Source organism: Oxyura jamaicensis, chromosome Z (assembly GCF_011077185.1).
Source record: "Oxyura jamaicensis isolate SHBP4307 breed ruddy duck chromosome Z, BPBGC_Ojam_1.0, whole genome shotgun sequence".
Classification (NCBI taxonomy): domain Eukaryota; kingdom Metazoa; phylum Chordata; class Aves; order Anseriformes; family Anatidae; genus Oxyura; species Oxyura jamaicensis.
The window spans coordinates 21,070,272-21,331,631 of record NC_048926.1 but is presented as its reverse complement, the minus strand read 5'-3'; the positions used below and the strand labels follow the sequence as shown (position 1 = coordinate 21,331,631).

Sequence of the window (261,360 nt, the reverse complement as noted above, 5' to 3'; positions counted from 1 at the left end):
CCTTTTGCCCTGTGCAGTCTCACATTTAACAGATTTTGATGTTGCTGTTTCATTTGGCACTGGTAGAAGAAGGAAAAGGGTGCACTTTGCTGAGTTGAGACACCCCATAGCAGCAGAAAATAGGTGCAAAATTGATGCGAAAAAATAGGTGTAAAAAGATGGGGGGGGGGAAAGAAAAAGTTCTTTCCTCATGCGAACATAGTAGGCACTCATATGTTAAAATGAGTTCAGTCCCAGAGTTGGGAAGAAAATTTTTATTACATAAGATTGCCACAGGTTTTGCAAACGACTAGGAAACTTCACAACTAGCTATCTTGCATCTAATACATTTTAAATTAAAAATCCAATGTGAAAATGTGCCCTGAAATTAATGACCATTGTATGCCCGGCAGTTTATCTTACCATTTGTAATGCAATAAAGAAGGATCAGATAAACACAGGCATAACCTCTGCCACAACTGATAATGTAAAACATCCCTTGTATCATTTGTCTTTCCTTTAGGCAGTATACAAAAGACATAAAAATGAACAATTCATGCCTAAACAAAGAGGAGCTTGAAAGCAATGCATGTCAGATGTTTACTCTAGGTCATTATTAGAGGGTTGAGTGGATTTGCTTATAAACACAGGTTACTTTGTGGGTAGGGAAATGTGAGAGATGTTTTCATAAAAAAAAAAAAAAAAAAAAAAAAAGACATCTCTTTTAAAGGCATAATGACACTTTTTTCTGGCACAACCAGGTTACAGATAATGCTTTTTTATGGGATATGAAACACAGTCTCATGAGCAGTGTAAAACATAATGTGCTGTAGAAACAATGCTTTTGCTCTCCACTTAGTGCAAATGCCATTTTTCATTACACAGTGAATCTGAGTTTGCCTGGGATTGAAATGAGATCAGAAGAGCACCCTATGACAGATGGATATGCAAACCTCTGATGTGCTGAAGAAAGATCTACTTGAGACCACTGGGAGGTGTTCCTTTGGTAGCTTTCACTTGAATCTAAGTTTGAAACATGGGATCTTTCAAGAATGTCACATCTTTTTATGTTATCCATTTTAACCATTCTCATTCATTGCTGAGTTTACACCCAGTCCAACCAGAGGCAGCAGAAGAAAAAGAGCCTAAACAAACAGAAAGAGCCTTGGGGATTCAGTAATGGGTACAGAGCGTGCGTGCCGTAATCATTCTTCTGATTTGTGTTCAGATATGTTTTCTACTTGCCTTGCAAAAATGCACGCTTTCCCCCTGGATTGCAAATAATCTGAATCTGGATAAAACCATTACAAAGTGCCCTTCAAAACACTGTGCCTGCATCTGAAATGAATGTGTGATGGAAAAGCTAAACACAAGGATTAAAAAACTTCAGTGAAGGAGAATTAAACACAGAAGAGCCGGAGCATAGTAAACACCCTACTGCAGATTTTCTTTATTCTGTCCCTTTCCTGACTCCTCAGCCCTTGCTTTACCGTGACTCTCCACTGCTTATAAGGATGAAGATGCGGTGTCTATCTAATTAACCAGACAAAGCAAACACACACCTACAAAACCCACCCAGAGAGGAAACCTGCTTCCTGGCAGCCTCTGCCACCCGCTCCTGCAGGTGACGGCACGATGTCCCTCCCACGATGCAGTTCTTCTCAGGCACAGGGCTTATTCCCGGCCAACCACAGCAATTCTCTTTTCCCATTCCTTTTCTAGGGATGCTAAATAGGGTTTTGCCTACTGCAGCAGGTTCTTTGCAAATAAGACCACCAAAGCTCACAGCCCCACATCTCTGGAACTGCTTTTTGCTTTTGGACCCTCCCCCTATCTGGAGGGTATCCTACACAGGACAGATAACTGGGAACAGAATTTCCACAGTTCATCCAGAAAATTGATGTTACTTTTCTCAGAAAACAATAATCCGTTTAGAGGCTGCAAACCACTCTCCTAATTATCCTTCAATCTCTCCTAAATATCCTTCATTCTTCACCCAAGCCCATACTGGAAATGTTCACACAGGTAAACGGCTTAGTTTGCCAAACAAATCGATGCTCAGGAGAAGAGGTCACACTGGTACACACCAGCCCGGTGCCTGGTTGAGCTCAGAGGCTGAATCTGATTGCTTTTCCATTCATACCATGGCTCAAGCAAGTTTTGCATGAATACCAAGCAAGGCACATCATGCAGTAGCGTTGGCTGTAAATATACAAGCAGACTGCAATGAGGTGTTTAACATGGTTGCTTGACAAATATTCATTACTTCTTGACAAGTATTCTTTCTTAGTGATCTTGGAGTGACTGCAAGCACGCCAGTTAAAGGTACAGGAGGTTGAAAGCAGAAACAGCAGAGATGGGTTGAACAGCGTTCAGTATTGCAGTAGATACAGCTTGGTTGCATCTCCAGATTCCATGTTATGAACTTTTAACCATAGGTGGTGAACAGGACTTGGCAGTGCCTTGTAACTAGCAATGGATGGCAAAGCATTGTTTCCTTGTTGAATTTATTAATTGAGCCTATAAACCAACATTGTGACCTTGCTTGCTTGTCTCATGCTCTAGGGAAGACAGATACTAGGCAGCATGTTTGGAAAAGTCACCTCAGTGTCACAGGTCTTCTGGAAATCATCCCTCTTTTCAGTCTTCCAGTGCAAAGAGCAGCACTCAAGCCACAGTAGCTGCCATCGGGGTCCCACTGGCTGTGCTGCCCTGCACAGCTCATCCCTGGGCATAGTGCTATAAGCCTTCATCTCAAGAGCACCATAAACATCTCCAGATGAGAGACGTTCTCAGCATGTGTCTCCCCCTGCCCTGGCAGCTGATGTGTGCTTAGCCTGGAAACCAGAAAAAACCACCTGCCTTCGACATTCTGGAGAAGATGAGGCTCAGAGGGGATCTTTTCAATGTCTATAAATACCTGAAGGGAAGTTGCCAAGACAGCCAGACTCTTTGTACTAGTACCCAGTGCCAGGACAAAAGGTGAAATGCACAAACTGGAACACAGGAGGTTCTATCCAAACATCAGGAAGCACTTCTTCAATGTGTGAGTCAGGGAGCCCCAGCACAAGTTGCCCAGAGAGATTGTGGAATCTGCTTGGTGAGCTTCAAAAGCTACCTGGATGTGGTCCTGGGCAACCTGCTCTGGGTCTCCCTGCTTGAGAAGAGGGATTGGACCAGATGGTCCAGTTGCTTTTGTGATTTAGATAGATATTTGATCTAGAATACCAGATTTCTTTCTGAGTTCATTCTCCAGTAAAGTCATGATCCTGTAGCTGTAATATTCACTGTCGTGCAAAGGTAAGTCACAAATCTAGCTTTGCTCTTTCATTACAGGATGCAGGAGAGACAAAGACAGTATGAAGCCAATAGAGGATGGTGACTCATAAATCTGAATTCTTTCTATCAATACTCTTTTCATCTTTTGATTTCCATGGCTGTTGATAACACCTACAGCCTTTCTCATCTTGGGACTTATCCTCAACTCCTCTCATTCTCCCTTATGCTAAGGTTGTCCTTTTTCCTCTCTGTCATTTGCTGAAGTTCAACTCTTGCTGACCCTCAAGAGCTGTTCTTTTGACTGTTTGTTCCTATGTTCCCTTCTGTTTGTATTTGTCCCTCTGTTACCAAGAACACCATGGTTATCTATGGATTAGATTATACATATATGACTGGTTAGTCTTGGAGACAAGGCCTAATTTCATCTTCTTGACATAATGTTGCTGCCTGGCCCACTCTCACATATAGTCACTCCCCACCCTCTTTCCTGTGGAAATCTCACTGGGCTAGGTCTTACACTTGGCTTCTAAATACAATCTTTACCTTTGCTTAAAAATATTTATCATTGCAGCTGAAATACACATAAAATAGTCTTGCACTGACTCAGCTACACATCTATGAAGCAACCTCAGAGAGGTCTGTGGGAATGGCAGAGCCATGTGCAGAGGCACGGAAAACCCAGGACAGAGCCTCAGATTTGTGCCAGTGTGGGGATTTAGGGTATGCCAAATAAAGGCTTTGGGATTTGGTGTCTCATCCAGTTCATATTAACACGCAATGGGAGTCCTGTCACTAGCTCAGAGAGAAACAGGGCCAAATCTTACACCCTTTTAAAGTTATTTAAAGGCTTGTTGCCACAGACATCCCTTTGTCACACTTCTAAATGTCAGGTTTTAAAGTTGTTTTCTTTAGGTATTATGTAGTTGCTTTTCATTATATATTCAATTTCATACCAAATTAAGTTGTGCTATTCTATAAGAATATATAGAATTATAGGAATCTTTGTCATATTCCCTTCTAATGGAATAAAGTACAAAATTCAACGAGCTTTTAAAATTCTATCTGCTAAAAAATGAGCTAGTAATATGAAATTCCTCCCACATACTCCCACTCTAATGTTTCTCTAAAATCTATTTATCTTAGTCACGACCTTATGAGCATGAACAGAATATGGCAAACATTTTTCAGTGTAAGAATGTGTCTAAACTTTGGAAAAAGTTGTTATAGCTGAAAAGGTGTAATTTCCACATGGCATTCAGGTTATATTATGTGATAAAGAAATACAGATGCCAGAAAAGATGTTAATTTGTGTTTTACACTTTACTTAAAATTGCTTGTCTTTGTTAATTTTGATCTAGTAACTGCAAGTTACTGAGTGCTCTCAGCCCACACTGAAATCAGTGGAAACTGAATGCTGTCAGGACTTTCTACAGGATACAGTAACCTACAGGGTTAAGCCCTTCAAGGAATAAATAATTTCCAGTTGACAAAACTGCTCACTTAGGCCAATTTTCTGCTGATATTGAATTTGAGGGGAGTTTTTCACTTGTGTGCAGGGATAACAGGATGGTGCCTTCAGAAAACAGAAATTAATAAGAGACACAGAAAAGGTGTGTTCTTAAGTGTGTTTTGGCATTTCATGAAAATCAGAATAAAAGGTAATAGAAACAATTAAGTATCCAAAACAAATGGCCTTGTTTACCATGGGATGATTCTGCTAAAATTGCTTGGATTTTTCTAGAACCTTTTTTATTTTTCTAGATGTATTAGAGATAAATAGTAAACTGTTCTAGATTGATACTGTTAAGGGCTAATGTGCATCCATAACAAAAGTTTAACTGTACAGAGAAAAAGACTGTTCACAGAAACATTGGACCATCCCTGTGTATGTTTTGGGATCGATCCAAGAACAATACGTTCTGGAAAAAGACGATGTGCCAGCGAAGTTCATCCCTGGTCAGTCATTCCTTAACCTCTAGAAATATGTAATCTGAGAGACCAAAAATATGTTGCAGGCATGTTCAGTATTTATTGATGCCATTTAGCAAGCATGAGGTAAGAGGCAATGAACTAGCTACAGAATGTTGTCCCATGTTACTGCATATGATAAAAACGAACAGACATTTTTCCACAGTAAATGGCAGTATTTCTTACACCTTTCACCAATGCTAAACCAGAGAACTGTTCCTATTTTTTCATGTTACTAGTACTAGTCTGGCAGGTGAGAAAAATTACTATGCTTCAAACTGAGAAACCTATTTCAAAAATAAAGTATTTCTTCTTTATTTATAATTGTCACATTGAAGACTGTTCCACAGTTGTGTGACAATATAGAAAGTAATGTAATTTGTGCTCAGTTTGGGGGAGCTATATACTGCAAGCACATTTATATCTTTTCCATTGACGTATGAGTCAGAGAAAGAAATGCAAGTCACGCTGCTCTCACTTACCCAAAGTCTACATCAGCGTGACTCTGCTGAGTTCACTCCAAGGCATCTGTCCTGAGAAGAGGTGTTGGTTATAGATGAGCTGTGAAAGAGTATCTTGAGAGAGTTTAGAAAGACTTCTCATAGGACTGCAGATGTTCCTCCAGAATGAACAATTTGTACCCCTTCTCAACAACATCCCAAAGCTTAGGTTTCCTTCAGCTATCCATCTTGCTGTAATCATCATTCTGATATCAATGTCTTAGCAAAAAAAAAAGCTTTTTTTTTTTTTTTTTTTTTTTTTTTTTTTTGAGTCACAGGTATTATTACAGTGAGCAACATTTTATGGAAGAGATCAACTTGAGTGCAATCACACAACATGTGCAAGACAACCAAGGGATCAGGCCCAGCCAGCATGGGTTCATGAAAGGCAAGTCCTGCTTGTGACCAGGTAACCCACCTGGTAGATGAGGGAAAGGTTGTTAATGTAATCTACCTAGACTTCAGCAAGGCCTATGTCACAGTGTCCCACAGACTTATGGAAAAGCTGGCAGCTCACGGCTTGGGCAGCTACACTCTTTGCAGGATTAAAAACTGGCTGGATGGTTGGGCCCAGAGAGTGGTGATTAATGTAGTGAAATCCAGCTGGTGACTGGTCACCAGTGGTGTTTCACACGGGCCGGTGTTTGGGTCCATCCTCTTTAATATCTTTACTGATGATCTGAATGAGGGAATTGAGTGCACCCTCAGTACATTTGCAGATGACACCAAGTAGGGGTGAAGTGTTGATCTGCCAGAGGGTAGGAAGGCCCTGCAGAGGGATCTGGAAAGGATGGGTCGATGGGCAATGGCCAGTGGGATGAGGTTCAACATGGCTAAGTGCCAGGTCCTGCACTTTGGTCACAACAACCACATGCAGTGTTACAGGCCTGGGGCAGAGTGGCTGGAAAGCTGTGCAGAAGAAAGGGATCTGGGGGTGCCGACTGATGCTCGCCTGAACATGAGCCAGCAGTGTGCCCAGGTGCATCCTGGCTTGTATCAGGAATAGCGTAGCCAGCAGGACCAGGAGGTGATCGTCCCCCTGTACTCAGCTCTGGTGAGGCCGCACCTCGAGTGCTGTGTTCAGCTTTGGGCCCCTCACTACAAGAAGGACATCGAGGCCCTGGAGGGTGTCCAGAGAAGGGCTACAAAGCTGGTGAAGGGCCTGGAACACAAGTCCTATGGGGAGCAGCTGAGGGAACTGGGGTTGTTTAGTCTGGAGAAAAGGAGGCTCAGGGGAGACCTCATTGCTCTCTACAGCTACCTGAAAGGAAGGTGTGGGGAGCTGGGGGTCAGCCTCTTCTCACAGATAATTAGTGATAGGACAAGAGGGAATGGCTTCAGGTTGTGCCAGGGGAGGTTTAGTTTAGAAATGAGGAGACAATTCTTGTCAGAAAGAGCAGGCAGGCATTGGGATGGGTTGCCCAGAGAAGTGGTAGAGACACCATTCCTGGGTATGTTTAAGGAAAGGTTGGACATGGTGCCTGGGGATAGGGTTTAGTGGGTGATAGTGGTGGTAGGGGGCCAGTTGGACCAGATCTTGGAGGTCCTTCCTAACCTTAATGATTTCCTAATCTTGTATGATTCTGAGATGATTGGTTGAACCTCTAGGAGAGCAGACTGAAGAAAGGAATAAATAAATAAATAATTAAAATGATGCACAACAGCAGCTGTGAGAGAGGAGTGAGAGCCAACCCTGCAGCCCCCCAGGTCAGTGCAGCAGGAGGGCAGGAGGAGCTCCAGGCAGGCAGCAGCAGTTCCCCTGCGGCCTGTGGAGAGGCCCCTGGTGGAGCAGGCTGTCCCCCTGCAGCCCATGGGTCCCACACGGAGCAGATCTCCACACTGCAGCCCGTGGAGGAGCCCCCGGTGGAGCAGGTGGATGTGGCCTGGAGGAGGCTGCGGCCCATGGAGAGCCCCCACAGGAGCAGGCCCTGGGCCGGAGCTGCAGCCCGTGGAGAGGAGCCCACGCAGGAGCAGGGGTCTGGGGGGAGCTGCCACCCGTGGGGGACCCATGCAGGATCCACTTCTTTAGTTATCTTCTTTGATCAGCTCCAAGTTTTTTAAAATTCCATTTCAGGAAAGCATGCCTGATTTTTCACAAGTTTTGTAGATAGGCTATATCTGGAGTTGGGAAAATCTGTCAGGCTTGAGATCACTAAGGCCAGGAGAGGAAAAAATATAATTCGGCTTATAATGGAGTTTCTTCTCTGTTTTTTGCTTACAGAGTAGCTGCTGCCACTATGTGACATCTTTGTTCCTTCTCTAAGTGCACAACTCCACCAGCCAGTAGCCCACAGGGAGGGTGCGGGACGCACAGTTGCTGCAGAACCATCTCCACTGAAGGTTCCCTGAACTTTTCTGCAGCTGCTTAGTGCTGTACCAGTCTCTCCTGGCCTTTTCAATAGCTTCTGACCCTGGTGGGGAAGGAGGTTGCTCACCATTTACTGTCTCCAAAGAGGAGGCCACATAGTTGTAAGAATGACTTTGTCCTGCCGAGTACCAACTCCGCTGTTCCTACTCTGTGGGGACAAGCCAGACTAGCAGGTCACAGAATAAATAATGTGACAGATTTCCAGAAAGTTGTGTCCATTTTCTATGCTGTGACATTAAAAAAATTTATAAGTATCCTATGTGATTATTCATATCATATCACATTGTCTCTGTTCAAACATAAATCCTATTGACAGCAATTTTCATTATGCATCCATTTTAGGGATGAACTTCTTTATAGTAAAGTCTTTCTAACCCAGTCCTTCTTTATCTTCATTATAACTCAGTCTTTCTATTCCAGTCCTTCTTTATCTTCCCCAGTAGCATTCTTTTCCTAACGTCTCGTGAATTTAAGTTGTTCCAGTTTAAGCATAAGACTTGTCTTGACTATCATGCATGTGGGAAACAAATCATTCTCTTCTGCAATTTTGTATTGCTGATTGTTAGAGTTGGTTCCTCTCTCGGTCTCTTGCAACATAGGCTAAAATAATGTCAAGTGGTTTGTTCACTTCCTTTCTAGACTCCTGGTCAGTTTTAGTGGTCTCCTCTGGACTTTCTACTGTTGATCCACGTTTTCCAAAAGACATTTCCCAGCACGGGAAACAACCCTTCAGCTGTCCAAGGCAATTTGGGTTCACTGGGGCTGAACAGAGTGGAATGATTCTCACACATTCTATATTTCTGTTTACCCTACTATAACTTTTGCTGCTTTGCAATTATTTCCTCTTCCTCAGCTCATGATTCACAACAGTCCCCAGATGCTTTCACGAAGAACCTGTATTTTGCCAGCTGTTCTCTATCCTATGTTTATTTGATGAAGCTTCCCCAAGAATAGTACCTTGCATTTTACATTATTAACACTGTTTTTCAGAGCATCTTCACCAACTGTCAGGATGATTTTTAATTTTAATTTTATTTTCTAAATTATCTGTGGTCAGTCTCAGTGACTGACCTATAGAAAATTTATAAGCATGCTTAATTATTCCCCATGTAACTTGATATTGAAAACATTGAAGAGAAAAGGTCTGAGGACAGACTTCTACAGAACATCATCCCCTAAAATTTCCTTTAGTAGTGGATCCTGGTTGTTTCTTGTCACTCAAATAATATTGCCTCTCATCTTAGCGACTGCTCCATCCAGGCCATTTGTAATTTGCTTATATAAGAGTTACATGAAATAGCATGAAAATCTTCCCGAAAACCCAAAGTTTTGGATCACTCCTGTTTCTTTTTCTGGAAACCATTCATTCAATGGTGTTAGATTGACTGGCATTATCTATTCGTGACAAGTCTATCCTTGCTTCTACTAGTCTTCATGTTTTCTCACAAAAATAAGTTTTTGTTAATTATTTCAACATTTTCCTGGTACTATGGATAACCTGGCAGGTCCATAATACGGAACCACTCTATTTTTCACTCTGCTTCATAAAGATGTGTGCTTTATTCTTTCTCACTCCTTGATACCTCACTTTTCCAGAGCAGGCTGTTAAAGATACTAATAATAGCACTGATACTTCATCTGATAGCCCTTATACTAATCTGTGAAGGTCATTGAGCCCACCAAGTGTGAAAACATCTGATTCACCTGCAAAATAAATAAATAAATTAATTAATTAATTAAATCTATCTGATTTACCTGCAAGCTTCCTCATTGGCAGTTCCTCATAGGCTGAAAACTGGTGGAGTTATATAGGCCGAGGTAAACAATATCCCACGACAGTCAGCATCCATTTGTACTGGTGACTGACAAATTCTCCTGCACAGGAGCCCTGTAATGCTAAAGCTATCTGTAATTTGATTATGGTCAATAGATATTATGATAGGCCTGTGAAAAGTGCTGTTTGATTACTTTTACCTGAAGACAGTACAAAAATGTCTTCTAATTCAAAGCATAGTATCAAAATGTGAGCTAAGAAGCTGGTGGATAAATTATTAGAATGCAGTCTTTGCACTGATAAACTTTTGAACTTTCATTGAACTTGTATATTAAGAATAGGCAGTTTTTCCAAGAGGAAAATTCTCTAGACAACCTACAATTTTTCTTTCACATATTTAAGGAAGATGTTCGATCTGGTAAGGAAATAATAGTAATTTATGTCTTTGATAATTGAGAAGGATTATAGTTCTATACACAGAAAGAAACAGCCGTCACCTCCTCTCTGAGTCACAGTCCTATTAAAGAGGTAGATACCACCTTAACCAGAAGAAACCTCAATATTTTGGGTTAAGAGATGAAGGAAGCTTCCAGCTCCCTGTGAAATAAAAACATCACTTTCAGCCTCTTACTCTCTCACTCCTGCCTCAAGACTTGGCACAAAATGATTTAATCCTTCTTCATATACATGTCCTTTTTCCTAAAATGAGACAGTTCTTTCCCCTCATGTAAGCAGAAGTGGGCTTTAGGGACTGCTGTCCTTGTAGTTACAAACCTGCCTTCTTCAGGATGGGCAAATTTGCAATTCTCTGTCCACCATTCTGCTCTAAACAAACTGATATAAACCAAAGGTTTATATATAATTCATGATACAGGTGAATTTTTTACTACTGACCCTACTGTGAAGTAGACTGAATCCATTAAAAAACATCATCTGCTGTCAGAGCACAAACCATAAGTTTTCCTGAGCAGGGTTGGTTCATCCTACCTAAAGTAAAGCTCAAGGAAATGAGATAAGCAGGAAGACATCCATGAAGGACTGATCTGCAGACAAGCCACCTCATTCAGCCATTTGTGGCATGGAGGTCATGCCTTTTAGACTCTCATGAAGCAAAATGATTTGCAGTTGGGCAGAGATGTTCAGATTAAAGTTTCATGTGTATGGGGTGTGAGCAGGGAATATCTGCTCATGTCATGAAAAACACCACAGATTCAGGAAAAAATGGGTTGCCATTTCTGCTTTCCCCACTTCCATGGGGTCCAACTCACCTACACAGTTCAGCACAGTTTGATGGGCTTAGGGGAATCTGCAGGAAGATGATTGCTAACCAGAGTGCTCCAGACTTTCATTAGTCTTTCTGGAGGTAAGAAGGCAGCTGATGACCCTACCAGCCCCCAGACCACTGTCCAGCAATGAGACCACATCAAGACCCTTCCTCCTTCACTGAAGCACAGTGACCAAGCTCTGCTCCTATTGCTTTCTAACTCCTTTCTGTCTGATGTGTTGCTTTCTTATGCTTCAGACATGAGCTCCTGTCTCTGGATGCTCTGGTGCTATGGAACAGCCTTCCACGCACCTCTCTCCTCCCTCATCAGGAACATATGCTTTGCCACCCTCATCTGTTTCTGTGGGTCAGTTATTCAGTAATTCCCACCTATGACCTCACCCCAAAGCCTTTCAAAATGGAAATCTTCCACTAGCTTAAACAGGTCTTGAATCAGTTCTATTTAAAATATTTTTAGGGCACTGAGCATTGCAATACTGACAGAAGTCCTCAGTAACAGGCATAGCACTGCTTTCTTCTCACTAATAATAATTTCTGTAGTCATTTTCATTCCTCTTTTGTATTAACTTAGAGCAGTGAGTGTAGCAGTGAGGCTTCATTGAGGTCAGAGGTGTGGGCTGATATTAATGTGGTCAAATGCAGATACCTGCAGATGGATTAGTCACCCTAACGACCCCTAATAGAGAAAGGAGAGAAATTCTCACCTCTAGGGTGGGATCCTGTGTATCTTAAAGCATATGTGGGGTTGATGTACCGCAACTTCTGAGATTAAACCCATCTCTGATAAAGGTGCTCCCAAGATGACAATCTTCCAGACAGAGAGCCTTATTGTGAGAAAAATCTCAAATAATTTTCTTCAGAAAGGATCTTCTGTGAAGCTTATTTTATTTGCGATATCAATGGTGGGTGTCCTGTCAATCAGGAGCGCATTTTAATAAACAAATCATAACCTCCTATTCCCTATTACCCAATGCCTGATCACCTCCCATGTTTCCTCATTGGCTGAGTACTACAGGTTCACAAGCTACTCAGTGCTCCTCTATACCACAGATGTACAATTTTTCTTTTCTTCAACCCTTTAATTTCTCCTTTCTTTTGTTTTGAGAACTTGTGATCTTTGTTTTACTGTTCTCACACTGCTTTTCCTCAAGCTGCTGCCTTACTTTGGAACAGTGAGGCCTTCTACTGTCCACTTACCTACTTCGCATTTCTCCTTATTATGACTACACAACTACACTTGGAATAAAGAAAAATAATTCTCTACTGAAAAAAACACAACTTTGTTTCTCACAATTCCCCCCTCTTCTTTTCTTACTATTGTTGTTTTTGCACCTCTTCACATGCCACATTCTTAAGTTTTTCCAACATTAAGGTGCAACAGTCTTCTTAGGATGTCATGGAGGATGACAGATATACAGTGCCATTATTATTACAATACCAACAAATAGTTGTTTGAGCCAATTCTATTCAGGAAACCACAAAGTTAATTTCTCCCAAATGTTTCTAAATCCCCAGGAACTGACATCTTGAGCTACTCTATGTAGGATCTTGTTGTGGTTTTTTTGTTTGTTTGCTTGTTTGTTTGTTTCCCAAATATTTTTGAGATCAGTCAAATTTGTCCCATTTGATCTACATATATACAGCAACTAGTATTAATTACAGTGCACGCTCCTCTTTATGAGGTTATAAATAAATCTAATACTATTTGATTCTAGAGTACTATTTTTGCAAACTTAACAAACTTATTTTCTTGTTCTTCAATTACAGCTGAGATATTTGCAATAGTGTTTTCTAATTCCCACACCACTTTTTTCCCCCCCCCCAGGTTTACTAATTTTTCAAGTATCTACATAAAGCAGAATTCATTTTCATTTTCAAAGTAGTAAATCTCAACGATGTCAGTTGGATATTAGAAAACAGATATTTAGAAAATAGATTAAATATCAATAATATTTATTTAATTAATAAATATTTAAAAATATTAATAATAGATAATAAAGATTGTAGATAATATTAATAATATATAATAGATAAGAAAGAGCAGTCAGGCGTTGGGACGGATTGCCCAGGGAGGTGGTGCAGTCACCGTCCCTAAGGGTGTTCAAGGAAAGGTTGGATGGGGTGCCTGGAGACATGGGTTATTGGGTGACATTGGTGGTAGGGGGGTGGTTGGACCAGATGATCTTGGAGGTGTTTTCTGACCTTAATGTTTCTGTGATTCCATGTTACACTGATGAGAGGTTAGAGCCCGAGCTGGAAAACGTCACATGGAACACGGGAGGTGCAGGACAGTCCCTCTGGTCAAGGGGCTGCCTTTCTCTCAGGCAAGCCAAATGGCCTGGGGGAGCCAGACCAGAAAAGGGACCCTCAGCCCCTCCAGCCCTCCTTCTGCCACGTGAAGGCATATTCCAGGTCGCTCCCTACACAGCCGCCTTTAGCCACGCATGGGCCACTCCATCACAGAGGCTCACTGAGGTCACAGTGGCCACCACTGCCCCGCCTTTGCTGCGGGCCCTATAAAACAGGCCCCCTGCAGCTGGCCCACCACTCGCTCAGCAACGAGCTCCTCTGAGCCAGCATTCGTGGCAGGAAGGAGACTAGAGGCAGAAAGGTGAGAAGCGGCCCTCCTTGGTGTGTGAGGACAGCGATGGCGTCCGAAAAAGCACCAAGAAGGAATGCAGCTAAGAAGGAGGAGACGTGTCGTGGGCAGAGGAATAGTGCCAGCAGCACAAGAGACATCAGTGCTCAAGGGACACCTGGCACACAGCCCACCGACAGGTACAGGCGGTATAACTGGTACCGCAGCGATGCGGGGAACAGGCCGCCCCCTCAAACACCCAGCAACAGGGGGCCTCGGCCTTTCCATAAGCGCAACGGTGGCGTGGGGCAAAGCCAGGAACATCAGGCAGACAGCCACGGGGAGCAGAGGCGTGCCCATGGTCGGGAACACAGCATGGCACCCAGGCAGGGCCATAAGACAGGCGGCAGTATGGAATCCATGTGTGAAAATCAAACCAACAGTGGCACAGGATGACCCCCTAGTTCAGCATCCTGACCCGAAAACATTCCGGACAGAAGGCATCCCATTTGGGAGGTCCCGGGCAAAGACTGGATTATCCTCCTGCCAAAAACCGTGGAGCCCGTGGAGCTGGATCCACCAGAAGACGTGGAGGAGGCAATGGAAGTGGATCCATCTGCACCAGAACAGACCTGGGACTCCCGCAGAATGTCTTTGCTCTCTGCCATCCGAGAGCACCAACGGCGGCGCGGGAGTGCCCGGCCAGCTCCCTACTCATTGTCTCTCAGGCTCCATGCCAAGCATTAGCTTGGAGTCACCAAACACCTCAGACATCCCACAGGCTTACCTGCAGGATGTCCCACCAATAATGAACTCTGTTGCCAATTCTCAGGGGTTGTGTGCTTGCTTCTTTCCCATCCCCCAGCCCTTGTGTGAGAGGTGGCAGCCCTTCTGCACAGAGCCTTGAGGAAGAGCACAAGAGAGGACACTGCTCCCTTCGGGCTGCTGCGCTGGGGCGACAGGAGAAGTCCCCGAGGGCCACCATGCACCTTTAATGTTTGTGAAAATAGACTGAGGGGTGAAAATAGTAGTGTGTAAGTGATTATAGAATTAAGTGATTATATTAGGAGTGAGTTTCTATGGCTGAGTAATTGGTAACGACAGACATGGAGAAGGCTGAGCTACTCAGCGACTTCTTTGCCTGCGTCTGCACTGGTAGACGGGCTTCCCACATCTTTCATTTCCCTGAACCCATAGATGGAGGCTGGGGGATCAAAGTCCCACCCGCTGTAAGTGAAGAGCAGGTTCGACACCACCTGATGAATCTAAACATGTACAAGTCTATGGGACCTGCTGACATGAATCCCAGGGTCCTGAGGGAACTGGCTGATGGAGTTGCCAAGCCTCTCTCCGTCATAGTTGAAAAGTCCTGGCATTGGGCGATGTCCCCAGGTATGAGTCCATCCTTTCTCAGCCATTCTTACTGTCATCTCAGTATTCAGAAGCACTTGGAACAGTCTGTCCCACTCAGGCTGCAGGTTCAATTCTCTCCATGTTCGCATCAGATCCCAGTCTCCTGTTCAGAATGGATGGATCAGGACTTCCAAGGGTGGGCTTTGAGCTAACAGTCCATGGGTCCTGAGAGATGACAAAGAGGACAACAGCCCGAGTATATAGTTCTTAAGAAAAGCATCTTTTGTCTCAAACTGAGGTAATCCATTCCCTTTGTCCATGTACAGCAATCCAAATAGTATCTCATATGGGGAAGTGCCAAAGGTAAGCACTTTGTTTGGGGAAGCTGAGTTTCAATTGCTTCTTTACTGTCTGATCCCCTCCACCCTTCCAGAAGAGGAAGGATGCCAAGGAATGTGAATTTTCCACTTAGTTCCTAGAGTCCGCATTAGCCCTTGCAATATTTCTGACATAAAGTGATTTCTTTGATCAGAGTCAATATTTTCAACAATTCCATACCTGGGAGTAACTTGTTCTAGAATTTAGTTACTATGTTCACGGCAGCAGATACTGAAGGGAAAGCTTCCACCCACCCTGACAAATGATCTACCAAGACTAATAAGTATTTAAATATACCTATTCTAAGGAGTTCTGTAAAATCTACCAGTACATTTTGGAAGTGTTGAATTCCTGGTTCTTACTCCCTTTGGGCTGAGTGCAGATAATTTTCCTATTTACCTTTTGGCATACTACACAACTCCTGCATACTTGTTCAGCCAGAGTATATATATTCCTACACATACATATCTCCATAACACAGCATCACATGTTGCTTGAATTCCCCGATGACCCTCTTGATGTAAAACAGTTAATATTTGCCTCATTAGCACTTTATTCAGCATTGCTCTCCCATCAGGGAGTATCTGTTTTCCTTTAGATTTCATGACTCCTAATTCCTTAAAAACCTCTTTTAAAACTTTTACTTCTTTTTAGTTTTGGGTAGGGGTAGCTCAACGATTCCCTGAATCCTCTCTGGATTTGTTCTTCATTCCCATTCTCAGACACAAGATGCCCTAAATATTTGACTACTTTTTCTACAAATTTTCATTTATTTTCCAATACTTTCAAGCCCTATTTTCCCAGAAAGTCGAATAGTTTGTTAGTGGCTTCCTTCACAACTTATGTTGCTTTCCCAAGAGCATCTCTATGAGTACTGATCTGCCTGTTCCAGGGTATTTTAAGTTTAATTTCCAGGATATTAGTGTAGACTCAGTAATGTGCAGTATGTTGCCAGAAAACCTGTCTGTTGTGAGAGGGTGCTGCTGCTTTCTCACAGGGGCAACATGCAGCCTTGGACTGAGTTGAGATCTCCGGCTCTTTAGCTCAGGCGACAGTGGGGCCCAGGGCCACTCTCTTTCATGGGAAAACAGAATAAACACAGTGGTTGTGAGTAGCCAAATGGCCATGAATACTGTGCCAGGGCTGCTGCCGTGGGTAGGGGCTGAGCTGGGCTGCAACTTCCTCCCCTGCTCCCTTGTGTGCACTTGCAGAGTGAGCTGGCCTTTCCTCACCTCATCCCACACCCTTGGCACCCAAGGAACCACATTGCAGAACCTCCTGATTTGGAGCCAGGTGATCTCCAGGTGACTAATGAAACTGAAACAGAAGTATCAACACAAAGGATCTGTGTGTCCTTTGAAGGTAAGTATGGCAAGCAGAGACACTAGATGATACGTCAGAAGACCTGGCTGACTTTGTTCTCTTCTTGCTAGGGTATTTTCTTAAGTATCACTGCCTAGACAACCCTGCTAGGCAGGAGGGAACACCAGTGGCTGGGGCCATTGTGAGAACTTTCATAGTGCAGATCATCCCAGCCCAGCACCCAGGCACTGCTTGCTTTACACAGTCATCTCCAGTAATGTCTTTCCCCCTTTTTTTTCAGCCTCATGACCTGCTACTGCCAACTGCTCCACCCTTGAAGTCCCCAAAAGAAGCATCTTTAAAAGTTTAATGTACTTTGCCGTAGGTGAGGGTATAAACATGGAATCATAGAATAGAACCACAGAATATCCTGAGTTGGAAGGGACCCACAAGGATCATCAAGTCCAACTCCTGGCTCCACACAGGACCACCCCAAAATTAGACCATGTGTCTGAGAGCATTGTCCAAATGCTTCTTGAACTCTGGCAGCTTGATGCTGTGACCACTGCCCTGGGAGCCTGTCCCAGTGCCTGACCACCCTCTGGGTGAAGAACCTTTTCCTGACACCCAGCCTGACCTTCCTCTGATCAGATCACGACTACCAAGCAGAAGTATTTCCCAACAAATAATTTCCCCACTGTCACCTTCATGAGTAGGAGCCACACCGATATATGTTTTCCATGTTTTATTGTCATTTGTTTTTCTCCTAATTAGATCAGACTGGATATTAGGAAAAATATCTTTGCCAAGAGGGTGGTCAAACACTGGAACAGGCTTTCTAGTGAGGTGCTTGATTCCCTGTGCCTGTCAGTATTCAAGGGGCATTTGTGCAATGTCCTTAATAACATGCTTTAACTTTTGGTTGGCCCTGAAGAGGTCAGGCAGATGGACTAGGTGATCTTTGTAGGTCCTTTCCAACTGAACTGTTTTAAGTCTAATAGTGTCCTGCCAGTCAGGTTAAGATCCCTCATGCAAACTGAGATACTCCTGCCATGGATAGATAATAGTAGAGATAAATTCTTCCTTCTTCACTATATCATGGGTTTAATCTTGAACATACGTTTCCTGTCTAGCAAAGTTTGTACAAAACGTTCCAGTAGACTTGTTTTTCATTGGGAAACACAGAGCAGGTGGAGTCCAAGCCTTCAGCAAGGGTGTAAGTGCATGTGCCACCTGGAAGGCAATGCAATGGGAAAGCCAATCCCAAGGTAACACTCTGACCTCTTCAAAATGAAACAATTTCAGTCTTATCAAAATCAAATGATATAGAATGAAAATGAAATAAAATGTTCTTTCCATTTTTCTTAAATTTGATTTCTGCAACCAAGTCAAACAAAACTATTTGAAATCCCACCTTTTCCACTGGTTACAGTGTTGTCACTCTGTTTCAGCTTTGTGGCCAGTGGAGAATGAGGGCTGGTTACTCCTTGTGTGGCAGCTGACGTGCAGCGATGCTCAAGAACAGCAGGCTGGCAATATCCTGGGCACAAGTGTGATGATTTTTTATCACCTCATCTGTAAAAAGATTGAAGTGAGGCAAGTATTAGATTTGATTTTCCAATATAAAAAACGTTCCAGTGAGAGAGAGATTCACGTATGACATCTGCCTCACAAAACACCCCTCACCAAAGACACGGTGGCCACTCTCTTCTACTCATTTCATATGAGGATCTTTCTCTCCCTTCTTCCCTCTCCCCCACTCTTTGCCCTGAGGAAATCAAGATTAAGACATTTCTTTCCACCTTCTTTGAATTATCACAAAATCCCAGACCCCAAAGTCTTTTCCCTTCAGCAATATTGGGCACTCTAATTGCAATATGTACTTTACATGCAAATTTTAATGATTAGATTAAAATTAGTTTCTCCTGTAAGGTGAGCAGCAGTGTCCCCTGAAACAAAAACAATTTATTTGAAGCAGATCGATAGCACATGGGAAAGCACAGTTAAATTGAATACCTACCTTTTAGTATACTCTAGCGAACTTTTCATGTACAGACATTTCAAGGTAAAAATATACCAGAGAGATTGATAATAATGGGGAAAACCCAGCATGTGAGATTGTGATAGCAACTTTTTTTATCAGATTGTGTACAAAATAAATTGAAATCCTCAAAAATAAAAAACCCAAACCACTTGCTTCTCATCTAAACTCTGTAATGTTTTGGATCTTAGCAGGGAATAGGCTTCATGTCATAACTGAAAGGCAGATGAATCTCTAGCTTTTAGGAGCCAACATAAAAAAGACACGAAAGCAAAGAAGATGCTAAAATAATTTTTTTTAATGTCCTTTTTTTTTTTTTTTTTTTTCAGAAAACTGCTAGCTCACTTTTTCAAATGACTAAATTAAGGTTAAAAAAATAAAAAATAAAAAGTTTGTGTGCCACCTCAGATGAAATCGGTGCATCCTGGAGATACAGAACAGTAAATAAGACTGTAAATAGTAAATAAGCCAAACAAAATAGTAAATAAGCCAAACAAAATGTTTTGTTTGGCTTCCTTACATAATACAAAATGAAACTGGGTGAATCAGGCACTGAGCTGGGGAGCTCTTTTAAATTCTCAGCTCTGCCTCTAACTGGCCTCATGATTTCTGGCAAGTTCTCCTCGGAAGATTCATCTGAAGGGAAGGGTGGCTGAGGGTATCCTTTGACCAAGAATAAATTTGAGCTGAAAACAAGTTCAGGAGCTACCTTCCAGTAGGAGCAATACCCTAATCAATCCTTCTGTGTGGTTAGAGACTGACAACATAATATTTCCACCTGAAACAACTGGCCTTGATGTTCCTGAGAGCCTTTCCCATCCATACATTCATTCACCAGCCTGAGCAGTCTGATGATGTTGACCAGAAAAATCCTGTGCTCCCACATGCATGTCCTCATCCCCACATTGTGCAATGAATCAGGATGGGCACACATGGCAACCAGATGAACACATCCCATTTCACATGCTCCTCTGCAGCACATAGAGGACATGGTACTAAAACCCATGAGATATAGCAAAATCCTCCAAAATCTAGGGGAAAAGAAATCTCCCTGGGACTGATTCATACTGCAATTGAGAAATAGACTTACAGCAAGGATTTCTGGAAAACCTCACTAACCAGCAAACATGATATTGCTATTACAAATATATACAAACATATACTTAGCTGATCTTTTGCAGAATTAGCCTGTCCAATGCCTTTTTTCCACACTGTTTTAATGCAACATATGCAGAGGCAGTCATTTTTCCCTGTTTTAGGCAGAATGACAGAAAAAGAGATGTGGTGTTCTCCAGAAGGTGGGCTGTGGAAAGTGAAGTACCCAGTAAGAAAGACAGAGCAGGAATGTTCTAAAAAAAGATTTTAATGAGGATCCAGGAGAGCCCCCACAACCTACTGACTTCTGTGGTCTCCAGCAGTTTTGCAGGTTCTTGTTCTAGGTTCTGCTCCAATAATATTTTTCTTATTTATAGGAGTGAAACAGGTCCAGTGTGAAAGACGGACACAACAGTAAGCAGGAAAATACCACAAATAATACTAGCAAGTAAAGGAGTAAATTCCAAATTATCTGCATAGAGAGTACTAGGAAAAGATAAGTCTTGAAATCAGATAGCATGATGAATTCCATCTTGAGGTGCTCAGGGGATGGGCTGAGCCATTAATATCTGAGGATTCCCAATTGACAGGTGAGGAACCAGAAGGCCCCAGATGAAGTGTCTCTTTCACAGGGGGAAAAGGGCAGGAGGGAGAACCCTGCTTGATTTCAGCATCCACGGAAAACATCACAATGCAAGATTTACAAGAGGAGGAGGAATCAGAATGGTTTTATCGTGCATTGGGGAAACCTCTGGGGAAGTCTGTGAATGTTCTGATACAGACCAGAACAGACCCTGAGAGCAAAAAGCTAAACGTGTCCCCAGCATGTACATTAAGGCTCTAACAATTCTTCTCTGATTTGGCCATGGCTTCCTGGATTCACTTCCAACCCATCTGCACTTTTTGTTGGGTACACACGAGAAAGCAGATATGCCGCAGGACACTTTGGATACAAAATCCACCAGAAAGCACCTTGAGTGTGCTGCTTATCACACCACACACCTGACTCATGGGCACGGGATCGTGCCCAGGTATAACAGAGCTGCACCACATGGCATATGTGCTCAATCAAAACAACTCATATTTTTGGTATTAAATATTTAAGCAAGTAACACAAGAACAAGTTGTACCTCATGCATTATTCATGGTAATTTCGTGTTTTGAAAAGTGAATATTTGATAAACTGTGACTTGTTCATGGACAATCTGTAATCAGAAGGAGATGAATATCATCAATACATTATTCATTAAAAATTATTTGTTCATTTCTAGTATCAGGTTATCCCAGCCTTTGAGCCATTTATTCACGCCTAGAGCTCCTCTCCGAAGCCCTCTCCAATGTTGTTTCAGATAGCTCTGCCTACCTGGGGGAGCCCAGCACCCAGGTGTGTGGTGTCACACCTCACCCTTCCCTGCTGCACCAGTGCCAGCAGGACCACGGGGGACACCAAAGGAGGCCACCAGAGGAGGCATGGCTCCAGGAAGGACCGTGGTGTCGGGGTGATGTCGTGGCACCAGCTACACCTTGTGCTGTTCAAAGGCTGTCCACAGCTTGGGAGCAGGGGAAGCATGGAGCAACAACTCAGAGCAACACAAGAGGGAGGAGGGAATATAATACTGACTGACCTCACCTCTTTCATGGCTTGGGCCTGACTGTCTCCATTTTAGCTGCTTTGGGAAAGCTTTTGTTCAGTCCATGGCTATCAGCCCCCTTTTTGATTCCCCTGCTAATAATTGTTTCTTACTGCTTTACTAGAGCCATCATAGAATCGCAGTACTGTTTGAGCTGGAAGGGACCTTTAAAGAACGAAACCAACTCCCCTCACCATGGGCAGGAACACCTCCCACCAGACCAAGCTGCCCAAAGCCCCATCCAGCCTGGCCTTGAACACCTCCAGGGATGGGGCATCCACAGCTTCTCTGGCAGCCTGTGCCAGTGCCCACCACTCTCTGAATAAAGAATTTCTTCCTAATATCTCTTCTATATCTGAACTCTTTCAGTTTAAAAAGATTGTCCCTTGTTGTGTCACTACAAGCCCTGGTAAAAAAAAGTCTTTCTCCATCTTTCTTATAAGCCCCCTTTATAAAAGGTTGAAATAAGGTCTCCCTGGAGCCTTCCCTTCTCCAGGCTGAATGGCCCCCACTCTCTCGACCTTTCCTTATGGAAAGGTATTGATGGTTCCAGAAGAGGCTCTGGACACACTCTAACAGGTCCACATCTTTCTTGTGCTAGGGGCCCCAGAGCTGAATGCAGGACTCCAGATGGGGTCTCATGAAAACAGAGCAGAGGAGAATCACCTCTGTTGACCTGCTGGCTACGCTGCTTTTGATGTAGCCCAGGATGTGACTGGATTTCTCTGCAAATGGTTAGTTGTTTAGCAAACCTGGACTTTTTTTGCAGCTCCAAAGTGGATGAAACTAGTCATTAAAGTGGGGAAGATACAGCTGCACCAGAGTCCTGAGAGCAGAGGAACCACTGGGTTTAAAACCGAAAACTCACACACATCAGTGGCTAAGGAGAAACTCTTAGAAAAAAAAATTATATATATATATATATATATATATATATATATATATATACTACAAGTACCCGCAAGTCCTGCTACACAAGCGGAAGCACTTTGAAACACATGATTTCATGCTGGGCATCTCTGCCTTTCACAGACAGAAACTCAAGGGTACCAGAGCAGTGAGCCTGTCCACAAGATGCAGCACCAAACTGATGAGGTTTCTCTCATTGTAGTTAGAAAATAACTCCAGCCTCCATAGAGGCTAGCAGGTTGGGAGTGAGGTTTAATGAGTGACTCAGTGTTTTCAGGGTGTTTGCAGGTCAGGATCCCCTGGAAAACAACATTTGACTGATGATGTTACAGGAGGAACCACCACGGCCCCAGGCAGTGGCAGGCTGTGATTGAGTCACTGTGGCAACGAAGGGATCTACTCCTTCTCCCACTGGGTTAACATCTGTGCATCCATGCTTACTACCACAGAGCGTGAAGCACTATTTTAAAGAATCATTGGTTGGAAATGGACCGTTTTTTCTTCTTCCATTTTCTTTTTTCTGTAAGTAGCAAAATGGGAAAAAAATAAAAAATAAAGAGCAGTGTGGAAGGAAGGGAGATGCTAGAACTGAAGAAATTGGACATTCAGGTTCCTCCTTCCATCTCTAAAACAGTCCCAGCATCTGCAAAGATTTTTGATAGACCTGAACCAAAAATTGCATTGATTTAAAAACAAACAAAAACTTAAAAAAAAAGAAAAGAAAAAAAGAAAACTTCCAAACTTGTAAAATGGAAATTTATGCAGTAATTTTCTATGAAAATATCCTAATGCTTTTGAACAACATGGGTTTTCTCTACCTAGGCAGAACTCAAAATGTTCCATATTGTATACAGAGGAAAACCAGACAAGTCATGTCATGATACCAGTCACAGTATCCATGTATTTTGTTCCTTTCATGTTGGGAAATGACTTTATCTCCATTCATCTCTATCTCTACTATGCCAGTTTCTAATCAATCCATGACAGAACATTATTTTTCCCTCTGTAATTATTTAAACTTCCTAGTATGTTCTTGCAATGGATGCTAGCAATATTTTTTGGAAACCCAAATACATTTGAATTTCCTGCTCCTTATCTGATCTCATTTATATACAAAGTTGTGATATTGTGACTAAAGGTATAATTTTATATTGCATAAAGGTGTGTTAGCTTAATTCAGATGATACAAAGTTACACCATTCATCATTAATTAATATGTAGACATCCATTACCATTGAAACTTTGCTTATCTTGGCCCATCTTGTACTGGTGAATTTAAAGGTACAGGTTAAATGCATATAATACATCTTAAAAGCTATTTGTTTGTTTGGTTTGGTTTGGTTTGGTTTTGTTGTTTAAAGAAACACCAGAATTTCATCACTTTAACTAAGAACAGATTCTGTGTGGTTCTGTATACAGGGGGTTGGGTGACAACTTTTCTTTTTACAGAAGTTGCATACAGGTCTGGCTGATAAAGCTAGTAAGTAAATCACATTTTACAATTCCAGGTGTTCAAACCAAGTCTCTTTTTAATATTTAATTTAAGGAAGTGGTTCACTGATATTTCTCCTTTCTATTTTCATTTAGAACAAGTAACTAGATCTGAGGAGAGAACCTGGTAAGCTGAGACCCACCAGGATCTACAAGGCTGACTGCTTGGAAAACAGAGTGATGCCAGTTCTTTGTCTTTTGTATTTAACATTGTGGAGCACTTGTTCTGTGACTGACATTTTTTCTTCTACCAGCTAATGTGTACATCCTGGTGCCATCCATTACCTGCTGTTCAATCAGTAGGCACACAGCTGTGGTTGTGTGACCTTAAATAGTTCAGGTTGCCAACCAAGTACATCTATATTGAAGCTGTTCTTCAACAGTTCTGATGATTTGTGCTCAACACCCTTAAAATACTGTAATTCTCCACACAGACACCCCTGTTTCATAGGTCTATGGGAGATGACTTCACCACAACAAAAAGAGGTAACACCAAATTAGTACGGTTCCCACATCATGGCTATAGCATGGTTTTGTTACAGGTCATTAAGTAAGAAGACAGAGTGGTCAACAAAGAGGTTTCCTCTGTCACTTTTCTCCCTCCATCTGCTGGTCCCCATCAAGAGGAGTGTAACAGGAATGTCCTGTGACTGGAGACATATTTAGGGTATCTGACCTGCAGGCATAGAAGTCAGGTACCAGTGTTGTCCTCACCTGGAGGAGATTCAGCTTTGAACAGAGAAGGGAATGGAGAAGTCTCCCCAGTGTCCTCTGGGTCTGTGACTGTCATGTGGGGGTAATTTTCCCCTGTCCAGGCTGACCAGAACATGGCCATACTTTATGCCTTTTTAAATTTCTATTCAAGGAATCATGGGTTCCCTCAGTGCCCATGGTTCCCTCCACAGAAATTAAAAAAAACTTGAAGTGTCTGACCCATGATATGTGCCACCAGCATTACAAATAAAACAGTTCAAAACAGCAGGCTCCAGCCATACCCCTGCAATGTTATTTCATCCTCCACATGTGGTGTCAGTGTCACCCAGGGCTCCAAGGATGGAAAGGAAGACCCCATCTTCAGCTGCAAAGGTAGAAGAAGAGCTGGTGGGTGAGGAGCAGGTTGCCCTACCACCTCAATGCCCAGAGCAACTCCAGTTCTGGGGGTGTTCTTGGAGATTGCTTTGGCTGTGGATTGCTCTTTCAGGACCAGGTGTTAGATACAGTGATGCACTCAGCAACAACTTAAAATAGTTAGGCAGGGCATGCAATGCCTGTGACATAATGATAAGCCAGCAATTTAATTAAAACAGCCTGATAAATGCACCTATATTGAGAAGCGTATGAATGCTTCAATCCCAAAGACTGATAGGAAAGAGGAGTACCCATTCAGAAATAAAGGTGCAGTAGCTGCTCCTGTTCTGAATTAATATACTTCGTCTGAAGCTATCTATACAGAGGCTGCTCTACCATTCTTTTGTGTTACTGTTTGGGCAAAAAATGTGGTTGGTGTTGAATAGTATTTGTCCTCAGTACAGGATCTGAGAAGGAATAGACACAGAAAGGGATATGAGACAGGATGTATTCAGAGGATGACGATTGTCTCTTTTTAGGACTGAATGTTAGAAAATGCATGACATGAGAAAAAGGCGGTCGTCTTCATCTTAGACTTGGCAGGTGTACAGGTATTTCTCTCCATACTAATATATTCTATACAGGTAGGGGGACATATTTAAGAGCTGTCTGTTTCTCCCAAGGCACTGTCTCTTTTCTGTTTCTGTCTCTGAGATCCTGTGGGGCAAAGAATAGCTTTGTCTGCTCGGCCCTTTCTCTTCATTAAACAAACCATAGGAGGACAGCACCAATAATACACAGAAAGAGCTTTCCTCTTAATGGGATCAGAACTTAAATTAAATCACCCACATAAATAAACAGCATACCAGCTGTCTTCAAAATCAAACCTGTACCTAACAGGTCTGCAAGTTGCAAATATTTCCTGACTCACATGCTTCAAATCTAAGGGCTTGTCTAGCACTTGTGGGTTTGGGGGATCTGATACAGGCATGCAGCTGACGACCGCTGCAGCCAACAATGTTATCTGTTCATCAGCTGTCTGCTGTCACTCCCTACTGAGCAACACACCTTGCATAGCAGGGATGGCAGAAAAAAATCATGTGTTAATGTACTTCTTTCAGCAGATCAAGCCAACACACAGGAACATGCCTGGGAGCAGCCAGGGTAGGGGGACAAACTCTTTCCTACCAAATCTGCTACTGAGAAACTAACTTCCAAGAAGAAAGCCAAAAAGACAAGTGTGGTAGTAACTTCCTAGACCTCTGCAGCAATATTTTCCAAAGCTTGTCTCTCAGTCTTAATGCTGCAGATTAATTTCCTGGGTGCCTTTGTTAGAGTATAATGAATCTTTATTTATGTCAAGATTATGTGATTTCAAAAGTCAAAGAGATCACTGGAAAACTGAAAAGGTTATATTTTATTTGCACGATTGGTACAATAAAATAGTAAAACGATCACTTATTTGCCATTTTGATTACAATATTTTTTGAATGTGGCTTGGTATAATGATGGCTGTATATTTCATATAATTTGCTATGTACCACAGAAGGGCAGTCTGGTCTGGGATGGATTGGAGACAGCATACTGTGTGAGCATTTTATACAGAAATATTATAATCTGCCCAATATTAAATCTGCCCAATATTATGTAATTATAACAACTTCTGACATCTCTCTCTCTCTCCCTCTCTTTTTTTTTTTTTTTTTTTTTTTTGTATTATTAGTGTCACTCTGTGACATTTGAACAAGGAAAAAGACTATAAGATTAAGCTGAGCAACCCCTTCCCTTATTGAGCACTGAAAGACATCTATGATGTGACATCAGGAGTAATTACTATGCTAGTAATTCATTTATTTATTTGTGCAGTGGCTCCCTGAAGAACCCATTGGAGGCTCTGCTGTGTAGCTCATCTTCTCCTTTGTAGCACAGTTGAAATTTGTCTGGATGTACATGTGTACCTTAAAATACTTGGAATCAAATTAAATTAGGAGAGAGGCAAACTCCTTCTTGGGTTTTTGTACACGAGGATGGGGTCATTTGTACACTCTTGGATGGGGTCATTGAAAAACAACTGAACAGCTTGTGTAACAGAGCTGATTCATATCAAATTAATGTTGATTTATATCAAAGTATCAAATTCCAAACTTCTCCTGGAATAGTACTTGTTGTCAGCAACAGGACTGAATTTAGAAATGGATGAATATCTCCATTAAGATATTATAGAGATAAATATTACCAAAGATGAATCACTGTCATGTCATTGGCTTCCGTAGATTAAGAAGTAAATGCAAGAAAGGCACAGCTTACTTATTCTTGGACGTGATAGCTGACAAGTCTCTGCCAAATAACCATTGAACCTACTAGAGATGATGGCAGACATGGGCTTAATAGGTACTCAGAGAAGTATAGAACAACTGAAGAAGAACAATTGAACACAGAAGATAAACTCAAATTGACTTGACATGAGAAGGTTCAGTTTAAATAAAATGGAAGGCTAAACAAAAGTAGGTCTAGACTTTTTTCTATTTAAATAGGAGAAATATAAAATAAAACAAATTGTTGGTAAAGTCTGAACTGCTGAAGAAATTGAATGTGTGGAACTCAAGAGTATTCTTAAGTGAAAGATACAAAAAAAATGGAACTGAGAAGAGAAAAATCTTTTATGGAAGGACTTCAAAAACGGATGGCTAAGCTGCCATTTTCCAAAAAAAAAAAAAAAAAAAAAAAAAAAAAGTATCAGGAGTAAGCAAAGAACACTTGAAATAGGAAAAGACTGACTAGGAAAAGAACACCTTGGAGCTCATAATTCTAGTTTAGATACACCTTGCAAAGAAAACTAGAAACAAACTATGAAAAGTGAATTAGTCATATAACCAACAAGGAGATAAGGGTGGAATAGTGGGCTTTCTTTGCAGCGAGGGAGAGACTAACAAAGTATGACTTCACATTTAAGTAGTTTGCTGTAGTTTCAGTCAAATGATGATGTTGAACAGAAGGTAAGAACAGGATGGCTAATGGAAATGAAGATTTGGGAGCAGAGCTCACACAGCTGGGATGGAAATAAAACTTAGAGAATTTAATGTATTCTAGCCAAGGTGGGGGGCAGGCAATCACCATCCATGGTGGTAAAATAACTGGCATGTGAAATTGCAGATCCACGAGGAAGGACTTTTTACAAATCTTTCAAGTTAAAGTAATGTTGCATGACTACACAATACCACATTCAGACACTATATTTGAGGATAAAGGAAAAAGGACTTGAATGGCAAGACTGTTACACTCACTTCAGTGTTATGTAAGGCTTTAGACAGAAGATTGCAACAGAAACTCTTGGTAAATCATGACAGGGCAAATTAACGTCTTTTTTAATATCAGATTTTATAAAAAGAATTTTAATCAAATATAAACTATAGCTCAGTAAAATATATTATTTACTTGTTATTTAATGTCATGCCACAGGAGAAACTATTAGTTAGAATGGTGAAAATAGGAGTGAGTCAAATGTTAAGTTATGCACAAAACTAGCCAGAAGAGAGAAAACAACATATCTGTCTGGAAGAAAACTACAGGCACAGACATTTACCAATGCAGACTCTTATCAATACATTTCAGAACAGATATTAATTCATTCTTTTGGCACACACAGTGGCACAGAAACAGGACTATGGAATGCATGACAAGCAGACTGCCATAAAGGAAAAGCACCAGAAAGAAACTGAGATTGAGCATACAGAGAGAGCATAAATATAGCATAGTATATGTATAGGGAGAGTATATACAGACTATACTATACTTAGAATGTAAGTGTATGTACCTGCTTATATATGCTTATATACATAATGATACTATATGGATGCATTATTATATAGCATATACTCTTGTATGTAAATATGTGTGGTGTAAGGAGCAGCAATGCCATGAGATGAGGCCTTGGAGAGGTAACACCCAAATGCAAGGTCTGGTGGCTATTTTTCATGGAATATGATTTAAAATAGAAACAGATACAAGGAAAGACAGCTGGCATGGAGAGGGGAAGGAAGACCCTTTGAGGAGTGGAGGCAAATACAGATTGTCTAGATCAGCAGATAAAGACTAAAAGTACTAGAGCTGCCATTTATAAATACTGTGTGAGGAGAGCTGCTATTTAGGCTAAATGACAGTGTAAGAAGGAGAGCAAATGATATCAAATGTCCATAAATACCCACAGGCTAAAAATCAGAAGGAAGTTCCTAGCCGTCCAAGAAGTGACCTTCTACAACAAACTGCCAATAGACATATGGGCAACAAGAAATCTAACTGGTTCTAAGATGTCTCAAGATAAATTTGTGACAGGGATGGTATGTGATATGTTTGTGAGGCCGTAGGACAACATTCAGAGTCCTAGGAGGTGCCATGCATCCTCACATCTCTCATCATGAAGGCTACAGAGAAGCAGGGCACAGAGCAAGGTCCTGCGAGCTGCCACATGCTGTTGACTCCCCATGGGCTGTCATACCCACAGGCAGCATAGGACAACTTCTGACCAACAAAGTGCTGATGCAAGGAATTTCCATTTCCCAGCTACAGTTGATTTCTTAGTGGAGTTGCAAAGCATTTGGAAAGGCTGGTTAAGTGTCATTAATGTTTCTTCTGATTTATACCTTCTCACAGTCTCTGACAATCACTAGTGATTGTGTTTACACATCCATGCATGCAAGCACACAAACACCAAAATTTCCTTCTCTGGAAAAATGAATCTGCTTCAACTAAATTATGATCTGGAGTGAATGCAAACTTTCCTGCAGTTTATATCAGTATCTTGATTCTTCTCTGCTTAAAGCCAAGAGCATGCTGAGGTGGTCCCTACCTCTGAAGTCATCATCTTATTACCTGGAGCGACTGAGTCATATCCCTGTGCTGTGGCCCTGCTGTGCAGCACTGCTTGAGGCTCGGCTCCTTCCAGGCCAGGAAGGGGAATGTGACAGCTCAGGAGACTGTCAAAGGTGAGGCACATTTGGGGTTGGATGTGATGTTGCATACACTGACAACAAACTAGAGGGCCCCTTGTGATAAAAAGAGGGTGCCTTGGTGATAAACATCAACTATCCAACGTCTAGTGATATGTTAGAAGAGGTAGAGATCTAAGCATATGTGGAGATGGCACCACCAGTGCTATGCCAGTACTCTGGAGCTGCACTTTTAGAGATCACCTTGTACCTACTCTGTTGCTAAACAGAGGTATCTACAACTACACATTCAGTGCACTTCCTCAATTCACTGAAATAAGCACTCTAAGTGCACACAGCATGCAATGAGAATGACTCCACCCCCACCTCTTTCCCCATACGCAAAACTTTCATTCCTCTCCTGGCATGGAAGTCTCTTATCATCTAGTCTGATGTAGTTGAATTCACATATCTTGTCAAATCTTACCTACCAGCTGGCATTAAATTGGCAAGTACTAAAGAGATAATGGCTAGCAATATTGTTCCTTCAATTTGCACAATGAGTTATTTAAAAATAGAATAAATATTCACTGCTTTTGCAAACCTGCAACTTTGAATTGCCAGAGAATTTCTGTGCTTTAAATCTTCAAAGAAAAAAAATTGTCACATGCATAATGCTTCTGAGTGGGGGAAAAATACAGTTTCAATTTTCATATGTTGTAGCATTGTAGGGAAAGATCTCATTTCTTGTCATGTTGTATCCTGTCCCAGAACCAATAAATATTTTATGCATTTAATGCATTTATCAACTCTGCTGTATAAAAAGTACAGAAGAACCTATGCAGTGGTGTCAAAGACATCTCATGTATTAAGGCAGACCGAGCAACCTCTTGGGTGCATCTCCACCTTGAAATTTAACATTACATCTTATCCATCAACTGTGTGAGAAGTGACAACACTTCCCTGCTCTCCAAGGTAACCGTGCACTGGTTTTGCTGCTAGAAATGCAATTCTTTCAGTACCTAGACCCTGTATGTTTCCTCATGCTGTGAATTTTCACCGGTTACTCTTATAAAGAAAAAAATAGAAGATTAATAAGGATGCAGTTTCTCATTTAATGATCCAAAGTCACCATTAGTTATTTGGTCCAAATACCTTACAAATAATGGCTTTCATTTTTATATATAGAAGGAATGGCCCTAGTCTTTTTTTCTTTTTTTCTTTTTCTTTTTTTCTTTTTCTTTTTTTTTTTCTTTTTTTTTTTTTTTTAACTTAAGATTTTTAAGAGAGCCTGGAGAGACACCTCAATATGAAATTCCATAGGACTAAGCCATCTCATTTATAAATCCCATTGAAGAATCCCATTCTGGATTTATACACAGGAAATTATTGTATTAAGAAAAAAAAAAAAAAAAAAAAAAAAAAAAAAAAAAAAACACTCTTACTGTTTTTCCTCTATATATATGTGTAAGGAAGCATGTACACACACTCACATACATCTCACATCTACACACATAGACACACAGAGAAGAAAATCTAATATTGTGCTAATCAAATGCACTAGTATCACTAAGATGGAGGCACTGTCAATACAGATGAGGATCACCATGTTACCTTGGTACCATTGAGTGATCTTGGGGATGACTGCAATAGAATGAGGATTAAATTTATTGTCAGAAATAAGGTCATTTGCTGAGAGACCAATGACAGGAATTTTGGCCAGAACATTTAAGGACTTATTGGCTGGGAACAAAGTAACAGAGACAGAGAAATGCGTTTTTGATATCAGAAAAACACTGGTTGAATATGAACAACCAGCAAGGCACATGGCTTTGCGAAATGCGGCAGAATTTCTTTAGCAGAGCAAATGAAAACTGAAGGAGACTGTCACCTATGTTTACATACAGGGAGAGAGAGAAATGTTTTTTAAGCAAAGGACAGTGCTGGAGCAAGAACTAATTTGTCAGATCAACGCGAATACATGTAAGATGGAAATAAGGAGTCTTTTCCCAGGAAAGCAAGGTGGATAAATGATTTTCTAATATGAATAATGGTGGTAAGAAACCAAATATTTCAAGATGGAGCTATTATACAGAAAGACCAACCGATTACAATTTAAAAAAAATATTTAACATTGACAAATGCTATTCAAGAAAGATCTGAGACTGGTATATTCTGAGATTGGTATATTAGACGTATTGTACATGGGGAAAGAAAACATTTTCCTGAGAGGAAAATAATAAGCCTGTTTATTGAGCTAAACTGAGGAAGGTTACCTAGAGGTTTAATCTTGAGTTTTAATTTGAAAAAGATTGCTGGTACTTTCTCATTATTAGATCGTTTTATATTGAGCATCCTCTATAATGCCTATTAGTGTGTTTTAGGAACTGGCTATTTTATTAATAACAATGTCAGTCAGTCTTCTGTCCAGGCAGAACAAGAGAGCTTGGAACCAGAAATGAACGTCTAGGTTGCATTGCTTTTAATTATTATTTTTAAGAACAACCCATAAGTAGCTTTTCATATTGTATGTGTCAGATATTAAAAACAGATCCCATAAATTTTACTCTTTGTTTTTTATCTAATGTTTACGTCCATATGATATTTCCACTGTTACAGACTTATTCCATGATATTTTGTGTCCTGACTGGCTCATACCTCTCTTCTCATTGCTCTCTTCTCTGTTCTTTTGGATCTGACATAACTTCCATGTTACAATCCCTTGCTTCAGGCTGTTTAATTCAACATGGGTTCAAAATTCTTGAACTCTTCCATAGCCAGGTTTTGGCTCTGAAGTTCAAGTTTTTGAAAGAGACTCCAGGATGGTAAAGATACATCAAGATACCTCTGCTGTCATAGCAACCCACAAACTTCACAGAGGGTCTGAGTGCAACGTGAATGGTCTCTGAACAGTCTCCATAAGCAGCAGGAAGTGGTGAGAGGATGGAAATCTCCCCCTCTCACGTCTAGATGGAGAAGCTGAGTACATTGCCCAATTTGCATGGATAAATCCTACAGTGGACTGACTGACTCAATGCTGTATTTTTTCTCTGCTTCACTGAGGAATCATTGATTTTGATTTATTTAACAATGGGAATCAAATGAAGATGTGGTTGTTTAACCTGGACCTAGACCAAACTCTGTAATCATATCGAAACTCTTGTGAAGGCTATTGGGTTCTGTCCTTCAGGACCTGACCTCTACCTGCACAACAACATGCCATTGCCTGTCTTCAGTTTTCGCAAAATAAAACTCAGGAGGGAATATCAGAGAATTAAAAACAATAATAATAATAATAAAAAAATAAAACAGCCATAAATGAGAATATGGCAAAGCTGGCTTGCCTCAGAAGAAATCCAAGAGAAGAACAGAGTATTGAGCAGTTTCTACATACACTGTTGTCATTGGCTTTTAATTTTAACCTGCCACATACTTTTGCTTTTTATGTCCTGAGGCTCTGTAGCTAGAAAGTGTCATTCTGCTACAATGTTCATCAAAGGTTGGTGAAAAGCCCGTTATGCTAATCAGCTTTATTGGGTCATGTTACATACCCAAAGCCACATCCCTGGTGTCAAAGAAACCCTAAGAGGTGACCTTTATTTACCTGAACAGGGATTTGCGTGGTAGATTGTAAAATTAATGTCTAGCATCCAATCTCAAAAGCTATTTAGGTGTGCAATTGCTCTTTATATGCAGTCACTGGGAAACTACAACAAACACATTTCAGATTATTGGGCCACTGGGCTTTTTATTGCCTCCTGATGTGCCACCTCATCTATTTCTCAGGCACAACAGTGAACAGAGAGCATTTTCTCTGCATCTTGGGAACGTGCCCTCCTCTTTGTCCTGATGTGCTTGCTACTGCCTGAGACTGCTCCCATCATCTCTGTTGGGTAACACATGGGAATAAAAGGAAACTGGGTGCCAGAGAGAGGTGGCTTCACTTACCCAACGAAATCACTACATCCTTTTTGTTTTGTGCATGATTTTTACTCACTGTTCAAGATGTATGTAAGTAGAATGGCATGGAGTTTCTTGTTAAAAGAAATCAGAATAAACAATACATGTAGCATTATGAAAATAACCTAGAGGAATAATGAACCTTGAGGAGAGAATGCAGTGAAGTGCTGCCTGCCAGCCTCCTCCAGCCCTCTTGGCCTATCGAAATCAAGCAGCAGAAAAGCAGTGTGTCCTCCAGGAGCCTGCACATTGAGGGGGACAGGAGAGAAGAGGGTGTGATTTGGGCTCCCAAGGGGGTGATAGTTCCACAAGCATGGGGACAGCAGTGTCCCCTACTGCTGCACCCCTCTTGCACTGGGCAGAGCCCTGCAGCCCCCCACCTTTGTTAAGTCACTTCATGCACAGTTATCGTAATCCCCAGGTAAACTCTGATTTCCTCTTTATCAGGTTTAGCCAGAAAACAAAACAATTAATTAAAAAAAGCAAAACACAAGACCTAAATGTTATTTATGCCCCTAATTATCTCATTCTAGTGGGTATTTTAGTCCCTGTCTGGTCAGAACATTAATTATCTTCATAAATACAGCAAAAGTTAAATAATAAGCACCAAGGGCTACAGAACCACTGTAATGATCAAGCTTAAATGAACATATAAATTTTATTAATGGATGCTTTATACAACTTCATATATTATAAATCAAACAAACAAACAAAAAAACAATTTCCATATTCTTAGGTTGTAGTGAAAAAGCTTTAACATTATTGAGAATAATTTTTATTAAGTTTAAAACTCCTTTTTTTTGCAGTAATGAGACTGTTATGGGGATAATTTAATCTGGTTTGTCATGAGGCACCTCAGCTTGTTAAATAAGTTAATAAATGACTATGCATTAATCAAAGTGACAAAGCTATGAAGAGCTGAGGATGGGAGACAATTCTGGTGATAGTATTAATTAGTATTTAATTAGAAACTTAGGGGCCATAAATAAAAAAAAAATCACAGGACCGACACTTATGCAAATTGCTTTGAGAGTGTAGTGGAGTTGCATTTGCCTTTAAAGCACACACACACCCACACACACAAAACAACCAACAGCATCCCTTCCTTCCATGCGTCCTTCCTTTTTCCGTTTTCTTTCTTCTGAAACTGTATATAGCAGCGTTGCAGTGACATCACATGGATGGAAATGAGCTTATATTGTGTGGATTTTTTTTTCTTTTTCCCTCCATTTAGAGGTCTGTGCACTGCAATCATTCTTCTCCTTCTCTGGTTCATATGGAAGGGTGTTTTTTTGCTTGTTATTAAATTTCTGATTTCTAGTCAAGCATGAAGAAAAACCTAAACAGAGAGCAGGGAGAGAGTTTCTATTTCTTCCGTTTTAATCAAGATATGTGCCACCTTGTGCTAAGAAGAGCTGATGTCACAGCAATGCTGCTGCACTTCTTTGTGCACAGCAATGTCTCCAATTCACAGGCAGGAGCCCTGTGAGTTGCCTCATGTTACAGAACAGAAGCAGTGTTTATAATTATGGCCTTTTTGCCATTCTCAACATGAGTTGCCTATTTTGAAACAGACAGTCCCTGCTAGCAAAAGAGATAATATATCCCTTTGCTATTTATCTCAGGCTGTTTTCCTGTGGAGCAGACTTTATTATTTGTTGCACTTACACAAGAAGGTTATCCACAGCAAAACTGTGTATTTTTGTTGTTGTTGTTCGGTTTTTTGTTTGTTTTGTTTTTCCTATTCAACAGTCTATCTCTGTCAGGGCTCATTTATGTGTGAACATGACTGACTGAAGCCAACATTATCCACAACTGACAAGTGTCAGACCTACAGTTCAATCAACCCCTTCCTTAAGATAATGCCAAGGGCCGGGTGTTTGAAGTCGTGGGACGATAAAGTGGAGAGAGACAATCAGGGTCAAATTGATCCAATTCCCTGTGTATAAAAGGGATTCTGCCTAATAACACACAGCTCTTTTTGCTCTCCAAACACATTAGACCTTAAACAGGGACCTGGCCTTCTAGAAAATGTGTGACTGACATGAAAACGTTGAAGGTTTTTAAGGTGGTTTCTTTAGCCATTTCTTTCCAAGGTCTTTTATTAAGATGGTAATGTAAGCCTAAGATAAAACGCACCTGATACCCAGGGCTTTTTGGCTATTTTTAATGAGATGTTTAGACTGAAGAGCCCAGTGGTGACACAGAGTTCATTCTCCTTTTCCTTTTGTTTTATATTTGTTTAACAAATCATTTGCATCCGTTAATAAAATTAAACCTGAGAAATGAATAAGAGGCAGCTCCTTTCAGTGACACTCCCAATTCCCACTGCCAATATAGTGAACTGAGTTCCTGAATACATTTCTTTATATTAAGTCTCAACAGAACACAGCAGTTAACACAAATATTCCTTCAAAATTACCAGCTGCTTCTATACCACAATACATATCAGGTCTGGAATTTAATAAGATATGTTACTGAACCTCCTGAAAATAAAGATCTGAGCTGTAGTCGCTAAAGATTCAAGAGAAATTTTGGTACCTTCAAGCATTAAGATACCAAACTTTTACCTATTTCCCTCCCTCCATTCCCTAATTAATAAGCCCCTGGAGTTGCCTGTGAACATCTATATATTTTTTTTTTTTTTTTTTTCCATAAATGGAGACAGATCTACATATTTCAATAATCAGAAAGTTCTCCCCCACCCCCTGTCTCTCATTAGCCAAGTATCACTCACTTAGCATATTGAATGGTTCACAAAGCCAGATTTATTTCCATTTCTAGGACAAGCACAAAAGTAGGAGGCCATGCCTGCTGTGTGGACCATGAGCTGTTTTTGTGGTGATTTCAGTATTTTTTACATTTTCCATTGAACCCGGTAAATCAGGAGATAACGTGCACCCTTGCCTTTTTTATTGCAGGTGTTGGTCTGCCTGGGGGTCTTGCAGCCCTGGGCAGTCCCTGCTGGCCAGCATGTCTGTAGAGCCCGGGGAGGGCAGATATGCAAGAGCCCTCCACAACTTCTGACTGGTTTTGCTGGGCTCCCATTGCCCCTCTGTCACCACTTCCTCGCATGAGTGAATACAGAGTTCAGAGTGGTCTGGAGAGGAAAAACAACAAGAAGTGAGAGAACCCTGGGCATCTCCTCATAAACCACTTACGTTCCTCTGACTACTTCTCTTTTCAGACCAGCCTTGGCACCTTGACCCTCCACACATTCCCGGCCAAACACTGAGTTATCTGGAATGTGGCCAAATACAGATTAATACAGCCTGGGCAGCTCAAATTAAGTCATATGAGGACTAAGGGGCACTCTACCAAGCCCCAAATGTCCCTGAGGATATGAAGGCTGCAATCAAAAGGAGGAGGTGTGCTTCAGTGGTATGAGATCTTTGCAGACATGGCACGTTGGAAATTTCCCTCAGTCTTTGACTGTAAGTTTGCACGGTAAATGAGAGTGCTTCCTCTGAAAGATTTTGTGCTTCTGCCTGCTTCTCAGAGGACAAGGGTTTAACCTCTATCATATTATTGCTCAGTTAATGAAAGGGTTGGTATGACATAAAAGAGCAACAGCAGGATGCAGGGCTTGGTCCCACAGCTCTGTAGGTGGTGAGCAAACCTCTGCCTCCCGGGCTCGCTCTGGGTCTCCCCATCAGAACAAAGACCAGGGCGTGCAGCCCGCTGGGAGGAAACACCTTGCTCACGACCACCACTGCTGTGTGCCCCAGTGTTAAAACAAGCCAGGCTTATCTGTGGCCTCACTCAGCTGTGGGCAATCACAAAACCAGCAAGACTGTGTTTGAATACAGAAGGGCTCCTGTGGGTGTTGTGACAACACTACTCTGACCACCATCTGGAGAAACCCATTCCTCTCTGTCAACAAGGAAGGAATCCTCAAGAACTCAGGTCAGTCCTTACTAATAGAACCCATTCAATAGTGTTCAGTGAAAAGCTTAAGAGATAATTAGAATAGAGTTTATATTTATGCAGGTGATAAGCACTAACTATCACAAACACAATCTAATGGATTTTTTTATGTCGTATCAGCAGAGTCCAATGCATCAGAAACACGCAGTTGCACCATTTTTCTTAATAATAATGCAGCTAGTCTTTCCTACAGAGCAGTATAAGCTTTGAGGATTACACCAAACACAAAACATAGACACTACACAACACTTAGAACTAACTTTTATCAAATCTCATATCCAAGTCCTTTCTGGGTACACTACCTTTATAGAGATTTTCTCTGGAGAGGCTCCATGATTTAGGACCTATTTGTAAGCATGGGTCCTCTGGGGGCTTGGGGAGCCTCTCTATTTCTGAGGAACAGATCCCCAGACTGTTCCTTTCTTAAGAATTACAAGGATTGCCTGGATAACATTTCATTGCATCGTTAGTAGGTCTTCTCAAGTTAGCTGCAGGAATTAGGTGCTTAACAGATCTAGCTCTATTTCACTTTTTATGAAACACTCATTTGCAGATTTTGAGTCCACAGCATATATCCAACAATACTGGGGGGGAGGGGGGGAAAGGAAAAGGAAAAGGAAAAGGAAAAGAAGGGAAAGGGAAATGGAAAGAGAAAGGGAAAGGGAAAGGGAAAAAAGGGAAAAGAAAAGGAAAAGGAAAAATAAAATAAAATTAAAATTAAAACAGACCACTTACTCTGTTTAGGATATTATTTGGACATTTTGCAGCAGGCATTATATGACACAATTGTATTAAAAAATAGAAAACTATATGCGATGGCACAGCAAGTACCTCTCCGGTCCTAAATGCCTATGAATTTATGTTATAATAACTCTAATTATAACACTAGAAAAATCTATACAGACAAGTAAATTATACCTTTCTTGAGCTTTACGTATCTGATGGCTAGTAAAAAATTCTAATAACCTCTCTAGTTTCAGAAAATATTTCAGTGTACACTGGAATTTGGCAAGCTTCCATGGCTTTAAAATTGTATCAGGGAGCAAACGCCTCATGCACATGGCATGCAGTTCCATATGAAACTGTGTGCTCTTCCTTCTCATTTGTTCATGCCTGCTTTGATGTGTTTAAATTTGGTTTTCATGGGCATGGGAGGATGAAAGGAAAGTCTGGAGTGTTCCCAAAAAGCTAAAGCAAGAAGCAACTTTTGTTTGGGCTAGTGGTGGAACCACATCTGGATACAAAACCAAGCCAAAACTGCTTTTCTGTAACCACTCTAAAGTTTAAGTTAACCAGAGCTCATTAACTTCACCAAGGAGAAGATCTGGTAGAGTGATCTCCAGGCCTGCAGAAGGCAAGTGGAGCCAACCACAGGTGAGCACAGCCCTTGTGCCATGGCTGTGCCATGCCCTGTTTACACCAGGAGATGACCCAGGAACATTTCAACATGGGCATCCCAATGTGCAGTGATGCTGGGGAAGCTGAAACACTGAAAATGGACTGCTTCAGTTCCTCTCATGAATGGTTTTGCATTTTTTGAGGTTTTAGCCAATAAACCCTCATAGAACTTCTTAGGAGGGAGCAAAAGGCAAAGTCTCCATGTGCAGCTCCACGGTGAGGGGAGAAGCTGGGGCTTTGTCAGACATCTGGAGGCTCTGTGTGCACAGATGTGCCCCTCCTTGCCCCACCACACACACACGTATGCACTCATGTTGTAGCTAAGAAAAGGCAGCCCTTTTCTCTCCCCAACCAGGTGTGTACATAGTCACAGGCGGAGGTGATGTAAGACCAGTCTCTACACTGAGCTATGGCATGTGTTCACTCATTTTGCCTGCTTTGGTTAATAGTTATGCCGTAAACACACTGAATAGTTTTTGAAGCTTGGACAAGACCACACAGAGGAGAAGTAACACAACCAGAGTCCCAAGCCTGATTGTTTTGGTAGTTTGCTGGTATTAAAAATTTCCCCACGATCATGTTGGAGTATATGTTTGATATATATATATATACGTCTCTATGTATACTTTCCCTTGCTTCTTTTTGGTTTCTTTTTTACACAGTCCTTCTTCATCCATGTCATTGCACTTGATTCCTGCTCTCTGAGCATGCACAGAGAAGGGAAAGGGAGCTTACATCCACTCACCAAGATGGATTTCAAGATCCTGATCTTTACCATATCACTATATTCTGCAGTGTGCATCTTAAAGTGGAGCCAGATAAGATCAAAGAGAGAGAAAAACGTTACAGGTGAGTGGAAAGACCCTGAGTGAAAATATATGAATTAGAGTAGAGGAACATTACAGGAGACAAAAAGACAGGAAAAAAAATGTAATTTATTTTGGAGCTGGAGGCTGGAGGTACACTGGCCCCAGTGGCCCTGCCTGGTGTGGCCTGTTGGCTGTGGCACAGCATGACAGTCTCCAGGCCACTGCATCCTCCACCTTCACAGCACATCCAGGTGCATGTGTAGGAGCTTCCCCAGTAATCTCAGACCAAGCCTAAAATGGGATACAAAGGATCAAATGCAGCCACGAAAACTCTGAGTACATCTGATGATAATAACTATGGTACAAGTATATCAGAATTAACTCTTAAATTAGTCCTCTCTCCTTCATCATTAGTAAGAAAAATAATTCATCAGCTAATCTCACCACCCCTGACTCCTGCACTGACTCACTGACCTCCCATGGCTGCACTGATTAATTAGGGCATAAAGTGGCTGGCTGGAGGTTTGGGGAGGGAGCAGAGGTCTCGTCCTGCCTTCCTCCAGAGCCACCAACTTCACATACCTGGGGAGAGGGGCTGGCCCCGCAGGCAGCATCTCATGCTGGGGGTGAACCAGGAGCCCTGCCTGCCCCTGGTCCTTCCCCTTGCTCGGTGCTGCAGTGGGGCCCTTTGAGAGTGTAAACTTCTAAAATGATGGGTACTCAGCCGATGTTTTAGGGTACATCCGTGCTGCAGTCACCAGTAGACAAACCTGTGCCTGCAGCACCATAGGTGGAGATGGATGTCTCTGCATCCTTTGGTGCCAGCAAGCAGCTTGGGAAGAACAGAGATTTCCTGAAGTTGATTCCCTCCGGAAGTATTTTACATTTCTGAAGGGCTCATTAGTGACAAATGAGAGAGCAAACTATTATGCCTTTGAAGACTAATAAGACTTTTCTAAACCACATCAAATGGAAAGGCATTTGAGCAACACCATTTGCACTTTCTAATTTTGTATAATCTTCCAAGGTGTCTTGCTCTGGGCCCCTCACTCCTAATAGGCGGCCTGGGGTCCAGACACTCCCTTTTGTTTTCAAGAATAACCTATTAAAAAAGAACCAGGAATGTCTTCCCTTCCCAAATACTATTCTGAACTCAATTTCTTAAGTTTCTTCATCTATAAAATGGGAATATTATTTTCTTTACAACTTATTAGGTTTAATTAATGAATGACTGTGCATGTATTTAGCTATACAGTGCAAAGCATTATTTCGTTAAGAATGTTCCATTAAGTTTAATGTTGTTAAATTTTTATGCTGTGAAAAGTGCCTCTTTTTTTTTTTTTTTTTTCCCACTAGATTTTTGCAAGTTGAACAAATAGCGCTCATCCTATCGTAAGTAGAGACCCCTGCATTTAGTTCAGCTGTTATCCCTATAAGGATTAGGGCTGCGATCAGAAGGAATCCTAAGAAGTCACTCCATGCTTTGCCATACACATTGATCAGAACAGCACCAACAAGCAATAGTTGCAATATAGGCCATAAGACATTAAAATTGATTGAGGAAAATGAGGATTTGCCTGTACTGATTTGGGGAATCTGTCTGTTTATTAATTCCATTTGATTTTCTATGATCTTCTACATGTGTTTACATCGATTGAAAACCCTAATGTAGCTATGAGGCTTCCCTGCTTCTTTCTTCGTCTCCCTGTAGAGGTCCTGGCAAGTGGTGACACACAGTTGACAGTGGAGGAGCACTGAGCACTGGCAGTCCTTTATTCGTGGAGTGATGTGATGGAGCAGAGTTATGGCAGGGGCATAGCATATCATGGAGCTGGGCTGCTCGAGCAACCACATCTCTGATGGAGAGACCCTGCTCAGGGACACTGGAAACCCACACTGCAAGGTACCTACCTGCAGATATGGTTCCTTGGCATACAGACTGAAAACATGATGTAAAGGCAGGTAAGGCAACTGTGCCCATCTGATCTGACCACTTTTGCAGCAAAAGGTTGTAAGAATTCCCTGAATTTATTTTTCTTCAAAATAAAGCTTTTCTTAGAATATGTTTTGTTTGCTGAATCACAGCCCAAGTACGCTGGAGATGTTTCTCCAAGAGAAGTACCCAGTCCAAGATCCTCCACTTACTTGACAGGGTCTTGTGGCCCACTGAGTTCTGGCCAAGGCAGGAGCCAGCAAACCTTCACCTTTCCTGGGTGCCACAGCAGCCCCACATCCCACCCTGTGTGGGCATCCTTTTGCCAGCCAAAACCTGACATGGTGAGAGCCTGCAGGCTCCGGGGGAAGAAGGAGCTGGAGCTCGCCATGTCCTCTTTGGGCAGCAGGAGGGATGGACTTGGAAATCCCAGAGAAGCAAAGTCATTGGAGGGCTTTCTTTAATGATTTGAACTTGTTCTGGAGCAATTCTGACCTTTTGAGGTTCAATTGCACTGAACTCTGATATATTTGCTAGCACTGTGGGACACTGAACTTACCCGGGTGCGTACTATGAGGAAAAATTCTCACAACATCGTGCCACAGCTCCTATCCCTCTCTTCCAGAGGAATGAGTGCAATAAGACAAAGCTTATAACCATTCACAGCAGCCAAGGCACAAGCCTTTCTAAGTTTTGAGGACAAATCACTGCTTCTTGTAGGATTGCAAGTGCTGGGTTATATTTTTTTCAAATACCACATGTGGCCTTTGAGGAAAAGGCCATGCAAGCACTACAGAAGAACATTATTTTTCAATGTTTTGTGCTAGGAAGGGAAGCCACATTGCCATTTAGAAAAGCCCAGGGGGTCTTTCAGCCCATTGACACCCTTCCTGAGACAATCAACAAGATTTTAAGTGCTCCAGCAGAAATTTAAAGATACAGACTCTTAATAAGTAGGTTAATAATAAGCAGCAGTCCAGTTCTTTGTTATTAAGAGAGCTCATTGGGTCACTGTACCCATTGTCAGAGCCAGATTTGGGCAGGTGACCCTGAAGTACACGATCTGTAGCAAAAGGAAAACTCCTGTGCTTTAGGGAGCACACTCTGAAGGCATAAGTATCTTGGCCACTAAGCCTGGCTGAGTCTGTAGGAGAGGGTTTCCCAATAATTCCCCTCTCTCCTGACTCATGGTTGTGTGTGCACATGTGCGTGTTTGGCAGTGCCAGGGGTGGCTGCGTGACTTGGCCCATCAGCAGCAGCAGACACAACAGAGGCTCTGGGAAGTCTCCTCTTCCTTGGTGAGGCTGGCAGCAGGTAACACATAAAACAAAACCTGCCCCACCATGGCCTGGTGTGACTTTGAGGCTTCTTGAGGAGGACACACGGGACTCTGTGAAGGAAAGCAATGGAGTTGCAGCAGAGGAGGGAAAGGAGTCTCAGCGAGGAGCAGTGGTGACAGGAGGGGAGACTCAAGAAAAGAGGCTAGCTGGATGAGAACTGTAGGCAAAGACTGTAGGGTTCCCATAACCATGTCTTCCCTCCTGTTCAAAATCATATAGCTGCACAGCACAACCTGTTTTCTGTTGTTGCTGTTGTTTTTGTTTCTTTTTAAAAATATTTTTTTTTTTTTTTTTTTTTTCATCTGCAAATGTTGTTTTCCTCTTGGACAAAACTGTTCTTGGTAGTCTTCTAGCAAATATGATAGATGGTTGACAGTCTGGCATTGAGTAAGGGACTGTCTCTCAACATGTGAGCCGAATACATATTTCAGTATTTCTAGGAAGAGCAGTTAAGGACCTGGCTTACACCTTTAAAACAGCTGTCCCCGTGCCAGACCTGCTCTAAGCAGACTTCTTGAACCAAAGTCTCCTCTGAATCCAGTTCCCATGGAAAACAAGGCTGGAAGGGACATTGGGGACAGCCCCTCCTGCCCCAGGCAAGAGCATCAAAATATGCTGTTTCTAAACAGATCAGGCAAAATACAAAATGGGTCTATGTCCCCAGCTGTGCAGGACGTTAAAATGCCTCATGCTTATGAGGAATTTGTCACTAATCCCTCCCTCAAATTATTTTCAGGGACATTTGTTATGGAGCTGTTTTTATCTTGATATTTTCTGTTTAAGTAAGTATCTCTTTCCACCTTGGCATTTAACCATGCTGCTTCCCATGCTATTTTCAGAGTGACCATGTCCCTTTCTCTGCTGGTGCAGGCAGGAAGCTGGGGACCCATCCCCTAGGGCAGGATAGCGTTGTTGTGGCAGCCCTAGAGCCTCGCTCTCCCCAGCTCCCATCTGAGCGCCTCTGCTAAACACAGGAGACCAGACCTACATACACGTTTCCAGATGGGATTTCTTCAGTATTGCACCCTCTGATATGTGCAAAGAGAGATATTTCCCTGAATCTAATGATACCACCTAGGGTTGCACTTTTTTCACAGGTCCATTGTATTTGTGGCTACATTATGTTCAACAGAGTGCCTCAGGACTTGCTTCTGGGGGCATCGAACAACCTTATAGCAGAAATGCTTCTTCCCTGGTGCTGTGTATGCAGAAACAAACCCCACAGTACATCTGCTAGTCCCATTCACATTTCATCTGGTCCTTCCTCCGAGGTCCCCTGACCCCTTTAAGTGCCAGCAGTGCTTCCTTCACCTCCAGCAGCCACCACCCAGCCCATTTTGATTTCTGATTCCTCCTTTGGACAAAGAATGTCTCACGAAATAGCAAGAGAGCTTGAGGAAAACTAGATGGCTGACTGCATTTGTACAGTCCCTTTCTTTCTTATTTTCAGCATTTCCACAGGCACATAGCCCCCCCATCTCCTACTCTGCTGCATTAGCATGCATTCCTTTCCTCCCCACTTCCCCCACCCAAGCAGACTTTTGTCACCAAAGTGATGGCTATTATCACAGCTTGGAATATACATTTTTACTGTGTAATCAAAGTCCATGAGCAATCTCACAGAAGTCATTTAGCATATACAAGTTCTAAGAAAAACATCTTTCTCCTATGCAATAGAAAGAAAAATGCCAAAAATCTATACCCATCCTCTCTGCCTCCTCAGATTTATATTTCAAATATGTATTTAAAAGAAGGAAAAAAAAAAAAAAAAAGGGAAAGGAAAAGAAAAGAAAAGAAAGAAAAAGAAAAGAAAATAATAAAAACAAACTAACTAACAAAAAAACCTCTGCTGCTGAAGACATTAAGCCACGTTCAGCTAGAACAGTTAAGTTGCCAAAAGGTTATGAGCCGAGTAGGAATGAGGCAGCCCTGGTGGAAAGGGCGAGGTTAGGATCTCACTTACCAGGGTCAGCATTTCTCATCCATGCTGGGTCAATGGAGCAATCCTGGCAGCTCAGAAATGAGTGGGAGGAGGGAGGGTCAGGGCTCCTTGTAATGGTAAAGCAAAAGGGATGGGAAGAAAGATTGACACCTGGGAACTTCTGCAGATGGTATTGCAATGTCATTGTACATGCAGCTTCATCATACGTGAAAGCCAGGCTGGAAACAGCTGGAGGACTTTTTGCTCCTCTATCTACCCAGATGAGCAGGGCTGTAGTAATTGTAAGTTGGATTACTGATAGCTAGGGCTTCCCTCTGGTATTATTTTCCCTTCCCAGATGGCGGTGGTGGGTCCATGCTGCCTGCCTCTTTGCTGAACGAACCAGCACACCTAACAACCCAGGGACTCACCTGCTACACATTTACTGTCACGAGGTAGGCAGACACCCAAGTCAGGGGTCTGGTGCCATTAGATATAGCTCTATAACACAGCAGCATGCCTTGTGTCATGGTCCTTGAGGTGCAAAATGGGGCTTTCATTAGTTTACAAGGAATTAATCTTGCAAAACATGTCAGAAGCTACATTCTCATCAGCAGTTTCAGAGCTTCTTTCTTGCTTTGATGTGTCTTGAAACCTAACATGGAAAAAAAAAATCAAAGAGCAAATTGTCATAATCTGCATGAGTGGTTCCAAGAGTGTTTATCAATATGGTGATAGGCGCTTTATATAAATAAATATAAATATATATATATATATATAAAACTGTGGGGTGTGGGGCTGTCTAGTCTCCTCCTCTGCACAGGACAGACCATTTGTTATGTTTCCTCCAGATGTTGTTTAAAGTCTGAAGGGATCTGGACCAGTGCATTCAAGTACACTGCACATGCATGCCCCATACCAAGACCTGGGGGTTTGTGCTGCCTGCTGCACCCTGCCTGAGCAGCTCCCGGCACGAAGGCCACAGGACACACTCTCAGGCTTCTACTGCCACCTAAATCCCAAATCTCATGACCAGTATGAGCTGGTGAGAGAGACAGACCAATCTTTCCAGGTGCTGGAGGAGCTTCTTAAAGCCTCTCTGCAGCACTAGCTGTTCCCAAGGAATCACAGAATCACAGAATATCCCGAGTTGGAAGGGACCCACTAGGATCATCGAGTCCAACTCCTGGCTCCACACAAAACCACCCCAAAATCAGACCAGATGTCTGAGAGCATTGTCCAAATGCTTCTTGAACTCCACCAGGCTTAATGCTGTGCCCACTGCCCTGGGGAGCCTGTCCCAGTGCCCGACCACCCTCTGGGTGCAGAACCTTTCCCTAACCCCCAGCCTGACCCTCCCCTGTCCCAGCTCCATGCCGTTCCCTCGGGTCCTGTCGCTGTCCCCAGAGAGCAGAGCTCAGCACCTGCCCCTCCGCTCCCCTCGTGAGGGAGCTGCAGGCCGCCATGAGGCCTCCCCTCAGCCTGCTCTGCTCTGGGCTGAACAAACCAAGGGACCTCAGCCATTCCTCATACATCTTGCCCTCAGACCCTTGACCATCTTCTTAGCCCTAATGCATACATCTGTCATCTTGTAGTCTTTGTATACATGGCAAATGGTCACAATGCTGTAATTTCCTTTCTGGACCATTGCAGTTATTGTTGTGCATGTCCTGTTTTTCATAATTAAGTGGTAGCTGGATCAGTGGGAACCCCAGCCATTGACAGCAGAGCACAGCCTAACAGGTCCAACACAAAAGGAATCCAGTAATGATGCATTCAAGATTTAATTGTTTAGCATTCTTTGTCCAATGCCTGTATTATTTCTTCTGTTACACAATGGTTATCTTCATAGAATAGATTAGATTTCTATCTATAATTAACCACTAAAATGTGTATATTATCTCTGTATCCGCATATACACAGACACAACAAATGGCTTGAAAAAAGACATGAAGTACACTGTGTTTTCCATTACATGTGGTACTGAAAATAATACAGGAAAATGTATTCCCATGGTACTTTGAGTGAATTGAAAGGTAATGGCATAGAAAAGGTAAATGAACAAAAACGCTTGCTGAGGTACGCAAAAACACAAAATATCAAGGACTGACACTAACCAAAACAAAATTCTGAAAGTAAAAACTTACAGAAAAATTTAGACAAACTTAGTCCTGTTGGTGTGTTCTTAACATGCAAACCTAAAATAGATGTACATTAAAAACAGCTTATTTTGTAACATGGCCTTCCAGAGCCTTTATTGCTATTATAATTGTGGAGTAGTTTTGTGAAAAATGAAATAGAAAGTACAGCCCTGTATCCTATTTGCTCCCATATACAAACTATCTGACTGCTTATAATTACAGTGTTTGGGGGAAAGGAAAAAAAAAAAAAAAAAGTGCTTGCAGAAGGAAAGAGGAAAAAAATGTCTGCCTGGGTATTTTTCTCCTATTGAGTGCAGTTTATTTGAATGATGGTATATTGTGGTGCATAGCAGAGGATTTTGTGCCTGGAATAAAGAATTGCCTCCTAACATAAAATACCTATGCTCACCTTCAGCATCCATTGAGAAAAAGATGCTAAACACTGTAGTGATATCCTACAGCAGCAGAAAATTTCATATTAACCACATCATGTGATGCCAAATGCCCTTCTGGCATTGCTTGTGACATTAATGCAGAGCTACCAAGCTTTTCATTTTCAACATTGATAACTTTTTAGTGAATTCACATGTGAATACTGTAAATAAATTCCAGAACAAAATATGCCAGGAAACCTTCTCTCCTTTAGAAAAAGAAAGCTGATATTTACATCATATACTAAGTGCTTTCTTCCTAGGACCTTTGCATACAGTACACAACCAGCTTACCACAGGCTAAGCTGAGATGAGAACAAACAGGATGCTGTTAGCCACACGATGTTGTAGCCACCCATGGGGATGCTCTGACTCCAGGGCAGATGTAGGCCAGCTTCTCTCTCCCCTCTCAGGAAAAGGGCTGCTCCACGTACACCATGGGCAAGAGCATACTCCTGGTCTGTAATCAAGAAACAGCTGACATGGTCAATCTGCATGCCCAAAATTACTTTCCAAGAACTCCATGGTGGAACTGTATTCCAGGCAGAGGTTTACCCTGGCATCACAGGGGATTTAATTTCTTCATATGTTTCCTATCTGCTATCCTTTTTTTTTATTCCTCCCCAGAAATGTGCTGGTGTGTCCAGTATGAAACTGCATCTTCTTTCTAATGCCCCAGTCACACACACACATACGTTGCCGCAGTACTGGCAATATATGATGCCCATACAGTCACAGAGGAGGAAGAGATGGAAAGTGAAGGTGCTAACACTGCATCCTGGCTAAAGATGTGTGCCACCAGCCTTTCCCCTCACATGATCCACCATCCAAGGGCACCCCTGCTATATATTCAAAAACAAGGTGTGCCACACAGCTTCCCTGTCTATTCGTGCAGTTATGTTAAATCCAGTGTATCAGTATGTATCTAATACACACAACACAGATTTTAAAAAGCAGAGATGAAGAAAAATCACTTAGAGCAGTCACATTCTTCCCTGACATTGCAGAGCTGTTTCTTACAGTTTGCAGTTGAAATGTACCAAATTATGGGACTTCACACTCATTCTTGGCATATTGTTCTGCTTTCACAGGCAGGAAATATTTTTCTAATCTTCATCTAAACTTACTCAAGCTGCTGTTCCCACACTGCTGATACCAAATCTTTGGAAACTAGTACTCTCCAGCAACTGATTCACAGATTTCCTGCTCCAAACTGCAGTGCTGGATTGCGGTGATGGAAAGATCCTCCCTGAGACGTGTACCAGCTCTGTGGGCTCATTACTGTTGCAGTCACTGCTGAGACCAGCTGCTCGTGTGGCCTTATGTGGGCAAGGCAGTTGGACAGCAGCGTGACTCGGGTATAGCCAGCAGGATGCTACTGCAACACAGGGCTCAACAGAGGTAGAAAGCCTGGCCAAAAGTGTGGGAGAATGTTTTGTGTGGCAAAGCTCTCAGCTAACCTGTTTGGAGCTCCTGGTTGCTGCAGTCATTGCTTGTTTCTTTCAGTCTGATTTAAATTGGTCAAGGCCTGTACACATTTATTCAAAGCTAGAGATGCAGGGAAGAAATGCCCTTAGGAATGAGGGCAGCCCGTTCCAAATTTGACAGTGACATTTTTCTTGTGAGAAAAAGGATAGTGCTGAGAAAAATAGAGAAAAAAAAAATTGATTGCTTCAGTTTTAAAAAAACAATGAACTATTGCATTGTTCTGAAGTTTCACTATTGTTTTCCCTGATTTCCAATATACTGTAGCTGTTTTGGACCAGAAGATAGACTATAGTTACAAATAGGAGAAAAAAATTATTTGCAATTTTTCCCTTTTAGATAACAAACATTGCTCTGTTCTTCATACACCTAATTATGATGAGTATTTGATTAAAAAAGAATGCTCTTGAAAGTGAAAGTAGCCTTTTTGGGGGTTGATGTTAAGGATTTTCTATCTAGCCTAACATTTCCATGGTCAACACTGACAGAATGACCTTCAAAATTTCATTAATTACTGTTTTCAACAAGTTAACTGCAGATAAAATTCTGCTTAGCCTTGAACCCTGCCGGTCTCTCTTTGTGTTCAAGGTACAAAGAAAAGGATAGACCATTCCTTTCTAATCTTCCTTAAATAAATTGGAATAACTTTAAAATTACTCAGCCTTCCCCCCTTACCCCACTTCCCCCCCCCCCCAAAAAAAAGCTTAAATTTGTTCTTCTCCTCCAAAGAGGAACCTAATGCTGAGATGCTGCAACATACAACAGGTTTGGTTAGGAAAGTAACTTAGGCGGTTGAGAGTTGAGGTATTTTTCATTGCCTTTCTAGAGGACTGATGGGTGCTTTCCATTTTGCTTTAGCTTTCTTATACAGTGCTGTTGTAGCTCTGTTCAGGCCCCGACTGAGATGTTTCAAGCAAGGACAACCACCAGAGCTGCTCAGGATACCATGTTTTCAAAGAGGACCTGCTTTCCTTGGTTTTAGTGACAGATAAACAGGGAACTCTCAAGAACTGGCTATGGGTGCCCACTCCCAAATTTCTGCAAAAACAACACCCTTAGAGCCCTGCAATTAGAGGGTATCGTATTGTGTTGTTTTTTCCCAAAACCCAAAGCTGCTCCCCTCAGACCTGTTTCTCTCTCCACAGTAATACAAACTCTGCTCACACAGCTATAGCTCCCCAGATAAGATACACTGCCCAGAAGTGGTACATTCCCAAACCCCAGAGATGCAGTTCATATCTACCCTATAACGTTAAGTCAGAATTCAATTTACGGACAAAGCTTCTCCATTAAGATGCTTGGCAGCTGGTTCTTCATTTTGATGTGCCTCTTTCAAGCTTGGATGGAAAGGACTGTTTGTTGACTTCATGGCACTGCAGCCTCTGTGGCAACAGCCGTTTGTAAAACACACAAGTTCACTTTTTTTTTTTTTTTTTTTTTTTTGTCAGAGTTTTGGGGAAAGGGAGAGGAAAAATCATTCAGCCGAATTTCCCAATTTACAATTCCATTAAAAACAGAATCTGATTCAGTTTTCTGAAGTTATTTGAATAAAACTTATGTTGTAAATGTCCATACAGCCACTCTGCCTTGGTTCTCTGCAAAGACAAAATATGGTATGTGTTCTACCACAACATACCAAAACTTTGGGGGTTTGAGCAAAGAGAACCCAAATGCTCCAGAACATTCATGATTTTACATCACTAAAACCTGAGAAGAACAAAACTTTATTACCCTTCCTCTTGTGTTTCTCCAGTAAAAATAAAACTATGTATCAATTCTGGCTGCCAGCAGATTGTGCAGTCTGAGTATCGGAAAGGAAAATCCTTTAGTACAGACCTTGACTTCAGATCCTTTTGGAAGCAGCAACTCAGCAGGGATGTCAATAAGACTTGTAGATCCATTTACTGCATCTTTTAGATCAATTTCTTTCTGACTTCTTGTACAACATTTAAAAGCTGCCGAAGCCCCAAGACATTCTTCTCCTGTGGTGCCTTTAGAATAAACCTCTCAATCATCAGAAAACATTGTGCATTTTCTTTCACAACCACAAATTGTGACTGGTATTTTAAGCAATATTAAAACTAAGGAGTTGAATTTTGGAAATATAACAGTAAGTAGATCTTTCACAAGTTCCTTCCTTTTTCTTCCACACTGTTATTTTTGGCTTTGTTTCAAACAAATGACTGACTCAATTTCTTGTTACTGTTCTTTCTCTCACTGTCAGGTCTTAATTGCAAGCAAGCAACACATTGGCTGCATGGAACAAATTAAAAATGCAATCAAAAATCAATAAAAGCTTGTGCAACTTTTTATTACAATTTACTCACTTACGCTTGGTTTTATGACAAGTGAAGGCTTGACAAAACATCTTACCTTAATCTCATTTTCTTGTTTAAATATAAACTCTCTGTTATTCCCCACTGCCCTTCAGTAACTTTCCTAAGGTTTTGCCTTGCATCAAAGAGGAACATTTCAAAAACAACAGGGAAATTCACTGCAACAGCTGTGAGCTTTAACCCCTCTCTTCTATATCATAATTATGGGAAATAAAAATCCATGAATATATTGGTCATGAGCTATTTTTACTCCATGTTTCATTTTTTTTTAAACCTATGTGATTACTTTGATGGGTACATTAAGGGAAGAAAGAGCTATTGTTTTGCTCTCTTTGAATGTGTGCTAGAGCTCAGAAAGGAATGACTAAATCTGTGCAACGCTGTAACATCCCCAAGTTGATATAAATAAGCACATATCTTCCTTGCAAGAACTGATTCAGATAATAACCTGTGTGTTGCCATTAACTCAAGGCTAATCTACACATAAATCTACACACTCCTGGCTGATACCACAGCACAGCAGACACCTGATGGGCACAATGTGCATGGTGCAGAGCTCTGGGGGTGTTTCTCCTCCAACTGCAGCCATCTCAAGAGAAGTCAATGTGGCAAATGACTCACAAGATGAGTTTGCAGTGAAGGTGTAGCCTCTGGGTGAAGCTTACATAGCTTGCCAACTGCTTCGTCACTCTGAATGAGACTTGGTTGTCCTTGTTTTAGTTAAGATAGAGTTAATTTTCCTCCCAGTAGCTGGTAGGGTGCTATGCTTTGGATTTAGGATGAGACTAATGTTGATAACACACTGATGCTTTAATTGTGGCAGAGCAGTGCTTACACCAAGCCAAGGACTTTTCAGCTCCTCGCTCTGTCCTGCCAGCGGGCAGGCTGGGGGTGCAGCAGGAGCTGGGAGGGGACAGACCCAGGACAGCTGACCCAAACTGGCCAGAGGGATATTCCATACCATCTGGCGTCATGCTAAACAATATACAGGGGTGGCTAGCCGGGGTGGGGGGGCCGGCTGCTCGGGGATAGGCTGGGCATCAGTTAGCGGGTGGTGAGCAATTGCATTGTGCATCACTTGTTTGTACATATTACTGTTATTATTACTACTTTATTTTCTGTCCAATAAACTGTCTCTATCTCAACCCAGAGGCTTCAGTTTTTCTTGTTTCTTTCCCCCATCCCAGAGAGGGATTGGGGAGGGTGAGCAAACGGCTGTGTGGTGCTTAGCTGCCAGCCAGGTTCAACCACAACACTGGTGCAGATAGCTGGACTTGGGCTGCTGTTGGTAGTGCACAGTAAATTCATGTTACATGAAATCACAGCCTTTCTGAACAGCTGCTGCTGTTCTTCACTGGAGTTGGGTCAGCTTCTTCTGTTGAACAACGCATTTAATTTGGTCCCTTGCATTATATCTACACGCAGATTTCAATGTTTTCATTATTTAGAATTATTCACTGAATAATGCATGGAACCATCTTGCAGACTGTGTACTTGCTTGTGAATGCTGTGCCACAGTTATTGCTTGCTCACTAGCTGAACTGTGTGATTGGTCACCAAAGTCAACACATATTTTTTCTTCTCTCCTTGCAACCCTCCCCCAGCACAAGAAGCATTTGCAAGTTGCATGTTTTAAAAAATGAGAATAATCAATTAGCCATGTACAGTTTTTCACCAATACCTATCATATTTGCAATTCCTTTGCACATTCCTAGGAGGATAAATTTTGTGTGTTCATGTGTGCAGTCAGTAAAACGTAAATGAATGAATAAATAAAGTCAGCTCTTAGCCTAGTGGGCAGAGTACTTACCTAGGAAATCGGAAATCTGTGTTCAGCCTCTTTCTCAGCCTGAAGGCATGTGGTGGCAGTCCTCTCAGCTCCCGCAGGGCCATCCTTCCTCGGCTGAGTCCTCCAGGTATGGGCACCCCTCACCATTCACTGTGAATTTTCTGCCCCAGGGGACAAACAGAGCAGTGATGGAGAGAGAGATGAGCAGGAGGAGAGGGATGGGGGTGAAAAAGGAGCAGGGAAAGGATGGAGAGGCACAATTATTATTATTATTATTATTTTTAATAAAGTTTGACAAAAGACCATGGGAAGAAAGATAAAAATGTTCCCGGGTATGGCCACTAGGGAAGGAGGACAAGAAGGTGGGCTAAGCAGGAGGCTCAGTTACTGCCTCTGGACATTGCACACCAGGATAAATAGAGAGAAATGCAGAGCCACAATAACCATATGGAGGAAAAATGCAGTAACTTGGAGGAATGTTGGAGGTAAATCACATCTAAGTAATAGAAGCAGAAGAAGAAAGAAGCAGTAAATGCTCATTGAGTTGTTTGTTTAAGCTCTTTACCCATTCACTTTTGTCTGCCAACTGGGCAGGCATGGGGCACATCTTTGCATTCCTCTTGGAGGGAGGAAGGAGAAGACTTCAAATGGTGGAAGGGGAACAGGGACTGAAACAGGAGCTCTCTTCCTCCACCTCTCCAACCTCAGCTTATGCACAATGCTGTCCCTCACACTTCTCTAGGGTTCCTCTTCTGCTGCCAGGTCTGGTGTTGATGCTTCCAGCTGCTCACACAAAAATTTCTCATGAGCAGCTCATGAGAAATTTCCTGAATATCACCACAAAGAATCATCTGGGCATTCTTTTCCCCTCTCCCTCATATTAGTGACAGAGGCCATGAGATGGTCCTTCATAAGTCCAGAGAAAAAGAAGGGAGTATCTTTTAAAAGTATCTTCCCCCTCCCTTTTTCAAGGGAGGGGGAAGATCTTCCAGAACTGTTGTAGAAACAAAAAAATGCCAGAGGTGGTGAAGGGCCAAGGAGAAACTGTTAAGGTAGAAGTTTTATAGGGGAAAGAAGTGTAAACAATATTTGATGGGGACATTTTTTAATATAAAAGCAAGAAACCAGTAAAATGGGTCAAAAAAGAAGCCCTGTACAAGACCCTGTGTTTCTAATAAATGTTATTGATTTTGTAGGTGCCAGAGTTTTAGCCTCAAAAAATCATGGTTGTGTCTGCAACACATCCTGTGCTTTCCCCAAAATGCCCAGCTGTGAGAGTGGCAGTGTAAAAGAGATTGAAAAATGTGTTTCCATATTTTCACCCAGTTTTTCACCCAAATTTTCTTGGCACATTGGAGCTCTAAGGTGAAAGGTTTTTGTTTGTTTGTTTTTCCTGTACTAAACTCTCACACATTTGCCATTACTCACCTTCAGCTGTGGTGTCCAATGAACAAAAAAGGGTACATCAGAAGACAAAACTGCACATAAAAGATGCTGTCGGAGGAGTGGAGCTGCACACTGAACAACCCTTACAGCAACAATAGCCAAAGCTGCAGCTGCAGAGAGCTCAGAGAGGCACCAGCATGTCAGATTCAGTGTGGCACTTCTTAAACTCCTATTGTCACGGGTAAGACCTGAGATTATTGCAGGAGAGATCAGAAGTGTAAGTTCTCTCTCTCCTTTTTCAGGAGCCTGGTGCTTAAGTATAGAAACAAGAACAAACTCATCTCCCCAGAGATGTCTCAGGGTATCTCCTTCTCTCCTTCTGTCATCTGGGGATTTGTTTTCATAGTCATGCCTTTGCTTTTGTGACAGTTGGTCCTTCTTTCTGACACTTTTTCTTACTCCATCCTTTCTTCCTGCTTCCTCTTGTTTATATCCTTCCTTCTGCACATTAGGTTTCTCTTCTCCTATTGTCCCTCACTAGAAAGGGAAGTCTCACAGAGGGTAAGGCTCACTTCATCTCATTTCCTCCTCAAAGGCGAGAGGATGAGTCAGCCCTTGGCCACACTGTCCTCTGGCACTGGGTTCTCCCCTACCTCCATGAGGGGAATCCAATGAGGGATTGAGTCGGGTTTCCTCAGTGAAATAATAAGGGTGACACTAACATCATTCAGATGTTTCAATGGTTAACCAGTATTTATACAGCCCTGAAAGTGCTGTGTAATGTGAGTATGGTAATAAATTATCCTCTTATCCAGGGATGCCAATGAGCACCCCTCCGGGTGATGTTCCAGCAGAAGCAGGGAGTGAAGGGCAAAAGGTGCATCCCCAGGCACTCCTCATCCTGCCAGGGGAATTCCTTCCAAGCAAAGATAGGCTCCTTCTCCAGCAGCTGGGAACAACAGGACAGTCACAGCTTCTGCTAGTGAAACTACAGTGACCTTACAATGAACTTCAAGCTCTTTTGATGTGAGAGTGCCCAGCCCACGTCTCCTTTCAGTTGGAGGAATCCCATCCTGCCACCTTTTGGGATGTTCAGATGTGTTAGCTCGAGCACATTTGTCCTGCTTTGCTGTCGGTGAAACATCGTGTGCATCGGCATGTAGACGCAAGCACACATCAAGGCGATTAGATGGCCTAGACACTTGTGCTCAGCAGATGTCAGCGCCGAGGAGATGCTTGAGCAGCACAGTTTTTTGCCATGCTGACTTTGTCTCACATCACTTAGGAAAGTCCTTGAACATAGCCCATGTAAACAGAGGTGCAGATGCTTTCAAATTTCCTCCTGAGCTTGGTGGCAGACCACAAGTGCACGGTAATGTTCTCAAGTTCAGGCCCCTCAAGGTCTGCATTTGAAGGCAGCTCCTTGTATGTGCCTATTTTCCATCTGTAGCACGAAACACACTCGCTGTTGAGGAGCACAGCTAACAGCAATACACATTGAAATTAATAAAACTTGGAAAGTAAAGCAGCAGGCTCCTGCCTAATAACCGAAGGCAAAGTGCTGTAAAAAGGGAGGCTTGGTTCTGATTAGCTACTCTGGGTCATTTGCTCCAGGAATTAGTGAGGCTGGGAGCATCACCGAGGTAATGATCTTCGCCTCCGGGGAAGAGCGCAGTGCTCACAGCTTCCCTGAGGAGGAAATGGAGGTTGTGGTGGTGCCCCTTACAGTGGTATAAGAAGGGAATTCAGCATTTCTGTCCACACCGGGCCTGTGCCCAAGGCCTCCTGGTCACACACCATGCCTCCTCGCACCCACACGTGTCTGGGGGCTGGAGGATGTCACCAATCCACAGCTCAGAGGGACGACTCGAGCATCTTCCCTGTCTGGAGATCAGCAAGGTCAAGTTCAGTTTCCAGCCCCTGACTCGAAGTAGGCCTTTCCCTTGAGCTGTGACAACAATGGGTTCATTTGCTTTGTTGTGACACCAAGAGCACATTTTTGGTTATGAGTCAACCTAAAGCAGTTTATCCACTTTTTGGCAGTGGGAAATTCACTGTGGATTAAAATGCTTAGTTTGGCCCCAGAACAAGATGTTTCATTTCATTCTTTGGACTGGGGAGGAGAACTATGTTCTTTTCTCTTATTAAAGTTAGGAAAAAAGGCAGAGGGGGAGTTGGAAAAGCTTGGGGCGTGTGTCTTAACATGAAACAAACAGAGTTGCTTTACGAATCATTTTGTTTCTCAATTTTAAAGCTGTTCCCTATTCACCACGAGAAGAAAATGACTCTTTATATGATTCATTCTCACATGAAATTCATGGGGTTTAAAAATGTGCCTGATTTTGGAAAGTTTCCTATAGTGCTACCTAGTTTTACAGCTTGGGTAAGGTGCTCAGTGAGAAACCCTAGAGCCCGGCAAAGACTTTGACCATGGAAAAACAGAGAAATCCAGTGTGGGGTGCTTGGGACCTCAGAATAGAATGTGCTGTGGGATGGGGTTAGGATGTGGAAAGAGCAGAAAAGAGAATGGGGAAGTCTGAAGAAGCACAGGAAGTACAAGATGCACTGGCAGTGTGAATCAGTGAGATTTTTCAGTAACCATGAAGTTATTGGAGGGGATAAGTTGCAAAACCCACATGAAAACTCTGGACAAATAGGTCAAATGCCTGACAAATCTGGTGGCCTTCTATGATGGGGTTACAGCACTGGTGGATCGGGGAAGAGCAACTGACATCCTCTACCTGGACTTGTGCATTTGACACTGTGCCACAGGATATCATTTTCTCTAAATGGCAGAGACATGGATTTGATGGATAGTCCTCTCATGGGTTAAGGAATTGGCTGGATGGTTGCACTCAGCTGCAGTCAACAGCTCAATGTCCAGGTGGAGTTCAGTGAGAAGTGGTGTTCCTCAGGGGTCCATACTGGGCCAGTCGCTGTTTAACATCTTTGTCGGTGACTAGGACAGTGAGATTGAGTGCACCTTCACCAAGTTTGCCGATGTGTGCTGCACCAAGCTGTGTGGTGTGGTTGTGGTGCTGGAGGGAAGGGATGCCATCCAGAGGGACATGGGCAGGCCTGAGAGGTGAGACTGTGCAAACCTCATGACGTTCAACAAGGCCAAGTGCAAGGCCCTGCATCTGAGATGGGGCTATCCCAAACACGAACACAGGCTGGGTGGAAAATGGATTGAGAGCAGTCCTTAAGAGAAGGACCTGGGTGTGTTGGTTGACAAGAACCTCAACATGAACTAGCAATGTGCACTTGCAGCCCAGAAAGCCAACCATGTCCTGGCCAACCATGTCCTGGGCTGCATCAAAAGCAGCATGGGTGAGGGAGGTGATTGTCACCCCCTGCTCTGCTCTCGTGAGACCCCTCCTGTCTGTATCCTGTGATCAGCTGTGGGGCCCCCAGCATAAGAATGACATGGACGTTCAGAGGAGGGCCACAAAGATGATCAGAGGAGAACTTGAGGGGGTTGGGGTTATTCAGCCTCGAGGCTCCAAGGAGACTTTATAGTGGCCTTCCAGTACCTAAAGGGGCCTAGAGGAAAGCTGGGGAGGGACTCCTTGTCATGGAGTGGAGTGATAGGACAAGGGAGAATGGATTTCAAGTAAAAGAGGGGAGATTTAGATATCATGAGGAAATTCTTTACTGTGAGGGTGGTGATGCCCTGGCACGGGCTGCCCAGACAAGCTGTGGATGCCCCATCCCTGGAAGTGTTCAAGGCCAGGCTGGATGGGCTTTGAGCAACCTGGTTTGGTGGGAGGTATCCCTGCCCAGGGCAGGGGTTTGGAACTGGGTGGTCTTTAAGGTCCCTTCCAACCCAAACCATTTTCTGATTCTACAGCTCCCCAAACTTTCAGGGAGGGGGTGAGAGGTGGGACTCAGGTCAGAGATTTGGGACTGCATTGCTCATCTCCAAGCAGAGTGTTGATATGAATCATAGAATCATAGAATATCCTGAGTTGGAAGGGACCCTTAAGGATCATCAAGTCCAACTCTTGACACCGCACAGGTCTACCCAAAAGTTCAGACCATGTGACTAAGTGCACAGTCCAATCTCTTCTTAAATTCAGACAGGCTCGGTGCAGTGACAACTTCCCTGGGGAGCCTGTTCCAGTGTGCAACCACCCTCTCTGTGAAGAACCCCCTCCTGATGTCAAGCCTAAATTTCCCCTGCCTCAGCTTAACCCCGTTCCCGCGGGTCCTGTCACTGGTGTTAATGGAGAAAAGGTCTCCTGCCTCTCGACACCCCCTTACAAGGAAGTTGTAGACTGTGATGAGGTCTCCTCTCAGCCTCCTCTTCTCCAGGCTGAACAGGCCCAGTGACCTCAGCCGTTCTTCGTACGTCTTCCCCTCCAGGCCTATCACCATCTTTGTAGCCCTCCTCTGGACACTCATTTTTTTTAATGAAGAATCCATGAACCTTTTCCCTACCTTACTGTCTTAAGCATCCTTACTTCTCCCCTTTTAAGGAGAGATCATTGACTAAATGTGTGTTTCCAGACATAATAAAAAGATGTGATTAGGGGGAAAAAAATCTAAACTCATTACAACAGATGATTAACAATAATAAACACACTACTGGATTCCTTTTAGTGGCGTACATACAAGCAGGGAATAAGTACAGGATTGTCGTGGTTTTACTGTGCTAGGCAGCTGAACACCACAACCACTCTCTCACTCCCCCCCTCAGATGAGGAGGGGAAGAAGTAAAGGAAAGAACAACTCACGGGTTGAGATAAGGATAATTTAATTAAAGAGAAAAAATATTAAGGGAATATTATTGTTAATTAAACAATTCAACTAAAGGGAAAAAAGGGAAAGGGGAAAAGGGAGGGGGAAAGGGAATAACAAAACAAAACAAGTAAAGGCTATGTGGAAGTGCAGAGGAAAGAAATTACTCTCTACTTCCCACAAATGAGCGATGCTTGACCACGTCCTTGAAGCAGGGCCTCAACGCACGTAGCCGGTGTTCGGGAGGAGGACAGACGTTTTCGCAACGAGAGCCCACCCCTCCCCTCTTCTTCCTTTTTCCACCTTTTATTGCTGAGTGTGACATCTCATGGTATGGAATATCCCTTTGGGTGGTTTAGGTCAGCTGCCCTGCTGATGTTTCTCTCTCACTTTTTGCCCACTCCCTAGGAGGGTCAGAGAGAGTCCTGATGCTGTGCCAGCACTGCTCAGCAGCAGACACAACACCGGTGTGATACCACTGCTGTTCTAGCTACAAGTGCAGAGCACAGCACTGTATGGGCTGCTGCAGGGAAAGTTAACATCCCAGACAGACCCAGTACAAGGATACACCACTGCTTGCACTCCTGGAGAAGTGCTAAGAGCAGAGGCAGTGACTTGTGTTCACAGGTTTAGTCAAAACAACCACAGTGCCTGAGACAGGCCTGATGCTGGCTGGTCGATGGGGAAGGTACACCGTGGAAGTCTATGCCATAAATGACTCTGTAAACACAAGAATTACATCACTGGCTTGTTACAAATGTGAGCACTAGGACAAAATTTCAGCAGTAGGCTGAACAACTGCACGCATCCAGGGAAAGATCCTTTCTTACAGTCCCTCAGAAGCTGCTTTAGCAACATAGCACAGCTGGCAAAGGCCACATAGTGGCTAAGCAAGGAGAATCCTCTGAGTCCGGGGTCAGGAGCTGGCCTGCTGTAGTCATTGAAGCAAAACACAAGACAGCGAACAGAGTTGGAGCTACTAACAAATAGCAACACAGTGATGCCAAACAGCACTGGTATTCAGAGGTGTCCAAGTCTGGACAACCGCATTTCAGGCTGGGGGACACTCCTTCGCTGCTGGTACAAACCAGATGGAGTACAGCAGGTAGGTGCCCAAAACATGTTTGCTCCTGTCCCTGGGCCTGCAGTAATATGAGCTGTTTCTCCAAAACTTACCCCTAAATTCTGTTCTAGCTCCCTGACAAAAGTCAAGGCTGGTTTCATAAAGTCCTATTTGCATCACAATAGCTCAGAGATTCTGTGTGCATCGTCATGTTCTTAACATGATACAGATCTATGGCCTTATGTGAGGACACGAACATATGTAGAATACTTGATGTTGCAGAAGTATAAATTTTAGGTAATAAGAAATGTTTCTTTATCCTAGATTCTGACAAGATTTAAGCAGACCAAATAAGAAAATAACTTTCAAACCAAAGGCTAAAGCATATTATGTGTGGCCACATGGCATGGCATGTGCAAAGCACAGGTTCTTAAAAAAAATACTAAATAATAATAAAAAAAATCCATGTTAGTAAATTATCTTTATTTCAAAGCAGTAAGGGGAAAACTACAACATCCCTGTGTCACTGCATACACAGAGACCCTGTTTGGGATCAATGAATAGGCATGTACAGCCAACCTTCTTCCAATCGCCTGCAGGTTATGAATGTGGAAGTTGGTGGAAAATCTCGGATTGAGCCTGAACGCTCACTCGCATCTGGACTTTAATGTAACAGCCTAAAGGGAATGTTGCTCTAAATCTTAAATCATGCTGAACCTGATCAAGGTCTTGACATGATCTACAGGAAAAGGTCAAAAAAGCTGTAAATATTTATTTCAATGAGATTAAACGAGTTTTTGTGGCTTCCCTTACACTTCCACCTATGCATCTACTTGTAGCCTCTGCAGAACACTCCTAGTGCTTTTCTGTCCCAGGAAATCTTTAGCATACATGCACTGAAAGGCAATGGACATGGCACATAGCCCTGTAAGGGACTGGCACAGCGGACTCAGTGGGCAACTGCATCACAATTGCTAACTTGGCCAGCTCATCAGGAGGAAAAACAGCCAGGCAAAAAAAAAGAGAGGAAGGTTGGGCTGATTCAGGAGCATTACCTCCTCTAGCATGAAGGCTAAGTGCTAGCCTTGCTGGTGGCCACACATAACAAAAGGTATCCTGACTGTCGAGAGACAGTGAAGAATATTATGGACAGCACAGCTACAAATAGATTGTGTACAAGACAGCCCGCAGGGAACAAGCGGCTGGAAAGTTACCACCCTATACCACCAGTACATATCATTTGGGGGGAAAAAATCAAAGAAGAAAATGAGACCAGACAATATACACCAAATCATTATACTACGCTCACAGAAAAGAGATGTCAGTACCTGCTGAGGGTGCCAGAAACTTCAGTGGCAATGGACTAAAGGGAAACATTTTATCAACTGTTTGGGCTAGTCGGCTGCACACATTGCAAAACACAGATGTGCCTGCCCTGCAGCATGCTCAGGAAAAAATCAGTAGGCAATCCTGATCTTCAGCTGCATCTACTCAGGGCTATAAGCAACATCGCCAAGCTGTGTTAGAACTCCGCTTAAATGGCTGATATTTTAATGAGCAGACTGCCAGAGTGTGAACCCAGCACCATGCACTACCTAGGAATTTAGAAACATTGAATCCAAAGTCAGCAGAAGTGTGCACATTCATTCTTGAACTGGCCGCTAAAGCTATCTGGCACAGGGAGAAGAGCAAACATAATGGCCGGGGTTTGATGGTAAGGACTTATGTTATGAATAAGTCCTTGCATGTACAAAAAATGAGACCAAAAAAATAAATAAATAAAAAATCTTTATGTTTAAACTGCATGAGGATTATATGCAACTTAGACTTACAGAAGTGGAGTTTAGCCCTGGTCTATTTGACACAACCATTTTATAACTGCATGGAGCTACTTGACACTGGCACGTGGTTCTTGTTCTCCTGCCTGAGGATATCGCTTACAGCACTATTCCATATGATACGCTATATGAACTTACTTGACACATGAATCACTGAAGTAAATTGCACTCATTTTGGTAATTTACCAGCTTTAGGTTTTTCCCCTGCTTACCATGCACAAAGTCTGATCTGCTGCTTTTTGTGTGTGCACTGCCAATTATTTCAAAAATGAAATCACGTTTAGGATCATTTAGAGGAAAAGCACTGTCCAAGGACAAAACACAAGAATTCAAATGAATTTTGGAGCTGTTACGTAACCTACAGCCACAAACTACCTTTCCAGCACTGTTTATTTTTGTCTGAGCCCAACTATTTACAGTGGCTTCTGTGCTATTTAAAAGACCATAGCAAACATACTTCAGCAGCATGTGCTTTCTGGTGTTTGGACCCATGACAGGTGAATTCTTGATTTAGTTTTCTCTATATCCTTTTCCTCTTTTTTCCATCCACGTTCTAATGCATGGAATTCCTGGTCTACAAAGTAAGCAACCTGCAATGCAGCAACAGGAAGAAATCAGCGAGTGTTCGTGCCACAAATATCAGGTTGTGGATCAAGTCCAGGCAAGAATGGCTGCGTATATATCATTTTTTAAAGCGGTGCTGCTTCTCAGGAGTATGTGCTGATTTCCAGCTTAGGAAGTTGCACTGCTGCTCATATACGCCTGCATGCACAAACGATGTTTATAGGTAATATTTGGAAAACAGTTACTCAAATCGGCTCTCTACATTTCCATAATGACTATTGCATATATGTATGTAATAACTATTTTTTAAGCCATCAAATATTTTGTTCCATCTGGCCTCTTTCTATAAAATGTTTCTATTTGTACTGGCTACTGGAAATAAATGAAGGCAATATCCTCCCAGGTAGGAAACAAGCCTCACACAATGTCCACTGTGATCACTGTGAATTAGTAGGTTGCTCCTGCTGCTACAACAGGTCCACAAAGCCAAGGTGCTGGCATCCATCTCCAGTAAAAGAAGGCTTGGAAGAGAGTGGAAGTCTCATTGCAATGCCTTTGGTTTATGTGAGTTCAAATGATTTTTAAACAAATATAGGGGTTTTTAGTATAAGGATGCTGGACAAGACTAAAATCAGTTGACTTGAAAGAATGAATAGTTTCACATTTCAAGCATTTCATGTCAAATGTTTGCCAGGATTTTTATCTGAGTCCAACTATTTACAGTGGCTCTGATGCTATGTAAAAGACTGTAGCAAGCCATCCCCAGAGGATTATATTACTATTTGGCTTTATGCTTCTTTCACTACTTCCAATAAATCATGAACTTCTTCAGATGTGTCAGAGGGCATTCCATTTCCTCAACAGCAAATGACAAATGATGAATAATACACATTGCTGGCTTCGCCCTTCCTGCCCCCAGATTCCTATTTAGCTCTCCAGTGACTCCAACTGTTGCAATTAGTCTCTTTTTGCAGATGTTCTGCACAACGACAGTGAGATTTCAAACTTCATCTGTGAAGTTCATTCTCTCTCAGTACTATACATATGTATGCATTGTATTCAGCTCATTTACTACAAGCGTGCATTTGGCTGTTCTTCCTTCCCACTTGAATGTACAGAAGCCTGGAAATAATTATTCCTTGTTCTGTTGAATTTAGGCACCAAAGTAATTGTCCAAGGAAGCATGTTGCAAGCCTACTTTGTGTAGTCTGTGCTGAAGAGCATGACTTCACTCTTGCTATCCAAGCTAACTAAAGTTAGTCCAAACATGCCTTTAAAAGCTGCCATCACACATTCCAAAAAAGTTACAACCTATGTTCATGGCAACTATAAATTAAGCATTTTTGCACACTCTCCATAATAAAAGAACATCAGTGGAGGAGGTGCTTACATTTTCAGGAGGACTGGCTGGAATATCAGGAGACAAATATGTCAGTAGAGTCAAAGTGAGAAATCATTCATTCATTCTCTTGCACTGAACAATGACTAAGACACAAAGATGATTTGTGAAGCCAGTTAGAGTGCATCAGTCCTAACACAAGTTTCAGTAGCTGGTCCTGGCATTAGTCTTCCTGGGCATTGCTTACATCATTTGTGAATTAGTGCAACAAAGCACTCCTGCATATCCAACCATGCAGCCCTGGGTGCCTTGGGAGCTGGCTTTGTTGGCTTTCCACTGTAGTAGAAATCTCTCTGGCAAAATCAACATCCTTTCCCAGCAAGATCCTTGGCTGTTGTGTCATGTACAGAGTGCACATAACATCTGTGAGTGAGAGAAACACCTCTGTCCCATCCTTGAAAGTCTTATGAGCTGAATATCACATGGATACTTCTGTCTAGTTTTCTGTACCTTAAAAAGGAACTTGTAGAGTAATGCCTAAGAACTGAACATACTTCATCAAACACTTGCAGCATTGTACTTGCAGTGCTGTCTGGGGAGGAGTAGAAGCATCTGTGAAGAAAACTATCAGGAACAACCCTTTCTGTGCCTGGTCTTCTTTAACCTGGGAACTTCTGAGTAAAGAATGACAATGCATATCTCAGGACAAGCAACTTTAAAACATTTTTAACCAACAGACAGAGCTCCTCCGCTCACAGAATCCCAGAATGGCTGAGGTAGGCAGTGACCCTGGGTCCATCTGCTCCAACCCCTGCCCAAGCAAGGGACACCCAGAGCAGGATGCCCAGGGCCATGCCCAGGTGACTTTTGAAGATCTCCAAGGAAGAGACTGCAAAACCTCTCTGGGCATCTTGTGCCGGGGCTCCCTCACCCACATAGTCACCACATTCATATTATTTTTTTGTTTGTTTGTTTACAACACTATATTTAGTACTGAATCTAACCCAGGACTTTCAGCTTTACCTGTAACAGATCTGCCAAGAGATCCTGTGATGAAGGAAAAACATACTTTCCATCAAATCTCTTTAGGAGGCATGCAAAGTGCTTTCTCTCAAATATTGGAAACTCCCTGCCACCTGGAAGGCACCTGCCAGCACTCAAGCTTGAGAAATTCCAAAAGTTTGGCTGCTGCCCTGGAAAACTGCCTTCCACTGCAACCTGTAGATTACAGTGGGTTACTCTGGAAAAATAATAATAATAATAATAATAATAAAATGATTACTTTTTGCTAATTAAAAAGTTGCTGCCAAGCAAGCCATAGCATTTTATTACCATCATTTTCAGAAGAGGCTACTTGATAGCTGTTAATTCCCACAGTTGATTCTGGTATGAGCCAAGAGGAGAGGCTTGCCATTGTTCAGAAGACAAGATTAAATTTAGTATTTCTGGAACAGTAGAGAGAATAGGATAGACTTGTCAAGATCAGCTGAAGAAATTTTACCTCAACTAGGTAAGCCATGTTTGAGGCAATTGATCTTAATGTGATCACAACAGCAGCTATTTAAGAAGACCAGTTAGTCACTTAGCATGGCTTCATCTAAGGCATCATTTAGTTTTGCTGAGCCCATCCTGCATTTAAACTGAATTTGCAATTTGTGTTTTAATCATGGACCTCTGAAGGGCATAGTTTGGGAATGCGGTTACAGCACAGGTGGTTTCTAACAATATTACTGAAGTCTTGCTGTAAACTTGATGGGATGGCAAGGTTTTGTAACTAGATCCATCATTGGAGCTGTTTTTACAGAGCAGATAAGATCAAAATAAAAGCTCATTGACCCTCTTGCATTTAAGGGTTCCATTAGCTTTATTACAGAAATCCCTGAATGCAGCTTATTTCCCATTACATATTTAAGTCCATGTTGTCTCTGACACTCTTTAATTCTCTCAAGATCTGAAAGCACTTTTTCTCTAAGCTTATTAATTTTACATGGTACATTGAGACAAGTTAATAATGGGATCCAACTCTTCTGCAGTCCCACTGTTGAGGAACCAAAATGCACAGATAAACCTAGTGCTACTAGCAATGCTATTCTGATAATACTGCTTTTATCCAGCTGTGTCAGAAAGCTAAACAGCCTGCTGCTCCTGATACCTCTAATTTTTTACCGCTCTGTGGAAGCTAGTAAGCAATCCCATGAGCATTACCAATTTAAAACTTTATTTTTATATAATATTCCATTAAATTTTATAAATTGACACATAGATCATATTATTGCTACATAAAATTACTATTATTTGCAATTAATACAATTATTACATAAAATATACTATTGCAATTTATATCTAAAGTCCCTATGCTATCACACTTACCCTATCTGAGCAGTGGAGACATAGACTGATTATCCAAAATATTCTGCAAAGCTGCAGCCTGTCTCCTTACTTGGAAAGGTACCAAGCCAGAAAAGGAAAGGAGCTGCCAGAGAAATGCCATATAGTTTCAAATTGATGGATTCTTTCTGTGTTTGTTCTCATGCCTGTGCTTGAGGTGTTGTAAATGCCAGGAGAGGCATGCCCCCCCACTGGGGTCTTCAGATACTAGCATCACATGAACTCTTACATTTGTCCTACAACTTCAATTCAGAAATTATTAATTATAACAGGAACCCACAAAACAGCTTGCAATGAGTGATTTATTCAGGCAACATGGCCATTATTGTATTTACAAGTCGGACAATATAAACAGTAGGTTTCTATTCACTATTTGCAGTTCTGGAGTTCACTGCAGTAAATTCCCACTATTCACAAATGTACAGCCTTGTCTACAGACTGAATTTGTTGATCAGGTTTTCCTATTCATTGTCACCCAAGTAGCAGGTTGTGGGTCTCCCTGAGGGTAAGTTTTACTAAAGAATAGGATCTGAACTTGAGAAAGCCACCTCTCTCTGTGACTGATTGAGAGGAAAGGCAGGGTGGAAGGAAAACTGAGACTTGGGAAGAAGAACTGGATAAATATGTTCATGGAGTTTCAGCATAATATATATATAATAATGTGTATAATATAACAATGTATAATATGTAGCTTTCAGCAAACTGGTGCCTCTGTGATGGCAGGTTAGTAGGTTATGTGGAAGACTATGTTCTCTCACCCAACATTTGCACCAAGAAACTCTTCAAGCACACAGAGGTGAAATTGTAGCTAGAAATCATAGAATAGTCTGAGTTGGAAAAGACCTTCAGGATTATTGAATCCAGCCACCATCCTGACCTACTGAGTCCCATCACTAAACTATATCCCTTAATGCCACATCAACAAGTCTCACCTCCAGAGTGGGGGACTCACCTGGGCAGCCTGTTCCAAGTGCTTGACCACCCCTTCCATGATGAAATTCTTCCTAAAGCCCAATCCAAATCTCCCCTGTGCAATTTGAGGCTGTCTCCTCATGCCCTATAGCTCGTCACCTGAGAAGAGACTGAAATGTCACAGCTGAGCCCCTGCCTGGCCTGCCGAAGGGACTGAGCTGCCTTGATTGTGAGCTGAGGGCACGTGCTGTTGGCTCATACCAGCCTGCAGCTCCCATATCACCTCCTCCCTCACCATCCCCCTGCTACTATCAGCAGTGGCGAAGGGCAGGAGCAGGCAGGGGTTTTGCAGGAAGAATTTGCTCAAGATACAACAGAAATTGCACAATACTGTGCCTCCAGTAGCAGGGGACAGCAATCACCTGTGTCCACCTGATTGCCTGCTTTCTGCTGCCCCCTTTGTAAGAACCACCAATTCCTACAGCTCAAAGGACTCCAAGGTCATTCCTTGTCACCATCAAAGACTGTGCAAATCACCTTCCTTTCTCATCCACTGAGATTTTCCATCATCTTCCTGTCAGCACCCAGTTCAGCCTTTCACCCCAAGGAACCCGGCCTACATTCACAGGGCTGTGGACGCGCTGCCGAGTCCAGCCTCGCAACAGCCTCCTCCTTGCCTCCAAGCCTCCTCAGACATACCGCACAGTTTTTCACACTACAGTCAGCATAGTTTTCTCCCCACGTAGCTCACTCAGGGTAGGAGACTTTTCTCAGGCCAAGGCTTACTCCTGGCATGCACTGTGAGGCCCAGTGGCCGGGGGACATTTTGTTCTGTGGTGGACAACAAGGGAACACAACAACAAACACGCTAAAAACCTCACACCACTCGCTCTCTTTGGCATTGCTGTTTATCTTCTCAGTAAAAACAATATGTAAAAAGGTGGGGGAGGTGTGTTTCTCATATGCTTGGCTTACCTGGTGGTAGGTGGTAGCTGTGGTCATGGCTGGGTGGTGGGATGTGGCCGCTGGTGCTGCTGCCCCCCAGCCTGACCACATGCACTGCCTGGCCCTCTCCCATTGACTGCTCAGAAGAGGTTGTGTTTAAAAAAGGAGAGGGACGGATGATTTTGAACAGAATAGCAGCCTTCCTGTGTTGAACATCCCCGTTCCCTGCTCTCCAGAATGAGAACGTTACCCCAGTACCATGGCTGCCATGCAAATGTCATCACTGAATTCAGCTCACAGGCCTACAAGCGTGCTTCTGTCTACTGTTACCTACAGCAAAGCCAGAAGCCTATTAAAATCCATAATGAAAAAAATAAAAATAGAGTCACTGAAAGAAAGGCAGGTTTCCCCTGGGAAGAATTTAACAAAAGCAGGAGTTTGGTGATTTCAGTCAGTATTCAAAACACTCGAACAGTTGATCCATATTGGGATTTATTTCAGGAAATAAAAAACAGGGAACAAACAGGAATGCCTTTATGCTCTATATCATGCACACACCTGTAAAATACCATGTTTTGAAAAGGACTGTATTTCCCATATTGCAACTGGAAAAGCTTTTAGAAATCAGACACATTATTTTGCTACACACTGGCACCACCTAAGTGTTAGATATAATCCAGGGCTACTTAGGTGACAGGGAAGATTCAAATGGTTTAAAGAACAGAAATTACAAGACTCACTTCAGGCAGAAGCCAATATATATCCTTTTCCAGAACAACAGATATCTTTTAAAACCTCTATGGGATTTATTATGGTGGTGCCTATTAGCATTATCGTATTCAGGGATGTGTCAGTGTTTCCATTATAAATCCTTATTTTAGTGTTTTATAACTCAGCTGTAAACATATGGCACTTGGCAGACACAAACTCAATTCATCTGTTTCTATACCAGGACTTTGAAAAGTGTGCATGAATACATACATACAAGCATTTGTGGGATCTTAGTCTTTAATGTATTACTGTAGCCCAAAATGATCTAAATCAAAAGAATAATTTTTAGCCTGTGACATAGCTCTTTACTTTCACTGCTCTCCTGTTGTAGCCAGTTATATATTTTTTTTCAAACTTTAAAAGCAACTGTTCTTACACTGTACCCACTTCTCTGGAGGGTTATAATGTTACTACAACAGGAATTTCTCCTAAGGAGGAAGCCTCCCTCATCGTCCCCACACACATTTCTGCAGCAGGCCTGTAATGAGCTATTTGGTAAACAAGCAGTGGTCTAAAAACCTCCTTTAGAAGGCGCTTACAAAGGCTACCTTTAAATAGGAGAATTTTTTAAAACACTGGGTTGCAAAGAGCTTTGATACATTTGCAAAACAACAGTGAGTGAAACAGAGCTGCCAAGAAGCAATTTGTTTAAGCTTTATTTTTTACTCTTGTTCCACTTTTTATTTTAAGCTAAAAAAAAAAAAAAAGGAAAAACAATTTAAAAAAAAAGAAAAGAGAGAGAAGAAAGAAAACAAAGGAAATTAAATGAAAAGCTTTTCTAAGGAGCACTCTCAGGGGGCTCTCCAGGCATAGCAGGATGTGCCACTGATGCTGTGCAGGAGGGGCTGCATATGGGGAGTCTCTTGTTCCCCCAGAAGCACCGGGCAGGTGCCCCCCAAACATCACGCACTTTGGACAGATGAGCCAGTTCCTGCCACTTGCTGTGCTCTCCACTCTGCTTCCATGTCCTCTTTTTAATAAAGGACTTGGCTGACGTGAGAAGCACCATTGGCCTCAAAGGGACTGTTCACACTCAGAGACTCAGGTGTGTGTGCTCCTGTATCTTGCTAATCCAAAGCCTAAATGAGTAAGACTGTTCCAGACTTACATTTGGTCTTCATGTTAGGCATTCCCAAGCTCATAGGAGCTGCTACTAGCCTGCATAGCCAGCAGTAGCGTTCATGAGGAAAAAAAAAAAGAAAAAAAAAAAAAAAAAAAAGGTAGACTTTTGGAATTACAACTTCCAGAGACCAGTACCTTGCATTTGTTTTCTGAAGTGCTGAGAGGGTTCTGCATTTGCTCCACTGATCATGCAATAAACGCAGCATGCCAAAGACCACCACCGCTTGGAAAACCCAGAAACCAAGGGCCCAGTGAACAAGCCAAGGAGTATGTTTTATGACTGAATTCCCAAACTCTATTGTTTCTGAATTTAATCACAAGTTCGCAGCACATCAGTTAAATAAGCAGTTTAATTCCTCACAATTCTTGCATGCATAAAAATCACCATCATTCCTGGCAAGTTAGCATATCTGCAGAAAACCAAGAGCTGCACAAGAGGGTGTTCACTTCAAACAAAGGCACCAAGGCAGCAGTCACTGAGGCTTACAAATGGGATGGGTTGGGATGACCCAGCACAGAGGCTGTCGGGAAGATCTGTGATCTCTCTCAGTCACATGCTCGCCCTGTTGCCCTGATCCTTACCATTGTAGAAGTGTTTAGTACCAGGAAAAGATGAAACAGGGCTATGTCTGTGTTTTATCAAGCTGTGTAGGTGTGGCCAGAAAAATATTTTATCTAGCTATTTTGACCCCCTGTGCTGTCCTTTGGTGTGACTAGAGCATGTCCTCACAGCATGTACCTGATGCTTGGAAAGACCGAAGCTATGGCTGTCAGCTAGTGAGCCAGCCTGAGCTGTGGCCAAACACTGTGGGAACAAACATTTCACCCAGCTGCAACACTTGAAGAAAAGCTTAGGTCCGTGGCTTGGGCTTGGACTCCTCTCACATCCCCACGCTGCAGGACCAGTCTACATGCACTCCCACTGAACATGCTCACCTGTAAAGCACACACTCGAGCAGCAGCAAAGACAAAACCTCTGCACAATAAATGAAAAACTCTGCCATTCCTAAAGCTCAGGCTGCTGCTCAGTGCCACCAATGCAGCTGCACTTCTCATGCAGCAGTCCAAATGCTAGAAATGTCTTTAATTTCATTTCCCATCAGCAGAAAACAGACTCAGGATTGCTGCTGGTACCAGATAACCTAGACGTATTGTAAGTAACACAGAATGAGCAACGAGATAGCACAGGGAGATTGCCAATGTGGCAAGCATGCCAGAAATACATGTTATTCTCCAGTTCAGCAGGACAAACAGGTGCATAAAACAGCTTTTTTACACTGGGCTAACCAGAATTTTAGTGCGTCCAATTAAACACCCCCCTACCACCCTACTAAACACACACAAACTAAAGAGACCAGCTGGGTACTAAACAACAGGCAACTAAAAGACCAAATCATCCTCTGTCTGGTTTGTCTGGACTCTTCTAGGAACAGAGAACTTGTGCCTTGGCAGTGTATATGCTTAGTAACGCAGTCCAAACTCTTGTTGGTAATTACTGTTTTCCTGATTTGATTCCCTTCTGATGAAGGACCAAACATTGGAAAAACTTTGTATTTTTTAAAGCTTATTTTTAGCTACTGGTTTTTATGGCTTGTGTTTCCTGTTTAAGGAAGTCAATACATTCACAAAATGAAAGACATTGAACTCTGAATAGCATCGTATCACTTCCTCATGGGCCACGGTCACTTCTTCCTCACATATGGCCCTTAATTATCTCGGAGAGACAGGAACTGACTGGTGTAAGGCTCAGTGTTTCCAGACAAAACCAAAACAAAAGTGGCCGCACTATATTTGCTACATGAAGGTAACATAGCCCAGCATGAAGAACACAGAATGACACCGTATAAGCCTTGCAAGTGGTGAAAAAGAAGAAGAGAATGGCTGAGGTCCAGAGAAAGCCCTAGATCATCGCAGATGGATAATGCAGAGACAGTTGGGAAAATGCAGGCTATGAAAACAAAGCCTGTGTGCTAGCACAACAGTTAATCCTCTTCATGCACAATAACCTTCCCCTTAAAAAACTAAAGTTCAGAGCAGCTTGAGAACTCTTGATGAAAGGACAAGATCTCTCCTCCCCCCCCAACACCTCTCTGTAAGGCAATGATGACATTTCTTTTTTAATATTTAGGTATCATCTCACACTAAACTTCCCTACATACCTATAAGGCTTCTTAGTTGCCACGGTGTGATGTAGACATGGTTATACATGAAAGACCTCCCAGATGACCAGGGAGCAAGCAAGCAAGCAAGCAACACTGCTTACAACAGGCTATCTGAAGTCTTGTGGTGCCTAGTGTTTTTAATTTAGATCCTGGATTCTTGAGAATGATCAGAGAAGCTCAGCTTTCAAAACCAAAAGGCTCCAGACCTCACAGTGTAATAGGAGTGGAAACAGCCTCCATAAGGATGTAAAAAGTCAGTGTGCGGGAGAGCTCAACAACAAAGTATGCATTGTGGCAAGCATTTGTATCACACAGAGGGGTGGTGGAGCAAAGACATACTGAGTAACTAGGCAGAGCATTCCCCTGGCTACTGCTGCATCTACACTGTATTAGCTGGTTAATTCCCTGTAACACACCAGTACAAATGAGGTGGCTAGAGAAAAAAGGCTTTTAAAAACCTATCAAACAAAACACCTTCCGAAGATACCTCCTTCCCTTCTCTCCGCACCAAAACCAGCCAGAGGGGGGGGGTGGTTACTGGAGTCCTGTCAATAGGTGTCTCACCTGCTTCATGGTGAGGCAGGCAGACCACGATTGTGAATAATTTTTTCTTCAAATACATTTGTTCCTTTCAGCAACAAGGACAATCACATCTTCCACTGTGGTGGTTAGTTTGGGATATTTTTAGTTACCATACCAATCTATTAAATATGTTCAAAATGTCAATTAGATGCACAAAAGAAATGTTTTCCTCAGAAACCACAATTTCCACTCATTTAAGTGAACAACTGCTGTTTGGCATTACACAAATAGGATCTTGCTGGGAGAACCTTTCATGCAATTTTCCTTGTTGCAACCTTAGCCTCCTGAATCACTTTGGTTGTGCTGTTAAAGGTTCCGTAATATGTAGGCAAATTGGCCCAACCAATGCCAACGTTTGCCCCAGACCCTATGTTTTCAGAAGCAAGAGAAGAATTCAGCTGTTCATCTAGGAGATGAGTTGCAGTCTGCCTGACTTATTTCCCTGCATGCAGGAAAAGCGAGGCGATAAAGAAAGCATCACAGTTAGTCATTGTGCTGTTTAATGAGATGCAGGTCATCTGGAATTGAAGGCCACAAACCCCAAATGATTTTTCCTGCCCACTGACTGGGCAGAATTTGGCACTACTTCTCTCACCACTGTTGTTCTTATAACTAACAGGCTCCACTAAAGTGTGTGCCAAGATGAGCCTTGATGTAATTCCAGCAACTTCACCAGAGGAATATTTAGCTCTGTCCTGAATCACCCCCAATCCATTTTTATTTATTTATTTATTTTACTTTCCAGAGTCCTTCTATGAACAGTGATTTGCCTTTGATTCATGGGACACCAAATCAAGACAGTGTGCAGTTCCAACGTCAGGGTGGTCATTTGGCAGGCAGTGCTGGTTCTACATGCTAGCTGTGTCTGCTGCCTTAGGGCTCAGCTCGTCAGTTTCTAAAGTGCCAGTGGTCCATCCACCTTTCTCATTCACTGCTCCATGGATACCTCCAACACAGCCCAAGCAAAGCTTGGCCATGGACTACAGTTACCAAACAATCACTCCATTGCTCATTTTACATCATCATACCCCAAGCAAGAAATATCACGCACATCATCTTCCAGATGAGCATTTTTCCAAATACGAAGCTCTTGAAATTACATCTGTCTCCTGGGCTAATTCAGAGACTGTGGCTTAGACAGCTAAAATTGGATGGGGCATCTGCACCTTTTCTGCTACTCAGAAACACACTGGAGCCCACCTATAGTTGAACACCAGGATCATGAATTCTTCTATTGCTGGGTAAATTTTGATTTCCTGTCTTCAAAATATGAGGTTTAACAGCAAACAACAAAGCAAGCACAAAAATGTTAAATACCTGGATTAGATAATCAAAGAAAGAAACCAATCTAAGTGAGCTCTTCACATTACACAGGTAATCGAGGGTTACACTTTTCTTAAAAAAAAAAAAAAAAAGTCAAAAAAAAAAGTCAAAAAAAAAAAAGTCAAAAAAGTCAGAAATACTTTCTAAGCTTCTAGTCATAAAGACTCTCTACAACTAGAAGACAAAGAAATCTGTCAAGGTTGGCTTTAGAAATAATTTGTGCTTTGTAGCCAAAACGTGTTAATAGACATTTTTGACCCTGCGACCCTGCAGATGTCTGCAAATATAGCAGCTGATGTCACTTTCTTTTTAAGGCAGTTCTTTTTCTCAGACCATATGATGCTCTACTTTTACTCTCTTTGGGGATCCTGATACTACCTGTAAGGATGGTACGCAAACATTTCAAATGAGGGCTAGGTGCTCCTTGCTGTCAACATCCCAGTGTTTGATGGAGGCAGAGCTCCTGTATTCCCAAGTGTGGTATGCAGCATATGCTTCTGGAGGGAGTCAAATCCGAGCAACCTCTCCTCTCAGTAAAGTCACCCTGGAAACTTGGTTGTTTCCTCTAATTAGGAATATCCTGAAGCTTTTCATCTCACATTCAGTATTGTCTACAACACTGCAAAATACCTTAAACATCTCTGCTACTTGTTGCATTGTCATGAGGCAACTATTGGGACATAACACTTGGGGGTTTGTGCTCCTTCCTTCCCCACTTATCTTTGCAAAAAGGATGAGAGAACAAGCACTTAAGATGATGGGAAAATCTTTGTCTACAAACACTTCATTTTTTATTTGTAGCCAGTGCTGCAGAGCAAGAGAACACTTGAGGGTATCATATTTTGCAATCCTGTAAAGGTATCAGCTATACTGGTATTTTTGCAAGTTATATTATCCTGCACTAAATGAAGATAAATTACCAGGACTTTTGATTTTCAAATTAAAAAAAAAAAAAAAAAAAAAAAAAGGAAAGCTGGCTGATTTTTTTTAGTAAAAATATGTATTTTAAAACAAATCAAAGGTGTCTCTGTGAAATAAATTTACTTCTAGTGCAAATCCACTCAATGGAATTACTAATCTAAATTGGTACAACTCAGAAAGAAAACTTTCCCTCTCTATAAATGGCAACCCAGTTTTGATGCACTTGTTACTTATACCCACTTACATAAAAACTTAATTGCCACTAGACAAACCCGAAAGAAAATTGTAGCTCAAACTAAATTGACAGAACACTGAGGCATTATTGAGAAGTTACTTTCACAGAGACTTTTGAAAGCTTGCAATACGAAACTTAGGATGTACATATGAAGAAAATGATGGAATATTTATATTTTTTTTTTCTGTAGAATATAAACTTACTCATGCAAAGCACTCAGAATATCTTCTGTACTTAAAAATACTACAAAGCCATTTTTACTTTCTGAAGTTCAAAAAAGAGAGAAAATTAAAATAAATAGAAAGAAAAAGCCCTCCAGAGTTTCATCTGTACTGCAAAAGCTGTTGGTCGGTCATCCAAAGCACTGATTGCACATCCTAGCAGATTCATCATTTTGAATGAGCTCCATCTGTTCTACTAGACAACCACAGTGATCTACAGACCCTGTCTTCTAGCTACAGCTTTAGCTTCAGATTACCTAAAATTTCAAAAAATCTAATAAACTCCTTGTCACGTATACGCTATCCAGGTTTAACTCTATTGCCACAGTATTAAACCCAAAAGATTTTGAGAATAAGACGTGAAATACTCAGGGCGAAGCTAAGCTGTCTTTGATTTCAGTTGCACCTTAGTATCTCAGGTCTCGGTCTCCCATATGTGCCTTTTCTTCTCGTTCAGGCTGAAAAGTTGTGCAATATCCTCTAAAAGGAAAAGTGGATATGGAAATTAAGTAACTGTTAAAACACTAACAAGCCAAATTGAAGTAATATAATTTGGGTAAGAAAAATCTCTCCTGGCTTCAGTTCTGCAGAATCAATAGACTATAAAGCAAATTTGAAAACGAAGTTATTAGCAAAAGTCAGTTTCTTGAGCCACAAAACAGAATCTCATAAATCAGAAGTAATATTGTATCTTTCATGATCTCACTCTACTCACCAAAAGAGTGAAGAATCAACTGTGGCCTGTGATGTGGGAGAGTGATGTTCAGTTCCCTCCACTACTAAACATCAATCCTAGATTAGAAAAAATAGTTCTAATTTAAGAGAATATTTAAAAGCATTGTAGCATTTTAAGACAGCAGTGATAGCAGTAGTGTTCAATTGCGTATCTCAGAGATATGGCTCTGAAGAGAAGACAAGCAAATTCAGACATTGCATTTGACTAGCATTACTTATGCTCCAAAATTAATTCCAATATGTAGTTTTAGAAATTACTTTATATTTACCTTAAATAGTTGATGACAATCTCCACCACGAGCCCTCGGATTATATTTTTTTTCCTGGAATCTTTTCTTGGGCTCTTCCTACCTGACAAAATGAGAGCAGTATATAGAGAAAATAGAGATATTGGCCAAGCCTCTGTTGGTCCATGAGGGCTCTTAACATGCTGCCAACCGCAATGTGCAGCACCAGTAAGGATGCACAAGAGACATTAATCAGTTGTGAAAAGACACCAAATAAATTCCCACCAGTTCTGATGGAAAAATAAGCCATTCTGCTCATCAAAAGCAGTTTGCAATCATCAGAACATTAATTCTGAATCCTTGTCTTCAAACTGCCTTCTGTTTTGCAATCTCCACAGTCCACAATATCGAACTATTTTTAAGAGGCAAAAGAAAACCTTGCCAACCCTATTACAGAATGGGGTATCCTGTTTTTCCTTATTCTCTGCAACAGAAAATTCATGAGAAAATTCCACATGTAATTAGGATCCAATACCTGGAAGGGACAAAAGTTGCAGAAACTACAGAGCATTACCACTATCCTTTGAGAACAACACAGTTGTTAGGAAAATTTGGTAAAGACATATTTTAAGTGAGAATTTGTAGAAAGATTCAGACCTTTTCCTCCTTCATCTTCTGGTGACACAAGTCTCACAGTCAGAATTCAAGGGTACTCTTGCATCTCTGATAGCTGCTTGCTGCGTGCTGATTCTCTTTTCAGATGGAGATACTAAAAAAGAAAGTGAAGGTGTTCAGATGGCACAGTCAAATATGACATCATGTAACATACCTACAATGATAAAAATCTTGGTAAAGGAGAAAGCTCCTCTTCAATTTTCAACCATGCCATATCCTATTATTCATTGAGGGCCAGAAAACTTACACAACTCCTAGAGAAAGGAGTCCCAGAAAGCAGAAATGTAGGTCGTCAGGTGTGAGCACGGTCCCCATGCTAGGTGGAGTGAGCTGCACAGTTCATACCACACAAAGCATTTTAGAAAACCAATCAAAGAACTGCAAGAACCATCCTTGTGTTTATTTGCAGCACCCCTCAACTCTCATGCCCACCTAAGTAATCCATTGGGTGGGAATATGCCACTCCACCCTTGCTCCAGCGCAGCATGTCAAGTCTTAACTGTTTCACTGTATAGACCACACACCTTCCTTCAATAGCAGGCAAAGTTTGGTGCCTCCTCTGACGCACCAGGTCTTCTTCCCTTTGTTGCACAAAAGCTAGTGCAATTATGAGCACTGCCACTCCTCGGCAGATTTCTGTGTCCCGTTCTTGGTGATCATATTGCTCACCACCATAACGCACCACAGCTGTAAGCTCAGCATTTAAAAGCCATCCATTCATTCACAATTCAACTCCAGTAACAGACACCATAAAGGAGGCAGAATCAACTTTCAAAAAACTAATTTTAATCAAAACAAAAAAATTGTTGATCATTAACAAGTTTATAAAACAGTGATTTAGTTACATAAATAAATTGATATCAGTGTATCAAATCTTAATTACTTTCAACTTCATGAGCATGTTTACATGGGTGATGAAGTACAACCTTTTTACCTATTATAATAAATAAAATGGAGAGCATGAAATAGTTTTTCTAAACAAAAATACCTACAAACATACCTCTAGCATGTTCTCTAATGAAGGGAACAAGAGACACTGGACAACTTTTGCACCAAAACATAAAAACTGCTTTAAAAAGCACAAGGATACAGAACCATCAGCTAAAGTAAAGACACTATACTGTAACCAAAGTTGGTATTTAATAATATAATGAACAGTTTGGTAGTTAGATCTCCAGTTTGGTTATTTTAAAGCATTAAGACAAGGCAAGATAGAAGGCTGCTTTTGTTTGAGTAATTCTAGAGAAAATAAAATATATTAAAAAAACAAACTGAAAAGTAGAACAGTCATACCTACACAACTTTCTGTCCTGCACAAAGTCAAAATACCTATGCAGAATATATATATATAATATATATATATGTTATTTGTGCACAAAGGTTAGCTTATTATTAGCTCACTGCAAAGGCGTAATGTATCACGTCAATCATTTTGGAAAACATTTTGCGTTTTGTGTCAAAAAGGATATTTCTTTAAGTTTTCTAGGCTAGGAGGCACAAACCCCAGTTCTGGCATACTGTATTCTTAATGCTAAGGCTTGCTGCTCTGGCTGTGTATTTTTTGTTGTCCGTCTTTACTATAGTGCCTGTTACAAGCATGTGTGTATGTGTGTATACATATATATGTATACACGGGTTGTATAAATATATATATATAAAATTTTCCCCAATAGGTATCAGTCCAACCATGCAATCCAAAAGGTGGCTCTGCATAGATGCCCAGCATATAGTTCACCACCTGAGCCAACCCTGAAGCAAGGCGCACTTTAGTCCTTCTGATAGGTTTTCTTTTTTGTTTAAAACCAAGCTACTGCAGCTTCAAGTATTTTGCATTACATAGATTTTTTTATAAATTAGTTAATGTTATATTTTTCAATATTCAGACATATACTATAATATATATACAGTACAATAAATGCTCTCATTCTTTTTTTAATTTTTTGATAAATCCCTGAGAATGTATGTTGACAGTCGCTAAGTTTCCACATGCACAAGCATTGTGTGCCATGCTTCTGGATGAACAGCACTGCAAAGCCACGTGGTCAGCCTTTTAACTATTAGTATTTCATTTGTTGGTTTGTTTAAATACGCTGAAATGTAAGGATGAGTTACAAAGGAGTAAAGCTGAATCCATTCGAGGTACTTATCACAGGATGGAGGTGTTTTGTTTGGTTTTTAAAGCCATTGCAATATATGTTTGTTTTTGAGGCTGTGAACGTATACAGAAAGAACAGGAGAGTGATGTGGGCTTTTGCCACTTGACAACATATACTCAGTGTAAACCAAACCTTTTTAAACCTCTCTCTCATACAAAACAGAAAAAAGGAAAAAAAAAATTAAACACACAAACTTTCACAACATGACAGTTTAGTTTGCAAACTCAATATAACTATACACATATAATACCGGTGTGGCTCTGTTTCTTTAAGTTAAAAAGGATACAAAGGCAGGCTCAAGTAAAAACAAACCACCCCTTCCCTCCCCCTCCCTCCCCCCCCATTCACACATTTTCGTCAACCAAACCGCTCACGAACCAACATCATCAGTTTCTTTTTGCCTTTGTAGATTTGTTTTAGGTTGTCAATAAACTGTGTAAACTGGATGTGTCCATCATGAGCCATTAAGAAGGTCTCTCGGGCCTTGCTGAGGAACTCTATAAACTCACTATAGTGTCGAGGGCTGATGTGAGTGAGACGTGAATGAGTCGTATTAATGTAGGCTCCGATCGTAGCATCCAAGAGTTGCCTTAAAGGGGCTTTGTCCAGTGACATGAGCTTACCAGAGTTCCTCCTTCCATGAAGTCCCACCATGCCAGGAGTGGTCAAAGTACACCTACGCAAAATGTCTGACAGTACTGTTGCACATTTGACACTTTTGACCACCAGAGGTATTATAGCTGCTAGCTCATTTTTCCCAAGGGAGTGGCTGAGCGCACATGCCCACAGAACGTCATTAATGGCAGGGTGTGTGTCCTGATTGTAACTCAGGTTGAGATGCGTCATGGCCAAAGTGGCCAGCTTGTAGGCCCGCATGGGGTAACCACGGTGCTCCATGTATCGTGCTATAGTAAAAAGCTGCGAGTAGCTCATGCCGGTTGTAGCAGCATCTAGAACAATTTGGTAAGCGGTCTCAAAAGCTATGTGATCCTTTTCACATAATGTCAGTGCAGAGAGGGCACAGTTTTGAGGATCCTTCATGGCACACTGTAGGGCAAGCGTCCTAGCACTGCCGGCCAGCTTCTCCTGCTGATGGCAGTCCAGATGCAGACGGACGATGGTGCTGTTGGACATCACTGTTGTAGCAACAATACTAGTGGCTTCAGTTGGAGTGAAAAGTGTAAACCAGTTTTGCATGATGCTATCCAGTGCATAAACACCTGGAAGAGAAAGAAAGGATTACCCACAACTGACAAAACTTGGCAATACAGATGTTCAGCAAAAAATTATGTTTTCAGCAAAGTCTATGAGGTTACCGGTACATCCAAGGGGATGTGCCTCAGCAAGAAAGGCCAACCCATGTAACATGGCTGGAAAAGGACATTAAAACAAAGGCTACTGTGCAAACTCCGGAGCAACCAGTGAAATGCAGAGAACAACAAAAAAGCCTGCAAGATAAGCCTTAATTTCCTGATGTGATAACTGAGCTGTTTTACTTGTATTTAAAACAATTTGGGTAACAAGTTCTGGCTCATTTGGTCTCCTCACATCACTCAAAAGCAGCCCTTCCTGCATTAAACATTTTTAAATGGCAATTTTAACTTATTTTCTCAATGTGCATCTCAAGGTGCACTGCACGCACAAAAGAATATTAAAACATGTTAAATGGCTCCATTTAGCATCTACACCATGGCATCTAAATCTAAGTATGCCCTTAAAAAAAAAAAAGAAAAATAAAAGAAAATCCTAATGCCCCCATCCTCTCCCAATAGGCTTTTTTATACCTTGTATCATACTCATATGCACTTCAGTATCAAGCTCCTTATTAGGGAAATACTACGAGCAATATGTACTAATGGCTATTATCTGAAATAGGTATTATCCTTAGAATAATTTTGTTTCTGGTGTGTGTGCATTTGTTTGGCAGGGGGAGGAAGGGGGAAATGGTGACTGATGGGTTCCATAAATTGAACCTTATAGCTAACTAGAGTGCTTTATTATTGCTAGAGGCAGTTTACGCACATCTGTGAGCCCACCTAAACCACACCCAGAGGTCCTCATTTTCTCTGTAGGACTCTGATGTTTCCTGCACGCCCCTTAACTCATGTGCAAAAATTCAACATAGTCAGAGAATAACGGATCTTCATTTATAAACAGATTCCTTGCTTTACCAACTTGATTAAGTCTCAAGAGTACTTTACATGACATTATAGGTTCTTTATGGGATACCTCTATTAGAATATGTAAACTAATATAAAGGAGTATTACAACCAGCATTTTATTTGCCAGTATGAAACTGCACAAAATAATACCCAGACACTAATATCTGTAAGATAACTTCAGTAATAATTATCATAGCAAAGATATAAAAACAATAAAAAGAGCATTGCATGAAAATTTGCAGACACAAAACACTTTCTGGCTGAGGGCATACAAAGGCAAACTGTATTTTCCTAAGACACTGGCAACATGAATTTCCCAGTTAAGCATAAAGCAAAGAAACTAATTCGAAGAATAAGCATCAGCAATCTTATGAAGTTCTGAAACTAAGAAGCATCTATGAGACACAATCCAACCCAAACACATGAAAAAGGAGTAAATATAGTAGGGAAGTATGCTTTCCAGAATACCTCTACTGACAATTAAAACTGTTCCCTTATCATATTATTTATGCTGTCCCTAATATCACAGCTGCTGATTTTTTATTATTTTTATTTTTTACAGTTAGTTTCTAATGCCCCCATATTCGCTTTCGGATTTTATATCCTCATCTTGCACATGGTAATCTGGAATACAGAAGCTAAGGGATGCCTCATCAACACAAAGAAATGAACATAATATCCTGCTGAGTGTACTAATATTCCACTGCTGTCCTCTAAATATGAGGCTGGTTCTGCTTCCACCTTTTTTTACCTTGCACATTTAAACAATAGGTACATTACTATTTGGTTTGTTTTCCAGTGCAGAGCAAAGGGTTGCACAATGTCATAACCACATATCAAAGAGATATTACACTCTAAGCTTGGATTTATCCAGGGTCCCCAAAAAATTAAAAATAAAAATGAGGACCTCTTCATGAGATCCTGCCTCTCACACAGTGGGAAGCATTATCAGCATTTAATTCATCTGTTTTCTGGTTCCTCTTCCCCACAGCTGACCAGATAACTATTTCACCTGCACCCAAGACTTGGCCTTTCAGAGAAAGCAAAGCTGTAACACAGTGCAGCAGCACATAACAAGCCACTTCTCTGCTGCAACCTCAAACCCAGAGAGAGCAAGGAAGGAAGAAGGGGAAATCTTGTTTATCTCCCAGGAGGTAATACACCCCTCTGTCTTGTGGGGGAAACAAGTCACACTGCATTAGTCAACTATTGTCTCACTTGGCCTGTGCCTGTTCTATCATGTGCTGTAGAAAAACATTAATCTATGCCATAATTAACTTCTTCTACGTTAAAGAATTTCATAGATCAAGAGAAGTGTGAGACATTTGCAGGGCCTAAGCATTGACCAGCAAGATCAGTCCATCTAGGATTAACTGATGAAAAGGCAGGAGCCCTTGAGTAGCATCTCAGAACATACCTACTTCTGTTGCACATGTTACCAACCACCTCACCATTTCCCGCCGTCGCCAATTCAGTGTTGACAGTGTCATCCGCATCACCTATTAAAATGACACAAATTAATCCTATTGGAAAACCAAGACAATATACCAAAAAATAGGTATTTCAGTTATTCAGATACATTGTGATTCAAAACGTCAGACTCTTGCCCTTTCCACACTGTTACCTCTTTTCAACAGATATGTCAAAAGTTTTGAAAAATACCACTCAGCTACTTTAGAAGGGCATGCAGAGAGTAATTCCAACTGCAGGTCTTTCAAGTCTAAATGAGAGACTGTTATACTAGCGAATAACAAAAACAAAGCAAAGCCCAATCAATTACTAATGATTCAAATCATATTCTATTGTGCCTCCTCCCTCTGTGAAAGGTAGACTTTAAAGTGGAAACATGTCCACTTTTGTTGGACAAACTAACCCACCCAATTTTCCCTTACATGTGCATTTCTTTTCATTGACTTCAACAAAACAGACAGCACCTAAGACTCTACTGAGATTCAAGTGCCTGCTACATCTACAGTGATACACATACACTTCCAAATATATTCCGATATTTTTAAAACACTCATAATGATGACTTCTCTACCTGAATGTATGCCCTGTGAAGAAATCCCGTCGTAAAACCATCAGAAACACAGAAAAAGGAGCTTTTAAAGCTCTGATTGTAGTGCCCATGTTATATATCACTTGCAGTTACTGCCTAGGTTGCTTATCAAAATGTGTGCAAATACTTTTATTCGGAAAAAAAATAATGCACTGCACAGAGAGAAAGCTTGCTTCAGCTAATTGAACAGTCCTCATAGACATCAGTCAAGAAAGCTAGTAGCTTTCCCCTTACAACATCAGTGATGATACCATGGCATTACTACTTGTAGCAATGAAATAAAAAGCATAGTAGGTCAATCATAAAGCTCTCAGCAACGAACTATACATATTAAAGTCATAAAATACACTCACTAAACAGATTGGAGTCAGCAGCACTTGCAAGAGGGTTCTCAGTTCACGTGCCCTTGCAATACTAAAGTGATTTCAAAGTGGCACGTAGCCCTCTGTCATACCAGCTACTCCTGTCACCTCTTTTAGTCCTCAGCTGTAGAAAGGATAATTAAGAATATGGAAAGACTACTGAGGAGCATGAAATAACAGAAAATCTTTAAGAAGTGTGGTTATAAGCAACCACCGGTGATGCCACACTAGCCTCTAAGCATTCCTAGCTTGGGAGCTTGGTAACTGGTTGTTATATGATAAGAAATATGTTGGTTTTGTTGGCCTCAAACATTGCGGTATCAGTTTTGACTAAACAGTAATCTAAACGCTAGAGCAGAGAATAGCATTTTGAAACAAGGCAAATTCATCTGTAAGGACCAACTCAACATGGTTTTAAATATGAAAACATAGCTAATGCAGAGCATGGAAACACCCTTTTAAAGTACTTCTGGAACAAAACCAGGAATCGGGAGGTCAAATGACTCAGGAGAGCCATTATGTCCTATCAAAGAGAATGAATCTAGGTGACTTCCTTTACTGATACGCACAAAATTAAAGGGTAGTGCTCTTCCAACATTCAAGATGAATTTTCAGCTTCCCCCCACCTACAGTGAATCCAAGAGAAAACAGAGGTTTATGGACTGAATTCTGCTATTGATGGATGAAGGAAAAAGGTTTACAAAGGGTATTTATGATGACTTCTCTGAAATCCTTCTCTGATGACTTTCCTCTCTGCGGTGGTCTGTACGGAGATTAGTCATTAGAGTCTTCAGTAAGCATAGTGGGCATACTAATAACTCCAGTGTAGACAGTCCTAACTTGAGAGCAAAACACAGTATTATATCTAGCTCCTTGACCCGAAAAAGTTTGACTTGAAGTGTTCTAGAATCAGGTCCTTTTCATTTGATTAAACTGACAAGATGAGAACAGTAAGAGATGGGCCCCTTACTGATGATTTTAAACAAACAAATAACCACAAGGATTTCAAATAAAGCACGTATTGATGTCTTGATCAAGGAGGAGCTGAAATTAATTTATACCATTATCCAAATAACTATTTCACTTATGTTCTTCTTGAGACACCTCTTCTTAAAAAAAAAAAAAAAGTTTCAGATCTGTCCAAGACCTGTGCTATCAATTGAAGAGAGCTTCTCAACAGGTCAGTAAATCTGGAAATGACATGAGACCCCTGTGAATCACATAGCTTGTCTGAAGGCTAACGTCTCTCCACTGGGAATAACCCTGACTTTGTCCTGATCGATTTTTTTAAGTTTCTTACTCTAGAAGAATGGAAGATCATAGAATCATAGAATGGCCTGGGTTGGAAGGGACCTTAACGATCATCTAATTCCAACTCCCTGCCATGGGAAGGGACACCACCCACTAGATTGCTCAGGGTGTCATCTAATCTGGTCTTGAACACCTCCAGGGACGGAGCATCCACATTATGGATGGAAGATCTCACTACCCATAAGGGATGCAAGAAACAGTCAACCATTACCTTCCACAGCAGGGCAAAACCCCTTCACCATACACATTGAAAGGTTTATATACTTATTTATAGGCTTTAAAGGAAAGGACATCACTTTCTAAATATGCATCAGATGATCACCTGCACTAATTTGCTCAGCAGTTCTGCCAGCAGCACGTCTGCATGTGTGCAGTAATACTTGCATGGAAGTGCCATACAATAAGCAAATGTAGGAATACATTTCTCCTGCAATTGCAGATCTTACACCATCTGTGCCAGTAAGGTTCTGTAGGACAAAATACACCTGGAGTTTCATGCCCATTTAACCATACTGATGACCTCTTTCCACAACTAGTTTAAATGTCTTCCCTCTGAGTCACAGAACACATGCTGACAGTGGAAACGGAGAGAGAATCCAGGAATCCATACATTACTCCCCAATTTAGAACAATATGAGGCGTTTCTGTCACGGAAATCCCACTGAATGTTGCGGAATTGCTGGTATCACTTTGGAACAGAACAGTGGACAATTTCTACACCAGTTTATCCCAAGATCTGGATTTAGGAAGAATCACAGAATCATACAATATCCTGAGTTGGAAGAGACCACCCAAAATCAGACCAGATGTCTGAAAGGACAGTCCAAACGCTTCTTGAACTCTGGCAGCTTGCTGCTGTGACCTCTTCCCTGTGCAGCCTGTTCCAGTGCCTGACCACCCTCTCAGTGAAGAACCTTTTCATAGGAAGTGCAAGTTTACGGTATTTCTTTCACTAAATCTCACTGAAGACATTCTGATGACACAATTAACCACACAGGGGTATCCATAAATAAAGTGGTATCCAAAGTGTAGTGCTACCTCTAAATGATACTTGATGAAAGCTTGAAGTGACTCACAGGTCAAACAAAGATCTTTCTCTTTCAAGCAAACAAACATTGAAAGTAAAAACATACCAAGATGCAAAACAAGAAGCTGTTTTCCACAGCAACTTTAAAAATAAGAAAGGCTAAGAAAGCATCCAGGATCTCAGCTTTCTGGTTAATGATTTTAGCTTCTAGAAGTCTAGAATAGGCAAATACTACCTTCCTTTGGCATAAAAAGCAACTGGCACACAATTTCCTTTCCCCAGATTTCTTTGGAGCTTTGTTTACTGAAGCAAAGTAATAAGCAGTTTCCTGATCTTTGCATGTTGTTTTGAAGAACTCCCTGAAGAGTGATGAAGAGATTCATTTTTGTTGAAATGAACTGTGTAAACTCCAAGATTCATCCGTGTATGGCAATACCACCCCAGATAACTAAAGCTTAGCTGTCTCATTTGAGCTTGTAAAGTCTCTCCTAAGAGCCTTAAAACTGAACTGAGGCTCTTGTACACCTCAGGCTGAGTCTGATGTGGATGGTCATCTCAAAGAATGTGGAATGCATTTTGATGAAGAAAGTGAGAGGGCTACTGTTAGCACAGTCTGCCTTAGAATCAGTACGTTATGACTGACCTTGCGTTTCTGTGCTAATTCACCAAGCACCTATTAAATCTTGTTTGGGGAAAAAAAGGGAGGGAAGAATGGGAGGAATAGTAAGATGCCCCTCGAGGCCATGCAAAAGATCTAGTGCGTTTTTAAACAGCAGAATGCTTTTGCTCTCTGGTCACCCCAGCATAAACTCCTGACCTCATTGCATGGGCCTTCTCTCACCCCTGAAGAGAAGAATGCCCTGAAGCCAGCCATTTCCATCTCCTTCCACTCAAATGGCACAAAGGGGATGAACAGACCTTTGCTCTGAGATTGCCAGTCAAATGTACTTCACATTAGCAAGCAAAATCTAAAATCTCCAGACAGAGCACAAGACAGTATGGCTTTCAGTGACTCAAAGAGCTGTACCACCAACACAGGGTCAAATCCCTGTCTTCTGCTATAGTAATAATGGACAAGAGATATACCTGAAGGCCCAACTCCAGTGAAACTTTCAGAAGAGTGATGTCTGGCAAGCTGTCCATGAGTGTTGCTATTTTAAATGCATCCTGGGCGAGTTTGAAGATGTGTGATGAAGAGTGAATATTTTTCTGTATGGATTCTAACACTGTTTCCAGCCTCCGAACATCACCTGCAAAATGTAAACAGAATCAGCAAAACAGAGCAAGTTCCCAGAACATCCAGAGATGCATTATAATTGAGCTTGCCATTGCTGCAGCAACAGTATGATGATTCAGTTGTATGTATTTTGTTTTTATAAACAGTCCATAATTAAATCACATATGAACAAAAGATACAAGAGAGCACAAACTCTCTTAGTGCCTGATGGTGTTAGTGCAGTACATACCAAAAAGTCATCCCAATTTGTGAATTTTAGAAGTGACTTGTCCACTCCTGGGTCTCACAGTCTACATAATGTGTCAGAAGAACAAGAAGCTGTCTCCTCGGCCTTAAATCAAGCCCATCTGGCTACCATCTAGCTAGTTTAACTACTTTGCTAGAAGATTAAGTGACAAGTTTAAGTCAGTTCAGCTTGTTGTTCCCATTTTGAGCTCCTGACAGAGTGTAATTTGGACTCCTAAACACAACTTTTAAAATCTGTTTACTTCATGGAATATTAAAAGCATACATTTAGCTGAGTACGTAACTGACAGTAGTGTACCTTTGGCTGCTGTTAGCATGGTTGATGCCAGCTCACACTGCTGGGATTCAATGTGACTTAGGGTGAACCAGCGGGGATACCGGTTTGGAACAACTGATGCAATGTGGTGTGGGCGGGACATGTCTCCTGAAGGAGCCGTAGATTCCAATACTAGCAACCTGAAATAAGGAAGAAATTCTCTTTCATTAAATCATTATTACATTAGGTTGCTCATCAGCAAAACTGAAGCGACAACAACACTTGACCTTATTTCTGAAATGTACCTTTCTGGGTATAAAAAGATACTGAAAAGTCACTTTTCTTGGGGAAATCTGAAAAGACCATTTGCCAAATTTGCTTTTGTCAGCAGGCATCTGCAGGAATTCACAGGACAATTAAGCCATCCATTAGCCTAGACAACTGAGATTTTCTGCACCATCCACAGAGCTGAAACATTTCTCCTTGCATTTTTTTTCAGTCTTTGAAACACAGACGTCAAGAAGGAAAATGGTTCACCATCATACTGGAGAACATATATATTTTCCTATGTTACTGCATGCACAACCGCAACTTCCTTCACTTGCAAATGATTAGCAAAGTAAGAAAGATGTATATTCAAGAAGGGCATTTCAGTGTTCAGCTATGATCTCCTTTTTAAAGTCCTTAAACTTCAGCCTACCAATCTTGAATAATGTTCCATAATCTAATCTTAGGGTCCTGTACAGCAGTGATGGAGAAAAATTACCTTTAAAGTTACTTTTCAGGCTCCACTTTCTAATACTGAAGAAAGAATTCGAGTATGTGTCAATCTACAGTCTTATCCACCAAGGAGTACTTGCACTTAGAAAACTCAATTATTGTTGTTGACTACTATGATAGAGGTGGTGGCTAGTAACAGAGACTCAACTGATGGCCCTTTCACCCAAAATCAATATAGTACATGCAACATAAATGCCAACAGAAAAAATAGACGTGTTTAAATGAAAATAGGCATTTATATTCAAGACAGTTAAGCACAGTTTCAGGACACAAAAGGTTATTGAGACATCTAATGATAGTAATAGACAATATACATAAATAAAACCTTTCTAAGCATTAGTTTCTTGATTAGGATTAAGATCTGTATTTTCTGGCACTTAAAACACTACAGCAAGTTACAGTCCAAAAAAGCGAAGACTTATCTGTTAGTGTGCTCCTATTCTAGAGGCTTCCTCATGATTCACACCTGTAACATGCCAACTGTTCCTTGCCTAAGATTGTTCTATTTCTTGTTATCTAATAAAGCAAGCAGGAACGTCTTTGTGTGTCTGAACATATTTGAGCCTCAGTGCAGCATCCTCTACAGGTAATTTCTTGGAATTCCGAACTACTTCATAACAACTATCAAATAACTCAATTTTGGAACATCCATCTCTACTGTGAATAATTTTACAGAAGAAGGAAATGCCCTTACGGAGTAAGACACAGAATAGCAAGATTTATGAAATCCTACTTAAGGATATACAACAGTTCATATGGACATAGCCAGGCTAGGTCTAAATTAACTACCTCAAATGCTAGTACAAATGAACCACAGTATCTGACTTCTCTGCAAAGTTTTCTGAAGGCCATTTTGATTCTTTCAGCAGGGTCAACTCTAACACGACCAGCAGCGGGGGCTAGTTTACTACCACAAGAGCTGTAGGCTAAGGTATTTCTGCAGAACAGATACATTTTTAAGCTATTCTCTTTCATTTATGCATATCCTATACAATTACTTATCAAATATCACATCTAATGTTCTCTTGGGACACACACACACCATACTCCAAACTTCCACTTGAGCACACTATTCAGTCCCATGAACTGGTGGATGTACTGGTTTAGGACTTCAAAAATTTATTTGCTCTGTGTCACTAATCCATGCTTCTATTTCTACCTTCTTCCACATGCAAGAGATTTTCTACCAGGAAGTCATCTGGGAAGACAAAGGGAATTTGATAAAAACTGAATAATATTAAAATGCAATGCATTGTGATTTTCTGTGATGGAAATATTTCTTATGAAATAAACATATTACAATTTTCTGCACTTAAATACCGAAGCTCTTTCTGAAACTGGAGTGTTTATCCAGTACTCTGAAACACTCTTCTTTCGCAGTACCAACAGGGACCTTAAGATAGAAGTATTAAGGTGTCTGCCGCAGTTCCACCATTTTTCTCTAGGTTCCTGAGGCATATGAGAGCATCTTTAAGAACTCACTAAGAAAAGTCATTTTGAATATATGTCATGGTATTTAGCAGGCACATACAAGTACAGCACACCACATAAATAACCATCAGTGAGTTACACTAAGATTTTCAGACACATGTATGTGCATGCAGATATGAAAAAATACAGATTAACCAACTGCCCCTTTGATTTTTATCAAGTCAAATCTCTTTCCTACTACCACTGAGGCATCTTTTTACATAGCTTTGTGTGTGTAAAAATAAAATATGTGTAAATTCTTGAGTTGATTTTTTCCATGCACAGAGAGGGGAGAAAAAAGATGTATTATTAAATGGTTTCAATAAACAGGAAAAATTCCAACTACAAAATGTAAAAGGGATTATTAGGTTATGAGTAACAGTAAATAGACAAAGAACATGAAAGGAAGAGGCTGTTTGGGGAAATCTTTTGTCACTCTGAATTTCATTGCCAGTTTCTATGTTCCTTTGCTGTGAAAAAGAAATGCTGTTGTGAATTGGTGGCTTTCATGCGATTTTGGCAAGATTAGGGAACATCAGAACAAACACAAGCCACAGCAGATTTAGCATGCTTCACTTTTTTATTTTTTTTCCTCCCCTTTCAAATATCAATTATTCTGCTGGGTCTTAGCAAGGCTACCTTGTGATTAAACATCACCATTAAAGCCTAGATCCCAAAGCCTGAGTGAATTTAAGGCTTAACAAGGGGATCAGTCAAAGTAAGCCAAATGTTCAGATTCCAAGTGAGCAGTCAACTAGGTCACTGCAGATCCATGTTTTTCAAGGCTCTGCTCTATCTGTTATCATGCTGCAAGAAGAGAACTGCAGACAGAAGTGACCATCAAGGATAGCACACCCAGTCCTTGCAAATCTGAGGTGCACGGTAGGCAGTACAGTCTCAGCTTCTATTAGTTCATACTGTCTGTTCCACACACTAAAAGAGGATTAAAAAAAATGAAGCACAAACAGATGACACTGAATACTGACAGGCAAAAAACTCCAGAGATACTGTCATGGGTCAATGATTCATGTAGACTCGAGTGTAGACTGACACTAAATACTTTGATGTGTGGAAAGCAATTAGCTATGGTTTTGGAAAGTTAACTTATTTGAAAAAATGTTGAAATAAATATGCTCTTCTTTGAAAAGCATAAGCAGCTGTATAAATTCCTATGTAGCACCTTTACCCACTTCCAGGTGAGATTTTTATCTGTGACATTGCCATTTCCTCTTTGCCATGGAGGAACAGATGCTCAAGTTTCTCCCTTTTGATCCATTCCACCATACAACTGTAAGACAAACATTCAGCCTACGGGTTTGCTCTCTTCTCCCCCTCAGGGCAACGTAAGTCATTTTTTCCTTTGCTTTTATCGGGAGTTCTTTGTAACATGAACTACCACTTTAGTGTGAATGGGAAGAGTAACCAAACTTCTTAAAGGTTTTTGAGAAGTACTGAAGAATGCAGACAGACATGGAATAGAAAGTGTCTGTATCTGCCATTGGCACTGTTCAAGATGGGAGCCTACATTTCTGAAGACTGCCAAATAATAAAATGCAGAAAGATTGACTGTTGTCTAGGGCTGAATTCTCATTAGCTGTATAAGGTGATACCAGAAAGGATATGGAGAACAGGCCCCATTATGCTGATGTCTCCTGTGATTTCACCAGATCAAAACAAACAGGCAGATCTTTCCGATATGGAGTAACAACTTCAGCTGAGCTGATACCTTCATGCCAAAAAAGGCTGGAGCTCTCAAAGACTAAGTGGAGATTTCATCATATTTCAGCATCTTGCTTATTTTCCCAGCTGAGAAAGGAAGCTTCCAGAGAAGTTTTTAATTATGATTTATTTCTGAGGAAAGCCCAAGTCCTTGTTCAAGAGGAATGGCATGTTGCTGTCATGTTCACTGAAGCATCCAGTGTGCTGTGCAAAGCACTTCTATTCCAACCTCTCAATGTAGCTTAGATTAAAGAAAACCCCACACCAACAAATATATGAGAAACATTTTAAGATAACGACTGGAAACAAATATAAAGACAAAAGTCTATTAAAAAAAAAAAAAAAAAGACCAACTTTTCCCTTTTTAATACACATTTTATGCTAGCTTGCTGATCTGATATAACCAGGATTATTGATGCATTTAACTTGCAATGATAGAAAAGGGGTATACCTAGCTGGCCCAGACAGCTCTGAACATAATGTTTGAATGTTCTCAACAGTTTGTAAATAATTAATTTTTGTCTTCTTAATCTAGCTCCTAAATTTCTCACATCTAGTCCTTTGAACACACAATTGTTTTTTCCCCGTTTAGCATTCTGCAAAAACACTACAAAAAATATGTATCTTCAAGCCACTAGGAGGACATAACCTGTCTGATGAAGCTGTATACTACTTATGTTGATAGCATGTCTTTCAATCACTGTGCAATCATTCTTGATAATAATGACCATGAAAACCCAACACCTATGTCTCTAGTTGGGTACCTGATTGCTCCTATTCTTTGTCAACCATCATTAACTACAAGTTCTTGATAGCAACCAAGCAATCCAGATGAGGCCAGTTTCTTCCCTGCACTGTAGGAGGACAACACAGATTTTTCACTGATCATTTAGGCCATTGAAACTTCCTTCACAAGACTCTTCTTAGCCACCATTAGCAATCTGGCCTGCCCTGAGTTTAAGCCAACACACACTGAGCACTCCCCAAGAAACATCTTTCTCCCAGTTACTGAAGACAAATGAGATGCAACTCACACATTTTGTTGTCATATGACATACTCCATTTAAATCCCAATGTTCACCCAGAAGCGTGCAAGACTGCTTAGTCGTGGAGCACAAGAAAAAACAGGCTCAGACCACACCATATGGTTTCAAATCTACCATTGAGAACTAATTTATAAAGACAACTGGTGGAACAAATAGTCCTATAGAACAGGCTAAGCAGCAGACTTAGACACTGAGACTGCTGGTAAGATGTCTCTTTCCTTATTCCTTCACCACTACCATCACATGCACATAAACACATGGGTGAGAACACACATGCTAGAGCTGCCATTGCTGAACACAAAACCACACGTCCCCAGAGGGGTATTCTAGAACAAAAGATTGTAACAGAGAATGCTGTTTTACGGTTGCAGGTAAACACTAATTGTACATTTATAGATGATTATACTGTAGTTATTACAAACATCACTCACTTTTACAGATAACAAAACCAAAGTAATTTCTCCTTGAAGGGAATAACACTTGGGTCTTTATCAAGCTTTTCCCCCCTTTTCTCAACTTGTGGTGTTTCTAGATGACTTGTGAATACATACCGCATGGCTCTCAGTGCAGTTTTGTATGCCAATTCAGCATCATGAGGTAGGAGAGAGGTGAAAAGATACTTGGCAAATGTGTGCATTGGAACGCTCTCTCGGTGGATGACTTCACCTAAACCACTATATGGTCCAGCTGTGGGAAAGAGAAAGAGAACATCCATCTTTACGGATTGTTAAAACACAACTTCTGCACCTTCAAAACTACTAGTTGTATCTTGAGTTAGAATTGGAATTCAGAGGCAGAGTTTGCTGTACAAAAGTTAACAAGGCATCAATATTTCTTGTGAATCATTCTCTCTATGTATCATATATAAACAATATATTACAAATATATTACATACCATATACGCTTTGAGAAAATGAGACAGACTGCAAATTGCATAGTATTTAGCATGCTACCAGTGCACATACAAATGACAGAATGGTCCCAGCACACTATGGAGTTCATTCAACAAGTTTATGGTATGGAAAAGTCAAAGGTGTTAAAACCAGTTTTGCCTGCAGATAGTTTTGTTATGCATACAAATCCCTATGCACCCACTATTGGTGCATGATTTCTTTCTCAAAATTCACTGGGGGAAAAAAAAAAAAAAAAAAAAAAAAGTGTGGTTACAGAGGAAAAGTGTGTATCTTTGATTGAAGTTTCATGACCAACCACTATAGCAGCACGTGATCCCTGTTAATGTCTCACGTGGCATTAAGTATTTATATAACCCTTTGATACGGACTTTGTCTCCAGAGAAGACTAGGTCAGACCTTGTACCAAAACTCGTTTTGCTATTATGTTACACCCCATGATCTTAAAAATTTTATTTGCTTTGGGAAACTATCCCAATTGCTAGGACAATGGATTTCGTACACACTCAGTGCAGTCATCACAGTATTTCAAATTTGCAACAGTAGTGTCAGGATTGACAGCAGAAATGACAATTTAGAATAAAATTGAAATTCAACTATTTCCTTGCTGAGTTCTGAATGTTCACAGTGACTAAGAATCCCATTTTTACATTTTTCCTGCAACCTTGAGGCTGTTATTCCTGTTAACAGGAACACTGTGTTAAGCAGCTTTTGACTTCAGCAGCTAGGATAAAATGCTGCAAGATATAGAATAAGAATCATACATTAAGTATTATTGGGGAATTACAGCACAGATACCAGCCAGCAGTCCTAGAAGTTACTGTGGGAGAAGTGGATTTTACTTCCTCGTCTAGTAGAGATTTCAGCCCACCACACCTGGATGGACAATGACTGGGTGAGCACACTTCACTGCAGAGTCACTCACGTCCTTTAAACAGCTTCCAACAGCAATTAAAACTAACATGGTTTGGTTTTAACCCAAACCATGGGTTAAACCGACTGGCCAAACCGACTGGCCCTACATTGAAGCAGATGAGGATGTGCACAATTTACGCAGCTGCTTCTGCTGCAGAGGAGGATGATCTCCATGAGACGGAGGTGGTAACAACTAAGAGCAGCACAGCTGTTTCAGCAATGTTTTTCTGACTGGTGCCTTAGCACAACACAAAAAGATAAAAATCACTAGGCGTGGAAAAAAAATCTGAGCTCCATAGGTGGGCATTCGTGAAGACTGGGACTGATTACAATGGAAATGTCACGATTTAGTAGGTGACACAGTGTGCCTAATATAATCATTTTAAGCGAAGCTGAAAGCCATTGAAAACTAGCTAGTACTGCTTCAACAAAAGAAACCATTTCACGTACATTTGCCAACTGGTGGTCAGTCAGAAACTCAGTTAGGACATGAGGAGTACATGACAAAGCATTTATTTGAAAACATATTCTGCCATTGACTTTGCAAACAAAAACTTAACATTAACTTAATACGCAAAAAAAACAGTTCTTGCAACACAGTCTTAACATTCTGCTTTCCCACACACCAAATGTTAGCTACATACAGGAGGCATTAATCTGCATTAACAACATAGAAATCAGCTTAATATTGGATTAAGCTTTCTTTATTATGTCTACAGGACTTTAACTATAAAAACACAATTGATATGATTACGATCCTCATTCACAGCACAGTTATTTCCTCCATGTGAGGTGACAGTTTCTGCCTAACCTGGAGTAAGCTGAAGCTATTGCAGGAAAGCTAAATTTCTCAGCAAACAGTAATGCAAGACCTTCTTTGCACACTGCTCACCATAATTTCATTGGTCATTATTTTAGCAGTTTTTTTGCTTTTCACTTACTACTCTAAGGCAATAAAGTATCAGCGATCAAAGTAGTAAACCAGAATTATCAGAGGACATTTGAGAGAAAAGCTGCCTTTTCCTCAAGAAGCATCCTTAACAGTATGGAGATGCAGCAAATTGATTTTATAATCCATAGGATCCCTGTCTTGTGGTTGTTAATAGCTGGATCCAGTGAGCAGCTGTTCTTGTCCAAAGGCCATAAAGCAGCAGTATAGCCATACCATAATGGAAACGCTCTCTATGGTGCAGCTTCTCTGCAGTTTCAAATGGCATCATCAGCAGGTACCAATGTCCTTAAGGATCTGGACATACTGTGTCTTTTCCATTACAGGGGAAGTTTTAAAAGACAAATGTCTCACAGAAAGAAAGCAAAACCTGACTGCTGTGTAACAGTCTTCACAACACACCTAGGGCAATATTGCCTCCATCCCTTGAGCAGGCACTCAAAAGTTGGACCTTACCTTCAGCTAATTAGTTCCTTTGAAGTTTTTTCTTCCATTTAAAAAAAAGAAAAAAAGGCAAGAAAGACAACCTCAGAACCCATGAGACTCCTTCCTAAACATGAGGCTAAGTGATATGTTAAAACTTTTTAAAAGCTAAGGTAAAGGCATGCATTTTTTTCCCTGAAGATTTTATTGCAATCCACCACAATTTCCAAATAGAAAATTGCCTTAGTCGCAGTTTAGTCACATGATCAGGCCTTAAGCCTCAATGTTTGAACACATATTCTAATTTTCATGTATGATTGAAATTCCAGAGGGAATTCATTTCCTAGTTGCTACAAATAAAATGCTATACTTCTGTTCCAACAATTTTACGTGAATTTTCTAAGCTCTTCACTTGGGAAAAGAGGTAAAAATCATCATGCATTTACAAAGCTGATAGTCCATTTTCAGGATACAAGCGACCTTTAGAATTCTGCTACCTGAGAACTGCTGATAACTGATGTCTACAAGACTAAATTGTGAGCCTGGGCTGTATAATTAGGATATGGAGATTATGATAAGTAACAGATCTAATGAACAAAATGCACAAAATGCAATAAAAATTAAAATTAAAGGCTCATAAGTCAGCAGATATCTCTACAGTCATGGTATTATTTCACGTATGCTTGTTTTTCATATGAGATTGAAAACAAAATTTTGCTGGAGTTCTACATCAAAAAACATCTTAAGTATGTAAGGTCAGTTTCCACAGGAATACTAGTTCTGTGGGCTTCTATACGTGAAGACAGTTTAAAGAAGCAGTTAGCATCTATATTGAGCTACCTTCTAATAGGAAGACTGCTTGTTTTCGAAAAATCTTCACCAGAGTATCATCCAATTCAATTTCCTGTAGCTTAGAAATGAGCTGCTCCTCATTTCGACAAACCTTCTCTTGTGCATACAAGCCATCTGGCATTATTCGTTGCTGTCCCAGCCCTATCAATGCTACTTCCACGGCCAGCGTTAAATAAGATTCCCCTTCTTCTAAGAACTTGTGTGCAGGCAGGTGCTGGTACTCCAGAGATTTGCACTGCCCCATGTTCTCTGTAAAGGGTGAAACAAAGAACAGCACATCAGTAAGCCATTCTAATCCATAATCTGCTTATATTGCTACATTTACAAATGCTACCTCTGTCAGTATTCATTTGTTTAAATGATTTAAATTACTTAGCTTGATTTCAAGATCCAAAGATCCAATGTAAACTACCTGATCCAATTTCACAAGGGAGAAATACACAGTACAATTAGGTTTCAAAAAATAACCACTCAAATGAAAATAAAAGTGTTTGTCTTTAACTGTTTGACTTGGAGAAAGGCAGTTTTTCTCCAGCTTTGTGTTAACATGGCCAAAATTGGGAGATGCATTTCAATTTTTTGGTTTCTTTTTTCTGCATCCATTTCTGTATCTCATTAAAGCCTCAATGCTGTGTAAGTGGAAAGGGAAGGCATTTATACCTCTGCATAGATTTCAGATGAAGTTATTAGGATTGTGCAAGGGCAGTAGACCTGATAACTTCACAACTTTTTAAGCACTCACTGTTTGCTGGATCTCTTTTCAGGATTTTGTATTATATATTACAGTTGTATTTACGATAAAGTGTTTCTAAATCTTCATGACACTACAATTCTTACTTCTAGTAAAGATTACCTGTAAACTTCATACAAACCAAGCCATAAATTGCTTTAAAGAGTACTACCAATTCATTTGGCACTTCACGGATATACCATAGACAAAATGCTATTCTAGCTTCTAGCAGTTAACAGTCCCATTAGGCAACAAAATATTACAATGGAGAGATGTGCAAACGGGATGGGCAACTGCAGACTATGAGAAGGCAGAACACATACGCATGTGTAGGGGGAAGTTACTTTTCAACACATAATACTTTTATTTTGTGGGTTGTTGTGGGTTTTTTGTTTTGTTGCAAAGTTCTGTTTTGTGGTGGCGTTTTGGTTTGGTTTGGTAATTGCAAATAATCTGTTTTCTGATTTATTTTAATTAAAAATTCTTCCAGAATATATGGTTATGGGTTTAGAAGTTTACTGAAGAAAATCTAATTGAATAAAATGAGTTTAGAGGTAAAGATCCAAGAAGACTGGAAATAGGGAACGTGCATATAAAAGAGCTGTAGAGGGATGGGGTCCACACAGAAACTACTGCAGAGATGGAAATAGACTGAGAATGAAGAATGCATCACCTAAGCTCCTGGGAAGCAAATATTGAAAATTAAAAGGGGCATACACAACCTGATTAAACATACATGAATTCTGAAACACTGCTTTCCAATTAGTATTCTTTGTAGACTGTGTATGTTACCTTTTTTAAGTGTTTTGTCATTCATTTGAAGTATTATATGCATGTGTAACTAAGAAGTCCAGTAATACCCTGGGCTGTATTAGGAAAAGGGTTGCCAGCAGGTCAAGGAAGTTGATCCTTCCCCTCTATTCAGCACTCGTGAGAGGCATATAGAGTGCTGTGCCCAGATCAGGGCTCCCCCATACAGAGACATACTGGAGCAAATATAGTGAGGGGTCACAAAGATGATTAAGGGAGTGGAGCATCTCTCATACAATCAAGGGACTGAAAGAGCTGGGGCTGTTTGGCCTGGAAAAGAGAAAGCTCAGGAGGATCTTACCAATGTGTATAAATATTAGGAGAATGTAAAGAAGAAGTTGCCCAGGGACACTGTAAAGTCTTCATTCTTGGAGTTACTCAAAACCCAACTGGACACAGTCCCGAGCAACCTGCTGTAGTTGACACTGCTCTAAGCAGATCAATGGAGCTGCCTTCCAACCTTAACTATTCTATGATTTTGTGATCTTCTGTAATGTCTCAGAAAAAAGGACAGAGGAAGGTATGTGGAAAGGGTTGCTGCTATAACAGTGTATTTGTTTTTATGTCAGGCATGAAATAGAGATTTTTTTCAACAATGAGATCTTATAAGAACACCAGCTCCAAAGTTAATTCGGAATTGAAAGATAGAAAAATACTTCTGGTTAATTAAGATGTATAAAAGATAGCTCCCTTTGCACAGCCTTACCCATGAAGTCTGAGAATCCGTGGAAGCTTTCATCATCCACCCTGCAGGCTTCCATCAGGCTACTGAAGAGGGTGCCGATTGGATCCAAAGGGTGTCCCACCCAACCTTCAAGATTTGTTATTGAGGTTACTCCTTTGTGGAGAAGTTCTATTAGAAAAGATGGAGGGAGGAGGGAGAGAAAGAGTGCATGTTAGCCACTTACAACAATTATAGAACTAAAAGTGATTAAAATGCTCTCAGTACAGAGTTCAAAGTATTAACAATAACCCCTGCTTAGAAGGAGAAAACAGCATCTTTCAGGACATATCCATTGCCCTTTTTGCATATGTGAAGAGGAAAAAAAAGAACAACAACAAAGGACAAATACCATTCAAGCTGTAGGAAGCATATTATGGGTCAACTATTTCAACTGCAGTGTTTTTTGAAATCTTACTGAATATCAGCAAAGTCTTCTGAAAACACCTGCTGAAAAATTGTATCAAAGACCTGGTGACATTTTTTTTTTTTTTTTCAAACTATCCACAACTTTTTCCTGGCTCAAAAGATGTACCACCATTTTTTTACATCTTAATGTAAATGATAGTGCCAAAATAAATGGCAATACTCTAAAATATGCTCTATTTCAATAAATAAAATATGAGCTTATCATGCATCCTAATGTTTATCAAAGTAATAAGCTCAGGATGACAGCTCCTTTAAAAAGGAATAAGAAGGTTAAACGAGGTATATAAGAAAAAAATGTCCTTTAATTGAATCAAGTGAATTTTGGCATCCTAAAATTTCAGTCAGCGAACATACTTTACTGGATACTTTGCTTCGTAACTGTAACCCATAAAATCAGTTGAAACATGACAAAATCCTTTAGCACAATGACCTGAAGAATGTATGGCTGTGGTAACAGAAGTATAGATTCTCCCCATCTCCTTCTTACTAAGGGTCTTCTGGCACCAGCTCCCACAGAATGACAGAATCACTTTGGTTGGAAGAGACCTCCAAGATCACTGAGTCCAACCTCTGATCTAACACTAACAAGTCCTCCACTACACCTCCCCTTTCACTCCAACCAGCTTTTTTCTCTTAGACACATATACACTACTGAGGTATGGGAGATCAGACTCATTAGGACCATTTAAAAATTGTATACAAGCTCTTACGGATGCTCTGCTTCTCTACCCACTCCACACTACCTTGTAGCTGCCTTTGGTCATTCTCATTCATGGAGTGCCACTTTCCTTAGAAGCCAGATGTATTATTGCAAAGCTTTAAAATGCTAAAAAGCCTACTTCCTACCTATTTAAATGTGTGAGGATACAAAATGAAATGCAGCCACACAGCTGAACTGATTGCTCAGGAGAATGAGGTTGGTTTTGTTTTTATTGTTGTTGTTTAATAATCAAATGATATGCAATACAAAAACAAACATGTAAATCATTGCCTTGCTAACAAATAGCATGTGCAATACATGACATGCAGAAGCAAGTAATATTACCAAAAAAAGATTAATCACAGTGACTTCTTACTGACTCACTTATATTCTATTTCATCCATTGTGTCTACTTATGTGGTTCACTTGTGTCACACCAAACAAAGGCCTCAGTCCTGCAGCCATACAGGCATTTAACTTTAAACCACACAAGTGGTTCCATGTACGTCACATGAATAAAAGCTAAGGAGAAGCATGTGTTTGCTGACTGAAACCTAAAGCTGGGCTGGAGTTGAAGAATTCATCTGCTCATAAGGTTGACCAGAACATTTTGCAGTATTAAGAAATGTGCAAATTTTGAACATACAAAGAATATAAAAGCAGCGAGTGACAATACAGAAGTGAAAAACTTATTTTTTTCAGGATAGGATGGACCACTTTTCATACAATCCAACTGTTATTTATAATAGCATAATACAAGCTGACAGCTACAGACACTGCTCACATGCAACAGTAACTGAACAGGAGTATTGAATGTCTAGATACGCCATGAGCAACTGGGAATGAAAAAGGGCTGTACTATGACCAGCACACTTGCAGCAGACTCTTCACATGTCAGTGGTATGTAAATGTATACACCACCCCTCCTTGCTTCTTTCCCTGACCTGAGAGGCTAGAAAAGTTGCAAACCTTTTTTGGAGATGCATTTTAAGGAAAGATGCGTTACATGATAGAAATCACTTAGAAAAATTCCTGTAGTAACATGAAATGCTTTTACGTTTTGTTCAAATCTAGGATCCAAAGTAGCATACAAAACTTCAAGCTTGGGTACTCTGAAACAGAAAGGGAGGCACACAGGAAGTGCCAGCTAATTTATTTAATCAGGTGTCTACATTGTCATCACTTAAACTACTAAGTGCTCATTTATGGAAGAACACCTGCACATACACTTGAAATATTTACATACGACTTCACAGTAGTATTTTTTCTTACAATGCATGAAGATGCAAGTAGTTAATGAAGTAGCAATGAAGAACTAAAAGCTTGAATTAAGGTGTTCTTGTAGTAGCCAAGAACAGTACAGCGTAGGATTCCTTTGGGTAGCAGGCATCAGGTGGCATAGAAACTATATCTAAACAATGTTCATTCAAAAAAAAAAAGGGGGGGGGAGTGGATATTGCTCTTCAGAAGAAAAATAGCAGAGCATCTTATGAAAAACAGTGTTTCAAAACCTCATTTCCATTTAAGTCAATCCAACTCCATTTGGAAACAATAAAATTTTGGGCATTGTACCACACTTTTGGAAGAAACTGACAAATCTGATGAATTTCTGTAGTGCAGACTTCGCCTCAGTGTTACCTTCAACATAAACTTAGGCTTCTGCCTCAGAAATATACAGATCTGCTAAATTATATGTCAGAGGATGAAATAATTTAAAATACCTGACATGCTAAATGCAAAGCTCTGTTTAAAAGCCTATAAATTATACAAATTAATATTTACATTGCATAACCCAAAACCCTGATTTGGTTAAAGGCCCAGTTGTGTCAGACATACTGCAGAAGGCAGAATCAAGACCCTGCCCTCCTGAGCTCACAAAGAAAGCTTCCAATACCAAGAACATTACATTACCACTACAACTATTTCTAATGGAGAGTTAAAGGCACCTCTTCAGTTTTACAGCTTCAAAAAGAGTTTTCTCATGCAAAGCTCCATTCCGGTGTTATTGTCACCTTGTCATATCCTTTGCCCTTCTCTCTTCCCCACATTTACCTTTCTTCTGAGCCCGGAACATTTCCAGCTGTTTCTGCTGCTGCCTTCTTAGTGTGTTAACAATAGCTATCGCTAGCCTCAGTGCTTCTCTTGGGTATCCATGAGATCGCAATGCATCCACCCTCGCGCAGGCTGTAGGAACATGTTCTAAAATGGAGAAAATAATTCGGGAATAGCAACACTTCCATGTCTGCAGTGGCCTGTTTTGCTAGGTTAACTCCAAAGGGCTTTTTTGTTTGCTTTTTTTTGTTTTGTTTTTAAAACTATGCAAAAGAAACGTAAAGGAGTACTTCTGAAACCAGTGTTTCAAGGGAGCCTCTGTTCTTTTTGCCAGGCTTTTCATTCATCTCCCCACCATCCCCCCCAAAATAATGCCATAGAAACTGAACAAAGCAGCAAGTCATGGAAACGTCTTTCCGGTTTAGCCACTTACCATGCCAGAGGGGCCACCCGTGAGAGTCAAAGAGCGAGTTTTCAGTGTCGTCATGGTAACAGTAGTTGGTGTATAGGTCACTGCTGATAATGTGCTGTAAGTGGCTGTCCTGCCAGTGAAGATCGCACGCCTCAATGGCTCGAGTGAACACCGTCCGATGGGGCCTGTTCGATGAATCTGTCATTTTCACAAGTTCAGAAAGCTGCATCAGCTTTTACGCATTCATATGTGAATAAGTCATTCACAGTACTCTTGTCTTCTGCCTATTCACGACCCCCAACCGATGGCAGCCTGTCTTGCCCCCCTCTGCAAGGAGCGGGCTGCAGATGACATTTCACATCCCAGTACCCAACAGGCCCGACCCAGCGTGCATCTTTCCTGCTCCATTCAGAAATGGAGATCTACAGAACAGCAAGGGGAATCCTAAACAGGGCTCTGCGAAGGGAATGGCTAAAGATGAAGGATGTTTGACAGCTCTCCTGAAAACAAACTAGAAAGTATATGGCACTCAAACCTGCCCAACTCTCTCCTTCTCAGACCCAGAGCTGCTAGGATAAGGGATGAATGAACAGCACATGAAGGACTTTCAATTGTTCCCTTTGAAAAGTGACATTAACTTCTTGTCAGAAACATATAAAAATACTGGAGATAAAAAAAAAAAAAGATACAGAGGCCATGGGATTGACATAGCCCTTACTGGGCATCTTCCCATGACAAAAGCGCTCTGTCGACACAGCACTGTCTATGTATGTGGAGATGCCATGTCCAAGTTGTCACTAGCCTGCCCAGGTTGGGCTGAACATCAAGAGATCCACAGAGCAAAACCCACCTGTGTAGGAGTTATATGGTGAATTAACTTCTGGTCCCAGAATGTGAGATTTATTAAAAAAAAACTAAGTCTAGCTATTTCCAGCAGAAGTAATCTTCCAAGAAAAAGAAACAAGGAAAAACCCAACTAAACACAAACCTGCCACGCCCCGTAAACATTTAATTTTAACTTTATCATAACTATATTAAATATCTATCAAAATACTGAGGGTTTTGAGGATTGTGGTGTTTCCCCCCACCAGGGAAATACCTTGCATTTTCCCCACTGATTAGCAAAGTAGAAATCTTGCTTCAAGAGCCCTGGACAAGGCTTCTATCAGATTTAATAATCAAGTTTTCAATTAGAAAGCATGACATTGATTCAGAAGAGCCACCTCCTCCAAGAAGGCAGAATGCTGCATCTACACCCCCACCCCACACCTGGCAATGCAGACTGCACAACACAGAGCACATCCCACAAATAGCTGCTTTACTTTCTCACGCACTCAGTTTAATGCAGTTGCAACAGGTCTCTCTTTGACTAGGTATCAAAGGCTTTGTAACTGCAAACAAAATAAAAACCCCAACACCATAAGGGATAAAAGAAAGCAAAGAAACAACAAGCTTTTACATGATATACTTCAAGGACATCCAATTTTCATGCAACAAGTATTTAGAAGGACCAAGTGAAACGTTAGAAGACCTAACTAAACACAAATACTTGCTTTGAAAATATTGCAGCCCCAGCACGAAAAAAAAAAAAAAAAAAAAAAAAACTATTTATTCTTTCTGCAAGGATAGTATTAGTGAAAATAAATTTGGCTGGTCAATCCTCAACAAGAAAGTTACTTGTCCCAGGAAAGAGTGCTGAATTCTGCAAGGCTAGAGTACATAAGATAGAGGTTATATTATATGTTGCAGTCAGTGCATATGTTTAGGCTCACCTTGGTTAGCATTTGCACCCTGAGGCAAAGCATTGGTTAAATTGGGCAGCTCGTTTCCATGGTTTCCATCTTCCCAGGGACAAACATCCACACTGTTCCATTTTTTCAGCTGTTTTAGCCAACTGGCCTTCTGCTCCAACTTGCAGTGGGGATTTAAGACTATACACATCCACAGAGCACCTGATTTTAAAAAAATTGCTAAATTATGTTTTCTATTAAAAATGAAGCAGCCAATGACTAATTGCACACTTCTATACTGTAATACTTTTACTCTCCCCTCAAAGGCTACACTGCTGACTTCCCAGCTACACCTATCACCAGGCGGACTGAATTCCTGACTCAGAACCTGGCCCATCTGAACAGCTGAAAGACTGTACCAAGCCAACCTTCTCAATTAAAAGGTATTAAGTAGGTCTTTTGTATTAGAAAATCCAGAGTTCACAATGCATGGGTCATCAGACAGGAGTATCAGTCAAAAGCAAACAAGAACTCACATAAAGTTATAACAGGAAATTACCCAAGTTTTTCTTCTTATTTTTGTATCAGGAGTCAATGTTGTTTTCTACAAACATGAACATCTTCCAGCTTCACATTACAGCAACTAAGCAAGTGCATGAGTAAGACACGTATTTTGTAAACACATACTTCTGCACTGAAAACCCAGCAGAAGAACTGCTGATCATATAATTCATTTTCCAAACACATCTGGATCTCAAAGATCCAGTAAACACTGGTTTTGTGCAGTCTAATAAGGAGAAGATATTTTTACTGCAATTACTTCAGTAATTTGGTTACACTAGAAAAATTGTTTTACATTTTCTCTTTATGGAGCTCTAAGGAAAAGCTAATTTGTGCTGACATTTCACACATACCATCACTTTAAAATCTGCTCCCTGACACTATATAACAGGGCAGGCATAAATACATCAGGGTATCTAGCAACAATTTTCAAAGGGAAAGATTTTTCTCTAAATCAGCTGTCTCTTCATCAGCGAGAACTTCGGCAGAAGCATGAAGACATCTGAAAGTGCTATTTAGTGACAGTTCATTTGCTCATTAAGAACGTGCTTTATACACTGCAAGAGATTTAGGGAATATGCCTAAGCTATTCAACAGTCTTCATGACAGGCTGGAAAAAAAAAAAAAAAAGAAAAAAAAATGCAGCTGATTCTTCAAGGACAATAAAATTTTAACATTTGAGTATTCTTTTGCTAACTAAGAATGCAAAATGGACATCCAGAGCACAGGCCATCACATTACTGTCATTTCTGGAGTAGCTTGACATGTTGGTATGCCGCAACATGGGAGCCAGTGGAAACAGAGCCTGATCCTTAAGGATGCAAGTCCCCAGATATTCTGACCACCATTGGAATGGGGAAGTAATAGCAAAGAAATCCGAACACCTCAACAAAATAAGATATGGTACAGTGCAGAACATCAAAGAGAGATACTACACTAATGAAGATTATTGCTGCACACTGGAACGACAAGCTTTTTTGTTTGTTTTTTAAGCATCTGAAACTTGCCATGGGAACGCGTAAAGCCAATATTGTTTGTAAAAACTTATTTTAAAATCAAATCATATGACTTCAGGTTAGACACCCTCTTGAACAAGCTTCACTCGGCGAACAGTCAAACTACAAATGTTTCTTATTAAGCATCGATGCATTCAGCACTGCCCAAGACAGAAGGAATATATTTCTTGCAATCTTCAAAACAAAACAGAAAATGGGGCATACTGGAAAGCTGCGGAGAACAGTTAGCTTGGATTTATTTACTTATTTATTTTCATAATCAAGTATTACTTGAGGGCACTGAGGAAACCGTGCACCTCTCAGCATCTTAAAAAAAAGAAAGCCAATTTAGTACTTTGCAGCCAGATTCCTAGTGTTCTCAGACTGAAGCAAAAGAAAAGTGGAGTATCTTAACTGCATTTGGGAAGCATTTCAACCATTTGGCCAGGCACAACACATACTACTGATTACACAATGTCCCTATAAAATGAGTAGCCTTTTATTTCACTGCGTCTCAAACATCACTAGAGGCAAATGAATTCACTTGCCTTCCTCAGAAGCTCCACTACACACACAGTGCATCTAGCAGGTAGGAGAGGGAAGAGAGAACCAGAAGTACCAAAACCCTTCAAAAACTTATTTCATTACATGAGGGAAGTGATGTTAAGCATAACTACGTTATCAGCAGCTTGTCTCAGAAACCCAGGCTATTTTTATGCAAATGAAGCACAAGGAGAAGCGTATTTATAATAAACCCCACACAAACCCTTCACATTTCAATAGAGCCCAACTGCACACTGCTCCCAGTGAGTTGAGCGCGAGCTGTGCACACATCTGAGCTCGCCCAGGCCCTGGAGCAGCTTTCAGGGCTGCCCCATTGCCTGTAGGATGAGGGGTGCGAGACAGAGCTCCCCCCCAAGAAGAGCAGGAGGGAAGGGAACAGAAGAGCCTCAGGCTCAACTCCTGTGGCACTACAAAGGCCACCATCTGGGAGAATGAAGCACAATGCCAATGACCCCACACTCTTCAGCCTATTTGGGTTTCTGTTTTTTTTTGTTTTGTTTGGTTTGGTTGTGTTTTTTTTTTGGTTGTTTGGTATTTTTCTTTCTTTCTTCTATTTTTTTCTTCCCCTTAGCGTGTGTGTACTTGCCTGTATTCACAATTCTTCTTCCTCCTTCTCCCTGAGTGCCTCTCCCTTTCCCCTGACATCTGCTCCATTCTGGCTCCTTCCATTCACTGGTTCCTGTCCTGCTTCTAGCACTGAAAAGTCCGAGGAAAACATTCACTTGTGCCCAGATTTTACCACATGCCAATTGGAAGGAGCCTGGAGGATATTGTTCCCATTTAACTCTGATGCGGCTTAGTCCAGTCCCCCTGAGCTGGCCCTTAAATGTCACCACCAACCTGAAGGCTTACACTGGCCTCAAACAAGAGATTCTCTCATCTAGGCCTAATGGATCCTATGCTGGGAAACTGCTGATTCCCCAAAAATACATTCCTGGCATTCTCTCTCCTGTTCAACTAGATGTCACCAACGCCACCTGCAGTATGCACAAAAGTCTCATTAACTGAAAAAATAGTGTGAGAATGTGTTTGCGTTTACATATTCTGTCTTTCTAACACAGCTTTCTTTTTCACTGTCTCCCTTTCCTCAGACACCAGCTATCTTTTCACACATGAACTCCAGAGGATAAAGCACTACCCCTCAGAAATACAGACTACTAAACCAGAACTAAAGTTTGCGTTCAGATTCCTTGACTGTAACCCATGTCTTTCTAACATGAAATTCCTCACAGCACAGTGGCAAAATAACACAAACCAATACACAATATTTCTTTTCCCCTAGAAGGTAATTGGAGGATAACTCACGGTGCAACTGCAATTTAGTACTAATTTCACGAGGGAATGAATACTAAAACTGTCATATCGTGGGGAGGAATTGTCTATTTTGGTCCGACAATAATCCTCTTGACCTGGAAAAAGCCAGCTTTGCCAAACCAAGCTTTGGTTCAATCAGCCCTCTTTCTGGAAACGCGTAGCTGTCATTCATCTTTAGCATGCCTCATATCAAAAAAAAAAAAAAAAAAAAAGTTACATTATTGCTTTGCACAGTGTGTGCCTTCCTTTACATACAGGCAAACATTAGTACATTTGTATTTCTCAGTAAACATCCATACGTCTGAATTCATGGAGGAATAAGGGCCAGCATACCTTCATACTGATCCAAATTTAAACATGCAAACTGAAAAACACTAAGAAGTATCCAGTCGTTGTAAAAGCATGTGTTGTAATCATTACATATCTTGTGTATGCATGTATTCGTGAAGCTAAAGAAGTGCAAGGAATGTATATAGACTCTCCTTAGTGATTAAGCATTGCTCGTTTTTTCAGAGCTCCCATTATGTTTTACTCTTACCCCAGTAAATGGGAGGGTGGCGGTAGAAACTATTTTACTGGGGGCTAGGGCAGGGGACATGACTGAAGATCCAGCGCATGATTATGTGTGACTGATTGCAATCCTCCCAAGAAATCTGCTTTTCCTAGAAGTATTATGCTACCTTGCTGTGCAACTATGCTTGGGTCAGTATTTCCTCATTTACAACACCATGTATTACCATTGTCTGAAATTTGGACCTTCCCCTAAAATTTTACATTTAATATATTTAAGATCAACACATTCATTTCTAAAATCAAAATATGCAAGAAACAGACACACATCTACTTTGACATTTCTTTGTTCTTCCCACTGATGCATATATGTTTCTTTAAAAATAAAATCCCCTAAGATAGCAGGTTAATATCATTTTATTGTTTCAAAGAAAATGGAGCCAGGTAATCATCATCATTCCCTTTGTGCAACAAACAGCTCAGCTTCAGCACTTGTTGCACACTTACTACTGTGCCTCATTGGAGCCTAATCAATTCAGTTACAAAAGCATCATTTTCCAGCATTGGGAGTGTCAGAATAGAAACAATAATAGGAGATGGAACCTATGACCCCTTTAAAATAGAAGTGTCAGCAAAGGATTTTAAAGTGGTTTACATCTGGTTTTTGAACACATATGCACTTTCACTGGGACAGCCACTTGGAAACCTCAAAGAAGGTAGTGTTCGGTATTTATTGCTTCTCAATGAGAAGGACAAGTGGCTTCAGAATGACTGGCAAAGCCACCTTCCTCCTGCAAACACGGAGAGATCTCCACTAGAACAAAGCATAATCAGGAGTCCCACTGGAGAACGTTCCAATTAAACAGTTGCGTTTATGGAATAGTGAAGATAGGCAAAGCACTTCAATACTGTGCTCTCCTCGGTAAGAACCCCAAGGAAAAGTATTCACAGTATTCAGATTGGTCCGAGCTGCAATTTTATTCATAAAAACCATTCCTTAATGCACTCTGGTTTCTCACTGCAGCCTTCAGGAGAAAAAAAAAAAAAAGAAAAAAAAAAAAAAAAAAAAAAAGCTTGCTATGGGTGCTGTGTTTCTTGGAGAACAGAATGTTTCATTTTGCTCTAATTCATTCTATTACTGAATTAAACTTTGATGTATTGGTCTTGACAAGTGCTTCATGCTGATTGTATTGTGTATGATAGTATAATCACTCCCCATGCATTTCACACTAGCTGGCTGATTAATGCAATAGATTACCTGCAGCACTGATGGCAAGAGAGAATCATTGCCCTTCTGCACACTAACCTCCAAATACGTTGGAGAGAGAGAGTGTAGGTGTAACACTGGAACAAAAAAAGCAACAACAAAAAACACCATCTAGTTCCTTAAGGTCTCCTTTCCCTCTGACTGCATCTCTCTGCTCCAAGAGTGATATTCATACATGAGAGTGAATTCATACATGAATTTGGCTGAAATTTTATTCTAAGCTATAATCAACTACATGTTCTGATCTGTGTGTGTCAAGTAACAAAAACTCTTGCTCTGGTCTTCCTACATTTGAACTTCTAGCACAATGGAAACAGGAACTAGCCATGCACTTGAGTCCGTTTGCATGAGTCCAGTGTTCTAGGTTATGCTGTCTTTAGTTTGTTACACAAATTGCACTAACAGTATGCCATAACATAACATTTGACCAAAAGGTTTCATAAAAAAACGGCAACTTGCTTGGCACTGACACTACAGTCCCCCTGTGAGAGCATCTGTGTACCTGTCACATGTCCGTTAAACATCCCTCCATGCACTTCTAGTATTCTACTCTGATTAAGTTCTCTATTATTCACAAAACGATTAATTCATTTGCTCACAAGCAATCAATTTAAGGTAAAAACATTGTTAGTACTAGTACAAATAGTATAAAAATATTATTTTATGATCACCTTTTTGTGTTTGATTTTTTTTTTCAGTTAGATTCCAGTATTTACAACCAGGTGGTAAACACAAACAGTGCTCTAGCCCAAAGCAGACATTAGCTATTTTATCAAATATTTTGCCCAGCAATCCACTCTCAGCAGTCTACTTTCAGAGATTTTGTCAATTTTCAGGAGAAAAGTTGATGTGTCTACTAACTATAAATAAAGTATCCTACCTCTAGCTAAATTGGTGAACGAATTCCTCTCACTTCTTTTCTTAGGAAGGTACACACTTGTAAAGTGTAATAAGTATAAAACAAGATACCCATAAAAGAAAGGAAGGTAAATACCTCTCATTCGTCAAAAAAGTGGAGCCAAGTGCAAATACTCCATTGCATAGTGGGAAAAGTCAGAAAAGAATAAATATGATTACCGCTACAAATGCTCATAGAACCTAAACAGCCTTCTACAAATAAATGGAGGCTAAACAGCCCAACACCCCGGCCTTCCAGATGGGGTTACAGTGTTAATAGACAAGGGAAGAGCAACTGATGTCATCTACCTGGACTTGTGCAAAGCATTTGACATTGTCCCACATGACATCCTTGTCTCTAAGTGGCAGAGACACAGATTTGGTGGATGGACCACTCGTGTGGTAAGGAATTGGTTGGATGGTCATACTCAAGGAGTTGCGGTCAACAGCTCCGTGTCCAGGTGGAGATCAGTGACAAGCGGTGTTTCTCAGGGGTGAGTACTGGGACTGGCACTGCTTAACCTTTGTCAGCAACATGGACAGTGGGATTGAGTGCACCTTCACCAAGTTTGATGATGACACCAAGCTGCGTAGTGCGGTTGTGGTGCTAGAGGGAAGGGATGCCATCCAGAGGGACCTGGGCAGGCCTGAGAGGTGGGCCTGTGCAAACCTCATGAGGTTCAACAAGGCCAAGCACAAGGTCCTGCAGCTGGGCTGGAGCTATCCCAAGCACCAACACAGGAGGGTGGAGAAGGGATTGAGAACAGCCCTGAGGAGAAGGACCTGGGGGTGTTGGTTGACAAGAAGCTCAACATGAGCCGGCAATGTGCACTTGCTGCCCAGAAAGCCAACCGTGTCCTGGGCTCCATCAAAAGAAGAATGACCAGCAGGGCAAGGGAGGTGATTCTGCCCATCTGCTCTGCTCTCGTGAGACCCCACCGGGAGTCCTGAGTTCAAGTTCTGGGGACCCCAGCACAAGAAGGACATGAAAATATTAGAAGTCCAGAGGAAGGCCATCAGGATGAAGTACCTCTGCTATAGAGAAAGGCTGAAGGAGTTGGGGTTGTTCAGCCTGGAGAAGAGAAGGCTCCAGGGAGACCTTACAGACCTTAAATCTGATAAATGCAGTTTTACCACATGAAAAAATACCCTCCTTGAAAATAGCTCCCATCTATTGTCAAGCTACAGCCTCAAATACCAGCATTTCTAACACGATTATGACAGATGCCAATAAACTTCTACTGTTGGTAATCAAGGAGGAAAGAAATCGCCCTCAGAAAAGATGGACAGAACCCATCTCTGCAGAATGGCAGCCTGGCTTCATTCACCATGGAAATGAAGGTGACAGCAACAATTGAGACACTCTAGGGCCATGACAGCAATTGCTTTAAGTTGTCACTCATAACTCAGGCCTTACAGCAGCAAAACTGCCTTGTGATGCTAACTCAGAAGTACTGTTAATTTACTGCCTCCAATGGTATAAATCATTCTGATACACTGACATATATTAACAGCTTATTCTTGTGAAACAGCAGATGCAGCCTCAAGTGCATGAACTGAAGGCACGCGTTTTGTAACTGTATGGTAACCACACGATGGCCGCCTAAACAAAACAACCCAACAGTAAGAAAGGGATTATCAATTAAGCAACGACAGCCCATTGGATATGATATAGTTGTAGATAAATATCTAACACATCACTCCATCTAGAATTCTTACATTTGAGTAAAGCATGGTGCATCCCATGTCCTTTGAAACTTGAGTATTCCTTCAGCTTTCAGTTCAAGGCCAAAAATATGGTATGTGCAATTTGTTTACCTAAGCTAAGAAATTTTAAGGTTACTTTATTTTATGAAGGTGCAGGAATCATGTATATATGGCTGTATGCCTAGCACTCAAATCTGAAAATTACAGCCTTGCCATACCATTTCAGAAATACCACTGAATACGGGGGAAAGTCAGTATTTCTGCTATATACTGATCCTACACAGGGACTGGACGACGTATGCAGCCATACAAAAACAGTGTTAGAGCACAAAAACTGTAATGAATGCTTAACTTTAGTGATTCTTTCTCATGGCAGCCCTGAAGCAGTCACCAAATCTGGCATCAAGAAGGAATTTCTCCAGGGGCATATTGGCAACAGCTCTGGCTGCTTTTGTCCTTTTTCTCCTTCCCTTAAATACTAAGCATAGATAATCTGTTTAAAACAGCTGGCATGTCCCATTCATACAAGTTTGTCTCTCTAATTGCAAAGGGAAGGAATGCCTGAGATAGAAATATAGATGCAGAATATAGCTTCATTTAGTTAAGGTTAAAATAACGTAACTTGGTATTTTCCAGAGATGAATATAAACTTGCATCAGAAAAAATCAGAGCAATTTTCAAATCAAAAAAGCATTATTTAACATTCAATCATTAGTTTGCTCATGGCAAAATGGTAATTAAATCTCTCTTAATTAATCTATAATGATTCCTTGCCTAAATTCAGCATTTAGGATTAAGTCTTAGATGACGAGCAAAGTGTTACTAATAAAATTTTAGGCATGATTCTTCAGGAAGTATGTTCCATTATTTCTCTACATGACATGACCTAGTAAAATGATATTTTAGTTTTAAATTTTAAAAGTACATCACTAATCCAGAAAATGGCCAAAGTATCAGCAAACATGAACTCAAAGTAGACCACCTGGATGTTATAACACTTAAAAAGCAGCTCATGTTAGGTCTAATTGCCTGCAAGAAACTACTAAGACTAAGAGTACTAGAACTACTAAGGCAAACACTTATTATTATTCTGCTCAGGAAATACCTTTATGAGAACAACTCACTTGGTGTGCGTAAGAGGAAGTGTTGTTAGAAGTCACCAAGGAAAGCTTTATACCACAGACGAAGCTCATGGCAATATTTTAAGAGATTCTGACACTCAAAAACTTTATATACCAACATGTGGTAGACAGTAAAAGCCTATGCATTAAAGTGCAGAGCCCAGCTGGATGTACAGAATGCCTTTTAAGTTCTCCTTAATTTTGTGAAATGTAAGAACCAACAGAGCTCAGGTTAAGAAGGATGAAAACCCAGAACGCATTTGCCAATTATCCATAGCCCTGACTTGCACAAGCTCTCTGGAGCCTCCCCATGACAGAGCCATCGTATTTTTGCTCCATAAAAAGATAATCCTTGACTTAAAAAAACAGCTCTCTTCCCCCTTAAACTGTTCCTAAATATCAAAATGGAGTAAATCTGCTAGAAATGTTTGTTTTGAAACATGCAAATTACATGAAGTTTCTTCACAGCAAAAGCAAGCAACAGGATATAAAGATACTGAAAATGGTAGTTCACAAAAAAAAATATATCTGATCCTGTAATCTACGTGTTGACAAGCTGTTGGGCTCCATCACTCCACCAAGCAGTAGATACTTGTCTTAGATTCTTCTACTTGACTGCTTTCATCAGATTAAGCATCTGGGATTTAATTTAACAGTTTCAGCTTTATTAAGCTGTCACAAGAGCGGCCCCGCTTTGATAACAGTAGCTGCTCCAATTATGGCTTGGTTTAGGGTTGACAAGTATAATGATTCATTCGTGGCACATGAGAAGCAATAAAAGGTTGTTTTGCATTACAGCTTTAAAAATGTGGGCACTTTTTTCATTTAATTTGTCACTTAGCTTTTGCTAAGAGGACATTTAAATTGCAGTAAAAGGCAAATGGGGCTTTTAGTTTAAATGTAATCCCCATATTTAAATGATCTGTAATGGCGCAGTGTTCGAGTGGGAACACTATTGTTTCACAGTGGGCCCTGACGGTGACATGTGACATTTGTATTCAGGTCCTGTATTATCCATGTGGCTAAAGGGCTTCCAATTTCATTTCACAGCCAGAAGCCTGCAGAAAACACCAATTAACTTGCAGATCCCATTTGCCGACAAAACTCAGCCTCTTCTCGATGTCTGGCATCTGGCAGTGCTCAACATTTAATTCCAAAGCAGAGCCTTGCAGCCCTCACAATCCCTGTGCTGGGGCACAAAGTCAATTCTTCCCCTTTTATTAAGGAAATCTTTTCACTTTTGTAGACCACAAGCAACTTCACCTTAATTTTGATGGATGAATATTAAAGAATTACTGCTGTAGTATGATTGCATGGACCATTTTTTTCCCTCTAGAGTACAAAGAAGGTTGACTGACCTTTCCTAGAAATCAGAGATCTCAGTTCAACAGGCATCAGCAGATATTTACCATGCATTTCCATATTCCTCCATTTTATCAATGCAATTTAATTAAAATGGCAAACCAAGGGGCTTCAGGTAATTAATCATTCCAATAGACCGAAGTCTTCAACCACAGTTGCTGAGAGTTAAACACCTAAAGATCAGCATGTGGAATTTACCTGAGACACCGTTTGAACAGCAACAACACGAAGAATTCCAACTCAGCTCTAAACTCTGGAAAGCACGTTCACATATTACTGTGGCAAGTTAGAAGTGTTCGCCAGTGCATCGCTGAAGTCACGTCTACATTCTTCTAGCATGAAAAGCTCATGAGCAAGGCTGAAAAGTATACGAGCTTCAGCCTGTAATCTTGATCTTTCCAATACTGCACTTCTGGAGTTCCTTAAGTAGTATTTAGCACAACCCATTCTTTGACATACAATAGGGGAATCAGCTGAGCATAACTATTATATTCTTCCTCTTGTTCTAAAGACTTTAAAAAACAACAAGAAAGCTTTACAGACAACTAGCTAGTTAACTCGAGGCCTTTGAACTGTAAATTGCTTACTGAATTAGGACTTTGTATGAGAAAATTGCTAGGCTCTCACTTAGATGTGAAGTATTTATTTTTAATTAATTTATTTATTTAAATCAGCACCTTTGAACGCTCAGACCCAATCTGACTTCTACTGAAGTCAACACAATTTACCATACACTTCAGTAGAAACTCTGATCAGAGACTAGTGTGTCCTTCCAGTACCCTTGCCAGTGCTCAATGCCAGGCAGGAAGCACCAGTTAAATTCTAATGAAAGGCTCAAGTGACCCAGTCAAGGAGTAAAGCTCAAGTTATTTAAGTATGCTTAAAAACCTGTGCCAAGATGGAGCTGACAAAGTGCCCATATGCCTAGTGGTTGGCAGACAGCATACCAGGGCAAGCAAGCAAGCCTTTATTAAGCAGAGTCTATATTTACATACTTTACATGTCCTAAAATCTTCCGTAACTACAACATCAAATTGCTACTCACCTGTGAAATAAATGAGATCATAAATAAAGCAATTAAAAAAACTAAACAAAACAAAAGAAAATACATATATGCCACTCCCAGATTACTCTGAGCAGATATCCAAAAAAAGTAAAGTATGCAAAGGCCTGTCCCGTTTCCTTTACTGATATTTCAGTTCCCTGACAGCCTAGAGGATGACAACAAGAAAGGAAACCGATTTTACTTTAGAGCATAACGATACCATCACCTCTCAAAACCCACGTCCAAGTTCTCTCTGCCACTAACACCACAGATTGTGGGTCTCCAGGGACATCCTGCTCATTCTTCTGTAGTTTGCTATTGTAAATATGATCTGTCTTAAAATCTCCTTTGACTTTTAAACTTTCAGATGTCTTTAGAGATGTATGTTTCACCCAGAAAAAGAGATGTGTTCAACTTGAATGAAACTCGGGGTGTGACCCTAGCCAAAACATGGCAGCAGCTTGTACTTTTCACATAAGCTAGGAGGCAAGCTGGAGAGAATCACCCAGTTAAGAGCAATCTTCATCGAAGCTGCAGGGCACCAGTGGGAGGAATCCTACCAGCGTGGGGACAAACTGGACAGTTTAGCAACATGCACACAGGACAGAGGTGGAAGAACCTAGCTACGTTCTGCTTTTAGCCTACTAGTGCCTGACCTGGTTGAAATGCATTTGCACTTGAAACTGTTACACGATCAAAATACTTTGAGACTGTTAGGGGAAGCAGAGCAGTGCAGGACTGTAACAGCAGGATCTGCCTCAGATGACAAGTGTAGTAGTAGTGGTGAAGCTGGAGGTTGCACTGTGCCTTTCTAGGAGTGGCAAGTATAATTCTGATTAAACAGAGGTAAATCAATCAATTCAATTAATCTAAGATATTGCTTATTTGATGCTGCAGGCAGATTCAATTTCCTCCACCTTCAGACAAGGTACTGTCAAGAAGATGATGTTAGTGTGTAACTGATGAAACAAGAAGATGAGCTGCTAAGAAAATTTAAGGAAAACTTTTAGGTTTATTGGCAGCATGTGGTTAAGACTGTTACAGGTAACAGATGGAGAACACACTTGTGCCTCTGCCACCACCTACCAGTTCCACCCACATAAGCAACGGAGCATGACACCCTTCATCCAGTTTTCTGTATGGTGGGATACAGCATTTTCCTGCATGTGTGTCCAGCTAAGCATGTGTCCTGCCTGGCAAAAGGTGCTACTCCCCAAGCCAAAGCATCATAAAATGACATACTAAAAGGGTTGTTAAACTTAAGGCGAAATAGTTATATCTACACTCTCTATAACACAGCTTGCCTGCTCTGATATTAAGGCTTTCTACCACTTAAATCTATAATGTCAACTAGACAGCCAGTACTTTATTAACCTAATTCCTCATTTAGAGTGAACATAATTTATGCTAACATTATATCTAATCTTAACCTCCCCAGACAACGTGAAATCAATCATGGTCATCTTTAACCTTTACAAGTGGGAAAACTCAGATTTTGCTTTTGACTTTCCCTTTCTAAATTAATAAATTATTCTTGCTTTATTTTCATTTAGCTTTATTTTGCACCTTTAAAACCTACCAAGGCCATTATGAATTTTGGCTCTGTTCTCCACAGTGTTTACATATTGTCCCATGGGGCGTCATCTCTAAGTTATATATATGCATCTTCCATGCCACATAAGTCAGGAATAGCCATATTGGCCAGAACACATCTCAAGACAGGCTCCTGTAAGTCTAGACTTAAAGAGTCTTTGCAGATTGTGTGAAAGCACAGGTAACTACTATGAGTTCCATGAACCACAAGGCAATTTCATCTAGGCTGTATATCTTCAACTTGCTTTGGGAAAGCCTCCAAGACAGCACCCAAAACCTTATGTATCTAAAGTATGCCACATTAATCCTTTCGTTCACACACTCTTTTAGAGAAACAGATTTACCACTGTATTTTAAATAATTCATGTTGTCTTTTATCATTTATCTTCTATATGCTTACAACACTAACTGGTTATTAGTCCATTCCAGTACCTTACACTAAACTAAAGCAATATTGGTGGCTAATTAATATTTTTCACTCCTTTAAAATCTTGGTGACATTTACCTTCAAGTTGTTTTGAATTTCCTCATCCTACTACAAATTTGTACACATTTTGAGAACTTCTGAAGCAGCTACAAATAGTTCAAAGTTGTGCCAGCAAGTTTCTGTAACTCTTTAGATCAAATGCCCTCAGACCAGTTTAAGCATTCCTCGCCCATTTCAGCTCACATTCCTCTCTTTGTTGTCCAAGTCATGTATCTGGTCACAACTGACCTTTCCTGTCGGGAGGTGTTAATTGTTTCAGCCCTCTGTTATTTGATCTCCTTCCCTGCTATGTAATGGACTTCTGCTTTCCTTTGTTGCAGTCTTCTAATACTCTTAATGAATCTTTTTTTTTTTTTTTTTTTTGCCTTCTATTTCTCTCTGCTTGTGAAATGATTTCTTTCTTAAACTTCCCATTTCAGCACTACTCGTTTATATACCCACCCTCAGCTGTGTACACTTCCACTTTTTGCTTTATTCTTTTTAGATCCTGAGGTTACCTACAACCTGTTGCAACTGTACTTGTTTCATACCATGCCTCCTATCCTTCAACTGCATTGTCTCATGCAGTAGATCAGAAATGCAATTTCACCCAACCTTAACTGAACAAGCAAAGCTGCAGAAAACTCTAACCTGTTTTACCCAGTACCGTAATAAAGTTTCCCTCCACCCCCAAACATGTAATTGTTTCCTCTTTATACACGTGTACACCTAGATGATTTTGAAGTCTGTGCATTTACCCAGTTCGTCCCAGAGCTGCCTGTACTTGTCAGTCATTGCAGTTCCTTGTTGTCTCCAAAGTGCCAGACGAGGGTCAGCCATGAACTGTTCTGTTATCAACGTCAACATGCGAGCTCCATTGGAATCTCTCATCTTTAGCATCTCTCTCACCTAGGAAATAAGCCTTTTAATACAAACTTGAAAAAAAAAATCACCACGGTACAGACAATACTTTTCAGTGTTAAACTTTCCAACTCTGTTGAATAAGAAATACTATTGATATATCTGAAGTGACATTTTTTAAGTAGAAAAAATAGTCTACCTTCCCAATTTTAGTTATGATTTAGATTTCAGTATTCCACTGAAATTCTTCAAACACTTCCACAAGTAATCCACAGGTGTATTATGCAAGCTACTAAAAGACTATGATTTCTACAGGTTTCTCTAGCATTCTGGGGGTGGGGAGGAAAAGAACACCGAAGGTGCAGATGCCTGGAATGTTACTTCATAACATAATCCGATCTCAAAGACACAGAAGATTGTGGTCTGCTGCTGTACAACAGCCCATTATTAACTGGCTACCACATTCCCGAGGCTTTGTATTGTTTTAGAACAACAGAACTTGGAGTAAGACGCTAACAAATACAAACTGGCCGGAAAAATGGGGGGAGAGAAAAAGGGAAAGGTTTAAAATACTCAACAAACCTTTGCAAAAAGCAAATTGAGCTGCTTCCCCGATCCATGGTATCCACCCTGGGAGAGGAAGATTTTAACTTGTTCTTGGACCTGTTCCTCATCCAAATGCCAGCAGTTTTCATCATCTATGCTAGCACCTGCTGTTGGGTCAGGAGCACCTGTAAACAGCAAGAAAAGAAATTACGTTCTACATGAAGATGAAAGGTTCATGGGTCCAAGGGAGAGGAGTATTGAAGAGGTTTATGGATTTGTGTTTTGTCCTGTTTTGGATGCCTTGGCTTTAATCTAAGCATTCTTTTTAAAACAGACTTAAATTTCTTCTCAGTAGTCTTAAGCACTTAGTGGAAAAGAAATGACAGCCTACAAAATGCTATTTAGGTAAATAATATTTTATATTATAACATTAAAATAAAGATGAGCTTTTTCCTCCCATCTCAGCAGGTATACTTGAATGCTTTTACAAAGAAAATTACACTTTGCATAGTACTTCTACAACTGTGATGTTAAAACCACTCTCCCCAAAACACCTGTGTAATTCCTGTACCTTCTGCAATCTTGCTCAGGTTTAAGTGACTGCTAGTGAGCGCTGCTACTGATGAACATGAGGAGAATCATCACCTCGGTGCCTCTGAACTGTGATGGCTCTGCAAAGCTAAACAAAGAGTAAAAAAAATCCCCAAACAAATCCAAAGTTTTAAAGTACTAGAGGCATTTCCATCATAAGCAAGAGTTACAGCTGCATAAGACTGGCGCTTCTAGAGGAGCAATTTTACATAGGCAATGTCATCAGTACAGAATCAGTTCAGAGTAACCCTACCTGAATTAGCCTAGTGCAAACTAAAGTGACTGGATTTACAGGAGGAAGCACTTTGGCCACAGGTTGCTCTAAATCATATTTTACAGTTGAGATAAGCAATTTTCCACTTATCTGGTGGCCTCATCTGAAGGCTGACAGAATTAGTTAAACCAAGTTCTCCCACCATCTAGTACATTTCTGAAGAAGTCTACTGCTTCGCTGGGTATTTTTTTTTTTAAAAAAAGGATTCAAACCGAAATGGCTGAAAAGCATTTATCTAGACTGTCAGAGAAACAACTCAAGGTACTGCATCACCATACCAGATGTAAAGTATTTTACACACACCCAAGATTCAACTTAACTCAATGTTTTGCTTTTGGGCTTGTCCTGTGGAATCTCCATCTCTGTTAGCTTTCTAGATGTTAGAAATTGAATTACATTACACAGTCTATCACCTTTAAATCCCAGCCCACGTTCCCCGTGTAGCCAAGAAGAAGAATACTGGAGGAAAGGAAAATTACTTGGTCAGAATTGTAAAAGCTTGCTTTCAATGAAGTCCTGAGAACTTGAAAAGTAGTCATCTACAGATCTTCAAATATACAGGAACTAAGCATTGATCCTACTGATTTAAGCCTTTATTTTACATTTGTAGCTGTGCCATGTAGGTGAAGCTCTTCAGCAGTTGCCACAAATGGTGGAATCTTTATTCAATGAAAACACAACCAGATGATTTAAAAGGTCAGAGGGATGCCTTGTCTACTAGTTGCTGAGAGAGTCAAAAAAAAATCTTCCAGCTCAGCAACTTCCTAAACTGCCTCCAACTTCAGAACCTACAATTGGGAATGCAGCACTGCTGTCCTTATACACATACACTCAGATTAATAGGAAATGCTGTCTTTGAAGATGTGAAGGAACTCTCCTGCCTTCCACAGGAAACACAAGAGTGTCTCCAAAGACCAGAATCAAGCCCAAGATAATACAAAAAACAAGGCATGAGAAACTTTCTCTTCTGTGAGTTCTTCTGTCTTGACTGTGTTAGTTTAAAGAAGCTTTCAATTCAGTCAGCTACATAAAGCACTTGCTGGTGAGTCTTCAGTTGCAAAGAACAAGATAAAAAGGGAAATCAAGCCACATGAGAATGAGCGGTGCAGCTGTTGCACAGACCCAGGTTTGTAGTATCACCTTGCACATAGCTTAAATATTTAATTGTCCTAAAACATGGAGAAAAAGACCCATGACAATGAATTATATGAGAGAGCAGATATACAAAAGATATTTATCCCTCACTTCACTGGAACTTTATCTTTAAATAAGCTTGGTATGGCTACTTTTAAATTATATTAAAAATAGCTCAAGATTCCTCAGCTAAGCTTCCCTATTTAGGGAAAAAAAAAATTCCTTCCATAACTGTTTACATTTTATCAAAAGACAGTCGGTCAGCTTGTGCTGGAAGGTTAAATTTCAGCTCAGCTACCGCAGATTCTTTAACAACAGGGTTCCTTCATAGGAACAAGGGCGCCTGCTGCCCTGGGCCAGTGGCAGTGCCCCTGCCAAGGCCCCTTCTGCCAGCAGGATCCCAAATATAATTTCCCCAGGGGCTCAGCACCACTATACTTACACTAGCATTATTTTCATGCCAGTGGGCTAAAAGATTGCAATAGCTGAAGATGCCAAGCCAAGGGTCTGAGCTTTAAGACGATGTTCAGTACAGTACTATGGATGCTTAGGATCCAAAGCTATTTTCCTTACAAGACAGGCTACACTCAGTACAATGAAGATTTTGTTTGTCAGGGCTTATAATGAAATTTCAGTGTCCGTTTAACTGGAAGTGGCCAGGGCTGTAATTCACTGATCCTTCAACACCACTGGAGCAGCATTCAGCAGCAGCCACGGACTAGGCAGGCGTGGAGACTGCGCATCTGGCTGGGCGCGAGGCCCAGGCGCTGTCCTGGCCCGGGCAGCTGCTGGGCATCCTGTTGGTGCCGTTGGGGAGGCCTCAGCTCCTGCTGCCTGTGTTGCTCTTGTTTTGAGGTGCACACCACCATCTCCATGCCTCTCAACCAGGCACTTCTCAGGATCATTGCGTTCACTTACAAGAAGGTCAACGCTCATTGACCGAGCCTTTTTCTTCTGCTCACGCGTGCATCGCTCCTGAGTGATGGACAGTGCTTCCTGAACTGCACCTTTCCTTCGGAAGGCATGGGACCAGGCTGGTAGAGGAGAAACTATTTAAACCAGCAGCAGGACTGCAGGAGAGCACTGTCTTAGGAGCTGATAAATGAAGTCCTAACAGTAACCAGCAGGAAGGCTCAGGCTCTGAGGATTTGGTTCAAAGCCGGTGGCTTTGCTCCAGGTGAGGGTGGCCCTGGGTGGGCACCACGAGGCCTCCGTCAAAGGGCAGCCTGGAGCCAGGCGGCCCTGAATGTCATCTCTGCAACACGGCTTGGTACCAAGAGCAAATCCCTGTCCCCACTTGTAAACTGGGGATAAATATTACTTACATGCTTTAGAGGGGTGTCATGAGGATAAATTAATCCACATTTGAACTATGAAAGTGAAAAGTACCGTATAATTATACTAAAAATTAAAACCTGTAATTAAAGTGTGTCAGTTTATAGACACTCGCATATTAATCTCCCTCCCTCCAGCCTCTGGCTTTGTTAACTTCTGTCATGACTGGTCTTTGAAATAGGTTTTATGTCATGTTCTTACTGACAGTTAAATACAACAAATAGAGTATTTATACTCAGTATACAGATACAGCCAGACATTTACTCATGTTCTTTTACTAAAATTAAAACAATCATACGATCTTAGCAACCAAAGCAGGAATACTGTGCTCGATTGTTTTTAACACTGAACACCCAAATAAGATTGAAAATGGGGTAAAAACCTATCATATTTACAGTCACAACAGGCTACATGTTAAGCATAATCATCTTTCAAGTTCTAAGAAGTAGAAGCATTTTAAAAATTTAAACACTGATCATCTACATAGCAATTTTAAGTGCTGCTGCTTTCAAAATGAGCAACCACATTCAATAATTAGTGTGGTATAACTATATATAGTGTTGTTATGCGTGGAAAACAGCAGCAGAAACAAAAGTAAGCAGAAGCAAAGCAAGGAACATTAACTAAAATAGGTTAAGAATAGTTAGGAATAGTCTATACTGCAGACTCCTCAGGAGCAGATCAACAGTGAAATTGCACTAGAATGACAGAATTCAGTATTTAAGGCATGAACTTCTTAAATCTTCAGCTGACACTATGCTGAATTACGCATAGCCGTACTGATTTTTTTGAACTTCACTTTATAAAAGTCTTATGAATTTAAGTATACAAATGTACTGTAGATCAGTTACATTTTATTAAATGTCATCCCATGGCAGCATTCAGAAGAAGATAAGAAAAACAATTACAAATAAGAAGCATGACTTACTGAGTACTACACAAAGATTGCATGGTCCCAGCTAGAGAGCAAGCTTGCTGTATGCTGATTCACAACAGAAGAAGAGTTAATTGATTTTTATAAACCTAGTATACTCAGGACTATTCTAAACAATAATTATATAAAACCAAAGATCATAAAATTAATGATTCAAAGATATTAATAGGCCTTTGATTTCCCCAAATGATTCAAAGTTTATACGTAAGTCACTTCATCTGGTCCTTAATTTCAGAACTCTTGGGTGGAATTGTAACACCTGCTAAGCAGTGCACAGCATCAAAGGAGAATAGAAAGTGCTGTGAAGCAGCCAGTACTAATAACAAAAAAGGTAAAAACAAGACATGCTATGGTAAGCTGGTGAGGAAATTTAACAACGCCCCCTCTCCCCAACAAATTTAACTTCCAAAAAAATATTTTCCCCTTCCATCTGCACAGCAAAATCTATTAACTTACCTGCTGATAATATCTAACCTCTCCTGCTAAAATCCTGGTCTCGGAAACATTATACAGCAGTAACTTTCAAAGCCTACGTGCACATGACAGATAAAAACTTCCTTACCAGTCTAGACTGGCATGCAGTGTTTTTACTGCATCCCCTTATTTTTATGTTCCACATCTCAAAACAAAAGCTCGTGATTTATTTTCTAAACAACATGTTCTATTTTAATGCTTAATGGAAGTGCAAAAACCTTTCCTAAACATACAAATTCCATAAAGCATGTTTTCACATTGTTTTGTGGCTATCAATCCTGCATTTCATTTGGCTATCAATCCTTCATTTCATTTTACATTGTACTGCCTATTCACATCTGCTTGGGTTTCTGAGATTTGTTTAGTTTTCACTAGTCTTGTTACTTCCTTCCCAAATCTGGATCACAGACAACTCTAACGCTAAGCACTGGGACACTTCACATTTATCCTTCTTAAAAAGAAAACTGCCAGCTATTTCCTACATTCCTCTCTTACATTTAGGTTCTCAATTTTGCTAGTTTAAGCAGGACCATATGAAAGATTCCCTCTTTTAAAAATATAATTTCTCTTCTTTAAATGTTAATCAGTTCCCTTTTCACTTTAAAGAACTTGAGTGGATTGGCAACACACTGTACTCTGTTATTCAGCCCTACCCTGCTATTCTCCACTAAAAACAAGTATCAATTGAATACACAACGTTTAGATTAACACATTCCCTTGTATCTCTAGATTGCTTGTTGACACTTACGATACAGGAACAGCACTAGGTATTCTGAAAATTTCAGGCTATGTGATTTTTTTTCTTTTTAAATCTTTTTTTGACAGATGCTTCCTTCCCAAATGCCTCCACTGCATCTCCCAGTAAATGTTACAGATTAATCTTTGCAGAGGGTGTATACATAGATCTGCCTGGACAAATACAGAAGTAAGTACCCAGTGACTGCTGCTCCCAGTTCCTCAACACTAAATTTGAGTTGATCTGCGTGTACCTTTACATAAACAAGTGACTTGTGCTTTGTATCTAATCAGAGAACAGGAGAAAGTCTGGAGAAATAGGTCCTTTAAGAAGAGAGACTAAACACAAAAGGTACAATATAACTTTTGTTTTGTTAGGCTGTCCTTATACCAGTGAAAGACTTTTTTCCACTATGCACATGACAAATCAATTCTAATGGATATTAACATGTAAATTGATCCCCCCCAGAAAAGCCAGCTACAAGCTGACAAACCTGGTTGATAATCCATCGTCCTGACTATTTGCACAGCCTTACACACCTGCCAGCCTCCTCTGCTACGAAGTGCAAGAAGTAAGAAAGAGGAAAAGCCTCAACGAAGTAGGATGCAAATCTACACCCAACTGGCTGAGTCCCCGGCTAGATGTAACGTGCAGCTAGCCGTTATGAAGCACGGACTTTTGGGTATTGGTATAAACACTGCATGTCTCCAGGTTTGAGATCAGGAACCTGTACAGCTGTAGCGGTGTCACAAGTGAAAATCAGATACAACAGATCTTCTCAATTGTAAGAGGTGCTTTTGTGTCCTAAAAAGATGCAAAACCCTCTTGTAGCAGATCTATGACTAAGTGAAAATTAGCGTACCAAACAGAGAATATGGTTCCCAAAAATTCATTCAGCTTTCCTGAGTTTAATAAATAGACCACATACTCCCATGCTTCCAGGAACATCCCTGATTTCTTCCTGGGGTGAGGCTCAGTCAAAAAGCAAGAAGGGATATATATCTCAATCACTTGTATCAGATCTCCAAGGGTTTACTCATTTCACAACATCAGTGTAATTGACTTCACTAGTTAACCCCAGAAAGTGGCTGAAAGCAGTCATCAAATGCTGCACAGGACAGAAATTTGGAGCCAATGAACAAATACCCAATTCACCTTTTGTGCAAGGAAAGTACTGCACAGTTATTCCATCTCCCCAGCCAGTTCATAAGCAAGACAACAAAAATGCTGCAGTCAGAGCTCTTCAAAACCATGGATCTTTCTTATAAAACAATAAATGGTATTCAACAGAGCTGATTTCTTTTGCCTATTGCTGGAAATACAAAAAACAGAACTAGTGAAGCCACCATGAGAGAAAAATATTGGATAAAGCAACCCTGAAATAAGAATTCCTCTAGGTTACACTGAAGAATACCTCACCACACAACTACAGAATCAGGACGTTCCTTTTTTTTAAAGCTGTTTCTGGTGTTTCTGTGTGTGTTAGGTCTCTTCTTAATTTCATAAGCAGGTTTTCCTAAGTTTTTCCTCTGACTTACCTGTGCCTCCAAGCAGTGTTCAATGTAATTCCACTTCAAACAGTATTCTAGTGAGTTTAAACTGTTCAAAACAAGCGAGGTCTACAAGAGAGTTTTGAATTACAAATTGAACATCTGCAGCACAGGAGATCTGACAGAGCGAATGGTGATCTTACGTTCATCGACCTATGTTATTAAAACTAGCCCATTTCTTTGGATACTTTTTTTAAGGATTTAAAGATAAAAATAACAGAATTATAGTTATGTACCCAAGAAGAATCCTCACTTGCCATATAATCACTGGAAGTTACTTTTTCCTTAAAATAATCCTGTATTTTTTAAAGTAGTAAACAAAAACCAACCAACCAAACAGAACCCAGCAATAAATCTGACTACCGTTTTATGGGAGTTTGCGAGGAAGAGCAGGAGGCTATAGATCCTCTTTTTTAACCCAGCTTTCTTTGGTAATGGCAGTTTACTTTCTTATGCTATCTGGATTTTCTACTTCAGTTTTAGTATTTTGTTAAGGAACCCCAACAGTCAATAAAGACAGACTGCAATCTCATTTTCTAGGAAGACAGCTACACATACAAGACAAACATTTTAGTTCAGTGGGCATTTTTAAAGTACCCTACTCAAACTTATAGTGATTTCTTTTTGTAATTCTTTTTGCTACTTCGGCTGTGACAAACATTAAATATTTCTCTAAAAATAAATACTAATGAGTAAAGAGATATTCTGACAATAAGGAAATAGGTGACAAAGATCAGCATGCCTGTGATTAGAATAATTACAAAGTTGATCAAGCTTAAGCACTCCCTGCAACATCCTTTCTGTTGTTTCTCATCTTACATTAGTCATTGCATAGCTAATATAGCCATATATAGCCATCATCTGTCCTTCCTTTCCCACCCCTCCCTTCCCCTTTTTCTAATCACCCTTAACTGTTTTAGTCTTCCCCACATCACTCACATACACATCACCATTCTTCCTTCCTTTCCTTTAATTCCTCATGTTCAGGCTATTACCAGCTCTCATGCTATAGATGCCTTCAGCTTACAGCACCGGAGAATCCTCCTCTATTGCTTAATGCCCTGCATTTGCTTTAGCTTCCCTTTCCTTCCACTGGCACCAGGCAGCTCTGCCAGCCAGCTTCTCATTCTGTTCCACAACAGCTAGAAGCACAGTCTGGCCTCTGGCCACATCCAGGTACCCCATATCCAAAAAAAGAACACTGCTCCTGAAACTCATCTTCTTGCAGCACTGCCTGCTTGGGTTTGTCAGGGTTGCTGGACACTAAGGAAAAGGGCTAGACCGTAGGTGAGCCCTGTTATCCGGAAGACTCATTTCTTTTGATCCACCTAGACTGAATATAGCAAGTGTGTGGGTTTTCTTCTCTAACGTTAAGGCAGCTTGGCTGTGTTTGTATTGCAAATTCTTTGCAGCAGCACTGTTTCCTCTTAAATACCTAACGCACAAGTGCTGTTCCTGTCAATGAACAAACAAACAAACAAACAAAGATGTATTTAGATAAGTTATTCTGCCTCTCCAAATTGCACTTAGGCTTACAGCACTGGTCACGTTGGAGTTTTTTATCAGGTGACCTTACAGGAACACAGGACTGTAAACTAGCTGGGTCAACTCAAACCCACAATCACTTGCTTTTACTTCACTGGGGTCCATACAAGCATCACCTCAGAAGCCCCAAGTCACATCCAGCAACCTTTAAAAAAGATAAGACGTTCGTGACAAGAAACTGAAAGCCATTAAAAATATGTGCGACAGGAAGAGCAGAAAAGGTAGAGACATTTGTTGTTTCTGTGGGCTGCTGCAACAGTAACCAGAAAAGTGCACTGAAATACAAGATGTGTATTTCTCCTAACTTCATATAAAAACAGATTTCTGAACAATAATAAAAGCATATTTAATGTATGAAAAAGACCAGTAACACCTACTTGCTTGCATACTTCGCCATTAAAACAAAATTACACAACAAAAAACTTGTAAGATTAGTTTAAGAAGGACAGAGTAACAAAAAGATGCAGTCGGTAAGTTGGTTCTTTGAGCAATGTGGCTATACAAAGAAGAGTACTGACATTTTTCATAGCAGAAATATTCAAATATGAAGTAGAACAGGCCATGTTATTAACAGCATTGGAGACATGAAGCTCATTGCTTACAAATTCTTCTCTTTTCCAAAACGTTTTACTTCCAAAACATCTTGAAGTGAAGCTTCAATAACAGAATTCTCTTTTGTAAACATTATAGAACTGCAGAAGAACTCAAGTTGGAACAAACCTCAGGAAGTCATACTCCTGAATGCCACAGAAATGTTCAAAACCAAGGAGGAAATGAGAAAAAAGGAAGAACAAACATCAAAACTTACCGTGGACTTGATTGATTTCTGAATTCTGAGAAAGAATTTCATCTGCTAATTTTTGAGCAGTTGGCAAAACTTCTGTATGGTGCACTGTGATCAAATACTGTACAAACTTTTGTAGTTGGTCTCTGTTCATTTGAAAGAGTGTCTCTGAAATGGGAAGATGCAGTTTGACCTGATCTGGCTTGCGGATCCGGTATAAAGAGAGTGCCACAACGTGGGCACAGTAAAAGATGTCCTTGTTTCCACAGCTGCAGGTCACTGAGGTAATCTTGCAACGATCAAAGCTGATAGCTACATTGCAAACAGTTTCTGGCTCCGATTGCATTGCAGGCTCTGTCACTGTGCCACTCAAGTGGAAACCTGTGCGGGAAAAAGAGAAAGAGCTTAAGTTATCGAGAAAAATACTATAAACTCATTATCAATTACATTTCGCTAAATAGTCAGCACAGTCATTATCTGTTTCTTAGAAATTATGCATCTTAAAGAACCTGACTTTAATTACAAATATGATGAACTCTTTCATTTGTACATACCCTTTTCATTTCCAACAAAATCTAAGGGAGGTAAAAACCCAGTTTACAAGCCCTCTTTGCCACTCTATCACAACGTTCATAAAAGCTTGACAGTGAGAAAAACATTTATTTGGTAACTGATAGCTGTGAAACTCCCAGTCGCTCAGCAAGTTGGCAGCAATTTTCCTAACCCTACACCAGGGAGACTGCACCTACCAGCAAATTTAAACCATTCTCTCAATAAGCAAGAGGGAAGTAGTGCACTCTAGTGGCACGAACCCTAGTCCTAATCTCCGCTCTGCCACTGTTTCATTTACACAAGTCACTTAACCTCTTTGCTTTCAACTCTCCAACCACTAAGGTGATGCTAAAGCTCACTTAGATACAAACAATGCGGTAAGGTTGCATAGCTCCTTATAGATGGAAACTGCTGCAGTTACCAATACACAGGAAACCAGAGTTACAGCACTGAATGAGAGGCACAAGCACCACAACAGGAGTCTGCATTCTGAGTCTGTTTTCCAGTCAGCATGATAAAGCACAATGCAAAAGAGCAAAGCCTTTCTTATATTCTAAGTCATGGTCTGTGACAATAAAGGCGCCGCTGCTTGACAAAGAACGCATCTGAACCAATGTCTCAAACACTGTCCTCTGGAGATCAGACCCAAATCCACTTCTGTTTTTCCAAGATGAAGACTTAGGTCTTGCTCTTAATACTGTCTCACTGAACAGCAGAACTTGGGTGTTTCTTTTGGATTTTAAATAAGCATGACATTGATCTCGACTCAAGCGTTAACCCAGAGGCACAGATGCACAGAAATACAACCACATTTCATATGCTGGATCAGTATTAAACTTGAACAGAGTGCATATAAAATCTGGAACAAGCACTGTAAGTGAGGTGTTATATGTTAACTATTTATAATGGGATTAATATAAAACCACACCACTCAAGGTCCAAAACTGATGTAGGATTGTGAAACAAAAAAGTTGTAGGAAGCAGTGTGACATAAAAATTATGTGGAAAAAAAAGAAACATATACATTGCTCTAGTCCAAATCTCCAACTGTTTTGAAAAAAAAAAAAAAAAGGAAGAAGAAAACTCTTCAAGTTACAGGAAATGAGGAGGAAAATCTCTCATTTTTTCCATCTGTTTATGCTGAGCATTTCATAGCAGGTTCTGCAGTCAGCATCACTGTTTGGATTACATTTGGCTGCAGCACTCGTACCCTACCCCGAAGGAGGTCATCTGCACACACTAAACCAGACTTTGCGCGAGGATGTTTACTGGTTTAAGTGGTTAGAGTTGAAATTGAAGAGGCGGTATACTGTAAATACAGAGGGGAAGGGGAGGGAGGCTCAACAAGCCTGAGCACTTTGTTGTGTTGCTCTTGGATCCCCTCAACACTTGCACAGAGAAGGGGAGTGCAGTTGCCGCTCAGATTGTGAGTTCCTCCCTCTTCCCTTTTGTTTTTAAGCAGTCGTGACTTGCTCCTGTAAGTGTACCCTCTCAGAAAGAGGAAAAAAAAAAAAAAAAAAGAGACTGTTAAAACTTAGCCAGCTCTGTTTATATTTCAGATTAATTCCCAGTATATGAAAGATGGATTAGTGGTCTCAAAGAAATTGAATGGGTGAATTTTCTTTTGAATATCAGTTTCCTATGACATAGACATAAAACTATTTCTCATCTATGAGCTGAGGAAAAGCCTAACACCTGAACACAGAAGAGGCTCAATCCCCCTTCTTCCTACTCTCAATAAGCAGCTAAACTATTAATTCCTATAGAAAAAAAAACTTGTTGGGTCTTTTTCTGTGACAACAAACAGACGACGTGCCCAACCAGCTACTCGAGTAATATTACCACTTTTAATTTTTCACCCTGTAATTAAAGCACTGAAAAGGTTAAAATTCCCCTGGGATGTCCAGACGTAGAGTCAACAGCAGAACTGCCTCGAAGTCCCTACTCATGCGCAGACACACACTGCTCCCTGCTCTCCCTCCACACAGGTATTTTGAGAATTCACTTTACAAGAGCAACATTCATAAACAGAGATCCTGGTCTAAACAATGACGGCACTGACACAGCTGAGTTACCTAACCTTCCCTTCTTATGTTACCAGGAGTTAACCAGAAAGATCAAACTGCCCTTGCAGCCCAAAATGCAGCAGCTCTGCATGAACCATGTTGCAACGATGTACTATGCCTGGCAATTATGAAGCATGGTTTTTCTTTTCTTTAAATACTCCAAAAAAAGGAAATTGTTGTGAGTAAAGATGACCTTTAAAAGGGTTTCAATGTGCCAGAAAAGACAGTTCAGGAAATTTCACCCCTAAAGCCCTGCTAGGGCTGCTGTAATTGAACAGGGAGGGCTGTTCCCTCCTGCAGACATAGCCTTAATCTTTTTTTAACAACACCATCTAACAATCTCCAGATAAAGTATCAAAAGTTTGTAGCAGGTAGAAAATTGAGTCATGGTGCTCTGCTAAAAAGCTTTTGTCAGCAGCAATTTCCAGGTTGCCAAGAAGAGAGGTAGATGTAAGGTGCTCTTTGAGGAAGGCAGAGGGAATCTGTGCTGGGACTGGAAGGTACTGACATTTCACTGACAGATCCAGAGCAGCAGAAAGTCTCTTCGGCTAAAAGCTGCAACCCCTCGCTCCAATAGGTATTCCTCTACAAAGAGAAAATTCCTCTCTTAATCAAATTTACAAACCATCACTGGAAATATTTAACCATTCCTCGGGGGGGGGGGGGAAGTGCCAAGAACTGCAGTGTTTCACCTTGAAAATAGATAGCTCATTCATTATTATCTAGAGACAACAAAAGAGTTGCAGGCAGAAGAGGGTGTGCTCACTACAGAAGCTATTTATAGAGCACGCATGTTTCACCTTTTCCCTTCAGCTGCTCCACTTCGAGATGTTTTAATGTTTTCAAAACAGCACGTGACCTGTAATTCAAGCTCTACTGATACTTTCAACATGCAGAGGCTTTGCATTCCAGAAAAAAAAGCATTTATAAAGCCGATGAGAGCATTAAGACAACGTATCAAAAGAAGCTCTTTCGCAAAGGAATTTTGCTTCTGTTGAACACTCACCACAAAGACGATTTAGCAGCCAAAACATAATGCTTTCAGCTGCCGTACTTTTGGAAGGGGACGCTGCCAAAGTGCCATCAAGATGAAAACATTAAGAAGTTGCTGAATTTTCTGAAGTCATTTTTGCCAAAATCTGTTTGACAATGTCCTATCTATTAACTAAAAACAGTCTGGGACCGTGGAACTGTCTGATAAATGAAAATTCATTACTACAATGCAGTTGTAAGACTGTACATACAAACTCTCCAGATGTCCTTCTAAGGTTTGTCACAGAAAATAAATACTTTAGAACAAAAGAAAGGAAACTTCAAAATGTAAGAACATAAAGAGGCGGAATGTCAGACGTAGACGCAGCAGCATGTTGCCTTTCAGTTTCTCAAGTCAAAAACAAATTTTGAAACAGCAAGTTCCACTATTCTAACAGGATAAGCAGCAAATCTACTGCACTAAATTAGCAACATCAATGAGGTCTCACAAAGTTAATTGTTTTCTACTCATTTGTCACTGTAGGTTACAAAATCTCTTCTACAACATACCCAACTCCAAAGATGTGTTTTAATAACAAGACAAGCAAAAACTACTAAGAACAACAAGCTATGTAAAACACTGAAAAATAATAGGAACTTTATGCTGATTTCATGACATTGTGGCTTAAGGAAATAAGAGTGCAACATATATTTTAAAGTAACTGTAAATAATAACTCAATCTAAAATCTTGGAACTGTTGGATACTTCTCTCAGTAATTTTGAGTTCATAATTTTAGAATGCTGGTGTAGACAGAAAAAAAAAAGTAAAGAAAAATGCCTCTTATGCAAGAGAACCTGGATCCATTTATGATTCAGTCAACAATACAACAAGCCATGATAAAGAGAACTTTATCTGAAAAAAATATTTTGAATAAAACTCAAAAAGTTTTTGGCTGACAATTCATAAATGCTAATAATTTGAAATCAAAACAAGCACGTTGACAGATTTAAATATAGGCTGTTCTTAGAATAATACAATAGTACAATAATAGTGCTTTACCAAAATTTCTAAGAAAAAATGAAATCTGCATTGCACATATTAAAAATATATCACCACTACCAAGAATTCTATCAATTAAAAAAAAGAAAAAGACAACACTAAGTTCACACTCACAATAGCAAACTTGGACTGAAATGCAAACATGCATCACCAGTGGTATTGTTTACCCTTTACAGAAAATAGAAAAACGTCAGAACTGGAAAATTTCCCAAATCTTGAAAAAGTGACTCTGAGTAGCTTGCTGTCACATACTTTTTGATAATGCCATATACACCTCATCCAGTGTTCATACAGTACCTTAAAATTTGGAAACACGCTACTAACTCTATTTGGAAAGTGAAAGTGTTACTTAACATTGTTCCATTAACTAACTCTATTTCCAAGCAGTTTACACGTACCATCTACTTACACCTACTCAGTGAAACCCAGGAGCTGTTCCAGGCTCAGAGAAGAACAGACCAAGAGATGGGGCTGCTAACAGAGCAAAGGAAAGGAAGTTCAGAGAGCTAGGGGGTGTTCCACTGATCCACACCTACACAGACAGCTTCTGGTAAGCAGAATCATGCCCTCTATCTCTAACAGCCATTTAAATGAACCTGCAGACCTGCCAGCTAGGACTTACTTAGACTACTACACTACTTGGCATACATAATCACGGTGTACAGTGAAAAACACTTCTGCTTCATCATGTCTACCAAAGAACAGTAAGAAATGCTTACGGAAAGTAGTTTCCAGCTGTGCCTGTTAGCTATTTTTTTCTCAGCTTAGATCGGTGTTTGCATTTTTTTTTTCCCAAGACAACCAAAACTCTAAACCATTTACCTCATTCAGATTTTGCCTTTAAGTGGTATTCCTCCAAGATGGCAAAGTAGCATCCTACATTCAGTTCTGTCTGAACTTTGGACCACTCTTAAAAACAGATCAACAACACACTTTGAAATTATTTTGAAGTAAAACTTTGCGTGCCAACGCTCAGCCCAGAGGTAGTGTTAGCAGCCCACTTACAAACCAGAGGAACACCAATTTCTGATGGAAAATACCTTCCCGTAGTAACCTTAAACATGCAGGTGCAAAAGTAAGGAGAAGCGCAAAGAAAAGGATTAATTCACAAGGGCAGTGCCTAAAATGATCTAGGTACGTAATGAATGCACAGGGCATAGAGTAACTTACATTTGGGGAGCGCTACTAGGACAAATTTGGCTTTACCATCGCACTCAAGCACTAAGAGATGACCAGCCACAAACACCTGCACAGACCCGGTGACTCGTGTTGATGAAGACATCACCCAGGATTTGATATTCCGAGGCTCTTGCACGCGAGGGGCAGTGGAGGTGGCGGCGCACAGCCCCACGCACCCGCCGCGCTGACAGCCCCAGCGTCCGCGACTGCTGGCGCGCCTCCAAGGCCGCGTGCGCTGTGCCGCTGCCAGCCGCCCGTGCTGCCTGATTTATTCCTCCCGAGGCTGCGAACGCAACACACTTATTTAAAGGCAGCCTTCCTCCGGGACTTCCTTCAGGATCCCGAGCCTGAGAGTCTCACGTCTCTGCTGCTCAAATGCCACCACTCAACACTGCGGTCCAAGAGAGGTGACGGATGGCTGCGGACGGGCTGGGATGGGATGTGTCCACCCAGACTGCTCTTACCTGAGGGAAGGGAAAGGCTGTTCACACAGCAAGTCACGTAGCAAAAAGCCTTCCCCAGCCCAGCAGCCTTATCAGCCCTGTTTTAAGACCAACACTGACTGCTCCAGCTCCTGCTGTCTGCAGCTGGAGGCAAGGAACCAAACCAAACCTGCTCCCCATCAGCACAGTCTCAAGGGTCCCCTGAAGTTCCACCACCAAATTCCCATGGCTTATAACTTCCATCCTACCCCACGTGAACCACACGACCACGCTCTCACCAGCTCTGCCACAGCCTCGGGTCACACTCCTGCAAACGCAGGCAACCAGCTGCACCCCAACCCAGCTAATACGTACATAGTCAGCCCCAGTTTGCAGCATTACCTTTGCAGCCAAAGCAAAAGCAGCGAAGTCTTGGTGTAAATAAGAAATACCTTCCTTTTTTTAAAAAAAAAAAAAAAGAAAAAAAGCACACACAAAACCAAACAAAAACAACAGTAAAAATTCTCCTTCTGGACCGCGATAACACAGAAATCCGCCTCTAGCACAGTGATGCTCAGATTATCATCTAGGACGATACAGCAAACAACGCTTATTGCCCACAGAGCAGCAGCGGAGAAGAAGCAATCGAGTCTCTTCAATTAAAGGTCGAATACAGCACAGAGCAACCTCTAGAACCGTGAACGCTGACAGATGAAAGGTAAAGAAGGCAGTCAATGGCTGCAGGCCACTCCAGCAGGTACACAAGTTTTGTGTTTTGTTTTTTAAAAAGGGGTATCAGTTTAAAACAAACTTTGCTCCTCTTTGCTAAGAGTTTAACAGATCCTCTCCCAGTACACCGTATCTTAAGAGCAAATAAAACCTTTTTCCATAACTCTGGAAATGCTGCAGCTGATGGGTAGAAAAGTACTGTTTGCTGTGAGACACCAGCAGACAGGAGATTAATTTATATATCCAAAAATTCTTCCTGATATTATATCCCACAGAGATCATGTGATGGTTATTAACAAATTAAGAATGCCAAAGAAATCATAAGCTTCATAGAATGTGTGCAAATTAACATTTTATGATTTATGCTGCATGGAATATGGTAAGCCTCAAACTTCTGAGGGAGAAGTAATAGTTTATCTGAGCTGAGGGAAACTGGCTGGAACCATAATACAATAGCTTGCTGCAATGAAAATGTGAAGTGGGAGTCATCAAACTAGACTGGCACTAAAGAAAAAACTGGAAGTAAATTCAAAATGAAGGGCAAGGAAAAAGAAAGGGTAGTTAAAATGCAAAAAGCTAGAGACGGAGCTACACTAACATAATTGTGCTTTTAGTTCATCAGGCTGTCCAGATACTCCTGCTAGTGTACCCTAAGATGTTCATAGGCTGTCATGGAATATAAATGTAGGCAAACAGCAGGCTCAGGTTTACACGCAGCCATAACAAAGGCTAGAAACAAAAGGTTAAGATAGACTAATTACCTACAGTTACACTTGGAGAAACAAACCCTCACTCTGTTTCACTACAAAGATACCGAGTCTGGGGGAAACAAAGGAAACCAGGACAATGCAGGTGAACATCTCAGGCCCTTTTTTTTTTTCGAGAGGGAACAGATTGAGACAGCAGGATGTGCAAACAGCCTGGAAGGATCGGCATCCCGGGAACATGCTTCGGAAGCCCAAGAACAAGGACTGATTACTACCAGTCTTCAGAGGATCAGCGGGAAGACATTTGTTGCTAGCTTTTGGGGAGGAATTCGCTCCACTGCGGCGGGCAGAAGCAGGCATCCCTCCTGCAGGAAGCAGGCAGCTGAGATTCATCTCCCAGCCCTGGCTATCACCCGAGGTGATGCTGCTTCAGCACTTGCTGCTACTTGGTTTTCACATCATGGCATTAATGGGGAGAAATTATGCTTATTTGCCACAGCACAAGTATAAATATGGCAAATGGGAAAGTGACTGCAAATGAGGAAAAGTAACAAAACCAAACAAAGTTGAGATTAAACCTCTCGCGTTCATTAAAATATCCTTACAGCAACACAGCAAGCAAAAGGCTGCTCTTACATTTGTGAAAGTAAATATTTAGAGAGCATCAGTTGTTTTAAGCAACTCAGAAGACGGCTTGCTTGTCAAACAGATCCAATACGGACATTTTTTAAGTTGCTATTTACATTATTATTGCTAAGAGGAGAAATTTTCCAGATAACATGCCTACAGTTTAAGGCTTACTCTCAACTAAGAATCTTCTGTCTCCACCAAAAGGAAATAAGAGAAATTAAATCATCTCAAACTGAAGAAAACGTCCAGCAAGATCTGCTTGCTTTGAAGGGAAGGGAAAGGGGGGTAGCACCCAGCTCGAAACTAAATTTTTGTTTTGAAAATTCCCTCTGGCAGTCCAACATCATCTCTGCTCTCCTCACGTTGAACGGGCTCAATGCATGCACTTTTCATACTCTTCCCCACTCTTTATCCGGCTCCACATCATCTGTAACTCAAACAGTGCCTCTGCATGGCTTTTACAAAATAAGCATGATTAACAGCACTAAGTCCCACAGGGGATAAGGCCGAGTGGCTGAGCCCAGGCTAAAGAAGCCCCAAAATCTGAACTGAAGAGCAATTGTCTACACTGCTTTTCAAAGGCAAACTGAGTTGAACTCATGCATGCCACAAAACAGCACAGAGTTTCATCAGAAAAGATGGGTGAATGCAAGAAAGAAGAGCCTTTAAAACTACATCCTGCTTGACTCAAAACACTGCTTTATCATCAGGAAAAACTGCTTTCTCATCCTCTTGATAAAGGCTTGATCAAACTGCCACTGCATTTAATGGGAAGTGGGTAAAACCCTAAAAGGAGGATGACACCGATCACTAATAGAAACCTGGGAAGGCATTTTTAACAAGATTAGAAAATGACTACTTCCTGAAAAGAGCAAGTCTGTATTTCCATAAAGGTGCTTAAAGTTTGGGAAAACCCAGCACAGGATGTCTGTTACACAGGCATCCTGCAATAAAAAGCAATTAGGTCATCCCAACAGCACAAAACATTTATCTGATAAAGCAACTTTAGGCTGTACTCAAGCAGTTCAAGTTTAAGCTATGCCAAAACACAAGCCTGTATATTTCTGAAACTGCAAACCTTCCATCAGGAAATGGTATACTTGGACTAAAAGAGGAAATTACCACTCCCATTTCCATAACTAGTTGTGGAATAAATTCTTTTGTTTAAAATGGACAAAAAAAAGGAAAAATCAATGGTGCACTTCTGCCAAATGGAAAATAGAACTCAAACTTCCAGAAAGAGAGTTCCTAAAGCCTTTGTTTATTCTCTCATTTGTACATTAAATAGTCAAAAACTTTATTCTTAGCATTTTCAGGTTTTTTATTGTTTTAATTTTATTTACAACAAGTGTTTACATATTACTGCAAGAGTCAGGATGTTCACTGAAATCATGTTTATTCATAATCAAAATGGAAGGAGAAAAAGAGGTTTTCAACTGCAGGAACAACAGTCGTTATATAGGACTTCAAGAGGAGCTCAGCTCATTTGGGACTGTAAATTTTACAAGATCAATGTTTTCAGCAACTTCCTCTGGTCAACAGAGCATTACAAAGGACTCCAACAAAAATAATGAAACGCAACGTAGTATTTCCTGACAAAGCAGAAGAGAAAGGGCCACTAAAACCATTGTGTTGAAAGAGTTCCAGGATGAGTCTAAAACAACACTAACATCACAAAGGAGTCACCCTTGCATGGCTGAAGCCAGCCTGAGGGGTCCAGTATGATTCTTTTTCTAGCTGTCCAGGCCAACTGCAGTGGAGCCCCAAAACCAGATTGAATCCTGGGGAGCCACTGTAATAAAAATAAAAGTGAAATTTACAAAAATAAAAGAACATGCGAAGGTCACCTACGCCATAAATCAGAATACCCTTGATAACACTGGCACCCAGCCTAAACCCACACAACAAGTCCACACGGTGCATGAAAACAGGTTCTTGTGATTCACAGTTTTTCCATTCTGTTGCTAGGCTAAATCCTAATTCACTTCACACTGTTCAAATTATTACTCTAGGAAAATAAATGCAAATACAGAAGTCCTGGCTAGCACACCCCACCGCCAAAACGGGCTGGCATAACTTGCCATGCTACTGCTCCACGTAGATGTGCACCATCTGTCTCCAAAGAGGGAATGTGGAAGGACCTTTTCTCCATGCAGGAACACAAGAATTCTAAACGCATCAAAAACTTTGAGTATAAGTTGATTACCTATCTTTTTGTTTTCATAAAATACAAATATGTCAGTCAATCAAAAACTATGTACATTCCCAGGCAGCAATTTCTTGGCATCCCTGATCTCTGGGAGCCACATGCACAGCAAGCTCTTGAAACAGGTAAAGGGTAGGTGAGGGGAGGGTGGGGGGCCCCCGGTGAATTTTTTTTTACTGACTAAATGAAACCTTTCCACCACGTTACCACATTCAGAGCACAAAGCTGCTTCTCAAACAATGCAGATAAGATTAATGTGCAATTTTCTTTAACAGGTAATTTAGGAGCCCACCCCTTCCTCTATAGCCACACACTAATTCCCCTTGAATGAGCAAGGCATACCATTCTTCCTTGCCAGTGCAATGAAATTCTTAGGAATATTTACCTCTAACCTGCAGCACCCACAGGTTTAACAAGCTATAGCTATCCTGACTATTACTAAGATTCTAGATAGCAGTTTTGCACATACCATGTTATCCAAGCCTCTGCTAACATGCGTAGGGATGAACAATAAATTAAATATGTAATATATATATATATATATATATATATATATAAAATTAGTACCTCACACCCAGAAAATCAAAACTTTCCAGCCAACATCACAGACGGAAATACTAAAAAGTTAGGAAAGGCAAGGGAAAGCAGGAAAAAACTGCACAATCAAGAAAGGAAAAAAATCCCAGTATGAAGTGAAGAATAAAACAATGAAAGGAAAGAGAACAAATACAGCTAAGCACTCTAATTTGTCATTCAGATTTATTACCGAGTTACTGGAATTGTGGTTTGACCTCCAGACTGGGTTTTACAGTATGAAAGGTATTAGAATGAGTACCCCAACAAAAAGCACTTCTGGTAACATTTTATTTATAACTTTCACTGAGCAGCCAAGAAACACCTTACAACTATCTTTAACAAAGGAAAAGGAAACAATCACAAAACCACCATCATTTATTTCATTTTTACAGTGCACTGTAGAGAGAGACAAAACAAGGAGACAGAAGACCAAAACCTCAAGGACAGCAAGTCTCTCCAGCTGCCAGTGAGCCAACCAACAAGCTGCTTTCATGCAATGAAGGAGTAAATCCTCTTTGTGCTGGTAAGGTTTCTCTCCTTTCCAGATCCCAGGGTTCCCTTGCCATTTGTTTTTGGACTTCAGCTTCTGATAACCTATCTATACCACCACTATTAGCATGTGTGATAAGCTGCCAGGGGGTGGAAGTGGGGTTAATGCTTCATTTTGTTAGCTTTAGTTGTATATTAAAATACTCAAAGGTTGGGCTTGCTGATGAACATGAAACCCAACCCACAAGGCCATGTACACTGTTAATTGCCCCAGTTTTGTGTCTCAGGGTTGTTTTGTCTATTTTGCTTATCTCAAACTACACATTGGTCTTGCACTAGTATTAAGTTTCTTTTCAGATACAGGTCTCATGCCTACAGGTTTATCTTTTGCAATAGGAAAAGGTTCTCTCATGTTTCCTATGTTTGTATAGAATATATTTTTTAAGCTTTCATCATAACCTACACATTTAAAATAACCAGGAAAGAGAGGATGACCATTCCAAGCTCTGGCAGAAAAAGACGATGTTTGTATGAACTCTGATAGAGTGGCAAGTAAACACCGAAAAGAGTACCCTTCACTTGTAGAAAAGCTGAACAGTTGTTGCTACTTTTGATACTAATGGTTTAAAAACTGTTTTCCAGGTTAAATTCATACAAAATTCAGCAGTAAACTGCACTATTAGGTTATACCATTGTCACCTGCCTAATGTTGTTACCACAGTATACTTTCATAGCAAGACTGAGACAAGGTAACATATTAATTACTTTAGAGCCCTGTCCAAGACACCACTGTATTTGAAGTACTTAAAGGCAGAAGTAGAACAGGGTTCAATTCTATATACAGCCTCTGTTAGGATGATGAAAATCTGTAAACTTGGGCTTTTAACTTTTACTACTGTCAATATCCCAGCTCTCATCAAAACAAACTGAAATAATTCAAAGTCAGGCCCCTTACATAAAAGGCTATTGATTTATTTCCTTTATACTTAAAATGGTTCAGAAGAAAATTAAAATTCATAGGAAGAATACCTTCAGTCTCGTTCTCTTCTACAACGTGCCCATTTCTCCTGCAAATCTCCCCTACCTTCTCACTTGGCAGAGTAATTCAGAGGAAATAGCTGGTACTATACCAAAGTTATTAACTTTTTAAAATCAAAACACCCCCTTCCCCCAATACATCCTGGCACTTATCAGTTAAATGGGAAGGAAAAGGACTGTTTAGCTAGCATCAGGCTTCTAGGAGGCTGACCACTCCATGATTTAGCTTACTTTTATTTACTGGAAGGGGGTTTAAATATATCATTCCCTATACCAAGGTGGATTAGACTAAGCAAGCATTACTGCTCCCTACACTTGTTTTTTCCTGTTTACTTATCCAAACTGAAGGCTTCTTCCTCTGATAAGGACTGAGACACATCAGGAGATGCAAACATTATTGGCCATTTCCTTAAAAATGGAGACTTGGCCTGCCTTTCCTTTCTGCAGTCCAAGTCTCTGGAACAGAGTTGCAACAGATGTCCAGACAGTGCCTGCCTCCCTTCTTTTACTGGCCAAGCAAGTCTTAGATGTTCAAATTCATAGACCTAGCTTGCTCCTAACAGGCAACAATGATAGTTTAAGGCTAAAAGTCACCTTTTGACATGAATAGCTGACCGCTACACCAAGTATTTTCAAAATACTTTAACAGCACAGCATATATCAGTAATAAACCTGGTTAATTAAGCTGGAAGACCCAACGCTTGTTGACCCCTGCTTACTGAGCAAGAAACCCCTATTTCTCACCTCTGGCAGGATAATGCCATGGGGCGTTGGATTCAGCTGCTGGCTGAATCTTCCAACCTGTGACACACGTCCATTGGATCAACAAGTGGCCTCCCATGCTGTGCAAGAGGGATGAGGGAAAACACCGCTCACCTTGTCAGTACCAATTCTCGGGGGCGTGTTTGCTTCTGTTTATTTCACCTGTTGGTTGCATGAAAAATCATACTGAGACAAGATATCCAATGCCTCAGAAGAGGCACCGAAACCTACTACTGCCTTCTCCACCCGGCAGCAGGCACTTTGCAGGCCAGCCCGCCTGGTTGCAGCAACACCTCCTCAGTTTGGCTACGAAGTAACAGATGAGCATCCCTCTTTATGGATCTACCCCCAAGAGCTCAAAATGTTGCTCCATTAAAAGCACATCGCGGCACATCCTGCTGGCTGTGGCTGCTGGAATACTCCCCCCCTCCCCGACCCCCTCCAGTCTCTCATGGACTATAGAGCCGAAATTAGCTATTCATTATGTGTGAAGGAGTCTCACATAGAGCAGCACCCTGCTGCGAAAGACTGCTACTTTACAAGGCAATTTCAGAACTGCAGCATCTGCTACCTTCCTAATACGTATATTTAATGCTGCTGCACAATGTGCAGAATTATATGCTGTTCATTGCCTGTTTGTTCAGATATTATGTACTCTTAAGTAGCATTATTCCCTTTGAAAAACATTGTACTTCTTATTAGGCCCTCTCCCTGGTGTGCTTTGTAAGAGAGTCCCAAATGAGCAGCTCATGGGCTATTCTAGATCGAAAGAAAAACATGACTCAGGGTGAGGCACCTAATTGTGACAAGCAACTACTAATAACTCAGTTTATTTCTTGGGTCTCACTCCCCGCTGTATATTTTTACATCATTTTGATGTGAAGTAGAAAGGGAATCGTATTTCAAAAACTGGTGGGAAACCTGCTCCAGGTTATTCTTGCCCCTGGAAATACAAATACTCGTATTAGAGCAGCGGATTTTGCAAAACATTTTATTCTTTCTACTAGAGAATGCTCCAAGTAGTAAGTTCCGTTGCATACAGTTATTAATAGCTTTGTTCACAATAGCAAATTACTTCAACAGAAAGAAGAAGTTTTCAACTAGAGAAGTGAAGCTTTTGGAGCCAGGTATTGGACCAGCACATGCAAGATGTTCCCTGTCTTTCAATAAAGGCTTCAATATGACCCAATGCCAAGTGACTTCTTTAAGGCAGCATCATCACCCTGCCCTGCACCTAACTCGGAGAGAACAAGGGTATGAATATGGTTATTCCAGGTAGAAAAATGATTGACCATTTGGTCTATGGAGCGCTAGCATAGACATGATTTGCTTTTACTGACATTGCTTCCAAAGCAGCTCAAGCAAAGGCTGGTTAAAATCTGCTCTGCTACACTTAAGTGATGCCCTCTGGGAAACAGTACTTCAAATTTGCTTTGGAGCAAGAGAAGATAATCTGCTCTCTGTTGGAGGGTGAACATAAGGCAAAGCAAAGGGCATTCCAATATGTTTAGCTAAAACGAGTTTTATCTCAACTAGACACTCAGGATTACGCATTCAGACATTTGCTCTAGAGTTAGTTTTCAGATCTTTTTGATGTGAGATTTGGGGGCTATGACAACATGAAAGTATCCCCACAGGCTGCTTGAGGATGTTAAGAACAAAACTCTAGCTGGTACATTCTCCTCCTTCAAAGCTGCAAATAAATCTGAACATGAGAAAAAAGCAACAGAGACACCCCTTGTTGGCCAGACAGAACCTCAACCTATCTGCTCTTATCTGCTGTGAGCATGTGACAGTCAAACAACCCTTTGTTTTGATGTGAAATCATGTCCAAGCCTTCCCTAATCCCCCCCCCCCCCCCATTTCTATTTACACAGCAGACCAGCCTCATTCCTGAGGAAGGAGAGACTGCAGCGGGCTGAGGCTGCTGCCCAGCCTTCGCTGTAGCATGAGGCCCAGACGCTGCCCTGAGAGCCGTGGGAAGGGGAGCATGAGATGAGGCACGGCCGCCGCACAGCTTGGAGCAAGCAGCGGGGCGAATGAAGCAGGCTGCCCTCCGCTCCACGCTGCTCAGCACCACGGCCGGGACTGGGGCTGCTGTGCCAGGATGGGCCAGAAGGGAAACCCAACATCCCTGCTACACGTCCATGAAGATACATGCAGCTCTCACACAGTCACAAGTGGAAAAACAACGCTTAATCCTTTCTGTTCTGGGTCTGCTGAAGACAGTGCTAAGCAACATGAAGCATATGTATGTATGTTGTGCTCTTATGGGACATACTAAGTCTCTCTTCTAAAAGCAGTAAAGCCATTCAAACACCCCCTTCAGCACTCCCCGGACGATGAGCATGGATGAGGCCTGGACAAAAAGCAAGACCAGTGGTAACCCGATCTGTGAGGAGGGCCAGTCACAACTACTATGGTGCGTGTAAGAGTGAACGAAACCTTTTATTGAATGCATTGTGCTAGATTCTTGAGGAATAAGATATATTTCTTCCACAACCAGAATATTTAACAAATAGATGCCCTGCTAGTCCCTATGAAAGGAAACAACCTGTCATACCAAAACCATGAAGCAGAAGCAAGGCTCCTCTAAAAAAATGTTATTTTTTTTATTTATTAATCATCTACAGAAAATTCATGAAGTAGAAAATAGAACTGTCACATTCCGGATTTACAAACTTAATATGCTTTAAAAATATTTCTGCCAGAGATAAGACTGGTCTAGATAAAAAGTACATTCTTTTTAAGAGTCAGGATGTTGCAAGTTCACACATTGTTTTGAAAGGTGATATTTGCTTTTTGCATGAGAGGGCAATGCAAATTCCAAGCCTTCCAGACCATGCAAACCAATACAGGACTGAAGAAACCACCTTTTAAAAACAGGCTAATTCTTCATTTCTGGAAAAAACTAAATGAAAAAAAAAAAATAAGTTGTTAAGGATGAAGGGAAGTAAACTTTGTATTTTTTCTTCAGTCTGCCTTCCAAACAAATAAGCACTGGAGTAGCCACAATCATCGTTTTTTTCAGGTGAGTTTCAGGGACATTGTTTTCAATCTAGCTGTCCCAGAAACCTTATTATTTACCACATCTAGACAAGGAATTTTCATATGAACTAATTTTTATTAGCGATTTTTTTCTGAGAACACTGGTAGGCTCTATGGCTGTAACAAAACGGTGGTTTAGTAAAAGGAGTAATTACCTTAAAGCTGTTCTGTGATCTAACCAGCTCAAAACAAATATTACCTGTAGTTATTATTTCAGAGTTAATATTGAAATCGGTGGTAAAACTTACTGAAAGAAACTGCTGAACTCTTTTTTTTCCTTAATTGCCTGTTAAACAAGAAAAAAGCTTTAATAAGAAGAAAACAAAACTTATTCTGATTCAGAGCTCCTGGCCTGGAGTTCTCCAGTAAGAAAACTCCTTTCCTAAAAGCTGAGGAAACCTCCCTTCTTACTGTTCTTTCAGGGTAATGAGCACAGAGAAAATTATCACCAAGTACCTGTGCCTCCAACCATCTAATGAAGTTTGCTTTGTTTTCCTGAGGACGCCAAAGGCCTTGCTGTAAGGAAGTAACCCACTCCACCACTTGGGTAGTTACACACCATTGACCCATTCCACAACCACTTCAAAGGACGGAGAAAAAGTTTCCAAAACACCAGAGGCATTTCCAGCACTACAGAGTATTTACACGCCTAATCCACAAAAATCATTGGCACTGCTCTGCGTGCGCACAGAGGGGGTTAGGGGGTGCGTTCTTCCCCCTCTATTATGGATTGAGCACCACCGTGTAGAGGAAAGGTGTCAAAAGTGCACCAGGAGGGCAGAGCAGGCTGAGACAGAGCAACAGCGCAGAACACACACACAGCACATCTGCAACATATTTACAGCAGTATGAAAAACAGAAGTTCATATGCAAAGCTTCTGCAGCCAAATGGGTAACCCGGGGAAGGCCAGACATGAAGGCTGCCTAAGTCCAGCAGAAGATGAGCTCGCAAGGAAGACAGAGGAAGTACCCAAGCTGCTGCTCCTGGAGTAGTGAGCTGCAAAACATGTGGGTTACGCCTGCCCCAAGGAAGACCAGTGCATGAGAGAGAAACACACAGTCTAGACAGGATGGGGTGGAGGGGGTCCGGCTTGCTGGTTTCCACTCCTTCACAGTGAAGAGCTTTCCCACATCAAAAGGCTGGAAAGCAGGGGGCAATGCAGTCTTTCAGGAAGACCTACCCCGTTTTTTTAATAATGTCTGCCGCCATTTATTGATTATACTTAGTCATAGGAAAGGTTAGAAAGAAAGTCTTAGAGAAGATTATTTTGCCACTTAATATCTTAAGGATCATGTTTTCCTCTGGCTGTGCCACCAATACTTGAATCTTACTCACTATCTCCCCAAAAATCTCATGTTTGCTAAGTCTGTGCTAAGAATCCTTCAACCTAGTCCATAGCCTTTTTGAAGCTAGGAAAAAAACAAACAGTAAGCTGAATATTTTAGAAACCACTACCAACAGATTGAAAATACGCAAAGAACAGCAGAGTACTCTGGATGCCGAAACCCTGGGAGAAAAAAAAATAGTTTTCCTTCTTCATTCAGGAGCAGCGCTTCAGTCATAAGGCAGCTAACCAAGTATACCAAGTCTTACCCTTTGAAGAGCATGGAAGAAGGGTGAGGAAAAGACCTATTAGAAAAAATAAGTCTTCAAGAAACCAGAAAGTATTTGAAATATAGTATTTAACAGTTGTTTAAAATATGCACAAGTAGGTTTGGAATGGTTATCCTTATTTAGAGCAGGAGCACATCTGTTTTTGTGTAAGTAAATACAGTCTGACAGCAATTTGGATCATCTATCAGAAAGAATCAACTGCAAGTTTAATAAGCATTATTTGCATTCTACATAATAGTCTATTTGTTCTTTCAAGCCATTGCAGTGATAACACATTTAAAGTCTTCTACTGTGTACTAAATCTAAGGTACCTAGGCAAAGCACAGCATATTCCAGTTGGATGCTTCCCAAGCCATATCGCTCAACTTTTTAAATATTACTGCCATCTGGCTACTAGGCTCTGTTTACCAAAACAGTAGCTGTGCACACATTGCTACAGCAGCTGTAGTCAAAAAATTTAAGTAATACCATTTGGTTAGGTTACAATTCATATTAAAAAAAAAAAAAAAAAATCTATCAAATCAGTTACTGTTGTACCTTGAAAAATTAAATACACATGGCTTTGTGTTTTGATTTCTTTCTCACTTCAGTGCTCTAAGCTTCTTCAACTTATTTCCCAATCACACTGACACAGGAAAGTATTAACAGCAACTGAAGAATTTAACAATAATTTAACCTGCTATATAAGTAGGTCACTGAAATGCTGTTGCACTGGTACCTCTGTGTCATTCTTGGGGTACATCTCAAGTCACAGGACGTTCTCAGTGAGACCCCAATACCACGTGGTTCACAGGCTGAAAATTCGGATAAATCCCAGCAACTCTTTCCAGTGTCTCGGCCACACTGAACGAAATAAATATTTCAATTATGACTAATCTGAAACAATGCACAATGAAAGCTGGGGAAGTCTTGGGAGCAGTGGGAATATTTAAAATTGGAAAAGAGCCTGTGGGGTTTTTTCCTATTCCTAATTACAGTACATTGTATTAATCAGGCCTGGAAACCACAAACCCAAGGCTCTTTGTGACCAAGTTGTCATAGCAGCATCAAACGCTCTCAAGGCCAAACAGGTGAAGATGCATTTTCAGAGGCTTACTACAAGGATATCCTATAGGTATACAGCACAGAGGAATTCAAATCTTTAAAAAAGCTGTGGCTTCAGAGAGCCAATATCCTTGACTGGATAAAAGCCAGTGATGATGTAACTAAAGTAGAGTTTTAAGTTTCTTTTTTTAAGTTCTGTGCTGCTTAAAGCCTCATCTAAAGCTCCATCCAGATACCTATTTGTTTCAATACCCAAATAACCAAACATAAGAGTCTAGTTGTGCATATTTTAAGCAACTGTTAGATTTGAAATAGTTGTTGTACCAGTTTAAAGAAAAGCACATGTGTTTGTGTGCAAGAAAATACAGTCTGACAGCAATTTGGATCAACTACCAGAATCAACTGAAAACTTAATAAGCTATGGGATAATTAACAAGCGCAGTTCGTACTTATGTGAGTATGTTGAGCTACATGCTGTTGGCCCAGGTTTTCCACCAGCAACTCAGTATGGGTTTGGTGTGTGCATATGCGTTCCTCAGGGCAGTCACTGCTAGTTCGCACATCTGAACGAAGGCTGCAGGCTCTGCGGTCCCCAACAGCTCTGCAGACCCATTTTGCAGGCAGTAGAGTAGAAAAAGAAGAGGTCTCTGTTCTCATCCAGAGAGCAGAACAGTGTGCACTACAGTTTGTTCACAAGATGATGTTTTATAAAGAATTCAGTGTTTTGGGAAGCAATAATTAAGCAGTTACTTTTGCAAGGAAGAGATTTCACTTCTCACAGTGACTGGGGTTATGTTCTGGTCCACCACGACTGACACAGGTACATCTGGCCAAATTTTATTCTGAGCAGGTTTGAGTGCTTTATACAAGCTTTCAAGCCATCTGAGCAGTTTTTCCTTGCTAGGGAATAGTATCAGTTTTGACTTGACCAAATAAAAAAAGTGTGATTAGAACAAAACAGAAGGCTTTAAAAATCAAAACATACATCTGATTCATAACCAATCAGAAAGAAAACCACCTAATTGTGAGAAAATCATGCAATACGAATGGAAATCTGCAAGTCTACCAATATAAATAACTTCATGAATGGATTCTGACATGTCAGAAAAATAACCGTTAGAAAGCATACATAAGCTTATAGGCCAAAAAGATAAACCAAGAAGTATTTTTCTTCTTCCCATTTCATAGGAAACAGCCGTTAAGTAGGTCATCTAAAAAGAAAAGCTGAAGAGGCCACATTAAATTTCCTCAGAGATTTTGGTAACATAAGACTTATTTCATCCCAATAACAAAATAAGCCCTAATATGAAAGATTCAAGTAATCAAATATTAATGAACAGTAGTAACACAATCCTCAGATTTTATAACACTGCTCAGCTGCTGTGTATTTTTTGAAAGCAGGAATAAATTTTAGAGTTGGATATTCCTTCTCTGGATGTGGATGTAAGCAATGAGCAAAACAGAAGATATAATTAAGAAAAAGCAGACAAACTGCAGCACCAGATTACTCCTCCTCAAACTCTACTTATCTCCTGGAGAAGTTTACTACTGTGGTGCTTGCTACAGACACATGTTATTCTTTCAGGAGATTGATCTCAGAATCCACAAGCACATCTAGCAGGGAGAAATGGTATTATAATACCCAGCGTAGTTCGATTTATTTTGGAAAGACGTAGAGAAAAGAATGTGTTACCCAGTATAAAGACATGCTTGTTTTTGATAGTGCCTTATACCTTCAAACCTGACCTTTTATGCACTTATGTTAAATCTTATAATGACAGAGCTGGCATTGATGCATGAAGTGTTTTTCCCATTCGTATAACATACATAAGTCTAGTCTCAATTAAACTCCTGTGAGCTACATAAATGTATACTTAGTTTCTACATCTGACCTCCAAGGCCTATACTTCAACCTAAACACTTAAATGAAAGGTTTCAAGCAGCAGCAATGGTTTCTCTCCTCCCTCCCCCCCCTTTCAGTTTTGTGAAAACAAGAAATCCTCTTGTAATGCTCCTCTCTGCTTCTGACCCACACCTAACTGCTTTTCCACTGCTAAGTAATACCAGCTGGGGCAGCTATGGATGAAAGCATTATACACTTGCCCTGGGCTTCAGAATCTCAAGTCTCTGGTTCAATTTGCACAGGTTGTCCAGATTCCATCACCATCTCTCCAATGATGCATACACATCTAAATTCAAATGTAGCATAGGCCAAAGTTTAATTTAATGTTGTTGAGAAGAGGGAGGCAGAATTGTTTTGAAATTCTCCCCTGAAAAGCAGCCTGTTGTATTAGAACAAAGCAGCTTGTTTCTATCGTTCCTTTGTTTGACAAGTTTGGGCTGGTTAGAAAGGTCATTTATGCCTCAAAGCATCAAATTAACATTTGAGGACATGAATTTTAAAAATGGCTATTTGCTTCTGCTCTCCGAATTGTTAATGCTTTAAAAAAAAAAAAAAAAAAAAAAAAGAAAGAAAGAAAGAAAAAAAGACCTAGCCCGAGTCCAAAAGGAAAAAGAGCCTTTTCCTCAGGCAAACTAAGCATTGATTTTCTGTCCATGCCAATACAAGCTGACTATATCTTAATTAAACCTCACAAATTAAGCAGGTAGTTGAAATGGTGTCAAATAAAAACCCTGTTTAATTACTGAAGAAATACTTTTTGGCATATCACATACAACTTTCTCCCCCCCTCTACATAGGTAAGCCCGATACTCATAAATGTGAAATCCCCACCAACAACTACTTCCAGGCAAGCTTCACGCTGACTTGGAGTCTTTAACACAGTACTGCTCTTCTTGCTAGTCCTGGTTTTAATAAGCCAAGTCTCCACTCAAAACTCAAATACAATTATTTATAAGCATTGGGTTAAGAAAAAAGCCTATGCACTTTTAAACAAGATAGCCAAAAGCATTTGGATCAACTTCTCTAACCATTAGGCCTTCCACTCCCACCTCTAAAAGCACCTGTGGTTTTTAAGGAAAACCTTCCCAACTAGCAACACCTCAATAAAAGTTGCATTTCACTGAAAACATTAGAAGCCTACAAAACATCCACAAACCCACAAATATTTCTTCAAAGCCAAACGAAGCTGAACTCATGTATCCCAAACAGGTACACCTTCAGCAAAAGCTGATACCTGGTCATCATTTGGTTTCCCGAGCTCCCCAAAATCCGTTCAGCTGCACTGCATTCATTTCCCCCTCCCAGTAGATGGAGACAGGAATACAAACTGCAGATAGAGCTCCCAGCCGTAGGCAGGTCTTGCTGGCTGAAGGGATTCTAATTTTAGGCAATAAGGCCCGAACAATAGCAGCACCAGCTCGACTCTGGCAGCCTGCACAACGGCAGCTGGCAAAGCCAATGCCAGCAAAGTTGTTTCAAAGAGGTGGGGCGGCAGGAGGAGCCCAAGGTAGCGCTCACACAGTGTGTTTGTATTGGCAACCTCCCTGGGAAACGTCCTCGCCTGCCAAAAAGAATCACCCAGAATTCACTGGGGATTGCTTCTTAATGCTCCATTCAAAGGGGAATTTTTTATTCACGGAGAACAAGCCTCACGCACGGTAAAAACTTTGAAGAATTACCCAAACCTTTCGGTCACAGAGAAAGAAGCATGTCAGAGCGCTTTCACAGTCTGAGTGTTTCAGAGCCCCGGCACCACCGACCAAACCCAGTGAGCCAGTTCCAGCCAGGGCAAGCCTCGCAGAAACTCAAACACTCCACGCTATCTCAAACAGACACCACTCAAATAGAAATCAGCTCCTTAGTATACAACTCAGTAGTACAAGCTCTGTGACAGAGCGATCTGTAGCAGCAGAAACACTGCCTACATGTTGCTAGGCACTAGTTCATAGTAAATACAATTGTAAATTGCTAGTATGAAAACAGCTGTTATTTTGAAGACAGCAAAAAACTGAGACAACAGATCCTTACACAAGCCTGGGAAGTCAGTTTTCTTCATGTTTCCACCTGTGAAAAATATCTCATTGTTTCATGCTAAAACAGGGAAAAGAGCAGTAAGCAAGGGGAAAAAAAGCAACCCGCATAAATATGGTTATAGAATGCTGCTTTGCCACTTTCCTGTAATTGTTATTTGTTGAAACATCAATGTACGGAAAAGAAAAAGTATTAAAACAGAGTTACCCACAGAAGTTGCTCCTGAACACAAAGGAACTATTATTTTAATGTGTGCAGCTATCAGCATGAAAGCCAGATATTGTCCTTCCACAGTCAGTTTTGCTACTAATACATTTGTAATAAACCAATTAAAGAGCCGTACTATTCCAACCAGGCAGGCACAACTATGTGAACCTAAACTCGTGAAACATTTTCCCTTATCATTTTTAGTTTCAGATAGCACTGTAACAGCGTGTTGATTATACGGATCTGCGCAGCAACCATCACTTCAAAAAGCACACTTTGAAATAGCCTGAGAAAAAAAATCCCAAAACTTGATGAAGTCTGACAAAAGCAAGCCTGTACTGTTCCACACCACTCCTATGGATATTACAAACCTCAAAGCACTGGACAAATGCAGATGATGCTGTATCTCCATGTACTATTAAAATATCTCTGTGACATAAGTACCATAGTGTGATACGAGGATTTGTCAGCTAGCACAAAAGAGCTCTGTAATATATTTCAAGGATGGAACTAGGGTACACCATGTTTCACAGAACATAATCGCACATACTTGAGCCATCAGAAGCAGTTAACAACAAAGGCAACACAAAACCTCTTCAACCAAATTCTAACTGAGCAGGATCCAGTTTTTTCTTAACTCTGGACCACTCTATTAGCACCTGCAGAGACATCTCAAACATGCCAACTGGTGTCTCCCTTTGGGAATGAGGACAGAAGAACACTCAGTGAACTATGCCATTTACATCCCGAAGCTCACAAAACGCAGAATGCATTTGGAAGAATAAGGTAAGAGAATGGAACACAGCATCAGAAAAGGTTCAAGTCAAAAAGCTACACGAGATCAAAGTTAGCGATAAAAAAAATACTTTCTACAGGGACTGAAAAGGCATTTTAACACAAGTTTAAGAAAGGCTGCCCTCACTCATTTAGCTGCAGCCCCCTGTCAAAAGTTGTTTTACTTATATTAGAAGAAAAACGTAAATAGCTACAGGCAGTCAAGCCAGCCACCTGCAATCATGTCTGTGTTGTGCAGGATCTCTCGGACCACATTTGGCAGGGGGCTCCCAGGGACAGCATGTGGACTCACGCTTCTCCTTGTCACTGCTCTGCTCTTCCCGCAGTCCCAGAAGACCTCCTGGCAAAGGGCACCCACTGCAATGCCACCACACCTCACATCCTGGGGGAGGGACAACACAGGATATGCCAGGCAGACTTGAAGTAAAAGCTGACAAGTGTCAGGGAAGGAGAGATGGAAGAGGAAGCAGCATGTAGCACGTGGGATGGGACAGACATGTTATTTGTCACCCCCACTGTGTCTGACACCCAGCAGGGCAAGCAACAAACAGAAGAGATTTTCATCCTGATTCAGCAAACCAGAAGTGAGATAGAGAGAAAGCAAAAACCAGACCAACCAACCTTCTTTTTTATAGCTAGAGGTGCATCTCTATCCCTACTCCATGCAAATCAAGAAACAGATGCAAAACAAAGCCATTTATTTGCCACTGCAGATTTAAAAAAAAGTAGGGGAGACACTTGATAAACTTTCATATTCTTCTCCAAAAAAAATCTACTCAGAATCATTAGAAATGCTTTTTGCCAGACTCAAAAACAATTTTTTAATTTATTCATAATACACAGGAAACTGGTTCTGTTGAGTGTTATTTTCTTACCTAATCAAATAGCTGCCTCATTTATTATTCCTAATTTATCCACCAGCTGTGAGAGTTGTGCTCTCAGTTCTCTGGCTGTAGGAGTTCACCAGATGGGCAGTCGCCAAAGAAAGACCTACTGGGGAAAAGGAGGGGAAGAAAAAGCGGTATCTTAATCAAAGCCCTGGCTAAAGCTGCATGTGAAGTCACCTTCTTGTCAACATCTCCAGAAAAGAAGCAAAAAGTTACCCGAACTAGAGACGAGGATGGACAAGGACACAGCTTTAGCACCAGCATCCCTTTACCCAAAGGGGTCCATACAGGGCAAAAAAACATAACATGGTACTTAATAGCCTTCCAGGAAAGGGAGAGCACCCACAGGAAGTCAACAGAACACACACGCCCCACATTCATTAGAGGTTTTATCTGTCTGCCTACTACCCTCTGCCTGTTAAAAGAGGGACACGACACCTGTGATGTGCAAAGGGGTTGCTACTACTGCATTGTTTTAGCATTTTAGAGGAGTTTGGGCATTCTGTTCCTGAATTCTTGCACTGACATCCTAACGCACTGCCAGTACTGCGCCACTACAGATGGTCCAGATCTCTATGAGACAAGACCACCAGCTGGTGGGGCACAAAGGGAAAACAACGTGCCATTTGGGTACCGGCACTGCATCACTGCTCCATACTTCTATTCTTTTAAATGTTAAATTCTACTGCACAAAATTTCTTAGTGGATACATTACTGGGTACAGTTCCCTTTGGTTTACAAGGGAAGAGCCTCCCTCTTAGAACTGCTTCTAGGCTTGTTTCGCTGTGAGTCACCATGATGAGGGACTTCTAGGTACAAAAGAAAGGAGCACTGCACCTTGAAAAAACAGGCTCTGAAAAAGAGAAGCGAAACAGTACATACGAGGAACACTATCTACCATAACAACAGCCAAAACCAACTATGCAATCAAGATTACTTCTGCCTTAATTCAGTTTCAATTAAAATACCAAAAACAAACAAAAAAAATGCGTGCTTATGCAGTCATTTTAGTAAAATCCACAGTAAAACCCTTCAAATTTAATCTATCTTTTATCTAACAAAAACAAACTAAACCTCCAACAGTGAATTTCTGAAGCAGGCAATATGTTAATGATTCTACATGGATAATATGGGTGATACAGGGATGGTTGGACCAGATGATCTTAGAGGTCTTTTCCAACCTCTATGGTTTTACATGGTGCCTATTCTTTGCATAAACATGAAATTTCAGTGAGTGTCTTGTGACCCAAAACCAACATGCCCAGTTACTCTACAATACACAGTAATATTTAGGTAGTTTGAGCACTCCAATGTCCTGAGTTTTTTGTTTGTTTTGTTGTGTTGTTGTTGTTGTTGTTTTTTTAATGGTCTGTGCCACATTTAGCTAGACTTAGTCATTTTATAGCTCAAGAGGAAATCCCAGATTGTGCTCACTGGAATGAGGTGTAAAACTAGTCTGATTCATAGAGGCAACCCAGAGGCTTCGTCGTAGTCATGCTATTGTATTACTGCTGCCTGGATGCCCCAGACAGAAGCTGAGGCACCACTGTGGTATGCACTGCCCAGTAGCAGTCATGAAATTTAATAATAATCTCTAACAGACAAGACAGGAAAAGGACAGCGGAGAAAGCAACACACAAGCAGAGTGACTCACCCAGAGGCATACAGCACCACAGCGGTACAGAAGAAATTCACCTCTTCTGACTCCTAAAGCCCCAACCGCTGACTAGGTTACCTCTCAAACGTCAGTTTTAAAAGGCGTTTTCCATACCAGTACATCTGGTCTTTTCTGGCTTTGCTAAGACTTGACCCAACACCCTCTGCCAGTGAGTTTCATGAACTAGTCCTGCCTTGCACAAACAAGTTTTCCACTGTAACAGTTTCAAAACTCACCTCCCTTCTGCTCGTCTCCCGTTCGTCCTCATTATTTATACAAACAGGCAGCTCTCTACTGAAGCCACCTACGTCTGCAACACGTTCACAGGAGAGGAAGCGGGAGAACAGCGAGCAGAGAGCTTCTCTTGGGCTGCCTTCCGTCCCCCCTCCTCCTCCGTCACACTCGGTGAATCGCGATGTGCATGCGGCTGAACTCCGAGCCGAGTCCTGCGGCCTGCCTGCGGCTTCAGGCCAGACCCCCGGCGGGCTGCGTGCTGCACTGCGACGAGGCACACGGCAGCCGGCTGGGTCTGTTAGCGCAGACTAGAAGCAACAAGGAGAGGAGGTAGCACGGGAAGATAACTGCGTTATAAAACTGAAATAAAAAAGGAGCAGCTTCACAGTAGCTGCAAGCGCCCAGGCAGCCCAGGAGCCTCTATAACCGAGATTTCTCCTGAAACACGTAAGGAAACCAGGAGGAGCCGAGAACCAGGCGCGCAGCACGGCTTCCTACATCCAGGCACGCTGCCAGCAGGGCCGTACCGAGCCGCGCCTCCTGCCACCCGCGGCAACCCCGCGCCCCCCGGCAGCGCTGTCAGCCTCTCCTCCGCACAACCGGGCCCCACCGGTCCGGGGCACCCCGCGCCGGCCGAGCCCCCGCTGCCCGTGAGGGGCCGCGGCGGGGGGCGGTCGCTGGGCGGCGCCGCCGCCGCCATGATGGCGGCTGCCCCGGGCTGAACCGCCCTCGCCGCCGTCAGCTGGCGGGGGAGGCCGCATTCCTCGGCGGTGCCGCCGGAGCCGCCGGTGGGAAGCTTAGAAAGCCCTCAGCTGTGAGCCAGGAAAGCGAGGGAGCTGGCGGGCGGCCAGGCGGCTGAGCTCAGCGCTTCGCAATGCGCTTCCTCCCGGCGAGCGGCTTGCATAATGCCGGAGGGAGGCAGCGAGGCAGGGACGGGCCCCCCGGACCCCCGCCTCGCCCCGCCCCGGGCCCGGACAGAGCAGCGGCGGCCACCGGGAGCTGTCGCGGGCTGCGAGCCGTGAGGCGGCAGGCTGTCACACAAGTGGTTGCCCCTTAGAAACGAAGGGGGCCTGCCCAAGGTCGCGCAACCTCCGCTTACACGCCTCGTCCGTGCGACCACAGGGCTCCCCCCCAGGCCCGGAGGGCAGCAGGGCGCCGCGAATCCCCGCGGGTGCCAGGGCGACCTCAGGGCGCTCCTGCGCCTCTTCGCCAGATCAGGCTCAAGAGTGAAGGTAAACGCGAGAGCTGAAACCGGTCCGACGCTGCCGAGTGCAAGTGTCAACAGCACGCAGCGATTTCCTTGACCGAGCAGGCTCGTGGTCTTCCATTTTGTAACGCTCTCTGATCACCGACCCCCTGCTAGGGCTGCCAGCGCAGCTCCATTTTTCTGAGCACGTGCAGCACCAAAGGACTGCGAGCGTACCAAGTTTCTGCCCTGTCAGGTGAACATCTATCCAGTGCGCGCTGCGCCACCCAGTCAGGGGGACTAACTGTACAGACTGGTGGTGATACCCCAGGAAATACTTGATTTTGTTTCAAACTGGTAAGATTTTATGATTTCAATTGTCAGCATCACATCACTACCATAAGATTACAGATATTACAAACCTGAAACAAGCTCTGAGAAGCGTCATAGTAAAATTAAAGTTTTAATTCAGCTGACAATGTGCAACTCTGTCAAAGGAAATCCTTCGCAAAAAGCCTGAACACATTTTACAGATATGTGGTTTTTATAGCTGTTCCCCCACTACCATTTACTACGTAAGACACCCAACTCCGAAGAAAAAAAAGTCTCCGTACTTCCTGAAAAGGGGCAAGCACAGTGCTGGCAAGGACACAACTTCATAAATTACCTTTTTTTTTTTTTTTAAAGTGACAAACTAGCCTGCCAAAAATGGGTGTCCGCATTTTAGTCAGAAAAAATGTAGGTTCCCCATTTAAAAGGAAAGATAGCCATCTCATCCAGCATTCATCAGAACTGACACCACCCAGGCACAGTTAAAGCAAAATAAAAAGATGTGATTTCTGAAACAGTAAGTTCTCACACATTTTAATCTGGAAGACATACCAGAGCACCAGCCTGTGCTCTTAAGTCGTATGCACAGGTAGGATGGGAGCGAAGAAAGGATGTCTCTTCTCCCACACTCCTTCCATGCCACATATGCAATCTAAAAACCTGGTTTCAAGGAGCCTCCCTTTTCCAGCCTTTTGTAACCATGACTGTTATGAGGTGCAGAAGCTCCAGCTGTCAGACTCTTCAGAGCTGAAGCTTTACAATGTTGTAAGACCACAGCACACACGTCACTTTAACCAACAGCATAAAGGATTTACAGACTAACGATACCTAGTATTTCTACTGCTCCCTTCATGCCCAGTTTTGTAAATCTTGTGCAAATTGCATTCGGTGGTGAGCTGGACAAAGTGAATAGTTTACTACTACATGTAAGAGCATTCTACCTGGATGCATAACTGACACCAGTATCTAAACACATGGAATGAATCAGTTCCATGTCTTCAAAACACCAGAGCACTTATTTGAATAAAAGTTCCCCATAGCTACTCTAACTGCCACAACATACATATTTTAAGGTAATATGTTATCAGCATATACAGCAGCACAAAAACCTTGAGCACACTAAGGGATGACAATACTTGCTGTGGGGACCATAACTTCCAGTTTTCTTGACATTTACAAATTTGGTCTCTGCTTCTGGCATGCAAACTATTTCTTTTACGTTTGATACATAATTGGATTGGAAAGGATCTGTTGCTTTATCTGTCTGTTCTATCATTACAGAGTACAATTCACAGATCCACAGTCATTAATCTTTCTGAAATACTCCTAACAATGTCAGTTCCACAAACTAAAATCTTTCACTGGATAACTGACAGCAGTGTTAAAGGGATTTCAGTTATTGAGCTCCCACTTTTCCAAGTTCCAGGTTTTCGTTTTTGGGCATTTGCATGAACCATTAAGAATAGTTCCCCACGAGCCCCCTCAGCTTCTGCCATTCCAGTTATGCCCCTAAACCACATTTGCTGATATAAGACAAGTTGGAAAATTTCTTATACATTTTTTAGACACTACAGAGTGTTATAAGATTCAAATTAACAACTACTTTTAGATGCAGAGGTGGACAGATAATTTAGATTTGGATTTAGCTTTGTATGCAACACTTCCTCAGGAAAATTTCAGGCAGCTCTCACTGAAAACAATGTCACTTCAGTGTTGCTGTTGTTTTTAAACTGTATCACGATTATCTTGATAGTCCTCAGAATAAAATCCTTCTAAAGCAATGCTACGATAATCACATTAAGTGTCCTAGGGTTTTCTCATTGCCATTGAGCTTCTCTGATTTAAAAATAGTAAAGCTGTAAGTGTCTGATTCTTAGCCTTTGGACTCTTTTTAAACTTACTGTTTTAGCTGCAAAGGACAGATTGAAAATTGCAAACCCCTAAAAAGCATTACAAAAGGCAAATAACCAAGGAATTTCAAAATTATCTCCTAGGGTCTTTATCATTAAAGCCTTTTGATTTCAAAAGAAATTAATAACAATTTTTGGAGATTTCAGTTAATTATATAATGCTATACCTGCTTAGCCTGTGAAACCACACATTAACATCTTTGTCCTCATCCTCTCTTCCCCTTTTTTGCTACACCCTTTTGCATTGTTACTTAAGAATAAACTTTTCAGAGCTAGGACTGACTGGTAAGATGAGTTTGTACAGGATCTAGCACAAACAAGATGAAAGAAAACACTGCAGTGGAGCACAGGTGAGTAAGTGATGGGGAAGTACTGTGCTAGCAGTATACACAACCCATGAAGAAATCCTTCAAAGGATAACATCTTCACCTAATCAAAGATGACAACTTTATGAACTAAACAAATCATTCAGACTTTGTAAGGTGAAAAAATATTGCTATAAAAAGCTTTTTTTTTTGTACACGAAGTGTATGAAACAGGAAATCCAGACAGTGAAGACTTTTCCAACACAAGAACAAGTAAGTGAAGGGAAGCAAAAGGACAACTCAGCATGAAGATCATACAGTTAAAATTTCCATTTCAGAGAAAAACTAAGGTGGCTTTTATAACCAATAAGCATATTTATTTTTACTGCAGTTAAAAATAAATTACTAGCCTTGCAATTATTCTTAACAACAAACTTCAATGCTAAACTGCAGCCTCTTTAAAGCTGGCAACTCTTCACAAGTGCTATTTAAGAACAAACTGAACTCTTGCATTTCCTTTATGCACACTAAGACATGGATTTCTCCTGCAAGCTCTGCACTTTCAAAAAGATCTCTCTCTTGTCTCTGCAAACCCGCATTTCATTCATAGGAGGCCTAAAAAAGGGAAGTTTCAAATGGCCTTAACTTACCCACACAGCCTCTTCCACAATGGATAGTTCAGTGCCGAGATATTGCCTGCTTTATATGAGCTAAAGATGAAGGGCTAAGGACCAGACCGTTTCATGGATTCTATAGCAAAGGAACGATGAGAGGCTGCTGCAGAGGCTGCTCCCTCGTTTTTCTCAGCCAACCTGTATATGTTTCAGGAACCATGTGTTCTCTTTTTCAAACAGCAAAGACAGAAGTTAGAAGAAGCTTGTCCAGTGAGAGCAAATTACATGGACTTTTTTTTTTTTTTTTTTTTTTTTTAAAACATGCATAACTACATCAGATAACCCAGCCCTTAAAGGAACCAGCTAGGGGGGAAACAGGACACACTTCTCAGGCATTTTTCTTCCTCCCTTAGCTTTGGATGGCTTGAAATAGTAATTGCTCCCTCCTTCCGTTGTTTTTTGGGGTGGAGGAGAGGAGGAAGGAATTTCTTTAGCAGCCATGCCTAATGTAATTTAAGAGCTGACTAGGAGAAATTAGATGAGCTGGATAGAAAGGGTACCTCCCCACTCCTCCTCCTTGAAGAGAGATTTACTGCTTTAGCATAAACACAGATTAGAAGAAAGAAGTTTAAAAAATTAGCCATTAATGGAATACGATTAGCATTGTGAAATCCGTAGCACCTCAGGCTAACACACCTACAGGCATGGCTTCATATATTCCTTGCAACAACAGGGGAAAGGCAGGAGCTGAAGCATACTGCACCAGCCACTGGCACTCATTCTTGTCTCCATAATGTGACCTCTCTAGGTTCACCAAGCCCCCTCTGAACTTACTGGAATTGAATCAAAGAACAGACCCAGCTAGGAGGGAAAAAAATAGTAATAAGCCATCTTTTACTGGATCAGTTCCACGCTCCACAACACCACACCAGGCCACACACAAAACAAAAGCCCTGTTTCTGCTGGCACAACTAAAGGAGTAGAGCAAAGACCGAAAGAAGCAGCTGAGGGCAGCTTCAGCACATGCTGGCTGCAAGAAATGTATGCGAAACCACAGCCTAAGTCCTACGTAAGTATGTACTCAGTTCTCCCACTGGCCACAGCAAATGGTAAAACATATTTGCAAAACTTTAGCCTATCTTCAGAATTACTTTAATAGGTTCTTACCAACTTAAAACGTATATTTCAAAGTCAAACTTGCTGAACCAAAAATGCAAGTTTCCACACGAGCGTGCACTGACACACAGCAGCAACATCTCCAGTGTACTTTCAGAGAATCCGACTGTTACAAAGGAAAAACAGAACCCAGATACATCAGTTACTGATCTGACATGAAAATCAGTCCCTTAAGCTTCATTATTCTCAGCACTACTATAATTAAGAAGCCACCACAACATAAACATTCTTGAAGCAGTCTGAAACTTTCACAAGCACTCTGCATACACATAACTGTACCCATGCAATTTTAAGTAAAAGACATCATGTTCCAACTTCTGTGTTTCAGTATGACTTGTTTCAGGATATACATTGCTAGTCTCCTTCTCACGATGGTTTTGCAAACACTTAGCATGGGTTAAACCTGTTCTCTTGAAATGTCAAGCCCCTGCAAGAAGAGGCATGAAGGATACCCTAGTAAACTCCAGCCTAATGTATTACCAACCTTTACAGAAAGCTGTTCTAGCTCAAACTACAGCCTTTGTTGTATTTTCTGCCTACAGTATAGCATTCATAATAAAATGGTATTGTCTACAACAAAGCATCATCAACTAATTAGACCTTCAAGTCTAGCATCTAAAGGAGTGTCACCACAGGGTTCAAACGACATGTAAAAATGCATGGCAGCATATTAGGATGCTTCAGCAGTACAATTGTTAGAATTATGTATCAGGCAACAGAAACCATCATGCAAAGAAGGATATTCAGATATTAAGCATATTTCATTAGCCAAGTATCTGTTCAAAAGAGTCCTCTCAGGAACCACCTCTGATTATTTACATTTTAATTGATCTGAAAAATGTGAAAATTCCCATCTTGCACAAAAAGAGAAAAGAGTTAAAACTTTAATATTGCTGAGGCAAACCAAAATGAAGCGAACAAACAAGATTGCCAAGTACATCAATACACTACAGTATAACTGCAAAAGGGCAAAATTAAGAGGCATTAGTGACTCAAAGCTACCCCCAACAAATGCCAAAAAATGGGTAATATCATATTTATCATCCAAGAAAAGCTACCATCACAGGAAAAAAAAAAAGTTAAGACTAGTAAAAAGCCAAACTTGCAGGATGTTTAAAAATCATAGCAACCACACCACCCACAGCAGTAACATTAACAGTTCGTAACAAAACTTACAGGCTCTAATTTTATTTACTGAAGAGCAGGTGGGGGGTTCATTTGTATCTTGACTTATTAAAAGATTGTCTGCAAGGACAGGATGTATAAACCCCACCAGCAACACCTGAGGACCGCGTCCTAAATAAAACATAGCAACAATAGAACTGAGGTCCCAGAGAGTTCAGTTCAGACTGCCTTTGTAAAAGAGTCAGTCTCTAAGAAGGTAAGGATGAAGGTCAAAGCAGATTAGCAGCCACTGAACCTCTTACTAGCCTCCTGGAAACTTCCCAACACCAGAACGATAGAAGCTAGACTTGCAAAACAGAGAAGCAAAACCAGTCCAGCCCTGCGTAATTCATGTTATGCAAAGATCTTTAGGGAAGAAAATTGTCTCCAAGGAGTACCTATTTCCACAGAATGGTCAACTTCCTTGGAGAAAAGTCTCCTAAGGTTCTAATGTAAAAGAATTTAGCAACACAGAAATGCAGACACTTACAAAAAGTATCCCTCTTATTGCTCCTGAACTACCTTATTTATCAAGGACTGGGTTGCGATAAAATTCAATACGTCAAGCCTTTTTACTTCATTGCTGTTATTTCAGGGTATGTAACCTTTTATATATATCTTTTCAAAGAACAGACCTTCAGATCTTAATTAGGCAACTGACTGGTGGTTATCTCAGATTTTATCTGAAAACCTGATACCATATTTAATCATCATGCAAGGGCATAAACTACAATCTGTAAACCAAAGCTATGCCAAACCCCCTACTGAGAATTTATTCTGTCTCATGTTCCAAGGAAGCACTGACTTCAGATGGAAGCAATGACCTCAGAAGTTACCCTAGAAGGTGAAGACAACAATGGGATACGGGTGAAAAAGTATTTAACTAACCTCTCTCACAAGTTTATTTGTGGCAACATCTACTTAGGAGCTAGAAAATACTTTTCTAACAAAGATACACTGTCTCTCTCCAGGATGGTGCTGGCCAGAAAAAGAGTGTCACTTCTCTGTCAAATGAAATGGGCTGAAGAAAAGGGAGATATGAATAGAAAAAAAATGTCTTAAGCAAGTCCTTGCTTTGCAGAAAAAAAAAGCCCTAGGTAGATGCCACTGATCAGTTTGCAGGCCAGCTTCTCCTGTTGCTTCACTAGCGTAGAATCAGAGAGCTGGGAAGAAACATGGCTTCATCCTAGTTGCCTTACATAACATGGTCTAATCTCTGGGCAAAACAACAGCTCATCCTAAAGCCACTGAAGAAGAGACAGGTCTCCATTCTGTCAAAACGACATCACAACTGCTCACCACAGCCTGAAACTCACACAGCTCTATTTCATCTTCCAAAAAATTTTAGGCAAGACAGGTTACCCAACCTGCTGCTTAGTGACACAAGGACTGGCCGAGTATGAGGTCCAGCAGAGTGCCTCTGTATCACCTGGAGAAGGAATTCATCAGCAGCAGATTTCAGGAACCTCAAGGATGGCTTATGCCCTGCTGTATTGTCCCTCAAACAGATATTATGGTGGTTGAAGTCCTCTGTGAGGACCAGGGCCTGTGAAGTTGAGGCTGCTCCTGCTTAACTGCAGAGGGCCTCATCTGCTTGTTCTCCCTGGTCAGGTGGCCTGTATCAGAACCCCAATATGACACTAGTCTTCCCTTTAATCCTAACCAATACACACATCCTCACCCATCCTCTAGGTGCACCTCCAAGGCACTTCAGGTGCTCTCTCACACAGCAGACAACACCCCCTTCTCGTCTTCCCAGCCTGTCCTTCCTGAAGAGCCTGCATCCCTCCATCACAACACTCATCACCGGAGACATTCCCGCCACATCTCCGTGATCCCAATGAGACTATAGCCCTACAACCACATACACATCTCTACCCCATCTTGTTTATTCCCCTTACTGAGTGCATTACTATACAGATATTTAAGAGGGGCACCTGAGCATGCTGGGTTCTAGAAAGTATTTGCTCAGAAACCCTGTCCATCACTCCCTCACAGGACTGCTGCTTACCCCTTCTCCCTTTCATGTCCACCCTGTCCATGTCCATTTAAAGTTTTGTCCATCCCTCCTTATGAGGTTAGACATCCTACTGGCAAAAATATCTTTGCCCTGCTTAGAGAGGTGAATCCCGTTTCTCCCCCACAGATGGGGATCTGCAAACAGGGTACCATGTTCATAAAATGCAGAATCCCGTTGCCAACACCAGTTCTGCAGTCAGTTATTGACTTGTATTGTCAGTGTTCTCCTCACACCCTTCCCCTCACCAGCAGGACTGAGAACACCACCTGGGTGCCTGGCCCCTTGACTACTGCCCCAGCCAGTTTTGGTACTGTGCATGTTTGCCCTATCAGTATCATTTATGTCCACATGGAATAAGAGTACTCAGAGAGCTGGATATACCAGGTCAGCGATGCCTCCACAACACCCTGGACATGGCCTCTGGGCAGGCAGCAAACCTCCCTCCCTAGCAGATAAATCAGGCTGACAGAAGGGTGCCACTGTTCCTCACAGCATGGTGCCACCCATTACAGTGACTTGCCAATTCTTCTTCCTCCAGCTCCTCTTCAGCTCTGAGGGTGGTAAGCCTACTCTGTAGCTGCAAGCTCTCCAGCGGTTCAGGAGCCTTCCTCTTAGTGCCAGAAGTCACCAGCTTCCAGCCTTCACTTTCTCAAGCTTACCTCAACACTGATAGCTCTTTCCTGCAGCTGGAGTCAGAAGCTCTTCAAGATGCTGTGCCTCAGAATATTCTGTCTCCCTCGCATCTTCCCTAATGTCCCACAGCCTGCCTGCTTCCTCTTACCTCCTCCACCTGACAGCACAGTTCCACAGTAGGACACACCACCTTAGCCTATCTATCCTCCAGGGAGCCTCCTATCCTGGCCTCAGAGGCCCCAGGCACTCTGCAGCCAGGGACCTGGAGGGCTGTACCTGCCACCTGAAGCTCTGTCTGCATCTATGCCTACACCCTAGCAAGGAGGGCTGTTCCAACATCTGCTGGCAAAATGCGCGTGGCATGTCACCACCTTAACTGTGATGGTTATAGTGCCAGGTTCAACTGTGGGCCCCCTTCTAAAACACCCTCCTCATGCCCTTCTGGAGAAGCTGCTACACAGACCTCCGCATCTGTTGGTTTTGCTCTGGACAATGCTTTTATAAAGGCCTCTCCCAGGCAGCAGTTAAAGGGGTGCAGCTATAACAAAAGCTCTGGGCACCCTCAGTCAAGGGCAATTAATTACACTCATTAGAAGCTGTTAGAGCTTTCCTTGGGCCCACACCATTGGCTCTGCTTACTTTGTCCTTACTAAAAGCAGTGTGCACCCTCAAGTTTCTCAGAGGGTTGCCAGGCATCCCCCCGGTGCTCCTGGCCCTTGTCCCCAGGAGGTCTTGAAGTTTACAAAGCAGAACCAGAGACTGCTGTGCTATCTGCTGCATGTGCAGGCTGCTTCTGTTAGCTCACTCTGAAGATGAAATAATGAATTAGAGAAAATAGGTCAGAAAAAAGCAAAGGAAGAGAAGGCCAGAGAAGAAGAGGTGAGAGAATGTAAGACAACATGGCAGAAAAATAAAGCCAGAGAAGAGAAAAGCAGAGAGGAGAAAACCAGTGAAGGACAGAGAGCAGGATAAGGTCAGGAAAGATTCAAGAAAAGGTCAAAGAGGGTCATAGAGAAGGTCAGATACAGCAATACAAGTTCAAAGAAAAGTAGGTTAAAGAATAAGGTTATAGTAAAGGGGAATGGGAGGCAACATAGGTAAAAAGAAAGTCAGAAGAGAGTATCAAAGAAAAAGGGCAGCGAAGGATAGAAGAGAAGGGGATAGAAATAAGACGCCAGAAAAAGCAAAAGAGCAGGTCAGAGAAAAGAACAAGTCAGAAGATCCAAGTAAATCAGAGAAGGTCATAGGTCAGAGAGGGCAAAGGAGGGTCAGACAAGATCAGAGCATTTAAGGGAAGGACAAAAGTCCATGAAAGCTCAGAGAATGAAACACCAGGAACCAGGTCTGGCACAGCAAGACAAGGCCAAATGAGACAGGTGTCCTCCTCAGATTCTGCTCTCCAGTGACCATGATAATGAACTGCAGAGGCAGAGAATACAAACAGAAGGAGCCAAGATGAATCTGTTTTAGGTGTCAATCGCCCTGTCAAGAAAAAAGCCAGCAACTAAACAAAAAGATACCCACATTTTTGCAGCAACATCCCTGCCAAACCAAGTTGTTTAGAGCCAAACAACTTTGCCTTTTGGACTGAAATCATCTATTTGTCTCCTGTGCTTAGATGTTTAAATTCAAACCCTGTTAACATGCTTTTCAGTCCCTAAATTCCATTAATGTGTCACTTCACTGTTTACATATAAAACACAGAATTTTCCCTAAGTAATTATTATTATGAAGAACATAATTTTAGGCAAGACAGAAGGCAAAATTTTAGTGGGGATGAAACTGGCGAAACAAATACTTCTCTAAGTACATTCCTGGCATGGAGGTAATGTGAATGAACAAGCATCCAGTCGGTTACTTGTCACTAATGTAATAGCTATGAGTCTTCAGGCTGTACTTGAGATATTTCCCTGTGTTTTGCATAATCCTAAACATTTTACATTTTTACCTAGTCGTACATATTCAATTATCTGTTACACAATATGTGAACTTACATTCAATTACCATTAAATCTTTTGTATTACATTCAGGATCAACTCTTTTTCCACAACTGCATTTTTTTTTTAACATAATCCTAAAAGCAATAGCTATATTTCTGCCTTGCATTCCAATCAAAACAGAGACAGACATTTAATCCCTACCATGAACTTCTGCTTACTTATCTCCATCTGCTGCAAGATGTCTTCAAGAGTATGGAGGAAGGCTAAAGCTTAACAGATTCCAAGTAAAGTTAGGCCCACCTAAATGAATATACCAACAAGTGAGTATTTGACAATTAGGCTGTGGCTATGACTTCACCCTTACACATCCAGAGGTAATTGCTGAAAATACTTGAGGTTTTCCACCAATTGTTCAAAGAAAGCAGATCTTCACAGGAAGAAGAGAAGTGGAGGGAGGAGGGTGCACAGGAGGTCTCTGGGAATTTTGCCTAAACTGCCCCAAAGGAGGACCATTTTAAGACGTGACAATTTGCAAAAGGTAGCATATGTTTAAGTTCTGAGACACGAGTTGAGCACACGAACTGGGATTGAGTCAAAAATACATTGCTCACTTGTATAAATAACATTTTCTTGCTTTCTCCTTTTTGTTTGATTTTGGAGAAATAGCCTGGAAACGTTTACAAAGCTGTACCACTACTTGTGCTTCAAACCCTCTTCCATTACACTCTCCCAGAAAACTACTTGCAATCAGGCAAGTTGGCTGTCCATGCAACTTCATACAAGCAAGAATCTCCTACTACATCCAGTTTTTATATAACTGCCTTTTTTCTTTGACCGTAAACTTTACAGAGCCAGAATTGCCTTCTTTTGCCTTTCCACAGTACCTAGCACAAGGGAACCTAGACTTGCAACTGGAGGCTTATTGCAACACAATGACAGCAGCTAATGATAAACTCAGTTGTACATAACTTGTGTTATTTGTTTCTTTCCAACATATTAACATTCCCAATACTGGCAAATCGCTATTTGTTTTCCAAAGAGTGCTAAGAATACATAAGGTCCAATGTATATATTTATGACCACCTAAATACCTTAGATTCTAAACAGGTAATATTAGAATCTAAGGAACTGTTATTACATGGCAAATGTTTGCATACCACTGCAGTACTGATTACAGTAAAGGTCACAAGAGAAAAGACTGGACCCATGATATTACATTCCTCTTTCTACTACAGAACAGGAAATAAATACATAAACAGAAAATAGCACACAAGTTCACTGAGAGTGAGGGCCAGAACTTTGACTGCAAAGTAGCAACTGTGCGTCTATTTTATTACCTGTTTTCCTGTCTTCCATCTGTCCATCCATACACCAGCCTTCTATTTAAACTACAGCCAACCTGTATCTCTCTCAACTGTAATCCAAACACAAAGAACAAGGTTGCTGATTATAATGACAACAAACAATCATGGACCCTATATGTAAAATTTAGGAAAAAACACTTTAAAATGTGGTACCTTTTCTTCCCCTTTTTATTATTATAATTTAAATACCTCTGGCAATACCTGGAGATTCTTAAAAAAAGCTTCTGCCAACACAATCAACTTCTAAAACAGCATGAAAGGGAGAGCAGATGGGAGCACGGATCAGTTGTCTACCATTCCTTTTGGCAATTAGCCTCCAAATTGAATTGCAAACAAAAACCCCAACTTGGTCTGTGAGAAACAAAGCAGCAAGTGGGTCACCTGCAATCAAGTTCTGTTAAACAGAAATCCAAGCAAATTGTAGAAACAACCATGACAAACAGGCTGGTTAACAAACAATACAGTAACAGGGAAAACGCACAATTAATGAAGTCATTCTGTAGCTCCTCCCAAATAAAAGCAGCACCAATTCCAACCCCACCCACTCACATATTAGCATTAAAGCCAGTGTTGTAAATTCAAGCTTTACAACTACTCCCTCTTTCACAAAGAGATGAACAGAATTGTTCCAACTACAAAGGCAGGACAATTGCGGAGTTGTGATTGCTTTTTAATTTAAGCAAGTGATTTTATTTCACTGCCCTCTGGGATTAAGGCTAGTCTGATACTAACCAACTAGGAGTTAACCTGTTCTCTTTTGATTGTTGGTTGAAAAATAATTAGAAGCTTCTAAAGTTAAACCTCTTCATTTCCATTAGGAGAAAATATCAATAAAGCAAAAAACAAACAAACAAACAAAAAAAAACTGACAAACAAGTGCAAGTGGTCATTCATTAACAAGGTTGGAAGGATACTTATAAGCATGTAACATATTCTGCTTTCAGCCAGAATCCCCATTAGCTACCCTCAAATTCCAGGTTGAGAAAAGCAAATTATTTTCACTAAATCATAATCCACCGACAACTACAGTTTGAAGAAGCGAGTGGGACTTGCACTGTTGAACAGAGCAGAACTTTTTCCAGCATTCAACACATGATCATTGTTTGCAGCTATCACCATGGTATCTGCACCTGGATTAAGACCATGGCTAGCATTTTACATATTTTCTCCCTGCTCAAACAATTCTCCCCCTTCCCAAGTAAAAGTTGAATAAATGTGAGGAATAAAGGAATCTGTGTTGCTCTTGTTAAACTTCACATCGTTGGGGATCGCCCGGTCCTCTGATTTGTCAAGATCTCTCTGCAGGGCCTGTCTCATATAGGGAAAGCTGTGACTGTTCAGCCTGGACAAGAGGAGGTTCGGGAGAGATTCGGGATGAGATTCTAAAGCTTAAATTCAGCTGCCAGCAAACTCATCATCAAAAGTGGTTAATGCCTCCTTAAGGACCTGAAAAGCTAAAAAGGGGCAGAGTTGTTTTTGTTTAAAAATCTCTTGTTAAAGTTCATTCTTCATGGAACAGTTATTTCTTGAAAGAAACCAGTGAGGATTTTTTTGAAGACATTTTAGTGCCAACAAATACAAACATCCACTAAGTGATTAGCCACACAACTACTGTTGAGCTATACACTTGTCCACAGATTTAGGTATAAAGTACTCAATAAACCTGACTCCAAGAGTTTCTGCTTTCAGTGAAAAATAGGTTTAAGCTCTGCAATCAGTTGTCAGTTTTCAGTAGGTTCCACATTAGCAGTATATGCCTCAAAGCCATGCAATTGATGTAAACCAAGTGTAAGGCCCATTAGCACCACCAGAGAACTTTTTCTTCAGCTGCAGATAACAAAACTAACTAACCAAAGCTAGTTAGCACCAGGAATGACCAATGACATACAATGCAGATACAGGTCTTCTCAGCATAACCCACACCCACCTTTCTGTGAAGGCAATCAGTTTCTAAAACTGCAAAGAAAAATCAAACTATGATATTTAGTCTTATTACTTACAACTCTTTGCAAGCTGAACTATGTCTCAGGATCTGGAGATGACCCTTGAAAATGGCTCTGGACTTTACATGAAGTTCCAAAAAATTGTAATAGATCAGTTATTTTTCTTACTGTTTCATTACCAGAAACTAAAATAATTCAACCAAGTTTTATAATGGCATAAGAAAAAAAAAAAAAAAAGCTAACAAAGGTCATAGACGAGACTTCGTTTGCAACAGGTCAAGAAGAGTACAAAAACTGTGAGGGCTAGACGAGCAGAGCAAAGAGCGTGTAGATGTCAGTATCAAGCCAGAGTGATACCCAAGTGACTTTCTGAGCTCCAGTGGTATTAGTCTCCATAATCCAGAAGGTGCATTCAATAGCTGGTAAAGAGCTTGCCACTCTCAAGATTTTAAACAGTAAAAATAAAAAATTGTCAAGACTACAACAGAGATAAGTCATTTAGGCTTGGTGAGGCAAATAGAATGATTGCTGTCCATGATCTTTTGATATCAGACTTAGCTCAACTTTCTCTCCAACGCAGAACATTTTGAATGGTATAAGTCACTGTATCTTTTACTGTTGAGCATGCTGTGTTTTGATAACCCTATACGTAAGTCAGTGAACTGTTCTAACTCAGTTTTTAAATATGCAATATGCCCTTTAAGAAAAGAATTCTAGAATGTGACAATCTCTCGCTCTTCATGGACAATATAGTTGCATAATTGCAAAGCAGAGTAATTTAAAAACAGTGTAAAGAGCTTAGAAGAAAAGTAGCTGTAACCGATTTTAAATTGCTTTCTATTGTTCAATGAACACATCACATCTTATCCTCTGTAAAAGCAGCCTGCGTGTTCGATGCTGCTGTAACTAAGCTCAATGCCTACTACACACAAGACAAAACTACATTATTTTCCAAGATTTTGACTGGTATAGAACTGAACAACATGAAAAACATACTTAAATCAACTATCACAACTTTCCTTAATCGGTGAATTTAAATACTTTTATTTTCAATATTCAGTATCACTTAAGTTCCAAAAGAAATGTTAAACACAAACGTTATTCTATTAGAGAGCATGCAATTCAGCTAGGTTCATAGCTGTTTCCTCTGGGAAACCTCCCAAAGCATTGAATAGCACAAATTTTAGAAGCAGTAGTAAATCATATTATAAACATACTTTAAATTAAAAATACATTTTCTATTGTTGTTTTTAGACTAGTGAATTCATGACAGTTGATAAACTGAAATAAAAAACATCTGTTTGCCAGTTACTAAAGGTTGTTAATAGAAAAAAAAACTTTGTTTTGCTCATCAACACAAAGCACTTTTCTCTCAGCAAATGAACAAGCTGAATTCTGCAATATTGCCTCATTCCATTTGTGAGAGAGTTTACTTTCTATACATCATTTACCCCATGCAGTGAAATTGGGCTGCTTTCTTATCATCATGCTGTTGCACTCAAGTTCTTCAGTGGTTACCCTCCGCAGCAGAACACATGCATTTCTCTTTCAGAAAGTTCTCTCTCAGCAAGGCTGCCAAGACACATGGTTAAATGGCAGGGTAAACAAACAACTCCGGAGTTAACACAGTCACAGAGCAGATCAAGGGTTTGTGGTAATGACTGAGATACAAAGAAAAAATAGAGAGATGAGTAGCATTCCTTTAAGGTTATCTAAGTAATAACCCATATGCAAAGTAAGAGGTACCATGGCTGTGGAAAGGGTATTACAAAAGCAAGCACATCAAGATACCAGTTTACAAACATCAGGGGTTGCTTATTTTAAATGACTATTGCCAAAACACTCCCACAAAATGCCAGATTCAGGAAAACCCAAGAGCTCCAAGACCTACAGGGTTTATTTATTTAATCTGGTTTAACCCCAGCAACCCCCACTACAAGACAAATCACACCACTTGTGCAAGCACTTCCTTCCCCATGTTTTAACTGCATTATTCTGTGCACTGCAGCACTTTGCAAACCAAAAAGTAGCTGCAGAGTTTTATTTGCTAAATATTATCATTCTTCAAAGACAATAAGGTAAAAAAACATCCTTGCACTTCAGTAACACCACAATTGGGAGGAATTAAGTTTCCAGAGATGTTTCTGATTTGCACTTATGCTGCCAGCTGCCTTTACACTTGTGCTTCTCAAGAAAAAAGCCCCCCACCCACCACAGGTCTTTGTTTCAGCCAGAGGCCAGCTCACCTTACCCTGAAAGCCCGAGCTTTTGTCAGCTGTCCACACAAACAGCTGTGGATGTACAGAATACCTATTACTACCAACAGAAAATTAAATCTGGCTAGCAGTGTGCATTTACAACGGCAGAAAGTCTCCAAAACACACAAGCATTTCAATATACTCTGAAATATTTTTCTCAGCTACCCACAACTATTTTGTGGAAGCCTTCAAAATTAGTCTGTGTGAACAGAACGATAAACAAAATTAACCCAGAGTGCCAAAAATAGCCTACCCCCCTGCTAAGTGCTAACGTGAAATGCAAGAGTAATAGCAAGAGAAGGAGCAGAGTCAGCAGCAGCAGAGGGTTAATGAAGGTTTTCCTACAGGTCCTGTTACTTTGTTAAGCAAAATGCTAGTTGGGCTGATATCAATATAAATGTTGTCAACAGATGAAAAAAAAGCTTTTCTACCTTTCCAGGCATGCTCAAGAATAACATAACTTTGAGTGAACTGGTAAAAACGCAGATTTCCTTCACTCGCCATTTTTCACTCTACTACAGGCTGTCAGCTAAGGTACAGTTCAGTGGTTTATGCTTTATTTCAAGCATAATAAACTTCAAATGATGACCAAGACAGAGCACATGCACACTTTATCCCATTTTCTGAGAAAATAAGTTTTTTCCTAAATGACCACGTTGAATAAAACTATTTCAGCTTTCAATTGAGGCTTCTCCTTTGAGTTCCGCTTACTCTCCACATATATCAAATGTAAGCAAGCTTAATCAAAGTGTGCCAAGCTGTATTCAAAATAAGAAGAATATGAAAAGATATTGAAAAGTTTGCAATGTTTCAAGTTTTCAGCAATTACAAGTTAAAGGATTTCACTGTTCATAAACATTGCATCTAATGAGGTCAATCTCATATTCTGCTTCCAAACAAAAGCTGTAACTCTCAACTGCTTCTGTGAGTTTAGTGGTATCTTCATAACAAACACCATGGGATTCAGATTTGCCTTTGTCTTTTCTTCTTGCCACTTCTACATGGTGCACAGGAAAAAGGAAGAGGAGGAAATGCATCATGAAACTCCATGGGAAGTTCAGGGTAGACCTGGATATTTGCTGTAATTCATCATCCAGCGCAGACTTTTCCTTCTTTCAAGGAAGCTGGCATTTTCCAAAACTGACACCTGCTTTTAATATCTGGATTTACCAAGCATTCACAATGGTCTAAATCAAGACAAACCACTCCTATCTAAAAGGAAGTTTCACATAGACAATTCAAGCAAGAAGCTTACAAAGGCAAGAAGCCAACATTTCAACTGCTATACACAAAGCACATCTTTTCTTTATTGCCTGGTATAGCATTATTTTTGAAAAGATACTACCAATGTGCACCTCTTAGCAAGTCAGGCTACTCAATTTTGTGTCTGTTCCTTCTGCCCAAACATTCAAAGATAAAACAGATCCAATACTTACACCCTGATTCTGCAACAGCTTCAGCTTGATGGAAGCCCATCAAATCACTTGAAGTCCTTCTGGAATGCACTGAGCAGAAAATTTGTGGTAAAAGTAATTTCACAAGTCCCCGCTCCTAGTTTGCGCACACTCATTTCATCTTTAAAGATGGATACATTTGAAGAGACTGATGAAAGAAATAGACCTGCCATCTGCAAAGCATAATTGACAAGCACTCTGTGGCCTGAATTCAAATAGGACAATCGTAGACAAAACTACATGAACAATTGTAGCAGTATCAGTTATCTAAACCCTGTAGGACCTCTTCGACATATCTACAAAATTTAAAATCCAAGCATTGCCTTAGACTTCTCTGCTAGGCTGAACAACCTTGTACAGCTTCACACTTACACAGCAACAAGAACTAGGCAACAGCACGGCCAGTAGCACATTCATTGCTCCATGGAAATTGCCCTGTGGACAGTCTCTCAACAGGGACTGGAAAGTAATCTACAGTACTTTACCCATTAGTGCCAAGTGGTCAGCTGTCTTTCAGGAAGGTGCAAAATAAAGGTCCAAAGAGGGGAAATTACAGCGATCAGCTGACACGTAGCAGCAGCTTCTGGCCATGCACCCATGGGCAGCATTCTCACCTTCAGCTGGTATGAAGGTATTTATGTAATGCTTCTGGATGGCTTTGGCAAGGTTACTAAGTATAAGTCAAGATTCCTGAACCAGTTTTGCAAAATTCTGAGCTTGTGAGCAAATCTGTACACAAAGAAGTTGGTAGAACTCCTCAGGTTTCGTTGTTGTTGGTTTTTTTTTGGTTGGTTGGTTGTTTTTTTTGGTGATGTTTTTCTGTTTTCCACTCAATACCAGAGTTGCAATGAGAACATCTACCACGAGCTGTCTGTTCCACAGAGAAACATCAGTCCCACAGAGCTGTAAGTTTGGCAGGTTTGAGGAGGCTTGCTCACCTGTAGCACACAAAATCCTTGGTTGTTAACCTTATTTTAAATGCCTTTCCAATAAAATAATGTTGTCTTGGCTGAGGCAAAGATCTTTTCTCCAGATTAAAATCAAAACATACTTAGTTATGTGACTTTAAGTACTTTTTCTTGACTAACCCAAATCTGTGGCACCATTTGGAATTTGCATAAATATATTAAAGTATCCAGCCACAAAAGATGAATTAACTTAATTTCACGAAGACAGGTGAATCCTACAAACACCACTACTCTTTTCTTATCCCACTCAAGTCCTGTAAGCCCTTCATCTTTGCTGGGATAGCACTTCTTACACTGAATATAGCTTAGCCAAGCTTCAAAACCAAACGTTTTTGTTTTATGTGACTGTTTAAAGAGCCCTCTTGCATTACTCGTGCGACTGCTCTTTTTCCTATTTGTTAGCTTCACATGAGCAACAGCGCTTTGTATAGTTCAGTACTATAGTTTTGAACAGCCAGCTTCCCCTGATTGTATTTGTCTGCAAAATAGCAAAGAGGAAGTAGGGGTAGTGGTGGAAGGGTTAAAAAGACAACATCTGTGAAACCAAACTTTTATTATGAAAACTGAAGGACTGATACACTTGACTGCTTTTCGTTCTCTAAGTAGACATAAATTCAAGCTAGTACTTCTTTACGAAACCTGGCTTGTGGAAGTCATGTTCGTCTCACTAAGGTATCATGTTAAACACCCACCAACAGCCTAAAATATGACTTGACAGAAAGGAGCCATCTAACATTACAAGAGTGTTAGCAGTACAGGAATGAATCAGGAAAGATAACAGAATGGGTAACTTCACCTTTCTCAAATGAGAAAATATTTAGCTTAGGAGCCTGGGTAAATATGTACATTAATGACAACCACCACCTGCAGAGGCTAGGGAGGAAACAAGACACTTCAGTAAGGGTTGGAGGTCACGCAGGCTTCTATCCAGCAGGAGACAACCAGGAAAGGCAAAGTACCCTGCACAAGCTCAGTAAAACTTCAGTACCAAGTCTCTCACTCATGCATGCCTTAAAGGATCTGACAGCCACAATCCTCCAGGCAGATCTGTAGGAGAGCTCCAGGAAGTTAGCAACCCAGATCAATCCTTACACATTGAAACAGGCTACTGTTGAAAGCGAGCCAGAAGTAAGCTTTTATCTCCCCCAGTGCAAGCAGTTGAGAAAGCAAAAGCATCCTATCCCACAATGACCTGCACAACTCCCCATTAAATCTTTCTTTATGGTAAAAAGTAATTCCTGCCCCGAAAATGGGCTCAACCTCACTGAAGTATACAACAGTGCTGCCAATGCACTTCTTCCTTCCATCAGTTATGGGCAAGCTTAGCTCTGCATTACTGCGGTCCATCTGGAACAGATCACACATCTGCTTTATTCCACTCCTGAAGACAGATCATTTCAGTAAATACGCCTCACTTACAGGAGCAGCTGTCTGTCACATAACTAGCACACAATCCAAGTTATACAAAAGCAACAACACTCTGCTCAATTGCTGTTCTACTTGGGGAAGCAATAATGATACTGGAACCCCACAAAGTTATTTTGGGCTCTCAGTGAGGTCTGTATCAGAAGTGTTCAGTTTACAAGCAGTAAGGTTTTTTTCCCCTGCTACTTGCCAGCCCTATCAACCCTGCTTGAGATCTGAAAGCCATGTTCCATCATTTCCTGTTCATACATTATTACTACCAGTAGTGAAGATCATGCAAGCCAGATGAAGTCTAAGCTATACCACCATAACCCTGCGGCCTTCAGCGTGATTACTGAGGTGCAACTGATCAAAGCCAAAGAAAGAAGATTCCATCTCATTCTTAGCTACGTTGGCTCAGCAGGCCTAACCAGACAGAAAGCTAAGCACACTTTATTGAATGAGGTCAACAGCTATGAATGTAAACAAACATGGAATGTTATCTGGTCAAAAAAATGCACAATAAGCAGTAAAATCGCCTTGGAAGTTTCTGTTAAACGTAGGTATGCTAAAGCTCAGCACTGTCTGAGAAGAGGCAACATATGAACTTGGAAGACAAAAAGCACTTTTTTCGAGAGCCACACAGACAGAAAGAAGCAAGCACATACGTATGGAGCAAGCAGTTAGGTATTTCCTTCCCCTTTCCTGTAGTCTTAAATAAGCATTTGTTTAGCTTTCTTTTAATCACTAGGGGAAGCACGGTGGTTGGACTTATGTCTTGGTCAAGGTTTTTGAACACGGAAAACCACTGTGGATGAACAGGTACCGAGGATGGCTCCCTCGTGCAGGCCCATCGGTCGCCACGGCTCAGGGAAGGCCCATGCCGCAGTCCACGAACAGCCGGGTTGCCTCTCGCCAGGAGTGAATTCCCAAGCACAGCAGCCATCTCCTGTCCAGGCAGCAGTCAGTTCTTCACAATAACTTCAAACTCTCCGAAGTGTGACTGACAGAGTCCTGCCCTTCTCCGTGCCCCCTTCTGCCAGCCTCCTCTCCCTTGAATCAACACTAGCATTTACACAATAAACAAGGTAAAACTCACCTAGCAAGACCTAAATTCACAAGCAGGGACAATTCCCCAGCTCACCGTGCAGCTATGCAAGCCTGGCACAAGGTGTAAGCCTGAGAAGCACAACGTCCCTCTGACAGCAGCCTGCGTTTAAGGCAACCTGAAGCAGCCACGTGGCTTCAGGGTGAATGACACGGTGATCTTCACAGTGGACAAAGCTTGAAAATGACGATCATGGAAAAAACCTTCGAAATGCATGTTTAAGCACAGCAATACGTATTTGCTGTTCCGAGAATTACACAACGAGGCACAGAGCAGTGAGTCACAGCACAGTAAATGAGTCAGTTATTTCATTTACCATATTCATGACTAGAGTATTTCACAATGGAATACATTTATTTTGATAGGCCTGTTTCACAGCCTGTCCTTGGAAGAGTTCACTAGTGACAAGAGGGAGCAAGTTTGTTGGAAAAGGCTGCTGGAGAACAACTCTGAGCTCACAAGGAAGTGTTATGACCGCACTGTGCTGCTGTATCAGCAGCTTTCCTTACAGTGGCAGGCTTGGTCAATGAGGAATGTGCCCACTCCCTAGAAGAAGGGAGGGGGAAAGGTTGATAACTCCACAAAATTGTGACTGGAAATACAGTTTCAACTTCTCTTAGAGGATAGGTTTATGGCCTTTGTCATTTATAATCTTTGTAAGGCTGGTAACCTCGGTTTGCCTAGCAAAGACAGACAGACATCAAGCTTGTATTTGAGCTTTCAGCCTTTATTTATTGGAGACCTTAATCTGCTGGTCTCAGCCTTTGTTCGGTACACCACCTTCATACCCCAGCACGGGTTTTGTCAGTCAGCACGGTATGCTCTGGACAGCTGACAGGCACAGCCCGAGCTCATGGAGGCCCATCCATCGTCACACTAATTCCCAGTGCCCCATGCCCACTCCAGGACTCTATGAGTTGCAGCCACCACGCTGGACAGTGATGTTCAATACCTGCAACGCACAAGATATGTGGATCTCCTTTCACTTCCTTTCATATTTTTTCATGCCACACTCCCCCATTACCAGGCTCAGGACATTCATTTCTTTGCTCAGGTCTCATGCAAGGCAATCCCTCCCAGGCTGCCTGGCCCAAAATACAGCTAAAGACAACCCACACCCCGCCTACCTACCAAGCTCCACGTGTGCAATGCTAATAATGTCCAGACTTCTTTTCTTGCACTCTTAGGCTGCTGACTCCCACACCTCATCCACCTGTGTAACAACGCAAGCACCTCGGGCATAAGTATCGTGCCACTGCATTCTCCACAACCCTATCTTCTCTCTCCCACGTCCCAATAATTGAGTACGCTGAGGCCCTTGTCTGGAATGTGGTTCTACCATGGAGCATTTGCTGGTTACAGCGCAGTGGCCTCACACTGGAGCCTGCTCTCTCAGGTCTCCAGGAGATTTTTCTGGATGCATTCCAGGATTTGGATTGCTTTAACTTTCAGCACTTCTGAAAAGTGAAGACTCCTCTCCCAGAACTTTTGACCTTTACTGGCTTTTGTGGTTCTCCCTTTACTTCCTAAAAATCACAGCTTAGTGTCTCATTGCACAGTCATCCTCTGCTTCCTCCTTTCAGTAGATGTTTCCCAACACTTTATCTGTACTTCTTAACTTCCTTTTGTTATTCAAGGAGGGAGTGGAAGATGGACTTCGTTACAGACAGGGATTCACTGAAGTGCATGCCCATGATTCAGATCTTCCCATTTATCCAGTCTAACATTTCACTAGCTATCATTCCACACTTTGAGTAATCAGGGAGCAGCAGCTTTGATCTTACTGGCATCTTGCTCCTTTCCAGCTTACTCTCCACACTGGGACCATTCAGTTTTCTGACATCAGCACCCTTCCTTGTCCCCTCTGCATATGCAAATCCTCCCTTTTAAGCCAAAAAAAAAAAAAAAAGCATCGTTAGATCTTTCAGCTATTAAGATTAGAATGTTCACATTCGCTCCATGCTCCCAATCTTTACTAAGCATCTTCTGCCCCTAACAGTTTCAGGTTTGTCTTCTGTATGGCCTCTTATCCACAGAGGAAACTCCAATCCTAACCACCCCTGTACTGACACAGCCAGTTCTTCGCCTCCTCCTCCCTACCGTTGTCCAAATGGGTGCCTAATAAAGCCATGCGTCATTTGTCATCAGATAACCATCCTTTCCTCAATGCATACCCAGTCTTTATCAATATGTCAGCACAATATATAGCCCTGAAAAAAAAAGTGTCTTTCACAAGTCTGGGTAACACAAGTATTTACTACTGTGCAGGAAAAGAAAGGACATAAGAAACACACACTTGTCCTTTTTCCAATATAGAATGTTTTGAAATAAAGCCATTTATTGCCCCTTGATAAAACTGAAATTAGTATGTAAGGGTTGAGGTGAGAGAGAAGTCACTTCATAACTTTCAACATACCTTACAGTTTCAGTTTCAAAATCTACAAGGCAACTGTGCTTCCTAATCTGTTTTCCATTTCAAGCACCTTTTTTTTTGTAGAAGTCTATCCTCTTCCATGCCTACAATAATACCCACTGAAAGTAGACCACACGGGGGGAGCAGTCAGTCATTCAGACTATATCCTCATTAAATACCCTTCTTCAGACATCTACTGAGCACTTTGACCCCTACTTTATCACAGACATCACCACTTCCTCACTTCTCCTCCAAGCCTCTCATACATAAAGGTCAACCCAGCATCTTACTACCTCTCTTCTCCTCAAGTACATCTTAGTCAACAAGCCAAACTCTTGTTTACTCCTGAATGCTTCTTCACACCTGCCACCAAACAGCCACTTACATTTATCATTTACGTAACTACTCAGAAATTAAGCCTGTAAGTTATTGCCAAGATACATAACAATGTAAAGCTTGATCACTGAAAACTGTCAGTAAAACTAAGCAATGTGCTGCTTCTAAAAGGTCTAAGTAGCACTAATCAAGTTATTCTCAGCTTCCTTATCCCATCAGACTGCCAAGGCATCTGTTACATCAAGTCCTATTTCTAGTCACTGTCTACCATTCATGCATTAGTAGCACATTCAGCTGAAGTCATCTCTATTAGTTCATGCATTTAGATTTGACCAGGAAAGCTGCGTGACTGCTATCTCACATATCATGGCTTGCTGTAACAAAGAGCTAAAAAAACCACCACAGTTACACGTTTTGTCATCAGTCCGCTCTAGAAGCGAAACTGAGGTTTCATGCTTCTGCGTAATACAGCTATACCAAATCCAGCCACAGATACAAAATATAATGAACTGGATATTTTATCCCCAGGACACTAATTGTAGTCAGTTCACAAGGTTTCAGTTTACAACCTAAATTGATGGCAGAACTGAGACGCATTCTGCATGTGCAATATCAGCGGTACAGCCAATTGTCCTGGTTGTCATTGGTCGTAACACAGTATTTCAGAATAAAAGCATTGTGAGTTTCCTCCATGTAGCTAATATAGTAAACAATTCATTTTGACTATGGATTTTCCCCCATTCTTGAACTCTCAAAACCAGTTGACTCAGCAGAATTGCCTTGAAGAAGCCCAAATCATGCTTAATGTGGTCACCAAGGCCAGCTTTGTAAATACGCAAACCAGTGTTTAACTAAGACTACTTTTCAACCTCCCAAAGCAGTGCATTGTTTCCAGCAAGTACCAGAAAGCAAGTAAGTACTTCACTGAGGCAACTGCTGCTGTGCAAGTAAGCAGTCGCTTATGGTAAGGCTCTTCATGCAACCTCACTGACTAGCCCATGTTTTCCAGAAGACTTGAGGGTAATTATCCATAGCCATTTTTGTTAATGCATTCTTAATGCAGTCATTTCATCTGCCATCACTCCATGGTCAAAACTACAGGTAAGTGGCACAAATGAGCAGTTGCCAAATGTATGAAACTGTACAACCGTACTACACGCAGTTACTTACACTTTCCACGAACATGCTGTGATTGCTATCATTGACCACTGAATGAGGGTTGATGCTCTGTGAACTTCAGGCAGGTCAAAATATCAAAGCTCAATGTAGAAACCAAGTATTAATAAAACTCACAAGATGTTCTTGAGAAGGGTAAGCTAGAAGCCAATCTGATGGAGAGAGATTGCATGGCCACTGTGTCCACCATATGTAGCTGAACACGGGTACACAGAGAGAAAAGAAGCCACCAGCATAAAACAATAAATCAGACTTGAAACAGAAGTAGACGAGTCCAAGAGAGACAGTGCTGGTAAAATCCTTTAACAGAAAAAATTCCTTTTAACACAACATTAAAAACACAAAAATAAGTAGAATACATGCAAACTTGATCCTCTACTGTATTACAGGCTGCAAACTCATCTCAGACTTTTTAAAACAGTTTATCCAATTTTAAGTGCCTCAATGGTCAAATGTTCTTTATTTCATTAGTCAGTATAAATTAAACATCGTAGTCAGATGCACAATTCCTGCACAGTTCCTGCACTGTATTTGCATTACCACCGGCTGTCAGTAGCCAGTTAGCAGTTAAAGTTGGCGTGCATACAATAAAGTGTCTCATTTCTTAGAAGTCACACAGCTACATACATTTGATTTTCCTAGACTTTAAAATGATTGTTTGAATGTAATTGACTTTTGGCCAAAAAATTAAAATAAAATAGACACAATAAAGATGTAATAATGCCTGCTTCTGTGAAATTTCTTTCTATTATGCCACTTCTCCCCCACATATTTTTCCCAACAACCCCATAACATACTAGAGGCCTGACACCAATTAACAATGAAAGATGGCTTATGCAAACAGGCAAATTGATAACTATAAAGCAGGACAAAAGGTAAGTCACCTGAGTTTTTAGCACATTAATTCAGTAAATGAGCTTCTGATTTATCTGATCAGCTAGCTCTACTAGCGTGAACTTAAACTTACTGACAGGTTTTGCTGCATCCTTCCAATTAACGTCAGACCTTCTCAGCCATTGCCCATGCATTTCCAAAGCAAAAATTACTAAATATTTCAAGACTGTCAAACACATTCAATTGCAACAAGGAGAAAAGGGTTAGAGGAAAAAAAAAAGATTACGGCCACCTTCTTAAAGGGTGCAATGGTGCACATCACAATTACCTTAAAATATACTTTAAACACAGTTAAAGATGGCCCTCTTTCACAGTTTTTTTTTTTCCACTTTTCAGAAAGGTTTAATAAGAATAGGTAAGAAGCCTATGTTGGGAGACACTGCAGCCTACACTGAAATTGCATCAAATCAGAAAAGGTCTTTTGTACAGCCACTATACTCCTAACAGCAGGCCTTGTATCAGTCCGAGTTAACCACAAAGGAAAGCTCTTCCCTTTACGTACTAGCAGAAGGCTACGCTCCTCCATTCTGTTTACATGTTTGTAGAATTAAGGGAAAAAAAAACTCATTTTTGAGATAGTGACTTACATCACAAGTTTTCTAGACATGCTGGTCTTTCGTAGTAGGGCCAGGGCAACAAAGGCTGGATGCATGTGGCCACCCTGTCAGAAGGCATCGCAAGGGCACCACTAAATCACGGTAGTTGGCACGTAGCTACAAGGGGAATGCGCACCAGCACACTGCACCAGCCGACACCGCCAGCGATCCAGGCCACGGGAGGCCACGAGGACACGTCAAGAGCTGCGTGCGTATTCAGCTGAGAGAAGCGTTTTACATAGGTGGCTTCAGATAGTGAACCAAGAAGAAAAACTGGAAGTTCAGGGAGACAGATCTCCCAGCACAACAAGTGTAGTTTATTGGACAGTGCTCAAGTATTCACATGCTGTCAGGCTGACTGCATTCCAGGCAATCAGAATTCACATTAAATCTGTACCCTTGCTGCACATGAAAGCTTTTTAAAATTTCAAATTAGTTCTTGTCACAGACAAGCATATTCATAAATTAGGATAGCTATTGTCAGTTAAAATAGTTGGGTCCTTTTTTTTCCCTTTTCTTTTCTAGGAGCTGTAAATTCTCCTGCCTAATCCCCAAAGAAAACCAGCTAAAGAGAAAATAAGGGGTGTCAGCTGCATTCCTACATTACCACAGTTTGCACTAATGTTTTGCTACAATATTACAAAACTTCAGGATTTGTCTTGACATAAAAACTAGATTTCCAAAACAGCAGGTGACATTAAAACCCAAACCCATGCAGATACGTTTTATAGGGTGCCAACCAACATACCTTATCCTTCATCAATGAAAAACACTATGAGATAATACACTTCCTCTAAGTTGTTTTTTTGTTTTGTTTTGTTTTGTTTTTCAATCTATAACTTTACCAGACTCTTATGTAAGGGCTCACTTTTAAGAGATTAAAAAAGAGACAGCATGTGCTATGGCGAAACACAGTAACTAGCTAGTGATATTTAAGGAAAAACAATTTATCCAATGCTGACTTCTGAATAGCTTCAGCCTACCCTCACAAATATTGCTTTTAATTAACCGCTCATCTCAAAGTACAGAGAGAGACAGAGAAAGAGCTTCAGTTGCTGGCATGACAGCTGGCTCAAATCCAAGAATTACTACATACCAAAACATCTGATTGTATACAGAGATGGAATCACTTTCTTAAACTGAAAGCAAGCTTTGAAAATTGAAACTGTTTTCTTGCAAGTGAGGAAAGCCTTGAAGTTAGGGGGAAAATATGAAACTTCAGAAACAGGAAAACTAACCTAAAGTGAATAATGACAAATTTTGTTAGGTCAACCCCATATAAAACTTTATTTATTTATTTATTTTGTTTTGTTTTAAAAATTGTAACGGGAAGTGATTCACCAATCATTTTCTACTTAGAAAGAACTGAGTTCTAGAGCAGTAATGACACACTCCTATTACAGATCTATCCTACTATTTATAATTACATGGAAAGGCTCTATGAAGTTTTATTTCCACATCTTGGAAGCACTGTAAAATGCTTACTTTCTCTTGAAATCCCGGTTAGATATTTTTAGAAAAACTGAATGAAGGCATGAGTTGACCTGAAGTTTTCCACATTTATTAATCTGGTCTTGAAAGAAAGCTTTTTACCCCCTCCTCTTTTTTTTTTTTTTTTTTTTTTTGAAAAAATAAAAGAGGAGGGAAAAAGGTTTCCACAGAAATTATTCAAGGTCAAGGATAGCACATCAGAGCACACATGCATACACACTGAAAATAGCTTGTGCATTCCCTAATTAATACATTGCATTCCAAATCTAACAAGGAAACTGGAATGCATTCAGATGTTCCTCTTTCAGGAAGAAATACTTGAAAATGAGTTTACTTGTTTCTGTTCTGGAACTCAGAAATATTGGTAGTTATTTCTTAAAGCAAACTGAAACTGGAATCACTGAAGATATTTTTGCAAGACTCTAGTGGTCTTGGATCCAATTCAAAAAGAGTCCCGAAAAAAAGTCAGGCATCATTTGTTTACTCCCCTACCACAATATTGTATTAACAAATTTTGGATTGCTTGTTTTAGTCATACATTCCTAACCAAACCCCAACATCAGGCTGGCTGCTGAAGAAACCATGCTTGTTTCTTTGGCATGCCAGGAGATAAACTCTGCCTGTTTGAGGAGGAGTTTAACGCAACCTTCTCCCCGTGCAAAAAGGTCACCACACATACCAGGATACCAACAAGTTAATGCAGAACACTATGTTTGTATCTCCACAAATGACAGCCTTAGTTTTGTCACATCATTTAATATTACTTGCAATTACTTTTTTTCTTTTTACTAAAACCACGTGTCCTACAAAATTCATCAACAGACACATATTGTAAGTGTCGTTGAAGATCATCATGTCTGCTACAAGGCGCATTTCCAGCTTTGCTAGTAAGTTATACCTGGTGTGGTTTTTATCAACAGAAAGGTGTTTCACATTATACTGCTGGCACTCAAACAATTAAACCCTCAAAGAAGAGAAATTACGCTTGTTTTACGTGCTCTACAGTTCCATGTTGTTCTGGGCAAAGATGGCCATGAAGGACAAAAATGATTAACAGGAATCATCAAACACTAAAAGGACCTGAAAGTTGCTGATTACAACACATGTATATCCCATTCAGCCAGAATTGCAGAGAGCAGTTACCAGGAGGGTCTTGTAAAGCTTCTCTTCCTGGTTAAAAATGGCTTCTCCTGGTTTCGAACGCAATCACCACCTTGTAGCTCATGCTTGTTTAAAAGGAAAAAAAAGGAAGAAAAAAGGGGGGATAATTAGCTGGAATAATAGATGATAAACACACCTCTGAGTCAGAAGATAAATACTTCTCATCAAAAGAAAATTAGGAAAAAAGTCCCAAGTCTTAACTTAATTTAGGAATCAACTAAAGAAACATCCATGGAGTTGCTAGCATTATTTTACACTTGAGAAATTCTACTTTATTTTTCTTAAATAAAGCATTTCAATTGCACCCGTCTGATGACATTTCACTGAGGGGCTTCAGACAGGTGAACCCGCAACTCCGCGCTGACGACGCTTCCGCTGAACCCTTCTCCCCCAGACAAGGTAGCTTTCCACCTCCCAACGTTAACATTAATTCCAGAGCTGTGGTAAGCGCCAGTCAATTAATTCTTTACTTTGTTTCCCTTCCCTTAGAGTTTCTTCCCTCCAACTCACCCTCTTGCCATTCATACCTAAGAGGCATGACTACGGTGATTACAAAGCCTTACGCTACTGCGGAGAGGACTCTAGCACCTTAAAGGGAGACCCGTATGAGCAAGCAAGGTCCGTGCAGCACGGGCAAGCCAACCTCAAATTAGAGGCAGATGAGGATGTTCCAGGAGTACTTACACAGCATACCAAAAAAACACATCAGGTCCTTCTAACGCGGACGCAGCTCAGTGGCACAGACAAGCTTTGGGCCACTACAGCGAGAGCAGCCTGGAGCTGAAAGTCCTCAAGCAGGGGCACGGGGGCTTCTCCCCTTCTCCCCGAGCAGCACACGGGGTTCTCGCCAGGCCAGCTGCACTTCTGAGGGATGACACCTCTCGCTAACCCTGCCTGACAGCACCGCCGTGACGGCGGCATGGCACTGGATACTAATTCGGGACTAACCTCGGAAACCAAATATACACTCCACCAGCTAAAACTGTCTGCTTGCTCCTGGCATCTTCATGAATTTGGCCAAATGAAGCACAGCCGATTTCTAATTTTTCTTCCAGATTGTTGTATTTACCCAGCGCTTTCATGTTTAGACTGCAACTTTTACTAAAAATACTCTGCTTGAAATATATGAAAACACATAGTAGAAAAGCTCCATTTTATACTGTTGAAATGGTTTGTTCTAAGAACATACCTTCTATTTTTTTCCAGACAAACTAAAAAAAAAAAATCTTCACATCCAGTGAAAGATACCAAAAAAGCTACAAAAATCTGTAAGTTAGATGCAAGTACAATTTTTAAGACAACTTATCTGGAGAAAAATCCTTCAAAATGACGTAACGCTAATTATGATGCTAGGACAAGATCCTTTGACTTCAAATGGCTAGTGGACAACCTTACCGCCTGATAAGAACATGGATTGTGTGCATCACTAACGTGTCAACTCCCTTTTATTCTCTGCATTACACATGTGAGATGAATTGGGGGCACAAAGCAGATGCGTGTGGAGACTTCCAGGAGCATGTAGACACCAGGACTTTGAAATTCTATTGCTTGAAATGAGTTGCTGTGAAAAGATTGTCTGAATGTTTATGCGGGGCTAGACTAAAATGTAAAATTCAGGAGCAAATGGATCCATTCAACTACCAACATGAAATTTATGCGTCCCCCTCACAAATCACATCTGCGTCCCCTGTATATAGTAATAGTCAGTGCTACAAGTGAGTCTGTTACAACTGATATGTAATAAAATGTACTTTGTCCAATAGCTGCACTTTTCCATAGTACTACAGTAAACATTTACAGAGTTTCCATTACTCACACTGCAAAGAACATAGGTTCACATTTATATGGCTGCTAAACACGCGCTTACACAAACCCTCAATGCCACACATTCAGCTGCGTTACACGGCGCCGAGCCCGCTCCCCACCCAGCCTAACTCGCCCCGGTTGAGTTTGCTTTCAGTCGCACCTCCCTGCTCCGTGCCAGCAGTGCCCTCCAGCAGCCTGGCCACCCGAGCCATGGGAAGAGCCGAGGCGTTCGCTATCGATGGCTTCCACCACTGGTTTTTTCACGGCTTTCCAAAGGAGGCTTGCATAAGGTTGGAAAAGGACAAAAATAAAATACGTATTTTCAGCATTTGTTTGGAATGCGTGTAAGGGCTCCAGAAGCAGCAGTCAACACTTCAGTTGTATTTATGCATATTTTCTTTCTTCACGTTGACCCTTGCCAACATTACTCAACGCCCCTCCCCTTTAGAAGCTATACAAAAAGTTACTTTTTCCTTTCACAACTACTGACTGAGGCCTATTCCACCGCTGAAAGCGAGCGAGGCAAAGCCCACGCTGGGTGTCTGTCTCCTAGGGAAGATTGCATCTTTTATTTATCACCCCTTGGCTTTATTTTCACAGTGAATTCCTGGCTTAAATGTAATCAGCCAAGAAACCCTCCCTATGTGCACTCCTGTCATTCCTCATTGCTTGCAAACAGAATCAAGTGCAAGCAAATGGGGAAGAAAAAAAAAAAACTCAGTGCTGCCAACCAAACTAAAAAAGCCCTACTTCTGGTTTTGCCAGTCCTGGGGAACCACAGATGTGCCTCAGACCTTTGGAAAGGGAGAGAAAGCCAAAAGATGAAACTTATAAGAAAGTTAATTAGATTTAGAGCGAGGAAAAAAAAAAAAAGTGATTGTCTTGGAGCCGAACTCCCTCTAGGCTGGAGGGAAGGGCAGCGAGCCTAGGAACGGAACGGAGAGCTTCCCTTCGGGAAATAAATGGCCATGCAGAGCAGCCGGCAGGCTGCGAGGGGACAGAGCCCAGCACGAACAAAAGGCTCAGAGGACGCGCCGTGGGTGAAACGTATTAAAAAAATGATAATAATAATAAAAATTATGAAAAGAAAATACACACAGTAATTCACCAGGCTCTTTTGTCTGGCTTCCCCTCGGGGGCGGGGTGTGTGTGTGTGTGTGTGTGTGTGGGGGGGGGGGGGGTTAGGGGGGAAGGAAGAGACGCAAATAAACATGAAATGGGAACAAAGTGCCCGGTCGCCGCCTCCTCCGCGGGGCACCGCCAGCCACAAAGCACATCCCCCGTGGAAGTTGGGTCTCCCACTCGTGTTTTTTTTTGGGGGGACACCTCTCCTCGCCCCCCACCACCCCTACTCGGGGTGGTGGGGGGCGAGGAGAGGCGTTCCCCCCCCCCCGCCCCGCATGAATAGGGCACCCACCCCGTGTCCCTTTAAAGGCAGGCAGCGGGAGGAGGAAGAGGAGCCCCCATTGTCCCAGCAGCCGGAAGCCCCCCCCCCCCCCCCCCCCCATCCCCAAACCCGCCCCCGTGTGCCGCCTTCTGCTGATTCATTTCCACCGGCGGCGGCTCCGTGTGTGTGTGTGTGTGTGTGAGCGTGAGTGTGTGTGAGCGTGCAAGGAAGGGGGCACCCCGTCCCCATTGTACCCCCGGGGGGGCACGGCACGGCGGTGACCCGGATTACCGGGGGTGGGCGCTGCGAGGGGGGCAGAGCCCGGCGGGATTACCGGCAGTTAAAGGGACAGCACCGGGGGGAGGAGGAGGAGGAGGAGGAAGAAGGCGGCGGGGACACACGGACACGGGGGACACACGGGCGCAGATGGTGACTCACCGACTTGCAGGACGTTGTCCACGCAGCCGCCGTCGAGCAGCGCGATGCCCCTGCGGAAGGGCAGGCGGCTCTCGTCGGCGGCGGCCTCCGCGGCCCCGCCGGGCGCGGTGCCGGCCCCCCCGGCGGCCGTGGCGGAGGCTGCGGAGACGGAGACGGCGGAGACGGCGGCGGCGGCGGGGTCCTCGGCGCCGGTGTTGAAGGAGGAGTACATGCAGATCTCCCTCTCGCTGCGGGGGAACGACCAGTAGACGATCCTGCGCTGCACCGGCTCCGGGATGCGCTCGAAGCGCTCCTCCACCCGCTGGAAGGGCCACTTCTCCGCCACCTTGCGGGCCGCGATGTCCAGCAGCGACTCGGGGCTCTGCGTCTTGCCCAGCGGCAGCAGCCCCAGCGCGGCGGCGGCGGCTGCCGTGGAAGGCCCGGCGCACAGCGCCCCGCCGCCGGGCCCCCCGCCGCCGCCCGCCCGCTGCCCCGGCCGGCAGCCCGGCCCGTAGCCGGGTCTGCAGCACAGGCGCTTGGCGGGGGGAGGGAGCTGTCCGCGCTCCGCCATGATCGCGCCGCTTCTAAGCGGGCGGCGGAAGTGGCGGTAGCCTATAACCGGCACCGGGCGGACGGCCGCCGCCGCCGCCGGAGGACACGCCCCCCGTGCCCTTATATGGCGGCGGGGGCGTGGCCAGAGCCTCGCCCACGGGAGGGAGGGGGGAGGCGAGCGTGCCCCCGCCCGCACATACACACACACGCGCGCACACACAAGGCCCCCGCTGACGTCACGCGCGCGGTGTGGGAAAAAGGAGGCGTGGCCCCGCCCCGCCGCCCCGCCGCCGCTCCCCCTCCCCCCCTCCCCCCCTCCCTCCCCGCTGACGCCGTGCAGCGAGCGGAGCGTGGGGGCGGGGCCGCCGCAACCCGGTCACCTCTGCGGGGCTGTGCGCGCGCAGTCGGGGGAATACGGTAAGGGCCGGGCGCGTGCCGCGGGGGAGCGCGCCCACGCAACTCGCGGCATTACGGTAGCCGCGCCCCGGCTGTAAGATGGCGGCCGGGCGGCCCGCAGGTGAGGGCCCTCCGCCGCGCCGCCGGCACCGCCCGGAGCCCGGGGGGGGGGCTCAGCCGTTAGGTGGGGGCTGCAGCAGCCCTTGCGGGGCGCCCCGAGCCGGAGCGGCCGCCCGGTGCCTCAGCGGGTGCCGGGAGCCGTGCGGTACCGGCGCCGTGCCCTGGGAGCGGCGGCAGACCTTTACCTGCAGGTACCGAACTCCCCCAGCCCCGTCTGATTTACGTGTTTGTTTATCGCCGTTCGCCCGCACGGCGAAGAGAGCCCGTGGTTCTCAGCCAGGGCGTTCCAAACCGCAGGCGGCGGGCAGGAGCGGAGCCGCGGTCGGCAGCGCTCGCTGCCTGCCTGCCTGCCTGCCCGGCACGCGCCGCTCCGGGGATGCCGGGGGCGAGCCGCCGCTGCCGCTCCCCGCTCGTCGCGGTGGGCACGCGCGGTGCCGGGGGCTGCCGGGACACAGCCGGCCCGGCTGCGGAGGCGCTCGGGGAGCGGAGCGGGAGGCGGGGGCGTCAAACGCTGCCCGGGCCCGGCGTGGGTGCCGGGGCCTCTGGGACCGGGGCGGGGAAACGCGGCACAAACGGGAGCCTCGTGATGGCTCGTGGCGCCAGAGGAGGAACGCCTTGACTTTTGGTCGCATCACGAAGTCGTTGTTAATAATTGGTGACAGCCTGAGGCAGTTTCCCTTCTCCGTCGCTCTAGCGCTGTTTCTGTTTTAAACAAGCGTCTAGCGAGGCCGTAGAAATGCTCGTCTGCGTTGGGCCGTGGCTGTTCTTTATCAGGTCGTAGCCACCTGCTGCAATAAAAATAACACACTGGTGCTGCTGGGGGAATTCCTCCTGTCGTAGCAGAGAAGCTTTACAGTAAAAATTGAGGAACAGGAGGAGGGAGAGGTACGGCAATGAAAAATAGAACTTCCCTGACAGGCTAAAGTAGCCCAGCTGTCTGTTATCTCAGTCATTCTTCGGCCTTTTCAGGTCTTTTCTATTATCGAATTCACTTACAAAATCCAAGAGAAAAGCCTACAGATCCACTTCCTTCATCCGTCTACCGCTCAGCAGGAATAGCTACTTCCCATTAAGTCTATGAATATTAATAGCTACACGGGGTGCTATTGAAGCTTTCTTCTTTCCCGGGCTAGGAGGTACACGAAGAGGTGATGGCATCTTTGCTTTTGAAATTATGCTGTAAGCAGCAAGTCCGCTTCTCCTCGGGCTCCTTCTGCATTGACGCAGCAGCGCAGCTGTACCAACCGTACTCTGAAGTTCCTTTGTCCTGCCAGCACTGCCGCTTGAGCTCCTTCAGCTTTCTGAAAGCAACCAGAAGGGTGCGTTAATTTCAGGGAATAAATTAAAATGTGCTATAAAGCCGTCCCTTAACTGTATATAAATTTGTAGTTAGTTTCTCTTTCAGTGGATGTTCTCCTTTCGGAAGGACCTTGCTGAACTGAGCATTCATTTCGTCTTTTTTTGCCTCACAGTTTTGGAAGGTCTGCATTCCAGAGCTGCACGGAGTTGCTGCCGAACAGCAGCCTTAACGTGGTTAACCCCCTGCACTTAATCAAAGTCTGCTCTGTGAGCTACTTGGAGAGGTACCCTTGGCGACCACTCAGTGAAATTTGTTCGTAGTGTTTCCAAGCATTCGGCCCCTTGCAATCATTCTCGTGCCTCACAGTAACGCACGCAAGGCCAGAGCATTCTACCAGTTGCCCTAATTTGAAAGAAAGATCGCACACAGCTGCACAGTCGTCTTTGTGTGAAGCAAACAACGGTCTGTATGTGGAAAATGGATTGCAGACAACCTAATGCTGGCCAACACAAGTCACCCTCCCTGGTGGTTAAAATGTATCTGGAAAGATGAGAACAAGAACAACGGTTCAGGGAAAGACTCGGCATTCTTGTATTTAAGCTGAACAGAGTTTAGATTCACGCGCTGCATAAAATATTTCTAAACATGAGGAGGATAGGTGGTCAGAGAGAAAAAGGAAGAAACTCAGGAAAGGATGCTAGATGGTTCTTGGAGCTAGAGCTTTACAAAAAGACACAAGCAAAAGTACTAAGTGTTAATTAAAACAAATCAAGAGGTGACGGCATTAAAATAATCAAGCACAGGAAAGACTGATAGGTGTACTGAAACAGCTGAATTTACAGTGCTGAAATAACGAGGTTTTTAACCCGTTTCATGAAGGACTTTGGGATAACAAAGCGGTTCTTATAAAAAAGGTTTAATGGATTCTAAACGTATTGTAACACCTGTAATTGGAAAGACTGAAAAACAGCACTGTAGGTAAAGGTAGTGAATATCGCTGTACTTTGCACTGCAGTGACTCTGGAAGTGCAAACACAGGAGAAAAAGACAGTAGTGATGCGTGTTGATGAAGACTGGTCAATGAAGAAAATAGCGCACAATCAATTCTTTGGTTTATAACGTTCTCTTAAATAGTTTCATTGGTTATGTTCAGAAACTATTTTTAATTTCAGGAGTTAAAAATAGAAAGCTTGCCTTTTACTAGCCTTTTAAATAAAATCAAATACTCTAGGATAAATATTGCCAGCTCTTTTAAGACTTCAGAGTCTCTCTATTAAAGTGTAAATAAACCAGCAGCCCTGAAAGAGCCCTTTCAAACGCCAGCTTTTTATTCTAGTTAAATTCCGTGATGATTCTAAAACTGGAGTCAGATGCTAGCATCCAAAAGCATTTAGGAAAATGTACTTAAAATACTAAGCATGCTTTAGCGCTATTCTAAAATAACGTAAAGAGATAAACATCTTAATTTGAACTAAACCCTCTTGACATTCATTTCTGTGTCCTCTGCCTTTCTGTGGCTTGATACTTGACGTATGAAGTCATTCTGAGATGGGCTGAAGGGGTGGGCATTGTGTGTGCCAGAGTCCCAGAGCTCTGTGAATTAATGCTGCTCTGTATTTCCTCAAGGAATGAGCCCATTCAGTTTACATTTATTGAGAATAGACCCTGGGAAGGAATTATTTTCTTCCTTATAAGGAGCTTTGTGTTGGAATATCTGTTGGGACAGTTTAGCTCACTACTGAGTTACTAGGGATAAAAGCATCACTGTTACGAGTAAAATGATAACGTGCAAGTGCCTTCTTGAAATTAAACGCATGTAACTGATTTACAAGGTTCAGAATTTCAAGTCTCAGAACAGCAAAATAAGGCTGTCTCAGCTTTCTTCAGAGTTTTAACTTGCCTCCATTTGCAAAAAGTCAAAAGCAGATCTTGTCTCTGAAAGGAAAATAGATTCAACATCACTCTGGGTTAGTTGTGAGCTTTTACACATCTGAGTTTCCGAACTCATGAACACAAACTGAAAACAGTGTTATTCCTCTCATAAGCTTGTGTAAACTTTACTTTTAAAGGATTATGTTTTTCTAATATCAAAGTAAAAGCTAATCAAATTTGTTGATAAAAACTTTTTTCAGTTTTTTAAATAATTGTCTTCTAGGTATTTTTTTCTCTTTGCTGCCAGTACACAGACTTAATCAGGGTAAGGTATCTGCGTAATGCTTGAAAATTCTTAATAGTTTAAAAAAAAAAAATGATTCCTCAAAGCTCTAGAAGCTTTAACCTCTCCTGGTCAGACATCCTCCATCACAAAAGCGATAGGCCAGTTCAGAAGTTAATGAGTTGCAAAATGCCACCGACAGGGACACCAGCGCGTCTTGGAGCACCTCTGCCCGTCCGATGCACCAACAGCGAGGGGTTGTTGGCAAAGCTGTGCTGCTGGTGGTCTAGATGGAGACATCGTGGCAGTGCGTTCTAGTGGATATGCATCCTACGCTAACATAACTCCCTTTTGCCTTCTTCAGTTTTCTCCCTTTAAACTGCACTTTATTTGAGACTTCTGTGCATTAGACCAAGCAGCTGCTTTGCCGTGGCAGGCAACATACTATTTCTTGGATATAAGCTCTGCATGAGTTTGTCAGTCCACCAGTGTCAGGAGCAAAAGGCTTCGCTTTCCCAGATGCTCACCCATGGCAAAGAGAAACTACGTACACTAAAAATTCTCTTAAGATCATTTTCCAAGATGCTAAGCTCTGGTAGAATGGCTCTAAAGCCAAAAAAAAAAAAAAAAACTCTGCTTTCCATCTCAAGGAGTCTGAGTCCAGACTTATTTGTGATGGGTACCCACCAGTAAACAGCTTACATATGCCAAAAACTGAAAACGCACGCTTCCTGCAGGAGCTGAAAGTCCTGCCTGTGGTGCGTGTCCCTAGGGCCCGGGCTGTGCTGCCGCCTCCCTGCCTCCCCCAGCACAACCAAGGCAGCGGTGCGGGGAGAGGAGTTTGCTGGCTACCTGGCCAGCCGTTGTTTCTGATGTTTGCCAGTCTTTTGTGAGCTACCGTGCCTTTATAAATTGTAACTGAGGACTTGCAGAAAGCATGGAGGCAGGGACAGTCAGCATTAGCTAAGCAACACTTAAATGGTTCCTGTGTAAACAACTGGCATTCTTTTAAAAAGCTTGGCTACAATATCTGCATCCACTAACTTTTTCACCAGTGATTGCCTTTAGCAAACTGGGGAAACCAAGCTGGACTTTTTTCTTAACGGTCCATTTAAGCTTTTATTACTGGTTGTTAAGCTCTTAATCCACTAATGTTCAAAAAATATTGCAAATGTGTCTGTACCTCTGCTAGGACTGAAACTTCCAGTTAGGATTTATGGGCTCTTCTTGGTTTGTATCAGAGACAAGCTTTCAAGGGGTCAGTCTAAACACGAGGGCTTCTGTATAACTGAGACACCCTATGAAATCGGAGACCAGGATTTTCCGTGTGATTTCGTCTTCGACTCGTATGTGTATAGCAGTATAGATAGCAGCATCTTTAAACAAAGTGCCATCTGAAGGTGACGGCACTTCAGCAGGTTTGGCTGAACAACGTTAAACTTAGGCATTTGTCCCCGGGCTTTAAAACTATTCGAAATTTTGTAGCTCAAGTGCTGATCAGACTGATGTGTGCCTGTGTTACCATGTTATTCCTGCAAAACCGGGTAACTGAGCTGTGGAACGTTTCATCCGTTTAGAGCCATCAATTTTCTGAGTTAAACACAGCTTACTGATGTGGGTTTGGGATGGTCTTGATATGATTTCACCTTTGCTTTATACCAACCGTATGCGTTTTCTTTGTATATTTGCCTGTTTCTATGCCTTCTTCCTCCTTCATACCTACCCATGACCATGCTTCGGTACTGACAGGTCGTGGTACGTCGTAGTTCTTTCCTGACAAACAGCCTGTAAACGTTCCATCCAGTTGCCTTCCTTATTCTTAGTCTTCCTGCCCTGTAATCTTGAAATTGTACCAGAGCTAATATCTCAGGCTAAGCCTTGTAATCAAATTCAGAAGATAGAGATAAGATACGGTTAGGGCTGTGCAGTAAAATTTTGCCAGGGAACCAAGTACTTCCTTTTACTTCAGCAGCTTCAAAGGTTTCATTGGAATCTGTGTCTTGGACAGGGATTTAATCCTTTTTTCTTTTTTTTCCTACCAGTCTGTCACTAATAGCATCTAACTTTTGAAGTTGCTTTGAATAGAAAGGGAGAGCATTCTTCCTTTTCCTTTTCTGTGCTCCGGGGATTAAGATGAGCTGAGAGATATGCCTCCGCTTCACTTCTCCACTCGGAATAACAGCAGCACAACGCACTCGTACGTTTCCAGAAAGCTAGTGCTTTGCTTCCAGCGGGATATGCCAGGAGTGGCAAGAATTTGGCAGGTTTAACTACTGAACAAGGAAGGACCCCTTGATACTTAACGTGTCTCCATGCTGCTTTGCTCCAGTAAATTAGGCAGAACTCACGGGACAGCTGTCTTCTTGCTAGACACTGTCCTCTGCTGGGCTGTGCTTGGAGTCCTTCAGAGGGAGCAGACAGAGCTCCACGCGTGGAGTGGTTCAGAGGCTGGAGGAGACGCTGTGTCAGGCTGGCTGCCGCCTTAGGCAGTTGTCACCATCAGTCATCCTGCAAATGTTGCGATCCATGAGCAGGAGGGATAGTAATCTGCTGCGGTCTGTTCATGCAAAAATACATTTTTTTTTTTTTTTTGTGGTTCCAAAAAAATGGAGCCTCTGGACAAGTACAGGTCTCTATGAAGCCTCTGAATTTATCCAGTTGTAGTAGAGGTCTGATGCTACGTAACCGCTCCCCAGACTGAGAAGAAGGAAGAATCTCTCCAATACTCCATGTCAGAACTGCTTCCTAGTTAGTAATTTTAATATGTGCTTGTCAAGGCTTTGTTACAGCCAGCACAAAAATCAGTTTCTTCTTCCATGTCTCCATGGTTCTGAGCAGTAGCCAAACCTGACGGATGCTGTCCGGTGTTTGCTTTGCTCAGCGCACAGCACAGGCACCACAGCTCTCCATGCACTCACTTGGATAACCAGTCCTGGTTTGGTTTGTAGCCTACGCTCCGCCTTTTATCTCTGTAAATACGACGGCTTTGATTTTTGTTTTGTTTTGTTTTTGTTCATTTATTGTTTAAACATGTTTACTGACTGCAGTTGAATGGCTGCTTTTGAAATTCTCTAGGAAAGCTAGAGATCTTTAAAAAGAAAACAAGAAGTCACTAGGCTATGAGTTAGGAGTGGAAGAACTGAGGAAGAGAAGGGCAGAACTAATGTGAGTAAGAGCTGAAGGATGATCTGGTGTATAAACCCAGTCCATTGCCAACTCCACCCTCTAAATGGCATTTGCTGCCAGGGAAATTGGATCCACCCTGGACTGATTCTAGCATCAGAAAAATCCTCCTAAAATAGCTCTGGGCCTTACAAAAGTTGCAGTTTCCTTCCCAATAATTGATGCTGTGGTGACAACCTGCATCTGGTACTCATGAGTTGCAGTCACCACATCTGCTAAGGGGAAGAAGGCAACTTTTTCCCTTTCCTCAGTCTCTTGCCCTGTCTGCAGGGATGGTCCGTGGAGTGAAAAACTGTTTGCTCAGTTTGAGCACTTGTTGAAAGGGATGGTGTCCCCTACACTAGCAACTTGGAAATGAGTGTGCAACCTGTGTTGACTCAGGTTTTAAAGAAGTGTAAATGAAGAGGAACCACTTTAAGAGTAACTGGGGATTGGTCTAAGTTGCATTATTGCCATTGAATGTGGGTTTATTTCATCCTGTTTACTAAGTGGGGAGTATAACCATGGCAACATTCATGACACGCTCTGTATGGATCTGCCAACACAAGAGTGAAATTAGCATTCCGAAGACAACTGTTTGGAAGTAGCTTGGGAACTGAAGAAGCATGTTTCAGACTACAGTCTGGATGATAGCACGCTTCACCATTTGCAGAGAGAACGTTATGCAAAATTTGCTAGTTTGGCTTAAGTGCTCTCAGCAAGAATATTTGTGCTATCGTTTGTATAGATCGTACCTTGACGAGTGCAAACTTAATGGTGTAAATATTAATAGCCAATGGTGATTCTTAGGTATACTTAAAAATACAAATACAGCTAGAGTTTTATGCTCAGCTTTAGTGCAAAGATAGTTGAAATCAGTTCACTTGGGGAACTATACAGAATGGCAATTCCTAGACAAGATGGAAGGTCTACTTATAAATACAATTTCTACATATAAAGAAAAAAAAATAAAAGAGCCTGGGGTGAATGGAAATAAGGAGGGGAATGTAAGAGGAACCTTCTAGGTCATAGTCCTCTGCTGTCCCCGGTATAAACTGTTGATAAACATAGTCTAGTAACTAATTTTTGTTGCTGTTGCATGTTGTGTGAAGTTTTTGCAGAAGTCTTATATATGGAGAATCGTGGTCTGACAGAGTGAGGATAGACTCAATAATATATCGCTTCTTCATGTCTCTTTACAGGTCACTTTCTTCCGAAAGGAGCAGAGTCAAATGTAACAACGCGTTTCTGGATGACAATGCTACAACCTGTTGCAAGTAACCCTGAACAAAAATATTTCCCTGGTTACTTTTGCCTGCACTTTTATCTGTGGCTAGCTTCACTGTTTTTGTTTAAGTCAGTTCCCTCTTCTGTGTGCATCTGTCACATAGCAGGAAAGACGTGTTTCTGTAAATAAGCTTCACAAGTCGTTTAGGAGATGTGTAGGAAAATACAGAACTGCTTTTAACTGACTTTTGAAAGTTGTCTAGATTTTAAGCTGACTCTGCCCTTTCAACAGATGCTCAGAACAGTGACTGCTCTTTATTGCCTCAGCACACCATCTTGGGATAACACATCAGCCAGTCTGATGGAATATTTTATGTACAGTTACTACTTCCTGTGAGTCAGTGCTGTAAAAGGCAATTACGCCTGCAAAGAACACAGCATCCTTCATGTCCCTTGCTGCCCTCATGACTGAATGTGATACATTTAGGGTGGGTTATGTTAGTCGTAAGAATAATATGGATCTATAGAAATTATGGAAATACTGCTAGTAAAATATAAGTGACTGATTAGATATTTTTCTGTATTTGGAACATATGGGAAAAACGCAAAAGTTTATCACTTCAGAGATAAGAAAACATCCTATTCCAGCAGTAACGCAGGAAGATGTTAGCCACCAGAGCTAGGCTTAAAATGCCACACGTTCAGATAACTTAAATCACCGTTTACATTCTAACTGATTGAGCAGCTATTTGGATTGCTACTCTTAGTTCTCAATAAATTTGAAACTGGTAAGACAATCCAGAGGACTTGATAAAGTTTAGAGTACTGGCAGCAAAAAGGGCAAAATCCAGACGACTACTGGTCATTCGTCTAGCACCTATGTCGGCCAAAAATGTGCAACTTTTATCAGTTCAATCAAGAAACTATTAAAGGAGGTCAGCAGAACTAATGTTGGGAGCTATGGGTATATGAAAAATAGATCTGACCACAGTTTTGTTAGACAACAGGCTTGATAAAACATACGATGTTTACATCACAATGGTGTTTGTGTAGTTCTTAGACTTCTTCCTGACTTTTTGTCTTACTGCTTCATGGCACTTTCTATATGTCGTGCTATTATGAGCTGTTACTTAATAGAACATCGGTTAACTGACAGCTGAAAACAAAATAGCAAATGGGGGATTCTGACTGAGCACATCACGATTATTTTAGGAATTGATTTTGACCATATACAACTTAATGTTTGCTTTAAATGACATCAAAGTTTGTACAAAATTAATAACCATAGCTCAAAAGACGGGGATGTAATATGCCACAAAGATAAATCAATGATGCAGTCTAGGTGACTTTGTTTATAAGTTCAATGCAAGCAGTTTTGTGGGTAGCTAGTAAGTAATACATCTGTGAACAGTGAAAGCAGGCTGTCATTTTCACCTGTCCATTTAGACTACCCACCAAATACTCAAGAAAGAACAGAGAAGACACCCGAATTCAGGACCATTGAAGGTCAGTTGAACAAGTTGTTTTCAAAATAAAATTTCATAGAAAACATGCCTTTTGTTTTAGGGGACCTTCCAATTGGTTTTTCTGGGATTCTCTGAGTATTATGTCTGTTATCATCTTTAAAGCCTTAAAGATGTTATCATCTTTTCTCCATTAACACCAGTGACAGGACCCGCGGGAACGGGGTTAAGCTGAGGCAGGGGAAATTTAGGCTTGACATCAGGAGGGGGTTCTTCACAGAGAGGGTGGTTGCACACTGGAACAGGCTCCCCAGGGAAGTTGTCACTGCACCGAGCCTGTCTGAATTTAAGAAGAGATTGGACTGTGCACTTAGTCACATGGTCTGAACTTTTGGGTAGACCTGTGCGGTGTCGAGAGTTGGACTTGATGATCCTTAAGGGTCCCTTCCAACTCAGGATATTCTATGATTCTATGATCTTAAATGTTGCATGCTTAAACTAATTCATTATGTCATCTCACAGTATTTCTGTAACATTCCCATGCTATAGATTTACTCTACTTCTGAACTTTGAGCCAGTCTTTTTAAATATTTGTCCTGTACCATAGATGCTTCACTGCTGATACTCTTTCTGTGCCTTGCAGAGCCTTTTCACATGTATGCATTTGCTATCAATCAAGCTACACTTTTATCTAATCATCAGCAAGTTTACAGACCGTGTTTTTCTCCTGTGCAGACAATCCCCATGCCAGAGGATCTTTTAGCTCTCTAACTGGCCCAACTTATGCAAAACAGCCTTAATGCTGCTAGTGCTAATGGTTCTCATGCAAAAAAAAAAAATATATATATATATATATGTGCTTTTCTTTCTGTGCACTCATTTTTTTCTGTCTCTTCCAGGTCTTCTGGTGTTAGAGCCTTATAAAATTGCCCTAGGTCATTTCTGAACAACTGCATTGGTACAGCTGTGAAACATAAGGGAGTAAAACCATATCTGCAGATAATTCCTGTGATCTAATCATCAGTCACATTATAGCAAAGTTAATGATGCTGTTGCCTTTTTCAACTTCAGAAAATTGTGTGTTGCTGGACCTAATAAGAACTGAAAGTGCAGGTTGGATTTTTCTTCTGTTAATGAGTTTTTATTTGGGGATTTAGAGGAGAAATGAAGAGGTGCAGAGGGATTTATCAAGAAAGATAACAATGAATGAACTCCTGAACATCATGGTGCTTCGGTCAAAAAGACTCATGTACTTCCTGGCTACAAAGAGAGAAATCTCTAGAGACTACAATGACAATAGTAGTTCTGTGTTTGTCTCTGAAGCAATTTTTGTTGAAATTTGCTTTGTCCAGTTTAGGATCCAAGAAGACTGTTGGTAAACAGAAATCTTTGAGAGAAGAACAAGAAAAAAACACAACATCCTTATCTCCAAATTTCAGAGAGATGATTTGAAGGGTGGGCTGTCCAGTCGATAAGGAATTGGCTGTATGGCCACACCCAGTGAGAGGTGGTCAATGGCTCTATGTCCAGGTGGAGGCTGGTGAGGAGTGGTGTCCCTCAGTAGTCTGTCTAGGAACAAGTACCGTTTAATGTCTTTATCAATGATACAGACAGTGGGATCGAGTGCACCCTTAGCAAGTTAGCAGATGACACCATGCTGGGTGGTGCAGGTGATACGACAGAAGGAAGAGATGCCATCCAAAGGGACCTGGACAGGCTGGAGAAGTGGGCCCACGTGAACCTCATGAGGTTAAACAAGTCCAAGTGCAAGGTGCTGCACCTGGGTCAGGGCAATCCCAGACATGAGCACAGACTGGGAGAAGAACTCATTGAGAGCAGCCCTGCGGAGAAGGACCTGGGGGTTCTGGTGGACAAAAAGCTCGATATGAGCCAGCAGTGTGTGCTTGCAGCCCAGAAGGCCAACTGCATCCTGGGCTGCACCAACAGAGGGGTGGGTTGAGGGAGGGGATTGTGCCCCTCTGCTCTGCCCTTGTGAGGCCCCACCTGGAGTGCTGCGTCCAGCAGCATCCAACTATCCTGGTTGGAACCAGGTGATCCTTAAGGTCGCTTTCTAACCAAGCTATTCTATGAAGTAAAAATCATTGATTCATATGGTACAGGATGAGTGATACAAAGAAGTTTTTCTCTTTGGCTTGTTAAACTAAAAAGTGTATTGACTAATGTCCAAAAATATCTGCAGTGAAATAGAAACTTAAGACCTGACTTTTCAATCTAGCTGACAAAGACGTAACACTATCTAATTGCTGGTGCTTGTGTTGGGTCTGTCTGGGATGGAGTCACCTTTCCCTGCAGCAGCCCACACAGTGCTGTGCTCTGCACTCATAGCTGGAACAGCACTGGTATCACTCCAGTGTTGTGTCTATTGCTGCGTAGTGCTGGCACAACATCAGAACTCCTTCCAGGCCCCCAAGAGCCAGCAGGCTGGGGGTGGGCAATTGATGGGGAGGGGACATCACCAGGGCAGCTGACCTAAACCAACCAAAGGGATATTCCATAACACCTGATGTCACACTGAGCAAAAAAAGGGGGGCTCTCATGGGGGGGGTCTCTCCTGAACAACCGGTACGCGTTTTGAGGCCCTGCTTCCCGGGACGTGGCCGAACATCGCTCGTTGATGGGAAGTAGAGAATAACTTTTTTTTTTTCTTTCTCTCTGTGCTTCCGCGCGGCCTTGTTGTTTCTTTTGTTTCTCTTTCTCCCCATTCCCCTTTCCTTAATTAAATCATTCTCATCTCAAACCTCGAGCTCTTTGTGTTGTCTTTTCTCCCCCTTCCTCTTTGAGGAGGGGAGGAGTGAGAGAGCGGTTGTGGTGGAGCTCGGCTGCCCACTCGAGTAAAACCATCACAGTGCTAAAACCGAACAAAACCTGACTAGAATTGTGTGGCAAATTTTTCCCTAAACAATGGGTATCTAACCTTTGGAACAGTTTTATGAGAATTATAATGGCCTTTCCATCGCTACTCATTTCAGCCTGATGAGATGTCTTTCTTAAAAGGCATTAACTAGATGGTTCAGGTACTTCTATGACAAAACTGATCAGCCCCAGATGGTCACAGTAGATGTTCTAGCCTAACCTCATGTGGGGACCAAGCTGGTTTTGATTCTTACTTCAGCTCTGCTATGGGCTTACTTCATGCTTCATATTTTTGCCTATGGATGCTCACAGCTGCAGCATTACCTGTCTAAATGGTCCAGCAAGGGATGCAGACTGTCCTAAAGATAAGATGTCCACAGAGGACAACCAGCCACCTGTGGAATTTTAGTACTCCCTTTTCTTACTTACTGAAATTTTTAAGCAACAATCTTAGAAATTAAGAGTTTATCTGGTAGCTGTGCTATACTATAAGCTTCCAGACGGAAGATGGAATACTGTTTGGATTAAAAGTGCTAGCATTAACTTTTGTATTCCTGCATGATTTTAAATGCACCAAGGATATGTCCACGTGGACACCTAAAAGGATATGTCCATGTGGACACCTAATCTTTTGGCTTGTCCAGAACTTGTGTTTGGGCTCTTGTAAAGTGGTATCTAGCGTTAAAACATGCAAAATAATACATAACACTAGCTTATCATTATTTACAGCAAACCAATTCCCTCTTTGCTCATACAAGACTAAAATGATGTATTTGCCTGGCTGAAAAATTATTTTTTGCAAGTAATAAAAATGCAGAAATCCCTTACAATGGTTACTTCAGCCTTCTTGCAGCTTGGGGCAAAACCACATTGGCAGAAAGACAATGTCCTGTCTCTAATGGCTGTGAAGCCTCTCAGAACTTGACCCGAATTTGAACTTATACAAAAGGGACCTCTGTGCAGTGACAAAAACTTAAAAACAGAGTATAATTACGTAAGAAATTCAAAATAAGTTGGGGAGCGTGTTTGAATGAGATCAGCATTCCAAGTAATCCCTAACAAGAATTGGATGTTTGTATCTCTGCTGCCACACATTTTTCTTTATGATCTTTTGAATGTTCTGTTAATCTTCCTCCAAACTGAAACCTTATACCTGACAGCAGCCCTTCTTGGCAGCTGTTTGGTGCAAAGTTGGCCATAGTATCTTATGCAAGTCTCCCAAACTCTTTAAATACTTTGATACCGATGAGGAAGGGATATGTTTTAAAAAAAATAAGAATAATCACAGAAAGGTCCCTGTGTTGTCCTGTCTTCTTTTGCAGAAGCTGATAAATCAAATGATTAAAGAAGTCAATGGAAAGAAGAGTGCTAGTGCTTTCATGAAGGCAGTAGCTAGCACTGGTTGCCTCATCTTTGTAGCACTGACCAGGAGAAAGCTATGCTAATTGCTCACCTTGGTATTAGTAGCTCCAGGTCTTCGCCTCTACTCAGATGAAGTGAGTAACTAAGCTCCCAAGCAGTCATAATTTAATACTGAGAAGATTCTTTATTCACTTTTAGTAGTTTTTCTCTTTTATGTTCTCATCAGACCACTTTGCATGTTCTGTGTGGTTTCACTCGTCACCACTCATCAAGGAGTACTTGTTATGTGTTGCACTCTCTCGTCCATGTTTGAATTAGATAGTTGTTTGATCATACTTAAAAAGCAAACTACTTTGGAAATCTACAGCCAGGAAAAGCATCCAATTTCCACAGACAGGTCTTATTTCATAGGCCTGAGTCTGTTGGGTGGATGGTCCAATGCTTCCATGGCCAGGGAACTCCAGTTCTGGATTGCATGTTTTTAAGAAATCATCTTTAACGTTGGATCTTTGGATGTCTCACTTGCCTGGCAACTCTCACTGAGACAGGAGTCTCCAAAGTACACCTGATGGGAGATGACTCCTCAGCTGATCTTTGCATTCTCCTTTAAGGAGTCTTGTGTCTTCGTGCATGCACTCAGCACAGCATTTGCTGGTCTACATGCAACTACACTTGACCATCGTATCACCCTTTCTCACAGGCATCTGAAGAAACAACTTTTGATCTGTGTCTGTGGGGAATGGAGGCAAAATCTTCTCCATCCTCCTCTCCCCGGTTTGGCTTTCTGTCTTTGCACTGAAGGAAGTTTCTCTTCAGAAGTAGCCCAAGTCTTTTAAAGACTTGTGATGAGATTGTCCTGGAGAGAGACCAGGCTTATGTCAAAGTGCTGTGATAACAGTTGATTGTTAGTAGCAGCAATCTAATTGCTCCACCAGGCTGAAAGCATTCCTGGTTGAGGTACTCTTAAAGGCTGTTTCAACTCCATAGATATCATCTTTTTTCTGCTACAAAATGGAGCATGTACCCTGCACTTTAAATTACAATGAAATCCTATCTACAAACTGGCAGCCATTCCCTTGACTCTCACACCTTGCTTTTAACGTATGGTTTGACTGACACAATCAGATCAAATGATTTTCCAGACTTCTTGCTGCATCCACTGGGCATCGTTTCTCATTTAAGATTCCTGCGGTGAGCTGTATCTCTAGTGATAGTTCAGATTCTCATCTGGTGTAAATTATCATAGTTCTAGTCAACTTCAATGAATTTGATAATTTATACCATCTGAGGTTCTGCATCTGAAAACCATATAATAAAAAGCAGATGCTATTTTAACTAATCTGATAAATAAGTGCCTAATATTTGCCTGAGTCTAGCTATTTTAATACCTGCTACTTACTGCCAGCAGTCAACTGCATACTAGAGACTTAAGGTCCTTTGTCCTGTGTCTGAGTAACTGGGATAGTGTCCTGTATTTTATCAAAAAATGAAGGTTGAACAGAGACTGCAAAAGCCCTTGACAGCGACTTTGCTGAGAGACCTAAAAGCCAACGTTCCTTTTGCAAAGCCCGTGAGTCTGTCTCTGCTAGAAGCTAGCCATATCTTTTTACTGACAATGATCATTATAATACACGATATTTTAAAGCAGCTGCTTTGCTTTGTCACTTTAATATGTTTTCATTTTGATTTCTATATTTTTTTCAAGCCACATGAACATTGGTTGACGTTTGGAATCTATCTGACCTTGTAAGTAATAGGAGATTGCATGGATTGCACATCAACTATCTGTGTCAAGAATATGGTAAGAATTTGTGAAATATTTCACAGAAAGCATGGTCTCTGACCTATTCCAGAATGTGATACTATAAATAAAGTGTCTATCACAGCGCGTTTGAAGAAAATGTGTGTTCTTTATTTACAATTCTTGGTTTAACAATTCACACAGAACAAATCATCATTTTTATATTACTGGAGTATGTTACACAGTTTTGTCTGTAAGAACTATTTGTGCCATAAAGCATGAAGCTTTCCCGTTAACTTTAAAATTTATTTGCAATTGCTCCCTTTCTATTAATAACAACAGGGCATAGATATAAACAGCGCATTTTTATAAATCGCATTCAGGCCTGGCTCAGGCATCCTTCATGACTGCTACCCACTGGGGACACCTTTATTGAATGGCAGAAGTTTCTGTCTGTTCTCAAAAAACATCCACAATAGATCAGTGAGAAAAAGAATAAAATGTTATTCCAACTCATTCCCCAGCAGTCACTGATCTGACTGTCTTTGCACCTTACAAGGACATTATATCCATCTAGACTTAAAAGTAACTTCTCCCGGTATGCATGAGTAGAAGCACTGATTAATAACAGAATAGTGGATTTTAGAACAGCTTTTTTGTTCTTTTCCTGCTACTTGAAGGTTTATCTAACTCTAGGGCCAGTTGTTTCATGTTTCCTCTGCATCATCCTGTCTGTTTAATACACTCATGCATATTTTGAGAAATCTCAAGCTACAACTTAATTCCTAAACCCTCTAATTGCTGGGGGGGATAGGGGCAGGGGGAGCAAGCTAGTGTTGGACACTGTTTTTCTTTCCTCATCTGTAGTCAAATTTTCTTACAAATGTGTAAGCAAGAATGAGTTGTGACTAACCAATCTAAAGAAGCTCGATGTTTACAATCTCAAATCATGAGCGAGATTTTAACAGTATGTGCCAGGTCCTGCTGCAGTCATGGGACTTGGTGAGGGGATCATGGGTTGGTTGCTTTGGACAATAGCTGTGACTGAGTTATTGACCCAGCAGAGCCCACTGCATACCAAAGGAACATGCTTGCCTTTCACAACCCTTATGGAGGTGCAAACAGAAGCATAATAAAAATCATTTGTCTGACAGAAGGTAAATAAAACACCATCAACGGTAGCTAAAACACCCTCCTTAGGTTGGTGGAAAAGCTTGAACAAAAAACTCCCCAAACTTCTCTTGTACTTTCTCAGCCTCAACATTTTTTTTTACATTCTCTGCTGCTTGACCACTGTGTGCCTCTCAGTGACTCCATCTTACTACAGAGGGACAACATCCTCTGCCCATCCAAACAGTGGCTGCCTTCCAGTCCTTCTAGTCCTCATTCCCCTGCCATCTTGCGATTAGGTGGGAATATATGCTCATAGAAAATTATATTTACCCGTAATGTGTATGTGTGTAACTATAGATACTTAAAGGAAATAATCAGAAGTACAGTCATTTTTACATTTAGGGTAAACAGATAACTTGTAAGTATACTAAATACTTTGTGCAGCCAGCATGTTTGAGTACAGCTTTACTCCCTTAGGAGAAATGACAATTTCTGCTTACTTTTTGCAGTGCTATCATGGATAGAGAGTGTATGTTATGTGTTGGACACAAATATGGCAACACTTGGGTTATTTGACATGCTGACAGATTAATTTGAATTTATTTGCAGCTAAGCAAAGTGCCATATCCAAAACCTGATTTTAATTATGGATATTCATCTTGGTATTTGCTAGAACAAATAGACAGCATCTTATGGCAGAAATGAGTTTGCATGATAAAATATAAAGTAAGATCCGGTACCTGCAACAGCTTGGATCTGGCCAAAGTATGCCCCACCCACTGAGTTATCACTTAGCTCCAGAACCCATACAGCAAGAATAAACAAGAGAACAGGAAGGGTAAACAAAAAAATTAACATGTTCCTACATTTACTGGACACCTTTCCATGTAATCATCAGGAGGACTGAAATAGCTTTTGAATCCAGCTGCACATGCAAAAATTAAAACAATGCCATTCTACATGTTAAACATATGAAGTATATCTGAAATAAGAGGACCGACAATTAACGTCCTCTACTGCAAATTGCCATGTGTTACAGTACTTGTTCTCCTTCGGTTCAAGTCACGCCTTCGTAGCCCTGAAACAGCACAGGCATAGTTTCCTCTGAGTGACAGCTAGGCAAAGTGGAACGGTGATGCAGCTCTCACCTTGGCAGCTGGGGAGGAAAGTGCTCTGGGAGATGCTGAGATGCAGAGAAGGGGGTCAGCATGAGCTCCTCCCACAAAGCTGGTTTTGCAGCCTGTCCCTCCTTTTTTAACAATGTCTGAACGGGATTGTAGTCAATTGCTTCTTGTTCTGCTATTCCCATCAACAGTCTTTTCAAAACCAAAAACATTTTACTAAGCCGAACTAGCAGGATTTTCCTTTCAGCTGTGAGTGATTTTATTCTCATTCAGGTCAGGAGTAGAAATAAAGAATAATCATAAAAAAAAAGATTAAAAACAAATTTAATAAAAATTAAAAAGATCACAGGACAAGGGTAAGGTGCCAGTAACCATCTTTAGTTAAATGCAGTCCAGAAAGAGAGAACAGATCCCTGGCACATCTTCCCCTTTTCAGATCTCTTTGATCTCTTTCATGTCATCTGATTTACTAGATTTTGTTACCCCTCCTTCCACATGACATCCTTATCTGCTCAGTCTCCCTTATGCAATTCCAGAGCCTTATTCCTACCCTTTTCTATTGCTTCAATGTCATGTCAGTGCTGGTTTATGCTGCCTTAAGGAAAAAAATAAATAAATCAGAGGAATAACAACCCAAACAAAACTACAGCCTTTGCTTTCCTTCTGATCCTGTTCTTCCCTGTTCCAGCATACTCTGTTTAATCTCTGGCCAGTCTACAAAGCTTGTTTGACAAAAGTCAGGCGTGCTCACCACTGCCTGTGGGGCAGCTACACCCAGAGACTGGAGTGACACCAGTTGCCTCGGTGACACCAGCTGCCAGAGGAAGGTGATAGATCACCACCACCTCTTCTAGTCCGAGCAACCCCTCACACCAGCTCCAAATGCCCCCAGTGTTTTGGTGAAAGGTTTCATACTGCAATTTGCTTGTTCGTCCCCTCCCAGTGCCGCTTTAAAAAGCTGCCTACATCCTGCCAGCCTGACCAGCACGTGAACATCAGGCAGCAAGGGCTGCATCCTGATAAGAGCAGAGGAAAGAAAGCAAACCCACTTACACAAGACCATAGCAGCTGTAGTATCTCTCTCTGGCCAAGTGCTGTGTATCCGGTGGAACAGGCAAACCACTGTCTTCTTCACCCTCAGGTCCTGCTGCTATCAGCAGTGTAAAATGTATGACCTGAAATGTTGCCACTGCAGTTAAGGACAGGGCTGATATGAAAGCTACCTTGTGATAAGAAGCTAAATTTCACTGAGAATTTGGTGATATAGGAAAAGCAGTTTTCTGAGTAAAAAAGATTTGCCTCACACAAGGATTTTGTGCTTGCTTAGTTATACACAGGATGCAGTGTGCTGTAGGTGTGTAGTGTGTACGTGCCAATCCAGAGTCAGACACAGCACAGGAAAATGCACGCAACCCCCTCATAAGGGAAATGCATCCACCAGATAGTGGCGGCTTCAGTACAGTAACACGGACCTTCCTATGCAATGAGAACATTCACAGCTTCCTTTTACACGGGTGTGATGCACTCATCACTCGTAAAAGTTCAAACCTCGTGGAAATCCTGCTTAAGCAGGAGAGCTTTTCGCTCCCACTCGCCTTGTGGGAGTGAACTCCAACTACTAAAATCTTTCTTTTCCCACTGAACACATTTCCTTGACAAGCTTTCTATTGTTGTCCTTTTGGTTTTACCATGCGTTTTCTCCTTCTTATATTACAAAAATGTAAATAAGAGGTTAATTTCTTTCCTTTACTTGTTCTTTTTGTACTGTACTCAAATTTATGTTTTATCTCAGATCTATGCCCCACTAAATATTGAATTTTTCTTTCTCCTATGCAAACAATGGAAACTTACAACTTCCAGAACCTCTGTATTTCTATCACTTTTTTCATATTTTTTTTTTTTTTAAGTGAGGACACTCACACTCAGAACAAAAGCATGAAAACGTACCCCACCGTATCTGACTCACACCTGCGGCTAGCTCTTACCTAGATACATGGCTTTTTTATTAAGAACTATCTGACTTCAAGGAGGCCCAATTAAAGGCCATAGAAGGAGACAACAAGCTGAATTGACATTTACATTGATTTTTCTATTAAATTTAAAGTATATTTGCAATTAGTAAAATAAATTGTGTGAAACTAACAGAATAAATAAATATATTGTGGACATTAACATCATTTTAATTGTTAGATGTTTTCTATTAAAGGCATTTCTGTCATGTCATAATATAAGAGCTGACTGATGTTGGTAGCTGCTCTTCTTCCTTACAGTAAAACACATTTGTGTGCACATATAAATTAGTGCAGTTGTACTCCTCCTTGCTAACATTTAGCAATGCATATATGTACATCTGAATCAGTATAATAACTGAATGCATTTTGAAGAGGTAACAGTATTTCATTTGAATTTAAATGTCTTGTTTTGAATAAGCAGTTATGTTATGGAGCTAAATCAGTCGGCTTAACAACAAAGGGCAGTATGCTGATGAATTATGTATGTTATCTGCATTTTCTGCCTGCTGATAATTGACAGGTATCATGGCACCTTCTACAAACTTCCTGTAATTATATGCCACATATCAAACACCAATTTACGTGTAATGGTCCTCCCCCCACACGCATACGCACAAAATATTTTTATGTTTTATTTAAAGCTTACAGCATTTTTAAATTTTCTTTTTCTCTCTCAGGTTTCCAGGCTGCATTGCCATGCAGCCCATTCAACAATTTTAAATTAATAAGATTTCTTTGGTGTTAGCTTGTCAGAATCACCCATTCAAGCTTTTGTTCCATACTTCTTTTTTTTTTTTTTTATAGTAAAGATAAACCAATATCAAAGAAAATTTACCTTGTAAGTGTTTAAGAGAAATTACCTGCAGTTTGGATATGTGTAGTAAAGCAGGTATCTCTTTACTCTTTGATACCAAGTCTCTGCCCTTAATGACAAATAAATTTTAGTCATTATGTCACAGTTCCAGGTAGTAACAGGTTAAAAAAGCTAGTGTCTTAACAGAACTGATTTTATAGCTAGTTCTTCTTGGTAATATGCACTTAGTTCAGACTAACTCCACCATAACAAGGATACATTAATTGGATAGCTTTGGAGCCAGTCTCATTAGATGCAATGCTTACTGATTAAATTTAACCACTGCTGGTACAATTCAGCACACAATTCAGAATTAGTTTTCTTACAATTCAGTGTTCTGCTCCTTGAAATAAAATTAATTTTGCTGAGAATTATTTTAATAAACCTGTGATAATAAATCTATAATTAAACAAGACTCTTTTAGTTACCTTGAAGGGCTTTTTACTTATATTGCCTTAAATACCTGAATTTATATTTTAATATAAAAACCCATATTCAGTAAAAGGTATGGCTGGTATGTGTAAAACAGCAGCACTAGTGTATGCTGTACAGGAGTTCCTCACTCTCTTATCATTGCATCCTTGACAGTATTCACTACCAGAGAAGGTACATGGAAACAAAATTACAGAAAGTAATTATGTGTAAACAAAATTAGGTAAATATCTCTTTTGTTCCCATTAATTTAGACTTCATGAGTCAACTTCTTTAGAAACCAAAGCTTATATTCTTGTCCTTATCTTTGACTAAGTTGGTTTTGAAGCTGTTAATGAAAGAAGTGACCCAATATTCTGTTTCTTACTGAATTAGAACATTCTATTAAACATATTTACAAAGAATCCTTCATTAAAAATAAATAAATAAATATATAAATATCAAAATATGATACCTTAGGACTGTGGTAGAATGTGACAGCCTATGAACAGTCAGTAATGCCAAAGGAGATGTAAGCTGTGACCACCAGCTGTAACATCCTCCTGGACTGGGAGAAAATATCAGCAATCTTTCAGTAGGATGTGATTTTTGGCATTTATCTGGATGCAGGACCTTATAGGCTTGAGAGCTCTAAAAACCTAGGCATAGATAGATAAGAAAAAAAGCAGATTTTTAGCAGTTATTAGCTAATGCTTATGCAAACAATTATCAATGACCATATGTAAATCCAATTTTCAAAGACTTAGCACCCAGTTGAAGTAAACCCGAGATTCAGAGGGACACATGGAGGCATTCTGCTACCAGGCCGACTGCTGACTTGTCGATTTTCAGCCTAGTGTCTAGGCCCTACAGCCGACTGCAAAAATACTGCTTGAACTTTTCTTAAAGGCACCTCTAGGCAGAAAGCTGTGAAGAACTGCAAACATGATTTAAATGGAAACAATCATGTTCTCTCTCTGATTTGTATTTTATGTTGCCACAAATGCACATAACACTTCTGGAGCAGGTTTTGTTTTCTAGCTGCTGCTTTTCCAGCTTAGCCTGAAGCGGCACAGATGTCTTCCAGAAGACCATCGGTTTCGGCAGATCTCCACCCCAGATGTATCTGAAGAGCTTAGAAAAGTGAACAGGCCAAAGTGCCTGGAGAACACAAGACTTGCAGATGCAGCCTCCCAAGGATATATAGGATCCACTCTTAGAGAGGAGGGGCAAACCAAGGACATTTCCAGAGGTAGGCTTATTCAGCCCACTAAAATGAAGGTTAGGTGCAGATTGGATTACATTTGATAAAAACAAACCTTGAATACCTTCCACTCTGTGCCCTTCTAAAGAATAACCAAACTAACATTCAAAACAAAACAGACTCTGTGATTCCTTTTCATCTTTTAATGGCTTCTTCACCTGTCAATCTGCCTAGCATAGTCTAATTTGTTTAGGGCTAAATAATACACCACTTTCTTCACAGGAGTGGTACATATTTAGGCAAGTAATCTTATGAAATTAACAGGACTACTCCTTTAATTAAGGGGTTCAGGACGGGACCTTGGCAAAGACCTTTTTTTTTGTCTGTGAACTTTCACATCAAAAGTGCTTACATAAGGGTTTATTATTATGTTAAAGCAGCATTATCTGACTTTTTTTTTTTAAATGAGGGTGGACCGCGTTACCTTCTTTTGGGGGTCTCGCAGGCTCCAGCTCCATCTTTCCATTATAATGTGGTCAGAAAAGAGTCTTTTACATATGCTTCTGCCACAGAATAGATGTCTCGCATCATGGGCATGGATGGGTGCACTTCCAGCCATGTAATGGAGGAAGATACACAGAACCCTTAGGAAACTGGCAGAAATATTTGCCAGCACAGCCTGCTGGCCCCAGACAGTGACCCTGGGAAGGAGAGCAGCGTGGAGCAGGGATGGGCCAAGGGTCTTCTGCTGGGCTGGGCAGGACTGGTGGCATCCACGTGGGCATCCCTGCTTGCGATCACAGGTCATCAGCTATGGGGTTGTGGAGATCCAGGCTGGTTGGCCAGTCCCTCAGAAAAAGGGCCATACTGCTAGACTGCAAATGTCACATCTAAATTGAGCTTCCCCATGCAAGCCAGAGAGAATGTTCGTCTGCTGCATGGGCTGATGCAATGGAGTGCTCCCAGTGATTCCTCTCAGCTGCTTCTGACAGGCCCTACACCTATTCCATTTTGTGGGTAGGCCTTCAAAGGGTGAGTTGAAAACACACTGGCCTATACTTGCCCCTAGAGAATAAGTACATCATTTCTGCTTATTTTGGCACATGAGTCTACCAACAAAAAGAGTCTCACTGTGGCAAAACAGGCTGTCATGCTGATAGCAGTCTGACTTGATTAATATAGTTGCAAAGCTTGTTTTGCAGTTCAAACCCTGTCAAGCCAAAACCGAAATGATTTTCCTGGATAAATCCAATTACAATGTAAATATCGAATCAGAATGTATTTTCACTAACTACCAAGCCATTCTGTAAAAAAATAATAAAATAATATATATATATATATATTTAAAAAAAAAAAAAAAAAAAAAAAAAAGAGCCAATGAGCCTTAAAGTCGGCTAGTTGCCTCGGTTGCCCAGCCAGCCCCACAGTGGTGGCAGAGGAGGCCGGAGCAGCTCTGCAACACAAAAGCCATGCCCTGCTCAGCCCCAGCGCTGCTCCCACAGGAGGAAGGGTTCGCAACAAGCCAGGGTGTCATGGAAATTGACATCTCCACTATCCCCCATCTCTTTAAGTCCTCTCTTTCTGGGTATGCACCCTCCAGATCAACTGAGGCATCGGCAGTGTTTGCTCCTCACAGCTATGAAGGCAGTGATATTTCAAACAGTGATAGTCATTAGTTGTAGGCTTCCACTTCATTTTAAAAATAAACCAAATAAACACTTCCTATCTTTGAAAAATACCAACAGGCAAGCAGTGGACATTTTCTCTGCATGTAAAACTGGCAGACCTATTGTCAGCATTACTAATTCTGAAAAGTTTGAAGACGAAATGCCAAATTCTTTGTAGCCATTTTTCTGATTATCTGGCAACCTCAACACCTGTGGTAGCTTTGGGCTCGTGGGGTCTGATTTTCAAGTGAGTGGCAGCTTGAAGTGTTCAAATAGCTCATAACAGCACCCTCAGCCTTGGGTTGTTGTTATTCCCAGCTAAAATAATGGGGTGCCAGGCCAGCGCCAGGGTCTCACCAGTGGCAGCTGCTGCGAGCAGTCCTGTGGAAACAACTGGGCCGTGCACAGCAGCAGGCACGTGTTCTGCAGAGCAGGTGGAAACATTTCAGAAGAAAGCTTTTTTCCACCTAAGAATAATGGTTGAAACCAAATGTTTCGCAGGAAGGAGCAGTTTTGACAACAGCGACAACAGCACAGAAATGTGACGGGCGTCTGTGGGATGGGGTGGGTTCAGGGCTGCTGGCCGCTGCAGGATCGTCTCCTCTCCTCTCTCTTGTTAATGGAAAGAGCAATTCCCCACTTTCTCTTTAAAACTGTTAGATGTTCCTCATTTCCTGAAAGGAATTATCTGGTGCCAATATAGAAATAAAAGACATTTTGATTTTTTTTTTTCACAGACAGAAAAGTTGTTCTCCATCCAGACTCAACAGGACAAAACTATTGGCAGGCCATTGACAAGGCTGGGGATTTCTGGACTTCTCCAGTCCAGATACCAGTTCTCCATCGCATGTTTAGTGCTGTATTTCATCGTAACAAAACAAAGAGAAAAAGAAATGTTTCCACCCACACCAATAGTCCCTGTGCTGATGATGCTTAGACTAGGAATTTATGTATCATTATATTTCAAAGATGCACTTTAAGTATTTACATGTTACAACTTCCTGAGTAATACAGACTGTACTTGTCTAGAGCTGTTTCTGCAGTACATTTTTTCAACACCCAATTACAACATACTTGCCTCAAGATAATTTGTGGAAAATTTCATGAGAACTGCATTAGTCCTGATTTCTACAAGATGTTATCGGAATCAAAACAAGAATCCATTAAATAAATATACAATACCTCTATGCCAATATTGTGTACTAGCTCTGCTTCTACACCATGCACAAGTTCCAATTTCTATTACATCAGTATCTGTCATATTAATAAAACAACAGTCTTAAGACCCAGTAAATATGTAGTATTGTGGAAAATGATGTTAAAATACCTGTGGAAAATGACAGGAAAAAAATCTCAAAATTGGTTTACATAAAAGAATGTAGAATAACATTTAATAAAAACCAGGAGATTATTAGAAGCATCAGATCAATTACCCTATTTCCTTACTTTTGGTATCATGGATTAGTGTTACAATTCCCTGATGACACGAGGTAGGAACACACTGTGCTTCATTGAAATGTTTCAGAGTTATTGCTATTGTTAACGTCAGAAAGTGTGAAAGAAGGAAGATGAGAAACTTAATTGTAATTATTTTTTAAAAATGCTGTTGTGGAAAGAATGACAAAGTGTTCGTCGGTGAGAGCCTGTCAGTGAAACCGGTCTGCTTCCGCTATTCATGCCGGACAGAGGCGAGACAGAGCAGTGTGTTCAGAAAAAGCAGCAAGGCAAGTTTAACCTTATTTTACTTCTGCTTTTGGGGATTTGGGAAACCCAAAGCACAGCATCAGTGCTTAAGGATTACATTCAGTTTTAGCTGAAGGAAGAGGATTATGCCCAAGCACCAACCAAGTGCTTTGCTTACAAGGCTTTGGATGCCACCACCTATCCCACCCTGCTCCTCTCCAGCACTCTGCCACCCACATCCAGCCCCTCAGCACCACTGCAGCTTCCAGCATGCTGGGTGCTGTACCACCAGGCAGAGCTCTGCCCGCCAGCACAGGGACCTGCAGAGAGCGTCCCAGAGCCGTGCTGGTGCCCAGGCATTAGTGAAATGAAGAGGCAAGTCTTCAATGTATAGCGCAGCCACCCGAAGGATGTTATAAAGGGGTGTGCAGAACAGGTTAGTTCCAGACTTTTGTTTAAGCTATGTTAAAAGTTCAGAAAAGGAAAGAGGGGGAGAAATGGAGAAAAGGAGAGGAGAAGGGGAGACAAGGAGATACAAGGGGAGAGAGAGAAAGGGATAGAGCAGGCCATCCCTGCCTGCAGTCAGGGGTTGGGATTAGATGTTCTTTAAGGTCCCTTCCAACCCAAGCCATTCTGTGATTCTATGAACAGAGAGAAAGAGAGAAAAATGGAGAGAGAGAGAGAGAGAAAGGGAGAGAAAGAGAGATAAGGGGAGAGAAAGAGAGGAGGTTGCACAAACACACTGGGTCAAGCGAGGGTTAAGAATATTTTGAGTAATGCAAACAAATGATAACCAAACCTGTAACTGCAGTGACTGAAGTTGTAACAGGCACTACTACGCAGCAGTGCCAGCTGGCAGCAGCTGAGCAGGTGAGAAGGCGCCTGTCTGCTGTGCAAACCCTGCTTGTTTTATTTTTCCTCCAGTTTCCCTCCTCACCCTCCTTTCACTAAAAGCTGTTACACCATGTCATAAATGTAGAGCATATGTAAGATAGGGTAGGAGCTGGCATTTTGGTATTTATTCATGTACTCTGTGACATCCAAATCCTGTTTTGACACACAGGTTATTACAAAACTCTATAGTGAAGCATGGAGTGGAGTTTGGCTGGGGTAAGTAGTGCAGGCTGCAGCTGGTGCCCCAGATGAACCTTCTCGCACTTGCTTTGGTATGAAAAGGTATGCAGAATGGCTACAAGATAAACATCTTTTCATTTTCATCTGATTTTAAACAATAAAAGGAACTTCTTTCTCTTTTTGGCTGGAGATTTTTAGAAGACAGAACACTCATCACAGAAATATATATATATATATAAAACTGATGTTCTGTATTTATCATGTAGAGATGAGAAAAGTATTTCTTTAGAATTAAACACACACAAACACACAGACAACAAAATCAAACAAACAAGTTAAATCATCCCAGAATTTAAATTTTTGCTAATTTCACTACTTCCTACTTTGCCTGCACTGCAGGCACTGGTGCTACACTTGGAGCGAGTCCTGAAGGGGGCCATGAGGATGATCAGAAGGCCAGAGTACCTCTACTGCAAAGACAGGCTGAGGGAGTTGGGGTTGTTCAGCCTGGACAAGAGAACGCTCTGGGGTGACCTTACAGGGGCCTTCCAGTACCTAAAGGGGCCTAAAGGAAAGGTGGGGAGGGACTCTTGGTCAGGGAGTGGAGTGATAGGACAAGGGGGAATGGCTTTAAGCTAAAAGAGGGTAGGTTTAGATGAGATATAAGGAAGAAATTCTTTACTGTGAGGGTGGTAAGGCAGTGGCACAGGCTGCCCAGAGAAGCTGTGGATGCCCCATCCCTGGAGGTGCCCAAGACCAGGCTGGATGGGGCTTTGAGCAAGCTGGTCTGGTGGGAGGTGTCCCTGCCCATGGCAGGGGGTTGGAAGCAGATGGTGTTTAAGGTCACTTACAACCCAAGCCATTCTGTGATCTCAGCATCACTGAAATTTGAGACTCATCCTAAATATTACTTAAATAAAAACATTGCTTAAATACAGGATCTCTAGCCTGAATCTTAACATACAAGGATTCACTTCTAGTGTATCAATTTAGCTACATTTCAACAGCAAGATCTGGTCTAAATCACAAAATTATTTCCATTTTTGAGCAGTTTCATGATGCACAGAAAAATTTCTTCAACATTTTTTAAGAGAGAGAGAAAGAGGGAGAGAAAGTTACTGATTTGACTGCCCTGAGAGAAGACTGACAGTACAACAGATATGGTTAGTCTACTAAGGTTCATCTTTTGACTTTTTTTACTTGTCATTGGAGCTAAGGAATCACAGAATCACAGAACAGTCTAGGTTGGAAGAGACCTCTAAGATCACCGAGTCCAACCTCTGACCTAACACTAGCAAGTCCTCCACTAAACCATATCCCTAAGCTCTACATCTAAACGCCTTTTAAAGACCTCCAGGGATGGTGACTCAACCAAAGGAGGGAGACCTGAACAATTAGCTATTTTTTCATGCTCAATAGCACATTTGTTAGAAATGAAACTGGAATTTTATAAATAAAGTAAAATAATGCACAAGTTGATTATACATTAAGCTGATGTTGAATTGATGCACAAGCTATTGTTGGAAGGACTGTTAGCATACTTTGTATGACCCATCATTAAAAAAGTTTTGTATTCCATAATCATAGAACCACAGAATGCTTTGGGTGGGAAGGGACATTGGAGACCACCCAGTTCCAACCCCCTTCCATGGGCAGGGACACCTCCCACCAGACCAGGTTGCCCAAAGCCCCATCCAGACTGGCCTTGAGCACCTCCAGGGGTGGAGCATCCACAGCTGCTCTGGGCAACCTGTGCCGGTGCCTCACCAACCTTTGAGTAAAGAATTTCCTCCTTATCTCTAGTCTAAATCTCCCCTGTTGTAGTTTAAAGCCATTGCCCTTCATTCTATCATTATCTGCCTGAGAGAAAAACTGTGTGGTTTTTGGTATGTGCTAGATTCCAGGCACATTTTGTCTTTGGATTTTGAAACAACATGGATATCAAGCCATGCAGGATTCTCCAAACCTAACAGTGCCAGAGCATTTCAGTGTGTTTTGTCACTTTTCCATATATATATATATGTATATATGTAAGATTTAATATATATATATATTAAAAAAATCAGTTATACTCTACTCTTCTCAAGTTTGCAGACCACTGACATCCACCTAGCTGTGTAATCACATACTTAAATTAACAAGTAAGGTTGATCTGTTTGGTCTCATACGCTACTGCCCAAAGCAGACGTACTTTAATACTACGTTTCTCACTCCATCCACTTGGTGTTACACTTTCCGCTTTGCCAGAAACACAGCAGGATGCAGAGTGAGGCGTCCAAGAGCGATGGGCTTCTCATAATGACCAAGCACAAAGGTGGTTCATTCTCACACAGCTCTCTGCTGCACCCATCTATCTCCAATGATGAGCCAAGGATTTGAGCTCTTCCCTCCTGGTGATCTGCCAGAGATTGCAGGGAGCAGAGTTTCTGGCTGCATCCTCCCACACATTGTAGTCAGTCAGGGGAGAACATACTGGGGAGAGTTTTCATTGCATTTTCTAACCTCTCACAAGCCACATAACATGCTATTAGAATAAGCAGTTACATTATTTTCCTAATGTCATTTGTCTTTGCATAAGAACAAATATCGGGTGCTGTACGTGTTGCAGCACTGGTTTATATTTGCATGGTAATTGCCTAAGCAAATTACAGCACATGAGTAAGCAAAAGAGGTGCAGAGAGAGGGCTTCTCACCCAGATTAAATCTTTCCACTGCCAGTGTGACATCTGCTCATCCCCGAGCTTGCCTTAGGATGGATCCTGCTGACACAGCAGCATAACACTGAACTGTTTGGCATTATCAGTCTGTCGAGGTCCCCACAACATTTGCTATGTCAGAGCACTTGAATTCACAAAGAAGCTGACTGCATCCATGACTGAAGATACAAGATCTCTACATTTACTGCTGTTCCTTGAGCATCCATCTCTAAATTCACAGCTTTCACCTCCCAGCACCCACAACTCTGAGAACAGAGGTAAGGAAGCTATGAGGACTGCTGACTTCTTACACAGAGATGGGAAGATGTCCTAACTGAAAACAAGAGGGCCTTCAAATCACTGTTTTGGGGCAGGGGACAAGAGCTGGGAAGAGAGCTTTGGGGAAGAACAGTCAGAGATACAGTGAAGCTTCACTGCCACTTGGTGACTGCTGAGTGTTGTGGTGATGAAAACAGTTTGGGGCTACAGCCAAAGGTGGGTAACAATCCCAGAAACTGGGAATGGGGGACACCTCTAAACAGGCTTCTAGCTTATTTTAGTCCCAAAATTTAGGTCATTGTCAATCGTGTTGGCCAATACTGACTCAGTGTCACTGACAATGGCAGCAGTGTTCATATCACAGAAAAGAGGCTTGAATGATGATTCAATATTTCCCCTTACAATCTTTTCAAAATCATTTTCAGCATTACCTGTTTAGTGCACCATTTTACATCTCCCTAGAGCTGCATCAATAAAGACCTAATGTTCTGCCTCTCCAAGTGCCTCTCAGATATTGAAGAAAAAACATAATATACATCACAAATGGTGAACTTTTAACGTTCTCTCTTGTCACCAGTTCACTCTCACTCCAGCCAGCATTAATCTCTGTTACTCTCTTGACACCGCTCTGTTATGAGGTTTAAAGCACGCCTGCTACTTCACCGTAAAAAAAAAAAAAAAAAAAAAAAAAAAAGGGGGGGAGAGAGAGAGAGGGAGACCAAGGGGAGGAAATAATAGCTCTAGTGAAAATAAACACAGCTTTAGACGCAGGCAGAGTCGGGATGAGCAGATGCACGCACTCCCAGTCATGCTGCAGAAGGCAGCTTATGCGGCTCAGCTCACGCTGAGACGCTTTGCATGATCAGCATCAAAGCATTCACAGCTCTGCCCCAAATTTCGCATTTTATTTCACTTCTCAATTCACACCTTTTTTTTTTCCCCCATTGGATTTGAAACCTGGAGGTGGGGGAGAGGCTGCCAGAGAGGTTGCAGAGGGGCTGCGGCGGGTGCGCGGGTGAGCGAGGGAGGCTGGGGAGCCGTGGGAGCCTGCGGGAGGCTGGCAAAGGCCAGAGAGGGAAACTCCAGCAGGGAAACCACAGCCAGGGAGACAGGCAAGGAGGAGAAAGAGGTGGCATCAAGCAGGCAGATCTACAGGCCGTTTGGATCAGATGTGCTGCGACTACCTCGCTAAGACACGGGGAGTGGCTGGGATGTCTGGCTGCACGGTGAGGGTCACCCAAGGTGCTCTCACCATATGGCACAGGAGCTCCTAGCGAAAGCCGAGGGCAGCTCGCTGTTAGCTCACGCCTGTAAAACTCAAAGGATGCACATTGGCAAATGAATACAGCATGCTGAAGGTGGAGAAGTGTCTGACTCCCAGTGTTTGCTCTCTCAAACCCAACATTACTTATGCTTCATGAACACACACATTCAAACGCATCCAAGTAAATTTGAGGAAAACTACTGCAACTTACTGAAAAAGTCACATTCTCAGGTTGTCATCAGAGTGCCAATCTTTGACTTGCTGAGAAATGTGATAAAATGCATTCAGCCTTAATTAGCTATGGTATTCCTGGTATAAAGGACAAACCTCAGGTTGATCTACTCATATGAAAATACCAAATGTGATACCTTTTATGTTTGTTTTTTTTTTTGGTTTGGTTTGGTTTGTGCTTTTTTTTACCCCTACACTCAGCATACTTGGCAATTAGTGGCGGGCAGTATGTTCTGCTGGTTCTGCTGTAGTTTATTTCCCTTAAGAAGAAAATAAAAGGGTTGGGGTCACCCATGCCTAACATAGGTTTTGTGTTTTTTTTTTTTTTTTTTTTTACACAAGCAGTTTGGAAGAGTGCTTTCTCCTCCCATGCTCTCCCACATCCCACTTGCTTTTCCTGCTGCGAAGGAACATTTTCCTTCCAAATGGCTAGGCTGACTCTGCTCAGTGCATCACTTGTTATCTGGGTCTCTCTGTGAATAACAGGCAACAGAGTGTAAAGTGCATGGGTTGGAAAGTGACTCCTCTTTCTTTATTAGTCACAGATGAAACCCAGGGCCTTCCATATTATAAAGCACAGCTTCAGCAGAGCTGTTCCCATAAAGCCTCCTCTGAGTCTCAGGCAAGAGATTCAACGATTGACCAGGAAATATCATAGCAAAATCCACACATTAAGGGAATTCAGCTTCTTGTTTCAGCCAGCTCAGCACCACTGTGTTTAGGAGGCAGATCCGCAGGCTCAGACCTTATTCAGCAGTCCTGGGCAGATCCAACTCGTGGAAGCCACCTCCTGCATATCTCTCCAAGTAAGAGGGTAAATGTGTTCTCCCCTTTAGGAGTTTTGGGGAAAGAGTCCCTGATTAGATACTAAAACAAGACCTCTTGACCAGAAACAGTCTATTCTACCTTTTCTTCTGTAACTAGCTAGCTCCTGAAAGAACCCCGTTGGAAGAGTGGGTATCATACAGTTGGTGATAACAGTGCTTTTACCTAGCCACATCCCTCTGGGTACCTCCCGGACCTTCACGACATTAGCCCAAAGTTATGGCTACAAGCTCCAACCAACCAGGAAAATAACAGCATCCCACAGTCCAGTAAAATAGGTGGTGAAACAGCGGCGGGACTCTATACACAAATAAACACTATATGCAAATAATCAAGTGTGTAATTGCTGGTGTATGATCTCTGATATCTAAACCACACCTCCTGAAAACTTAAGCTACCTATTAAAGTCACAATACCAAAAAGAAAACCCACCACACCTGTTGCAGCTTGCCTTCGGTACCCCCTTGCACACCCAGCCAGGGGCCCTCACTCACAGGATTCCTGTTACAGCCGTGGTTGGGCTCCTCGGTGTGACTGGTCTCGGGGCTGATGTGTGGGATCTGGCTTTTACATCATGTTTGTTTTCAAACCAGCTCAGCTGGGTTGCATCTGCGGAGCCTCTAGGCCCTCCAAGGACCTTCCCCAGGTGCAGCCCCCCCCCAGGGACTGTGCAGCCCACCACATAGTTGTTCCAGTTCACGGTTCAATTCTCTGAGGGCTACGTGGTAAGCAGAGCATTTACAGCCTTCACAAACCAGCTTCTTGGCTGTGCAGCCACCCATTTCACTTACTGATAAAACAAGAGAGTTGAGAGCTGGGCCGGGGAATAGAAAACGTCACTTCTGGGTATCCTCGGTACACCTGGGCAGTGATGTCTTTCTGCTCCCCCATACTCGTGCTTGCTCTTCCAGTCTGGTCTTGGTGAGAACTCCTTCCCCTTGGCTGGCTGTTGCCATCCGCAGCCCTCGTTAAGGCTCGCTCCCTGAGCGCTGTTACGGGGCTGCAGCTGCCCGGGCAGGACTGCTCAGTTGGTACTGTCGTTAAAGGACTATTTCAGCTCCTCGGTCTCCCTTTCCTGACATAAAATGGACGATTCAGGTTGCACTGAAAGTGATGGAGAGTTTGTAGAAAGGAATAAATGTGTATTGCAGGGTTCTCTGATCAGCCACAGCCAGGGGTCCATTTGCAACCTGGGTTAGAGCCCACACAGGTGCTCCCTTGCCCACCATGCAGCAAAGAAAAATGCTCAGAGAGCGATCACCTGCTGGCCAGTGCCTGCTTCTTGTTCCACCTCTGAGGAGTGTGAAACAGAGACCACATAACCAGGGAAACCATGGCACATTCAGTTTTATTCTGGCCCTAATTCTCATGTTTGCCCATTTTATCTCTTAAAAATAATTATGACTACACATTCTATTCACCGGCATATTTGTTTTATCAAACCTGTTTTTCTTGCTACAACAGCATGTGATCCATCAATTATTGAATACAATTAAGAAGAAAAAAAAAAAAAACTCTGCAAGCAACTCTGTGCACACATTCCAAGGCTGTGATAATATCACAAGCCACAAGAGCTTTGCTTTTTGGGAGAGTATCATTTTGTCAGAATGACTGGGTGTGGGTGCCTTTGGGTTAAACATGAGTTTTGTGTTTTTGGAGGGTGATTTGGACACATTTTTTGATTCTCTTGCCTGTGCTTTTAGGATAGGAAGGAAGCCTCTGAGTGCCAAATGCTGCATCTAAACACATGACTAATTACACCAGAGCCTGGCAGTGCTGTGGCTGGTAGGAAGAACCAGTTCTGAAAAAGAACATCTCCAGGATCATCCCAGCATGGGCATGTTGACAGCCTGGCGGTATTTAAGCTGCTTATTCTGGAAACTTTCTTCCTGAAGTTCCCTTACTAGGCAACTTGCATTAACTGTGGTCCATTTCATTAAAGATCTCCCTTTTACTTTCCAATACAGTTTGGAATTGTAATTTTGACCTCCCAGGTGCAGCTCTCCTGATTTACAGTATTACTGGATTCCCAAATAACTGCACATCCCAGCTCATCCTAAGGTCTCTTGCATATCTGTTGGATCAAGAGATATATCTTAGTGGTTTTATACCTGCTAGATGCATTCAGGACAGTACCTGCACAATAATTATAAGTTTTAATATTTATTGTTTAAATTTATGAGGTCTTATTTAAGGTTGTGTTTCAAAAGTACATAACGCTTCAGTGTTTTTGTCTCCTTTCCTTCCTGGCCTTTGCATGCCAGGTATTTTTGTCTGCTTTTCCTGCTGGCTACTGCATGCTGACTGCTTATTGCTATGGCACAGAATATACCCCACCTGTCACAAGCATTTTTTAACAGAGCCGGAGCTGAATGCTGAATGCAGCCATGCCTTATGCAGAGGAGTTTTAATTATTCTTCGGTCTGTGGAAGAGGGGAGTAGGGCCAGGATGAGGAGGACGGGGTTGTCAGAAAGATAGCTGGAGGGAATCAGAATATATCATTACCTAAGGGAGTGGTATCCTCAGTCTTCATCTACTTTAATTCTCTCACCAGACACATCAAATGACAGTGCTGTAGGGCTTAAAAAAATTGGGGCAAACTGGGGCAGCGGGTGGCTGATAATGACAGCCTGTCTAAATGTCTGAGTGGCAGACAAGTGGGGAGAAAGAAGTTTGTGGTATGGGCTAGCTAAGGTAGAGTGATAATGTGTTTGTTTTTTTATCTGCTTTATTTCCTGAGCAGGGTTTGGCAGCTGGTTAAGCTGGCTAGCTCTACACGGGCTTCACAATTCTGCTTATTAATATATATATATATATTTTTTTTCAAAGAAAAGTGAAGTTTTGGCAACTTCAGCTTGCCTGCAACTGATTGCTATTGCATGGAGCACAAGAATGAATGACTTGAGTGACTCTTGCTTTGTCAGCAGAAGCAAGTGGCAGCTGCAATCTGATTTCCCTCCATGCTCCCTACAGGGGACCCGAGTGAGGAGTCACTGCAGGAGGAATTACTGGGGCAGAGGAGCTGCCCTCCAGGAGGGATGTAGCTGTGGTTCTGACCGTCTTTCTTTCGTATGCAAAAACCAGTCTATCCCACGTCCATCTCACTATTTACATGGGGAAATTTCCTACGTGCTGGGCAGAGCTGACACGTGTTCCTCTGGTTCCTTGAGCTCCCGTGGCACATGCATGCTGACACCCCAGCCCCAGGCAAGGCACAGAACCAGCTCTGACCCCCAGGCCCTGTGAGGCTGAGGGGTGCTGGGGCACCCAGCACAGCCCTTAGCCCTGGCACGTCCCTCCAAGCCTCATGGTAGGTGAGGGGTCTCCTCAGCTTGGGGCTTCCCTTCGTGGCCCAGACTTGGCGATGGCCATGAGCTGGCAGCAGTGCTTCCCCATCGCTTCAGCGTAGGAGACGACTCCAGACCCCAAAAGCTCCTCTTCTCCTGTGGAAGGGAGCAGGTGGAGAGGTGAGGAGGGCACACACGGAAGGGTGACATGGCTCTTACTCAGCTGTGTCTATTTAAAAGTTAGACATTTAGCTAGGGTAGTCATAAGCCTCCACCTATAGACAAAGAAGAGGAACAGGCACTTCCAGGCTCACTGAAGCCACCTGAGATGGATTAGAGAGAGCACCTCTGGCAGGTGCTTCATCCCACCCAGCACTTTCTCCACAGCCTAGAGAGGGAGGTCAGACATCTGGTTGTCTAATTTTCAGGTAGCATGCAGTGTAGATAAAAATAAACTTGGGTATGAGTTCCCTTTTGATACCATCCCCCAGATGTTCTTATACAACACTGTTGTTCTTTTTCTTTTTTTTTTTTTTTCTTTTTTTTTTTTAATGTTAATTCTTACCTGAAGCCAAATATTTACTTAGTACAGAAACAGGACAAGCCAGCTATTTCAGATCTGCCTGTTGATTAGCAGCAGTTCTGTTACACATAAGACAATTAATGCATCATTCTCATCATGTGCCATGGTAGCCTTTTAGTCGGTCTATCACAGGTATCACACAGCCCATGACATCCCAGGGGAAGACTGTCAAAGGTTTTTCTCTTCTGCTCCCTGCTGTTTAAGGAGCCAGCAAAGAATTGCTCAGATGTAAAGGTGGCTGGCTTTATACAATACACAGAGCATAGCACCTAGACTGAATTCACCCTCTACTTAAGATTTGCAGATGGTAGTTAGCATGTAATTCCTTATCAACAAAGTGTTTGCAAAATGCTCACTGCCAACGATCCTAATTTCTGTTCTCTGGGTTGCAGGTCCTGCGACACTGCAACTATCTCCTGAATAGGTACAAGAGCACACACAGAGTAGGACCTGTATTTCTGTCCTGGCCTAGGACCACAGAGAGCTAATGTCATGCAAAGACCAAAAAGCAAAACAAAGAGCAAAATAGCATTTCCTTCCCTATATGCCTTACAATCTTGATATCAAAAAAAGACACAATAAGCAGGCACCGAGGGGAGTATGAGAAAAATAGCAGTAATGGACATCTTGTCAGGCAGTGCACATTGCACATCTGCATCCTGACTTATTCAGCCCTCTGCAAACGTCATGGAAGAAAGGAGCTTGATGGAGACGAGCTGGCATTTGGCAGAGGCTTGCAGCAGGCGCCCCAGCACCAGGGCAACGTGGATTTTCTCAAAGCCAAACATGAAGCTCTCTGCTCCTTCAAAGAAAGGCAGAGAAGTTTCAGCAGAGCAATTCCAAAATGGCATCTTTCATTGCCCAGAGTAAGACTTTAATTTCTCAGAAGAGGACAGGATACAAAACATACCTCCTCTCCTTGGCAGAGCTGTTGCCCGGCTCTGGCAGCTCCCCACCCAGCTGTCTTCCACAAATCCCACACCAAGGCGCCAAATTTCCAGCATACCCGTGGATCAGATTTGGATGGTAGAGATGCCGTTGGGTGCCTACAGCTCAGGAACTATGACCTTCAGCATTATCATATCCCAGTGTCTGGCTGTAGACCAAAGGCACTGGCCAGCCCTGCAGAAAGACAAATAGAGGGCTGGCTCTCCACATATATTTCAGCTACCTGTAGGACATCATCTTTCTAGGCTGCCTCAGACCATGCCCTGCCAGTTTCCACACTGCAGTACACCAGGTGCTAAGCCTGCTTTTTTCTAAAGAAGAGCAAAAAGACTGAAGTTTTACAACAAGATCCACAGGACAGGTGCTACAATTAAGAACAAGGGCCAAGTATCTACAGCATTCAAACAAGCCACATGGGTGAGTGCTGGAGGACTCCCTGACGGGAGCCAACCACTGAAACAGTGTAGTTCAGGTTTGGAAAGGAAAAGCTTTGGGACTAGCCCATCTGCCTTCCATCAGCCCATATGCACAGCTGTGGGGAAGGAAGTTGCAGCTCTTTGCCCTTCCTTGTTAGTTCAACCTGCTCACCTCCTATCCTCCGTGGGCTGGTGGCATTGGTGGCTCAGGCTGGAGGAGCAGGAGAGAGCTGCTAGTGGTTCATGAGGGTCTCATCTGCTTTTTACAGATTCGGTGCAGGTGTTTAATTGCGTCAGGTATAGCTTAATGTTCAATCCCTGCAATGATCAGAGAGCATGGAGATATGTGTAAACAAGCAAAAAGGCTGCAAACATCTCTCTTGTATTCAAACAAACATTTGTGCATCTGCCTGTCCTCTTTTCCCCGTCCTTAGCTGTGTGTATCTTAGCAGTAATGACTAGATACGACTTACTTGCTTATTTATTTACATGGTCAGATTTCTATCTCACAAGGGTCCATATTGCCCCACTCAAGGCAAAAGCCAGGGAAACATGAGGTTGTGCTTAAAATATAACTTGTAAGTCACCCACAGAGAGGGAAAGAATCCAACATGTAGTTATTCTGTTCTCTCCTTCATTCCCAAATGGGGAACTGGATTTAAATCAAGCAAACCCATTACACATCAACTGTAACTGGAGGCAAACTGTATTATCAGCTTCCAAAACCAGAAAACCTGCTTTAAGAGGACTGTTTCTTTGCACAATCCCATGTGTTTGTCTAGGTCCCAAATTCGTTTGATACCAGGGTCTTTGGTGACATGAGACTGGCTGCCGGCACCGGTGTGGCCAGACAGGAGAGACGTCCTTCTGTTTCAGCCCAGCACCCCATCAAGGTGGTGTCTGATCGGCTGCTGCCTCTGAACAGTTGGGCCCAGGACACGGCTCAAGGGCAGAATGTGATGTGTCGTATCTTGGCCTCAGTCTGTGAGGGACTTCCAAATTGCTGGTCCCTTCTGCCTTTTGTCTTTGCAGTGAAATGAAACACATTTCCCAGTAATTAAAAAAATACTTTCTTAAAGCATTCCTATCTGCATTTTTCATTGCACATAGTGCTGCCAAAATGTGCACAGCCAACCCTATCTGTTAAAAAGGGGTGTTAAAGACTTAGAAGCAGCATATAATTTTCAGAAGCTGTAGACCAAAGGGCCAGCAGACAAAAGCCTACACGATCAGAACTTCTTCAGGGCACATGTGCTAACTTATTCAGGAATGAACAAACTCTGTTTTATCCTGTTCTTCACTTTGCACAGAATAAACATTCCAGACTGATGCACATCATCCACAAAGGCCCTTTTCTGGCTCAGGGGACCTGGGGCTGAATTGTGTTTTGTTTGGTCCTAGACCTGAATGCACAAGGCTTCAATAATCACTCGTTTTCTGAGCAGTAGCAAAAATGCAACCTGCACTCCAAAAATGGCACCCAGATGTATCCCACCTCATCAGGAGAGGCACAGCTACTCAGCCCTGTGCTGCAACATGCTCCCTCCCCTCTCCTGACACCCATGGGGCTGCCCTGCCAGCCAGTCTGGGGACCAGCATGTCTTAAATCCCTCTCCCTCCCTTTTCTGCCACAGCAGGCAGACTTAGAGATGAGTCCCTTCATTTTCTGAAGGGCTTCAATGAAAGGACAATTCATTCACTGGCTGCTGGCCCTCGGCCCTGGATCTGGTCATTCATTCGAGCCAAACTCGCCCCTTGGGCATGGGCTAACGTGGTCACACAATGACTTCATGGCAATCCTGCCCACCGAGCTGAGAGCACAATTTAGCTGTTAGAGCTGACACAAATCCCGATGCAGAGTCTTTCCTTTGTTCTTTGTTATCTCAGAAAGAATTTCAGCCTCCCTTGCAGCTGTTATTTTTATCCAACAATAACAACACTTTTGTGGTCTTTACAAAAAACTAAAATCTGCCAAAAACCTTTGCTTGAAATAGCAGGGTTTAAAGTATCATTTCTCTTGCATTACAGCTTTTGTGCATCATGCTTAACTCCATGGGATGCCTTTTTATATGCTGATTTAGGTAGTTGCATTTCCTGTTGCAGCACTCAAAATAACACATACATTTTGTAAATCTTCTCTCTAACTTCCACTTGGTGGACAAAAATGTAACACGAATGGCACAAGACCGTGCTCTGATTCTTTTTCCAGTGTTGGAGAATATTTTACTGTACAAGTTTTCCTATTAAAATACATGAAAGTATCCGTGGAATAATGTAGCATTCAGGAATAGCAAGGACAATGACTTCTAACCCTTCATAACTTCAGTGCCTGTGTAAACATAGCTATGTAGCAAGTCCAGTACATTGCCTAGGATAATGCCAAGAAAAATAATAAATTAATAAATAAACAAATTAACAAACAAACAAGTAAATCCTCCTTCATGATTAACTGAATGTTCCTACATTTAAATGAGCAACAAAGTAAATATGAATTGTTGGATTAATATTTTCCAGGCATAACATATTTTATGCCTCTATTTCATGCCCACAAAGATTTAATGAAATATTTATATTTTTAAAATTATTATGTACCAAGTTAAAGTCTGTTTATATGCTTTGCTGCTCAAGGATCTTTAAAATATTGTTAAGATTTTGCGAAAATGGGTCAGTCTGAAGATCTTACTCATATGGACATGCGCACACACACAAACAAGTTTAGGCTATGATATTGTAGAGCGGCTTGGTTTAGGGCACTGCCGTGATTTGGATGTATTATTCCTGGCTCACTGAAATTACATTTTTGGTTGCTTATGGTCCGTGCTGGAAGATTAGCAGGTTTTTGTAATTACTAGAGAGGCTCCACAGGCTGCACCAGGTTCCTGACCCCTTGCTGCTCACAGCCTCTCTGCAGCAGAGCCCGGGTGGGGAACGCAGAGATCCACTGAACATAGGCCTAAATTCAAAAAATAGTGCCCCAAGACTTTCTTTTATTCATTATGACGTGCCTCTGATTTTGGAGGATTTTTTGGACTAGAAGGAGTGGAGATTGGACTAAAGATTGGAGTTACCGCATCTAAAGTAATTCTCATAGAAACAGATAATCACTTCTTAAGTTTCAAAAAGGTTCTGGGACTACTGCAGTGCTCTGCTTCAAGTGCAAGCCCACCTCATTGTGGGAGCAGAACTGCTTGCTCCATGTATTTCAGACAGAGGGATATTGCTTAAGATAAGAAGAAAGTGTGATATAATGTGGAGTCTGACTCCTTCCCTTGGTAGTCACCTGTTTGCCCTGTCCTGAAGGTGTGCTTTCTTTCTAGGATGGTACAGAGAACAGAAAGATACCGGCTTGGGTTCTGATAGTCAGGATGACCATTTTTTTTTTTTTTTCTTTTTTCTATAAAATGAAAAGAGAATTCTTGGAATAAGGTTACGTCTATGGTAAGTAGGCTTATATATGGAGAACATGACATTTTCCACTAAAAAACATATGGACAAAATCAGAAACACTTTTGCAAAAATTCTTTCTGGACATCACAGAAAAAACAAAGTTATAATTATCACAGCAAGTTGCAAGAGAGCAATAAAATGTCCTGACATTTAAAATAAGATCACTTTGTGAGTGTATTTTACTTTCTGGTCTTCTAAATCTGCTCTGCCTCCTCCCTTTCTGTCACTTGGACTGTAACCTATTCAAGACAAGAAGAATATGCATTATGATTCAGGATGAACTCTATTCATATTAATTAACAATGGAACAGAAAGGTGCTGTTGAAGGGGGAAATGTCCTCACTAGGATGTGTCCTTGGCAGGATTTGTATGTTTCTTTGCAGCAGAACCATTGTACGGGGAAAGACAAGACTTAAGAGAGAGCCTGGCATCCGGCACTAAATCTTGATGCAAGAAACAGGCAGCACTGCTGCCCACAGCCTGCAGTCTGCAAAGCAGCGCTAACCATGTGGATCGGGAGCAGAGGTGCAACAGTGAAGACTGTGTACTGTTAACACAAGTTCCAGTGAGGACTTGGTTATAGTACGGGCAGGACTCCTCTCACCTCACCTGGCTGTGTATGAGCACCCCACCCAAACCTGCCACCTTGGCTCCCTCCCTGTTGTCAAGGGTGAGGGACAGGCACCCCGGTGGGTGATTTACCATGTCTATTACGGGCACCTGCCCTAGGACAACATCACCCGCCTCCTGAAGCTGCCGATCTCTTTCAATTGACTGCAGGTGGAAGCTGGATGATAAAACCTGAGTCTGGTTTATGCCTTTACATGGCTCAAGCAGAATGAGTCCCATGCAAGAAATGTCAATCAGAGACAGGTTACAGTCTAAATATCTTGGCTCTTCCAGAGATGCTAGCAATTCCCAGTGAAAAACTGTGACACAGCCACAGTGGTGGAAACATCTGTGAGAATGCTGAAGGAAGACAGTCTTTTTTGGCTACTAATCACGTGAACCTGCTCTGGGACACTGTAGGTAACATGATCCTGGAAATGCCAGTGGTCTTCAGAGCCTGATCTATACCCACATCACCTCTGTGACTATCCAAAAGGGAGCTGTGCTGGCAATAGGAACACGAAGCTATTTTTGCCACACAGCATGAAAGGGCAGGATGACAGCTCTCCAGCAAGCTCCAGCTAGCTCCAGAAATTAACATTCTCCATTAACAGAGTGTATGGCAACAGAACAGACACAGTAAATTTGCCAAAGAATTCATTACAGTGGATTACTGTGGTGTGGACTGCATTGCTGTATAATGAGCCCTTTGTTAGGTGCGAGCTGCACATCCCTATATGAGAAGTTTGATCAAACACTTAATCGTTTTACATTTTCATCTCACTTTTTATTGAGAAAACAGCAATACTGATGTAAATATTGCCTTTGTTTCCCCAAAAAAACTCCCATTTAACTCTATCAGAGGGGGACATATTGCCTCCTTTGCCACCCGTATGTAGAAGTTGCACTGCAAGGGAATTCCTGGTGAGGCTCTTTTTGCATACGCCAGCCACATTTTCTTCCTAGATGTATCTATTAACCTGGTTTTGCTCCACCGAAGTCAGTGAAATAATTCCAGTGCTTCAGTGATGCAGAGGAGATCAGAATCTGCTGGCTGTGACATTAGCCTTCAGATTGCCTGTTCAAGCAAGTCGCACATCATTAAGTAGTTTTTTTTTTATATATATATATACAGAACAAACTACACTGCAGAGAGGGGGAGGTGGCTTTCTAGTTAAAGCTCCAGCACTTGTTTAAGACCTCTTTGTGCTATTGTTTAGGAGGTTTAATGGCTAAACAGCTGTACTCAGCCTGTAACAGTGGATGACTGGGACTGGAGGACTCAGGAGACCCAGGGCTGGTGGGGCTGGCTTTATTGCCCCTCCTATAGGGTGTGTGGGCATGGAAGAAGTGATCCCCTGGTGGGACAGAGATGTGTCCACCTCCCCATGCCATAACAATACAGAAAACGTGGAGCTGCCCTGCAAGAGGTGCTCAGCTAATGTCTAGACTACAAAATCCTCTCCAGAGGACCTAATTGTATTCTGCAGTGTAACCTAAATCTGTAATATAAATGCAAAGGGAACAGTTTAATGAAAATGGGTCTTTACGTATTTGTGGGTATGGCTCATTTTTAATAAACCATTGATATAATCACCAATAAGAAACAAAAACTGGCATCTGGTGACCCCATAATTTCAGAGATGTTATAATCAGAACAAGAGAGGCTATTTGGAGAGCTCCAAAGAATCTTCCCCCTTCCAGAACCAGATCTCTTGCTGATATCTTAGTTCCTCCTCTGAATAATAATGCTGAAGCTTTATTAGTTAATCAATAAGACATGATACTGGGTATGGTTATCATAAGATAATCGCACCCTGGAGCATTTTGAGGCACAAGTCTTATGCCTCTAATCAGATTGGGGTGAGATTATCTCTTGATAACCACACCCGTGGGGACCGGCTCATTTCTATTATGAGAAAATTTTATCGTTGGGGAAAAGATGCATTTCTGCTGTAGAAAAATGAAAATGGTAGCTTAGAATTAGTAGCCATTTCTCTCAAGGTGAAAAATTAAATTTCTTTTCAGAATGCTCCAGTGGAGCTCCTCACCTTCTATGCTATTTTAAGGCAAAAATAATTTCTAATCAGGTGACATGCTTGGGAGTCAGTTTGAACCTGCCATATCTCTCTCTCTATATGTACAAGAGAATCACTGGAAAAAAAATCCATTGACAAGTTTGCTACAGACCTGAAAAAAGAAAAAAAAAAGAAAAAAAAAAAAAAAAAAAAAAGAAAAAATGCAAAAAGGCATAACCTTTTCCTTCTCTAAACAAACAAACAACAACAAAAAAAAAAGCTGTCACATTAGGTATTATTTCTTGTACTATACATGCTACACATCAGATTTCTGATTATATACATTAGAATCTTATCTGCAATTAGTTTTGGTCTAGTATTTACTAGCAAGGAATTGCAAAATTTTCTAGAAAAAAAAAAAAAAGAAAAGAAAAGAAAAAAGAAAATAGAACATTGCACTGAACCAGGAAATAACCTCTTTAAGTTATAGTGATTATGTGCAAGAATCACATTTGGGTGTGTACGTTGATAATGTACACATAGCCTCTGTTTATATAAACAAACACACTGTAGACACTCAGATATTTTGCTTTATATGACTGTTTATAAGAAGCATTAATAAAGAAAGTCTCTGGCTTGCAAACACAGGTGACTGCAAAAAACAGGTTTTAGATGTTTATGAACAAATGCCTGTATAAAATGTTTGTGTGCACTCTATCCATCCATGATCACAAGTGAGAAAATCTGGTGATTTTGCCGAGCAACATTGTTAAGAGTAACATTAGTAATAAAACCTTGTATAATAATTTCAGAGCTTCACCTATAACCTAGCACTACACTGGAGAGGTGAGCACCTCTGTATCCCCTCACCTCCTTTTGACAGACTGGGAGAGGAAAGCATGAAGAGAGGAAACCAGTAGACCCAACTTACCCAAGGCCTCAGCAACAGAACCACAAGCAGAATTGTGGCCTCAGGTCAGAGTACACTGCCACGCTGCGGTTTACTACACATCTGAGAGGGCCAAGTCACTCAGCTGAACTCGTGGCAGGGCTCCTGCCTACACCTGTACAGCTGAAAACATTCCACTGCCTCTGTGGGCACCACTGTATCTGAGTCATATTGTGGAAAGCAGGGAGGACAGGAGGTTAGCTGTGGCTTTTGAAGAAGGTCCAGCTGGTAAGAAGGACACAAATTAAAGAGAAGGTGCAGCAAAGCTACAGCCACTTCTCACCATGGGTTCCTACTTCTACCACTTTCTTCAGTACTTACCTCCATCCTCTGTGCTGCTTAATAGTTTTTCTAATTTTTGTCTGAATCTTGTAGGTACATGACATTCTTCTTCCTTAAAATAAAGGAAAATATTTTTAAAGGGATTTTTCTTGCTGTTCCCTTCAGTACAAACACCTTTCCCACTTGCTGCCATCATTCTTGGCCACAGCTCCTGCACAGTTTGTCCCATAGCATGACATTTTGTGACTGTGTAAGGTTCTGACCAACTACTAAACTACTGCAATTAACTTAGGACATTTTGTTAATCTATCAGGACAAGACTTAGCTACAGATTTCGACATGGAGTTATTTTAATTATTCTGATATTATATGTTTTGATTGATCTTCCACGCTGCAGATTTATGAAAATGAAATGTTACTGGAATTGCTGGAATGTGTGGAAGCCCACAAACACAGGATGAACAGGATTTAACACCAAGCAGGTGTGAGGAGCAGGATCAGGCCTAAATCTTAGAAGTTAGCAATAATAATAATAATAATAATAATAATCCCTCACTAAAAACAAGCTCACAGGATTTAAGTAGTCAAAAGATTTTTCTTTTCTGTCTTCCAGGACTGATCTGTGAGCCTGGGTGTGATTTCTGACCCATTTCATGGTTAGTCACACTCACTCAAGTAGAAGGAAGTCTGCAGCAGACTTTTTTAATAGCTCAGACTGTTCTGTGCCGTTGCCCTGTTCATACCCACAAGCCCAGCAAAGAGCAAAAGTTGTCACGGCCTTAACATTTAGACAATACAGCATGTGTGCATGTGGCTGGAGCATGTGTTAACAGTGTAACTCTGACTAGGTTTATATGATGTCCTTCAGGGTCCAAACTGCGTAGGCTTTAGTCATGCAATTGAGTGTTACAGCTGTAATTTCTGGGCTTGCTATTGCAACAGTGTCCGGGGGGGGAGGGAGGTTTCCATCTGAAGTGCATCACACAGAATATGTCACAAGACAGCATTCCTTCTGTGTCCCAAAGTCCCAATGAATTTGATGAAATTTGGCATGTGTTTAGTGTTCTAAGAACTTCTATTTATATGGTGATTAAAAAAAAAAAAAAGGAAAGAAAAAAAAAACTACTTGATATTTTGCGTCAGCTGCTCTTTACTGTGTAAAGAAATGATTTTATTTTTTTAATTGATAGGTCTTTGCTATTACAGAAGCACAGCTGGAAGATCACAGTTCTAAAATACAAAATTAGATACATATGTCCATGAGGATCTTTTGAAGATGATCATCAGCTCATCATAGATGGTCCCAAAGTCCACCAAAGTCAGTGAGAATCTTTCTATTGCATCCACAGAGAGAAATGTAATACCCAAACCACTGGGTGTTATACTGAGGAGGTACAATGGAAGCTCCGTCCATCGTGAGGAAAGACCAGGGAGGGGAAGCAGGTGTGTTGCTACACCCCCTGAGTGTTACACCACCAGATGTTCATTCAGGCTACCCTGCCAGGACAGTCCCCACTGCTCTGTAGCTTACCCTGGGGACCAGCCCCTGGTGGTCACCCTGTAATGGCTGTGTGTGGGCAGGTCATGGACTGCTTCGACTGCCCTGGCTTCTGCACTTCAGCCTCTACTCCTCCCTGAAGCAAAAGATGCTGAAGATTTAACTTATCTGTCCAGGGGATATTCCTGGTTTGATGTTATGCTGGCTGCTGATATTGTAAATGGGCAAGGCTGTAATGGAGCCAAACTCTGTCCCACGTGTCATCCAATTAGTTAAGTAAACTTGGATTTTAAAAAAACAAAGATGGCAAGGGGCTTGTCTTTGACATGCATGTTAAATTTGCATTTGGATTTTGTTAGCCCTAAGTCCTTTCTTCTCTTTGTTATTATTTCAGAATGAATCTGATTATTTAAGTATTTATTTTTAATTCCTTGTTGACCGTAGTACCAGAGAAAATGAAATGAACATGCATTAATTTGCCAGCTTTGCTTTTATTACTTGTCAAATAAAGCAACAGCCCTTTTTAAGAGGAATTATATAGATATCCCGCTTTACTTCTTTTGGTATCCTAACCATGTACAATTCCAATGTAATTTTGGGATTAATAATTATTCATTGGCTTTGTTACAGCAGGGCAAGCATGCTGAATAGAGCTACATCAACACTTACCATTCTTTTGGAAAACGACAAATGGATTAAAAGTAAACTAGAAATGAGATGTCATCTCATGCAGAAAAACAGTTTCAGAAAGATTTCCCAAACTATTACCAGCATCTCCTTAAAATCAAAACTACACAGACAGAGCAACTATATTTCCTAAATCATCTCAACTCGATAGGCATGCAATATAGACACCAGAAGTATATGTTAATGCAATGGGTAGGAATTATTCTGTTATTATCTACAATAAGTGTACTTTGACCATGTGTTATCAAAAGAATTCTCATTTATGAAAAAAAAAAAAAAAAAAAAAAAAAAGCAAACTTTTAAAATGTCATTAAAACTGATTTACAATGCACAGAAGAATTTCATGGGCAGTAATTTAATTGTTTCTCTGCAAAACAGTGTACATCCAAGAGGAAAGCACAATGGAGGGAGAAACAAAACACCAAATAAGTTCTGTAAGCAAAAGAGTAATGCTCACAGGTATTGTGAAGGTTTAACTACTGAAAATCTTAGAGGATCTGCATGGGAAATGTATGCCAAAGCATGCTTGCTCCAAATACTTACCATTAGAGTCTTATTGGACTTTGCTCCACAACAATCTAATATACTGATTAAATGTGTGTGTGAGAGAAATAAAACATGTTTTTGTAAACACTGCAGTGCATTTATCAGAGTAGTCTTTTTCTAAGCTGACAGATTGGCTATCCAGATTTGGGATTTTTCATTGAAATAATACACTGGAGTGTCCCCCAAACTCATGTCAATCTTTTAGGTGAATTATACCTACAGTAAACAGTAGCATGAGTCTTAAAATGATAGTTAGAATTCTAGCTAGCTTTCACAAATATTGAAAGACACTAAGGCTACAGGAAAAATGAAGGAGAAAAAAAAAAATGTAATTTTGTCCTTCAGTCTCTCTCTGAATAACATGGTGGCAGCTTATACTGAATGTTTCATACTTCTGCTTATGTGAAAACTTCAGTATTATGTACCTGTCTTTCTTAAGTAACAAACACTAGTGATTTCTTTCTTCACTAACAACTATTTGCAGTGTGAAAGAGATTCTTCTCTCCTGCTGTGCTCTTGGTAAACATCAAACAATCATGTTACTTGCCTTGACAACGTGACTTCAGAGTGTTGCTTTTCCAATATGATTTTGCATTTGCATGGAATTTCCTTCTTCGAGGGAGACAATTGCTTCATTTTTTATTCCAGGATGTTATTCCCTTGTTGAAATTTGTCCTGTTTCTCATAAATGGTTGTTAGTGACATTGTGTTGGTGGCATAGTAATGAACATTCACCTGTCTTAAAGGATAAAAACTAATTTGTTTTCCTAGTTTTGTTAGCACGAGAAATAATTGAAGATCTTGCTTACTGAAAGACAAACTAACAAAAACCCCTCCAGCCTTGTACCATGAATCCAGAGTGACACTGTTAGCAGGGTACAGAATTCACAATAACATGGAGCTGAACTGTGGAGAAGGAAAATGTTCTGAATTTTATTGGCCACTGTTTGTCAGTGTGGTGGATTGAATATACTCCACTATTTCTTCGGTCTTTTTTGAAATGATACACTTGAAAATAGTCTAACCCTGAGGTTCTGCCCCTGTTAGAAGCATTAAAGGTAGGAAGAGATATGTGGAGACAACCTAGCCCACAAATCTTGTGCAGGGTCAGCTGCAGCAGGTTGCCCAGGACCATGTCTGGCTGGGTTTTGAGAATCTTCACAGACAGAGACTTGTCAACCTCTCTGGGCAACCTGTTCCAGTGCTGGACAGGAAGAAGTGTTCAGCTGGAATTTCATGTGTTTCTATTTGTGCCAATTGCCTCTTGTCCTTTCTGTGGAGACTACTGGAGACTAGCTCCCTCTTCCTTTCTTCCCGTCAAGTATTTAGACACATTGGTAAGACTCCCCCTGTTCCCTGGGAGAAAGAAAGCTCTGTAAAACATCAAGGAACTGTCCCATGGAAAAGTACCACATGATATCTAATTGCTACCTGCAAACTATTTTATTAGCAAAGTGAATTTCTCTCTAACAATTCACAGAAACTAGAGAAATATTTGTTCCTCTAGAGCTGCACTGTTCCACCAGCACTTCTTTATTCAGAAGGGAAAGACTTGACAATTCAGCTTGGAGTCAGGCATGCCATGAGAACAGACATGCTTCCTCAAACAGGATTTGTAGAATCACAGAATCACAAAATATCCTGAATCAGAAGGGACCCACAAGGATCATCAAGCACAGCTCTGAGTCCATGTCCATCCTTTCACGAGAATGCATCCATACGATGGGATCATTCAGGCATTTTTTCTGGGCCTAGCTAACCTGAATACAATACCTACTGATGTGGTTTTCAGAATATGCTTTATTTCTCAGTTTGAAAAGCATTTTCAGAACATATGGATCTACCATTAACTAATAAAGAGTGTGTACATAAAGACGAGAATATTGGTCTATCTCAACATCCAGTCATTCTCGGGAACTGCTCAGCATAGATGCTCATTAAAAAGTGGCAGTGGCTTCTGATAAACCAACACAAGACAGGCTTCAGGATCCAGGAAGAATAATTCCGAAGGCTGAAAATTAAGGAAGTCAAAACCAAACAGTCGGTTCTGCTGCTTATCAGATGTGCTGTATGCACTCTGTAGCATACTGGTTGGACACATCTGTTTGGCTACCGGTTGGATACTAAAAATATGTAGTACCATTGAAGCTTTCTATTGAAATTTTTGTTTGGCTAGACACTTTCTGTGCAGAAGGAAATCTCAGAGGGATTAATTTCACCAAAACAAATAACTTGACTGGAATGCACAGTGGTGGACAATCTGATACCCCAGAGAGGGGACAATGACAAATAAATTTTTCTCACATTGCTGCTTTTATTTTTATTTTTTTTAACAGGATTTTTCATCAAGCTTAAACACCACCCTAGCTGTTCTCACAAGATATGTAAAAATTTATCACGAAGACATCATTTAGTTGCCTATTAGGCAAGTTCCTGAATGAGATAGAAATAGGTTGGTAATACAGAATTTTGCCCAAAAATCTTTCTAGTAGCCCTCCCCAGTGCATGAAATCCTCATCTGCTGAAGTCAGTGGCAAAATTGCATTGATTTTGCTCAGCTACTCTTAAACACTTTATGGCAGACATCCAATACCTTACTGTAAGCTCTACATGTGCACACTTTGCAACTTGTTAACAACTTAATGTTTTTGCTCTCAGGGGAGCTTATCACATGTTAATCACTGCCCCAAGACTAGTAAAATCATGCAAGAGGTATTAAAATATTTTATTTTAAACCTATAAAATAAAGAATGTCTTTGTCCTAGTGAAAGAGACATGTAACTAGTAACATGAGAAATGCAAGGAGAAGAACATGTGATGTCTTTCCCTTATTGGCATTCCTTGGTAGTTCTGATGTTTGCCATAACCAGGACTGGTGCAATTGTCTAGAAATCCAGGGCTATATTTGCTGTCCTTGCTAGTCCTTATAGTATATTGTGTATTTTCCACAAAACAAAATAAAATAAAAAGTAAATAAATTAACAACAAAAACATAGTAAATCTGGGAGAGAACTATAACTCTTAGAAAAAAGATGGGTTGCCAGTTCAAATGTTGTAAGCAAAGCTGATTTAATCTCCACTTACAGCTGCTTCCACAGGGATTAAATGGGGTACTTCCAAAGAAAGGAACGGGTTCCTTATGGTAGGAGTCAAGACACCACAGAAATATGAATGGACTAGCTTTGGTCCATAAAATCTTGAAGAGAAGTGAACCTCCCCATCCCTGATAATTGATTGAAAGGATCTGAATTCACAGACCTCAGCTACAGAAGATAGAAGAGCACCAAATTTACTTTCACTTTAAAAACATGTTATTCTATAATGTATAATTTAATCATAGATACGCATACTTTGTCTCTGAAACCTCATTTTAAACCCAACCCTTATCCCCAAAGCTATTTTTAAGTCACCTTGCATAGGTTTATTAGCATACTAGTAAGAGTATGGCACTCCAATATGTGAAATGTCACTCCAAAAACTTATCACCTGAGGACAGTTATTCATGTACTCCAGCTGAAAATGAATCAGTTATTTTTAAGGAAATCACGTAATGTCACACTTCATAACTGAGAATTTTCAGGAGAAGCAAATACTTCCGTCTAAAAATGTATTTCCACTCTTCTCTTTGAAGTGATAGAGGTTGAAATGCTGGGAATGAATTGTGTCCCATTTGAGTGGTGTCTGAAGTTTACCCCTCATTTGATTGTCTCAGTGGACAGATCTACTGTTTTATTTATTTATTCAAATAAATGTTTTTGAGGAAGCAAAATCAGAACCATTTCTGATATCAAAACTGCTTCAAAGTTCTGATAAAGTATATGCCTTAGAATAAATAATTTCATTTGAGATTAATAATATGTAGAAATGGCCTGTATTGGTCAGACAGACTGTCACTGAGAGAGCTTAAACACTCAGAGTTAAAACATAAGTTCTGCTAAAGTGAGACTTTAAGCATAAGAGTTCTGCCCAGAGAATATCCTTGATTCTGCTCCCATCTCTTCTGCTTGCTGCTGCTTCCAGCTTCAGTCAGATCTATCAATGGATCCAAAACCAGATTTAGGCATGGAGCAACTAAAACCAGATTTAGGCATGTTTGCCATCATTTAAGTCCCCGTCTGTGATGCCATCCTTCACCCATACAGTGGCCATTTTATAAATGAGGTTTGGGGCCTGAGCATCCCATAAACACTATATAATTTGTGACTGCTTCCACTGGACTAGGCAAGCACTCTCCAAGCACTGCAGGACCTAAAAACTTGGAGAGCGACATGTAAGCCTTGCTCAGTAAATGCTCTCCAGTCACACCTAACTGAAGGTGACAGAATGATATCCGTCACAAAATGCAATTGCATTTGCTACTCTTTCCAGGTTCCTTTCCTGGTAGTACAGGTAGTGATCTATCCAACCCAATGGCTAGAGCACTTACCTGAAGTGGGAAATCCAAGTTCATAAAATCATTGAATCATCAAATCCCAGAATCACAGAATATCCTGAGTTGGAAGGGACTCACAAGGATCCTTGAGCCCAACTCCTGGCTCCACGCAGGACCACCCAAAAATCAGATCATGTGTCTGAGAGCGTTGTCCTTGAACTTCACCGTGAACTTCAGCAGGCTCAATATTTTGACCACTGCCCTGGGGAGCCTGCCCAAGTGCCCGACCACCCTCTGGGTGCAGAACCTTTCCCTAACCCCCAGCCTGACCCTCCCCTGTCCCAGCTCCATGCCGTTCCCTCGGGTCCTGTCGCTGTCCCCAGAGAGCAGAGCTCAGCGCCTGCCCCTCCGCTCCCCTCGTGAGGGAGCTGCAGGCCGCCATGAGGCCTCCCCTCAGCCTGCTCTGCTCTGGGCTGAAAAAAACAAGGGACCTCAGTCACTTCCCATATGTCTTGTCCTCTAGACCCTTTGACATCTTTGTATCCCTGCTTTAGATGCTCTCTAATAGTTTTTTGTCCATATTTTACTGTGGTGCAAAAAACTGTTTTCTCAAGGTGGGGCCGCACCAGCATGGATCAGAGCAGGACAAACACTTCCCTTGATCAGCTAGCAATGCTGTGCATGATGTAGCCCACGGTATGGTTGGCCATTTGGCTGCCAGGGCAGACTTTTGATTGCCATTCAACTTACTGTCAACCAAAACCCCCAGCCCCCTTTCTGCGGGGCTGCTCACCAGCCTCTCGTCCCCCATTCTGTACATATATCAAGGGTTGACCCATTCCAGATGTAGAATCTGGCACTTGCTCTTGTGAAACTTCACATTGTTGGTGATTGCCCAGCTCTCTAGTTTGTCTTGATCTCTCTGTTAAACCTCTTCACTGTCAGTGGAGTCAACAGCTCCTCCTAATTTAGTGTCATCTGTAAACTTAATCATTATACCTTCAAGTCCTGCATCCAAGTCATTTATGAGAACAGTGAAAAGAACTGGCCCTAAAACGGATCTCTGAAAAGCCCCACTGGCCACTGGCCACCAGCATGATATAACCCCATTTACTACAACCCTTTGAGGCCAACCTGTCAGCCAATTGTTCACTCATATTATGCATTTATCAAGATTTGTCCTGGATATTTTGTCCAGAGGGATACTGTGAGACACAGTATTGAAAGCTTTGCTGAAATCCAAAAGAGATTACATCAACTGGATTCCCTTGGCCAACTATAGAGGTGATCTTTTCGTGAAAGGAAATTAAGTTCATTAAGCAGGACCTTTCCTTCATGAACCCACATTGGCTATGACCAAAGACTGTGCTGTCTTTCAGGTATTTTTCAATAACTCCCAGAATAATCTTCTCCATAATTTTACCCAGCCCTGAAGTGAGGCTGACAGGCCTGTAATTACCAGGGTCTTCTTTCTTGTCATTTTGAAAACTGAAACAACATTTGCCAGCTTGCATTCAACTGGGACCTCTCCAGATTCCCAAGACTGTTGAAAAATAATTGAGAGAGAGGTCTCATGAAGATATCAGCCAGCTCTCTGAGTATCCTGGGATGAATCCCATCAGGCTCCACAGACTTGTACGCATTTAACTGAAGCAGCAAGTCCCGCTGTTCAGGGTTGGCTGCAAGTTTGTCATTTCTGTAGTCCCAGACCTCCAACTCAGGGCCTTCAGGATCCCAGAGCCCATCCCTGATGTTGAAGCCAGAAGCAAAGAAGGCATTAAAGGTCTCTGCTTTTTCTACATCCCTATTTGTGAGGTGACCATCCCCATCAAGTAATGGACCAATGTTATCTCTGGTACTCCACGTGTAACAGACACCTTTTTTATTGCCCCCACAGCACTGGCCAGTTTCAACTCTAATTGAGCTTTGACCCCAATATTTTATCCCTACAATGATGAACAGCATCTCTGTAGTCCTTCTGTGTTGCCCAACCTTGTTTCCAGTGGCCATACACTTTATTTTTTTTTCACTTAGGTTCCAGAAGATCCCTGCTCAGCCAAGCCATTCCTCTGCCCCAGCTTCTTAACTTCCAACATTTCAGAATTGCCTGTTCCTTTGTTCTTAAGAGGTGGTACTTAGAAAATGACCAGCACTGATGGACCCTGATGTCTTCAAAAGACATTTTCCAGGGTCCTTGCTAGTCGTTCCCTGAGCAGCCTGAAGTCTGCTCTCTCCATAGCCAGGGCTGAAGTTTTGTTGGCAGGTTTCCTCCTATAACTGAAGATTTTAAGATCCCTCTTCAGCCTCAGTGTGTTCAATTACACAAATTTCCCTTCAGAGAAGACAATTCAAATGTACAAGACTCAGTCTATGAAGCCAATGTCAACAAAGAAGCCAGATTTACTGGACATCAGAGTATTGAGCAAGAGGTGTGATTTTGTAGTTCCTAGCGGCTCTCAGACCTTCTCCTGGGGAAGAATTCACAATAGCCCTTGTGCTTCTCTTCCAACTAGTATCATCAAATATGTTTGGAGGGAAAAGAGTGAAACAAACATTAACTCAGTGTTCATTTTAAGGCTCACAATACTCACAATATTTTCACTGTACAAACATGCTTCTTGGTAAAATTTATCCCTTTATCACCAAAGTAATCCTAAATAGCTGCTCTATCAGATGAATTTCTAGCTGGCTAGCTAGTCAGATTACTTCCATCTTTTAGTGTTTGGAATATGCATGTCACATTCACAAACTCAGCTCTGCCTAATTTCATACCATGAGATATACAAAACCCATACACAGGGAATCGATTATGCTGTAAAAGGAAATAAGTGTTTAAGGATTCCAGGGGAGCAATGGCAGTAGTAGTATTAATGAGCACTGCAGGTGTCTTTGTTCTTCTAGTTAAGCACACAGACAATAAGCCAGCTCTAAAGGTATTATGTTATGACTTAGCAACATGGAAGAGCAGAAAGATGAAAACAAACAAAAAAAAACAAACAAAACAAAAACAACAACAAAAAAAAACCACCAATGTGTCTTTGCTGAGCACAGGAGATGGAAGTTACATCCTTCCTATGTCTGTGTGTCTGAGCCTAAATGCTGCTAAATAGAACAAAGGACAAAATGGAAAATACAGGTAATATGGAGCATAGGATAAAAGCTCAGAGGCTTATGATAAGTAAATTATTGCGGTTTAATTAAATGCTTCTGAAGGCCATATTTTTACCCATTACACTGTTAGTAAAATGCCAGGTGCAAATAATTTTAGGGACAGAATGAGTCACAAAGTATGTGGGAGATGGCAGGGTCTAGCATGAGCATTACTGAACAGAGAGCATGGCTGAGACAGGAGGCAGCAGTTCTATTTCAGACTGTGCCACCGGCTTGTTTCTTAACTGAGTGAATCACAAAGACTCAGATATTCAAAAGCAGATTCTAATTCCAGATGCTTTGCCTTAGACACTGAGCCTGTCTTTTCAAAAGCGCCGGACACCTGCAGTTCTCTTTGCAGTCAGATGGGATATTCTCTGGATGAAGTCATGAATATCTGAAGCCAAGTTCTGAATGACTAAGAGTGAGGTTTCTTGTTATGGCAAAACTGATCTGCCAACTAGCTGCTGGTAAAAAACTGTTCTGCTCCCACCTTGTTCTCCCACGAGCTGATTTTTCTTTTCCTTTCTTGTGCACTCACAGGTGTAGGGGGCTAAACTGGCAGCTATATTCACTTGTGTGTGCTTACGTGTCTTCTGATTAGCTCGAGTCATCCTGCCTTGTAGCCACACGACCACTAGAGGGGTGCAGGGGGCACAGGGAGACAGTAAGGAGGAGCAAGCGCCCTCTGAGGCAGCCAGCTTTAGGTAATTTTGAATACATGTCTTATCCTCATCATTGGTTTGTTTCAGTATCGTCATTTCTAAAATAAGAATGGAGGAAGATCAGTTTACAGGTAAACTACATTACCAGGAAGGTGCATGAGAAAATACAAACACTAAGCAACTCCACAAAAATACAAATCTTAACTAAAATTTTCTTACCCTCATGTTTCTTCCACAGCTTTGCCCACTGTATTCCCCTCATGTCATTATCACCCTCTCTCCTTACTACCGCTGTCGAACACGTTTCAATTTGATTTTAATCAAAATACACCTGCTGTACAGTAGTTTTAATCAGACCTGTGTGTTGAAATCAGGCCTACTATTTTAGTTTCACTCCAGTTGTGCTACTACTGATTCTTATACCCAGAAACAGTGCCCCTCAATCAGTGCCTCTTATCAGGGTCTCACAGGAGGTGCTGCTTCCAATTCAATAGCTGGGAGGAAAAGGATTGCTTTACGATAGCTGCTGATCTGCCAATGCCACTCCACAATAGTCAGTCTTTGAGAGGGATTATTACTTCAAATACTCAATTAGTGAAATCCTGGCTATACTGAAAAAGGCCATGGGATCTTTGCCACTTGCATGCCACAAAGCCAAGATTTCAGTCATTGTACACAGTTGCAGCACACGGATGCTCAGGATTTTCAAGCTCACTCGTAAAAAGTTACTTCCTGCTCCTGATTTACCTTTGAGCAGTTGTAGACCTTTGTTGTAGTTATAGACCATCCAGTATTTCACCATGACAGCCCCTACAGAGACAGTTATATCAGTGCAGCTGCGAGAAAAAGAGGGTAGGTGTTAAACATGAAATCATATTTAGAGTTAGCAGGTGCTGAAACGTATGGTGGATTTCTTTTTGCTGTACATTTCAGAGTGAAAGGTCATCTGGAGAAGGGCACAAGAACCACCAAGCTACATTTATCAGCAACTAATAATAAGAAATCTCCATGAAATTACCTTTACTTTCTACATGAATGGGTAGTTTTATTACATAACTCAGTGATAATAAGAATAGTGATAATCAGTTCAGTTATATTCATTTTGCTTCCTAATGTAGCAGCTATAAGCAGATTTACTGATTGGAAGACAAACTATAACAAATAGTTAAAAGCAACTGCTATGTAGTTATATTCCTCTAATCTTCCAATAATATATTAATGTGGACAAAATATGGGCCCTACTCCCAAACATATACTGATATCCCAAAATATCCCAAATTTATGTTATACATATAATTGATAATGCATGGTTTGTTATTAAGGATTAATATCTAACTATGATTCTGGAAATTGATAACGTGACATGCAATGACATCAGGCTATTATTATGACAATCTAGCTGAAATCATGGCAGTTGTCTATGTGCTGAGTACAGTGCACTGAGAATGACCTCCATCAGCTGAAGGTGGTCTGCATCAGTCACACATATCGAGAATTATTTCTCATCCAAAACTAAGCTGAGAAATTAAATGAACACAGTTGTAGGACTGCTGGCCCAGAAGAATCAGCTTTCTATAAGCAAGGAAGCTGTGCAGAAGGAGGGCGTGAGTGTACTGTGAAACATTAGCCTATAAATAGAAATGCAGTATATTATAAAATAAACATGAAGAAAAGAAAAAAAAAAAAAAAACTTAACAGGTTATTCTCTTTGTGTGCTCACTGCTGGATTCACAATTATATTTTTGTGCATGGAAAGTACTGCATAAACGGTATAAACAATCTCATTTTTTCAGTGCTTCCTGGTAAATATGACTGAACAAAAGATATTTAAAAAAAGGCAAAATGCAATATTTCTCATGAAAATAGGAAAAAAAAAATCTTGTGAGACTTGTTTGTAACTGGTGTGTTACACTTTAGCAGTGAACCAGAAACTAAGTCTTAGAATATGCACAGTTTTATAGGAACTTGCATCACCCCTTTGGCTAAATTTTGAACAACAATTTTTATAATTCCTTAGCCATTTACTCAGTACTTGGAAATGTCACTTTGTGGACAAAGTAGGCTATGCTCCTCCACATTAGCTGTACTAAGCAAACAGCCATTCAAAGTAAATATTAACAGGACTTTGTTTAATGCAGGAGAGAATGTCCATTTATACTGGTTTATTTTCTTTAAAAAGCTGAAGTATTACATGTGTGAACATGGGAAGACATCTATATCCACTAATACACCTGAGTTTGAACCAGAAGAAGTCCCAGAATGGAAGTACACAGTGCCAATTCACCTTGTTCCAAAGAACAGTCCAGAACCCACTGAAATTAATAGAAATCCTGCCACTGACTTCTAAGTGCACTGAATTACATGGCTAGCTGCCGCTGCATGATTTCAAAACTACATGTAGATTGGCAGTTTTTTCTTATAAAACCATCTGCTCATATTTTAAGTGGAGTTTTCTTTATGAATTGTTGCTAAAAAAAAAAAAAAAGAGAGAGAAAAAATAAAAAAAAATAAAAAAGAGGATTTTTTCAAATAAATATTTTAGATATATATATATTTTTTTTGCATATATAAAGAAGAACAAGAGTTATGTTAGGTTCTCATATGCTTACCTCTTTCTACTTCCACTTTAAGTAAGAGGACTCCATGCTTAATGGATATTATGAAGATCTAATTTTAGACTGGTGTAATACAACAGAAAAAAAAAAAAAAAAGTTTAAAAAATAAAAAAACTAGGTTTCTCTTTTTTTCTTATGAATAGACAAATAAATGGCACAACATAACAAAATTCATCTGTGGATTATTACCAAAGGTGAGAGCTATCCCACGCAATCCAAACATACCCATCTCCAGGAGAGCTCCACAAAATTTCAGACATTTTTCCATGCAAGTACAAAGCAAAGAAAAAATGAAAACAGTTATTTTCAAAGCCAAAAGGTAACTTTTGATTTTATTATATACGTGTTGTATATACCAGGAATAAAAATTGCTTATAGCTATGTGTTCCTTAGCTCTGTCAAGGATACTCTGAAGCAGTCTGCAGACTTCCAAGAAGAAGAAGCACCTGCAGAAACAATTCAAAAACATTACGTTCTGTACAGAAACACTTCCTTCATGTGGGGGTATAACAACTCCTGTGCATAGGCCCTGGACCTTTTTGCTTCCTTGGGTTTGGACAAAAGGCTGAGTGAGAAGGCACAAGATATGAGACTGAGAGAGATTCTGAAAAACATTGCCACATTACCTGTTAATTTGTGTCTTTGGACTTTTACAATGCTATAGTGGTTTAACCCTGCCAGCAGCTAAGCACCACACAGCTGTTTGCTCCCCCCTCTCCCCTGGACAGGGGAGAGAATCAAAAAAAAAAAGAGTGAAAGCTTGTGGGTTGAGATGAAAACAATTTATTAAGACAAAAAAGAAAGGAAAATAATAATAATAATGATAACAGCACTACTAATAATAGTGTGTACAAAGCAAGTGATGCACAATGCAATTGCTCACCACCCACTGACCGATGCCCAGCCCAACCCCGAGCAGCCGCCCCCCACCCCGGGCAGCCACCCCTATATATTGTTCAGCGTGACGCCAGATGGTATGGAATACCCCTTTGGCCAGTTTGGGTCAGCTGTCCTGGGTCTGTCCCCTCCCAGCTCTTGTGCATCCCCAGCCTGCCCGCTGGCAGGACAGAGCGAGGAGCTAAAGAGTCCCTGGCTTAGTGCAAGCACTGCTCTGCAACAATTAAAAATCAGTGTGTTATCAATGTTATTCTCATCCTAAATCCAAAACATAGCACTCTACCAGCTACTAGGAAGAAAATTAACTCTATCCCAGCCAAATCCAGGACAAGTGCCTACTGCTAACACAAAGAATTTCACTAATGATGCAAACACACTTGCTGTGCAATAAATATGAGAAAACTGAGATTGAGCCAGAGCAAGTTTGCCCTGTGCATCCCGGTTTGCATCTCTGGGTCATTCAGCACTCCTGCAATTCTCTTGTGTAGGTCATAGTAGCCCACATACCCCTCACTGTGCAGGGATGCCTGAGATGGACCTTAATAATGGGAGTGGGACTCGTGAAGGAGCTGTACTGGTAAGGAAAGTATACTAAGAAAAGCAATTTGACAGGCACCCTGTGTTCCTTTAGCTGGTAAAGGTCTTTCCATGTGCTTTGCTACATGGATATGCATGAGAGCACAAAATCCTACCTCCTTATCATATGACTCCAAGGAGATTCTGTTGCCAGGATGCTGCAGTGTTCTCTACTTAATTTTATTGTTATGTGGGACAGCACTGACCTGAGAGACCAGAATATTCTCCATTATGTGATATGCAATAACTCAAATTCATATAGACATTTATACACAGAATGTTGCCATTAATAAAACTGTATTTATTAGAAGATAACTAAAATATTTATTTTTCTATCATAAATTTTTGCTTTCCTTGTTGGTATTTTTTTTCTATAGGCAAACCAGTCATTCAAGTATGCATGTTAAAAATTGCTTCCTGAGTATCTGCCATATGAACCCAATATAAATGCTTTTAATTTCCAGATGTAATGAAAAGATCCTCTTGTGTATTTATAAAGGCTCTCCTGGATGTTACTTTCTGGTTTATAAATTGCTTTCAAAGCTGCTTAGGCAACACCAAGTAGTTCATGATACAATCCAGTAAGCACAGTGTCATTCTGGAAAGTGGCAGGCGAAGAAAATATCAAAATCTGTACCGAAACACAAAACATAGAAACATAAAATTGTGTTTATTTCTGAAAGCAATGAGAGAATCTTTTTTACAAAACATTTATGTAGTGTGAAAAGCAAGCCTAGTCTAAAAACTGTATAGTGTAAATTCATTTTATATTGCAGGAAAAATGTGCTCTGAATGCCATTCTCTTTGCTTTGAGGGCTGCTATACTAGATTTTTAAGGTGTAGAGTTTGAAGAGTATGTGGGCCTGAAGCACCCACATGCACTTTTGGAGTGTTGAGGAAGAGACATGCAATTTCTGGGTGGGAAGGCTGTTATGGTACAGTGTGAGAAGACGGAGGAGGGGAGAGGCACATACATTTGGAATTAACCGAACTCTAAGTAGATGTTTATGGATGATCTGCTCACACGAGGTCCCTTTGACAATACTGCAGAAACAACTAGGAATTTCCAGGGTTACGGTTCATCTTACCAGAAACCAACTGTCTGAGTTGCGTCAGATATATCATACCCTTAAACTGGCACTTCTTTCAGCACCTGTAATGAGGTATTAGGACTTGGTTGTAGCAGATAGTCAAGACAAGTCTTTTCACCAATACATGTTGAAGAGACACATCTCAATTAGAAGAAAAAAATCAGTGCATGAAATAGGGGAAAAAAAACCTTCCACGAATGGGATCAGATTTAGGATAGGGATGGGAAATTATTAGGGACAGATAAGTTCTCTGTTTCATGGAGAATGCCCATCCTTATCTGGAGGGATACAGTGCCAGCAGCTTTAGAGAGAAGTCCATGCTTAACACTGTGCTGGTGGGGATGGAGTCAATCGAGTGAATGGAGTCAATCTCTCAAGGCACAGCTGTTTCCTGGCACAGCACCAAGATGAAAGTAATCTTTCCTCAGCCTATACGCTGTACAGAATAAGAAAAATATGTTGCACACTCCCACTTGAGCAGAATTCTCGGACCTCCACAATATTGCTGATAGCACTCCCCACTTGGTTGGAAGTGCTGAAAACACAGGTGGGAGATATTGTGATGACCTGCAGAGTCAGTTCAAATGAGAACTTCCAGAAGCTTTGCACTCTGGGTTACATGAAAGGCTAGGTGAGTGATACTACAACCTAGATCTATCTTAAGGATTGCCAACTGTTACAGTCACATCTTGTGAATGTGCCCTAAAGATGAGAGACGGCCCATGGGCCACCATTAGAAAATCTTGCTTAACAGTACGATGGTTCTTTGCCATCTAAGAGAATCACGCACTATCTCTATTCTATCTCACCCCAAAAAGACCCTGGATACAGAAGACCTGATGTAATTCAACTGTATGGCAGACAAATTTCATGACTGGGTTATTGATAATATACTTTAACATTACAGACAAATAAATGTGGCATGCTCTTACTGCCAAACCCAGCAATTCTTTCCCCAAACCCCTCTTCCTTCACATCGTGGCAGGGATATGGAAAGGAGTATGTTGAGGACCTTCCCTAAATTCAAGGGAAGTGATGCAGCAGTGCAGCAGGGGGAATGATAGCTCATAGGTCCTGCCACTTTGCCTGGGTTGGCTTTTATCTACCTAGCAGTGAGATGTCCTAGAGAGATAAACTGGCATAAAAGTTAGCAGCTCACCTGACAGAGTCTGAGTAGCCATGGCAGCTCCAGATTTCTTAACATCCAAGACAAAAATGAGCTTTGCTTCTTTTTAATTCACTTTGGAAGTAAATGACATAAACAGGAAAACATGTTTATGTAACATGAGTGTCCACAAATATATTTGTTCTGTATTGCTTAACCCACTTTATTTTACACTGACACAAACAGACAAGTCCCAAGTATCCAGCTACTTTGTTGGTAAAAATCTGGTGGCAATCTAATCCAGGAAATGATGTCTTTTAGTTAGTTCTTCTAAAGATTTTACAAATAAAAATATTTTGACATAATGGTAGTGGAGACACATATGGATTCATATAGAAGAATCCACAAATAGTAAAAAGATGAAAAATAAAATGCAGAATACTTTCTTAAAACTGAGTAAAGAAAAACTCTCCCAAACCATACTCCATGCTTTATACAAAATGTATTTGCTGTGGATCCAAGTAATTGTTTTGTAAAACTTTTATGAAAAACGGGAAATTCTAGGTTCTTATTATATCTCTTAGGAAAGGATAAACTTGTCTAAAAAGCTTGTATCTTCCACAGTCACTGCACACATCTGCAGCATCAGACCAAAGTGCAGGGCAAACACTTGACTCTTACTACTGAAAGAGTAAATCTCAGGTAAATAATAGAAAATGCCACAGCCTCCTTGACTTGGAGGCTTCCTTTTCTTTTACATTCTCTCATATTCTACTTCTTTAAAACCCTCCTCTTTAAACAAGTAAACATTGAGTTTGATTAGCTTACATTGCATGTACAAAACAGAAGATATTGTCATATTAAACATATGTTCTCTGTGAAGATGCTGTCATGTCTGAAAAGAAAAATCTTCTGCCTTCACAATTACAGCTGCTAACCAATGCTTAGACAAAGGAACTGCATAATCTTTATTTTCTTCTTTACATTTCTTGTGTGTTATGCCAGGGAGCTTCTAGATAGCACTGGCCCAAAACCCAAGACCCAACTCTGAAACTTTCCAAAATATTTGAGAGGTTAGGACTTATAGAGTACTCGCCGTGAGGGGCCCTCGTCTCTGGAATTCGATTCCCTCTTTGGTCTACTAGTTCCTGGATTTAGAAACATTCCAGGCATGCTACATAGTCCCTCTTATCTTACAGGCGTTCAAAGAGGATGAGGCCTGAGAGATGGAAAAGCTGGAAAAATGATGAACAATGTAGGTGGGGTTTCATAAGAAGGATCCCTAGAATGTATTTTTTTTTTTTTTAAGAATATGTAAATAGGAACATTCATAGTTGGAAATTCTGATGAACTCAAGTATTATTTGGAAAACTTGTAGGCTTTCATCATGTTAAATGCCAAAAGGTACTTGGAACCAGGGGTCATTATGTATGTCTTTTGCTTGTTCCACAACAAAAACAATATGAAGAAACCATGCAGTATAATTGAGTCCCAAATAACCGCACTTACTAAATAATACACAAACATGCAAGATATAGCTAGGGGCATACTGCTGCTCTGACTGGATTCTGGCAGCTTCTATAAACACAGAGGGTGCTATTAAAAGGTTCACAAGTGATTTAAAGAGACACTAATGTATCCTTATACACTAAGAAATCAAATTGGTGCTGCAGAAATCAAATCAATAAATAAAAAGAAGTATAGACTGTAAAAAGAAAGCATTCCACTATGTTGTCCCTTATTTTTTATGAGAAAAAGTAAAATGCAATGGTTGTAGGAATTCTGGTCAATAAGAAAAACATTCTTAAGCACCACAAATTATAAATGAGGAAGATTCAAATTCTAATGCTAAAATAATACTGAAGTGGCCTGAAAGCAGAAGTGGTCTGAGTTATACCTAGTTTCAGTAGCCTTTGAGGTTATTTAACGCATTGTATTTATGCTTTAATTGTTAACCAAGCAAGTAACAAATAATTATATATAAATGTCCCCCAAACCAAAATCAAAACAATAAAAATAAACTTTAGCCTAAGTGCAATTATACTTGCTACAAAGACAGGCATATCCACACTACATCCCCTTTATAATGCTCTGATGGAATACAAGGACATTAAAGCAGGCGTAAGTGTAGATTCGATTAGGCCCACTTCAAAGAAGCCTTAGTGTAACTGCAAATTGAGCTTCTAGAATAAAGTTCCCTCTTATGTTACCACTTTCTGCACAGACTTTAAACCTAACTAACCCCTCTGGTGTTCACAAAGCATAATCCTAAAGGCCTTTAAAGATACCAGCAGTAGCCAACTCTGTTAAGTGTTTCGTTATATTGCATGAGGGTATGTAAAATACTTATCCTCAAATACTGTATGACAGCACACCACTCTGTGTGTTTATATAGATACGTTCACGTACAAATATATGGATATTTACAATGCATCACACATTACAGACTACAGTGAAGTTCAGATTTGACTGCATCATATTTTATCTTGGTATCTGATGTTTTGGGATTATGTAAATCAAAGTCCTGAAAGGGTGTAAAAGTGAGAAAGGACAGAAGAAACATCTCTGAAAATACATCTGAAATTACCTATCCTGGGCATTACTGAAATAAGAGCTTTACCAATACATCAGCACATGCTACTATACAGGTAACTTGCTAAAGAGCTCCCTAGTTAGTAGAGAAGCAGGGCCATGGGAGAAGCCCTGGATAAGTTAGAGTCGAAGGAGGTTTGTGTTTTGAACACCAAATACATAAGAGAAATTCAGCCAAGAACAAAGTGCAACCTACCTACAATAAAATATTTTTCAGGCGGTGAAAAAAGTGATGCATTCCAGCTGAGAAGGTTATTGCCATAATCTCATATTCTTTTCCACATTCACTGACCACATTATGGAGCTAGGCAACTTTTCGAAGAAATGAAAGAGAGACAATCAAAAACAATTTAAAGTGAGCATCAAACCGATACCTTTTCATGAAATCACTACATTAGTGAAACACTCTATGTAAATTTACACTTACTATATTTTGTTAAGTACATTTTTTAATGCATTCTCAACTACAGGTTAAAGATGCTAAATAGAACACGAGAGCACCAAACATGTAGCACAATGGGTCACACAGGGTTTATTTATAATGAAGATTACAGTGGAGAAGATTTTCACAGCCAAGAATTGATAGAAAGTCATAGTGCTGATGAAAGTTGATTCCAGGGAACTGACTGGAGTCAGGACGGAAGATTCCTGAGAAAAGAGGTGGCTTATCAGCACCACTCACAAAGGATGTGAAATGCAGCGTAAATGGAGAAGTTATATTTGGAGGATATCCAAACATCACATTACTGATTTTACTCCAAAGGGCATTTAGCCAGCAAGGCCCCAAATTCTACCACTTGGCAGCACAGTGAAGATGCTTAACATACAAGACTCTTTCCAGCCATGATTTATGGGAGCGTTTGTAAATTAATATAAGCATTTCCTACAAAAGAAGCAACAAATCTGCTATTGTGTCAGCCCAATCCTCAGTTCCACTAACGTTGTTCTATATTTCCATGGAACTACCAGAAGGATAAAGAGAGCAAAGACTATCTGAGAATATCTCCTCCCCAGTCAGCCACTGCTAGCACTAAGGAATCTAGCCTGAATCACTGATACAGGAGACTTGGGTACTCCTATTCTCTGCTTTTGGAGGAAAGCACAATGCAGGGGAGAAATGCTCTTATTTATTTTACCTTCCTTCATTAGGTAAAACTGTTTTAACTTAACAGCTCCTTGAGGCAGAGGCACATTTTAAAGCATTATATTGTAAATCAACATGCAGGTTGAGCATAGGCAGTCATCTCTAAACAACTTGGAAAGCCCCCTCCTCTGCTCTTAAATTTTTCTTACGTAGATTCTCCAGGGGAGTAAAATCTAGCAGCTACTTTTAAAAGACAAACAATTCAGTACCTGCCTCCCATGGACTGATTTAACCAATTGCTTTGTGGGTAAAAATTTTGCATCCTGTTTCTCACTGTCATTTCAGAGTCTGATTCTCCTTCCAGTCAAGTCAATGGGAAATTCAATACCAATACCAACAGGGCAGTAGAGGTCCTGGCACCACGACTACACTTCATCTAGCAAAGGAGTCCTTTCCACTGCTGATGTGGACAATCCAATTACTGGGGCAGTTTGCGGAAACCACAACTCACATGTCTTTCTGTTCTCCATTTCAAAAACAGAGAAAGCAGAATTTCCAGTGGAAATGTTTGAGCAATTAAATAAACACAACAAGCACAGAGTATTTAAACTTCGGGGCTGAGTATAAACACACTTGTTCGGTTCAAAATGTTTTAGGAATGAGGGTCCATGACTTTCCCTTCCCTGAAAAGGATTGTGATGAATGTGAAGAAATATTTTTGTGTCAGAGCAGAAAAACGTAGGCCCTCTGTTTTTGGAATGTGTCCTTGGTATTTTTGATTAAGTGAAAGTTTTACTTGGAGAAAACACACTGACTCCTGCAATGTCTGCCTGACAGGAGCAGAGAGGAAAAGGCTTCCCTTTTAGAAGCAAATTGTAGGAAAAAGCATAAAATTTAAGGAGAGAAATTAAGTAAAACTTGTAACAGAAGAAACAGTCATACAGGTGTTTCTTTGTTAATCACAGTTTACTAGCAAGTCTAAGATCTCTATCATATTATGCTGAAAGGGTCTCAAAATGTTGGTAAGAGTAGGCAATTCAGTATCCATATGATATAAAGGTTAAGCTGAATCATAGTCTTCAACCACATTATGAAACACTTCCACTCAAAAAGGATACCAAAGCCATTGGCTTTCTCCAGCAACCATTATCTACTGTGGAAAGTAGCAGATGGGGAGATGTGACAAACCAAGAACACCTACCTCATCATCTAGAGGCTAGATGAGAGATAGTAATACCAAAATATCTTGATCCTTAGCTTGTAAGATCACTCCGCAATAAACAATACTACTAAGACTGTTCCAAAAGCAATATTGATACAATTATGTTTTCTAACTGGAAATAAATAATAAATCTAAAAGGCAAAAAGTTCCTTCAGGTGCCACCACCAACTGACTCCATTGTCACTAGAATCGCTGGTCTCAATTCCATAGATTATTCACTAAATATGTTTTAAGAGAAATCCCCTATGACCACCTGTTCCAGCTCTTGTTCGATCCTGGTTACAAGATTTCTCTGAAGCATCCTCTTAATAAAATCTCTCCCTGCAAAAAGGTCCTTTCAAGGTATGTGAGCCTGACCTATCATTTTATAGTAAGTGCATGCACATATTAGGTCATGAATGAGACTCTTCTCCAGATGTAGATCATAAATATTTAGTGAACTTTTCAACTATTTCTGAAACAAATCTTTTATTAGAATAGAATATAATCAAAACTCCTACTTATCCTTAACCCTGCTGGCTGTAAGCTCATCTTCTTTTCTTCTTACCACTTTTCTGCAGTTTCTACCTTCTGATTTACTAATGCAAATTAATGTTTAGTTTTCCCTTTCTTTATACTTATTTCTGAAAGAGCTGCTTTAATTTTCTCTCTAAATGGGGTTTTTAGACAGTATTATCTGCTCTTTGATTCTGGGATTTTTGACTTCTGGGGCATCTAGTAAAATGTTCTTTAAAGGTGTCCAATAATCATATGTCTTTTTTTTTTTAAAAAAAAAAAAAAAAGTTTAGCTTTTGTGAAATGTGTTAATTTGATTCGTGTCAGTATGGAACAATGCTAGGGCCGCATGATGAAATATAACCTTCTATCCAAGAAAAACAGTGATTAGCGTACATAGTTCTTGTATCATGCAAAAGGTCCAGCAATTTGTTTAAATAGAGGGTTTGAAGGGCGAACATTGAGACTCAGGTCTGGGAGATAAGAGGACCAAGGAGTTTTTAGGAAACTGCTGACTTTTGCATGCCCAAGCCTCTGATATCCGGCAAAGAGATCACCAAATAAGGAGAAAGGGGGAGTTGAAGGACGACCGAAGGACAAAGCCTGGGAGGAGCGACCCCCAGAGAGACCACCAGAGACTAGTACGCATGCATCTGGGAGAGGGTTTGGATTCCAGGAACTAATTATAATAACCCTGCCTTTTCTAGGAGTAGTGATGAATGTGTATTAGTCTAGGAGCATAAAAACCAGCCGCCTGATGTAACAGGTGTGCGTCTTGGTGGAGCAGAGATTCCTGGTGCACCCAGCACTGTTTGCTTGCCTCTATTCACTTAATAAATTACAAACTTTAATTGGAATCCTATTTGGGACTCAATCATTTATCACAACTTTTAAGTATTTACAGCATTATTAAATGAAAATGTGAAAGTGGAAGATACGAAGTTTAGATTTAGGAAAGATCCATACTGAATGCCTCAGAATGAAGAAACTGTTAAGAACAAGCAAATGATTTTCTTGCAAACATGCATCATCCTGAAAACAGTTATCATGTGCCTGAGCTCTGCTGTCTGAGCTGTTCTAGTCAGGCTACCAAGCTGCTCCTCAAATGAATCAGACACATACTAGTGTATCTGGTGAAAGTCTAAGTCACACGATTTTAGCTGGTTGTTTTTGCTAATTGATGCCTGTTCTAAGTGTATCCTCCATATGTTTAAAACTTGGGATTGGACCTGGCATTGGCAAGGATAGGCAAGCTGACAGTTATTCAGACTGATATGCATGTCATTAACAACTTGATTTCAAGAATACACATTTGTATGTCTTGCTAAACTGACCACTGATGCCTTTGGAGCACAATCCTGAAGCCAAGGTATTTCAGATCATGAGATGAGTCTCAAGACTGTTTGCTATTTTTATATTCTAATCTTGGCAACATTCCCCTATATTTGATCATTCTGCTTTACTAAGAAGGAATTGAAAACCTTTTAACTTTAGGTGTCTAAACACCAGCATGAATACAAGGAGAAAGAACATACTAGTATTCACTTTTTTGCCATATTCAAGACTGCTGAGCGGAAGGTAGGGTTATATATGTAATGCTACAGACTGCTACAGCATTCCACTTCCTAGGACTAAGAATTCCAGCAAGGTACAGACTCAGAGAGCTCCCAATGTTTTCTGAAGTTTTTCTGAACACATATATGAAAAAAAAAAAATAAAATAAAAGATTCTGCAATCTTCAGATAGAATATAGAAGCCAGACAAGACAAAGGAAAAATATACCGTAGCACATAGGTCTAGATCCCCAAAGAGGAAATAGGATACAGGTTCTTTGTTATGAAAGCAGTCCTGAGTCATTAAAACTTATCCCATAATGAAAGAGTCTGAAATTTCACTTCTATCCTGGAAACCCAGAATTCTTGTGGTACCCTGTAAAATGGAAATCAAAATCATCACAGTTGCGAAAGGGAAATTCTATTTAGGAAAATGTGGTTTACTTGACCTAGCATTTAGCAAGGACACTAGAAAGGGTGTCAGAGATGTTCTTGACTATGAGACAAACACTTCAGAGTACTGAAATACTACAGAGTACAATTATTATTATTGCAAGTATCAGGACCTCATTTTTACACCGTACACAGAGCACAATGATTCAAGCAGAGGGGTTCTTGGAGTCATCATCCTGAGACATTCGTTCAATTACAGGTAGGAATAGCATGATACTTACTGAAGGAGCTGCAACTTCATGAATCAGCATCATTACTTTTTACTGCTTTTGGAATTAAACTAAAAATAACTATCTCAGCTCTTTTATGAAATGTGATGAATTAGACAGAAATATGGCTCAGGTTCTCCAGGTCTTGTAGTACTTACAGAGCAGGCTAATTTTTTTACCTTACAGTGTACATACATTAATTCATAAAAATAATTTAAGACTTACATATCAATCAGTCTCCTCCTCTTCACCTTTTCTGCTAAGGGAACCACACACACACACACAAAAATATCTTGGGAGATGACTAGATAGCCACTAGAAACATCAGCTTCTGTGACATTTATATAGTAGAAAATAGGGTCAGACAACAAGTAGAAGAAAAAATATTAGAACTGCATCAATACTCCATGAATTTGAAAACTTTGTGTTTAAATCCATTACTTGCATATGGCTTTATAATAGGCATGTACAGGATGTAAAACTCTAGTTGTGACAAAATGAAGGGAAACCTGAATTTGAAACCTAAAAGTTATTCTCCTGGTCAAACTGGTGCCAGTTTGACCAGGAGAATAACTTTTAGGTTTATTTTATTCAAAAACTTCAAAGTATTTTAAGAAGGTGGATAAATATTATCCCCAACATACACATAAAGACACGGGGTTGATACATGGAAAGGTATGTTGTTTGCTGTGTTCCTTGCACTTCAATTTGGCATTTAACAGAGGTGTTTAAATTCGGGAGCGTTATCCTCAATCCTTGGTGCCCTCTATGGTCCGTGAAAGGGAACAGGCAGCTTCAGAGAGCGGCTCGCATCGTGAAGGGCCTGAATCATCATTCGGAGGCATCAGTCTTTCTCCGTGGACTTTCTCCACTCTTCCCAGGCAGTGAGACTTTGCTGGAGATGCCTAAAGTTCTCAGGATGAGCCCAGGCCTAGTGTCACCATCACTGTAAGATCCTGTGATGCTCAGTTTCTTACTTAAATGTGACACTGAAATCTGGAAGGCTCTGAGGATTTATAAAGCTCTATTGATGATTTTAAACTCTCCTTTCCTTTAAAGATTTTCCAAGAAAATCCAACAGATAGTTAATACTCGTATCAGTTACAGGCCTATCAGATTGCAGTGATGATGTAGGAGATCTATTTGTTTAACTTGCATTTGCATCGTTGATCATTCCTTTCCATTTGTAAATGTAGAAGAACTAAAATAGGAACAAATGAAGGTTGGAGTAAGGCTTGATGAGATTTAGTTCTTCAGTTATATAATCAATTATGATGATAATAAAAATAATGCTGTTACCTAAGTAAGTCCCCTAGGAGCACAGAAGCATTTGAACATTCTTTAATATTATATATATTTGTATTGTTTAAGTATATATATTTATAGATACTGATATGGATATAGATACAGATACAAACAGGTATTACCACTTTCTTAAGATACAAAATATACTACTTGGCCTATCAGTCCTGCACTGTCCTAACACATTTCCCAAGCACATGGTATCAGGACAATTTATAAGGATGGTTGGAAGTGAGCTAAGCGGAGCAGCAGTATTACTCAGGCCTAGTTGTGCTGAATGGTAGCCAAACAACAAATACAAGGGGTTGCTCATGCAATTTACAGAACAAAGATGTAATGCAGATCCACTTAAACATAAAACAGCAATGTTTCTAAAGACAGATTTGTAGCAGGAAAAAAAAAAAAAAAAGAAATCCTTAATCCCCAGTAGTACAAAGGAGTTTTGTTGGCTCCAGTAAAGCTATAGAACCCAGAATGCTTAT

General features: G+C 41.4%; 1 protein-coding gene and 1 long non-coding RNA gene across 4 annotated transcripts; both read right to left on the bottom strand.

The window, feature by feature from the left end:
- Positions 1-2,868: 2,868 nt before the first annotated feature.
- Positions 2,869-12,698, bottom strand: LOC118156413. The gene is made up of 3 exons (XR_004746256.1): positions 12,562-12,698; positions 8,169-8,171; positions 2,869-2,878 (listed from the first exon to the last, which is right to left on the bottom strand). It is a non-coding gene; the product is annotated as an uncharacterized LOC118156413 (long non-coding RNA).
- A 65,609-nt stretch (positions 12,699-78,307) lies between these two features.
- On the bottom strand, positions 78,308-190,073 carry ZSWIM6 (zinc finger SWIM-type containing 6). Of its 3 annotated transcripts, none has more exons than XM_035309689.1 (14): positions 189,460-190,070; positions 129,199-129,555; positions 119,854-120,002; positions 119,169-119,319; positions 105,051-105,230; positions 103,300-103,476; positions 102,867-103,013; positions 99,671-99,817; positions 97,413-97,673; positions 93,926-94,061; positions 88,402-88,559; positions 87,707-87,870; positions 83,279-83,360; positions 78,308-80,919 (listed from the first exon to the last, which is right to left on the bottom strand). In XM_035309689.1, exons 1-14 carry the CDS (start codon positions 190,007-190,009, stop codon positions 80,057-80,059), a joined length of 3,522 nt encoding a protein of 1,173 aa, XP_035165580.1. In that variant the 5' UTR covers positions 190,010-190,070; the 3' UTR covers positions 78,308-80,056. The 3 variants fall into 3 exon arrangements, with proteins under 3 accessions (XP_035165580.1, XP_035165582.1, XP_035165581.1); XM_035309691.1 differs by lacking the exon at positions 189,460-190,070 and adding an exon at positions 142,546-142,657; XM_035309690.1 differs by lacking the exon at positions 105,051-105,230 and having other exon boundaries at positions 189,460-190,073.
- Positions 190,074-261,360: the final 71,287 nt, after the last annotated feature.

What these genes read in the sequence shown, in the direction of transcription:
- ZSWIM6 (XM_035309689.1), bottom strand. Translation starts at nt 190,009, where the DNA reads ATGGCGGAGCGCGGACAGCTCCCTCCCCCCGCCAAGCGCCTGTGCTGC. An exon ending in GGACAACGTCCTGCAAGTCG is followed by an intron (nt 129,556 to 189,459) that starts GTGAGTCACCAT and finishes TTTCCCGCACAG; the next exon opens with GTTTCCACTTGAGTGGCACA. An exon ending in ACTGCACTGAGAGCCATGCG is followed by an intron (nt 88,560 to 93,925) that starts GTATGTATTCAC and finishes TCCTTATTTCAG; the next exon opens with GTTGCTAGTATTGGAATCTA.